The sequence below is a fragment of the Numenius arquata genome, chromosome 4 (assembly GCF_964106895.1).
Source record: "Numenius arquata chromosome 4, bNumArq3.hap1.1, whole genome shotgun sequence".
Classification (NCBI taxonomy): domain Eukaryota; kingdom Metazoa; phylum Chordata; class Aves; order Charadriiformes; family Scolopacidae; genus Numenius; species Numenius arquata.
In genome coordinates this window covers 65,381,486-65,669,843 of record NC_133579.1, presented here as the reverse complement: position 1 = coordinate 65,669,843, position 288,358 = coordinate 65,381,486, and the positions used below count along the sequence as shown (strand labels likewise).

General features: G+C 40.3%; 8 protein-coding genes across 16 annotated transcripts; 6 read left to right on the top strand and 2 right to left on the bottom strand.

Annotated features, from left to right (window-relative positions):
* The first annotated feature begins 19,238 nt into the window (after window positions 1-19,238).
* Window positions 19,239-41,802, top strand: DEK (DEK proto-oncogene). 2 transcript variants are annotated; one of them, XM_074146328.1, is made up of 11 exons: window positions 19,239-19,285; window positions 21,789-21,935; window positions 24,274-24,375; window positions 24,870-24,979; window positions 27,641-27,735; window positions 30,555-30,675; window positions 31,895-32,077; window positions 35,107-35,239; window positions 37,545-37,693; window positions 38,988-39,056; window positions 39,987-41,802. In XM_074146328.1, the coding sequence occupies exons 2-11, from the start codon at window positions 21,800-21,802 to the stop codon at window positions 39,996-39,998; spliced, it is 1,110 nt and encodes a 369-aa protein (XP_074002429.1). In that variant the 5' UTR covers window positions 19,239-19,285; window positions 21,789-21,799; the 3' UTR covers window positions 39,999-41,802. The 2 variants fall into 2 exon arrangements, with proteins under 2 accessions (XP_074002429.1, XP_074002428.1); XM_074146327.1 differs by having other exon boundaries at window positions 19,239-19,459.
* A 3,473-nt stretch (window positions 41,803-45,275) lies between these two features.
* KDM1B (lysine demethylase 1B) lies at window positions 45,276-73,645 on the bottom strand. Of its 7 annotated transcripts, XM_074146945.1 has the most exons (22): window positions 73,572-73,645; window positions 73,339-73,405; window positions 70,601-70,703; window positions 69,616-69,740; window positions 67,670-67,759; window positions 66,771-66,882; window positions 65,928-66,044; window positions 64,685-64,723; window positions 63,388-63,592; window positions 62,117-62,301; window positions 61,114-61,290; window positions 60,896-60,970; window positions 59,408-59,545; window positions 57,747-57,918; window positions 56,547-56,674; window positions 54,975-55,106; window positions 54,505-54,579; window positions 53,497-53,613; window positions 52,480-52,605; window positions 50,833-50,955; window positions 48,758-48,910; window positions 45,276-48,136 (listed from the first exon to the last, which is right to left on the bottom strand). In XM_074146945.1, exons 3-22 carry the CDS (start codon window positions 70,688-70,690, stop codon window positions 48,053-48,055), a joined length of 2,463 nt encoding a protein of 820 aa, XP_074003046.1. In that variant the 5' UTR covers window positions 70,691-70,703; window positions 73,339-73,405; window positions 73,572-73,645; the 3' UTR covers window positions 45,276-48,052. The 7 variants fall into 7 exon arrangements, with proteins under 7 accessions (XP_074003046.1, XP_074003047.1, XP_074003048.1 ...); XM_074146946.1 differs by lacking the exons at window positions 67,670-67,759; window positions 73,339-73,405; window positions 73,572-73,645 and having other exon boundaries at window positions 70,601-70,690; XM_074146947.1 differs by lacking the exons at window positions 62,117-62,301; window positions 63,388-63,592; window positions 73,339-73,405; window positions 73,572-73,645 and having other exon boundaries at window positions 70,601-70,690.
* Window positions 73,646-73,663: 18 nt separating this feature from the next.
* Window positions 73,664-85,008, top strand: TPMT (thiopurine S-methyltransferase). Its single transcript, XM_074146944.1, has 9 exons — window positions 73,664-73,758; window positions 74,303-74,464; window positions 75,297-75,389; window positions 76,828-76,960; window positions 77,439-77,491; window positions 82,176-82,250; window positions 82,935-83,020; window positions 84,030-84,074; window positions 84,864-85,008. Exons 2-9 carry the CDS (start codon window positions 74,325-74,327, stop codon window positions 84,977-84,979), a joined length of 741 nt encoding a protein of 246 aa, XP_074003045.1. The 5' UTR covers window positions 73,664-73,758; window positions 74,303-74,324; the 3' UTR covers window positions 84,980-85,008.
* A 1,477-nt stretch (window positions 85,009-86,485) lies between these two features.
* NHLRC1 (NHL repeat containing E3 ubiquitin protein ligase 1) lies at window positions 86,486-89,240 on the top strand (the record flags this gene model as incomplete). Its single annotated transcript, XM_074146821.1, has 1 exon — window positions 86,486-89,240. A coding segment is annotated over one exon (1,221 nt), but the record flags the coding sequence as incomplete, so codon positions are not given.
* Window positions 89,241-106,718: 17,478 nt separating this feature from the next.
* On the top strand, window positions 106,719-222,943 carry KIF13A (kinesin family member 13A). Its single transcript, XM_074146915.1, has 41 exons — window positions 106,719-106,773; window positions 107,128-107,218; window positions 152,708-152,720; window positions 160,337-160,397; window positions 169,905-169,997; window positions 170,510-170,690; window positions 171,762-171,849; window positions 173,171-173,305; window positions 173,804-173,916; window positions 179,025-179,136; window positions 179,509-179,721; window positions 181,284-181,394; window positions 182,525-182,659; window positions 183,849-183,979; window positions 185,766-185,852; window positions 185,959-186,125; window positions 187,195-187,317; window positions 191,596-191,806; window positions 197,091-197,253; window positions 198,043-198,183; window positions 199,867-200,016; window positions 200,548-200,712; window positions 201,354-201,527; window positions 202,077-202,228; window positions 202,348-202,480; window positions 202,604-202,750; window positions 203,719-203,757; window positions 205,086-205,185; window positions 205,277-205,403; window positions 206,452-206,507; window positions 207,564-207,688; window positions 208,722-208,898; window positions 209,257-209,349; window positions 210,986-211,138; window positions 211,538-211,615; window positions 212,157-212,204; window positions 212,643-212,754; window positions 213,698-213,849; window positions 214,392-214,496; window positions 220,670-221,771; window positions 222,657-222,943. Exons 1-41 carry the CDS (start codon window positions 106,719-106,721, stop codon window positions 222,941-222,943), a joined length of 6,099 nt encoding a protein of 2,032 aa, XP_074003016.1.
* Window positions 222,944-227,204: 4,261 nt separating this feature from the next.
* On the top strand, window positions 227,205-237,809 carry SIRT5 (sirtuin 5). 2 transcript variants are annotated; one of them, XM_074146704.1, is made up of 8 exons: window positions 227,205-227,337; window positions 229,999-230,132; window positions 231,697-231,922; window positions 233,463-233,550; window positions 234,484-234,537; window positions 235,454-235,577; window positions 236,386-236,501; window positions 237,550-237,809. In XM_074146704.1, exons 1-8 carry the CDS (start codon window positions 227,217-227,219, stop codon window positions 237,623-237,625), a joined length of 939 nt encoding a protein of 312 aa, XP_074002805.1. In that variant the 5' UTR covers window positions 227,205-227,216; the 3' UTR covers window positions 237,626-237,809. The 2 variants fall into 2 exon arrangements, with proteins under 2 accessions (XP_074002805.1, XP_074002806.1); XM_074146705.1 differs by lacking the exon at window positions 234,484-234,537 and having other exon boundaries at window positions 227,256-227,337.
* Window positions 237,810-237,950: 141 nt separating this feature from the next.
* Window positions 237,951-242,504, top strand: NOL7 (nucleolar protein 7). Its single transcript, XM_074146218.1, has 8 exons — window positions 237,951-238,141; window positions 238,234-238,294; window positions 238,401-238,459; window positions 238,648-238,679; window positions 239,753-239,840; window positions 240,484-240,605; window positions 240,683-240,760; window positions 241,523-242,504. Exons 1-8 carry the CDS (start codon window positions 237,975-237,977, stop codon window positions 241,594-241,596), a joined length of 681 nt encoding a protein of 226 aa, XP_074002319.1. The 5' UTR covers window positions 237,951-237,974; the 3' UTR covers window positions 241,597-242,504.
* On the bottom strand, window positions 242,335-282,250 carry RANBP9 (RAN binding protein 9). Its single transcript, XM_074146217.1, has 14 exons — window positions 281,788-282,250; window positions 273,310-273,421; window positions 261,304-261,356; window positions 259,085-259,252; window positions 256,053-256,075; window positions 253,806-253,990; window positions 252,878-252,990; window positions 251,467-251,575; window positions 249,875-250,065; window positions 248,418-248,565; window positions 246,710-246,831; window positions 244,516-244,667; window positions 243,715-243,826; window positions 242,335-243,327 (listed from the first exon to the last, which is right to left on the bottom strand). Exons 1-14 carry the CDS (start codon window positions 282,248-282,250, stop codon window positions 243,197-243,199), a joined length of 2,082 nt encoding a protein of 693 aa, XP_074002318.1. The 3' UTR covers window positions 242,335-243,196.
* Between the last annotated feature and the right edge of the window lie 6,108 nt (window positions 282,251-288,358).

Genomic DNA, 288,358 nt, shown 5'->3' with positions numbered 1-288,358 from the left:
CCCAGTCCTGCTCACCACACTCTAATACAAGTCAGGATGCTATTGGCCTTCTTGGCCACCCGGGCACACTGTAACTTCATACTTTCTATTTTGTACACCAATCTGTGATTAATAACCTATTTTTCCTTTTCAGTTCTCAAGAGGTATTTCAGAAATCAATGCATTTTCCTTCTGCAATCAAAAAGGTTTATGGGTCTCGTAAGATTTTACATTGATCTCTTCAAATGTCCCTAACCCTTACATGCCAAAAGAGGAGTTTTCAATACTTACCCAAGATTATTTCACCTGAAATGTGTTGAAAGTCAGTCAGACATTAAAAATTTTACAACTGTTTCATGTAAAGCCAGGTATTTTTATAAGAGCATGTGTGAAGTGAACTCCCAGGTGAAATTGAAGCTACTTCAAATTCAAGTTCAATGCAGACCAAAGCTGGGACCTGCTGCACAATGGCAGTGTATGCTACTGCCACCTGCCTGGCAAAAACAGGTTGTAGCCTTGGTACACAATGTTCACTTCTAGTTATGGAAGCTTTAAAGACAGTAGCCACTAGTCCTTCACAGAGTTCACACAGTAAACTGGCAGGATGATACAGAATTAGAGTGGTGTAACTGACATTAAAATTCAGCACTTCAGAGCAGATAATAAGAGTAAACCACCAGAAACTGGCAACGAAAATCTTGGACCTGCAGAGGCAGATGCCCACCTCTAGGCAGTGGCTGCTCTCCTGGTCCAGCAGTGCTGTTCTGAGCACACGTCCAGGGTCTGCCTGCAGCTGCTCACAGACTTCAGACAAATGCAGTTTTAATTCCTTGCATTTAGAGCATTGTCCCTCATGGCGATATACGACATGACAGGCAATACTTGGCACAGAAATCTCTAATCTTTAAATAACATTATGAAGCCTGATTTTATTCCGTTATTAATCACAATCTTGTATCTATACTTGTCCTTCTTACAAAAACACGCTCAAACTTTTATGTTCCTGCCTTCAAAGCACACATTTACCAACAACGACATAATAAAAAAGGAAAAAATGTGCTGGAACTCAAAGCCCCATACATTTAAAACAACAAGATTTCTCTTTTAAAATAAACATAAATGGGACAGCAATAGGATTCGGGAACTTTTAAAAGTGTTCTTTATAGCACTCATGATATACATTTAAATATTTGTTCATAGTTTAATTAAAAAGTAGGGGGGATAAGCAACTGCTCTGGAAAGTTGTTCAGCTCCAGTGTTTTAATATCTTCTAATACCTCTGTTGTGTACTTTAATATCCCTGGCTAACATGGCATGGAGTTTCCTTTCCTTCTAGCAGTTCCCTTTTCATTGTACCCTGGCTGAGACCCTTCAGTTTCTGACAGCAAACACACATGGAGGAAAAACTTGTGCTAGTTTCACCTTTAGTACTATAGAAATACTATACTAAAAAGCAGTTCAAAATAAAAGGATATTGGCTCTTTCTACACTTATACTAGTGTACACAATCATAGAACGGTTTTGGTTGGAAGGGACCTTAAAGATCATTGCGTTCCAAACCCCTCTGCCAAAGGACACCTCCCACTAGGCGAGGCTGCCCAAAGCCCCATCCAGCCTGGTCTTGAACACCTCCAGGGATGGGGCATCCACAGCTTCTCTGGGCAACGTGCTCCCATGTCTCACCACCCTCACAGTAAAGAATTTCTTCCTAATATCTAATCTAAATCTACCCTCTTCCAGTTTAAAAACATCACCCCTCATCCTACCGCTACACTCCCTGATAAACAGTCCCTCCCCATCTTTCTTGTAGGCCCCCTTCAGGTACTGGAAAGCTGCTATAAGGTCTCCCCAAAGCCTTCTCTTCTCCAGGCTGTAAAAACCCAACTCTCAGCCTGTCCTCATAGGAGAGGTGCTCCAGCCCTCTGATCATCTCTGTGGCCCTCCTCTGGACTCAATCCAACAGGTCCATGTCCTTCTTATGTTGGGAGCCCCAGATCTGGATTCAGTACCCCAGGTGAGGTCTCACAAGAGCAAAGTAGAGGGGGAGAATCACCTCCCTCAACCTGCTGGCCATACTTCTTTCGATGAAGCCCAGGATGCAGTTGGCCTTCTGAGCTGCAAGTGCCCATTGCTGGCTCATAGTCAGTTTTTCATCCACCAATAGCTCCAAGACCTTCTCTGCTTATAATCCACTTATCGACCAGCCTGTATCCATGTCTGGGATTGTCCTGACCCAGGGGCAGGACCTTGCACTTGGCCTTGAACTTCATGAGGTTTGCGTGTGCCCACCTCTGTAGCCTGTCAAGGTCCCTCTGGATGGCATCCCTTCCCTCTAGAGTACCAACCACATCACTTAGCTTGATGCCATCTGCAAACTTGCTGAGGGTGGACTCAAGTACAAGTAGTAGTCCTAAACCCAAGGTATTATTAGTGAACAAACAATTCACTGTTTTCTCAGGCCACTTTTCCCCTTCCCTAGTTGGTAACATTATTGGGTTGTCTGAGTTGAGCTTGAACTAACAGCTTCATATCCCGAGCTCTTCTGCCAAAGGGAGAGAATGGATAATTGGCAAATGATAAATCACTGCTCAGTGGCACTCACCCAGGAGATGGACACAGAGAGGCAGGAGCTCAGTAAACCCCCAGACACCAATATTAAGGATGAGGGAGGCTCTCAGGGGCTATAAATTCCCTCCTGCCATCCCCAGGGTATCACCACATGCATGCTTTCAGTCACCCTATACACTGTACCAGTCTGGCCTCTCCCTGAAACCTGCACTTCAATTCATTCCTGTGCACCCTCATACACTAGTGGGATCCACTGAGCTGAAGGAAGACAAGAGGATCATCAGAGCTCCCTTAATTCCTAGGAAGCAACTCAGGACAAAGTAGCACATGCATGTGTCTTCTGAGGACAGGGAACCAGGATACAAACCAAACGAGGGGACTAGGAGCTAATGAGCACGTAATCAGGGCTGAAGGGCACACTGCACAGCCTATGACTTTTTTAAATGCCTGCCTTTTATAGCTTTTGCAAATTAACAGGCTCAGAAGGCTGGTGGGAATCTGAGCCATCTACAACATAAAATAAATGTATTCAAATGCCAAAACAACTAAGTATGAGGGGTTTTTTTTAGGAGACATATTTTTAATATCAAAATAAAATAAATTACAATTCTAATACATCCACTTTTACTATGTCAAAATCTAATGTTTTATTCAATAAATAAAATGTATAACTACTATTCATACTACTTTACATTTTATTTTAAACTCACAAAGTAAGCTTATCTCTGTGGATACTGCAAAACCCCGTGATTAAGACGGACTTTACAGACACAGAAAAAAAAAAAAAAAGAGCTAAAAAACCAGAAGTATTCAAAAGAATTGAAAGATATTTTGCTTTGTTAGTAACGAAATATTTCTGATTCTTATTACATTTTCCCTTCATGTCAAAGAAAACTTGATTCAAAACCAAGTAATTAGAACTGTGAGGAAAGAAAGAAAAGCACCACTGAATTTCACTGAATTTTTTTAGAGTTGGAAGGGACCATAAAGATCATCTAGTCCAACTCCCCTGCCGAAGCAGGATTGCCCAGAGCATGTTAGAGCATGTTACTCAGGACTGCATCCAGGCGGGTCTTGAAAATCTCCAAAGAAGGGGACTCCACAACCTCCCTGGGCAGCCTGTTCCAGTGCTCTGTCACCCTCACTGTGAAGAAACTGAAACACTGAACTGAAACTTTACTCATACTGTAATTTATTGTTTTAAATATTTAGATGTGATGTAATATAATGTCTCCAGAATCTTCCAACCTAGTGCAACTGTGGGCTTTCCCTGAAAGAAGAGCTCCTGTTTGGCTCCTTCCCCTCAACCCTCCCTTCCCTAACTTCCTCTCCACCAGATCTAATAACAGTGCGGCCACAAAGTAAGACAGTCCAGCAAGCTCATCTGACAGAAAACTGAGTCAGACTTCTGCTAGCCTCCAAAACAGAAAGAAAAGTTTTCCATCAGACTTCTCTTGTCCAAGGAACAGAGGAAATGTATGAAGAAATGCAAGAGAAATCCACTTCTTTTTCCAGGAGCTGCAATTGTACCAGACAGCATCATGTCCAGCCACGCAATCAGGGCATAGTTCTCAGTTAAAACTGACCTAATTTTATGTTGCCCTCCCCCACAAAAAGAAGGTACGGACGTCTCACTTGTGCCAGAATAGCACTGGTGTAGGCAGATGACCTGCAGGGTCTGGGAGCTGATCAGAGCCTTAATCCTACAATCACAAAAAACCTGATTCCTTTCCAACTGGACCACACCTATTATCCAGCTAATCATCTCATAAATGAATGCTAGCAGTAGCATAAAAGAGGGCAGCGACACATGCTGGGTGGGCAGGGGGAGGACAGGGACACCCCCTCCAGCAGAAGCACAGACTTACAGGCTTCAATGCGAAACTGAGGACAAGTGTGATTCCCCCAAGGGAAAGGGAAGAGATCCACCTCATGAGGCCAACAGGCACAGACCAGCGCCTTTGCTCTCTGCAAACCTTACCCGTTCCCCACTGCAATGGGTGAACACCCAGGCAGACGTGAAACTTTCCTGTATTTTAGTGGGGTTTATGGTTTCTGCATCCTTCTACTCTGTGGAGACCATTTCATATTATTCTCTTTCTTCTGACAGTTTAATGAATAATATAGCAGAGTGGTCCCCCTAGGGCAGCACCACACTAAAGAAACAGGAGTTCTCTTCCTAGTCAATTACTATTTACTAAATAAACCAAAACATTTTATTTCTCTGTATCTGGTTTTTTCCCTAGTCCCATTACTAATTACTAAATGAACCAAATAATTTTACTTCATCTGTTTTTTTTTGTTCTCACCCTCATCTTGCTGTACACTGGAAGCATCTGGAAATCTATTGCCATTTGAACGTACAATAACTGTACATGCAACATTTGTTCCTTCACCCCTCTCCTCATTAGCTATAAATGAACATCAGTTAATTCATTTTTGAAATAACCTATACATTCACATTTTAAAATATCCTGAAGCGCTTGATTTTCTTTGATTTTTTCAAATGTAAGGGAAAACACCAATTGGTATAAACAAATACATACAAGCGTAGATACTATACAATATTTGCCAGATTAAAATGCAACACAGAAGGGTGAAGTGGGCCAGTTCTTAGCTTCTCAAAGGCAGAGACAGAATGCAAGTAGGGAAAAAAAAAATGCATTGAAAAAAGAAGTTTTTGAAGTCCTAATATACTGTAAGGATGAAACTTTTCATTTACATGAGCAAAAGACAGAATATAAATGTTTACAAGTCTACAAACAATACTCATACTAGCCTTGACAGAAGAACTCCAGCCACGCAACCAGGTATCCTCAGAAGAAAGTCGAAACCAACACCTAGTAGCACTTTCAAAAAAAGCTGTTTCCAACTGCTCCAAACTGTTTGAATTCATTTTCAAGACTGTTTTTCTGAGGTCAGGAGCAGAGCCCATGCCAAAGAATGTGATCCATTTCATTAGTCAAAAGGGAGTATTTAGTTTGGGAAGCATCAGGAATGTTTAAGGGGGTATATTTTTTGCAGGTTACTACCAGGAAAATTCCAGATTACTGGGACTAAATTACAGAAGAAAGTGATGTGTAACTATTTAAAGGTTATAAAGCAGTTTAATATGCTTTACTACACACTAAATTTGAAAAGTAGTCAGCGCTCCTAGCCAGAACAACATAAATGAGAAAGATTCCGTATATTCATCCAAACCAGCCTGTACAGAATTTAATCATAATTCCAGAGAGGAGTGCCTTATCTCACCACTAACTGCATTCAAAATTTTCTCTTGCACGCAGTTTCTACAGGATGTGCAGGACACTACATGAGTGTCTTTGGCATGAGGGATGTCCATAACATGAGAAGCAGACTTTTGTACTGATGGGAGAGTGTGGAAAGGTATTCAAGGATACGTGTCCTTGTGTGAATGAAAAAGGACTCTTGCAGCTTATCTACACAAAGCTGCTACTAATTGAGAGTATGAATTTACAGTGCAAATTCAAATGCTCAATAACTCCTTCCACAGGCAATGAGTTAAACACTCCTGGGTAACAAACTATTTCACATTCAACAAGAATATTCAATACGCATAACAGGACTCAGTGTGGAGCAATGGATGTTGCGTACATCCTGCCTTATCCACTGCTTGGAAGACACACCTTCAATATCAGGAAAATAAAAACTTTTTTTAAAAACAAAACAAAACAAAACAAACAAAACCCAAAAAAACAACAAAAAACCCCAAACAGTTTAACTTAATGCCTTCATTTGTTGCAAATTTCCAGGAGAGAGCACACTCCCACTTCACAGTTTGTAGACAGAGAGCTCATTTACACAGTGACGCTCGTGCTGCTCACGCAACCCTTGACAAATCCTGCAAGTGAAGATGTCAGGGAACACTGCAGACGCTGCCCCATTTGCCGCCTGCCTCACGCTCTGCCAAAGATGGCCCTTGTAGCAGCACAGTAAACCATCCGTCCGGGCTTCGTAATGCCCCAGTTCACAGTCCACTGTATTCGCTTTCTCTGAACATAAGTTTGGGCGATATCCCATTTGTGAACTACCCTAGCTGCACAGCAAGCATACGTGGTGTTCTGCCACTCTTTGTCCAGCAGCCTAAAACTAGACCAAAACTTAGCAGGGTTTATTTGTCAGAAACTTCAGGAAGATTAATTTGAATAAGCTTTTAAAATGTATTCGTTAAACCATAAATAGAGTTTAAAAATGTGTAAAACGTTTTTGTTTAATTTTGTTTGTTTAGCTGACTTCTAAAATAAAGTCACTTCCAAATAAAAGTATACGTAACAGATTTGAATGGGATTTAATTAATACACTTTTGAAGTTAGCCCAAGTTAATACTCCAGAATGCCCACGGAGTTAATTTGGAATATGTTTTCTTAATGTTCCTATGTATGCAAGCCCAGAGACTGCTATTCTTTTTTTCTGAGGCACAAAGTGCTGTGAAGACAGAGGGCTGTGTTTAACACTGGGCAGGAAGGTAGCTGTGAAGAAGTGTGAAGTGAAAGCATTTCAAGCAAGTATTTTTGTAAGGAACTCACAAAAATGACAAAAATCGCTCTGTTGCTTAGCTCATTTTTCAACTGAAATACTTAACCAGATGGAAAGCCAAGATATGTAACCTTCTATGCCAAGTAAGGTCACTCTTTTTTTAATAGTTTGAAAGTAGAAACTACTCTGTAAAGACAAGCAAAACTTTTGGTGAAAACTCAAGGTGAACACATTTTGTGAAGGATAAGTGCATAGGCAATTAGACACGGAAAACAGATTTAATCTAACAGCGCTGAGATTTCTGAGGAAAAAAAACATATATCATACCACCCCTATACTATTGATCATTCTGATGCACACTGCAGGCCAAATTCTTCCTTGTTAAGTCACCTCTTAAGCACACCAGAAAAAAAAAAAGTAAATTACATACCTACACATTATAAAGGAGAAATAGCCATGACATAACTAAATTGCTACTCTGATGAGAGCCATAGCATTTGTTTTTAGTAAGTCTTAACCTCTATAGTTAATGCTAAATCCTGCTTTATTTTTCAGTACCTGTATTCCCTCCCGGCAAAGCGTATTAGACAGAGGCTTAAACTTATGAACTGAACAGACATTTACATGTCAGAAGTGACACACAGAAACTCTCTGCAATTGAATCACTCAAGCTGCATCCTCCCCCAGCTGGCTTCAATATGGGATACATCAGCTCGCAATTTACTGTGGGCAAAAAAGGCTTTTCTCAGGGTAGCTTAACACAGGACTCCTTTAAAACCGTGGAAAGGCTTTAGGATGTGACAGATCTTATACCAAATTTTAATTAAAATTAAGCAAACTTAATATTTAATAAATGTTTACTTTCCAAGATCAAAATAGGAAGTTTTATAGAACAAGCAAATCTAATAATACTACATATTACTATTTTCTGTAAAGCTTTAAAACCTCTGTGTTACATTATTAAAGTCTACAATCCTGCACACAACTGCACAAACCTTTAGGTATGTGAATATGCCACCTGTATTTGGGTAGGCAAATCAGGTAACCACTCTCATCGGTATTTATAGCATTGGGATTTCAGGACCCATTTCTGAGAGGTAAAAGGCAACTACCTCTTCCAACTCACCAGGGTGTTCAGGTTACAGAGCTCATGTGTGATCAAGGATCTTGTAATCAATGCTGCAATCCACCACCAAAAAGTCTAATTCTCATCAATAATAAAAGCTGCTTTACATAGTGGGTATAACCATTTCCCTTAAGGCCTAAGTAAGAATCCAAGGAAGCCTTAACCCACCAAAGGTAGCACCGAGGGTAACGTGTTAATTCATGCTAATTTACAGCAGTTTAAAAGCACAGCAATACAAATCTTTCAAAAAACAAATAGCATAAAGCAACTAAGAATAAACTAGAAACAGACACCAGTTTTTTTAAAATATTTGTTCAATCTTTTATTTCCAAAGTAATTAAACACTCAATGAGAAATGGCCGGGCTATAACTGTCAAATTACATAGTTGTGCTTATATAACAGCAGCCTCTTTCCCCAGCTACTTTTCAAATTGGAAAAGCGTATAATTTTTTTTTTTTTTTTTTAATTAAAACCAGGCAAAGGATTTTCCCATAAGCTTTCCAAGAAAGTCAACCTCTGGACTAAAACCAAACATAAAAATTTCAGCAGGAAAGGTCAGTATTTCATTAAGTTATGAGTATGGAAGAACAACATTCAGACACAGACAATGGTGGAAATTCTTATGTAACTTTCAATTTAGCAGGCCACTACAGACTACCACCTATTATAACAACAACATAGCATAACAATTTATTTCCTCATATACCTCAGCATATATATTTCCTTGTATACCTCAGCTGCACAGGTATTATATTGTGTGCTCTCTACCTCTGTCTGATTTTCTGATTTTTTTTTTTATATTAATCTTCATATTCATCTTCAGTTCAGGAACAAACACTTAAAAAGCATGAGAATGTCTTCTATTCCACAAAGACACTTTTGTGCACACAACTAGGCACGGTTTGTTCCAAAAAGCAGTAGATAATTTCATAGAATCAGAGGATTTTTGCCAAGTTTGACAGTTAACATTTTTACGAAAATTAAAGAGTTTCAGTTTATTTATAAAATAATTACTTGGAGAAGCTAGGATATTTATTTTGAAATTTCACATGCTATATCAACCTCTTGTAAGCTGAAGAAGTACAACAAATACCTGCAACAACAAAAGTTCTGTAATTAGAAAAAGAGTTTGAAGTGCCTTGTGAAATTGTTTTTATAAAAGCTGGAAAGAGCATCTGAAACACACCAAAAAACTTTTGTAGAATATGAACAAAACGAAGATCTATTCTACCAATTCTTAAATCCTTTAAAAATCATTGGGAGCAATACACCTCTCTCCGTATACTGGATCATTCAAAAGACTTAAGTGAGACAGTTGTTCTACATAGGCCTAACAAAAGCATCATCTTAACAAGCACGTTGAAAAAATACCAGTTTTAAAGTTAATTTTGCATTTCAAGGTCTTCCTTAAAATCTGCTTACAAGGTACCTAGATGTATGGAATGTGGATAAGCGAGACACCAGACCTGTGGATACTTTAGTCTCACTAACACCTCTTTGCCCTAACAACAGAACATCAACAGTACCAGTTGTTTGGTTGGTATTTGCTGAAATCTTGAAAAGCACAAACAGTGTAAATTCTAGAGTCACTCTCAGAAATTGAAGCAAATAATTTTGTCACATTTTTCATGCCAGCAAAACATGCATAATAAAACACATACATGTTTGCAAACATAGCAGAGAATATTTGGAAGTGAAAAGTCATCAGTGAGGTGGCTTATATCGGATACATGTTTATACAATGTATGTTTGGGTTTCTGTGCTAGGGCTGTCAGCCACAAATCACAACGTGGTGTTTCACTCTTAACACCTCAAGCTGTGGAGCGTAGCGAGGCTGCTGCTCCATAGACAGCAAAACCATCGAAGGAGACAGAATGGGTATCATAACCATTTCCAGATAAGCTATCCCTGTTAGCGACCAAGAGTCCTGAGAGACTATACAGTTTGACCAGTTTACTTTAACTCTTTTCTACTGACTTTTAGGGAAGATGTTGTAAATTTCCTTTTTTTTTTTCCCCACTGTCCAGACAGTATGGATGGGAATCAGCAGACTTGTAGCCTATTTCCAGTTCCGCCATTAAATGATATTCAAACTATGTTATTCCTCATTTTACTAAGTCATAAAATGGAAAAAAAAAAAAAAAAAATCCAAGAACTTACTTTACTTGAGCAGCTAGCCCACATTTGGCATCTTGGAGGTTGTTTCACTTAGAGAGACTAATTGGTAATTCCATTACTAGAATTTTTTTTATTTACAAAACATGTATATGAGACAGAAGAGGATGGGACAGAGGAAAAAGTGAGACAAAGAAAAAACAAAAATGTTTCCAACTGGTTTGTGAACTCTTGTGTCACTAAGTATTTACACTGTTATATATGTAATCGAGGGATGATTATTAACTAGCCAGCCTGTGAATTTTCCAAAAAAGCTTAACCAACTACCCACAGATGCATGTGGGTAGTGATGTGATGTTATTCCTGGAAAGTCTATTTGTAATGTCCACATTTCAGAAGTGGTATCGCGCACCCTCAGGCAATTGAGGACTCAAATTCTGACTTCTGTGACATCTTTGCAATAATTTTCACTTGTACTGGGACTGCCATAACCAAAGTATTTTACAGAGCAATCTAATTTTTAGAATTACATCAAGTAAAATAGTGATTTGATACTGCAAAATAAATAGAATAACTAAAGCTCTAATTTCCATGTAAGTAAGTAGATATTCTTGTGTTTGGGTATTTTGACCAGGAAGGCTTCGCTCAACTTTTATCAGAATTACTTAAAAAAAACTATATACAATTCCAGCAAACGTTTTAAGAACTTAGATAGCTTCCATTCACTAGGCATTATGGTGTTTCATTTTTTTTGAGCAAGCTTCAAGTTTATTTTCTCTATATTATACCTACAAAACCCAGGTATGGAAACATTCACTAATTTGTCTTTGATGACACGGGAGGTGACTATTAGATGCATAGACAGGACAGGAAACATGTCCTCTAGTTTCATACTCAAAAAGTGTTTCCACTTTTTCAAAGACGAACATTTAAGCAATAAACAATAATTTGGTAAAACACACTTAAATCTTGAGCAAGTGTTCTCTAAAACTCATCAGCACATGTAAATACACTTTGTATCAGGAAGATTTCAGAATCTATTTCTGTTACGGTCATGAGAAAAAGACTGAAATATGAAAAAGTCTTTAGGCTTGAAGGACCAATAAAATCTGCAACCATAAGCTTCTTTCCGTACAGAAAACTAAAAAAGGTTGAGCAGCTGTTCTAGATCAAGGAGCTTAAATCCCTATCTTCCTCAACAAAGAATGGCTGAGGTCCTAGGAATAAAATTAGGGAGAACTCAAATTCTGCAGAGCTGACTGCAGCCTTCCCAGTAAATATCCAGCACCTCCCCTTTTGCATGGCAGTACCTCTGATTGCTCCTATGCCAGCATCTTTGTTCCTTTACAACATATCAGAGTACTGAATGCCCTTGAATTTCACTCCTGCTTGTTGTGAGAGAAGTCTTCCTCATGTTAAAACATCAGGTGGACTTTTCTCTTGCCTATTACAACTCCTGCAAGCCAGATTGCGTTATCTGGTAATTACCAAGGTGCAGTCTTTATTTTAACGTCTCGTAAAGAAGAGATTTGTATCACCATGTCCACAGCTGCTAGTCAGGAATGATGAGTTCCACAGCTTTCAAACCTTTCCACATCATCTGAATGCAGTATGCAATGGCACGTTTCAAAATGATGGGCTTCTTCAGCCAGCTATATCCATTGGCAGAAGTGGTGAGCGATTCATTCCTCTCAAGCCCCAATGTATTCTCCCTTGTACACTTTTTCTTAATTGGTATTGCATACGGATACCACTTGGAATTATGTAATGCAGAGACATCAGTGCAAATCTATCTTACTCCAAAGTTTACATGAGAGGAATCAATTGGAAAAATGAAAAAGAAACATGGTGAAGAAATGTAGTGACAGAATTCATGATTACAGACTTTTTACCTTTGTATAACATTTAGATTAGGCTGCAGCTCAGCAGACTTCAGAATATTTACCTTAACTTTCCCTTTCACATGACAAACAGTTCTTTGAGTCTCACATGCAAAATTAGGCCTTAAACCATGTGTTTTCTCCAAAACAAGGATACTGCTATCAAAAGTAATACTTTAAATAAGCATTATCAAATTTGTTTCCACTTAAAAGTAGTGTGGCAATATTCAAGTAAGTTTTTGCCAATCCATTTCTAATGACTTATACTTGGATATAATTTCTGTATAGTAAAAAAAGATAGGCTTTTTTCCCTTCACAGACTTTAATAATTTAAAGTACGTCTTTCCAGGTTCTTACACTTCAAGAAAGCTTTGCCTAAACACCCCCTTAAAGATGTATTAACATAAGATCAAACCTAGAACCTGACTTAACAAAACAGTAAATCTCCTGTCCCGTGCTAAACCCTTAACAGCTCTCCACAGGCCTCCTGTAACTTTTCTTGGGGTCCTAGACCATGGTGGAACCCACCTCACATGAAGAGAAAGCCAGACGCAGAAATCTGTGAAGTCTGAGGTCCAGCCACCAGAGAGGAAAATACGAGCTTCCTATATCTGTCTCTATTTCAGAATGTCATTGCTGGAATTCTTTAAGACTTTTTTTAACTTTAAAAGTCCTTCTCCTCTTGACTTTGCAAGGCTATTTATGTGTGTACACATAAAATAGTTTCCCTAAAGGTTTTAGTTATGTCATACCAGAATTTCCACTAAAAGGTCATCAGAACTGAATGCTTATAGCTTTTAGCCACACCAAATAGCACTGTGGTTTCTTGCCTCGACTAAAAACATGTGTTACATCTATATTTCCAATTCTGCAAGTCCTATTAAAGAGGAGAATCAGTTAAATTGTGCATTATTCAGTTTACATACAAATCCTGTACTAAAAGCCTAGCTTGAGCTAACAAAAGTCACAAAATATGACAGAAGCTATTGAACAAATTCAGTATCCAGTTACAGTCAGGTAAATCTAGAACAGCTCTGAAACAAGTAGAATTACCATGGCATAAAGTCTCAAGTAATTGGGAGCAGAACTTGGCCACCTGGCATTTACTCACTTCACTAAACCTAAAGCCCTGGAAGGGTCAAACAATGAATAACTACATAATTTGTGAGAAGAAATGTCTAGAAACCCAGGATACAAAGGTGAAATGAGGATAAATGCTTTGCTTCCATGCTGAACTTTCTGGATTTTGTTAGTCTAAGCCAGGCCATGGATATTGCTTTAATATGCCACAAATATTTTCAGTGTGAAATTCCATTCATTTAAAAATAAGACATGATTCATACAGAATTCACATGGCAGACCCTGGAATTTTGAAGTAGCTTGAATATAACATGCAGATGTATAAACCTTTAAACAACTTTAGCTGGAATTTTTTTTTTTCTATATAATAAATGTAATTGTTTCAAATACAAACTGTAAATACTTGGAGACTTTAGTATTTGCTTCTATGTCTAGTTTATGTATTTCAGAATAAATATTAAGGGCCCAAATCTGAAAAATGAGAAGGTTGTTCGCAGTGGTAGTCTCTTCAAGGCTTAGAAGATTTTGTAGGGTTGCATTTGCACCACACGTGGCAAAGCATACCTACAGAAAAGGTATGTGGAAAATACTTTAAAATGCCTGTTAAAGTTACAGCGGGTACATGCTTATATGAATGTTATCTAAAAAAATAAAACCTTAATTAGTGTTATTACTTGTAAGTATGTAAAATGAAACCCCTACTGATTAACGTAGCCACACTGTATCAGCCCTGGAGCATACCACCGAGCAAACCCGCATTCACAAGCTCCCAGAGTCGAGAGGAACCGCATGAAAACCCCAGAGCTGAGAAAAGTTCACCTCTTTTGCAGAAGATAACGCAATTAACACACATACCCCCGGGCCAGCAATCACCCCCTGTTCACCTGAGAAGCCCGTCTGCCAGGCTTCGGGTAAGGAGGGAAGGGGGCTCAGCTCCATCCTTCCCGCAGGTGCCCGCCGGTGCCTCGGGACGACCCCGGGCGGGCTCGGGACGGGGGAGCGCAGGGCGGGCAGGCTGCGCAGCCCCTGCCGCCGCACCCCGAGTTTCGGCAACCGCACGCCGTTCCCTACCTTTGCCCGGTTTTCTCCTGGATGCGGCGCGGGTGGGATAGCGGGGGTGGTAACAGGCGGGAAGGCGGCCAGGGGAGCTGCTGCCAGCCCCCGCTCCGCACTGGCGTCTCCTCCTTCTCTCCCTGTTCTCCTCCTCCCCGTCACGCATCTGCCGCCCGGCCGAGGAGGCTGCCGGCGAGAGCGGGGCGCTGAGGCCGGCGCCCCCTGCGCGCCCGCCCCGCCGCTGCGGGCGGAGGAAGCGGCGGCCCCGGGCAAAGCCGGGGGCGGGGGGTAGCCCCGCCGCTTGGCCCGGGTTGGTGCCGCCGTCTCTTACAAAGGGCAAATTCATCTGACGTTTTCGGTGGAAAGACTCGTGCCGGGCGAGCCCCACGGCTACCGGGGGGGCTGGGGGAGGTGGTGAGGGATCTCCCTCTGAAAAGCCTCTTGTCTTCTGGAAAACGTCAAGTTATATCGTGTCATGTCGAAAAATTATTACCAAGATCACCTTAAATTATTAGAAAGCTACAAAGTTTTCTTTTTTTTTTTCCTCATTTTTTTGGTTGTTTGATGCATGTTTTTTTTAAACACAGGTTGCCACTAACTACATGCAACACGTGGAAAAAACACCCGTTTCACTTTGTAGCTCAACTTGATGATGAACTAAGTGCAAACTTGCCCTGGTGCAAAAGAGTGATATCCTTGGAAATGTTTTCCATTTACAAGGAGTTTAAAAATTGTGTAATTGTAAATTCCCAACTGTACCGAAACCTATAGACCTGTCGAGTTAGAAATTTCCAGACTTAAAGCCTACATGAATTGACAGTGTTTCTTTTTCTAACGTGTGAGTTACATAACATTTACGTAGGTCACTGGCACAAACACCCGCTATTCATGGCAAAACTCTCTCAAAAGTAGCGGGAGGCCAGTAACCGGGTGAGCACTCACCACAGGTCAGATTCTGTCCTTCGCGAGGGAAACCGTCCTGCTAACGGTTCTCCAGCACTGAGTGGCGTGTGGGACCTCGAGGTGAAAGCCCATCCCTATCCTCGGTGTCAGCGGAGGGATGCAGGAGAGCTCGCGGGGCTATCGCCTGCAAGAGCTACGTGCCAGCCCTTCAGAGTTCCCGGCCTGTACCTGTAGATCTAAATACTAGGTTTAGCGCTAGATCTAAATACTTCATAGAAGATAAAACAGCCGTGCATGCTTTGATTGAACATACAGTTGCAGATGTTACTAAACACACACAAAGCAGTAATTTTCAAACTCCTGGTAACTGGAAGGTTAACAGAAATCCCAACACAGAGCTCAGTTTGACAAGAGTACAGTGCTGTCATTCACACGCAGATGGAAAATGTGACTTTATGTACTGTTTTCATTCATTGTCTACGTTTCTTATGACTTCACAGTTCTGTTGAATCTTTGCATATACTTACCCCGAAGCATGGCCCATACAGAGATTTTTAAAATATAGTGAAGCTGCTCAGATCGATTCACATCAATTACTCATCTCATGTTTGCAAGAATTTGTATTTGCAAGGACAACTCTTTAAGCTTCTTAAGGGTAAGAAACAGGTGACAAGTGGGGATGATGCAACCCTCTGCTAATCCTGAAACACTTGGATGGGGAATGAAAAGGGGAATGCAGGATGTCAGAAGTGAGCAGGACCTCCTTAGGAAAGGCTTTGCAAATCAGGTATTCTTATCAGTCAACAAAGGTAAAATATCTTGCACAAATATGCAGTGAACACTTGGAAATACTCAGGACATGTTATTAATCACACCATAACTGCATACTGCTCAAATAGTTTTCAAGTTTCTCTTGTCTTGTAAATAGTGTTAATTAGCTCAATTATCAGTTCAAATTTAGATTCCTGCTTTCAGGAGCAATTATATAATCCTTAGATTCAAAAGCCATGTAATGCTGCTAATGTTAATAAAGATGTACTTGGCATTTACACAGGACTTTTTCTCAGCATTTCATAGACAAGTCAATTTGACATTTCTAGAAAATATGTAGTCACATGACTGTTACAGAGAAACTGAAGTGTGTATGTATATTTATATAGCTCATACAAGAACAAAAAGCAACAGTGACTACATTATTGAAAAGTAGCATCCCATAATTTGTTGCTGTGGTATTTTTCTCTGTGTGTAAAATTCCTCATGAGAGTTACTGAGTACTTACTTTGATGCAGGGCACTTTCTCTGCAATCTACAGCTGACCTTTTCTGTCATTTTGCCCACAGCAGACTTGCTACTTTCTGCGTCGATGGCAGGACACCGCAGTCACCAGTCCCTTTGGAAACAAAATAAACACAATCCTGGGGGACTTTGTACACTCTGTGAAGCCTGCATTTCTAGTCCCAAAAGCTTCTCAAAAAGTGCTGTATGCTCTATACAATCAATGTTGCTTGCTAATACAAGCTGCTCTGAACTAGCCAAAAAGAGCTGTTTATATTAATTAACAGAGGCTGGTAACCATGTTTAAAATAGCACTGCCTGCTGCACTCCAGCATACAATACAAGCTTGTACCATATCTTCGAACATGACAGCTTCTTCTTTTTACAGCACCTTCAAACCATTTTTCACCATTTAATTCTATCAAGTTACTACCTCTAAGAAACATACCCTTTGATATCTGAAAGTCAAGCCAAGGTACCTCCAGGTTAACTGTTTCATGGAATTTGTGCTTGCAGATGGAGCTAGCCGTCAAAACTAAGAGAGTGTCCTTAACGTTGGGACTATGGCAGTAGGAGAGCAGCCTCTTCATGATGGACTAAGAAGAGCAGGCTACAGTAAGCAGCTCTTACATTAACTCTAAGAAGCTCTTAGAATCACTTATCCCTTTCCAATTTAGGCTTCTTCCAGAACCAAGGGGTTTAAGTTGTGTTTAGTACCTTTCACTACACTGTGTAAATACCTTAGATAATGATACCATTTTATACCAATATAATTATCTCATCCAGGTCTTTCAACTCTCAGCTGAAACTGTATCATTAAGTCAACTTCATCAGGGTTAGTGGAGAAAAGGCAGCAATATAGGTGTCGACACAGTGAAGCATCTCAAAGCAGTGTACTGAGAACGAGCATTCCTACTCATAGTAAAAATGAGAAGGTAAATCAGTTTTGGTCTCTTCTCTTGAATTTAGCAATTTCCCTTTAACACATCTGAAATTTTCTTCTTCCAAATTTACCCTCTTCTTCTCCCAAATTCTAGCATTGCAGATTTTTTTCTAAAAGTCTTTTTAATCCACAATGTCTCAATCTTGTCTGGGAGATGCAACAACCGATTATAAAACTGTTAACAGCATACTGAAACTACTCCATAAACTCATAAATCAAAAAGATACTACGAAGAGTAAGAGAAGGTTTCAAAAAACAGAATCAAGAAAAGTTAATTATCATAGCTGTTGAAGTTCTGCCAGAAGAAATCTGTGACAAAACGCAATTTACCTGCACTAAGAGTGTATCGGTTCCTAAAATATTGAATTCAGTCTGTGCTTGAGGACCTGCCTGCTACTTCACTAAAAGGATCAATGAAGCCATTATCTATTAATCCTCAAGATGCAGCTCTACTGTGATATGTGTAGGACATTAACATAGGTAGTTTAATTAGGTAAATCATCTCCATTGGGTAAACACATCCCTCTTTACAAAAGAGACAGTATAATTTATCATCACAACCTGAAGCACAGCCTTTGGATGTCTTCTGCCACGATTCTGAACTAATCCAAACCCATTCATCTTATAGGAAGTAGTCTGTTGTCTTCAAACACCCGTCTTGTACCATTTGCGTAGCCCATGGCTTCATGATGAGGTATTTTTGCCTCCTGATTGTGTGTTAACTTCAGGCTTGTCTAATTGTGTATTGTTGGTAAATAATTTGCATTTTTTCGAGACCATCACCATCTGTGATTGCACCAGCTTTAAAAACTTTAGGAAAAGGAATCCGCGTCTCCATTGCCTAAATTGGGAAGTGAAAAGTCTGAGGAAAGTCCTCAGGCTTTCCTTTGTACACAGTATATGAATTGTAGTATTTTCCTATCCCAGATTCTATTATTTTGTAGTATTTACATTACATATATATCCCAGCTTTATTACCAAATCTACACGACTATGCTTTACACACGCCTGTAACTATCAATTCACATCAGCGTAAGGTTTTGCTCATTTCCTCTCTCTCCCTGACCTGGTCCCTCCCACAGTAAGAGCCACCTGCCCGCTGCTATCACACACCAGCCAAAAAGCTGCTCTCAGTACAATGTGGCTCGGAGACCCTTAGCGGCACTGGCTAGGTCAGGCTACTTCCTTCTCCAGCGTATGTTCTGAGCACTCCTGGTTCCTGCTGGCGGCACCTTAAGCCCGGACAGGCCTCCTCTTTGCTTTCAAGACTAAACCCCTGGCAGGCTAAAGTGCGGGGAGCGGGACGGGGCCTTTGCTTTTTCGGGGGCGGGCCGCGACAGCCGCATTTTGCAGGGGGTAAGGAGGAGGCCTCGCTCCTCAGCCCCGGCTCCTACCCTCATCGGCCGCTTTCTGCCGTTGGCCGCAACAACACACTCCCTACACGCTCCCCAGCCTGTCAGCACCGCGGCCGCCGCCCCGTTAGAGCAAAGCGGGACCGCCAAGCCCTTCCCGCCCGCACGGCACCGCGGGGGGACAGGGGGCGGGCGGGGAAGGGCGCGGAGAGCCACCAACCCAGAAAGCGCCCCTGGCGGCGGGGCGGCCGCTCGCACGCCCCACCGGCGGAGGCAGCGTCCTTACGTCACCGCAAGGCGGCGCTGGGCGGGTGCACGTCACGCGCATCCGCACACCCCGCCACCACCGGCCCTTGCGCGCGCACGCCCTCCTCCCCGCGCCGGCCGGGCTGCGGGCGCGTGATTGGCCGCCGCCTTCCCGCTTCCTTCTCCCCGCCCGCCAACCCGCCATTTTGAAAACCTTGTTGATTCCGGGGAGAGAGTGGAGTGACCGATCGGCGGGACGGTGTCTCTGTACGTCGTTTTCGCTTTCTCTGTGTGTGTGTTGCTACCCCGCCCCCCTCCTCCCGCCCTCCCTTTCTCTTCCCCCTTCTCTTCCCCCTCCGGTAACTGTCGTCTCCAGCTGCCGTTGGTGCCGCGGCCGCGCCCGAGGAAGGAGCCAGAAGCCGGGGCTCGAGCTGAGCTGAGGTGGGTCCCGCCGCCATGGCCGTAACGGCGCCGGAGAGGGCGCTCCCGCCTCGCCGCGGTCGGTCGGTCGGCTCAGTAAGGCAGGTGACGAGGGGAAGTGAAATAGCCGCCGCGATCGCACCGTGTGGCCGGGCCGCTTGTCACCGACCCGCGGGGGCTGCCTCCCTCCCAGGCCCCCGCCGGGCGGCGGGCAGTGTTCTACCCCTGTGGTGTCTGCCAGGCCCCCTCTGTCCGGCCCGGCGGCGGGAGGGGAGTGGAACGCTCTCGCTGCCTGCTGGTTCGGGGAGGGCGATGGCGCTCGCCGCTGTCCCCGCCGCCCTTCTCGGCCGCCGGCTCCTCCGGGTGCTGCACGTCGTCATGGCTTTTCCCGGCCTCCGGCTCGCACATCGGGAAGGGGACAAGTGGCGAGTCCCTGTCCGAAAAGTCCTGGACGAGGGTGGGAGGTGCTGTTGTGCAGGAGTATCCTCCTCGGGGCGGCTTCAGAGATACCCTCTCCCGGCTGAAAATACCCGCGGCTGCAGCTTTCCTAAAGGTGGATCCTAGTACCCTTTTTCCCTGAGAAAGTCGTCCTTACGGACCCGGTTGCTGAAAAGCTAAGAAGTCTCATATTTTCCTCTTTCCCTTCTGCCCCTATTGAAAGGGGAAGGAAAGACAGCGTGTAGTACTTCGCTTGTTTATTTCACTTGAGCGGACAAGTACAATTCAGAGAGTAATATCGTTTAAAAGTCGGACTACTTTTTTGTGTGAAATGAAATTCTGGTAGTAATACCCTGAAAGATATTTTAATTTTTTTTCCCCAGTGATTTATCAAAGAGGAGAAAACTTTCTTTTTCCCTTTACTAGTGGTAATGTAACTCATGTTTTCTGTCATTTGGAGTGCTGCTGTTCTCTGACACCTGCTAATATTGCATCGAAGCAGTTGGTTTCATTGTTTATTGCGTCTGACCTCTTGCAGATAGTATTGGCTTTAATATCGGAAAAAGACAATGGTAAATCACATGATATATTGTTTCCACAAGGGCTTATACAACTCATGCTGTATTTTGTTCCAGATTTGTAAACAGTGAAAGAATGTTTAGAGAGAAAAGCTACAATTTTTCTAAAACGAACAGACACGGTTATCTTCCTCTGTTAGACAGGCATTCTCTGTCATTAAGGAAATGGTAATTGCCAAAGTGAGATATTTTAATTTTAAAGTTAACATTTAAGCCACTTCAAATGCAAAGAAAAGACTCTCCCTGAATATGCTAAGCATGAGGCATTTATTCTTTTCTGCTGTACATCTGCAGGTTAAAACCAAAAAGCATTTTCAAGCCCTAAGATGTAATGGCTGTTTGAATTCTGACAGCAACGTTAGCTTTTTCTGAATTGCTTGTAACTTTTATTTTTTATTTTTCTGTTCTTACTCCACATCTAAAATTGTAGTTTGTTTAACTTACTAGGAAACTTTATATGCATAGTTAACCGTGATCAGAAACAACTATTTAGTTTATAATACGGTGCACTAAAACTGTGATGTCTTAAAACGTTATAGTTCTTCAGAGATAACACCATCAGCTGCCTTGAGTGGGTGTTTCCAGATGCCTCACAAAGCAAGCTTGAAGACTTGTGTGTGGAAAGAATTGATAGCCTTTTAAACTGTTCTTAACCTGGCTACTTGCAGAATAGATAGCAAGTCCTGAAAAATGTTGTTATGTGTCTGCAGAATAGTTCAGTGTCTTAAAGAATGTGAACAATCACAATATGAGCATTATGACATTACTTCTACTGTACAAGAAGTTTTTTTTAAAAAAGCAAGTTTCCTGTATTTTTCATGTGTCATGCTATGGACAGGTTGGAACAGGTCCAGAGGAGGGCCATAAAGATGATGAGAAGACTGGAACACCTCTTCTGTGAAGACAGGCTGAGAGAGCTGGGCTTGTTCAGCCTGGAGAAGAGAAGGCTCCAGGGAGACCTTATAGCAGCCTTCCAGTACCTGAAGGGGGCCTACAAGAAAGCTGGAGAGGGACTTTATCAGGGAGTGTAGCGGTAGGATGAGGGGTGATGTTTTTAAACTGAAAGAGTGGAGATTTAGATTAGATATTAGGAAGAAATTGTTTACTGTGAGGGTAGTGAAGCACTGGAACAGGTTGCCCAGGGAAGGTGTGGATGCCCCATCCCTGGAAGTGTTCAAGACCAGGTTGGACGGGGCTTTGAGCAACCTGCTGTAGTGGGAGGTGTCCCTGCCCAGGGCAGGGGGTTTGGAACCTGATGATCTATAAGTTCCCTTCTAACCTAAACCATTCTATGATTCTATATTGATGATGGTTTCCCTGACTGCTTTTTACAGAACTATATACTATGTCTTCTGTTGCTTCCTCAAAAGAAGATACAATGTCATCTGAAAAAGCAGATGAGAAACAACCTGAAGCTGAAAACAAAGCTGAGGAAAGTGATGAAGATGAAGAAGAGGAAGAAGAGGAGGAGGAAGAAAAGGGTATGTGTTTTTCCATTGAATAATTTGTCCTTTAAAATGCCAAGGTTACTGAATGCACTCTCCTGTGATCTTTGCTAATTGTACAATTATTGTTTAGGAGAATCTATGGTACATCTATCTCATGGGTCATAAATTGCTTCCCAGTAGACTATAACAGGCAACTAGAAACAGCGATGCTGGTATTCCTCAGGAACAATTGAAGGAATTGCTAGCATCCGGGATTCCTACACTAGGGGTTTTTTTTGTTGTTTTATGAACATCTATGGGATTATAAGAGGTAGTATCCTTTACAAAATTATTTATATAAAAATGTATATCCAAAAAGGAATCCTTTTTTTCCCAGTAACACTCTGAAGTGATCTGTGTTTGCAAAAGAAAGTAATTTGAAAAATCTGTGCAATAGCTTTGGAAACAATACAGATGTCTTTGCTTAACTACTGTGAATTAATTTACTGGGTACCGGAATTTAATTATGTTGGAGAGGAGAAATTCCATTTGACTAATTTTGTTAATAAAGTAATGGCGATATCATAAGATGAGCAAGTAAAGCAGGTATTTTGTTGTGGCATGCAATGGAAGAGGGTAGTCACAGAATATGAGATGTGATGAAGTACTGTGCAAAAATGTTAATTCTGTTGTGAAATCTCTAGGCGCCTATTTTGCAAACGAAAACATCTATGTAAACAGCTGCAGTATGGCACAGTGAAAACCAAGTGTGCTGGTTTTGGCTGGGATAGAGGTAATTTTCTTCATAGTAGCTAGTATGGAGCTATGTTTTGGACTTTTGCTGAAAACGGTGTTGATAATACAGGGATGTTTTAGTTATTGCTGAGCAGTGCTTACACAGTCAAGGCTTTTTCTGCTCTTCTAACCTCCCTGCCAGCAAGCAGGCTGGGAGTGCACAAGAAGTTGGGAGGGGACACAGTTGGGCCAGCTGACCCCAGCTGACCAAAGGGATATTCCATACCACATGATGTCATGCTCAGCATATGAAGCTGGGAGAAGAAGAAAGGGTGGGATGTTCAGAGTTACGGCATTTATCTCCCCAAGTAACTGTTACGCATGATGAAGCCCTGCTTTCCTGGGGATGGCTGAACACCTGCCTGCTGATGGGAAGTAGTGAACAAATACCTTGTTTCGCTTTGCATATGCGGTTTTTGCTTTACCTGTTAAACTGTCTTTATCTCAACCCTTAAGTTTTCTCACTCTTACTCTTCTGATTCTCTCCCCCGCCCCACTACGGGTGGGGAGGAAGTGAGCGAGTGACTTGGTGGTGCTTAGTTGACAGCTGGGGTTTAAACCATGACAGCAAGTCACTGACGGTCTTGGATTCTTAAAAGAGCTGAGGTTTGTCTTTAGGAAAGGTAGTAGAAAGAAAAGAGGTTATACTGTTTGGGAAACAATAGAGGAATTAGAACTAGATTTTTAGAAACCACCGTTTCTTGTGTACACACAAGTATGTTTTGCTCTATTTTCAGCAATACATATCTAGTTTTGATGTTCATATACGTTTTGAAGCTGCTTTCAGATGTTAAAGCCAGGAGACCCCATCTGTTTAGCACTAAGGATAGTTTGATATGTGATTTGAGGTCAAGTATTTTAGTATGAAATGTTTAAGTGAAGCTTTGGGTTTTTCTCCTGACACGGTATCATTAAAGTAGTGACATGCAATGTATACATAAAACAATCTAAATATATGCATTACTAAGCAGTACCAGAGTTACTGGAAATAGTATTGTTGTAGTATTTGTGACACTTGTATAGTGCCCTGCAGAGTGTTCTTCTGTGTTGCCGTGAGGTGTACCGCAGTTCCACTATGCTTGTGCTTCTGCCTCTCCTGCTGATATGTGTGGGTTCTCCAGTCCAGCAGTGGGAAGAGAAAGTGTCTGCAGACATGCTGGACTCTGCTTTTGCCTATCTGGTGATAGTATTCTCCTTGAGAAAGTAAAGTGGAGCTGTGCATGTAGGGGCTAGGGCATCCCAGAAGGAGACTATGCAAACAATGTCAGTTCTGTACGTCAGAAAGGCAGTGAAGGGAGAGAAGGATGGGTTTCTGAAAATGCATAGTGCTGCAATCTCCATTGTGGAGTGAGGTTCCCTTTAGGAAATGTCCAGACTTCAAGATTAATATGTGTGCGGTTAAGAACTAGAGACTGCAATATCCAGCTCCGTAGAATCCCTTTGACCTATTAGCCAAAGGTTTGCAAGTGTCGTAGTACCCAGTTATATCCATTTCTTGTTTGCAACTGCAAAGGTTTAGTGTCGTATTGCCTGTCACTACAGTGGAATCAGCTCATATAATGAAAAATAGTGTGTCTAAGGAAGCTGTCTTTTGCAGAGAAGAGTCTCATTGTTGAAGGAAAAAGGGAGAAAAAGAAGGTAGACCGACTGACCATGCAAGTGTCTTCGTTGCAAAAGGAACCTTTTACAATTACACCAGGTAAGTTTGTCCTCGCACATAAGAATTGTGGGCGATGGGAACAATAATGAAATTTCTTAAAAGATCAAATTATTAATTTGTTGTAGACGAGACCTAACTGAACAGAGTCGTGATACATTTTAAAATGGTACAGCTATTATAATTATATGAAAACCCTCTTTTACTCTGTAGCATCAATTTAAACCACAGAAGTTATATATAATGTTTAAATGTACCTGGAATAGGATCTTCAGTACCTAGCCACCACTAACCTAGAATAAAAAAGAAATGCTAAGTCCTTGTACCCTAGTTTACATACTATCAAGTAAGGAAAATAAAGAGACTGTGAGGATGCCTAATTGATAGGAAGAGGTCTGCTTAATGTTTGACCTGTTGTAATGACTAATGCTATTCTGAAACAACTTCTTTGCTTTTTTTAAAAAGAGTAGATACTTGAAGTTATGAACACATAGGTAAATAGGAATGTGACGAATCGCGTATTTTGACTGTTTCAGGAAAAGGACAAAAACTCTGTGAAATTGAAAGGATACAATTCTTTCTGAGTAAAAAGAAGACAGATGAACTTAGGAACCTGCACAAACTGCTCTACAACAGGCCAGGCACTGTAAGAACTTAAAATCAATCTTGTATATCTGTTAGTTCTCATGCATAGTGAAAACATTTGTAGTATAGTTTTTTACAGTTGCATATGTGGATCTACTTTTAAGTATTATTTATTACAAACTACTTAGAAAATTAATATGGGCTTGCTTAACTGGTCCTGCAATAATTTTTCTGACTCCTGTAAACTACTCTCCCTATAGAAATCCTATGGAAAGGTGTACTGAATTGTAAGTCTGCTTGAATATAGAATTTTTATTTTTTTTTTAACAGGGGGAGGGGTGGTTTGCCTTATGAGAATGAGTTGGAAATAATTTATGGTTTATGTGCTAGAAGCTTCTTAGATGTGGAATGTATTCAAAATACTATGTGGTTATTTTGTTCAACATAGCTTTTTTGTAGTATTTCTATTTCTTTTATGTTTGAAACCTGCTAGTAGGTTTTAATACATTGCTACTTACGTAGTAATTTTCTCCTTTAGTTTGCACAAGCAGTAAAAAGTAAAACTACATTATGTGTAAAGTCTATATAGTGATTTTTGTCACATTTATGTAAGGCAATTAAAATAGTTGAAAATTGATATGCTTGCTTTTGTATTTAAGAATGAAATTTAAAGAAAATATAATAGCAAATCTTTCTTGGAGCTCTTTATGTATCAGTGATTGTGCCTTCAATTTCAGAGTAAATATGATCCATCTTCCTTGCTAATAGAGGTAAAAAGGATGTAGAGAAATTAAGGCAGATTACATTTTACTATTTCAATACCTTTACCGTATTTATAGGAATTTGTTTTTAACCCCTTCGTGTATTTTGGAAACCAGGAACTGAATAGTACTAGTATAGATGTATGCTAGCTGTAATATCTCAGACCACTGCTGCTAATGCAATGCCTGTTTACATAGCAAATAAAGATCTGTTGCCTCAAGTATTCAGAAAAAGAACAGTATGTATTTACTAAAACCTAATTCTGTGATTTACACTATGTATTCAGTATGGCAATAAATCATACTAGAAAATTTCTTACTTGGTGTGTGCAGAATTTTGCAAACTTTTGGATTGTCCTGCAGTAGAATTCAATTGATAGGAAAGGTACAACGACAGAACCATGTAACTTTCTCGTTTAACTGGCTTTACTGTGGAAGTAGTCAAACTGCATGCATTTACTCTTCATGAAACCAGTAACACTTTTCTACTGGCTTTGGGAGGAGGTACTGGGATACCATTACCTCAGAGTCCACCTTTCCCACTTTAGATTGCAGATCAGAGACATAACTGATTTAAAAGACTGTATTGTTCATTGATTATGCAACACACTACTAACAACTCAATGACACTGTTATTGATTACTAAATCAATTATTAATAAATAATCTAATCAACTAATAGACACACAACTATTTGCAGTTTCATAATTATGTGCAAATTATATAATTGTAAATTTATATTTAACACTCATGAATCATACTAATTAGACGCAACTGCTATTGAAATACAGCTCTTACTCTTCCCTCCCACACTGCTTATTTGGTTGCAATTCCACCTCCCCTTTCCTCTGCCCTCCCACATTTAGTCTTTTGCATGTAGACTTGTTTAAAAGTCCAGCTGGACTGCTGCAGTGGTTTGAGTCCAAAGACAAGAGAATATAATTGTTTGCTTGGAAATATATCAGTATGGTTTCATCCAAAACTATATTTAATCAGAACTGGTGGGAACTCAGAATGCTATTTAATATAGTGAAGATGAGATGTTGTCTTGTGTGCACGTTCTGTGTGTGCTTTGGATCGTAATTAACATTTTTAATAAAACATACCAATGCCATCTGCAAATTTTCTCTAGGTGCTGGACAAAGATAATTCTCTTTGGAAAAGGAGCTTAGCTTTGGTAAAATTGTAAACTAATGGAGAAACACCAGGAACAAAATTTGTAGAACTGTTGAAAGTGAGTTCAAATTATTCTTGATAGTGTTAAAAAGGTCTCAGAAGAATAAAAGATTTGGGGATGTTTTAAAACTTATTTTTTGGTAAAAAGAGATGGAGTGAAAACAAAGAATTTAAATATATTTGGGATCTTGATGGGAGCAATTTTCCCATTACCAGGGCTGTCGCAATGAAAGTTCAACCCTGGTCAGACTGCAGGCATAATGGTACAACTTGTAAACTGGGTGGTACGTAAATGCAAAAATTTGTCATTTGTCTTTGCTAAAGAGAAGGTTCAAAAGTACAATCGCGGTCCTATGTAAGACTTTAGAAAAGCAAATAAAGCAAATCTGCTTTATCAGACTATATAGTAAAAAAATTCACTGTTCTATAACAAATTACATGTACAAAGCATGTAACAGGCTTCATATGATCATAGTTGTGCAAACATGTAAATAATCATACAGCAGGTTCTAAACAAGCTTGAAATGGCAGGTGATTTTTGCCTGGTAAGTTATATAAAGGAATTAAAAGTACCAAGACCACAAGAACTTAATTGTTGTAGATTGGCTGTCATAAGATATATAAAGGCATAATCCATGTAGGTTGTAACTTAAAGGGTATAACTTTTTGTCAACAGAAAGCTAAATGCTAGAATAGATTTTTCTCATATGAAAAGTTAACCAATGTAATTGTATGAAATCTTTTAAACTCCTTGCCTTGGAAAATAATCTCTGTGTTCTGTTCTAGGTTGCTTCCCTCAAGAAGAATGTGGGTCAGTTCAGCGGGTTCCCATTTGAAAAAGGAAGTGACCAATACAAAAAGAAGGAAGAAATGTTAAAAAAGTAATGATCTCTATTGTTACTTAGCATAGCTTGACTTATGCTATACACACCTCTTTATTGTCAAAATTTTACTTCAGATCAAATTTAAACTTTAAGCTGAGTAGCTGTTTCCTAGAGCTCTATGATCTGTTTCTGAGCTCATTTTAATCACACAAATTGATCTCTTAAGACAATTTCAAATCTATTACGAGGAATTAAATTTTGAACATTTCATTCACAATACTTAGAGACCTAGCTTTAACTATCACCTGCTAACTAGCAGATTCTTCTGCCAAGTGAGAGGAAAACATTATTTCCCCAGGGCAAGCATAGTGTTGCGAGTATGTTGTGCTCTATTAATGGTGCAAAAGTGTATCCTTCTACGTCTCAAAACATTCCTCCTTCAGAATCAAAGCCATTTTTTCTTATTGTATATATGCAGTCTTTTTCCTAGAATTGCTGTAGCAACTAACCTAAAAAACCTTTTTTATTATTATGTCTTTTCTTATTTTTTACTGTCTCCCTACGTAAGCTGCTTCTCTATTCAGGAGAAACTGCTGCAGCTTGGTTTTGGCTGCACTGAAAGGGTTTAAAAATGCCCTTGCATATTAGTGCTGCTAGTTGTAGCAAATGAAAAAACTAGTAACTTTTACACAATTGATTCTAAATCCCTTTTTCTTTTTTTTTTTTTAGTGTCAGTTCGTTAATAGTGAGAAGGTGTCTAGAATGTGGAATTTGCAAATCTTCCTTCCTCAGGCAGTTTTTTTGTCAAATACCTCTGAATCGACAAAACAAACTCCTGTCTCAGGATGGGAGTTTTGACCATTTCCCACTCGTTTAATTGGATAATGTTTCCCCTTATCTGCAAAAGGCTACAAAATAAAGTATTTTTTGCAAATTTTTTTTTCATACTTTCCATGTGAAAGAACTGTTAGTTAAGTTTTGTTACTCTTCTGTCATCAGCAAATATTCTGAAAACTGGTTGCATTGTCACTCATCAAGGTACTCAGCCTTGTGTGCTTGTAGTACTGTGGTAAATTCTGCTGCTGTTCTTAGCTATGTATGAAATGCTGCTGATTAGATTATTAATTTATTCTGAGTACGTAGTTGATTTCTGCGTGCACTGCACACTTGCATGTCATCATGTTTCAACAGCATTGAACAGGATGAACAAAGGTGGTGGGGGTAAGGATCTTACTGGTCAGATTATAAACTAAAAAGAATGAGGGTTGCGGTTGCTGTGTGGATTAGAGATTTTGGATTTAAGTCAAAACTACTTGCTATGGAAGTTACTAACTCAAAATTTGTATGTACTTGTTTATTCCACACTTGAACTGCATTTTAATACTCAGTGCACTATGTTTGCTGTTACCTGCAGATGTATCTTCAAAGCATTAAAAATAAGAAAGAATCTGGCAGGCAATATTTATTCTTCATATATATCAGTTCTAACCGAAGTTAAAATATGAGGACAAATGCCATGTGTAACACAAGTCATAATGAATTTTAACTAAAGCAGAAATAGACCCACAAAACCCTGAATTCAGTATACGAGGTGTTCAAAGTCTGAAACAGAAACTTCAGTGCTATGCAGTTTTTAATTCTGCTAACGAGTTAAGTAGTTTTACCTGTATAGTATTATTGTCTTTTAAAACATAAGAGATTATTGACTTTTGATTCTGTGATTCTGCAGGAATACCTTACAAGTATTCAGTGTATTCCCAAAAGCTAAACAGGAAGGCTCTCCTCATGTTAAGATTGTACAATTTTTTTTATAACCTTGTTTAGAAAAATGGTTGAAAGATGTGACTTCATCATTGGGAGGATGCTGGACAAACTATAATTTGAAGCAGGGAGATGCACCAAACCAGTTAAGATTTCTTGTTCCCATGCCCTAAAACATGGGAGAACGAAGTTGTTTGGCACTCTTAGAAGTCTGTGAGTTTAAAGGGGCAGTCTGAAATTAAATGCCACTTTAGAGAAATAGTAGGCCAGCATGAAATAGTTGCACTGACTTTTTAAATAAACAATGAAAAGTAAGTTTTCTTTGACTTTGATTACCAGAAATAGCTATTAAACTTGTGAAAAATGGTCAAACAATGAAATCTACAGTTCAGGCACCATTATACAAAATGAGTGAAGAAGAAAGTGTAAACAGTTGAAGGGAGGTAACAGGTAAACTAAGTAGGGGTTTTCTTGATTTGTTTGTTTTTGTTTTTTTTTTTAAATCTAATTAAGCTTGCATTCTGATGTCATACCCTCACAAGACTTGACTCTTTCTTTACACTTTTTTCAGTACTGGTGGGACAAGTGATAAAGTGGGGCAATTGGTTCAAGATCCTTTTGGAGTAAAGGGGGTGGATGTCAGAGTTTCTCTTAACCTTCTGTCTTCATCAGAGGTACTTCTGTAAAGGGGTAAGGAACCAGAGAAAATAAAGGGACACCCCCAGCCCCCTTAGAGTTCAAGTCTTGTATCCACTGGCTTTATTTTCCAAGGTTGGTTTTTGGTGGTGTTTTTTTTTTATTTTATTTATTTTTTCCCAGTGTGTGGTAGATTAGGAGAGGTTCTGGGGAAGACTTTTTTTACTAAGATTTTCTAACTTTTTCCTATATCCTACTTTACACACATAGGTATTTTGGAATTTTGTTTTGTTTTGCTTTATGTAATAATGGTGGTGGTTCTTTGCTTAACTATAGCTAAGACTAGAAATATAATTAAGTGCATGTATTCATGTCTATTGTCAAATTGCAGACACAAACCAGATAGCAGCTTCTAGCAGTCAAATATTGACCGATTGTTTAGGATGCGAATCTTTTCTTTCTTTTTTTTTTCTCTCCAGATTTAGAAATGCAATGTTGAAAAGTATCTGTGAAGTTCTTGACTTGGAAAGATCAGGAGTTAATAGTGAGCTGGTAACAAGAATCTTAAACTTCTTAATGCACCCAAAGTCTTCAGGCAAGGTGAGATGCAAGGTTACTCTTGCTTTTGTAGCTCTGTTCTGATAAAAAAATACAGCTGTCTATTTCTTATTATTTGGTTGTTACCAGCGGTGATAAACTTACTGTTCTAGCTTACTGAAGTAGCAATGGCTTCTTGAGAGTAGCTCTCTGCTGCAGGCATCCATAATGGGGTGAGGACTTAGAAACTATATGCTTACATGTAAGTGCAGCTGTTCTACACTGTTAGCACACACAAAGTGTATGTGGTCAACACATAAAGCTAATTAGAGATATCCATACCCAAATACCGTAAGTAGCTTCTGCTTTGTGGGTGAATGAAGGGGAATAGACATAATATGTGAGCAGAAAAGAGAAAAAAAAAAGGTGTTAGAGCAAGGAAATAAAACATGAAAGGACAGGAAAACAAGCTGTCATATGTTACTTGGGTATGCTACATGTTGACAAGTTACGTGTTCATATTTGGTTGTGGCAAAATTTGGATGGAATTTGTTGCAAGCCTAGGAAAACTTGCTTTATATAATATATATTAATTATATGATTTGTATATTACTGTGTGTGTATATATATATACACACATGTATATAGTATATATATTCTATATTAGTATCTAGTGCACTAGATTCAGCTGCCACGACTGCTATACTCGGTTATTAATTTTCTTGGACTTTCAGTTTTTAATCTAAAAGCAATACTTAAATAGTTAGACTGTTGATCAGGAAATTAAAGTTATTCCCAGCAAACACTGGTAAGTGATGTGAACAAGGAGTCTGCGTGCTGCCGTAGGGACACTGGTACTGAGTGATAACAAAAGGCAGTTTTGCATAAGACATGACAGAATTCCTGCCTTTAAGTCTTCTGAAGAGTTGTCAGCTAACTTGTTATCAGAAGGAAAACCTTGCTTTTATGGGCTGGGGGGCACAGGTAGGCAAAAGGTTACTTCTAACCCCCAACCTTTGAAGATTTGTTTGATTAGGGGGTGGAAGGGCTGCTTAGCTTAGAATTGAAATTTCATTTTACTCAGGTCCATCTATGTAATGAATTTCTGCTTACTGCAAAGTGTCATGGCTTAAGTGTAGTACATAAATAGTTCTGTTTTTTGTTTCAAGACTTAGAGACCTCTATATTTGTTTACTGTTCTTTCATGTGATTTGAAGAAATTCATATTTTTAAAATTCACTTTTGCGTACCTACTTGGATAACACACCTCCCTGTCTCTCAGCCACTGCCAAAGTCCAAAAAAACACCAAGCAAAGGTGGCAAAAAAGAACGCAGTAGCACTGGAACAACAAGAAAAGCAAAACGCACCAAGTGCCCAGAGATCTTGTCAGATGAATCCAGTAGTGAAGAAGATGAAAAGAAGGAAAAGGATGACTCTTCAGAAGAAAAAGAAAGTGAAGATGAGGTAATGAGGCTTTGGGGGTTTTAGGTTGGCTTTTTTTTTTTTTTTCAACATAGAGCTAAAAACATTTGTCTGCAATTTTTCACTATGTGGTTGTTATCGATTGGTAATTCTTCTAACATGCAGAGCTGGGGGGTAAGCTGTGTTTAAATAAATAAATGGTTTGAAAGAAAAGGGAATACATTTGCAATTTGTAAGAGATTTTCACAATTTCTTAGTGCATTAGAGACTCAATAAGGTAAGAGGTGGAGGTTCTGATTTTTGGGTGTATATATGCACCTTATAAAACTCGATGTCATTTTGGGGCAGCCAGGATTTCTAGCATAATTGATTGCATTTCTTGCATCATCTTGTGATGACTTCATTAATGTAATTTCATAAAAATTCCCAATATCTATCTATTTATCTTTTTCTGTTTTCTGTGTAGGGTTTGATTGGTTACCTAGGGCTTAACTCTGAATTCAGTAGAGGTCCCTGACCCACCTAGCTGCATTGGTTTTGGACCTTGCTTCCATATTTCTCCTGGATTTTATGTCATAATCTGTCTTTTAGGATTCTCTTGTCTTGGATTGGAAAGATAAAATGAGCAAAGTAGTAAGCAGCCTTACAAAGATCCCTGCAATCTCCAAAATGTTCTCATCTCACTCTGTTCTTCTCTGTTTTCTTTGAAACTTCTTTTAGCCTTGCATAGTAGGAGAGAAATGAGATTACCTTTGCATTTAAATGCAAAATACCTTTCCCTGTGTATTCCCTTTTCAGCCCTGTACCTATTCACAGAATAGACACAAAACATGGAGGGCTTGTACAAGTGTACAGCTCATTTGTGTACAAAGTGTACACTGATTTGTCAATATGCCTGAAGCCTGGAAAAAAAAAAATTAAAAGGAGCTACAGGCTCCATCTTATCCTGTATTTTGATTTAGATGGGACTGTCTTTTTAACCTTAATCAGAACCCTGCATCAAACAGCACTTAGTCAACTGCTGGTGTCCAAGGAAATCCTTTGTGCAAGCTATGGAACCTTTAGCTGTAATGTAACACTATTACTTACATTCTATATATTGCAGTGGAAGTGTGGCTGTTAAGTAAATAGTCTGAGCTATAGAAAATAGCCACAGAAATCTTTTGTTGAAAGGCCAATCTACATAACTAACAGTTTTTGTCACCGTGATTTTGATAGGTGTTAGTTTTAATTTATAAAGATAGTTTAAGGAAATTCCCCGTGCCTTCATGAAATGAACTTAATTCTTAGTTTGCCCTTTTTCTTTCACCACAAATGGCAAATTGAAAGAAGGCTGAAATACTAAAAGTTAATTTTATATTTGTTCATCTCTTCAGCAAGACAGTCTTCCTACTGTGAGGAAAGGAATATCACTTTCAGAGGCAGGAGTTGTCTTTTAGAAAAAATTTCAAGAACTTTGTTATTTGAAGAAAAAAAACACACAAACAAAAAAAGCCTCCCAGTAAACCCCATTGATCTAACTGGGTCTTCTTTGCCTCCTTTCAGAAGGTAGGAGTTAGGTATGTCTGCCAGGCACAATAGCTGAGTAGGCTGAAGTCTTGGGAAACTGAAGCTGACTTGCATAGAGTAAAAGCTTAAATTATTACAAAAACACTAGTATGTCAAATTAGTTTGAATGTAGGAAATAGTGAAATGGAAAATTTCTGTGTTTGTACAGCTTTAAGATGGGGAGGGGGGGTTAGCTTTATGACATCCTTTAACATACTACAAATGGAAGGATGTAGGCAGCATATCTGCTGCCCCTGCTCCATTGGAATCTTAGGCATGGAGTGGCCAGAATAGATTGTCCTAAGAGTTATGTGTCTCAGTTGCCACTCTCTCTTTAAGCAAGACAAACAAAAATTCTTACTGTTACCTGGAAGCAAAGGATATCTGAAATATTTTTGTGTGCTGGGGGAGCATAATTTTATAAAAAACTTAAATGTGAGTGCTGGGTTAGAAGCTATGGTTTCTAACCGTATCTGGTGATGGTGCTTTAGCAGAAACTTGAAAGCTGAAATGCTAGAAATTACAACTGTTTATTTAGAAATGGAGAGATCCTTGAGTGTATTTTCTGAGTTTCAACAGTGAAAGTCTTTATCCTTCATTTAGCACTTCAGAGTGAATGCAAGCCAATATAAATAAATACAATCTGGTTTATTAAATACTAGTTTGATGAATTGCACAAGGTACTAATGGGAGAAGCAGTAAAGTTATATGAACTAATCTCGATTGTTTAGATGTCATAGTTTGCTCAGTTGACTACACTGCCATTTTAAATATAAATTAGAGTTATGAACTTAGTAACTACTGTTAGTTAACGTGGTATTGTTTCATGATGTTCTTTCTCTGAAGTATGGTTTATTCCTGGTCAATGTTTCGTGTTTTTCTGTAAGGAGTTCTCAGCCTTGTCAGAAGTACTATCTAAAGATTTTGTGTGTTAAGCACATATTTAATTTGTGCCAAAAATGCAGTGCACTGACATGTGTATACTGTATGTATTTATGTTCCCAACTTTTTCTGTTGATGTTAATTTAATGCAACAACTTTTTGAGTTTACTGGTCACGATAATTGACCAAATTATGGATTAGCTAATGTAGTTCTCCTCAGCTAGTGCAAAAAATTAGCTGCGTGTAGTCTTAGAGAGCTGTGGCATCTAGAAGTAATTGAATACAACATACCATGTCCTTTTTTAAAGGAACATCTTTAAAGTGATTTTATAAGCTAATTATAAGTAATTATGAATGGGAAGTTTAAGCACAACAAACTACTAGTATCATCAAAAAGTTCTAGCTGCTTGTCCTTGTACACGGACTCTTAAGCTCAATGTGAAATTTAAAAGAATGTAGGAATACTTATTGCGGGCATATTCCTCCTATGGTATAGGGGTAGAAATTGCTAGTAAAGTAGAGTAATTAAATTTGCTGATTTAGTTTGTATTGACAGAAAGGATAATTTCCTTTGTGGAAAGGGGGTGTGGATTGTTTGGGTAGAAACCATCATTTTAATCTTCTGTTTTTCTTCTTTATAGCCCCCTAGAAAAGCATCTAAAAGAGAAAAATCTAAAAAGACTGCTCCCAAAACAAAGAAACCTGTGAAGGGTGCGAATGTCAAGAAGGCAGACAGCAGCACTACCAAAAAAAATCAGAACAGTTCTAGAAAAGGTAAATGTTTTAAATCTTTCATCATATGTTGTCTTGTAGCTTAACTGGAATGCTTATTAGAAAACAAGCTTAAGCACCTACTTGTAAAAGCAAATACAATTTGGTGAATTGTTGGCTTGCTACTTGGTGATTCTTTCCTTGCAACAGTAATTAAAAAAAAATTCATGGTTTGGGTATACTTCATGTCATTTCTGTTTTTTACATAATGTACTGTATATTTGTATTGTATATTTGCATGTAAAGTGAAAATACCAACCTAGTCTTCCCTTCTGCCAAAAGAACATTGGTGAAATTCTGATGGTCTCTATATAGTGACTTCATGTGAATCTTATAATTGATCCAGTAGAATATATATATCGCCCTGTGTATCTCTTTTGAGCAGCGGTTTGGTGTGGTTTTTGTTACCATAGATAGGGGTTCTGCATGCTTCCTGTTGCTGTTGGTTTTCTCATATCTGATGATATGTGTAAAAGGTACACAGGTATTAAGGAACTCACTGTATGTATAAAGATTGCAGCAGCGCGGATGGGGACAGAGTGGTTTCTTGCAAGCAGCTTGGCAGAAAAGGACCTGGGTAGGGGCGGATGGTGCTCACAGACAAGATGAACCCAATTCAGCAGCGTGCCCTTGTGATAAGGAACACTGACAGCACTCTGGGCCATTCCAGCAAGTGTGTAGCCAGCAGGTTGAGGGAAGTGATTATTACCTGCTGTTTAGGACTTGTGAGCCTGCCTCGGGAGTGCTGTCTCCAGCTTTGGGCTCCCTGGTGCAAGACAGACGTGGATGTACTGGAGTGAGTCCCGTGGAGGGTCAGTCACCAAGATGGTCAGGGGGCTGGAGCCCAAGATGTAGGAGGGGAGGCGCAGAGAGCTGGGTTTGTTCAGCCTTAAGAAGAGGGAGCTAAAGGGGGATCGTACTGCAGTCTGCAACTACCATGTGGGAGAGTACAGGGAAGGCAGGGGCAGGCTCTGCTTGGAGGTGCACATTGAGAGGAGGCAACAGACAAAAGCTGCCACCAGGGAAACTGAAATTACGTGTTAGGGGAAGAAAAGCTTCACCATGTGGGTGGTCACACAAAAACGGGTCCTGGAGCAGTTGTGGAATCCCTGTTGTTGGGGATGTTCAGAGCTCAACCGGGCAGGGACCCGAGCAACCAGTTCTATGTTGGCCCTGTTCCAAGTAATGGCTTAAACCGGATGATCTCCGGAGGTCCTTTCCCACCTTAAAAAATCTCTGGCACTCTTATGAAATAACAGTCATGTCTCTATCACAATCATGGTATGAGTTAGTAATGCAAAATATATCCATACTGCAAACATACACTGGTGCTGGCATTAAATAAAGTATTTATGCTATAGCACAGACATTAGTTAAGATTAATTACCCTGCATGTCAGTGTATTAGGAAAGGGATGGTTAACCTGTTAGGCATGGAATTATGCTAAATTTCATTCATAACCTTACTTCTCAGCAAACTAAACTGGCCTATGCTAAATTCAGTGAATTTTCGGAATGGCTCCTGGCAGTACTAATGTGGCTGACTGTGTGTGTGTGTATGCTTTGTTTTATCATCAACAAACTAATTACATATATATATATATATATATGTAATTATACATATGTGGTTTGCATATATGTTATTTAATATTTTCATAATGTCTCTACTCCTACTCCATTTCTGTGTATTGAGTGTATGTTTGCAGTACAAAAATCAAAATGTTAAGTAGGTCTTTCTGTAAGTTCATTATCTAGATTGTTTGGCTCTGAATTTTATATTGTTGGCAGTAGAGGAACTGAGTGGATGTTAGTCATTCGGTCTAATTTTTTTTTGCTGCTGGAAAAGATTATAGGAGTGTCCTGTGCCTCTTCAGTTAACTTCCTTGGGGTCATGATGTTTCTGATAGCATGTTCAGTAATACAGCACTGCAAAACTACAAGATCCTAGTGAGCAACATTGCCAGGGGAAATATCCAAACTTCTTTTTAAACCAAATAAGTACTTTTTTAGGGGCATATTACCTCAATTTAGATTTGCTGTAACAAACCTTTTTTTAGTTTGATAAATTAATCCTTCCCATACTTTCTAAAGTACATATTGATTTGTAAACTCATAGTTCATCAACAACGATGTGGATTCATGAATAAATGTAGTACTTGATAGCATTAGCTTTGGTTTTAAATGGATGGTCTGGCAAGATGTCTATTTTAAGGGAGAACATCTGCATCAGATATTTGGGGAAGGTTTTGGTGGCGGAAGCAGACAAATTGAAAATCTTTATTACAATTCAAATTATTCTTCATATTTAGAAAGTGAGTCTGAGGATAGTTCAGACGATGAACCTCTAATTAAAAAGTTGAAGAAACCACCCACAGATGAAGAACTCAAGGAAACTGTCAAGAACTTGTTGGCCAATGCAAACTTGGAGGAGGTCACAATGAAACAAATTTGCAAAGAGGTAAGCAAATAGGATTTTGCGATCTCTTTTTAGGCTGTGGGTTGTTGGTGAACAGGCTTTTGTCATTGTTTCAGAAATGGAAGCTTGCCCTCTGCACAAAGGTTCAGAAACAAAAGAAGTTCTGCATTGATTTATTTACTTGCTAACAGCTATAACAAGGAGAGCTTTAATCTTAAGATACACAGCACTGATAGCCAACAGCAGAAGGGAAATCTCAAGAGAAAGATTAGCTACATGGAAAGTAGCAATATTACCTCCAAATAACTGCCGTGTATGAAAGTGAAAATATTTGAGATGTCGAGACAGTGCAGCAGCTTGCTGCTGTCAAAAGGAGAGGGCTGTGTCATTGCTCTCTGTACATTCTCCTGCTCGCCTTGCTCTCATTCTTCTTATGTTCTCCTTGTGAATCTGTTCAACTCTCATCTATCAGCAAAAAATGAATAGTTCTCAGCTGAGTTAGTGAGTTGAATCAGTTCAGCAAGGAATCCGTTAGTTATCAGGACAGGTGCCAGGAAAGGACCATGTGGCTGGAAAAGGGAAAGTGACCAAAACACACACAATGCTGTTACCTCGATGCTTTCTACAGCCGGTTAACTCATTTGTTTGTTTTCCTGGTACTCCCAAGAAGTTGTGTTGAGAAAGTTAAACCAGAAGCTATTCTTAAGAGAAAACTGCGTGTTTATATCCTGTACAAACTCTTTGTCATGTTTATAGTCATTCTAAAAGTCTGAAATTTGGTATACTGAAATAAAATATTCTGCATTGGTTGTCAGCGTTGGCATCTGTTATTGTTTGGTCCTCTCCCACCTAGTTAGCCAAAGAGTAGTTGTACAATAGCACTCAAATATGTTGACTCTTCTATTAAGCACTTACAAGGATCACAATTTTACTTGCTATCAAAAAAAAAAAAAATTAAGCCTTGGGATTTGATATTTGTTTAGCTTCCTACACTAATGCAGAGGTATCTGACTACTTAAAGCAGATTAAGACAAAGACTGGAGAACTCCTATTTGCCTGACCTGGCAAGTTAGGCATTCCAGCTTGTTGATGTGAAAATTTTTGTCAGTGACCAAATATAAAAAAAATGCATGTATTTAAATATCTATGTGGTCAAAGAACAGGAAAATAAGTTTATCACTTTCCATAATTAAAAGAGAGCATTTGGCAGTTGTAATACTCGAAGTACCACACCAATTTTTCCCTAATTTCACTTAAACTCCTCCTATTCATACAATACATTGCATGAAAGTAATTTGAGGCTTGTTTTTTCTTTTTTCTTTTTATTTTTTTTTAGGTATATGAAAAATATCCTAGTTATGATTTATCTGACAGGAAAGACTTCATTAAAAAAACAGTCAAAGAGGTAAAGACTTTATCATTTAGAAAAGATCCTGGCTTGGGTGTTTTTTGTTTTGGGGTTTTTTTTTCAGTCTATTAGAAAGTGGCATTGCATCTTGTTACACTAGTTTTAATAGCCTCCTGTAAAGTATTGGAAGTTTAGTGCTCTGATAGACCTGAACTCTGGCTCCATTTTTTTTCTTTTGTATCCCTCTTCCAAAAATAACCACTTCAGACTATTTTCTTAGCATGCTACTGCTGCTATGATTTCTTTGGTAAGCAGAACTAAAATTAAAGGTATCATAATTTTTGGTAACTTTTACTTTCTGAAAGCTATGTATTTGATTTAAATTACAGTCTTGGCTGCAAGGTGCCTTATAATTCATGCACTGACCACATACATTTGTAGGTAACGATGCATGAAGTTGTGTAAGTTCCGCAGACCTGCAAGCTCTGGCAAAGAGAGAAGGCAATAGATAGTTTTTCTCTGTGTGTACTCCTGGTAACACAGTTACAATGCTGCCTTTGAGTTTGCTGCACTGAAGTTTAGGCTTGATACAATGCACTCAGGACAAAGGGTTTATGGTCCAGTCTGTGGTTGGTAATTTGTAAGAAAATTTTCAAGTTCACTTACCTTTCCTTGCCCAAAACTAAAAATGGAACTAGAGAAGTAAGGTCCACTTAGTGGAGTTAATAAAGTAACTTCTGTTTCTCTTGTGGCTTCATTTGCAGATGTTGATATATGGCTATCTAGAAATAGTTATGTCTGTGTGCTTTGCATACATGTGTCACTGTCAGCAAAGGCGTTAAGAGTAATTTATCTACTCTAGGGATGTTCTTGGTTTTTTGTGATAGCCAAAGTACAGTGTATTTTCTTGATAGTCTGATGTAAAGGGAGAGGCTATATGTAATTGGATTGAGAGCAAGGAGAAAACTAATACGCTTCTCATTTCAGTTGATTTCATGATCTGATTTGACTGTGGGAAATGAAGATTCCTGGTTTTATGTTCCCATGGATTTGAAGATCTGATAGGCACCAGCAAAAGAAACGTGTCTTACCCTTGTGGTATTTAGTCAGAGCTGATTCTGCTGATCTGTTGTTAAGAGTGTTGTTGTAAATTGCTTTGTGTGTCTCTTTTTTTTTTTTTTTTTTTTAAAAACAAAACAAAACTGCATGTGATGCAGTTTTTAGTTGAACATACTTAAGTTTCGTGCATGGCAATAAATGTTCCCTTTTTTTATAGGTTTTTGTACATTTTGAATTGCTTTGTATAACTAGATTCATTAGAACCATCGTAGTTTTTTAGTGTGGATTACTAGCTTGCAGGAGATTTTAAAATCAAGTAAGATGAAAGCTGCTTATCTGCACATACATGCAGAGACTGGAATATTGCAGTGTTGGTTATAAAGATACTTTGAATACATATCCATTCTGAAAATAACAAAAGTTAGTCACACATTAATGTCTTTTATATTCTGATACATTCTACAGATGCAGAATTATTCTAAATCTAGATTACCATCTTGCATGTGTAGGCACTGAGAGAATTGGCAAAGCATGACAACTAATTGGCATATAGATGTTATTTTTGTACTTTTAAAAGGCTTTCTGTTGTGTATATAACGTTATTTCAGATTTCTTTTGTGAAAATCAGTTTTTTAATCTTGTTATCTTAGGATTTATGACATGAAATGTCAGTGTTCAGCAGTGAGGCTGTGATGAATATCGGTATGCAGAAGTTTCATGAAACTACAAATGAATTGAGCTTTTATGATGTTTGTCTCATCTTACCCCTTGTACAGAAACTAAACTGTAGTTTTATACTTCAGCTTTTCAGCGTTTAACTTTGTATAAAAGACTACAGGTACATTTGTTTCAATGGCTTGACATAGTAAATAAAATCCCTCGAAAGGCTATAGAGACGTTTCTAGAGTTCACTTTGCAAAAAATCTTTTACTTGATGGCTTAGCATCTCAGAAGTGGGCATCCAAGATGTATAGCTGGGAGGCTCGATAGCTTTGGAAGTCCACAGTGGGGCTTCTGAATTGGTCAGTGCTGATGTGTAGTTAATCTCTCTTCTGTATGGGGAAAGCTTTTCTGAACCTGAGCCTTGGTGCCTCAACATGGACAATGGTACTTCTAAGCCTGCTGTCTTGAACTTTGTCCCATGGATTTTCAGATCAAAGTGAACTCTTAGCATAATTTTTTGTTGTTTAGGTTTCTGTTCTCCATACATCTTGTTGCTAATATGAGACATCCTACACATAAAATCATGAAACTAATAGTTGCCAAAGTGTGGGCTGCATTAATGCCATGAGCACAGAATCCCTCTGACTAGTATTGCTGGAAAGACAAAGTGTATTTTTTTTGAATTTTATTATTGTACAGTTGAGAAATAAGGGTTCATAAATGATCTAAATTCTGAGAATGTTCAGCCAGTTAGACTATTAATCTTCACACACTTTTTGAATTTCTTTTGTGTGTAACCATTTATAATAAGGCTGAATGTAATGGGGGTTTTTTGTATTCAATAAATGTCTTTCACAAAAATGTAAATCAATTTTGATGATTTAACCTTTGCTTAAATGTATAGTAAAAAAAATATCTATACAGAAACAAGGTTTTTGTCTTTATCTCATCTGGTAGAAAGTATTCAAGCCTGATGATTTTATATCTTCTGTGAGGTTGTTTGTTTGTGTTTTTTTTTGTCTGAACTATCTTAGCATAAAGAACACTTTTTAATTTGCAATTAAAAACATCAAAATCTTCCAAGTCCTGCTTAGAAGTGGTAAGTTACTTGTGTCAAGTTTTGTTGGGTTTTCAGATGGATTTTCTACAAATACTTGAACTGCCTTGTGATTTTTATGTAAATATACAAGTCACTTTTAATTATGTGGGTCAGGAAGTGTTTTTAAGATGAGTAATTCCCGAGTATAAACACTTCTTTATAGTATAAATTCTAACAAAAACTTACAAAAGGATAGTGTATTTCTGTTTATTATATATAAGCATTACTTGCCATGTTGGAATTGCACAGATAGAATGGAAGTGAACTTTAAATCCTTCAAATACTTTGTTTAAATCTCTTAACTACAACTAAATGTAGTCCTCAACAGAGAAGAAATGTCTGAGCTGTTGCCCTGCTAATCCATACCAGTCTGGCTGCAACTGATACAAGATTCCAGTTATTCCTACAACTGAGGGAAAGGCTGCAAGACAATACTAAAAGGTAAATAAAATGTCCTGCTTATCCTGATGCCATTGGATAAAAAACATAGCTTGTCAGGTCTCTAAATCCTGTACAGAGATGTTCATAAAAATCGAAACTGGCTAACTGGATAAAATGTAACTGAATGAAGTGTTCAGGTGTATACCTTCAGATCCTTAAGATTATTTTTCTAGAATACAATGATTAGGACATAGTCCTAACATCTTGATTTGATTGCTTACGGCATAATTCCTACAGTCCAGTGTACTGGTTCCTCTGTATAGTTAAGTCTTTGGTATTTTGGTTGGCGACTTGTGAAACCACACAAATTAACCTGAATGACATGCTTATATAAACAGTTGTTCTTTTGAGTGAGCTTGGCATTTGAGGCAACGGTGTATGGCCCTGATAAGAGGAGGAAGGTGGAGAGCATTAAGTGGGTGAAAGGAAGACTAGAAATTTGGAGTGACTACAAGTTATGTGTCTTCAGGAAAAGAGCCGAGCTGGAGTTATGTGGTAACCCATGGTATACTGCTCAGGTATGTCTAACCAAGACAAAATTAGGAAGATGCAGCTTTGTGTCATCCCACCTTTTTTTTCCAGAGCTCTAGACTAACAGCCTTCTTGGACACAAGCAGGCTTATAGCATCTGTGTTCTTTCTGCATTATGCTATTACAAGGCATATGACAAAGCAAGATCTATGAATGGCTGGGTTTAGATTAGCCACTGCTAAAATGGACTTGAAAATATGCCTTTTGGAGCCCAGTGCTTAGATTAAGGCCAAATAATGCCCTTGGCAGTCAGCATCATGATTCCAATAAGGTTTATTAGCTCTGCTGCTGTTTCAGAGAGAGGGTGGCTCATGACCACTTGGGTAGATACAATTATTCCTGTTTCCAAATCCAAAATTTGACTATAATCAAGTAGCTCAGTCTGAGCTAGATGAAAGCATTCCTGGAATGATTTCTGCTGGTGGTGGTTGTTATTTTAGTTCCCATTATTTAGGAAGAAGAGTGGAAAATCTGTAAGGTGCCAGAATATTGTCGGAAAACTTATTGCAGTAAGAAATTTACTAAAATCAATGTTTTGCTTGCAAAAAAAAAACTTAAGAAATATCTTGAATGCTGATAACCGTGGTGTTTTCTTTCTTCCAAGAAATGTGTTTCCTGCCTTATTAAAGCAAGTAGCTGGAAGTTGTAGGTCTAAAAGTTTATTCAGATGGACCTTGACTTGCAGGAGAAACAGGCTGACAGGAACCTCCTAAAGGTCAACAGAAGCAAATGCAGCATTTTGTTTCTGGGATGGAATAACCACGTACAATAGTGTGGGTGGGGACAGAGTGGTTTCTTGCAAGCAGCTTGGCAGAAAAGGACCTGGGTAGGGGCGGATGGTGCTCACAGACAAGATGAACCCAATTCAGCAGCGTGCCCTTGTGATAAGGAACACTGACAGCACTCTGGGCCATTCCAGCAAGTGTGTAGCCAGCAGGTTGAGGGAAGTGATTATTACCTGCTGTTTAGGACTTGTGAGCCTGCCTCGGGAGTGCTGTCTCCAGCTTTGGGCTCCCTGGTGCAAGACAGACGTGCAAGACAGACCCTCCAGTCCCGTGGAGGGTCAGTCACCAAGATGGTCAGGGGGCTGGAGCCCAAGATGTAGGAGGGGAGGCGCAGAGAGCTGGGTTTGTTCAGCCTTAAGAAGAGGGAGCTAAAGGGGGATCGTACTGCAGTCTGCAACTACCATGTGGGAGAGTACAGGGAAGGCAGGGGCAGGCTCTGCTTGGAGGTGCACGTTGAGAGGAGGCAACAGACAAAAGCTGCCACCAGGGAAACTGAAATTACGTGTTAGGGGAAGAAAAACTTCACCATGTGGGTGGTCACACAAAAACGGGTCCTGGAGCAGTTGTGGAATCCCTGTTGTTGGGGATGTTCAGAGCTCAACCGGGCAGGGACCCGAGCAACCAGTTCTATGTTGGCCCTGCTCCTGGGGATAAGAGGATGGCTATATTGTATAACATACCATGCTTCCTGACCTGACCTTGTTCACTGAACTGCACTTAGTCGTAGGCTTGCCACTGCACTTTTGTTTCTCATGTAAGTTTAGACAGCTGGGCTAAAAGGAAAAAAGTTCCCTCATACCAACTGTTTTCTTGAAGGGCTGTCATTCTTTGGGGGAGTGTGATGAAATCTCCTGATTTGCATATTATTTTAAAAGAATTAGTATTTTGTTTCCATTTGAAAGACTGCTATTTTTAAAATGAAGGTAATATTTTTCAAGACCAGTGTCAGGTGTAACGAAAATAATTTCCTGCAGAGAGTTAGCATTAGGAGAACAAAGCATGTCCTTGGGATACAAACTTTGAACTGCTATGACAGGATTATGGGAAAGCAGTGAATCTTCCACACAGTAATGTTTTCACTGGTTCAGACCTATGTTCGTTACTGGTTGAAATAGACTTTCAAAGGGAGTAGGAATTTTTTTTTTTAAGTTGCCTGCAGTCAAACTTATACGAAGTGAATACCTGACCCCTCCCAATCAAGAAGTACAGTGTAGGTAAGTGTTATCAGAATTTGTCATTGTTCGTATTTTAAATGGTTTTGGGTATATAGTCAGGCTTGCATGTGCTTATAGTCATCTGTGCTAGTAGGAAACTTTTGGGACCACGATCCTATGAATTGTTCTTACTATTACTCAGTGAAAAGCATTACGTGGTCCTCTAGTGATTTTTCTGGCTATTTTAAAATTATGGGCAGTGCTTCTAAACAATTACCATTTTGCCTGAAATTTCCTCTGGCTAAGGAAAATAATCTGATATGATCTTATGAATTGCTTTGTAAACCTTTGAGGCAAAAGACACTGACTATCATGGTACTGTCCAAATAACAGCAAAGTTAATACTTATTGCTCAGAGAAGGCTGTAGAGCATCACTACTGAGGAATTGTCTAGCTGTAGGAATATACTAAAAGGAAATCTTGAATGTAACAAAAAAGTAGGCTTAGCCACTAGTTAAATTCAAAGAAAACAAAACATGAGCATCCTGTGGATACTTTCCAGTTTTATTCTGCTGCCATAACATAGTCACACAGAGAGTTGAAGTGTAACAGATCATGCTCTGCATTCAAATTTTTTTTTAATAACATTTAAACAAATCTACTCAAAGAAAACATTCCCTATTTCTTTATTTGCAGGGAATAAATTAAACACAAAAGAAAAAACACATACATGCTTGAAATAAATTTTAACATAAGTATTAGAAAAATTTTTGGGGAACATTAATTAAAGAATGAAGTCTCAGAACCAGCCTGATGTTCTTACACATTTCAAATGAATGTAAGTTAAAATGGAACATATTTTTTTATTTACTCCTCAAACTTAAGTGCAGCACAACACAGTTCAAGTGCCTTGGCACCAAAATAATATACAAATAATTAATAGAGTAGGCCATTGGTAAATTTATCATGTTACCTGTTTTTTTAATGCTTTAAGAAGTGTGCAGCAGCTAAAGCCAAATGTGACAGTATTTGTTCGTGTCCATCTCTAGTCTCTAGAATATAGGATTTATCTATCTGCAAAGTCGTAGATGGATTTAAAACCCCAAATACAAATTAAAAGGATGGAAGCATATGTCTAAAGTCAAGCATGTTCACACAAACTTTGGACTGCAGAAATGGATGCTGAGCTCAACTTCCCAGACAGTTCCTATGTAAAGTGTGGTGTGTTTATATTTTGTTATTAAGCTGACTGAAGTTTTGACCAAGGTCAGCTGAAGCAGCCATTGAATATAATGTTTTGGGCTTGTAGTAATCTTTATTCCCACCTTCAAAAGCTTCTCTTATAATAATTTTGTCATATATGATAAAGTGGGAAAGAAACTTGGAACTCAAACATACACAGCTCTTAATCTTTCCTAGTTATGCTGTAAGTTGGCCTGTAATATATGAAATCAACAAAGTGCAAATGATTACCAAAAGCAAAATCTGATGTCTGATTATCTTTTCTCATCAGAAGATTTTTTCTTGCTTCTTTAATAGCCTTTAAATTACAATTTAATACTTGGAAATACTTTAAAACTGTACATACTAGCATTTACGTAGAAGAAAGTTATGCACAGTTACACTTTTCCTATTAATCCACATAATTCAGCTTTAAGAAGCAGAACAGAAATATATCTGAAAAAACATCTAGTTATATAAACATCTTCACCTTGTAAATTAGAGATTAAATAAAGGTATTTGACAATATCATAGCTACTCTAAAAACAAAAAAAAAAATAGGTATTTAGAAGGAAGAGTTGTGTTTATTCAGTAGGATTTTTCTTAAGAGTGCTTGTTGTGGTGGTGGTTTTTTTTCCTAAGGATAGAGCTTTATGGAAATAGGCACTATAACTAAAAAAAAAGTTTGCTGTGTCATTCTTAAACAAGGAGATTAAAAAAAGAAAAGAGGCTATGCATGAGACTGGGGGGGATGAGGGGGTGGAGAATAAGTGCTTTCTTTCCTTCCAGAAATCATGAGGTCTATGCAGTAAAGTTACAGGGATGGTGTGGGGGAACAGATCTAAAAATTGAGTTTAATTGTTTTCATTAATACTGTTTTAGTGGAACAGTATTACAACAGATATCCTGGTTGCGTCTGTCTTATTTCTACTGAAAAATATTTTTTTCTTCCATGTTCTATGGAAAAGCTATTAGATAGATGCTTAGCCCTTACTGAATTACTCCCTCAAGTTGTTCTTAATAATACTTTTAATAACAAAATAATAAAAACAAAAAAACTTCAAGTCAAAGTGCAAGCCACCTTGTTTCAGCCCTTCATAAAAGTTAATATTTTTTTCCTCATTCATCTTCACTTATTTTTTAAATATAAAAGTTGAATGAGCTGTTAGGAACTTACAGTCCTTTACCCCCCACTGTGCACTCATATCAGTAGATAGTTCCTCTACTCAGCCCAAATGAATTTGGAAGTTTGTTTCCAAAGTATCATAGAAATATAGTATTTTTAAGCTGTACTGTTTCTACATGATCAGAAACGCTAAGCAAATCGAAACTTAGCCTATTATTGTAACAAGAATTCATCTGAATAAGTAGCAGAGATTATATTTCAAAGTTTTTAAAAGTAATGTAAAAGTTAATTTTTCAAGTTTTTATTAGCTACAATAACCTTTCCATGATTGCACTGTAAACTGTTCCAGCAGTCTGATTTAAAGGAACAAACTTGATATTCCAAAGCCTGCTTAGTGAAGGCTAAGAATATGAAAAATATTATAGAAAAGGTTATTGATTGCAAGTGGAAAGAATGATAGTTGAGTTCCTACAATAATTCTAGAATTCGTCTAGGCTATTCAGGCTTTTGGGAGCAAGTTTGAACTCCTATGAGCATAATCAACCTGAGAATCACAGTTAGTGGAAAATTCCCATCATCATTACTAACTGCCAGCATTTTTAATGCTGTATGTTAACTTAGTCTTGTTTTAATCTGACCTTCTGAAATGAAGGTTTACAATAGCATCATTTGAGCCATACAGAAGAGGACTCTCAACAAAAGTTCTATTAGTTAAGCTGTGGCCAGGGACTCCAATGTCACTCTTACTAGTAATTTCTTAGTGGGGAAAAAACCCTCAACAATATGTATCATCAGGGCTTAAAAAAGGGGTTGGGGGGGAGAAAGAGGGGAAAAAGAAGATGAAGATTTTATCTTCAGGTACCTTATACTATTTAAGTACCACTTAGGAAAAAGGCAGCAAATAGGAAACTTGAAGATAGTTTTACCCACAGAAAACAATTAAAAATATATCTATAAACACAAAATTTCAGTACTTAATATGCTGCTATTTTGCTTGCTTCTCGAACCCCACTCAAGTAAGCTCCTGTAACGGTCTGAGGAAAGTGCCTATTTGTAGCCTGTATTTAAAAAAGAAAGAAAAAAAGTGAATTGTTTCTAAAACTATTAGAACAGATAGAATTTCAGTTTGTAAGATCAGTTTTGTTTTCCTTAAGCATATACCAGCATTTTTAAAAGCCATGGAAAACTTCTTAGAATTTAGGAGGAAATATTTTTAGCCACTTCAAAGTTTGCAAGCAAGTCAGCTAGAAAAATTAGTAGTCTGTTTTGCCATCTGCACTTTAGTGGGACATGTAAGTTCTGTTCCAGTATAGAATGCACCTACACCATCAGCAGCGTGCTGATGTTATATATACATATAACATATGTATAAATGTTATGTTATCCACAACAGAGTAACAGAAAGATAATTTGACTAAAAACACAAGTGGATCGTATAGTCTTGTCACATTCTGCACTTACTGGTTATGCAGTTCACTCCTGACCTGAATGAGACTTTCCACGTCCAATAATAATACAAATAAACAGGGTTCTGTGTCAAAATCGTGAAACACTAGCATATTTGTGTAACAGAGTATTTATATGCTACCTCTAGATTAATGGTGTTGGTTGGCAAAAGATTATTTTTCGTAAGAAATAGCTCCCCAATAACCGTAATCAACAGTAACAAAGATACTTACTTCACCAGCGAAAAAAATTTTTCCTTGTATATCTTCAGCTATAATGTCATAAGCTTCACCACTGCCCCCTGTTTTTACAAAACTATATGCCATCTGGAGCCAAGGGTCATTGCTCCATCGAGTAACAAAGAACTTCACTGGGTCAGGAACCTCCTGTGTAATCGAAAGAAAAATTATGCTCTGCAAAGAAAGGCTTGTATCTGCATATTTTTTCTCATAAACAGTTTAATCTTTAGAGTATCTAGTATGTAGATACAGATGAAATCACATTCCAGAATTAAATTTGAGTTTTCTTTATTATATACTAACCTCAAAGATAATTTTGTTTGCTAGACTTGCCTGATGTCTGAAACATCACAGTTACACTGTTTTGAATGCAACAAATCTGGATATTGTATTATACTTGGGTATTTTGAGAAATTTTTTTTCCTCGTGTGGTTCTATGTACTCTTCCAAACAGATAAAATACAATTATCAACATCATTCAACGTGTGTGTATGGATAATGTAAGAACTTTACATCTTGGTAAGGCATGATGCTTTGCTACTTCTAGTTTGTTAAATATCACAATGTCATCCTCATCTTGAAGATAGGTAATGTTATTTTCTCAATTGGAATAAAACTATCTAAGATCAGAAAATGAACTGGCTTGAAAACTAGGTTCAGGGAGAAAACAAAAACCAGAAAGTCATATAGTGTCTGGAGCTAAGTACCCTGACAGTAATACTGTGTATTCTTTGTCACATTGCAGCATGCAAATCCCACGCAATTCTACCAAAAAGAGACGGGATAACAACTGTATGAAGGCTTAATCAACTACAGCTGTATCTTATTCATGAGGGACTTGTGACAAGAAAACAAGCACCCCTGGTTGCCTCTTACACAACATCTACTATCAACCAACCAACAAGACTATTCCATTCAGGTAGCACATGAGAGACTAAAGCTCAAGCAGTCAAGGCAACGGTTAGCCAAGTATGACAAGTTTCATGGACATCCTAGAAGTTCTGATGCACCCCTGGAAGCTATCTTGTTGAAAATACCGATGCATTGCGGACAGATGACTGAAATTCACAACGCTATAAACCATGGAGACAGACATGAAAATCACTCCTCTAGACTAGAGTGGCACCGAAGACCTGTTTGTTACCTTGACATTCTCATGAGATCAAAATAGCAGGTATGTGGACTTACATTGCATGTGATTCTAGTAACTGTAAAGCCATTATCAAAAGTATGTTTTTTAGGAAAAGTTGGGCTTTCAGATGCTGAAGTTTTTTTCCAAGATCCTTAATCCTAATATCTGAACCATCAGTAAAACTTGACAGATCACCCATGGACATTAACTCAAGCATTTCTTGGGATCTAACTGCTCTAAGTCATTTAATTAAGGCATTACCATGTATAGAATGGAAGACAAATAATATTGATAAGTGATAGTCTTCTGCTTGCCCTAGATTTCTTTGATTTTCCTATTAGTTTTTATCTGAATTATGAGCTGGGGGAAGGAAAAAAGGTAGACGTTTGTATCTAAGATTTTTCTAAGATCATTTTGCCTGTACCTCCATCCCAAGACAGATCAGGAAGGGTTCTATCTTATTAGAAGAGTAAGGGTTTGGCTTGGTTTGGGGGTAGTGGTGTCATTTCAGTTGCTTTTTACATGGAAGCAGGGGGAATCAAAATCAAATTCATCTAGCTTAAAGCTTTTATGATGTATTGGAAGCAGTGATGACCAGAAAAAAAAAGTTTGGAAAAAGTGACAGCTAAGAAAGAAGCATATTTGTGTTACCTACCTAAAGTACTGATTTTAATTAATTTTCCTTTCTGTAAGTATTTTAAAGGATGATAGTTCATTTCTGTTTTTCATTACCATTTTCCTTCAGACAGATCTAAGATAATTCAATTCACATTCTTCACACAAATATCAAATGTGACTTCTCAAAGGAAGCATACTCCCTCAAACTGACACAAAAAGAAATAGTTTAAAATGTCAAAGGTTTTCTTATACATAAAACAATTCAAAGCTTTACTGCCATTGGCAAGTTAATTCATCTCATAAGAAAAGAGCTTCTTACCTGCTCCTTAAACAGCTCTCGAAGTACAGTCATACACTGTTGCAGTACTTGTTTATCATCTAAATTCTTAATGGTTGTTACAGCATCTCCAGTGACCACTGACATTAAAATGCTTTGTTTGCCCTAAAAACAAGACATTATCATATGAGATCACTTCAAAATTATGTTATCAAGTATTTCTTTAAGAGTCCCTTTTAATTGGTATTGACAAAGAGATTTTCAGCTGCAAAGCAACTTTTGTTCTAGAGGAAAGTGAGTTTGATTCCTTAAAATAAAGGGTTCATATATTCCTTAAAATAAAGGGTTCATATTCTACAGCATTTATGCTCAAACTACTACCATCCTCTGATGTCTTGTTCACAGAGCTGTGTTACAGTCAGCTCCTTTTACAACTTGCTGAATTAACTGAAAACTTCCTATCTACCTATGTAAAGGCTATACCAAAAGATTTGACATTTGTAGTGTTATTCTTTGTGACAGATCTCTTAAGCTCTAGTTGCGTGCCAAAATTCCACTTCAACTGTACTCCAATTTTAAAAGGTGGTAACAAAGAGAATCTATTTCAATACTGGTTCAATATGGTTTGGATTAGGCCAATGCTAAGCTCTTACTAGCAGATTTGGGCCCAAGAAACAAAAGATCAGTTCTACTGGTGTTTCCTTGTACTTGAATAAATCTGCTACCATGCAGAAGCTTCAAAGATTAAGTGGGGACCATAGAATAAGCACACAGGTTCTCAACTCCTTTAAAGAACTCTCCCTCTCTTGTTTATATAAGGCAATTCTTGTGTTATTAAACTCGATAGCTAGCAGAGAATAGCTATCAAGCAAATTAAGAATTCTATCTAGTGTCTCTGGCCAACACCAGCACACTGAACCTCATGTAGAATGAGCTTAAAAGTACTGAAGAGAAAACTTCTTTAAGGAAAGTCATATACAGGTACAGATAGTGTAGTTAACTGAGCACAGCCTTCACAGCATGATTTCCTTTTGGAGTAAGTCATAAGGTTACAAACAGCCTTTTAATTTCTGCCAAGTAGTAAGCAGCAGTAAAGCATGAAAAGCGTGAAAAGGCAAGATATAAATGTGTAATGTGTCTGCTTGGAACTGGTGGGTAAGAGAAACATGATGTCAATGCACTGGTTTGAATTTGTTTTGAAATTCACAAGTTTGGGACTGATGCTGCAGATCTGTTTCATATGAAAACACTAGGTTTTCTTCTGCCACTCCACATAGTTATTCAGGCTAGTGCAAGCCATTCAGTATTAATAAGCCAACATGATCTTTTTAACAGGATTTTTAGCTGATTTAAGTAAGGGAACAGAAGTCCTAAACTGGAAGTGACTATAGACTTTTTCCCTTATTAGTACATCTATAGTCAGGTACTACAAACTTGTTTTCAAGGTAGTTGAGAGTAAAAGCATTAACTTGCTTGTATATTAATTTGCATCCAAACTTAGGAAAACATTGCCATTTATTGCAATGAAGTAACAATTAGCTTTTTCTTGATAAGTAACACTGCTTCCACTTCTTTTAACAGTTGCGGAGATAGGGGGAAGAAGAAAACGTTTATTGTTCAGTAATTATTGCATAGATTCCAAACTGAATTTCTGAAGGGCCAACAGAAAATACAGCTAGTATATGATACCTCTGGATCCATGTCGTAGAAAACACTAAAGAGCCCACGCTGGCTGGAATTGGGTGGAACATGACCAAAAAAATCTGCTCCTTGAATTTTACTGTCCCAAAATCTATAAGGGAACTGCAAGGCGATCTAGAGAGAAAATGAGAGGGAGATAAAATTAAAGCATTTCGTTACCACAATACTTATAACTAGATATAGTATATGTTCTTCTAATGCTTTTTCCCTTTTCCACTCCATTAGAGACACGGCTCTATCACAGGGTATCAACAGGGAACATAATGAGCCTGTTCTCCAACAGGGACTGGGAAGGAAAAATAAAAAACCTGCTAGTCTCACAAATTGCAAATGCACAGACAGTACTGAATTTACTTCGGAAATTCAAGTGTTCAATTCTTGTTCTGCTCAAGAAATTCAGCAGAATATTTACAAACCTAATGTAGAACTCAGTAATCCCCATCCTGGGTGTGGGGGGGGTGGGTTTCTGAATCTTGCCTTTAAATTTCAGCATTGTTATAACCCTGTTCCTGGCATTACTTCTGTTACTGGTTTTTTTTTTTCTAAGCACACATACTACTGGGTATCTTTTCAGGATAGTCTGTCTTTTTGCACTGGAAAAGGGCAGGAGATTTTACACTGGCCAAATACACAACTTTCAGTATTCTTCTGAAATAGTTTTTGTATTTATTAGGTCAAAAGGACCTGGAATAAGCATATTAGAATTTTGGAAGATCTGAGATGATCATGAAGGCTTGCTCAAAATTAGGCACAAAATGTCTAAGCTGTGACATGATTCTGCAAACAATTTCTTTTAAAATCCCATTAAGTTGGGAAACCTAAGAAACAGAAACACACGTGATCCCCAACAGCATTTTGCTCTTCTGGGCACAAGTAAAATCAAATGTGTACACAAGTAAAATCAAACGTGTAATAAATCCTGAGAAATGAGTAGCAAAAGCAACAGTGACAAAGCAGCCACTGCTTCTATGAAAAGAAAATTAAATATAATCTGAAATTACTTACTTTCTCAATGACTCCTGCTCCCAAACTATTGATGGCTTTAATTTTTTTTTCTGACAGTGGAGGATTAAATTGAATGGCATTTTTCTGAAGAAGGGCCAGTGGTACAGTCACCAACACCTGAAAGAAATAATTACAATCACAAGAGTAACAAAAGCTGAATACTGTACATAAGCCTCACAGCATCCTCTTAACTATCTTGGATTAGTCTTATACTGCATCCTGCAATACTCGGACATCCCTAAATTTGTGTCCGTTTTTACTCTCCATTAAGTGGAAGCACATGCCTTACTTTCAGTTGAGAACAGATCCTGCAGTTTACTGGTTTGAAGTTGTAGTCTGTTAAATTGCTTGTACCAGAATGGCTAACTATGCTACTTATACTAATATCTCTTGTAAATTATTCTCAATGGCTGTCAGATTAACATAACTGTCTTTTTGAAAGGAGATAAGATGGTCATTTTTTTGGTTTGGTTTTAATTCCTTTACAGATCCCTTCTCTTTAAAATATTCTCAGTAACACTGTTGATGTCAATCCAATCTTGATCAAATTTATGTATCATTTTGAAAATTACTAAAAGGTAGATTATGCAGCATGAAGCAGGTGGGGATACAGGGAATAATGGAGACTGAGGAATATGGGTTGTCAAGTCCCGCATACCAAAGGGAAAAATTATAACAGGGCAGTCACATGCTAAATGGGGTAAAGCTGAACAGGGAACTGTCCCTTCAAAGATCAGATAAAACCCTATTTGCTTCACATTTTTAGTACTACCTTTATAGTGTTTAGTTCTTCAAATTAACTAGTACTCAAAACTCAAGCATGCTCAAGGAAAAGCAGGCTCTAGGACATGCAAATATGGGTCACTAGAATATATGAGCTTCCATCTTTGAGTGGGTAAAAATCGGACTAAATAGTCTTGGGGGGACATGAAGACAAAAAGGAAATGTACAGTGGTCAATATTGTTCTTGCTTCTTTAAAATTCTTAATCTTGGAGTGCATTGGGTACCTTTTGTGTTGTCCACACTGTTCCATCTGCAGTAGTGATCTGCACTTCTTCACCAGAATAATCAATACTCTGAACCTATTGAAAGACAAATTGAAGATTATACTACCAATTCTACATATGCAATGCAAATTCAGACAACAATAGCTAATATAGCATCAGTCTGCAAACTAGAAATTGAAGAACATAAATTTCCAGAGAAATACTGAAAGAGGAAAAAAAAAGCTTTCATGGAAGCTGAAAAAGAATAATCATCGTGATTCCAACATATAAGCTCATTATATCATAATATTTAAGTACTGATAGTCCTCAAAGAGGATTTCCAGAAATGCTGAAATTGCCCTCTTTTTTCTTCAAGACAAATAAAAATAGTCACAGGCACAGATTTGCCTGGTCCACAAGAATACAAAGATATGATTAGGTACTTCAAAGCAATCCAAGACAGGCACTGCATCAACATTTTGCAGACTCACGGGGAAGTTCAGCCGGATGTCCAGCCCTTCTGCCAATTTATCAATCACAGTAGAATATCCCACAGTTAGAAGAGTGTGATCTCCAGCAAACTGGGCAAAAAATTCATTGTGGTCCCATGAACGTGCAGATACCTGCGGATAGAACATAACTAGCAGTCTCTACTGCTGAGGTGACATGAGTACTGGCAAAAGTCCCACAGTTTAGAAGCAGCCACCCTAATTCCATTCACAACTGAAAAAAAAAAAGTATCACCAGCATGTATGGTAACACTGACAAAAGAAACTAGCTTATTTACCTAAGGCCACTATACAACATTGGAATTGCTGGATTAAGAAACCCTAATATGGGTTGGTCATAAGCAGTTCTGCTTGGTAAAGAAAACAAGGAACGGAAAGTAGTACAAAAATTCAGGTGGATTGCAGTGTATTTATTTTGGTTTTCTCTCTCTAGCAAAGAAATCAGATTTTACAGTCTTAAGACTTCAAGTTAAAACAGAAATATTTGATTTCCCAACTGGAAGGGGAAAATAAGATACCAAAAAATCTCAATGGAATTTTTCCGTCACTTTGGAGGTTCTTCTGTGATACTTTCTTTGACCTTCTCACCCAACTCCTGCAAACTCATAGTTGGTACAGTAGTGATATTTGCACTAAGCAGTCACCACTTAGCAGTGAAAAATCTGAAGCAATTCTCAAACTGCACTTCAAATGCCAATTCCTATTACTGCAGTTGCATTTACTTCATATTTTGATTTTAGAATTGAAGGTGAGATAAATTTTAACATCATCTTTATTTCCCTTGTGTCTCTTGAAGTGTGAAAGCTTGAAATAACACAATATTTTCCATTGACTGCCCTGGTCTAGCATTGTCTTCCAGATTTTTGTTATGTTCTTATGTGCTTCTCAGTTCAGATCAGATTTGTGCATCTGCACATAGCAATCAGCTGTCCCACTACCATAGTACAATTTACCCTAAACATCTTTAACCCAGGCAACAGGACTGAGTAAATAATGCACTGCAAACAATGTCATACTTCGACATTTCCTGAATCTGCTTGGTGAAAACTGAAGTCGCGAGGAAAGCCAAGTATCACATAGTCAACAGAATACCTAGGAGTGGTGAACTGGGGCCCACCGTCAGGGTGTTGGAACACTTCAGAAGTTAAATGCGTTTATTCTCAAGATACCTAGCAAGGTAGAGAGACACCTCAGTTTTTAAACACTGAACTGAGAAGCAGAAGTCACACACAACATCTGAGGAAGAGTAACTCTCCTGTGAATCCTATCACCCAGCATCTCAGTGAAATGTCTACTGCACCATCTACTCTCAACTTCTACATTAAAAAGGATGTTGCTGGAAGCATGTCATAAACTCCCATCAGATTACCTAAGGCAGTGCTGGAGTCTGTGTCTCAATGCTTTTAGAGAACAGGTTAGGGACGTAGGAAGACTTTAGGCATAGGTCATTCTTCCTTTTGGGCCATGGGATGGATCACATGACTTCTCAATGTTACTTCCAACCCTGTTTTCTATGAAACTCAACCACTACCAAACACAGCTGTCAAGACTCACCTGAGAGAGATTGCTGCCACAGGCATACTCCAAATTACTGAGATGGAACTGTAGTACTTTTTCTTCCAGCTCACTGAACTGAATACCAGACTCCTGAATAAAGGCTTTATAGATCTCTTGTATTTTTTCTGTGAAAGAACATGTTCAAGATAAGAATATATCACGATTCATCAGAAGCCCTACTGCATTTCAATATGCTATTCTCTGGATCACAAGATTTTGAAGCTTATTGCTAATTTGCGCTAAGATATTTTTCTTCTCATACAAAAAACCACAAGATCTTTCCAGTGATAAAAATACAACTTTGTTGTTTAGTCATAGGTTTCCCTAGTAAAATCTTCTTCTTCAAAAAGGAAACATATGTAGCTTCAGGAAAAAAAAAAGGGGGTTAAAATCATTTCAAAGAAGAAAAAAAAAAAAAACCCAAAAAACCAAAACCACGGAAGACTGTGCAACAGCACAGCTGGGCTAGCCAGTTGAGACAGGAGAGAAATTAATTGTTTAGCTGTCATCAATATACAGTTGAAGATATTTCAAGGAAAAGACATTTTAAGATAATGGAGAATCCTTGCAAATAAAACCTGTTTAATTTTTACAAAACCAAAAGAGCTGAGAAATTTGATTCAGAGCTCACTGAAGAACACAGGAGTTGCTAATTTTGTCTTACAGAATCCACGCTGAAAAGATTTGGGAGGCAGAAATTTCTAAGCAAGTTTATTTTTTGTTGTAGAATATGCTTGCATGCTCTAGGTGTAGTGGGAGGCGTTACCAATGGAGATGGGGCTATTCTTGACAACAGATGGCTTTGATGAGGTTCTTTTTTTAGACAGATTAGTCAAAAAGTATGAGAGTTATGGCTAGCTATGGCCTGCTTCAGCAAGGAGCAAATCTTTTAAACTGCTAGTGCCACTAGTTATACTGAAAAAACTACCTCATGAAAACAAGATACTATATCAGAAGTCATATAGTATTGTAAAAATGTTCAAATTAGGTTTTCATAAGTTACAAGTGACATTTTGGTCTGTGTGTATACGATAGTCAGTCTCCCCTTGTCCTCCATACAGCCAGGTTATCATTGCTGGATTTGAGGTCAGATATACAGCCATACACTTCTAAAAGGATCTGATGTAAAAGCCGGTTTAATACAAAACACTATGAACCCAGCCAACATTTTCACTTTGCATTACATCTCCCACTTACCACCAAGAGGAACATCTTGATGTTGGGTTTTATCTTTTCTCCACTCAGAGACGACATCTAGGATGGCATTGAAATGAAAGTCCATACGTTTATCAATAGTGGGATCTGTTATCCTTCCACCTTCCTGGATCAAGTCACATTTCTCCCCTAGTTTGTGCATTTTAATGCCAAGCTTAAGAAAAAGACATTTTATTGCTTTATAAGTATTGAAAAACTACAGTGCCTAGCCTGGTCAAAGTTATTTAAAGTAAGGTGAATCCCTCAGATTTAAGTTATGCCACTTAAAATTTTAACATTCACAACTTTAAATAATTAGCCAGATTAACTCAGATTCTCCTAAAACTGGAATACCAACAATCCTTCTATCCATTAATTGTCCACAAACGGTTTTCTCACTCTTCCATCCTTTTCTTTATAGGCTATTCCCAGAAACTTCATTTGCAACTTTCCTATCAGGCCAGGGGCTAGAACAGAGATGTTGGGTCTGGTAATCAAGCATGATGAACCAGTCTCCTTCATTTCTACCTCACCTTATTCTCTAAATCACCACTGAAATCAGTTATTTTCTGCAACTTTCTGGTGCCTGACAGGATGTTCCATGCCAGTTACCAGCAATTTCATTAACAAGCAAGCAAAGAAAAAAAATATTAGGAATTAAACTTAGTATCTTGCTCTGCTTGTCCAATTTGTATCAAACACACAACAGAGCTAAATCAGAAAAAAGACATTTTTATGTTCTACAGAGTCAATCTAAGAAAATAGCAGAAATATAGCGCTAACTTCTTCCTAGGGCCTTGTTACTTGGGGTTTTTCCCCAGTGTTTTTCCAGTTTTTTCCAGTGTTTTTCACGTATCCTCACATCTCCCTAGGCTGTCAGTCACCACTGCAGATCTCTTTTCAAGATACAGTTGTACTTTGAAAGAAAGATGGCATCAAATGACCACAAAGGAATAGGCACCCAAGGTGTATTCAGAAGTCATTGCTCCTCACCTCTTAACTAAAACAGTATTTAAAAAAAAGAAAAATATTCATGACACTATAGAGCACTAAACAGTTAAAACAGTATGGGCTGGATTTGCATGCCTCTGAACAAAATCCATACTGAATATCCACTCGGAGAAATTCAGCTTCCTGCCTAAAAAAAACCCAAACCAAACGAGCAAATTAAAAAAATAAAATAAATAAAAAATAATCAAACTGCAGTGTGTTTGCATCAGTAGTTGTTATACATATTCATCATAACTTGTGCAGAACTGAGCTAGAAATACAGAGGCTGAGCAAAAGCAACTCCAACATAGAACTATGTATTACGACAACATAGCATTAGCCTCCTACAGTGAAGCCTTTCTCAGCTATAAGGAAGTCTGCCAGGGACTTTTTACATTACTATCTCTAGAAAAAAGGGAAAGAAGTGGTTTCTTCTGGTTCTGAAGCTGGAGCTGCCTTGTTTTTTCTTTACATAATGTACCTGAAACCATTCTACAGCTTTTCTCTGTCCCTAACTGTTAGCAAAGCTGTAATTTACGGAATTTACTTACAACACAGAACAGTGTTTTAATCATGTCATGAACAAGGAGTCCCACCCTTACCCAGCCACCCAAATCTGGCTTTAACGACAGTTTTTCACTAGTGATAATGTATGACCACTTCAGGGAACCCACTTGCTCACACATTAGTGCCATTGGGTTGTTGACACATCCATTGACGATTTGTGCACCTCTTCCAACAGTTACTCCTTTGAATGTCTTATCATCCCACACTCGGCCACCAATTCTGTCTTTAGCTTCTAAGACAATGACCTAGGACACAACGCAGCTCAGTAAATTGTAAGATTTGATTACATTCAACATATCTGTTCAATTCCAGAGCAAAGGGGAAAACAAAACACACAAAAAATCCCAAGCAATCCATTAATGCTAACAATCTTAACACTTTATTTTCATTTGTGGGTAGAGTTCATTTATGCATTTGAATTGTCTTTTAAACGTTACCCTTTGGTATATATACATATAAAGTAACTGTTTCTTTTAAGAAACAACCCTAGCAAAAATAAGCCGCCTTTTTCAAAAAGCTAAAGACCTATTCAGGAAATCTCAAAATTGGAGTTTGAGATGTGCTCCAGACTATTGAACACAATGATCCATCCACAGTGTCCATCAGAGGAAGTCCATACACCTTATGGAGAAATTTATTCCTGGGATATCCCAAGAAAACCCCATTCTCATCTATTTCCACCATTCGTACATACCTCCTTCAGCGACCACTACTTGTCAGAGACAGACACAGGATACTGGACTATGTGGATGTCTGACTATGTTTACCCTTACTTATATTATCTTTTTATTTTTAGATAAACTCCTCTCTCCAGAAAAGCAGAAAGCAACAGTGCGTATCTATAAAAAACCCTACATATTATGTAAACAAAAAAAAGGTCCTGCCAGTTGATACTTATGTATGTCACTACAGGACACTTTTCCACAGGACTTGATGTACAAAAAGGATGCACTGCAATTTGCTATTTAGCAATCAAAGAATAAGATAATGGGCCTAAAGGATTCAGGGATTCATATAAGTATGTACGTATATGAACATATAAATATATAAATCCAGAAAGTCAGATGCTCATTCATCTCCTTAAATATCAGCCCTGCAAACACTTCATGTGTAAAGACTCTCAGAGGTTTTTGTAAGAATATGCTGATGTGTAAAATTATTTCAACATGTAAATATTGTGAGATCACACTGTCCATGGTAAATATGAGGGAAAAAGGAAATACATGTGATTTGCTTGTTTTTAATAAGCAACAAGTAAGCAGTAAAATGCACACATGAAAGAAAATTTCACCTCATTCAAACAGCCACCATCATCTACAGTCCCATTATTTGGACATGAATATCCCTGTCTCCCCTATCCTCCCAACCCAAGTCTATGTAAAATATTCACTCCATGCTTTGTTGGATTTTAGATACAAATAAATGCTGTTTTTCAACAGCAGATTTATTCAGTAAAACCCCAGATTTTACAAATTAATTAGGATGCCCTATACATAAATGTTTGTAACAAGAATGTATTTTTTTTCATTTTCATGAAGAACGCTCTCAAAGCAGAGGAAGTCTGATTTTTTAAGTAATGTGCTCTAGTTTCTCACCTTAATTCCAAAGTTGTGCAGTTGTCGGGCTGCTGCTAATCCTGCTGCACCAGCTCCAACAATAATGACAGATTTCTAAAAAATAATATAATATTTAAATAATTTTTACATAAACAGTTGGAATAACAGGTAATGAGTCAAAAATCCAGACTCAAAAAAATATATGTGCCATGTGGTTTTATAGCATTAATAACATAGGGATTATTACAGCAACTTACATTGTGGTATTCTTTAGGAAGAAGACACTGGTCAGGACTGACTGATAAAATCCCTGTATTAATTAGCCCTTTCCTTGTCATAAAATAAAGTATCCTCTCCATTTCCCGTACACACCGAATACGCACAAGCCCCCGTACGATGATGTGATGGATACATTTTTGAGGTGTAAGAGCCTCCTGCAAGGAGGAGACAGAGAATAGAAAGTGTTGATTTTCTAATACCCGATTTTTTCATGCATTGACATCATATTTAAACTGCAAACCAGATGGTAAAGATTAATCACAAATCAGGCTTCTGATTGCATTTTAAAAGCAACGTTTGTGGAAGCTTCTTGCTAGCCAGCTTTACACAGTAAGGTAGCAATTTATTAAACTACATTAGCATGGAATTAAAGCAAATGAGCAAACTCCATGAGTCCAGGAAGGGTACTGAAATGCATCCCTGATTGCAAAATGAATCTACCTGGTGGCAATGCTCACAGTGACATTCCAGTAAAATCCATTCCAAAATTCCAAATATAAAAATAGATCAATATCCAAAAAATTCAGATAAATACAGACATCAGTATCTAAAAGCTTCAGTATGTGAAATTCCAGCAATTCCATTGAAGGCAGTGTCATAGAGTTAGCATAAGTAAAAAGAAAATCACTTCCCTGTCCAATAGTCATATGAAATAAAAAATCATAAAGCACCCACAAACACTGTTTAGAAATATTCAAGCATCCCATTTAAAAGTTAATAGCTGGGCAGACTCAGTAGAGTTTTAATACTTTTAAAACGTATGTATTTTACTGCAAAAGAAGCTCCCAGGCATTAAAACTCAAAACCAAAACAACACACCCCACCAAAACCCCAGCCCATTTTAGAATGGATTTTCAAAAGGATGAGAGCAATTTTTCTGGTGCGTAAGGAGGTGTGTAAGAAGAGAGATCAATCCCTCTGCTCCACTCCCCAAAAAAGTAGCTATAATTTGTAAACAAATCAACTATAAGCATCTCTTACCTTGCAGTTTGTGTACCACAGAGCCAAAATCAGGTTTCTCAAAGCCAAGTACATGGTAGGGTCTCGTGAATATTCTGGGAACTCATAGAGCTCATCCAGTTCCATGACATCTGGCCTCACACAAAGTGCTTTCCCACATTCATTGGGCTGGTAAAAAGGCTGGAAATACTTGTTCATGCCTGCAACTGAATAAAGACACACCAAGAACAAGTCATATTCCATCATATCTTCATTTTATCCTTTTCCCTCTAAGACGATCCATTGACCTCACACAGATAAACAAGTAATGAAGCTTTCCAGCCTCTGGCCACCTTCAGAATGATTTGACGTATATTGCTCTCCCCTCTCCTACCCTCTAAGCTGTGCAGTATTAATTACTGCCCTCCTACCTGATGGGTACGTCTATCAGAGCTTAAGTTTTGTCAGAGAAACAGGATGTACCCTCAGATGACATGACAAGTCCAGCAAGGAACAGGATCTAAACTCAAGTTTTAAGGTCTAAAATCACTGTACAGGTTCATGCAGTCCTTGGAATCCCTTTCGTCTTCAACTCCCAATACTGCCCAGAGTGAGTAGTAACTAAAAGTAATCATCTTCCATATGCAGTATTGGTAGCTCTGTGTAATTAACTTTTCTGTTTATTAAGCAGATAAATATCTGTTGAATAGATAAGTGGATTTATTTTCAGCACCAAAGAATGGCAAAGCCTGCTAAGACAACACAGAACTGAACGTCCTTCAAAGGACTCTTTCTGAGCTAGTATTGAGGTATATCAGTAAGGATGAGTATGGGAATCCTGAATTACCTTTCTCCATACCTGACCTATTTAAAACAGAATCCTATATACAAAACAGAATCCGAGTGCTTTAAGAAAACAAATCCTTTTCTCCAAAGCCCCAAAGATCCACAATATCAAAACTAGCAGAATCATGGTTTGTTTTGACAAATCTTCATTTCCTTAAGAACGCAAACAACCTTTAAGTATCCACTTAATTTCCCATTTCTATAAACAAATGACAGACGGTAAACAAAAAGCCTATGCAGTCTGTGCTTACTCCCTAAAGAAATGCCATAGGAAATGTATTATCTTTATCTTATGAACAGGTAAATTGCATCAAAGAAGTACAGAGGCAGTTGCACGGAGTGTGTATTAGTGCTGAGAACAGAACCGGTATTACTGAATCAGGAGCATTATGTGCCTTATAAACTCGGTTATAAGACAAAATTTATCACACCTATTTAAGCACCAGAGCCCTGCAGATGGCCCTTACCAGTCAAATTAGGCACGCTCTTTAAGTGCTCTAACTTCACAAGGTTGGATTCACCAGGTAACCGATTAGTGCTGGTACAGGATGGACTCATGCCCACGCAGTCTGGATAATATGCAGCTAGAAAGGGAGCTGCCACACTGTCTTTCAGCAAAGGAGGGAGTATGAGCATGGAGTACCACCAATGGTCTGAAACTTCAGCCACTCTCTGGCCAAGCGGAGAAGTGAAGGAAAGAGGGGAGAAGAGAACACGTCAGTACTTTGAAAACGTTGGAAAATGAACCAATTCCCCCCCCCCTCCAAAAGTGAGACCGAAAAGCACTAGAAGTACCAATCTCAGAATTGCAAGTCATAAAGACATTTTCTCTCCCTCTTTCCCCTTCCTCAGCCTGACACAGAAAACCTGTATCATTAATCTCTTCCTCAGAAACGGAGCTGAAACTTCACAAACTCCACACCCATGTGGAAAGCAAGCAAATGAGATATGCCATGACAACACATCTATGCCTTATCAGGTCCTTTATCAGGCAATTTACAGTTGTTTACGCATCCAGAAATCTGAACTTAGAAAAGCCTACTGTAACTGATCAATTTAATTTAGATTCTGCTATCCCCATCAAAGACATCCTAAAACTCTAACAAACACTAATGATTCAGCCTTAATTTACAAATCAAACAAAACCACAAAGCTTCTACGAGAGCCAACAATAAGTTTCAACATGTTCCCTGGGATGAAGGTAGCTCGGGTACACTTGCCAATATTGGCTTATTGAACATCAGGTCATACTAAACGTGAAATACAGGGTTACATGATCATAAACCCGTTGCAACACCAACGTACATCAAGTCTAATTTTGTATTATGAGGGAGAGGAGAGAGAAAACATGTTTTCATGTTCTCTTGCAGTCTTCAAAAAGAGGAGACTAGCATTACTAAAGATAGAAACCACCTGAAAGACAGGGAAATTTTAGGATGAGGAATTTTATTTGAATACTGAAAACTGAATACCGTTTTGCCTGATCAAAAATGAGAATTAGGAGTAAACCTTGAATCACAGGCCACAACTGAAAGACACCACAAACCACCTGAAAGCTAATTGGCATGGTAAGGAAAATGAGGAAAAGGATGAAACAAGAAAAGGCCCTAGACTCTGTTGCAAATGGTGTCTGACAGTTTCCTGAGCAAAATGCATAAATACCACCCTAATTGGCCAAAGGACCAAGAAAAGGAAAGAAATATGCCTTGCTTTAAGATTGCTTTTATATTCTAGGACAAATGAGAAGGAACGGCCACCACTCACCAAGTCCTCAGGCATGGAACACTGGTCTGAGCCCTCAGTCTGAAAGAGAAGTGAATGGTATCAGAGCTATTCTTAAGCTGTGTAACAAAAAGTAAATCTAAAACAAAGTAATTTGGCCATGGCCAAATTTGACCATGGTTCTTTAAACTTAAAAAACAAACAAAAATATCTATTAGTTTTAGCCTTCTGTAGCAGAGATGATTATGTCAATGAAAAATAAATAATAGAGAAGCACATAGTTATAACACACCATAAACACCAGAAAACATTTCTCATTTGTTAAATCAAATAGTTTCTACTGATCAGACATTAAGATCTACATTTTATTCCGTGAAATTTAGTGAAACACTGAAACAAGTGTTTGGGGTGGTGGGGAGGAAATTTATAGAAGAATTATGGAAAGATTCCACATTTTTCAGAGATACTCTTCCAGTCTAGACTATACAAAATTTTTTTCTCATTTATTTTAGGAGGATCTTTATCACAAAGTTTCAAGAGGAAATGCTGACTCTTCTGATTTTCATATGGTCAGTATATTCATGTTATGTTTTTAGCTATATAGATTCTATGGCTCTGTCAGGACTCTTTCAGATTTCAGGCATTACCTTCATGCCAAAGCTGAACATTTTAATGTAAAGTCCCATGACAGAGTTGCTATAAATTAATAAAAGCCCAATGAGCTTTTCAAATGCTTGCCTTGATAATGAAACATGGCCAAACAAAACCAGAAGAAACATTTTGGTGTATGTCTACTTTGTATGCTGATAATCTTTCCATAGTTAGAGAATGTAGGATTTTACAATTGACTATGGAGAGAAAGAGTATTCCAGGTACTTCCTTCTTGACATTGCCACTCACAGAATAACAGAATGATATGGGGTTGGAAGGGACCTCTGGAGATCATCTAGTCTGACCCCCCTGCCAAAGCAGGTCCACCTAGAGCAGGTTGCACAGGACCGTGTCCAGGCGGGTTTTGAATGTCTCCAGAGACAGAGACTCCACCACCTCTCTGGGCAGCCTGTTCCAGTGCTCTGCCACCCTCAAAGTGAGGGTGAACAAAAAACTCGGGAAACAAAAAGTCTAAACAGTGTGTAGACCCGTCACCATGCAGCTCTCCAGGCCATCAGGCAATTGTTTCAGCATTAGAAGCATTAAGCAGCAAATAAAGAAGCAATTAATGTCTGCAAACAAGAAAAATCAACTTGTTGTTCGTTACAATATAAGCAAAACTCTTCTGTGTTACCTTGGTGGAATTGTTCAGTTTCATACCACATCTGTAGGTCTTTGCTATTTGTGGCGTCAGCTGGATTTCCTTTGTCAGCTGACGCCATTTACCGCAGTCTGGCTTTGTGCACTGCACCTACAAGTCAAAAAACAAACCTGTTTTTACTTGTTGCTATCTGATTTCAGATAAGGTTAACGAAAAATAAATAACCAATTAGAAAGCAGAGATGTGAGGAAGTTGTCAAATATAATTGTTAAATTCAATCTCATGTAATCCTCACGTCACAAGACATTCCTATACAGAAACCTTGTGCCCATCTCCTGTAAGACTGAATTTCTCCACAAAACCTAACTCCAAAATTAATTCAACACTCGGTTACTATGGTCTTCAGTCGGTTTTGCAAGCGTTACTGCAAAAACTGTTCACCACTTCAAAAACAACAACAAAAAACCCAACACCCACCACCAATAACAACAACAACAACAAACTTCCATTCCAGTCTCTCATCTTCTGCTCTCTTTACCAGGGAAATACAAAATCTGTTTTGGAAGTCTTTCACGCTCGTTCTTTCCTATAGCTGGCACACTTCTTTCCCCCACCGAGTCTCATTCTACCTGAACACCACACATCTTAGCTGCTACTTCACTGAAAAACAACAGAAGGTTATTCTTTGTGGGGTGTGGAGAAGGTCTCCAACAATGGAGTAGCCGACGAGAATTATTATCCTGGCTTTTCCAGAGTCTTCTAATACTGGAAAAACCCCAGGAAAACTCAGCTGCTTGAACATACAGTATCAGAAACTCGTATCAGAACGTCACATTGAAACATATACTCTATTAAATAAATCACCCCCCATCTTACCCAGTAAGGAAGCTGTTGATCAGCCATGAAGGCTTTTGGACTGGGCTCACTTTTACCATTACTTGTCCAAATCCTTTTCCAGGCAGTATATTTCTCATAACCATCTTTATGGCTAAGAAGAAAGATAAAATAAAACAGTGAGCACTTGGGAAATTGACTATCTAGTTCATTTCAAGCAACAGCAGTTAGTCTAAAATTAAACATTTTATATAAGGACAGAGAAAAAAGGCTGTAGAGAGTCTTATATTTTTCCTATTGAAAAAAAAGAGAAAGTTGTGGTTCTTGCAATAGCAACAAATTACATCCTGACCGTTATGTCTTCTTGAATCTGAGCACACTTCCCAGTATCTAGGGTCTGGACTGAGTCACAGTTACTGCTGAGCATGTAAGCACCCAAAAGTCTTAGCTGAGCTGGACTCAACCCCCACTCAAATGGGAAGGAGCTTGGAGCTGAAAGATCTCTGTAAGCCTGACCAGTTTTCATGGTCACTGAACTGCAAGCGTTAAATCTGCTCACTGATCTGATGTTACAGAGAGGCAAGATCTCCTGAACTCACATTGTAAAGTGAATTTGCTTTATAAAAGAAAAAACATTTACTTAAAACTGTTCTTATCATTTAAAATTCTCTGATGTTGTTTTAAAAAAAAAAAAAGACAAAAGCTTCAGAATAACTGCACACAAACCAGGTGGCCTGAAGTAACCACTTTTGTTCATGCTGCTGTGTTTAAGTCGATGATTAGGCCATACAACACCTGCACTTTTAGCACCAATATCTAAGCCTCACGTCAAATAAAGCAAGCACAGAAGACAAATCTTTGTGCATGATGTTTCAACAGTTGTAATGTCTGCTAAATTTTAATAAGCACTGAAAAGGCACAACCTTAAGTGGCAAATTTACCTTCGGTAATAGTGGTCAAAACATTCATTGCAGAAATGTTCCCCACAGGAAAGATGATACCACCTAGATGTATACCCATTTTTAGCACATCTGTAACGCAGGAGACATAGAAATAGTTTTATGATACATTTAGAAAAAAGAAAAATCTTTCTGTTGACAGTAGCACATTCTAGACCACAAACAAAATATTCAGGACAAGCCTGGGCTTTTTATATGACAGTCATGATGGCTGACTTGCACAAGGCTCTACAGTCATACAAATAACAATAAGATCATTTCAATTGTCTCAAACGTTTCCAGTTTCCAACCTAAGCAACACCAGATGCAAAGGAGGCAAAATGTACACAATGTGCAGTTTTATAGTTGGTGTGGCTTCCAGCAACCTCCAACTAACAATGGTCAACTCAGCCTGTCTTTAGTACCCTTTAAGCAGACGTTTCCTGAACATTAAATACATTTGCTCTTACAATATGTGCTGTGACACACTAAGCATTTTGCAAATGCATACAAAGGCTAAGTCCCTCTCCACAGGAAGAGTTCCTTGATTTTGTTCCATTTTGTTCTGTTATTAGTGTAGAGGTGGGAGGGATCACTTAAATCGGTATTTTTCTTGTATGTGTGATCAATTGATTCATAAATCATTACAACATCCCACCCCCAGAACAACTGACAAAACTATAAAGGCAAATCTGAATACAAAACAGATGTTGCCTATTTTTTTCACGTGACCAAGTTGGCTGCGATTTTAACCTAATGAGAGAAAATCCCGAGGAAGCAGTTACACATTCTGGGCATTTATTCTTTATTACTCTCAGAAAGAAATATCCATTAGCCAAGATTATATTCTTCAGACAAAGCAATCGCTCTTCACTTAAAAAACTCTCATTAAACTCAATGAAACGGTTCAAGATAAATGCACGAGGTAAAAAGCCCAAGGTAGAAAGCACTGACTTAAGCTACTAACTGAAATAGCTAGCCATGAAATGATCTCATCTCAAATAAATAATGCTGAAACTATGTTCTTGGGGGGGTGGAAATCAAAATATTAAAATAACACTTCAAAAAGATGACTAAGCACTATCTATTGTTTTCTTAATAAAAACCACAGTATCACCAATGCTGATCTCTCGGGTGCTCATTTCCCCTACAAGTCTCTTACCCACTGCCAAAACACTCGGCTTTCCTATGACAACATCCGGAATACACTGAACTCCTGCCACCGAAGAACAATCCACACAGATAACTAAATGAAGCACTGAATTATTTTATATCATTGGAAAATAAATAAAACAAGGAAAGTTTGTCTCAATTAACCAGGGAGGGAGGAATACTATATATAATTACAGTCTGCCTGCTGCATAATGAGTTCTAATGTGTTGCTTATTATAGATACATCTTGCCAGTATCGTGCGTTCAGTACCTCCAGGGTCAGCATGCAAAAGGACTTGTGGGAGTACACAGAAAGCCACGAGCAACTCGAGAACAAAGAGTTTAAGTAAGTACGACTGTCTCCCAAGAGCTAAAATTTCAAGGTCAGAACCTCACCTCAGACTGCAAAGCATTCCAACGAAAGAGTGGTAAAGGCTTTCTGCAGTAAAAGACAGTTTCATTTTCCAACTTGAAAGCAAGTTTAGCTTCCTCGGATTACACTGATATGCTCTCAGTTTCACAGAAGCAAGGCACGTTCCAGAAGACACCGTTAATAACACAAATAAGCGTATTTTGAAGATATTCTATATCTGAATTAGCAACTCGCACGGTAGAAAGTTGTCCACAACAAGAATAACTTGTGACATTTTCCTGGCATCTTAAGACTCATATTAGTACCTTTCGATTCTCCCTCTACATTTAGAAACAAAGGGATTTTTCAGAATATAGTTGGGATCGTAAACTTCAGCTGCAAGTTTAGAAAAGTCCATGGAAAATGCAAATAAAAAGAAACAAACCTTTCAGCTGCACTGGCAAAGCAAACGGGACATGTTGCAGTGCATCCAGCTTTTTCACACTTTCTATATTTCTTCTCTGACGCTTCATCATCATCATCTGCTGCTTCAGCCGCTTTCTTCTTCACCTAATAAAGAATAGCTGAAATCTGACCAGAAATGATCCAAATGCATCTTCTACAAAATGGCATTCAGACAGCTTTGCAGCTTGTGGGGAACATCAAATGGCTAAAATGGTACTAATGAAAATTTTCGTATCCATTGTGAAATAGCTGCAGCATGAAACAGCTGTCAAAGTAGGTCAGTTTTTCTACCCCAAAAAAAAAAACCAAAACAAAACAAAAAACCAGTAAGGCTGGAAATATCATTTAAAGCTAAAAATGTATTGCCTTAGTCTTACTGATGCCATTGAAGAAATTATAAGCAAAGTTTCCAGTGTAAATCATATTTTAAGCTCTATCACATGCCTTATGCATGTGATAGAGCTTAAGAGTGAAGATAGAGCTTAGAGTGAAGCCTTATGCATTTATTCTATTTCTCCTTTAGAAAATCTCTTCTTTGCATACTTATTGATTAGTGGCACTCTTATCTGTGCCTCAAATAGAATATTAGGGTAGGCTTGGGGCTTTTTTTGGACTCCAGATACAAAGCTGTATACCAAATGTCTCTTCTGGGCCTCAAAGGTAGTCTGTATTGTGTTGTTTTAGGCCTCTGTCTGGATGGGCAGACAGCTTTGTCTGGCTGTACAGAAATCTGTGGTTGTATTTTTAACATATCAAGTATTTACAGGTTATATTGAACATTTGTCTTTTCTGAATATTCTTCACAAATGAGACACTTTGCCTACTTATTAATAGAATTAGCCAGTTTTCCCTCTCTCTGGATAAATCCGCTTATCCACAATGAAGCCTGCGTTCTTTATAAACGTCAACAGAAAATAAAAAATACCAGAGTATGAACGCATGTGTTTTTAAATTATTATAAATACCTGTCTTCCAGAACTCCTCAGAGGAAGGTTATCTGGAGACTGGTCTGAAGAACATGCCTTTTTTTTCGTTCGTACCCTTCCAGTTGACATTGTATTATTAGATCTGAAAAAAATCGTAGGCAGTAGTTAAGAAAAAAAAATTAAATTACTTGACTTTGCAGAGCTGTACAACCACTCTTAATACTGCTTTTGTCAGAGTTACCTAGGTAAGAATCTGTTTAGCTTGACTATTAATTTGGGAGGAAAATGAGAACGAAGCATTATGGGAAAGGAACAATACTACTATTTTAAACTAAATTCGGAGTTAAGATTAGATCCTTGAGCACATCTTGACAGGCTGTTCCAGATCCGCGCACGCTGGATTTCAATAATCTGATTTGCGTTACGTGAAGACCTGGACTGGAATTTGGGTCGGCAAAGTGAATAGACATCAGCACATAACGCAAGCATTGAAATCCCACTCTGAGTAACCCTCATCCTGCTAACTACTGATTTATTGGTAGCAAGAGATTTGCACCGTAAAGCACTTTTCCAAACAACGTACTGTTTGGAATTAAGCATCTGAAGGGATTCTTAATACCGGGTGAACAGCCAGTTCCAAGACCTGCACATCCTCCAACGAAAGTACATCAGAATTTAAAGTCTAAACTGCAGCTGCATTGCTACTATAGATGATCAGAATATTACAAACCTTGTTGTTAAGCATCTTATAGGAGAAAATAAAAGGTTTATGCCACAAGAGAGCTCTACAGCTGTCTTTGACTACATCAGTGGGAACATGGAAAAGACCAGTTTATCATGTAAGCTGGAAAACACAGAGTGTGAGAAAGTATGCCGCAGAAATATGAAAGCATATTTAAAACACTATTATCAAAGGCATTCTTTTCACAGGGAGTAAAACGCAAATAAATAGCGCCTAGAGGAAGAATTAAATCTAAATGCACTCCACCACACACAGAAAGGAAGTGGAAATAACACCTTTATACTAGAGCACTGCATCATGAAAGTTAGCTCGTTGTAGTAGGAATCAGTTTGTAATTTTTTTTTTTTTTTTTTTTTTTAATATATTTGAGAATTGTCAATTCTCTGTTCCAGGCTGCATCCTCCTTGTACAAGCTGACAGTGATGGACACAGCAGCAGTAGCTTCATTAAGGAATTCTGCTAAAAGTAAAGGTAACAGGAAGAGGGAATAGGCATTTAAGTTTCAAATGAAGCTGATGCAAATCAAGTAACTTGGTGCTTTATTCTCAAGATAGAATAAATTGATTTGGGAGGGGAAGCGAAATCACACGATGATATCTACATAAGTGAAAAATTAGTTTGGAGACAAAAAATAACTGTCTTTTTTGTATGTAACACCCCCACCCCCAATTTTAACTAGAGGCAGGAAAAAAGAAATAAGTCAATCTTCACTACCTAAAAAAAAGCATGACTCCACCATAGCTTACCACTGTATGGGGGTGGATGAGGTTGGAGAGTAGAGAAACGAAAACCAACCCGTTTCGTTTACATGAGATTTCCCTAAACTACTGTGTAATGCCCCAGGAAATGGTGGCTTTTTTTTCTCCCCAGAGCTTTCCTTCTGGATCAGCGGCACAACGTTATCTATCACCTTAGCTTCTGACGCGAGATAATCGCTCCTACATGCTGCCTTTACAGTCGGAGGCCATGGACTACCTTAGCACCGAGCAAGGCACTAGGAGACTCATTTTGGTGACTACCAGGTGATCAGAGTCCTGCTGCGGCTGCGGGGCCCCGCATCCAAGAAGGTAAAAGGATACGCAGCTGCTCCCTTGCGTATACGGGGTGAGAAGAAGAAAAGGCAGCAGTTATCGCTCACTAAGAAGGCTGGTAAAAATATTTCAGATTCAGAGAGGCCTCCCGGTTTGAAAGGCAGAGACCAGTCTTATAGAATCAAAAACGTATTTTTTTGCTGTGAGCACTACGGGCGGGGGGAAGAGGGAGGTAGGGAGAAAAAAGAGAAAGAAAGAGAGATTGGCTTATGCATAAAACTGTAAGGAAGGCCATTGCTGTATGCCACTTTGTCCCCACTTCCCCTCCCGAAACAAGCAACACCCCCCCCCCCAAAAAAAAACCCCACAATTTTTAAAGAACAAGCAGAACATCGCTTACTTTAGTAAGCTTTACATGACTCTGCATCCTAGAAACATTATCATATCGGCTGAGAAATAAGCCCTTTAAAAGGAGAGAGAGAGCGAGGGGTGCATAATACGCTGTCACGTTCTATAACATTTCATCCCTCGGTAACGCGTGGCCTACATGGGAAAGCTTTGGGGGGTTTCACCTGGGCAGCGCACAGCAAGTTTGTCTTTGGGGGGAAAAAAAGAAAAAAATTAGAAAAAAAAAAAAGAAGAAGAAGAAGAAACCACACACACGCTGACACGGAGGGAGGAAACGAGAGCGGCTCGATGAAGCTGGGGTGCTGGGACCGCAACGTGCGCGCCCCTCTGCGACTCAGCCCCGTTCTCCACCGCCCCCGGTGCCCGGCCGGCCGAGGCTGACAGCCGGCCGCCCCCCAACCCCCCCGGCCCAGCCCCGGGGCTCGCCGTCCCCGGGCCGCCGCTGTGACAGCTGGCGGGCGGGGACGCCGGCAGCGGGGTCCCGAGGAGGGGGAGTCCCCGGGGAAGGGGTGTCCCCTGAGGGGATGTCACCGGAGGGGAGCCGGGTGCGCCCCCGGGGGGGAGGTCCCCCCAAGCGGGAGCCGCCTGGCACTCACCTCGGGGCCGGGTCACTCGGGGGCCGGAGACCACATTCACTCGTGTCCGCGCCGCCTCCTGCTAGAGCTGCAGCGGGGGAGAAAAGGGGGGAGAAGGAAAGGAGGGAGGGAGAGAAGGAAGGGGGAAGCTGAGGACGGGGGCAGCGCTCGCACCTGCCCCGCCGCCCGGGAAGGGAGGGGGTCGGCAGCCCACCCCGGCGGGCGCTGCAGCTGGGGAAAGGGGGATCACTCACCACCGCCGCCATCCACACCGCCATCCTCCTCCTCCTCCTCCTCCTCCCCGGTGCCGTGCACCCTCAGCCCGCCTCCTCCTGCCGCCGCTTCCGCTCTCCGCGGTGCGTAGCGAGGGGGGGAGGGCAGGGAGGCGCCGCCCCGTCCCTGCAGCCCCCCGGGGGACCCGCTGCCGCAGCCGCCGCGCAGGTACCCGCCGCCGCACCCGGGCTGGGGGAGAGGCGGGGGGGCGGCGGCGGCAAGGGGAACACGGAGGGTGCTGAGCCCCGCGGGGCCCTTCCGGGTCCCCTTCGCCGCCCCTCCGAGCCGCTTCTCTCCCCCGCGGTCTGCCCACGGGTTTTACGCGAGAGGGGGAGAAGTGTCGGTATCTACCTACCTGCTTACCGGCCCCGGGCTTGCGGGTGTCCGTCCGTCTCCCCCCCCCCCCCCCCCCAACCCCGGGGCAGTGGGGCCGGGCAGCCTCTGGGTGGCTTCCAGATGTGTGCAAAACGGGGGGGCACCGGCATTCCCGTAGCGTTTAACCGGGTGCGTTTGAGCAGGCGTCACTCCGGGGAGAAAAGTCTAGCCACCGATAGCAAGTGTATCCTCTATCACCTTCAGTACAGCTACATTTGAATAGTCGCCAAATCATAATCTCTTAAGCTATACTAAATTTTTATTTTATTCTAGGAAGTAAGAGCCAGTTCCAAACTATTCACTGGGTGGGGGTAATTTTTCTCTCTTTTTTTCTCAGCTGCTAGCACTCCCTGGGGACGATGGACCGCTCAGCAGATGCATCTGGCGGCCTGGAAAGCACTGATATTGGGTCACAAAAAGACAGGGTGATGTCTGAGGAGGAATGGCTGAAAAAATGGGAAATGGGTAACATTGGATTTCACAAGGAACATGGGCATCCGTACGTGACTTTTCTCTTCTGCTTAAACTGTTTAAAAAAAATGCCGTGAGATAAATTACTTGACTTAGTCAAAAAACTCCTAACAGAAAAATGGAGCATTTACAAAAGAAAAATTCTTTTATGCAGCTTTAAAGTAAAATAAGTATTTTTGTGGCCGACATTTATTGAAAAAGGACAGAGAAAATAAAGGATTGCATTGAATTTAGAACTTCTAAATCACATTTTAAACTATAAAGCTTGGATAACTTGACCGAGAATCTTAAATTTTTTGATGCAGAAGCTCTGCACTGCTGTTCGTAAGTTATGAAACTGGGGCCTAAAACAATATGCAGAGGGCATGGAAATAATTATCATGCGCTGGAAAACAGGGGCCTAAGAGAGAAAACCTGATTGTATAGTCTTGCAATCAAGGAAAGTTACATTTTAGACCTGTGTAAGTGACTCGATTGGTACAGCAGTTTACAAGGAAAGTTACATTGAAGACCTGTATAAGTGACTCGATTGCTACAGAGGTTTAATAATCATTCTGTTTAAGTTGTCTATCGTGGCCCTTAGTGGTGGTTTGGTTCTTTGTTTACTTGAAAAGACAAACAGAAAACAACAGAGAAATGTGTTATTTTCTGACAGAAATTAAATGTACTTTCTAAGTAAATGGAAAGTGAATGTTTTTATTTTATGTTTTTCTTTCTAATGGTATGAAGCAGGTTGAACTAAGAACTTAGGTTCCATCATGGAGTTTGTGTGTTACCTGGCATAGTGTGTAGCACTTGGCTTTTAATGTGCCAGCACAAATACTTGCAGCGTTAAGTAAAACGTGTCTGTTCTTCTGCAGGCTCCTACAGAAGTATCTGGATGTTCTTTTAAATGGCAGGAGTGGACTGAGGATATTTTTCCCACTTTGTGGTAAAGCAGTAGAGATGAAATGGTAAAGCACAGGTTATAAGAGCAAAAATCTTATTTGATGTGGGGAGGGAGGGAAGGAGAGGGGGAATTCCCAACCTTACGTTGGCCAATGGAAACGTGCCGCATCTCTGGTGGTAGGAAAGCAGCGTCACTGGAGGCTGAAGGGAGGAGGAAGTTCAGTTTTGTTTGCTGGCGTTTTGTATAGTAGCATAAATGGGATGGGTAAGGACTAACATGAAAGTCCTCCTGATTGTCCCGAGTTCAGCTTGGGAAAGCTGAATTTGTGATGGACAGAGTGGCTGAAGCTGTGCCCTTGCCGCTGCTTTTTTTGGTGGCAATGCCAGCTTAAATTGCCCATAATGAGGTCGGTTGTGCCAGAGCACATTTGCAAGCAGCCATGTGGCATGTCACACTGGAAACTTAAAAGATTTGGGCTAAATATAACTTCCTCTTTTTTTACATTTATTATTTTACTTTTACTCTTTCGGGGGTGGTTTATATTTATAATTGGGGGCTGTGTAAGCCAGTGTTTTTTCTTGGAGGGATGGGACACAAACCAAAAAAAAACCCTGACTGAACTGCAGCATGGACAATCTTTCTCTGTAAGCAGTTTTGTTTTCATCGGGTTTTGTAGAAATAAATGAATAATCCACTGAGCCTAAATAAAGCCCGTAAGTCCTGTCAACTGTATTCTGTGTGGTGCTAATTTAGGCTCAGATCATGGAGGGGGAGGTGTTCAATAAAAGGTGAACACTCCAGAAAGTCAGGATCACAGAATCACAGAATCACCTAGGTTGGAAGGGACCTTTTAAGATCATCTAGTCCAACCAATGAAAAAAAAAAAAAAAACAAACCAAAAAAACCAACACACACACCCCACCACACCACCCAACACTAATCCATATTCCCAAGCACCATGTCAATTCCTCTCTTGAATACCTCCAGGGATGGTGCCTCAACCACCTCCCTGGGCAGCCCATTCCAATGCCTGATAACCCTTTCAGTAAAGAAATATTTCCTAATATCTAACCTGAACTTCCCCTGGCGTAACTTGAGGCCATTACCCCTTGTCCTATCATCTGTAACTTGGGAGAAGAGACCGACCCCCGCCTCTCTACAGCCTCCTTTCAGGTAGTTGTAGAGAGCGATAAGGTCTCCCCTCGGTCTCCTCTTCCCCAGATTGAACAACCCCAGCTCCCTCAGCCTCTCTCCGTAAGACTTGTGCTCCAGACCCCTCACCAATTAAACATTAATTAATGTTAATTTAAGGATTTTAAGGTTAAGGATTTTAAGGTTAAGGATTTAAGGATAATTTAAGGTTAATTTAAGGATTAAACATTCCAGTGTGTCCTAAAACCAGGGTTTCTCTAATGAATAAATGGTGCATGGGAGATACACATTTGGTAATGGCCCAACCTGTGAGCCTTGCATAAACTTGAGCCTCTCTCTGCCGGTTGCAGGCTGGCGGACATGGGACACAACGTAGTTGGTGTGGAAATCAGCGAGCAAGCGCTGAAGGAATTTTTTGCGGAACACGGTCTGTCTTATTCTGAGGAGCCAGTCCCAGAGATTTCAGGAGCAAAAAAGTTGCAGGTATGTTTCCTGCGTTGTCGAATGATCTGGTGTGGTTAGTCATGCAATGCAGGCACAACTGAGCAAACAAGTCATTCTGCTTTTATGCCTCTGTCTTACTGGTAATCATTCACCTCTCCTGAAGAGTTCTAAAAGGAAGCTTCGAGTTGTAATTTTGGACTGAGAAGTTCTTCTTTTTAGCTTATTGCTTTGGCCTTCTCTTTCTTATGACATTGAAGCACCTGAATGTAAAGTAAATGTATTTTAAAATTGGACAGTTGCATGCCTTGATAGATCAGAACCTCTCAAGGTGATCAGGAGAGGTATCTTAGTAAAGAAAAACTAAAAATGTTCTCAGTTTTTCCCTATTACACCTAAGTGTATATTTTAAAATACTATATGTGTATATTTTAAGGTATGAAACATAAATATACACTATATATTATACTAAATATAAGTGTTTGCTGATAAGTATTGTTTCCTTTGCTTTTTGTTGTAGAGTACCTCTGGGAACATTTCTCTGTACTGCTGCAGTATTTATGATTTGTCCAGGTAGGAATACACAGTGTGTTCTACAATTTTCTGTAATCAAAGGCTTATTTTTACTTGAATCACCCATAAAGATTTGAAGCAGGTCTCCTCAAGAAAACTCTTAACTTGTATGAGAAACGTGAATAGCCAATCTCCAACAAAAATTAACTCTGTTGTTGACCATTAGATAAAGATGCCAGCTAAATAACTTTAAATGGGCTTCTTGTTCTAAGACATCTTATGAAAATATAGAAAACTGTTTGATTTTACAGTGAAAACAAATTATGTTTGATATTGTTGATGGATTCTACAAAGCAAAAACCCTAACGCAATCCCTTACTCAGAGTAGCTTAGTAAAAGTAAAGAGAATATACCAGAGGTATATTATATACCAGATGTATATATACCACCTGTCTTCTTAGACAGCTTTTCCTTTAACTAAGTGCTAAATATATATTTTTCCCCAAACTATTGATTAACATATGCATAGGTAAGCTGTATCTATTGATTATGTGTCCTGTGCTTTACTTAACGTACTTTTCTCAATGGGCTTAAAGTGCATTGCCTCACTCCAGTTTATGTGACCACATAATATGTTGTCAAACACTGACTCTGCAAGTGTCTTGACAAATATGGCTCAACTTACTAATGTCCTTTGAAGGATTTTTAGTGCTGAAGTGTCTTTATTTCTCAGTTAAAGACACAACAGAAAATGCAAAATATTTCAATACAATCTGCACTACTGGCTTCTGAAAAATGTTTTCAACAATGTGGCCTCAAGTGTCGCTTCTCAGATTTTGTGGTGGCTTTGCACCTGACCTTCTGCTCAAGTGTCAGCTGGTGGGGGAATTTTGAAAATTACTGAGTTGTACAGGGACTGCAGGAGGAGTTAGAACTCTCTAGCATAGAAGATTCTGTTGGACCGTAACTCGTCTGACTTACTTATTTCTCCCCAGAAGCGGTGCTGGCAACGGACATATTTAAGTCCATCCTAAAATGTCCTCAGGCCTAGATTGATGCTGGGGTAGCTGGAGATTGGAGAGCTTTCGAGAAAGCAGTGTTGTTTCTGGTTTTGTAATATATCTAGTAGCAAGCTGAAGGTGCCCAGAGTCCTGCAATCCAGTTCCCTCCTCTTAAAGCTCCTACACAGACATGACTTTCCCTAGAGGATAAGGTTTTGGTGAAGTTTTGTGTGTTTGCTTTTCTTACAAACAACTGTCAGGAACGAGGTTTTGTTTCATGGCTGTTCAGTAAGAAGAAGAAGGTCGAGTCTTAATCTTTAGCTTTTCAGAGCTACTGCACATACAGGTGTAATAGGTAGTTCAGGACAACAAAATATAGTGCTTACTATAGGATTTATTTTTTTTTTAATCTGCATAAACTGGAAAAAAAGAATATTAATTACTGTAGTCCAAAATCTTTCAGACAATAGACGATTGCTAAGACTTCTGCTGGTGCAGCTGACTCCAGTTGGTTTGAATAATGTATATATAGCTAGCCCTGCAAAGTGAGTGTCTTGGAACAGATGGGCTGTATATGAACATGACTTTGCAGATACTGCCTGGTTTCCTTCCCCGTCTTGCCCCTGCAATGTAGCTACTTGCTGTGTAGATCCCTATAAATCCTTGCTGTGAGTTGACAAGTTGCCCAGGGATTGCTTAAGCTTCTAGTCAGCAATTTTTGAAAAATTTCAGTTTTAAGTTTTGTAGCAAGTAGCGTGGTAAAACCTGTAACTTCCTTCATAACATGATGGAATAATACTACGAAATAAGTATTCAGTGACATTCTTCATGCATATTGCTGGGTCCAGTGCATAGTTTGTCATCCACAAAATAAATTGGCAGATACACATTCTGAGTGTGTGGTTCTGTGCTGGGTGCAGTTATGGCGAAAGTATGAGCTGCATTCCCTATAGCTGCCAGCAGACACCTGTGACTAGAAAAACGCACACACTCTTCTAGTTTCTATGTACAGACAATTTGATTAATTATCCAGTAATTATGGAAATTAAACTTATTTCTGTCTTGCTGAAGCTGGCCTGCAAACAAGCCAGCTTCAAATCCTTTTGATCTCCATTAGCCTCGCATTCATTAAAGGAGAACTCAGATGTGCTTCTGACCTTTGTCAGAATGAGACATTTCAAAGACTCCTGCTAGTTAAAGAGTAACAAGAATTACTGCTCTTTGTGGAAACTCCGGGACTTATGTAAAACAGTTGTATTACACAACCATTGTACCTCCTAATACAATTATGGCTGCCAGACTTAAAAAATTAAAAATTGCATTAACTGAATCTACTAAACTTACGCAAAGATAGAAATTCACAACTTTACTGCTTAAATCCAGTGGGGTTTCTGCAGATGTGAATTTCTGCTTTACATGTTAATTTGTATTAGTTGTGGTAGTACCTAGACTGTGATGTCTCTTGTTAAATACCATATAAATACAGAGCAGGAGATAACGCAGGGCTAAAAGATTGGGTAGTGATATGTGAAAGGTACACCAAAGATGAGCACTTCCTAACTCCTCAGCTTCATCTTGACTTCACATCAGAATGAAAGACGGCTGTGTACCTTTTTTTGACCTTTTCCTCATGGCTTGGTTCTCCTGAGAAGGAAACTGGATGTGCAGACGGGCAGGGAGCACCCAGATGCTCAGGAGATACTGAGTTCTGGGCACCCAGGAGACCAGAACAGGGGGAAGGCCACAGCACAAGGCTGCCTGCAGCCTGCAATGTCTGTAGACCCTGATGAAATCTGTGGGGAGTATATTACATAAATTGCCCGTGTGGAGCCACCGCCACCATTCCAGTTAGACCAGATTAAAGTTGAGAAGAAAAACCAAGTGCAAAAAACTTCAGGAACTTGCCTAAGGTCACACAGCAGGCTCAGCTATGCAAAGAGTCCAAGTCCAGCCTCCAAGTCTCAGAAGATCAAATTTGTCACCTGCCCCACTAGACTTTGCTTTGTCCCCCTCATGCCCATTGTGTGTTTAACTGTCTCTTTAAAAGTCTCCTTTCATTTAAGAGGCTGGTTATTTAAATTAGGTGCTTAGTATTGGCAAACTTTAAAAGAAGTCAGGACTTAAACGTGTTACCGTGTCTCATGAGTAGAGTGGGAAATACAGGATCAGCTTCTAGGTTAGATGCCAGAGGCTTAGCAATACCAGGAGGAGAAGTTGTCGTGGTTTAACCCCAGCTGGCAACTAACCACCACGCAGCTGCTTGCCCGTTCCCCGCCCCCTGGTGGCATGGCAGGGACAATCAGAAGGGTAAAAGTGGGAAAGACACTTGGGAGTTGAGATCAAAAGAGTTTAATAATTAAAACAAGTTTAAAAAAATTTGTAAGAAAAAAAAAAACACCAAAGAGAGAGGAAAATAAAACCCAGGAAAGACAAGTGATGAAATGAAAACAGTTTCTCATCACCAACTGACTGATGCCCAGCCAGCACCCAAGCAGCGGCCCCCCTGCCAACCTGCCCCCAAATTTTATTGCTTAGCACGACATCATATGGTCTGGAATATCCCTTTGGTCAGTTGGGGTCAGCTGTCCCAGCTGTGTCCCCTCCCAACTTCTTGTGCACCCCCAACCTACCCACTGGCAGGGCAGTGTGAGGAGCAGAAAAGGAGTTGATTCTGTGTAAGCACTGCTCAGCAGTAACTAAAACGCCCCTGTGTTATCAACACTGTTTTCAGCACAAATCCAAAACATAGCCCTGTACAAGCTACTATGAAGAAATGTAAGTCTACCCCAGCCAAAACCAGTACAGAAGTGAAGAAAGAGGTGATGCAATTGGACTCTGACACCCTCCTAGTAGGCAGAAAGGTATTGCACAATTCCATACCATATTTTTCTTACTAAGTAAACTTATTTCAGACTTTCTATAAAATTATGCAATTTACGTTATTACTACCTTACTCTCTAAACTCCTGGTTTAATAATTACCAGAAACAAGGCTCTTCCTTTCCCCCCCCTCCCCAATATCCTCATCTCGAGTTTCACCCTGACTGTTCTTACCATCCATCAATAAAGGCACTTCCTAATAGCGTTGGCCATTTACAAGTTTTGGGTGGCCACTGAAGCCATCTGCCAGCATATCCACGAGCAAAAATAATGTCTGTGGTGGTGGCAGATTGAGGCAAGCAGCAGTGTAACTTGCCTTTTCTAACATTAAACAAATTGCAACCTGACGCTGACTGTCCTGGGCATGTCGCTGGGGACAGAGGTCTCTAAAATTACTGGGTGTGGTGAGTTCAGTGATAGTAAAGCAACGAGGCCCCTTCCTTAACTTGTGTTTGAAATCACGTGTGGGTTTTAGAAGGTGGCCAAGAACTGTTGACGTGCTGAGTGCATGTCAGTGCAGCCTCAAGGGTCATGGCAGCGTATGATTGCCAAAAACCCAGATTTGTAGCCCAAATGTGTTTAAGCTACTTTCCTTCCTCCCCGCCTTGTCTCAGCACACGCTAATGTGGGGAAATGCTGAACAGTTTCAGCACATCTTTGCTCTCATGGCAGGGCCACGTACCGGGGGGTTTCTTTGGTTACAGATCATACTGGTTTGGATCATGAAAATGCTGGCCCATAACAAAAAGGTAGCGGGGAATCTGCACAGCTAGCTGGAGAATCCTTGTAACTTCACAGAAGTGTGTGAATAAAGATGAAGGTGCCTTTTTAGTATTTTTAAGCCTTTTCCTCATCTCCCTGTAGCTCAATAGTTGGCAAGTTTGATGGGGTTTGGGACAGAGGAGCTCTGGTAGCTGTGAATCCATGCGACAGACAACGGTTAGTAAATTTTGTTATTGTCCTTTCTCTAATATATGCAATGACATGTTTTTCCTCCTGCCGCTTGTTGACGAGTCCTCTTTCATTTAAAGGAGTAATCTACACAAGTTCCTCTCTATCACAAGCATCAGCTACAGTCGCAGAGTGCTGTAGATTTCTGAGCTTCCTTCAGGAAGCCACCCTGCCTCTTGGTGGGAGAATATGTGGTTTGTTGCAACCCAGCAGAAGCAGAGCTGCAAGTCTCATTTGAATTTTATTATTTCCTTTTCACCCCATCTGCTTCTCCTCTCTGTTCTTCTTGCCCTCACTTCTCTTTATTCCAATTTTTCATTCTTGCCTACAGCCACCCCGAATGTAGTTTGACCCTAGCCCAGGATTTTTTAATTAGATACATAATCTTGAATTCACAATAATTTTAAGAGATCAGGACTGTATTGTGTACGGTATTCTAGATTGTGGTATATGAATATTATGTTTTGTCTGTTACTTTTAAGATGCATATGCAAAAAAAAGATAAATGCTTGTTTCATGCTCATGAAATTCAAACCAAGCTTTGCTTAGTTTCTGTGCAGTTCAAGTTGTTTCTGCATAGAAATACATTACCTCTTTTCTTGAATGTTTCGAATGCTATGCTTGAATGTCTGTACAGTTCCAGAATAATGAAGTATAACTTTCTCCTTTTAGCTATGGCAGTTTGATGATCACCCTAATGGAGAAAAATTCTTCTTATCTTCTTGTTACAGTTTCATATGATCCAAACAAACACAAAGGTGAGAACTTTGCACTGTTCGTGTTTTTACATGCTTTAATACAAATTGTATATAGATGTGGTAGATATATTAGTGTCTTCCCCAGATTTTTTATCAGCATAGCTTTGTCAGCTGATCACACCAATGCAACTGGGTGTTAAAAATGTTACATGTTGACCAAGCTTGAGGCTAAATTTGCTTTCTCTCTACCATTCAGACATGCTAAGGGTAAGTGGAGGACAGACACGGTATTTTAATAAAGAAATGAAACTGGAAGTGTGGCTACAACAATGAAACTGGAAGAGTGAATGTTTAGAGTAGCATCCTGTCCTGCCTAGGGAGCTTGAAGCACTCCAAGAACATTGGCTTCGCTCTGTTTATCCAATACTTGCAACCCAACATGTTGCCCATCTTGTGCCTCTCTCCCAGCCACTACCATGGTCTGAATATGTTTGGAAGAGGTGAAATTCTGTAAAATCATAAAGTATTCTGGCCTTTTACATGTTTATTACATACTGAAGGCTGAGGTATTTAAAAATAAATAAAAATTAATCATTAACTCTCAAAAGAAAGAGATTTCTTGCTGCTTTTGGGCTCTTCAGTGTAATTATCCCTGAAAAAATAGGTCTTGTTACTATAAACAACAATAGTTTAATTCATTGCTCTCCCTCTCACGTTATTCAGCTTTTAGCTTTAATGATGCCATTGTAGTATAAAGAGATTGTTGGCTGGATTCCCACAGTGCACTGAGAGCGGTTGTATCTGTGGCGTGTTCATGACATCTGACAATGTGGCTACCCTAACTACACCCTGGAGATGATGCAGCAGCAACACTTGAAGCTGTCTGGTGGCCCACCAAAGTGCCACGAGTTCTTGGACGTGGTGTTTTCTGGTTCCTGCAGATGGTGCTACACACTGGGGCCCAACTGCGGGCCAGGTGCTGTGGGTGATGGGGCTGGCTCTCCTGCTGCAGCGTAAACGTTTGTCTCCTGTGTCTTCTCTCTGATTAGCTTCACCCATTTTCTTTCAGGCCCACCATTTTATGTTCCTGAGTCTGAAATTAAAAGTTTGTTTGGTAAGTAATATTTCAGCTAACCCTTTAAGAATTTTTTCCAAAACACATAAACATGTTTGTATGCATCTACCTCTCCCTGTGACAAGTGATAGAGAGTCATTTGCTCCTTTTCTAAGAGGTGGAGTCATGGAAAAATAACAGGGAAAATAAATACCATTTAGCCACAGGGATTTTGCTGTCAAGGAAAATTCTCAGCTCTTCAAAAGTTACGAAGAAAACCCAAGGGACAGATACTGTCTCTTTCCTCCCCTTGGCATCTTTTCCTTCTCCCAGGGTTCATACTGCACTCAGTGATTTTGTAGCTGCAGTCTTAGTCCCGTTTGACCATTTTGTCTTTCTCTGCACCTCATCACCACCTACCCTGGTTTTAATACACGGCCTTTGCATACCAGTTCTACGGTTTCTGCTGTACTTTTGTAGCCAAGGAAGGAAAGTAACATGCCATGTGAAGAAACTGCTAAATGTACAACTCAAATCCGTCAAAAATAATGGAACTCGGAATTATGGTGGGAATTTAATTTTAAAAGTTCCTCCTGATATGCATTGATATTGCACTTCTTTTAAATTTACAACTGTCTGAGACCCCTGCAGTGCCTGTGTGCAGCGAGTCATTGGCACGGACAGTTGCATCCCAATGCAAAAGAGACAGATAAGTTTTCCCCCAGTGCATTGGTGTGGGTGCATTAGGGACTGTGAGGATATCTGAGGATAAGGCTTTTTTTTTCCTGACAGTTTGTGTTTTTCAATGACTTATCATTCAGTAATTTATTACTCTTTCCTCCTTTTCAGGCAACCACTGTGAAATTAAGTGTCTTCAAAAGCTCAATGAGTTCTCAGACAAACACAAACAATGGGGACTTGATTATTTTCTGGAGGTGCTATATATACTAAAGTTTGTAGCTTGATTAAAATTAATTAAAATAATTCACCTCCCATCTTGCTTTTCTTTTTATCTCACCTTTTGAAATGAAACATGTTTTGGGGCACTCTTAAAACGGGGCTTCAGTGTATAGGAAAATGCCTGTGGAACATTATTCTCCATTTTCCTTACCACGTCAGCTCTCCTACATAACTGCCTTCACAGTCTGGAGATGTGCATAGCTTTTCTTGAACTCCATGCACAAACAGTCATTTTTAAAATAAATCTTTTTCTTCCATATCAATTCAAATCAGAGCTAGAAAAAAAAGAAAAGTTGCTGTTCCTTTTGGGCTGTTGCTGGTGGATGCTGTCTGCCCGGCGCTCCTCAGGTCGGCCTGGGCAGCTGGCAGCCCCAGGAACAAGAGCAGCTGCTCTTCAAATACTGTTTGCCGTGATGCTGGCCTTCCACCAGCCCAGGCAGCTGGGCGAGAGAGGCGGGAAGCTGGCACAGGTTGCTCCTCTCCGTCCCTATTTAGTCGTGATTACGAGTTAAGAGACGAGCTGGCAGTGAGCAGCAAGAACGCCACCAAGGGGGAACCATCATCAAGGAGGAAAGAGAGGAGGGAAGTGAACCAGGTGACAATAAAGGAGACAGTACATGGAGAAAATGTCCCTCTGGACATTCCCTCCGGCAAGAGCACAGCTATGAGCAGCAAACCAGCACCAGGCTTGTAGGGTGGGAGGGTTCAGAGACAGCCTGCAGAGTTGCTGTGTGTTCATCCCAATGCAAACCTTCCTTTGTGGGGCTTTTGTCACTCCCATATGGATACCAGAGGAAGGGCACGAAGATGATCAGAGGGCTGGAGCACCTCTCCTGTGAGGACAGGCTGAGAGAGCTGGGGTTGTTCAGCCTGGAGAAGAGAAGGCTCTCAGCAGACCTTATAGGCAGCCTTCCAGCACCTGAAGGGAGCCTACAGGAGATGGGGAGGGACTGTTTATCAGGGAGTGAAGTGATAGGACGAGGGGTAACGATTTTAAACTGGAAGAGGGAAAATTCAGATTAGATCTTAGGAAGAAATTCTTTCCTGTGAGGGTGGTGAGGCACTGGAACAGGTTGCCCAGGGAAGTTATGGATGCCCCATCCCTGGAAGTGTTCAAGGCCAGGCTGGATGGGGCTTTGAGCAACCTGCTCTAGTGGGAGGTGTCCCTGCCCATGGCAGGGGGGTTGGAACTCGATGATCTTTAAGGCCCCTTCCAACCCGAACCATTCTATGATACTAATGCAATTTTTTTAAATTACAAAATTTGGGGCTCTCAAACCCCTTTCTTGCCCTTGTCCTTCTCCCCTTGGCGGCTTATTTTTAAAAAACGCCGGAAAGGTCAGATTGCAACATAGCGCGGTATAATCCAGCGAGGCCCGAGGGCGAGTAAAAGCCGTGGGGCCTTTCAGAGCGCCGTGGCCCCGGGCCTGCGGGCGGCTGTGAGGGCTGCGGCGCGGCGCTCCCCGAGCTGCTATTTTCGGCGCCGGTGACTCCCGTACCGGGGGGGTGGGGGGGCGGCGCTGGCGGTCGCTCCGCCTCCCCTCACGGCGGCGGGGATGGCGGCGGCAGCGGAGGAGGAGGGTGCGGACGAGGCGGAGCTGAGCCTGCTGGAGTGCCGGGTGTGCTTCGAGCGGTACGGCCCCGGCGGGCAGCGGCGGCCGCGGAACCTGCCCTGCGGCCACGTCCTCTGCCGGGGCTGCCTGGAGGCCCTGGGCGGGCCCGAGGGCCGGCGGCTGGAGTGTCCCTTCTGCCGGCGGGCCTGCGGCCGGGCCGAGACCAGCGACTGCCTGCCGCTGCTGCAGCTGCTGGAGCTGCTGGGCCCCGCCGGCGGCAGCCTCCCCTCGGCCTCGGGGAGGAGCAGAGGGGCGGCCGGGCCGGCCCCCGCCGGCCTGGGACTCCGGCTGTCCTTGGGGGGCTGGGGGTCGCTGGTCAACCCCACCGGGGTGGCGGCCTGCCGGAGGTCGGGACGCCTGGCGGTGGCACACGATGGCAAGAAGAGGATCCACATCTTTGGGCCGAGTGGATCCTGCCTGCAGCGGTTCGGGGAGCGGGGGGACGCGGGCAACGATATCAAGTACCCGCTTGACGTGACGATCACCTGGGACGGGCACGTGGTGGTCACCGATGGTGGGGACCGCTCCGTGAAGGCCTTTGATTTTGAGGGAAGGGGGGTCCTGGCTGTCCGGGAAGGTTTCTGTTTGCCATGGGGCTTGGATGCTACCCCCGAGAGTGAAGTTATCCTCACCGACGCAGAGGCGGGCGCTCTCTATCGCTTAACGGCCGACTTCCAGAAGGGGAAATTAAAGAAGTGCCAGATGATCCAGTCTCAGCTCGTCAGCCCGAGAGGGGTTGCGGTCTCCCAGACCTCGGGTGCTATTGTGGTAGTCGAGCACCTGAAAGCTCAAGGACCAAACAACGGCAGCACCCGAGTGAAGATATTCAGTGCAGAGATGGATCTCATCGGCCAGACGGATAGCTTCGGGCTCAACCTCATTTTCCCCTCCAAAATATATACTACAGCTGTGGCCTTTGATAAAGAGGGTCGCGTTATAGTCACAGATGTCTGTAACCAGGCCGTAATATCCTTAGGAAAACCTGAGGAGTTTCCCATCTTTAACCCTCTAATTAGCCACGGACTTTCTTATCCGGTAGGACTGACTTACATGGCAAACAATTCTCTTGCCGTCTTAGACAGCGGTGATCATTCAGTAAAAATATATAGCTCCACCTGAGTGTGTTTAGATGCTTACTGCTATAGGCTCAAGCTGCTTTTTGCCATAAAGCAAGTGAAGTCCTGGTGTTTGCGGGCATGTGGGGAGGAGGCACTTTCTGGGCTTTACTTGAAGTGAAATTGCCCTCTTTGACCAACATGCTGTGCTTCCCGCAGAGCTTACCTCGAATCTCTTGCCTCTCCGCAGGAGAAGCCCTGGCTGTGGCAGGCTGTAGTCAGCCACAAATCAACCAAACAGATAATCTGACATTTTAAAACTACTTCATACCTTGACAGCCAAGCGTTTTTGGTACTTTTTGACCTATGATAACATAACGACATTTGGAATGGAGTAATGAAAGACTGGTACCTGGGAGAGAAAGTGATGCATCATTTGTTTACCTTTCCCAGCACGCAGTTTTCATTATTCTTCGTGAAGCATAACTGCACTCTAATTACAGTGACAGAGTGGTTTGTTTCCAGGATTTCTGCACGAGAAAGGAGACTTGCTTGATGAAATGATAAGAAAAATGGAAGCTTCAGCTCAAGGTGGTCTGAATCCAGCTAAGATCATTGCGATGCAGGAGCTGACACTGATTAGTGAGTTATGTGAAATGGCACTCAACATTTTCCTGGCATGGAAAAAACAGGCTTTAATTCTGGGCGCACTCTTTGCTGTACTAGTTTATTCCCACCTTTATTAGGGTTGTACTGGTCATCCTGTACAATGCACAAGTCTGTGTCTTCATCTAGAGGTGATATGGTGTGTGGTTACCAGCGTGGGCAGCTTTCCCTAACATATTCGTATTCGTATCTAGACCACCAATAATTCTGCATATATCAAATTGAGTTGGCTGTGCTGCTAACACAGCCACGCTTGGGAGGTTTCCAATACTACCTGCCCTGAGAAAGGAGGATGTAAGCCTCATCTTTTTCCGAGCTTCCAATGAGGTTTTGTTGATTGTGAATAACACAGCAGGTTTACTCCAGTTTATATTTCCTTGAAAATAGTTTCACTGTTGGAACGAGTTCTGTTGCCTTATTGCACTGTGGAAATTAAGGTATATCTGAATAATTTTGAGAAGGATTTAGCACCTGCAGTAGAAGTCACAGCTACATTTTTAGGCATTTACCTGCTCCTAAAATGATTATTTCAGTGGTTCAGCATTAAAAGGAAGTGAGATATAAATGTATATGCTACCTGAGGTAGGTTAAACAAGTAAGTTAAAATGGCATAAAACTTTTGGAGTCATTTCTTTTATTTAGTCACTGAAATAATGAAATTAACTAACAATTTGAAATTCACAGGCGATCTTTCTATCAGTTAATTTTTAATCTGACTTTTGGTCTGACTTTAGGGCATTTAATAACTGCATGTATTGCTGCACCAGTGATTTACCACATACTTACTTCAAATTGGAGCGGTTTAGCCCTCTAATTCAGACAATGTATTAGTCTGTCTTATGTTAACATTTCTATAAACAGAACAAATTATTAAATGCAGCTATTTGTAAAGGTTAATTGAACAGTGACCTGCCAATAAAGTGTGATTTGCTTACTCCTATATTGAATAATTTAGCGAAAACTCTTCATATCTTTTAATCACAGGCTTCTCTGTTATGATCCAGTTTCTCTATTGTGGTTCCCATGTAGATGGTTTTCTTTTTTATTTGGAGATACCCTGCTAAACTTGTCATAGGGTCATTTTTTTAATATTGAAAACTATACGGACCTGCACATTTGGTCTTTTCCAGCCTTCTCTACTGCCAGGCCACCCAGTAAGCGCCTTTGGTGGAACCAGAAACACTCCTTGGCTATGACGGCTTTGAGCAGGAGCCCTCTTGAGGGGTCAGGAAGCGAAATTTACTCAGAGAAGCAGCCTCCTGGATTATATATTCCTTTCTAGATTCCAAGGAGACATCGGTCTTTGAGGGATATACAATTAGGTAAGACTGCCTTTGGGGAACCATTGTGTTTCAAAATGCACGCAATACTGCGGCTGCTGTATTCATGCATAATTAATAGTTTATCACAATAGCACGTGTGGGACCTGGACCCTTCCTCTGAACCATGGGCTGTGAGATTTCATCTCCTCAAACCTTCCTGTGCGCCAGAAGCTTGTTTTGGCTACTGAGCTCACGGATGGGCAAATTTCCTAGGCCCTGCTGCCATGTAGAGAACTTTCCAGCAGCCAAAATGCTGATTTTTAAATATTTGACTCATGGTGGTTTAAAAGCCACAAAAACTTCCATTGTTGCCCATTCTGCCCCTTTCTCCTTTGGTATATGACTAGAAATCACTTGATGTTTGTAAACAAAATAAACTTTGTGCCTTAATTCTACCTAGTTTGCCCTATGTCACCTCCTGCTTGGCTCTGCTTTCCCTACCTACTGAAAGCAAATGTAGACTTTTCCTGTGAACGATGCAGCTGTTTTTTTCCTTCTGCTATAAAGCTTGGTGCTTAGTGTTGTACAACCCTGCATCAAAGAAACCATTGCATTCTGTTTTCATTTGATGCGGGTGCCTAAATAGAGAAGTCATAAAGAACTGTATAAAGCCACTAAAAATTCTGAGTTCTTCAGTGTGTAAGGGAAAATTCAGCAGTAAACCAGAAATCTTTCTTCTGTCACACAAGAGAATTTAAGATACAGTGGGAGACAGAGATCCACCTACATGCTGATAACAAACTAAAAAGCCTTTGACATTTTTACTTACTCTTGCCTCTCTCTTCGTGCATATATGCACGTTTCCCCTATAGCTACTGTAGATACCCCCTGCCTTCGGGGTGATACCTTAATGCCATCTGCTTTTCAGAGGCCCAGGGGATGCATGCTGCTCCTGTCCATCTGTGAATCTGTTGCAATTTAGTCACAGATTTCAACAGAACAGGAACCTGGGTTCTGAGAGCTGGATGGCAAAGGGTAAGGGGCACCTGTCACTAGGTAGGTGATGCTTTTGGGATCTGACTGGATGCGTTTGAAATGGGGATAGTTAGATGTGTGCCTGCTCTTGGAAAAGAGCGGTGGCCATTTCATCTAGAATGTCACGTGCAACTGTGTCTGGTCACTTCAGTTATAATTACTTCTCCGTTTATTTTAAAGAATAGAACCTAAACTGGACTTTGCATAACCCTCTGAACCTCATGCTTTAACAATTTGGATTAAAACCAAACAAATATAATAGACAGTATTACCCTAATGTTATCTTTTCAGCCCCTACTGTAGATTGGTGTGTCTGTTGTGCGCACACACACTGCGATTCCTATTTGGTTTATTTTTAAGCACTGATCTCAGGTTGCTGTCGTTGTATATAAATATACCAGGGTACGTTTACAGTGTTTAGGAATAAGGGAGGCAAAACATGTATCGAAATTGTGTCCTGTAACATCCATATTTTTTGTTTTGCTTGCGAACAAAATAATTTTAGATAAAGAATATAATTAACGTTTCATATTGGTGAATAAAGAGAAGAAGGAAATACAAGGGGAAAAAAAGGTAAAATGTACTTAATTTTGGCCATTGTCTGTTTGACCTTCTGTCGGTTCCCTCCAGTCACATTGCTGTGCGCATCAGTTTGATGTTTATATTTTCACAAAGTGTGGAGGCAACACCACCATAGCATTTTTTTAACATGGACTGATTTCAGGTGAAGAGGGGACCTCCTGTAATGTCCAGCCCCCAAACCACTTAAGAGTTTTACAGAGCAGGGTCCATCAGAATGATGGCCTTGAATACGGGAGATGTTTTCTTTCTGGAAAGGTTGACAGAGGTAAAAAAAAAGCAGCTTTCTCCCCTCAGACCATGGGTTATGGTGCTGTTGCACCCTGCACAAGAGGAATTTGCCTTCATTTCTTTCTCTTCAATGCTTGCTTGGTTTTTTTTTTCCTGACTCTTCTCAGAGGCCCATCCTTATAATTTATCAGTCACCTGTGAGTCCCAGCTTGCCTCCACAGGAGTGTAATATAACTAAGCAAAAATACACAGATTTTGCAAAATCTAAACCTCACACTTCATTCAGACATCTCAGAAGAAGTGAAAGATCATTCAGAAAATGGCACGTGCCTGAGGCCTAGCCCCTGTGGAGACAATTTAAATTTACTGATCATAGAATCGTTTAGGTTGGAAAAGACCTTCAAGATCAATGAGTCCAACTGTAAACCCAACACTGCAAAGTCTACCACTTAACCAACATGGTTGGTTAATCATCATTAACCATTCATAACCATCATTTTCTCCCCTCGTTACCTTCAGTTCCCCTATAAGTACACCAGAAGCCTCTATGTGGAATCCACCGTCCTACTCTAGAAAAGTATGGTGGGAAATCACTCGTGAAGATTGCCTTTTGTAATCTTCCTGTCAGGTCTGTCATGCAATTTCTTGACCAGTCCTGTCCAGCCCCAGCCCTGGCGATTGCTGTTTGAGTGGCAGGCTCTCTTGGTTTGGCCGTCTCCAAAAGCGCTTCCATCTGAACAGAGGATCTTCCAGGTGGAATGAATAGCCCCCAGCAATAGGGGGGCTTTCTCCTGACCTTGCCCACTTGTTTTGACGTGAAGGCTGCAGCACCAGCACAAAGGCACAAACAAGGCTCTGGAAACAAAGAAAGAGATTACCATCTGAAATAGGTATGTGCAGAGTTTGAAATTGCTGGAAGAATTCATAATTTTTCATGTCCCATATGCAGTCCCTGGCTGTAAAGAGGAACAGGCCAGGCAGTCCTCAAATAAGGTATTGCTCCTCCTCTCCATGCAATGCCCAACCATCGCCGGGCAGAAGGTTGGCTCAGCCCTACTGGTGAGCTGAGAACAAACATGTACTGTCTGCTTGATTCCTCTTCAGCAAACCCTTTATGCTACTGACTGCAATTATCATTAACTGCATATAAAAATGCCAAATGTACAGAACATGTAAATCTTAAAACTTGAAATACATCAAACCAAAGACCCATCCAGCCTTTTTCCCTTTGCCTTGCGCTGCTGTGGGTCATACATCAGTCCAGAGGGGGAGGAAAACTTACCAGTTCTGTGTTTCTCCATCAAAGCGGGCATTGACCATGCCTCTGGTCCATGTTACATTTTCGACTTCATTATCTCAACTAAATGTGCTAATAATAACATTTATATTTGATATTGTTAACGTGAACATACAGGCTTTCTCTGGAGTGTTTCCTTAGTATAACCTGTCTGATTCTCCCGGGCAGCTTCGGAGCTATCTAGTACCAGAGAGGTTGCGCTTACGCCTTTTTCTCACCACTGCTTTCCAAGAGATTTACAGATATTTTTGAACTTGGCACTCCAACCTCTCTGTGAGGCAAACGATATAAATGTCCTGGCCCTGCAGCTGCAGACAGGAGAGCTGAGAATCAAGGGAAGCCTTTGGCAAGCTTGAGACTAAATCTCAGACTTCCCATTACAAGGTCGGTGCTTTAATAAAGCAGGGAGAGTCTGTGATTAATTATCCTCTTGTCTGGGAGTTGCCTTCCTGATTTTGGAAGAAATTTTGACATTTTACTGATGATCTTCTTGTTACTAATTCCTTTGCCGTTCCCTATAAATGATGGAAATTAATACTTTTCTAAACCACAATGTATTCCCAGATAATTGCCTCCAGCGTGCTCCACAAAGGCGCGTGGTTTCAGAGTTGTGAAGTGCTCTGTGAGGAGGTGTACTGCTGTGAAGCCCCACTGCAGGGATCAGGTTACTTATTGCATGTCGAGGATAGAAAGGAGAAGAGATCCACTCTGAAAAGGAGAAAAAAATTAATGAAAGGTGTCTGTGGCTTAAGCAGAGGGGGAGCTCCACCAAGTCAGAGCACAAGAGCACACCCGTCGTTCCAGTAAAGGGAATGCATTCTTAAGAGGTGAAACATTTCAGCCTGGAAAATGGACAAGACGATAAGGGCCTTGGCCTCTTGATGAGTATTGACCTCTGGCAGGGGAATAACCTACATTTGAACAGACTTCCCAGCCACAATTAGGCACTTTTCAGATGGTAATCGTTAGGAGAGCTATCTACTACTCTGTATTTGGAGCAAAAATCTGTGGGAAATGAAGATTTGGAGCAAACTAAGCATCTTAGGGAAGTACGCTCCCTATAATTGAATAAATACATATATAGCATTATTCTAAGGATCCCTCTTAATGTAGGCAACTTTGGTTTCTTGGTCACAGGTGAGTACTATATGGGCAGTGAGTTGAGGTGAGAACAAATTCTGCTTTCATGAAATATATTGGTTTTTATCAGGAAAATACTGCTATTCAGAAGACTCTGTAAACCATTTAAAATACTCTAAATATAGTTATATGCTTTGTAATGAATAAAAGGTAGGCAATTTTAAGCAGGATATAGGATTAGGAGAGAGAAAAATATAGCTGGGAAAATGAAAGACTTTATTTTGAGAAAACCCTGAAGATTAAAAAAAAAAGAGAAAAAAAAAAAAGATAAAACCAACAAGAAAAAAAAAAAAAGATGTCCTTTATCAAAGCTTGCTTTGAAAAGTTCTAATACAAAGAAGATGATTTTGTGTTGTGGTTTAATGCCAGCCGGTAACTAAGCACCACGCAGCCGCTCGCTCGTTTCTGCCCCCCACCGGTGGGATGGGGGAGAGAACTGGAGGAGTAAAAGTGAGAAAACTCGTGGGCTGGGATAAGAACAGTTTAATAATTGAAATATAATAATAATAAGGAAAATAACAAAAAGAGATAGAAATAAAACCCAAGAGAGACAAGTGATGCAAATGAAAACAAGTGCTCACCACCAAGGGACTGACGCCCAGCCAGTCCCTGAGCAACAGCCTCCCTGACAACCTCCCCCGAGTCCATATGCTGAGCATCTCATATGGTCTGGAATATCCCTGTGGTCGGTTGGGATCAGCTGTCCCAGCTGTGTCTCCTCCCAACTTTTTATGCACACCCAGCCTACTGGCTGGCGGGGCGGTGTGCGGAGCGGAAAAGGCCTTGACTCTGTGTAAGCACTGCTCAGCAGTAACTGAAACATCCCTCTATTATCGACACTGTTTTCAGCACAAATCCAAAACATAGCCCTGTACAAGCTGCTATGAAGAAAATTAACTTTATCTAAGACAAAACCAGCACATCTCGAAAGAACTATCACACATAATCAAAGGTGGTAACTCATTTCCTGGTTTTTGTTCCAAATATAAATAGATAAAAGATAAAACCCATATGAAAGTATTAATGCTTGCCTAGCATGATTTCTTGAATAATATGGTCTGTGGAATTTAACCAGTATTAACCAGCATTTAGTAACGACTGACCTATATTGAAAGTAAGAAACAAAGAACAATTATGTCTTTTACTATCACAGACTAAGGAGCTAACGTGAAAACAAATACAATGTCACTAAAGATATGCTTTGTAAGAAATCTATCCAAAAGAGTCAGATTAAGTATTAAAAGTTTATAGCCATCTTCATATGAAAAGGATGTGCCCGGCTCCCTTATTGTCCTTAATTACATAGGAAATAGGGCTCTTCAGTGAGTTCTGCACCAGCTTCCACTCAACTTGCAGCATGATATTGTGGAGCCAGAAATATTTCAAATATGTGTATTAGTCTTTTTTTTTAATCCTTGTTATTCCTTAAAGTGACTTGTTTGAGTTGAGACTTGCTCTGTCATAAATAGTTTATCTGTGCAGTCATGAGTACTGCAAATGGAATTGTCCACATAAATAAATGCTGCAGGACTGGGCTTGAAGTCAGGTGGATCCAGGCTAGTGCAGAGGTTTGCCCTGGAGAAGTCTTTGCAGCAGACTTTATTGTGACAATTTCTGGGAATGATGCTTTGTGGGTTTTTTTGTGTGCTGAAAGCCCTGCCCCTGTTTCAAATATATTGTAAGGAATTACACCTTTCTTTCAACATCAGAAATCTCTTGTGGAACAAATCTAATGTAATGGTTTAGCTTTTCTTATTTATTTATTTGTAACATACTGAACCCTTGCCTGGCTCCTGAGTCGGTCAGACTCAGTGGATTGGTACCACACCTCTCTTTTGGGACGTGCAGTTGCTCAGTGATCAGCAATCTGGGGCAAAACTCGTTCTGGACTGTCCTCAGTGTCTCCACTCCTTATACCTCAACTGCTCTCGCACCATGTTTTCATGGTGGTAGAGACTCACTGGTAGGTTCTAGGTCCCAAGAAGACTAAGCAAAAGGATGTCTAAGGTTGCAGGGTAGTTGGGGACTTTTTGTTTCATTTCAGATGGAGGAATGCAGCTTTTAAAGACCAGGTGAAAAGTGCACCGTTATTTCCCAAGTATGGTAAAGTGAAATTGAAGTTGCTCCAGGCCCAGGATCAGAGATATGGGTCAATTTATCGTTTATTTTGTGATGTTCATAAAGCTGTTCAGTATTTGGATCGGGTTATCATTAAATTGCAGCTGATATTATTCTTCTCATTTTTCTACTGTGTCAGTGTTAGAGAGAAAAAAGCCAAAATCACCCACTTAGAAAAAGTGTACCTTGAAGGTAGAAGAAAATCTTCTCTTTCTTGCATCTCTTTCACCCGAGAAATAAAAGCCATGCAACTGAATTATTTTCAAGCATCTGTATCGAGCAATGGACTTTCACCCTCTTGCTTGTGTTGGACTTGAATCTCTGAAGTCTTTTTTCTTGACAATAAGCGTAAGTTTTTGATTTCTGAAATTCAACCATGTTGTTCCAATTTGTGCCTTTTGCACAGCCCTCACCCATTCTTCCCAGTTGGTTGTGGTCCCTTGAAGTGTCTTCCAGAGCTGTATTTCTCGTTAGCTATTGTTTAGTCACACTGTGTGGTGTGTGTGTGTGTTCACTCCACTTTCGTTTCAGAAAGATTCATTCCCCCAGAGGTTCTGTCCGTGGTTTTGTTTTGCCGTGTTTCTTTTCTAAAACAGCCTTTCATCTTTACTGCCAGATTGAAGGGAGGAAACCTCAGATCACAATATGAATGGTGGGAAAGGATTTCAGTCATTCAGGGAATGCGTTTGGGAGACAGGCGTGCAAGCTTCCTTACAGGAGAGGAAAGGGTAAAGGACTCTACAATTTAAACTGTGTGGGGACTAACAGTTCTAGGAACCCTTTTTGTGGATGATCCCTGTAACTGGTCTGAGTTTCCCTACCCAAGGCTGGTGTAGACAAACTGCAAGGAGCTTGGAAGCCTGCATAGGCTGCCTGTTCCTCTAATTTTTATACCTGTAAAAAGCAAGCCTTTTTGCCATGAATCAAAGAGGATGTAATTTCAAGTGACATGACAACAAAGGACGGCTGGTGCTTGCACTATTTTACAGTCTTCAATCTAAAAATGAGAGTATGATCTGTTGCTGATAATTTTGTTGTTGTTGATGATGATTATGAGATTATTATATTTAGTATGTTTTCTTCAGGCTGGGAAGAACTGGGAGGGGCAGTGGTCGGGTGCTCTGTTTTCTAAATAAAAGATCCCGAGTCTTGTTACGTACTTTAATTAGCACCTTCAGCACTTGTCTCCACCTTACACGGGAACTGATGAAACCTGTTGAACTTAATGTCAATCTTCTTGTTGACTTCAACAGACAGCAGAACGTATCCAAGATCTGTGATGAGCTGACTTCCATACGTTTTAACAAATGCAACTCCACCACCTCTCTCAAGGCTTTCACAGAATCACAGAATGATATGGGGTTGGAAGGGACCTCTGGAGATCATCTAGTCCAACCCCCCTGCCAAAGCAGGTCCACTTAGAGCAGGTTGCACAGAAACTTGTCCAGGTGGGTTTTGAATGTCTCCAGAGACGGAGATTCCGCTACCTCTCTGGGCAACCTGTTCCAGGGCTCTGCCACCCTCAAAGTGAAGAAGTTCCTCCTCATGTTTAGGTGGGACTTCTTATATTCAAGTTTGTGCCCATTTCCTCTTGTCCTGTCCCTGGGCACCACTGAAAAAAGACTGGCCTCATCCTCTTGACACCCACCCTTTAAGTATTTATAGGCATTCATCAGATCCCCCCTCAGCCTTCTCTTCTCTAGACTAAAAAGACCCAAGTCCCTCAGCCTCTCCTTGTAAGGGAGATGCTCCAGGCCCCTAATCATTTTTGTAGTCCTCTGCTGTACCCTCTCCAGCAGTTCCCTGTCCTTCTTGAACTGGAGAGCCCGGAACTGGACTGACTTTGCCTCAGCTTCCTTACCTGCTGACCTCTCAATTCTCACTGTTCTCCTTTCTAATCTTTTTCAAGCAATAGCTTCTTTTCTCCTCCACACTTCAGAAGGACGTTTGGCCAGAGTGCGCATTTGCAGAGGCATCACTAAAAAGTAATTGCGTAAGGAGAAATTTTGGCTTGGCCAGCGTAGTTTCTAGCTCAGCTTACTCAGTAAGCAAGCTTGGTGGATGCACTCCTCCCTCCCCACCCTCCTCCTCCTCCCAGCTTCCAAGTCTCACGCGAGGTAGCCAGCAAAGCTCAGCTTCTCTCCAAAAGTAGAAAGTAAACCAACGAGGGGATTGTGACTGAGCGCAAAAGGGCTAATGGGAGTGTGGCACTTCGGTTCCAAGAGGCTGCTGCCACTAACCAGGCTGTTTATATTTACAGCTTTCACATTCATCCCTACCAAGAAAAAAGCAAGTCTCTGAAAACAGAGCCTGAGCGCTGCTGTAGGTTAGACAGGCTGCGTGTATGTGGTTGCTACCTGAAGAGACTTGGAGACTGCAGACTCACTTTTTCCACCTGTGGTAAGACACACACCTGCACTTAGCAAATGGATAATAATTAGCGATGCTCTGGATGGTGTTCCTGAGCCGGCTCCCTGCTCGCAAGTGCCCTTAGTCTCATAATCAAAAGAGAACTGCAGGGATGTGCTGGAGTGACGCTCGCATACCAGACATTCCTTATCAGAAAGATGAAGGGTGAGAGCTTTCCGGGGTCGGGGGAATAATGGGAGGGCTGTCCTTCCCTTCAGTTTGCTGGGGCCTGCCTGCTCATTTAAATTGTAAATAACGTTACAAACCAGCTGTGACAGTTTGCTGTTTCTTAGGAGAAGCATGTGATTTCTACTAATATATAGTAGAAAAGAGGGGAAAAAAAGGAAAAATTATAAATCTCTACTAATTTAACATCAATCGCTTTTCATAACTTAATAGTTATATTAACTACAGGGAGGTGATGTCAGTTCCTTTGGGACCCTGCGATCTTACTTTTTTAACAGTAAAAAACTGTTTCCTTTTCTTTCCCTTTCCACTACCATAAACTATTATCATCACCATGATGTTTAAAGACTGTATAGTGGCGGGTGTCTAGTAGGGTCAGCAGGACAAGTTCCCTGCTATCACGGCATCTAATACAATCAAGCTCACTCTTAAAAATAGGTTTAGTCCTCTTGGCCTTCGGTGTAAGAGGCCATTCATTCCTCTGGGAGTGGAAGTCAACTCAGTCATTGCCAGCCTGAGTGTGTTCCAAGACAGAATTACAGAATCGCAGAAGGGCTGAGGTTGGCAGTGACATCTGGAGGTCACCTGGTCCACCATCCCTGCTCAAGCAGGGCCACCTAGAGCCAGTTGTGCAGGACCACATCCAGACTGCTTTTGAGCATCTACAAGGATGGAGACTCCACCACCTCTCTGGGCAACCTGTCAGCACTTGGTCACACTCAACAGTGAAAAGAGTTTCCTGATGTTCAGAAGGAACCTCCTGTGTCTCAGTTTGTGCCTCTTGCCTCTGGTCCTGTCACTGGGCACCACTGAAAAAAGCCTGGCTCTGTCTTCTTACACCTTCCCTTCAGGTATTTATACATACTGATGAGATCCCCCACCCTTGAGCCTTTTCTTCTCCAGGCTGAACAGCCCCAGCTCTCTCAATCTTTCCTCATAGTAGAGAACTTCCAGTCTCTTAATGACCTTTGTGGCCCTCCACTGGTCTCAACCCAGTAAGTCTGTGTCTTTCTTCTCCTGGGGATTCCAGAACTGGACACAGTACTTCAGATGTGGCCTGATCAGTGCTAAGTAGAGAGGAAGGCTCGTCTCCCTTGATCTGCTGGAAGCTCTCCTCCTAAACAAAGCCCAGAATAAAAGGGCTGCATGAAAGGCAGTTTACACCCATTTGTTCTCGTGCTGGTGTTTTCCTTGAACTTGAGTAGCGCTATGCTTTTAACTGGCCTGAAAGGAAGCATAAACAGCCATATCCCCTCTCAGTCTTCATTTTGCTAGACTAAACAAACTGAACTTTTCCAGTCTGCTCTTGTTTGGTAATATTCACCACTCCCCAGTCCTCCCAGTAACCCTTTTGCGGGTCTGTTCCAGTTTGAACTACTCTTCCCTAAATGCAGTACTGAGTTTTCCAGGCGGAGTCTCAGCCGTGCTTTCTACAATGGCATCCGTAGCTCCTCTTTCACTGTTGGAAATATCTCCAGTGGTAACAGCCCCTACATATGCTTTTGTCATGATATCACTTGGCCGTGAATCCACAGCCCTGCTCTCCCCAGTATAAACAAATTAAGGAAGGTATTTGAGTCAGGGGCGGAGTGTTTCTGGAGGTGAAAAAGGGATGGCATACAGATAATTAACATCAATAGCAACAAAAATGTAAATAAACCCATCAGTGTATCATTTCTTTCCCTGACAGCTAAGGAATGTGAGCTACACAGCACGTCACTAGCTGTCAGAGGACAGAACTGTTGTCCCTAAATAAGGCTTCTTCAGCCGGTGTGCAAAAAACCAATCAATGTGTTGAGCCAAGATATTTGTCTTTATTCCGATTCTGCAGAATTGGGTGCTGGGCATTTAACAACAGCCAGCACACCACCCGTTTCTGAGAGACCAGTATTTATAGTGACAAGATTCTTACAGCTGATTGGAGAGCTACAGTTCTTTTACCATCCCTCATCATACATATGCATTCAAGTCAATGTTTTAAACATTTTGGGAGATCCCCTTAATTAGCGTGCTCATTATTTACAAGGGGGTATGCATTTTAGTATTCTAATCTCCCAAGGCTCCTCTCGGACACACTCTTATCTAAGACTCCATTCCAAAGACTATATGCCTTGGCATCCCACACTTAGACCAGAGACCGGGAGCGTACTCCCTCCGTGGGCCTTGTTCCCCCTCAATAAGCTCTCGATATGGTAATCCTGCAACAATTCCATCTCTTTTGATCTACATTTCGGTTAATTATTTCTACATCTAGTCCAGGTGGATATGCAAGAACACAATTAAGTTCAGTTTTTTATACATCTAGTCCAGGTGCAAAAAGCCCAATTAAGATTTAATTGCAGGAGTTCAGCTAAAGTTCGATCAAATTTCTATTACAATTCTATACAAAGCGCCTGTGTAACTTTTAAGCCATATTCTTTTGACATCAGAACTATTGCCCGTGTCTGAGGTTAGGCTTACAGGGATGCTAAATTCCCTGCCAGAAACCAAATCCCTCCTGGGATGACGGAAAGGTTCGCTTTGGATTCAGTGAAAACTTCACTCAGACTTCCAGAGCGTAGGGAAATGTATCTGGGCAATATAAAGAATTATTCTTGCTACTTTTTTCCCTTTGCATCCCATCAGTTTCCTGGCTATAGCTGCATTATTCTGCTTCTAAGCTCGTTTATTTCTATTAATACGACTTTTCATCTCTAGGTAGCAATGACCATTACAGTTTTCGCAGTGATTTGAAACTGTTTCTTCCTGCTAAGTGATGGGAAATGGGGAACAGAGCTGCCTGTCCCCTGTTGTTCAGTGAGTGGAGCGACGGGAGGATCCCCTGCAGAATGGCCATGGAGTTAAACAGAGCTAAAATTGAGCAGCTCCTCTCAAAGATGCATTAGTCGTATCCACTGGGCTGAATATTTGGCCGAAGTTTCTAAAAGACTATTGTAATATTGCATCAGAGGCAGGGAGAGAATGACCGGTCTGATCCCTGAAATTGCATTTGATATTTTTCTCCCGCCACCCCCCAGCAAGGAACGTTTCAGCTTGAGGAGATGCAACCGCGCCTGCCTCGGAGACGTTCACTGTTATTGTTCACCTCTGATCCCGGAGTCTGACCTCCTCTCAAGCACCCGGGGTGGGCGTGGAACAGAGGTAGGGCCCTGGCAGGGCTTAGGACCCCATCCAGGTAAAGCCAGGATGACCTGGAACAGGTCATTCAAAACATTTATAATTAGCCTGTAAGAACAGATTTAGTTCTGAAAGAGCCCGTAAGGCAACTCTGTTGAGAGCTGAGATAGGTTTAAACTGCAAGTGCCTGTTAAAAGCCACGTACTATGCAAGAATCTAAATACACAGCTGTCAGCCACCTCATGTAGCTTTGAGCAGCGTCTCTCAGGCAGGATAATGCTTAGGTAGAGATAGTCTGCATTTATTCCTAATTTCGACAATTAAAACTCCTTTTTTTCTTTCCGAGTGTCAGAAGAGCATCTGTCACCACAGCCCCTTTCTGGGCCCAGAGCGTTGCCATAAATACGTTGGACACAGAAGATGATTTCCTGCCTCCAGCGCGGCTTTAGAGACACAGTCAAAACAGATCTCTGATAAGACAGAGGTGGCAAACATCCAGCCTGACTAACGTCCAGCTTCAGTTTGGAGCAAAAAGGAAACGGAAAAGCAGCCTGAAAAGCTAGCAGAGGGCACTGGATAAAATCCTGCTCTCAGGTACTCTACTGTAAATTCAACGTACCCGTCCAGTGGGGTTACTCGCAAAGCCCAGTGATGTGTGTGAGACCCACATTTGGTTCCTGGTGCACAATTATGGGCAGGCACTTGCTTCCCTAGGTGCTCTCCAACTGCATTTTGTTCAGTGAAAAATACAAGTTTCTGTGCATAACAGGACAACCCTTTGTGTCCTGTCACAAATATAAAGTCACATTTTATCCCACCCCTCCAATATGAAATATTTCTCCCTTCTAGAATGTCCAGGCCTCTGTCCTCCAACCTTTTTAAATGCTATTTAAAAAGAAACCCAGCAAATTATTATCCATTCTTCTTTTTCACCAACATCAGTGGAAAATGTATAAATTGTTTTGTTAGAGCTACTATTTCTTCCTATGCTTTTTCCTAACGTGAGTGTCATCTATTACATTGTTAACCTTAAAAATATCTGTTGGTTTCATTATACATTATTTGTTCATTTTACCTCTTTCTCTCAGACTAGATGATGAGGTCGTGTTTTTGGGGTTGAAAATAAAGGTTGGTTTTCTCTGTTAATTTTAATTTTAAAAAATGCTCAGTAAAAATTTGGAAACCCAAAGAAAACTTTAATCTTGGTCAATGTTATAAAATACATGCCTTGGGTTAAATGTGGTAGTAAAAACCTTCGTTGTAAGCATCTTTTGGACTGTAAAATCAAACACTTTGTCTTTCTTTTGACACTTTCAACACTGAAAGGAAAACACTGCTTTGCTTCCCATGCTCTCCCTGCTGCCAGCTCCTCTTCTCTGGCTCCCGTAACATGAGATGAAGTAGAACGTGCCGGTGACAGTGTGCACCAGTCCGGCACAGCAAGATATGCGCTGGGGACACTGCTGACAAGATGGATATTCTTGGCAGGCACCGTGACATTTCTCCCTGCCCTTTGCCAAAGAAAGGAGGTCAGTGGAACGCTCTGCCCTATCGGCAGGGCTTTGGGCATCAGCTCCGGGTACACAGCATCACTGCCCCGTTTCCACGTCAAGAAGTAGAGCTCAGAATATATGGGAAGACGTGGGCATGCCTTCATGTCAAATCACATTATCCGTGTTATGCCTTGGGAAGATGAGGAGCAGTTGGAACTTCCCAGCAGACTAAAGCAGGGAGTGATATTTTCTTTACACTCTTTGCTGAACTGTGGACTGATGGACAAATAAATGTATGGGAATGCCAGAAGGGAAGAAACAAAAATGAAAACAGATGGAAAGCACAAGACAGACAAAGACTCAGTTCTGGCCCTACTGAAGATGCAAAATTCCTGTTGACTGCAGCGGTGCAGAACCAGAACAAAAGAGGGGGTGGAGGAAAGCAGGTAGAGGAAAAGGAAATCAGCAAAGGATGTCTTCAAATGATTTTGTGCCTGTGTTCCCATCCCTGTTCCCCTCACCCACCATCAGCCTCCACTTTCTCCGGCTTTCATCTTTTCTCACTGCTGAAGGAGTAAGCTGTCATTTCTCATCTACTATCTCCCATCCATCCATCAGCATGTCTGGGATAGCTGGCAGCTAATTCTGGTGGGGGAATTACCCATCAGCATCCCTCGCCAGTTCCCATGGGGCACATAAAGTGATCAAGCTAACAAATGCTGACAGGTGAGAGACATTCATCCACAGTTGCTACCGGCAGCCAAGACAGAGATGTAAAGGGTTCCGTATGGTAGCTGTGTTCGATGGGGAAACAGTGCCAGAAGAGAAACATCTCATTGGCCTGAATTGCACTCACTTCCCACAGCCCTTCACAGACTGCTCTTTGGGCTGCCTAATGATCCCATGGGCCCCATATCCCGTAACTCTGTTCCTCTTCTGCTGTAATGCCAAAGGTTTAGAGGAGACCAGAAATACATTGTGCTATGCATATGCTGCCTAATGGATGTTGTCAGGTCGGGATAGAGATGTTGTCAAAAGCTCTTCCTCAAGAGGACTGAAAAAACTTGCTGAAACCAGCACCTCACTCTTGGCAGTTGTTTTTCAGGGCACGTTGATAGTAACGAGAGAGCAAAAATCCTTTTCCCAATTACCTAACACCAGAAAAAAATCAGGATTTCGCGAGAACAGCTACAGTCTGTATTAGAACAAACTACGTCGCATGTCCCTTTTGAAATGCTTCTGCATGGATGGCTTTCTGTACCTGCAAATGGTGGAATAAAATTCATAAACCTATTCCAGACATTAGTGAAAATTTATTCCCAGGACTGCCCACAGCCAGGATCATAGTCAATCTCATAAAGACTCCCTTTAGTTTCTCTTCAGCTAATATCACTGTTTTTATTTAATCTTGCAATGATGTCATTTTTCCACCAAGAGGTGGAAATTCAAGATGGAAGGGAATATTTTCCCTCCCATCTGTTGGCTGACTTCTTTTTCCCAATAGCATCCAATTTTCACTGAACAACTCCGTTTCTGCACAGCCATTTCAGACTTCATGCCTTATCTTGAGCCAGTGCTTACTTTGATCTGGGTTCTTACAGTCTGCAGTCGTAAGTAGGATGCCTCATTTCAACATCGTTCCTTTTCTTTGCTCATTGAGCCACATGCTTATAATGCATTTCATAATGAACTTCATTCCTTATGCCTACTTCCACAGGCAAGAAATCCATGTGCAACAGCTTCTGCTAGTGACGTTCTCCAGATGCCCGGCTCTATTTGGTAACATTTCTCTTTTGCCGCACTAAATGCGTCTCTCATTTCCTTTCAGCATTCCTGCAAGCTGTGGCCATTCGGGGCAGCTGGGCCTCCTCCAGAGGTGCTCCTCTCAGTCACATTGCAAGGCTCTTCTGGCTGGTGTGCTGGCAGCCATGAGGGTCGATCTTCTCAGCACCATCCGTTGTTTTCACCTCTGTTTGAAAGGTCTGCTCTTTCTGAGTGCAGCTATCTGTTCATCATTTGTTGTTTAGCCCTTTCTCCCTTCAGTACTTTAGCCTCAGAGTAGACCAAATAAGCCCGTTTAGGTTTGATCCTGTCTTTTCAGTAAAGAAAACGTTACAGACATCATTATTTTGTGCCTGGGATTCCTGCCAGTTAGCTGCATTGATGATAAGGATTGATTCTTTGGAATATATTTTCCCGAAGCTAAGAAAACACTTCTGGGGAGAAAACAAAGTTTTAACAGGACGCTTCAAAAAGGTGGCTATGCTGAGACCGTAAGCCTACTGCAGTTTTAACTAAAAATCCTCCTTGGCTTATCCACTGGAATCTCAGCCATCCCCAGAGCTAGTGGTTGCGGGGGTAACGTACTGCAGTCGGTAACGCTTTTCCCCCAGCGTTGGACTTGCTGCTGGTAGATGGACACAACCCTGTCCTGTGGCATTTGTGCAGGCACTTGCAGCCCTTTTCCAAGAAGGCAAAGCGGGGGCCGGGGCCAGGGCAGGGCCCATCACCCCCTCACCCCGAGGCACAGCCACCACTTCCAGACCCGTGTAACGCACAGCACAGGTGGCCTCAGCCAGCTCACCCACTGCCAGCCCCAGGCCTGCACCGGGCAGGCACTTACTTCCTAACTGAGCACTGCGCATCTTCTGCCTCAAAAAAAAGACCCCTAGCGCCATGGCGTTTCATTCGGGGGCTTTTCTTTGCGGCCTTTCCTCGCCACAAGGAAACCTGGCGGCCAGTGGGACAAGCCGGTGGCCGTTAGCGCTGTACAAACCGCGGCGACGGCTCTTGCCTGAGGAGAAAGCAGAGCCTTAGGGGAAGGAACCGAGGGACAGGAAAGGCCTGAAAGCCAGAAAGGGCCTGAGGGTACATTCCCTCAGCACCCTTGTAAGGCGAGGGGCAGGACCCTCCTCCCCCCATCCCTTTACGCATGCGCGGGGGAGCGCGGCAGCGCCCCCTTTCCGCATTTCCCCGCCGCTGCAGGGAGCGGCCCGTCGCGCATGCTCAGTCGGCGGAAGCAGCCGGCCGAGGAGGGGGGAGTGGTTCCCTCCCCGTCCCCCTGTACCGAAGGCGTTCGGGTATTTCCGTTCCTTTCCGGCGCCACCGGCTCCTTTCCCCGCCTTCCCCCCCCCGCTCCGGTTTGCTCGCCTGGGCGCCGCAATCCCGGCGGCGCGGCGGGAGGAGGCGGAAGATGGCGGTTGGGATCGGCAGGGAGGTGGCAGCACGGGCAGGGGCAGTGGTTATGCAAACGAAGCCGTTGGCAGCCAGAGCCGGGGCGGACCGCGGCTGAGCAGGGAGGCGGCTGGGGCTGCGACACCGCCGCCCTCCCCGGCGCCGGACCCTCCTCCTTCCTCCTCCTCCTCCTCCCTCCGTCGCCGCCTCTCGCCTGCCCCGGCTCCCCCCGCCCTCGCCCCGGCCCGGCATGGACGTTGGCGCTCCGCCGTGTCGCTGCGGGGCCGCCAGCCGCCGCTGCCGCTGAGCGGGGGCCGCCCGCCGCTCCCGGGAAAGGGGTGGGGGGGTGGGGGGGGTGGAGAGAGAAAGATGTCGGACACCAAGGTGAAAGTTGCCGTCAGGGTCCGGCCGATGAACAGGAGAGGTAACCGGCGGGCGGCGCCGGGGAAAGGGGGCGGTGGGGGCGCGGAGGCTGTGGGAAGGAGGGGGGGGGGGGGGGAATTTGTGTGGGGAGCGGGGCGGCACCGGGGCGCGCCTGAGGCGGGCGCGGGGGCCCCCGGCTTCTCCCCCGGGCTGGGGGGAGGATAAACCCCCTCAGACCCACCCTCCCCCCCCAACACAGCCCGGCCTGTCCCCGCCGAGGAGGAGCCGGCGGGGGGCGAGCTGCCCCGGGGTGTGAGGAGAAAGGGGGGTGGGAGTGGGGATGTGCTGTCGCCCCGGGTACCCCAGGCGACACACAGTACCTGTCCCCCCCACCCCGTGCCGTGTCGCCTTGCAGAGCTGGACCTGAATACCAAGTGCATCGTGGAGATGGAAGGGAACCAGACCGTGCTGCACCCTCCGCCTTCCAACACCAAGCAGGGAGAAAGGTAAAAAAAACCCACCCAAGTCGCCCCAAATAAAGACCTACCCTCGGTTCCTCTGCCTCATCCCCCTCATCTTCCTCCCTCCTCCCCCCCCCCCCCCTCCCCCGCAGGCGCTTCGCCTGGCTTTGTCAGGGGGGCGGCGGGGTCCTGGGGGTCTTGTTGCCTCTCGGGGGCTGCGGTGGGGAGGAGCGTGGCCAGGGAGAGCGAGCACCAGCCGTGGGCTTGTGTCCCTGGGAAGGAAGGAGCGGACTTTCCTCTCCTGGCTTCCCTGGGGAAGTCAGTCGGAGGTACCCAGATTGGGGATGTGGAGGCGGGAGATGCCTGTTGGCCTCCCAGGTTTAAAAGCTGGGTCTTGATTGACTGCTCAAAAAATAAGCTGTTGTTTAGGTAAGGACTTAAACTGGCTGTGCGCGCTGTTTTCAGAAATTTCCCTTAAGTGCAGGCTGCTAATAGCTTGGTGTAACCTGTGGGGGAACAAGAAGCAGAATCTGAATTTTGTGCTAGTGATGGTACTTTTTTTTTTTTTTTAAAGTTTGTTTACTCCATTTTAACGTATTTGCATTTGAAAAGGCTGTAATTGCTAGATCCTTTATTAATTCAGTGTTGTTCTGTGAAGTAGGCTATGAGAATATGCTAAAATAATTTTGAAATCTGGCATTTAGTTGTGATGCCCCAGTAAAGAATACCCTTGGAAATAATCCAAAATACCAATGCACTAGACTGTAAAAATAGATCAGAACAGGAAAAGATTTCTTTCCTTTGAGGGAGTGTGGGGAAAGACAGGGAGGTGCGAGGGGAATAGTTAGGTTGTGTGCTTATCTGTTCAGTTACCTGTTGACTGCTCAACTTAAGTTGATCTGTTAAATGTATGTAATGCCAAGGAGTGTGAAATCATTTGCATGGTTGTAGAGATTTTAATCTGAACACGTTCCTATTACTTAAGGTTTTATTAAGAATATTTTTGATCGAGTTTATAATAGTTATGAAAAAACTGTAGTATGAGAACGTGCTTTCTTTCAAAGGCGGTCTGTCATGCTTTTGTAGTTTTCCAGCAGAAAAGGTCGAGATCTTTTCTATTTTTACATGTTCAAGATGTGAAGGTGCTTCTCACATTAATCCACATGCTGGAATATAGGTGTAATCACACCCGTTTAACTGAAATCCAACTTGCATTGTTTTCAGAACCATTGTGCTGGCCTGGGTTTAGAAAGATCTGTGCTTGTTTCCTGCTCCTTTCACAGGTCTTTGTGTCATCTTCTACAAATCATGTTGCCTCATGTGGGTCTTAGCATCACATCTGTAAAATGGAAATCTTGTTTTTCTTGAGACTATTCTATTTTTAAAAGTACGGAGTTTTTTTCCTGCTGTTTATTGAAGCAAACATATGACCTCCATCACAACACTGCTATAATAGGAATTACATTAACTCTTTGAAGTGACAGGTATAACACAGGATATAAGTATAACACATAAAATACAAATAGAATTTACAAAGCAAGAACAGAATTAAGATTTAAAAATCGTTATTTCAATAGACTAAAGAGCCTGAGGGCCAGGTGGTTTACTAAAGAGCTTTTAACGTGTGAATTTTGCTTGTTCACATCGGCCTGCAGGTGCTCAGTGGGACTCTGCAGTGACTCTGTCTTCTGAGAGCTTGTGTGGCTTGTGTTTATCTGGCTTTAATACCTGTAATATATATATATAAATTCTCTTACTTGGTTGGGATTGTCTTCTGGTCCTGCGTTGAGAGCTTTAGGGGTGAGCTGTGGTGCTGGTGTGCGACCCCACTGTGGACAGCTGTGTTGGCAGTTGACAGCAGTCCTGCTTGCAGCCCAATGCGAGGCTGGAATTTGGCCGGCTGTACACGTCTAACTTGTATGTTTGAAACGACTGCCTGACGTGTTATTGGAAATAACAGTCAGAAATACTGGTCAGAAGTAACTCACGCTCATGCAAACATAGTTTGGGTACCTTCTTAGTGGCAGATGTTGTATGTAACCTGTTGAGATGCCTAGGGGACTTTCTAGTGCCTTGTGAAGCCCTTTACACTTTCTTCAGTGTTAAACTGTTAATTTCTGTTCTTTACTCTAGATAAATAGTTTAATTTCTCATGAGGAAAAATGTATTCTGTTCTTCTATGTGTACCCACCATAAAATGTCTGTATAAACTGGCTCTGAATTGCAGAGTAGTTGCTGCTTGTACTTGGATTGAGGCCTTGGCAGGGTTAGAGGTGTCAAATGGATTTTTTGGTTTTCTTTGTCTAGCTTGTTTTTATATAGCTCAACTGGATTTTTCTTTCAGAGCAACCATGTCATTGCAAAAATGATTTCACTTGTTAGGGTGATTAATTGGTCTTTCTCTACTCTGTGCATTATTTTAATATTCTGTTTAGTCTTACCTTTCTCTTTTCACATTTTATCTTTTTATATGGAAATTTCCCTTTTGTAGCTGAATGGACATACAAGTTTGTACTGCACTTTGGAATAAGAATAAGTAGCCTTCTAAAGCAAATTTGGTTTCCAGGGCTGCTTTTCTTAGTTCAGCAGAAGCCAAGAGACTGTAGGGTGTGGGGAGTAGAATTCAGGACCATGCTCTTTATTTGCTTTGTTCTCTCAGTTGTAAATTTAAAGGTACTGACAGAACTTTCTAAAGTAAAATTAGGCAGCTCTTTAATAATTATAACATTATAAAATTTGCTCTTGAAAGAATATCCAAGGTTAGAAAAATCAAACTTTACTAGCTTTGCCTATTCTGTCAGGAGTTCCTGAATTAAATCTAAGTTCAGATGCATGCTGTTAGTCAGTCTCTAGGTTTTATTAAGGATAGTTCTGAAGAATTTTATATGGTCAAGTAATGCCAGTTTTACAAATGGTGAAAAAAAGCCTAAAATCCCAGACAGTGCTGTCATTTGTCCAACTTTCACTATTATATTAGAGGTAAAGCAGTAAGTTATAACTATAAATTAGAACAAGGTTCTGTCTGCATCTTCTGACTGCTAGACCACACAGCATCTGCACCTTAACAAACACAGCTACAAAATAGTAATTGTTCTTAAATACGAGTGTTCTGTCTTTTTATAAGCAGCAGGCCTGCTGCTCCCCATAGACACACAACTTCTGGCATTCTAAACTAATGAAGGAGGAAAAGCAGAACATAGTAAAACTGAACAATCTGAGTCTAAAAGGGACAGGAACATCTTTATTGACTGAAATAATAGGAGACAGAGTTCAGAAAGGAACAGTTTTCATTAGCTAGTATCAGGTATAATAATCTCCAGTCCTGGCGAAGTTTTTGTAAGTTGGGTGTTGGACTTCATACCTTTAACCCTTGTTTTACTGTTATTAGTAGCAGCAGTTCCCTTTATGTCTGCTTAAGTGTGCTTATGTGTTGTTTTAGTTACCTCTCCTGTCTCTCATCCATTTTGTCCCCAAAACCAACACAGAAAAAAACATCTTGTCTTTCTGGGAACCCTCTGGGGGTTTTTTTGTCTTCACCTGAGAATCTGAATTTCCTTTCTCAAAGTACACTCTTCCTGAAAAAAATTGTTCTAATTTAGAGTCTCTTAGAAATGGATATTATGTTTCAAAGCCAATTGTATACATCCTGCTGTCTTGCTATAAATGTTTGTATTTGGTTGTTGACAATAAGGTACAGTATTAAAACATAACTCTCATAGTTACAGACAATCTTTCAAAATATTTGAGTATTTTTTTTTCAATGGAAATTTCACACCTCTATGAAAGATTTGACTTTGTGTTAGGGATGTGATTTTTCAGTAGGACACTTATGTTTTGCTGGGTTTCTCCTCTGCTTTAATTGTTAAAATATGCTTTTGCTTCAACCTTTCCTTTCATATGTACTTTTTAACGCATAGGATTTGAAAAGAAAAGTTTTATTTAGTTCCCTGACAACAGTTCTTCATGACATGATTTTTCCTTTAGTAAGCAAAATATTTGTCTTGAACAGAAATAAACAAGGAACTATGGAGTCAGTAGAACTGAAATACTATTTCAACTGTAGTTTTGACCGAAAGAAAAATTCGTCTGTTGGGCAATTTATTCCATTGTAGCACAGTAGCCTTGTGCAAACTTTGCCTTATTAAAAATCTCAGGGCAGAAAATAAGAAAGAAATCATCAGAGCGTAGAGCTGAACTTAAAATTCCCACTTTTCTCTGAAAGTATTTTTCTTGCCTGGCTTAACTCTTTTTTTAAAAAAAACGTATTATGACTTGCTTGCTCTGTCTTCTTCCATCCTCTTATCATCCTGTTTGATAACAGACAAGTAGCAACCAAGGCCCAGTTCTACTTAGGAAAAACTCTTCTAGAGCTCTAAATTACTAAAGATTCCAGAATACATAGGGGCTTTGAGTAGGTTTAGGCTCCCATAATAAAATAAATAGCTAGGAACAGATGTGTGTGTGTGTGTGTGTGTCTGTCTGGTTTTTGTAGGTCATGATACTTTCAAAGATGAATATCTGAAGCACAGATTTCATCTCTAGGCAGCTTATCCTAAAACTCTTGTTTCTAGAAAACAGCTGTTGCTTCCCCTGCCTTGGAGAAAATATGATTTTGGATGCTCTTTAGTACATAGTTCTTCATGTGGTGGTTGTGGCATCTTATCTTTTTTGATATGTTGCTTTGAAAAGTGTCAGAGATGAGAGAAAAGCGCTGTTGTAGGATAGCGTTTCTGATAATGGTTGCTTTTTCATGCTGAAATTTGTGGAAGCTGAAATAGGACAGCTGCTATAATTATTTCCATATCTGAAGAAATGATCAACGAGGTCATGTCTTTCATATGTATACTTCAAATTATCACCTGTCTGAGGTAGATCATAAAGTAATAACAGGCAGCAGCTTTTATCTTTGTCTGCAGGAAATTGTAAAAGTAATCTGACTTTGACCTCTTCTGTTAACTTTCCTGTTAGACATCAGTGTTCGGGATGTGAACTGTTAGCTTTGAACCCTTGCAAAAGCGGTGTACTTGAATTATGAAATGTGTGGCTGGAAAATGGCATTTCGGGAGCTATTTGTGCATTGCTTTCATTCATTCCTTCCTCAGATGGGACACTAGGTGCAGTTCCTTGAAATTGCTGTTATTCAATTGCATGTAATTCGAAACTAAATGAGAGACACAAATTTGTAATCTAAAATACCGCATGACATGGCTCTTGATTTGTCCTAAGGTGGCCTGAACTGTGAGTAAACGTGGCATCCGTTACTTCACCATGTTTATAAGATCCAGAGAGCTGTTAGGACCTTGTGCTGGGTCTTTAGATGGCATTGCTAGAGAAAACTACCGTTGGAGACTGTTGGGATTGTGGGTAAGCAGCTCGTAGTAGTGGGCTGGCAGTACTTCAGAACAAAAATAGATAAAGTGTTTGAAGAGAAGGAAAACTGCTTGGTATGACCATGTTTAGGCAATCGTTGCTTTGTAGCCATTCTCTGCTTTTGGACTATCACATATTATGTTCAAATATTTCTGAGTAGGACACAGTAAAACAAGGTTCAGCTTTGAACCTCTCCAGTTTTTCTGTTTTGTGACGTTAGAAATGCCTACATTGTGGAACATGAAAAGATTTGTTAAAAAGATTTGTAGGCCTTTAGATGTGCTTAGCTTCTGTGTTTAGAAAGGGCAGGTATGCATGCACTTGCTTATTACTACAGACAAAGGTGTTTTTTGAGATCTGGATTACTGGTCAATACAGCTTGAATATATTGTTTATTGAAAAGAATAATAAATTTAAAAAATGTGCAGCTCTTAAAATGGAGGGGTTTTTTGGTTCTTTTCTTTGGGGAGATCAGGTCTAAAGGAAAAGCTTTATTTTCACCTCCTTTGCCCTCTTAGTGTAAATAGTAGAGACAGCTTTCTTGTTTTGAAAACAAGGTTATCTTTGCTCTGTTGTGCCTTCAGTAGGTTTATTAAATATGCGTATGATATGACTTCAGAGTTCTAATTAGATTCACTGTAATTTAATAGTTTAAAACTTTAGAGTTAAATGATACTTGTAAACATACTGTAGTGACCCAGGTGTGGGCTAGATTCAGAGTACCTCAGGGAGAGCTTAAGGAGACCCTGTTTTGCAGAACCTGAGCTGAGAGAGCAACAGTGCCCACCAGCCGCCCTTCCGTGCCGGTCTGCGTACCCCGCAGAGCTGGGGCGCGAATCTTGGCACAAAGTTTTGGGAGCAAAACGAATCCCTTCTTGGTCTCCTGTGGCATGCATAGACACGGGCGTCTGTTGTTCAGGGAGTCAACATGGTGGTACTTCGAGTAATAAGATTAGAGCTAAATCTTTAAATTGACCAACGTACTTGTTGCTGTTGTGTTTGAGACGATATCTGGCTCGAACTCCTTCATTCCTCTGCAGTTGGGTGCAGGTTGAGCAGCACTAGCGGTAGCTGCCTCTGGCTGTGTTGCTGGCATCTCTTGCATGGACAGACTGTCCTTAATGGTGAGAAAGTAGTACAGTGCTTCTTTGGCCCGCCCTAGGCATGGGGTTGAGTCTATTAATGGCAACAATTACTGCCTGCTATAGCGAAATGCCAGCTGCTGCAGCAGTGCTGTGCAGATGTTGTTGCTTAACCGAATAACTTCTCCCATTGCTTAGTTGCTTGTATTTTGTGAGGATATCTGTTACTGGCGGCAGCGTGGAGAAGGCTCTTTAAGGAAGTGTGAAAGTGTTGGCTGGAAACAGTGAATTTTACTCTCTTCAGTAAGTGCAGCCTACAAAGAAAAGGCCCCTGCTGTGCAATGATGTGCACCACAGGACTCGACTATCAAGTTAACTTGTGACCCAAAGCACCAAGTTTACTTCCAGGCAACAGCATGACTGTTTTTAGTTATGTTGCTGTGTGTCTTTCTACAAGAAACAGTGGAAGGGATATAAGCTTGTCCAATCAGTACCTGACTTTGTATGCTGATATGAAATTGGTCACCAGAGTTTGAGGTCTGCTGGAGCTTGAGTTGATTGTGTTTGTCTTTATGACCCTTCTGTGGCATGTGGTGGGTGTTCACTGGGGGCTGAGGGAGGAGCTCGGTAAGTTAACAACACACAGATTGAAAATACGCTGTATGAAAAATGCATTGCCGAATTGAAAATTAATGACGTGAGCTCAAGATACCTGCATTGGTGAAGAGTAGGAGTTACACAAGCTGTTTTCAGTGCTATGGGAAGGGTGTCCCTCTGTGCCATTTCTCTTTTTTGGGGGGAAAAGGGTATCTATCAGTGGCTTTCTGATGCTGTTGGGCTTGGTTAGTGTTAATTAACCTCTGCAGTTTTGGCCTTTATTTTTGATAGCTGCTTTTTAATCTAATAATAATAATAATAATAAAAAAAAAAAAAAACCCTCAGTCGTCAAAACATCTAATGAAATTCATAACCAGCATAACCATCTCTAACTAATACATTCCTTAGTCATCCGCTGCAACCTTTATTTAGCATTTTGTTACGTCCTAAATAGAGACATCCTCAAGCAGGTACATGCTTACCAAATACTCTTGCATCTTGCTCAGATAATGTGAAGTTACTGGCTTGTAAGGTGTAGCGTTTTCACTAGGAGGTAATCTGAATGTTCCATTTCATTTCACATAGATCACCATAGAGTAATCTATATAGTAACAACCTCTAATGAAGTCCCTAATGATTTATTGTCTTACAGTAACTTATTTGCTGTTTAAGTGTTATAACTCAGGAAAAGATTATACCACAATTACTCTTTTGACAGACTAAGCCATGAATATATTTTGGTGCTTATTAATGATACAGTACCTATTTTGAGTCATATCAATCAGCATGGTGGTAGAGTGGTGTATCTGAAACATTGCTGTGTGCCTGTGTTAGTGCATGGTAACTAGCATGCAGTGGTTAGTGATGGTTTAGTGATGATGCGGAAGATAGAGGCGAAGAGGCTCATTGTGCACTAGCAACAGGGCACGTACTTATGGTCTGTTTTCTAGATGCTGGCTCCCCACCAAGCCTCTGCTGCTGCCTCTTCATGTTCAGTAACAGCATAGATGGTAGGCTAGTACTGGCTTTGACATTCGTGGCGTCACTGCATCTTCTTTTTGCAGTGTATCTATATTCCAAGAATTTTAAGCATTGTGTAAACATGAATAAAAGCAGCTGCTGTGGCTGGAATGGCATGCTTATCTCTGCATGTGTTTATGAAGCTGCTGTTCAATATGTTTTAAAAAAACTACCAGGATGCATTGTGAACTGTAAACTTTCTATGAAGTAATTTGATGCTTTGTTTTAAAAACACATAGCTGAAAATGTCAATGCTTAAATTTTTTTTTTCTGAATATTTTTTTATTAGACTTGCAAATAAAATGAAAAAAATGTACACGATATCCTATTTATTGAGCTTACATTTTCTTAGTTTATTTACAGTTTATTTTTAAATATAAATGTCAATCCCAAGTAAGTAGTGTGCAAAAGCCTCCAGGCGAGATTAAATTTTCTTCTAGTGTAGGGCCTCAAACTTCTGAATCTGCCTTATGAACTACTGGAATATTTTTTTCTACGATTTAAATGCAAGTATGTGGAGCTGTCTGTTTTGCTTAATATTTTTTTTATATGATGACAAGGAACAGTGGATCTTAGATATGAAACTGCAGTACTTGATGCTTCTTCCCATGTGGTTTCCACTTTTTGTCTGACTTTATGATTAAAATCATGTGCAATGTAGCTGAGAAGGCCTTTCAGAAATTTGATTCTTTCAGAGTTGAAGGAAAAAGGATTGGGTGAGGTGGAAGGCAAGGTTTATCTGCAAAATGAATGGATTTGTACAGTGACTGCCACTGGCTGCTATGTAACTTGTAATACTTCAGTGTTCTTATTTTTGTTGAACGTTTACTTCAAATTAAATTCTACTTTGTGATTCAAAAGCCAAGGCTTGTTTTACAGTAGATGAGCTTTTGCTAAAGATAAGTCAACAGAGCATTCCAGTGGAGGCAGAGAGCTGGCGGACATTTTCTACTGGCAAAGCTGCTTTATGGCCCTGAACAAGCAGCATCCTGATGTGCTTTGGAAAGTTTCTTTGTCAGCATCTGTCGATGTGAGTTTTTTTATGTATGCGGTGTGATGTCAGTCTGCAGTGCTCCAGACTTGTTTTGGCTCAGTAGTGCCACCTCCCTGAATGATGCAAGTCCTAAGCATTTTGATGGTTTTCGGTATTTTTTCCTTCTTGTAATACTATGTTGTCATTCCCTATTTTGAGATGTTTCTAAATTTCCTTTAGACTTCCTGTAGACTTAAAATTTTTGGAGAATTTTATCTATTGAAGTCAGGCTGAAATAGAAATTGGATATTTGGTAAAATAAAGAAATGTTCCTATATTCACTACATGCAGCTGAAGACATTAATACATTACTTACATATCCTCTGAGCACTCAGCAAGAAGTAGTTGAATTTGAGTATGTTTTTTAAAGAGAACTTTGCAGTTATGTAAGAGAGTAAGAGCAGAAACCATTTGCAGTCTTCCTGCGCTTTGCTGTTGTACTGTATTGGGATAAAAAGATGGTTCTGAAGGTTTTGTTAGAAATGTGTCATGGAACATCATCCCACCGCTCAGGTTTTGCCGTTTTGGAGCTTCTTACTGTCACCATAGCAGATATGCTATTCTGAAACAAGCTGTCTAGAAAGCAGTCTGGTATTTTCTATAGTGCTCCTTACTTTTAAAAAGGAGAAAGTTTTGGATAGTTCTCATTCCTCTTCTGGTGTAAATCTAATCCTTGTACCTGAATTCTTGATTGGAGTGCCCTTGAGAAGTGCTGCTTCAGTGTCTGCGGAGAAACTGACACATAAGGACATGCAAAAGATGGCTCGTTAATGGATTTGCTGCTGATGTGGTAGAATATAGGGAAAGGATACTTGGGGACCAGGACTGGAAGGATAATGAAAGGCAAAAGAAAAGTACAGAAATGGGCACCCAACAACTTGATGAAACTCCTCAAAGTACATGTTGGAGGAAAACCAACCAAACAACAAAACCCACCAGCATCCAATAAACTTTTTCCCATCCTTCTGAAAATGTGTATGAGAAACCGGCATTCTCTGGGGTGGTACCACAGCCTTCATGTGTGTTCTGGTTGAGATCCAAGTTGAGAACAAAAAGGCAAATCAGTTCTTCTAAACAGACCATTGAGCACTGGACAGCTTGCCATGTAGTTTTCCTTGTCAAGAGCTTCCAAGCCCTTAGTATGTTTATTATTTGAGGTGTTTATAACATTGTAGCAAAGTTCATGTCATGTTCCAAATTTTTGTTACATAGTTGTACCTCATATTTTGACACAGAATTTTTACTGTTTATTACATTAAACTTTGTGATTGAGAATCTGTGTAAATTGGCTGTGAAATAAACTAATTGGAAACACTTGTGTGTCTGTCAAAAGGATGATGAAAGTGTGTTTGAAGATGCAGCATTTAAGTGTTCATCAGAACAGTATCTTGAATTTTTTTAACAAATTTAGTAGGTGTTTTGTCCTTCTCAGCATCCCAGTTCCGCGGTTGGGATTCCCCCTTACTGTCAGAAGTGCTGTGTACTGAAGGAGGGGGATGTCTGACTTCCCCGTGGTGAGAGTCAGAAGTTAGCTCGTGCCACTTCTGTTTTCAAGTGCTCCGCCAGGGCATAGTGGGCGAGTAGTGAACCTAGGCAGACATCAGTCTAATCTCTCCTCTCCTGTTTAATTACTCTTTGGGACAGTCTGCATCTTCTCAAGTAGTTTTTGAAGTTTCAGTTTTGCAGACGTGAATGTGGTAATGGTAAACTTTTTTTCAGAAATACTAATGGTGTGCAAGCTTTGTGCCCTTAGTTTAACCTGTCCTTACCGCCCTTAGCACTCAGAGATAGAAGCTTTGCATATGCTTCAAGGAATGTGGTGCACCTTTATTTGAAATTTCAGAATGGCATCTTGCAACTTTGTGGTAGTTTAAACCCAGAAATGTGGATCCGCAGCATTGGGCTGGCTGAATGCCTGTAGTGTTTTGCAGTGCTCGGGTGTTTTCTGAGTTATGGTTCTTCTGTTGCGTGGTCTGATCCACTTTACTGTTTGAGAATTTCTTACCTGAACGAGGAAGAAGTTCATGGCCCGTGTGCAAGATAGATCAAATAAACTTTGAAAATACTCTTGCACTCATATGACCAAGGTGTAAAATGGCTTTTATAAAAATCTCTCCAAGCCAACTCGATTTAGTCTGTCTTCCTTTGTCAAGAAGGGTGTTGCAGGATGACTTCTGGAGGATCTCACAGTTTAAATGCTTATGTTTTTCTCATGGTATCTGAATTTCCATCATGGTTCAGAAAAGACAGAGGCAAGTGAGTCATTCATATGAGTGACCTCTTGCCTGCTTGCTTTTGCTGTGATTGAAAGGGGAAAGTAAAGGCTAGGTCTTCGTCTGTGGACTTTGAAATAAGATATAAAATGGAATTGCAGAACTGATTTCTGAGGGAGGAAACTGTCATCAGCAGTGTACATAAATGAAAGAAAATAGAGATATTGATGATGACATGTAGATGTTATGTAGGAAAAGAAAGACTAAATTAGCTTGTTTTCTTATTTTCAAGAGACGTTTAGGACTGATAAGAGTCTGACAATTTGTTGACTGGTAGCTGTAATGAGTGGTGTCAGAGTTTAGTGAGCTCAAGGTGAGTTTTGATTAGACTAGGAAACTTGCATGTTTTTTCCAAATAATGGTGAAAAAGCTTTGTACTTGAAATACTTTTATAATTATAATTCTATTTTATATCCAAAATAGAAGGCAAGTTATAAATTCCCCTGAGAACTTTTCTTCTAAATGGAAGGAGCAAAGGGTGCTACAGCTTGTTTTTCTCTTAAAGATCTAGATTCGATAATTCATCATTCTTCTAAAAATCATGTTATTCCTTTTTTTGTCTCCCTGGTTTTGTATATGAGGCAGGTCACTTCTTTGGCCCAGTACTGTTAATCTAAGACTGCTTGAAATGGGATGCTTGCCTTAGCTGCAGCTTCTCTTGTAGCAGGTCTTTCTACTCGTGCTCTTTAATGTCTTAGTTTGCAGATGTAGTAGATGAAAATAAGTTGAACTGGTCTGGAGTTACTAATCAAACAACATGACTAGCTAAAATAGACATTTTTTGGAGTATAATGGCTATTTAAGCAAAAAGGTAACAGTTGACTCCTTATTACATTGAAAATCGTTGAGAATTGAGTGCTGCCGCTGACCTTTATTTAAAATATTAGTGATGATGGTCAAAGTGAGAAAGCTACACTGAAAAATTAACAGGATAAATGTTTTGAATAAATTTGAACTTAATTCTGTATTTGTTAAACTTGAATTTTGTTTGCAGTATTGCTGCTCACCTACTTTGCTCCTCCACGTTCTTATCCTAACGTTACTAATCATAAACTGCTGATCTCAGCAGTATTTGCCTTCTCCGATCACTAATTAAGGTAATGCTTATCCGAGTTCAGAACCTGTGTACCCTTTCATATGACTTTTCATGGTGTTTCAGGCTGATCTATTTGTTCTGAGTCTTTCTTCTTCCTTAATCTATGATTTGTCATTCTCTTCTAAGGATTTTTGTCAACTCTTTGAGAGACCGCATGTGATAACTGCTTTATTTCTTCTAGCTTGTTTTGTGTAACTCTATTTGCTATGCAGACAGATCTCTAGGTAGATCATTTGGGCTGCGGGTTATTTGTGGCGGAGACAATTAGCTGAGTTGCAGCTCCTGAAACAGAAGAATTGCGGCTCGATGTCGTGGAAACTTAGCTGATAAGCTTTGTGGGGCCTCACCTCCTCCCATGCAGAGTCAGATCAGAAGACTCATCGCTGGACTCCCACAGCCTGGGTACACAGTGCAAATACTGGATGTCTAGCATTCCTTAGCCTGTGCTGTACCTGGTGTTCATGGCTGTCCTTGTGAACTTGGAAATGGGAGGAGGTGGCAGTGATGGAGTCAAGAGCAATGCCAGGGATAGGAAAGGGCAAAAAGTAGGTGGGTGTGGGCCCCCATTACTGTCGTACTAGTCCAGATGCCATGTAGGATGAACACGTGTTCAGGTAATGAGGCAAAGCTGACGCAGGTCTCCTAAAACTCAGAGTTGCGGGAACTGGCTGTAGAGAGATAACTAATTGGCTCCACGGTGTTGATTTGGTGTTTGGGAGTGTCTGCAACGTGCCTCTGAGCAAACGCCCTGTTATCTGGGATTTTCTGTTGTCAAGAGTGTTTCAGCCCATGCTCATCGTGAGTGGTAGAGCTGACTGCAGATCACAACAACACAGGTGGTACTAAATAGAACTATAAAGCTGTGTATGAAGTTTTAAAGTAGAATTTAAAGTAGTACTTTAAAAATTAGAAACAAAGTCATTGAAATACTTTGCTGAAAAGTGGGGTAAAATTCCCAGTTTGATTTAAATACACCTATTGACCTTACTGATTGAGCTGAATATTAAATTTAAAGCATTAAAGTTATTTGCAGTACCAGGAAAAGCATTCATCAGGAAAGAATAAATTTTTCACTGTTCTCTCTATGGAAGAGATATTCCACCGTGTACCTGCGGTACAGGATCACTTGCGCACCCTTCATATCCCAGTGCAGGAACCTAGATCTCCCTTATTAACTGCCTCTGAATGGATGCCAACACAGGCCACAGACTGTACTGCAGTCTCTGGGTTAGCAGGGAGATGGCTGGGCCCAGTAGCTAAGGCTGATTTGTCAGCATGCAGGCTCTTTAAACAAACACAGCGAATCTTTATACTAAACCTCATCGTTTCTGTGCAAGCATATCCATAGATAAAGTTTATGCCTTTGTTCTTCTCTCATTTAACTTTCCTCTTCCTCTGCCTTTCATCCTCCTGACCTTCCACCTGCATTCTCCCATGCTCTTTAAAAACCCTATTTAAAGGGTTATCTCCAGAAATGCTGGTGTTTCAGAATAAAGAGATGGAGTGCTGTTAGTGCCATTTGGAATAAGCACTCTGCTGCTTATTCCAAATTGGTAACTTTGATTACATGTAATTGTCTGCAGTTGGTGTGGTGGCATGTGTGTGTTGCTTCTGTCTTGGCTCCTTTGATTTCTGTGCCTCATGCCTTGGAGTAATTTACCTTGTAACAGTGGTTGGGTTTTTTTCTCCTCTCTGCAGTCTGAGATCACAGCCCAAAAAAACATTTTGAGGGGATAATTGTTGGCTGGAAGTCGAGGAGGGGAAGAAGATTCAGGGAGGACTTTAATAAGAATGAACAATTTTTCAAGAAAGAAGGATTATCGTATCTTTAAAATGTTTGAGCTGTAGATATACTTTGGTCTATTTGAGTAAAATTCCATTGAGAATACCACGTTTGAACACATTGTGTTTTAAATGTAAAAGTGTATCTGGAGAGAAACAAGTTGTTTAAGGAAACAACTATTCTGACAATGGTGTGCTGTGCAGGCTGCTAGTCAAGAGTTCAGGATGTCTATGCTTCTGTATTTTGTAAAGAATCTCATGTGATGACGTTTGCCATCAATAAATATAAGAGTTACATAGTGTAGGAAGTCAGTTTGGGAAGGTGATTAGGATGACTGGGAATCCTTTGACTTAACTGTCTCAAGAATTTTGTAGCGAAGTTGCTTGGTTCATCAGTATGACCTTCAAACTGTATGATCTGAAAAGATGCAAAATCAAATTTTTGTTTATAGCCGTCTGGAATTTTAGACGCTAGATTCTTAATCTCCTTATTTCCTGTTGTCAGTTAATAGTGTCTGTAATGTCCATCACAGTGTCTCTTCGAGCTTTATACCAGTTGTTGAGTTGGAAAGGAGTAGACCTGTCAGCCTTTCCTGTAATGGCTTTGAGTATGAGAACAGTAATTTTGCCACCAAAGACAGCATGTTGCTGCAAATTCACTGGGCAAATTCTGTGGAGAGAGAAGTTGTTGATCTCGGGTAGAGGTTTTTCAGAGGAAAATTATCTTTAAGCTAATCTGCGAGGTGCCTGCATCAAGCACATTACTGTGCTTTTATGCAGAGCAACACGTGGAATAAATTGATGAGCAGAGGTTTGGTGGAGCATGTGGAAGGAGTGAAAGAAGTAGTTGGGCCAGGCATGCTTGTATTGAAATGTTGGGGTTTTGGGGAATGGGACAGGCTTGAGTTGAAAGTTAAAATAGGTATATTTTTTTTTAATGCTTCTCTTGAAGTTACATTTTAAACTGGTTTTGGTATCAAAGGCTTTGAGAACTTAATACTTCTTTTCAGAGTTGTTAAGTTTACAGGTAAAAAACCAAAAAGAAGAATCCAGAGATTTTATCAAGCAAATGTAATAGTAAGTTAGAGATCTCTGTGGCTTGTATATAAGTTTTGATTCCTTGTAAAAGCAGGGCATTCCTTTTTTTTTTTTTTTTTTATTTAATATTTGACATAATATTTTTAAAGTAGACATCAAGTAGCTCGTATTATCTGTCCTTTCTCTAGAACTGCCTTTTCTGAGCACTCAGTTCCCTGGTCAACTCAAAGGCGGGTGAACAGTAATCAGTTCTGAGCATGTTCTTGCTGTCAGAAGAATATTTTTTCATCATGTTCTCTGTTTCCTTGAACAAAGTGTTCCAGCTGTCTTTATATAGAAAAGATGCCATCAATTACAAGTAATTAATGGGACAAATCAGATTATGATCTGTGGGTTTTCTTTTTGAGAGGTAAGATGATTAAAATGTCTATTGTAGTCTAATAATTCTTGCATATGGCAGATCTGACCTGAAGTTCTGTTCCCGAGGAAGAAAAAAGGATTGTGGATGCTTTTTTTTGTTGAATGTTAGAGTTTAAAAGATCAAGATATGAGTTCTGGAATTTAATAAAAAATGTGTTCAAAATTGTCCTAATCATTGTATACCTGGACTTTCGAAAAGCATTCGATACTGTCTCCCATACAATTCTTGTGGAAAAACTGGCTTCACACGGCCTGGATGAGCATACGATCCTCTGGTTCAAGCAATGGCTGACTGGAAGGTCCCAAAGAGTGGTGCTCAATGGATTTAAATCCAGCTGGCGGCCGGTCACAAGTGGTGTGCCTCAGGGCTCAGTGTTAGGACCATTTCTTTTTAATGTCTTTATTGATGATCTTGACAAGGACATAGGGTGTATCATCAGCAAGTTCGCAGATGACACCAAGCTAAGCAGGAGTGTTGATTCCCAGGAGGATAGGGAAGCTCTACAGAGAGACCTAGATAGATTGGATCATTGGGCCAAAATCAATGGCATGAGTTTCAACAAGGGCAAGTGCCAGGTTCTGCACTTGGACCACAACAACCCCAAGCAGGCGCTACAGGCTTGGGGAAGTGTGGCTGGAAAGCTGCCTGGAAGAAAGAGACCTGGGGGTTCTAATTGACAAGCGGCTGAATATGAGCCGGCAGTGTGCCCAGGTGGCCAAGAAAGCCAACGGCATCCTGGCTTGTATTAGAAATAGCGTGACCAGCAGAAGTAGGGAGGTGATTGTGCCCCTGTACTCAGCACTGGTGAGGCCACACCTCGAGTATTGTGTCCAGTTTTGGGCACCTCAATACAAGAGAGATATTGAGGTGCTGGAGCGAGTGCAGAGGAGGGCAACGAAGCTGGTGAAGGGCCTGGAAGACAAATCATATGAAGAGCAGTTGAAGGAGCTGGGACTGTTTAGTATGAGGAAGAGGAGGCTGAGGGGAGACCTCATCACTCTCTACAACTACTTGAAAGGACACTGTAGAGAGGTTGGTGCTGGTCTCTTCGCACAGGTAATTAATGACAGAACAAGAGGGAATGGCTTCAACCTCCAGCAGGGTAGGTTTAGACTGAACATTAGGAAAGAATTTTTCACAGAAAGAGTGGTCGGGCATTGGAATAGGCTGCCCAGGGAGGTGGTTGAGTCACCATCCCTGGATGTGTTTAAGAGATGTTTAGATGTGGTGTTGGGGGATATGATATAGGGAAGAACTTGGTAGTGTAGGGTAGATGGTTGGACTCGATGATCCCAAGGGTCTCTTCCAACCTGGATGATTCTATGATTCTATGATTCATTTATACCTTACACACTAGAATATCTTTCACATAACCTTGAAATACGAAATAGGGCATTTCGAAAGGATTAAAATAGTTGGTCAAAATGGCAATGAAATGATGGTCCTTTCATCATGCAGTTTTTCCAAATGTATTGCAAGAGTATGAGGGAGAACATATCCCATCTACTTAATTAGTTTTCATGAACCTGTAGAGGTAAAATACTGTATTCTCTTAAGAATAAATACGGTTTGCAAATTGCTTCAGGAGACTTGTCTGGTAGGCAAGCATCAGCTATCCAGTAAGGTTTTTTCCTTGACTCTCTTCTTACTGCAACATGTTGATAGTAATGAATATTAAAATAACACCTTTTTGGGGGAATAGATAACAGCTAATTTTAATTATATGGCTGTAGCTTTTTAGTTTACACATGAGTGGCAGGAAGCCCAGGTCTCCAAGCTATTTGTGCATCAATGCTAAACTTAAAATCTAAAGCTGCCAAAAGGAGCAAGTAACAAAAAAGTAAAACAAAAAACAATCATAAGCAACAATTTCATGTAGGTGATGTGAGCTGTCTTAAGTGTCTGTGGCCCAGGCAAACTTTGCTACTGTGCAATTGCTGTTTGCAGCTACTGTGGCTCATCTGATTCTCAGTAACTTCATTATGTCTGAGCTTATTCAAAGTATTGAGATACAGCGAATTAATGGCTGTTTACAACCATTGCTATACAACATATAATAAATTATGCAGAGATAATATCTGTGAAGGAAATATTCTTTGAAGGCAATTTATGCACTGAGCGCTAGGTTTGCATAGAGTTAAATCTTTAAATTTGTCTAAAAGGGAGCCTTCTTCCTCCTCACCCATTTTTATTGACTGCTTTTGGATGTCTGTAGTTAATATGGCTTCCCATTTTACTAAGATGGTCATGAGAGCTCCCCAAATCATGATACAGTGATTTAATATTAGTCTCTATGTTAGTCTCTATGTTAATATTAGTCTCTCCATTGTTAAAATCCTAGCTTTGCTCTTTTATTGACTGATCACATTTTGTGTTGATGTTTTATAAAAATCTCTTGTAGCTGACATAGTGACTTTAGATCGGAGCTTCTCTCTTTCTTCCTTGGAGTTGCTCAGGTTATTGTATATCACTTTTGCAAGTGTGGTCATTTAAGTTGAGCATTGAGAAATCTATGAATGAAAGCTGGGAAGCTTGATTAGCCTTCCTTCAGTTTCCATAGCTACAAAATAAGGTACATCACTGGTTTTCAGACTGCACCGTACTTATGTAGGTAAGGCATGTGGAAAGAGTCATCAATCACCTAAGTTTTAACTGACATTTATTTGTGGCGTTAGTAGCAATATTTTAGGAAGGACAAGGAAGATGCATTTTTAAAAGGCATTGCAAGGATTCACCATGTGAGAGGTCGCTTCTTAATTTCAGTGCAGATTTATCAGACATTTTGATGTAGTAGCTTAGAAGTGAATGTTTGAGATAACTGGAAGTTGTAAGATGAGGTGGCTCTTCAGTATATTTATCAACATAGATTCTTAAACCTAGCCACAAAAATTCCCTATATTTAACTTAAATTGTGTTATAATTGTGTGTTAATAAATAGTAAACCCATTCTGATTTCATAGTAGGAAAAGTAAAACTTTTGAAAAAATGGAAAAATAGAGAAGAATCACCATTAGTTTAATTTTCATTTAATAAAAACCACACAACCTGACCCTTGCTTTTGGTTCATGGCATATTTTCAGAGGCTGAAAGGTTTTCACTGCTGGCAAACACATGATTAGTGAATTACCACTTCTAGGAAAGTTTTCAGTTTCCTGATATATATTCCAGTTGCGCCTGTGCAGTGTTAACCATACAAATCAGTTGTGAAGGAGAGCAAATACTGACAAACCTACTGTGATGCATGAGATGTGGGTTACTAAATAGAAATACCTGAAGAAAATTAAAAGACAACATTCATTTATTAACAAAAGCTTTACCAATTCCTTTTGAGTTGTATCTTTTTCCACATAGTCAGTCCACGTGAGGTGCGGTGCTGGTGAATTCTTCTGCGTTGGTAAGAGGTCAGATCTCTTTGCCATAGTAGCTAAATCTCTCCCATGCACTGTCTAGCTTCCTAAAATGAAATGCTGCATAACTTACTGAGGACTGAAAGTTTCAGGCTTTTTCTGCAGAAAAGTGAGCCAAACTGTCGACAACTAACTTAGACTGGATGAACAACTGACTGTGGACACAAGAGTGTGATCAGGTAGTGCTTTACACTTCAGCTGAGGTGATAGCAGATGTTACTGCCCTTCAGCTGTTCAGTACTGTGCCCTGAGAATTAATTTCAGTGTTAAGTAGTTCTCCTTTTGAAGAAAAGATGCTTTGTAGCACTTAATTTTTTTTTTCCCAACTGTGATACTTTTTATGTTTTAATTAAATAATATTTAAAAATATGTATTTTAGTTTTGCTAATGGTAAATTAATAACTTCACAAATGTATTATACCAGGAACAGAAGGTTTCTTAATGTACCAAACACTAATAGCTAAAAGCTCAAGTCCAATGAAGGGGGGAGCAGAAAGTGCACAGTTACTTAATTATTGGAGGAAACCGCTGAAGGAAAGAAAGAACGTAGCTGCTAACTTGAAGAAGCAAGATAGGTCTTTCCTTTTGCCTTTGGCCATCCTGTGTTTCTCCCTTTCTGGGATGTGTGGTAAGTGAGACAAGTCAGCCTCCTTTCTGAAATGTAGGCTTTGATCTCCTCCTGACTTGGACAAAGCTGGGATGGGGGTTACCATCCTCTGTTTCTGGTGTCGCAGAAAATGTCTTTTGTCTTCAAAGCCTGCACTAAGAACTACACCTCCAACCTTTTCTTTCATTAATACTGTGTCTCAGGGTGCTGGTGAAGTAGGTATTGATTTATAGTATGAAAATTAAAGAAATAAGTTTCATCTGAGTCACAAAATATGGGATTTCATAGGCTTGAGAGGAAGTATGTGATAACATAGCATCAATTGTAACCATCAGCTATGAAATGGTTAGCCTTTTTTTGTTTTTCATGTCTATCAGCTAGGACCACTTTCTTTTAACAGTGGCTTTTTCTTTGGTATTTGTCTGCCCTGTGTTTTTGGGCCCCACAGTTTTACTGGAAGAAAATGATCAGAAATGACTCGGAAATACGGAAAATTGAAGCCTCGTGCAGGCAGAAGAAGTTTGACCCTCCTGAGACAAGTACTACTTTGGACAGAAGCTGTCAAAGGACAAAAGATAGAAGAACGTTATGGATTATGAGCTGTCTCAAGAGGGATGTTACAAAATACGCAGATGAGGAAGAAGAGTTGTTTAGTTTTGGGGGAGTGTGATGGAGTCAAGAGCTGGTGACAGTTCACAAGGGAATTTCTTCGGCATTTAATAAATAAGATAAATTACCAAAAAGGTAATTTATTCAACTTACTCAACTTTTAGTATGTTGTACTTACTCAATTAAACTGTACAAGTTGTGTTTCCTTGGGTTTTGGTGCTTACTGGTGCCTACAGTAACATTGCTGTGATTTCAGGGAGAAGGGAGGATGGAAAGCTCACTAAAATTGTGGTTAAATTTCAGCTCTAGTATCCCCCAGATCATAGTCACAGAATTCTTCAATTTGCAAGCAGGGGAACATAAAATTCCCCAGTGTGTATTTAAGATGACAGATTGCTTGAATGTTCTGGTAGTTTGTCTTTTGTCTGTTTGAAATATAAAAGGACAAGTAAAATCTCGATCAGTATTCAATTAAGTGTTGTTTGGGAGATAGAAAAAGTGTTTCCTGAACACTTGCTTCAGAGGTGCTCATTCTCCAACTGCCTCTTGAAGCATTAGGGATGCCTCTGATTTTAGAAATTCACTTCAGTATGTATACAGGAAACAGCATATTGCCTTGATGTAGCAGCTTTTCATTTTTTAAGGTAGTTTTATTCCAGTTGATAGATATGTTTGGGAAAAAAAAAGTAATTGTAATGCATATTGAGATTATTTACTTGGCACTTGTTTTTAATAAGAGAGTTGTCTTTTTTTTTTTTTTTTTATTAAATGGTGAGAAGGTTCTTGGAGATGCTTAGTTGCTCCTCTGAGATAAGCAGAAACTTTGCTATGCAAGGCCGCTGTTAATGAGCTTGACTTTTATTATTGCCAGCTGAATAAGCAGTTCAAAGCAGCTAGCGGAATTTTATATTAGTCTTATACCAGCTGGAGTGAGCACAGATGGCAGGAAGAGTTTCCATCGCTGGGCAAAGATAAATAGCAGCTCTGTTGTAAACATGGAGGAGTGTTAAATAGAGATCCCAAGTGTAATGTATGTGCTAGTATTTATTAAAGACATGTCAAGTATCTGTAAGACCAAGTCTTGAAACAAACAATGTTAAGTTTCTGTGAACTTCATTGTTATGGATGACCTTGATGTTAAGAAAAGCCCCTTTTTAATAAATAATAAACTTAGTCCAGAAGAGAGAGAAGTGAAGTGTTTGTAAAGAGACAAGGCATAATGGATCAGATGGTGTGTATGTGCAACTACAGTAAATTAGAATCATCCGTGTCTTGGATTTGGAGGAAAAAATGGAGATTGAATTGTTGGAAAATGTTTTCTTCTTCTCAGCTTGTGGCAGAGGTGGAGAATAGAGGCAAAGTCTCACATAGGGGCTGCAGGAGGTTGAAAGTAGAATGGTCAGTGTTTAGCATTTGAAGAAAAAAAACAATCCTCTGATACAAATTGAAGCTTAGATGAGGTGATTTAGTTGGAATTGGGTCAGAAGGCACTGGCTTCTGTTGGGAAGGGAAAATTGCTGTAAATCCCTTATCACAATTTTCTGAGATTATGGAAGTAGTTTACAGTAATGAAGAATAGGCAGCTTTTAAAAGCTCTTCAGGAATTGGTTTGCAACAAAAAAAAGTTCATGAAAGCAACTTGTCTGTTTTAGCTTTCTGTGAGTGCAAAAACATTTGAAATGTGTTCTCTGTAGAAATGCATCTGCTTGTGTGTTGGGTTTTTTTTAATGTTTATTCCGTTTCTATTTTTCCCCCCTCTAAGACATGAGAAAGTAGGTCTTTTTAGTTATGCTTTATCCTCTTACTAAGTTTGGATGTTTTGTATTCTATATTTTGTGTCTTTGTCCTATTTAGCACCTTAGCATTTTTTTCAGCATTGTTTTAGTTCCGCAGATAATACCATCAATTCAAATAACTTTCCGTACTTGGTGGTGAGACGGCTGTACAGAAAAGATCCCTTTCTGTTATCTTTGACAAGTGAGTACTTGAAGTGAATGCTAAAGATAGACAAAAGTGACTAGCATAGGAACAGTAGTAACTCATTAAAATAAAACCCCACCAGACTTAACTATTTTTTCAGTGACGGCATGGAGGAGAGGAAACTTTGCAGGATGTGGGTAAAGGAAACAATTGAGCAAGACTTGGAGAGCAAAGACCCTTGCCAGACCCTTGCCAGAGTCACTGAGCCTTCCCTTGCTGCAGAGCAGCATGTAGAAGCTCTAGCACCGCACGCAACCCTACAGATAAAATGAAAGTTCAAGAAAGACAAGGAGCTACCGGAGAGAGTCCAGTGGAGGGCTACAAAGGTGATCAAGGGAACGGAGCATCTCTCTTACAAGGAAAGGCTGAGAGACCTGGGTCTGTTCAAGCCTGGAGAAAAGCAGATAGAGGGGATCTTATCAATGCTTATAAATGCCTAAAGGGCGGGTGTCAAGAGGATGGGGCCAGTCTTTTTTCAGTGATGCCCAGTGACAGGACAAGAGGAAATGGGCACAAACTTGAATATAAGAAGTTCCATCTAAACATGAGGAGGAACCTTTTTACTTTGAGGGTGGCAGAGCACTGGAACAGGCTGCCTAGAGAGGTTGTGGAGTCTCCTTCTCTGGAGATATTCAAAACCTGCCTGGACACAGTCCTGTGCAACCTGCTCTGGGTGAACCTGCTTTAGCAGGGTATTGGACAAGATCATCTCTGAAGGTCCCTTCTAAGCGCTACCATTCTGTGATTCACTCAGATCTTCCTGTACATTCCCCAAATAAAACATACATTTCCAAAATCACTCTTGCAGTTGTTTGCTTGTATTTCCCTCTGAAGGAGCTAGGAGCTAGCTACTTGTATTGCAGTAGCGATAGGTTTACATTAGATACACTAAATTGCTCTCTAGGGCTACACTGGATGGATTTTATTTCTTTGAAAAATTAGTGACCAAGACAGGTATACCAAGGGTGCTGTCATTTGTCTATTGTAGTTATTTATCCCAAAATATGACATTGATAAAATGTCATATTTTATTAAATTTCATTAATTTAAAGTTCATTCTGGGGCCTGATATAGCACATGAAATTTAATCCCTTTTTGCAGTCCTGTGGTTTCTATGTAGGTGTCTGTCTAGCCTTGTAGCTACCATTAGGAGCAGAAATAATGCTGTGTGTCCATGCTCATTGTACTATTCGGAACTTAGGTATTTTCCTGAAGTTCCATTGTTTGTTTCTCTACCTTTTAAACAGAGAAATTGACAATCTTTCTTTTTCTGACTTTTGATTGGCATAACAAACTTGAGTTGCATCACTTGTTTATACGGATCTTAATCAGGACTGTTTTTCACAGCTTTGCTCCATTTCCACAGATCTTCCCTTTTACCATAATTCAGTGTTATGTTTGAGCTGAAGTATAAAACTCTCGTGGGAACAAAAGGTCTGGAGAATTGTTCAAGACTGGTTTGCTTTTGAAGCAGGATTCCTGGTTAGCTTGCATGCCAGTAGTTAGATGATGCCAATAATGAAACAATTGCTTTTGCTGATAATGGTTTCTTCTGATGCTTGTTTGGGGGTGTTCCTTCAGGAGGAGGGTGCATGCTTTGGTGGAGATTATTACAGCATATTTCTATCACTGTTTTTCTGAGGAAATTCTTATGGGAAAATATTAATCATCTGCGAGGTATTACTACAGTATAAGAAAGGAAAGCTCCTCTCCTGTGTCTTACGTATTTAAACGATGCTGACACTGCAGTTTTCATGTTTGTGCTGTGGGTTAATCATTAATATGTAGTGTATATATATATGTAACATGCCCCAGGACACAGACACATGAGTAGGTTAACCAGTGGCATTTCAAGCTCTCTGTTTCGAAAGATTGCAGACATCTCGTGAAACCCCTAAAGGTGATGTGTCTCTAGATAATGGGACTAAGTAGATCTCTGCATTAATTCAGGCTGCATTTCTCATGCTAAGTTCCTGCCTTTCAAGGCGCAATCCTCTGTTTCTCATATTTCTGACAATGTTTGGTTTGTATATACACCTGACTTGATACAGGGTTATTACTTAGGCCTTACCCTTTCTGCTCTGGATTCATAAAGTATTATATCTTTAAGTTCTTGGGAAATCTGGTAGGCCAAATACTGAAGAACGATGAGTCTGGCCAGCCATTGGGTTATCGTTCATGTTATTGCAACTGTATGTGCTGTGTTACAGTAGCTTTTTTGGCTTTGTTTTTATACATTATGTATTTTCCCTGTGCAACAGACCAAATGATTTACACATCTTTTTCAGATATTTTGGGGAAAAAACACTTGTATTGTTGTATTTCTTTAATGTTGATCTAAAGTCTAATCCCATCATAAGAAACTCTTTGTCCTTGCATATAGACAAATCCAGTTGCTTCTTTGGGCTAAACAGATTTATGCTGAATTTCCTATCAAGATCACCGGTGGGTTACAGAGCTCTCCTGAGCACACCCTTATCTTCCGTTCATCACATCTGACTGGACTGTTGCTCTGGAAACGGTTGTAATGTCACAACTGACTTCATTATGATTAAATGAGGGGAAAAAAAATAGAACAAAAGAGCACATTCCTGTTTCAACATGCAACTTGGAAACTGAAACTCTCACATGCATTCTCTGTATTTCAGAGCAGTTTTTGGTAACAGGACACAGATATGTCCTGCTAGTCAGGAATAAAATCTATAATTTGAAATTGCTATTATTTATTTCCTTTAAATAGAATCTATAATCAGCTGATGTAGTTACAAGGATAGCTGATTTAGACTATTAAAAGCTGGATCTGTCAAAAAAGAACCAATTAGTATTTACACTTACATCTTTGTCCCTCGCTGAGACTTAATTAGTTGTCTTAAACACTGAGAGTGCTTTAGTTTCCAATTATATCTGGGATTATTTTTGATTTATTTCTAGTATGTGTATAATATTTGAGTTTCTGAAGCAGGTCCGTAACAGCAAATAAATAGAAGAGTATAAAAATGTGCCAGCCTGCTCCACAAAAATTTGGCACTGGCTCAGCATTGTTACTGTTCTAAAGCGATTTCTGTCTTTTGTGGTTACTTATCTTTTTTTTTTTTTTTTTTTTCTCTCAGTTCACACTTGATAGCTTGTCTGGTAACTTTGAATCTTTAATGCTGTATGGTAAATAAATAAAAACTTAATATTGACTAAAAAAGTGGAACACAAAGTTATGGTTTCCTAGACCCGCCCCCCACGTCTTTTTTTCCTCTTAGAAACTCTCTAGAAGCTTCTTGCTGAAGGTTGCCCAGTCGCTAGTCTTCTAAAGAGCCAACTCTTCTACCCATACAGCTTGCATTCAAAAACATGTAGTGCTTGGGAGTCAGATCAGTGATTCTTGCTTGGAGGTGAGAGGGAGGAGAACAGGAGGAGGTCAGTAGCTCTGCAGGGGTGCCACCACCCCCTGGCACGAGGGTGCCTGTGGAGTGCTGGCTGGATGTCCAGTTAATCAACCCTAACCGTCCCAGTGGTCCTCAGCTGCAGGTCTGGGTTTCTCACTGGTTTCTGTTGTGGCGTGGTGTGCTGCTGGTTTTATGTTGGTGCTGTGCTGGGAATCTATCCAGAGCTAGTTCCTGAACTGTGGCAGCCTGTCCTTGTTCTGGCAGCCTGTCCTTGTTCTGGGCCTTACAATAAAGGGGGCCGCTCGCTGAGGGATGCTCATTCATCTGCGCCGTCATTCGGAGCGCTCCTTGCTGCTGCTGATTCTGTGTGGAGGTGAAATCCCTAACAGGTCTGGCAAAAGCTGAAAAAAGGCTTGGCATACGTATTTCCATTAAGGCTTTAAAGATAATGACAAAGCTGAGGGACATGAGAACAAGGAGGACTGATTTCACTCGTGTTGCTTCCAGGAACAGCTTGATAGGTGCCACCGCAAATTAAGATAATGAGTTTGGGACACATGTTTAAATCCATATATTTTTTTTTCCCCCTCCCTCGTTCATTCATTTGGCTTGCTTTTTTTATTGTTACTGGTTTGTTACAGTAAATGAAGTAGTTAACCTGTGGGATAGCATAACAGAAGTGGCTGACGTATGGAAAGTAGGTGGGGTGAGGCACGCTGCAGAGACACAATAGTAGTTTTTTCTTTGGCTATATCCATATGAATTGCTAAAATTGACATTTGTAGCCATTGATAAACTTTGAAGTTATTAATAGTTTCAAGTAAATCGTAATTTTCTTCCCTAACAGTGTCTAATGCCTTCCTTTTTTGGCAAAGCAAAATGAGTAAGCCTATCCTGAGTAATACATGAGTTATCTTTTCCATTATCTCTCAGGAAGTCCTGATTGTTTCTGAAACCTCGCGTACTACTGATCTGCTACCTGAGGAATGTGTCCACTCCCTCTATTGTATGAATATGTGATGTAACCATTAATATGGATCTGTTGTTTAGTTGGTTTTTTTCTGGAAAAATAATTAACAGTATCAAAACAGTGAATCTTCTTGTACAAAGCAATCATTTTTCTTTTAATATATGTTTTTATAATCCACATAGGTAGATGTAGATGAGCACCTTATCTCTGAGAATCTTTGCATAATATCATGTATCCTATTGCTTTTGTTGCTGAATCCTAAGGTAACTTCTGAATCATAAGTTATGATCACAGTATGAAGACAGCCACTTAGTCATGCTGTTTCTGAAGAAGCCCTGAAGTAGGACTTCATTATCAAGGAAAATTTTGTGAATACGCATATTTCTGGATCTGTGAAATACTGGTAACGCTTACATGCAAAGTGTACATATGTTCAGTCAGAACTTTGTCACAGTAGTCCTGTGAATTATTATCAGTTTAATAAATGAGATAGGGTGTGTAAACAGCTATTTAATTCACAAAATTCAGGCAGACCTATTTTCATTGCGTGCTGTTACTGAACATACTGAAGTTGATATTTTTAGCAGACACACATTGTGCTGAGGGACCGTAGCTGTGAGAGGCCAGTTCTGTCTGAATTGCTATTTATAGGCTGGCCTGGAATGCTCACATGATGATAATGTTTGTGATCTTGGGTATTTATATTGCCAGCGATGCTATGGCAAAGAGCTTCTCAGTATTTCCATTATACAGTTCTATGTCCAAGCTGTATACCTAGTGCCTAACACAAAGCTTGGCTTGGAGATTGAGGATATACTTCCTCTGCAAGTGGAATAAATGCCGTCTTCATGTTTTTGTAAGAGCTATGTGATTGCAATGACTTGTATATTTCATTATCATGTTGCTACAACAAATGTTAAAACACATGGAAGTTAAAACAAGATCTGAAAAGTATCCATGGAAAAATGGTTAAAGAATAGACAGAAACCTGAAACTTAAGCGTTGGAGTTTGTATGTGAGGTCAGCCCAGTACAGTGGAGCTCAATCCAAAATGTCCAAGGCACAAATGGTTTGGAGCTAGGTTAGTGAGACCGTCTTGAAAACATAGGCCAAAATTGTTGTTGGCAATATGTCAGCATTTTGTTTCAAAGTGTTCTTTAATTAGTTTAGGTTCCCTCCAGTTTTTTCTCCCAGTGATTTTTTTAAAAACAAACAAACAAAAAACAAACGCGCACACACACACCCCCAACCAAACAAAAACCAACTTAATTTAAGGAGAGGAGGGGCAGAAAATAATCAAGCTGGCAGGAGAAGAATATCACTTATGTGTAGTTGTAATAAAATATGTCAAGGCAAAAAGGTGAAAAACAGATTTTTTTTTTTTTTGTTAGTTGCTTAATGGAATTTCTCTGTCTCTCTTCTGCCTGCCTTGTTATTTTTTCGCCCTCCTTTTTGAAATGGTTTGAGTTGCCTACTGCAGAGCAGCCTCTTGGTGCTCCATTCCTGTTTGCTCAGTATCACACTGCTGTGACGGCACTGCTCGTCAGTGCAGACTCTGAAGAGGCTATTTTATGGTTTCTCCTTGCATGTCTCTTCTCTAGGGGATGGAAAAAGCAGTGGCTATGCTTGTGCAGAGACACGAGTCCGCAGCGCTGTCGTTGTGGGGTCTTGTGTTGAGATTGCAGTTGGGGAGCTGCTGATACATCTGTGGCCCTTTATACCTTGAGCTGAAGACACAGGGACCTTGACTCACTAGCACTTAACGCTGCTCCAACTACATCCTGTGAGGTAAAAGTTAGAGATAACGAGCACTGTCCACTTCTGCTGTCTACCACTGTGGTACCAGTCACCATCCGTGAATGTAAGAGTCGTTTAGATGTGGTGTTGGGGGATATGGTGTAGGGAAAAACTTTGGAGAGTAGGGAAGATGGTTGGACTCGATGATACCAAGGGTCTTTTCCAACCTGAATGATTCTATGATTCTACATGGAGAAATGACCGCTAATTTGTCATTTTCTTCTATAAGGAAAAAAGAATGTTTTCCACTTACCCTCCTGTTCTTCCCTTCCCCTACCCAAAAAGTTGAAGAATTTATTCATTATGCTTGAAGTAAAGAATTAATTCATTTGAGAAGGGGATTTGAGCGTGGGATCCCCATTAACAAGACAAAATCAGGAGAGGATAGGACTTGATGAGACTTTTTGGTGTACAAAGGAGGTTCCTTTCCCCAAAGGCAGTGGAATGGTACTAGTTCAATTTGACGAGCTGGCATTGCATTTTATTTGGTGTATGCAACGTTATCTTCCATAGAATTTTCTGAATGAGAGAGGATTTAGAAAATTCTTGATGCTTCCTGCAGTGCTGTGTAAAAATTATCTCTATTTGTAACTGTCCAAGAGTTAAGAGTTACTGTTCTCATAGTAACTAAAGTACTTACTCTAAATATCTTGATACAGATTACGCTAAAAAAGTGCCATTTGGAAAATCTAGGGTTCTATTAAAAGGTTACCATTTTTATGTATCCTTACTTCATGCAGTTAAACTAATTTTTGGCTTAGCTTACAGTAATTTTTGTACAACTGATGTATAACTAGAGGAAATATTATACTGAGCTTTTGACTTCTGGTTGTATTGGTTTGGGACAAACTCCATTGTGTAAAAAGAGGAGGTTTAGATTAGGAAAGACAGATTAAATACAAAATAATTGCTTTTATCCTTGTCTGTTGACTAGTTAGCTACAGGTGTGTCACAAAGGAGTAGGTACAGGTGTGGTCAGTAAGACAAGAAGACAACATGCATTTTTGTGGGAGGTAGCACAAGATACTTTAAGTAGAAACAGAATTGCAATTCCAAAATGTAGCTGCTCATTTTATACTATAGTATTGGAGATGGAAAGCTGCGTTATGTCTACATTCGGAAGAAGCTTTTGTGTGTTACATTTATCTTGATCCTCACTACTATTTAGAATGCGAGGGGCAGAAAAGCTAAGATGCTTTTAGAATTTTCCATTGCAACCTGAGAATAAAGCAAATAATTTTAGCCCTTTAGATTATGAAGCAAAAATACTGTCCCTAGCCTAGCTTTTTTCCTGAAGTCGTATTTCTTAGATGCAGCTTTTGAATTGGATGATGGCACAAATCTGTTTGCAACATATTAAAAATAAAAAAGTACTGAATATTGCTTCATGTCCCAAGCTCTAGATTTTATTGTGCAGACAGGTCCTAAGCTAGAAGGATGTTTTTGCTGTATTTCACAATTCAGTACTGTCCTTTTGGTCTGGGACTTTTGTATCACTTTTTTTCTAATTGCTGTGTTTTTAATCTGCAACTTCTTCATCTGAAACAATGGTAAATGTTGCATTAGTAAGGGCATTGTCATTTCAGATAATTGGAGAGAGCCGATCAAGGGATTCTGCAGTTAATTTATCAACACTGTTAATTTAGTTTAAAAAATTAGTGTCTAGCGAAAGTATTGACGGCATTTTTAAGAATCTGACTTCATTGTTTTCTTACAATGCTTTTCAGCAATTCCTGTGTGAATGGTATTGGGTGGATAGTTTAGCTGAGGTCTCACACATGATTTTGTTCCCTTTAGAAGGGACATACTCTTTCTGCAAGTTTCCTTAGCTTCTTTGTAAAAAGCCTTCTGGAAGATTTAAGACTCAAAATAATTTTACAGGCTCCAGTGAGTTACTTTAAGCTAACAAGGCACTGATATTTGTGCTTCAAGTGTTTTGAAGGACAAGAAGCCAGTCACGACCCAGGGACTGTGACTTCTGTTTTTCCTTGATTAATAAAAATCACCGTCTCAGTAGGGATGAGCCACATGTCCAACCAAAACCTTCTCCTCTACCCCTGCACATCTTGTGTGGAGTCCTGAAGAAGTCTCTGCTTGTTCTGATACTTCTTCTTTTAGAAATGAACTGGCAAAGGGGTGAATACTGGTATGACGGAATATATTGGCACCACTATGCTGCTGCTGTTGTTAGAGTGTGGCAGCCACAGAAAGTTGTGGGAGGATCTTCAGGTGGGTTGTGGCTGGCTGATTAAAGGCTACATGAAACTTGCTGTGAAACTCAAAGCTTTTCTGACCTTACATACCCAGCCGTGGTTTCTGGACTCCCTGTTCTCAGGAGAATCATCTTGGAGTTATGCTCGTTCAAGGAAAACATCAGATTCATTCTCAGCAGCTGGGTGAAAAATGGCAAGGGACTGTCACAACCAACTGGGGAAGCATGTTAGGAAAAGGCAGGGAAGGAGGGAGGAAGCTTCGTGTCTTGGTGCAGCTATGAACTGATCTTGACGGCTGTGTTTTCTTCTGGCCCTCCTGTCCCAAAAATATCCATTGGAACTAGGAAGTAGAGAATGGCAGTAATGGTGGTGAGCTGCTTACAGACCACTTTTACATGAGGAACCAATAAATAAGTGAGAAGTCCTTGGTCTAGAAGAAGACAGTTGGGGAGGGGAAGGGGGTATCGTTAGAGATCTGTACATCCACGAACAGCAGAAGGAAACAATTTACTGTCTGTTATCTTACAGAAATGTGGGAGTTCACCTTAAATTATCAGGAGGTGGGTTCAGAACAAATGCAAAGATATACTCGTAATTAAACTGTGGACTTTGTCACAGGATGGTGTCACTTTAAAAGTCCATGTGACTAAAAATAGTTAGGTAAATTAATACAGAAGAAAAAATCATCAAAGGCCATTAAGCTCAAACATACTAGTACGTTCTGGCTGAAGTTTCTCACTGTGCCTGTGTGCTGCAGCTGCGCTAGGATGCTGCTAAGTTTTCTGCTGTGTTCATCAGGTGGCTTGATTAAAGGAACTAATGACTGTCAAGAGACATTATCTGCCCCTCTTATGATGCACCAGTGATGTTCGACTTCACCTTTCTCTCCCTGGGTTCATGTTCCCAATTGCATGTTGGCATTTACTGTGCACATTCCCTGCATTGGTACAGCTGGCTTCTGATTCTATAAACTAAATCGGTGAATTTTTAAACTTAAGAATGGCAAAGCAAACTAATGCTCCCCCCTGACAATCTGAACCCCCTCGCCACGCATTTATCTGGCAGAGGCACAGCTGAATGTGACAGACTGGCACAGAGCTGGGAGCAAAAAACTGGAGAAGAGCAGAAACTTCTTAAACTGGCTTTGCCTCTTGAACAATTATGGTGAGGTATTCTTAGGGCAACTGTTGCCAGTGTCTGTTGGTCTGAAGCTTACTCATTCTGCTTCAGACCTGAAACCCAGCGTGTACACTTGAAACCCTACCTGCTTTTCTCCTCCCCTGTCCCCTGCAGAGATAAATCTATTTCACCTGCAGCCTAATTAAAGATACAATCTTTGCTTTTAAAGTTTTCCTTTCTCTGTTTCTGAAATGTTCTCAGAAAGAACTTGCTAACTAAAGTAGTTCTTCAGCTTTCAAAAATTAAGCTATTTCTAGCGTTCTTGCCTCCTCCTTTCTTTCTGATCTCTAATGCAAACTGAAATGTGTCATAATTCTTCCCTTTGCAATCCGTGGAACACCTAGGCAATGGTTCTTCAAGAGTACTGAGGGAATATAGCAAAGGCTAAAGAGAGTTATGCTTTCTATTGCAAAAATATGTTTGTTTCTAAGAATGTTCTTATTTTCCAAACTGTTTAAATAAAAATGTTACTTCATAAGCAACGCAGTATAAATACAACATAGGAACAATGCTACTTTAAAAAATGCTTGGCAGAACCTCTTTTGGAATATTCTCTACAGTTCAGATTCACTATGTTTTAAGAAATATAAATTCAAGCTGATTTGAAGTTAAGATGGCTAGAGGACTGCAGAACCTATATAGAAGTGTACGTAGAGCTAGGAGGGAAGCGAAACACATGAGAGCATATGTAGAAAGCTGTGTTAGGTTGACATGTTAAATTACAGGACAATGTTGGTAAATGAACAAATAAATGAGACTAAATTTCTTCATTATCACAAATGGGGAAAGCTTTCTGGACAGCAGGAGAATGAATAGCCTTCCATGAGGCAGAACAACATCAATGGCTTTGAATTGTTCAGGCTCCTTTGCAAAAGATCTTATGGCATTGTTGCCTGTGACAGCTCTACCCTATAATGACCTGGAGATCCTTGCTCTATGTTCTATTGCTTTATTTAGCCAGTTAATGTATATTGGCAGATGTGATCTCACTTCTTAGCTGTAAGAACAGACATAACTTATTTTCTGGTTCTGCCTTTTCAGGAAATACTGAAAATCCATTTCAGTTCTTTGGTAATTCTTTGATCACATTAATGACTTGTGCACCGTAATATTGTGACCTTTTTCTAGGCCTTAAAAACTATCAGTGTCTAAGAAGTCTGAGATGACTTCTGTTTCTCTTATGCTGTCTTGTAATGCTCACTAAAACTGCATTCTAGCTGTGCTTGTGATCCTGTGATTCATGTGTCCATGTTTACTCTTTGAAATGGACATTTCTTATGTTGAGAACTGCTTGCAATAATTCGTCTGGAATTTTACTTTTGCCTTACACTGTAGCATTGCTGTTTGTTTTCCAAAACGTTGCAATTTTTATGGGACAGAGGCCAACTCTTTAGTGTGCATTGTAAAAATGAAGTCTATTGTAACAAAACAAATAATGATAAATTATGCCCCTCTTCTGAGTTTGAATGATAGGCTACAATTGCTTGCATTTAGCTGTGAACCCATTTTCCACTGAGGCACTTCAAAGCTGTATCTGTCTTCCTTTAACTTCATAGATAGAGTCTGTATGTAAAGTCAGCAGAAAATCAGTTTTGTCTGTTTTAACCATTTATGATATTTCTGACTTGTGAACGCAAACTTTATTTTTTGTGAAGAATTATTTGAATTTGTACTTTATGCCTTCTGGCTCTTACTGAGGTTTGTTTCAGAGTTTGTCTCCAAGCATTTCATTTGCACTGGAGCTGTACAAAACCATCACTTTCTTAGTGATTGACTGTGACCATCTGCTTAGAACTAAAGAAAACAGAGGTTAAATTAAACCCCCTTTATCTGCCAGAGCAAATTAAAAATTGCTGCTGTGATGTTATAGTAGTATTGTCCAAGCTTGTTCACTGAAAATCAATAGGTGAAACCTGGATGCTGGTCCTTGCCTGATAACATCACTTGATGGGCGCAATGAATAATGTTCTTCACAGCAGACTGACTGTATCTTTTTGGACATGTGAAGAAATTTCAGTCATAAAAAACAGGTGTGAAACCCCAGTGAAGGTTGCTGGGTGGCCACAAATTTTATCTTTCATGTTGAAAATTTCTCTCCATGAAACTGAGATACGTAGGTTGATGTGGGGAGCACACCATCTAAGAATTTTTAGAGGTGGTTTTTATTGACTTCAGTTGACATAAGTCACAGAATTATGGAATTGTCAGAGTTGGAAGGGACCTCTAGAGGTCATCTAGTCCAACTCCCCTGCTAAAGCAGGATTGCTTAGAGAACATTACTTAGGACTGCATCCAGGCAGGTCTTGAATATCTCCAGAGAAGGGGACTCCACAACCTCCCTGGGCAGCCAGTTCCACTGCTCTGTCACCTTCATCGTAAAGAAGTGGGATGATAGTACGCGTTATGAATTTCTGAATCGCAACCTTACAGATCATCTCTCATACTAATGTTCGTGCTGCTACTGTATGCCACAGTATCTTTAAAAAATTGGTTTTAGCACTTTTCACAGAAGTGTTGAGGTTGTCAGGTACCTCTGGAGGTCACCTGGTCCACCCCCTCACTCAAGCAGGGCCACTTAGAGCCAGTTGCCCAGGACAGCGTCTAGAGGGCTTTTGAGTATCTCCAAGGAGGGAGACTCCACGACCCCTCAGGCAACCTGTGCCAGCGCTCGGTCACCCTTACAATGAAAAATTGTTTCCTGATGTTCAGAGGGAGTCTCCTGTGTTGCAGTTTGTGCCTGTTGCCTCTGGTCCCGTCACTGGGCACTACTGAAGAGAGCCTGGTGCCGTCCTTGTTTGGATGCTCCCTTCAGGTGTTTATATACATGGATGAGATCGTCCTTGAGCTTTCTCTTCTCCAGGCTGAACAGCCCCAGCTTTCTCAACTTCCCCTCACAGGAAAAATGCTACAGTCCTGAATTTTAACTTTTAAAATTTTTTATTTTTTTCCTGGTTCTGTTATTCTCCAGCATATAAAGCCAGGCTTTCTTAAGAACAGTAATTTAACCATTTAGGATTCAAGTAGATCTAGAAAAAGAATTACTGGATTCAAATACTGTTGGGTCTTTTAATCTGTGATCCATTAAGGTCATCTATTCCAGTCATAAAATGATACTTGGTCTTTTTAGTCCTGGAAAGATGTTAGACTTACTGTTGCTACAGGCCTAAATATTTCCTATTTTGTTGTATGTAAGTGGTGTGTACTTCATTTTTCAGTCTAGGAAAATTTAGAGGTCTTATTTATTTTTCCACAGTGCTAGTTGTGCTAGTTCTAGTGGTTGCATAGAAGTCTGGAGTGTTTGTCGCTCCTCTCATTTATGTCTTACTGTATGGCACATGGTGAGAAGGTGATTGTCTTTACTACCAAGTGCATGTTTTTGCATACATAACATAATGCCTGATAGAGAGGTCTTGCCTGCAAGTTTTGCTGTAGAAAAGAGGAAACCTTTGTGGCTCAAAGTAACATTTATACAAATTGTCAAAAATTCAGGGCTCACTGTGGAAGGGGGAGCCTGTTAAATTTTGTTGGTTTCACACCCCACCCCCTGTTATATAGGGGGGGTGTTCTCTGTTGTGTTCTCTGACAAGGTATTCAGCCCAGTAACTCATTTACCTCTCTGGTGTCTACCAGAAAAGCATCCAACCTCTGTTTGAAGCCCTCAGGTAGAGAATCTGTGAGTGCCATTGCAGTTGTCAGCTGGAAATTATCCATTCTCGGATCCTAGAAATGAGTTCAGGATGTGCTTTTCCCTGCTAGGTTCAGTAACTTGGGGCTTGATGTCTTCTCGCTGTGAAGACCATTAGCCTCTTGGCAGTTGTTCTGGTTTTGTTAACTGATAAACCTGGAACACACAGAGGAATTTTTCTGGCCTTTGGGTAACTTTTGTGGTTTGTTTCATGGCACGCTAGGTTACTAAAGCTAACTAGGTTACTGACTGAGCTTTGTAGAGATCAGTGAAGAGATCTCTAGAGATCTCACTTGCATGAGTGCTATGTGAGAATAAAGTCCCCGTGGTACTTTTAGGTGTTGGTCCTGCAGCACCTCAGGAGACCTTATTCACTCTGTCTATTTATGTAGAGTTGATTGAGTTTACATTCTTGATATATTGTTCCACACAATAAACCTTTCTTATCCCGTGAATCATCATCATCATCTTTCTCTGCACAGTGTCCACTTTCTGGCAAATGGTAGCAGTTGTTAATGCCGTCTGTTCAAGCAAATAGCGTGATCTCAAAGTCACCAAAGCAGTTGGTGTTGCAGCCGGCTGACATAGACCTTCTTCTGCAAAATCTTTTTAGCGAAGTGACGGAAATTGCTATGCTAATGTATATTGTCACCAAACCTGGAGAAAGTTTGAATTTCAAATACAAATTAATGAACAGTATTTTCTTTCTGATCAGTTAAATTAATACTTCACTAAAAGTGCATGCTACGATGAAACGAAAATAGTAATTTGTTAAATTTTGCTTAGTCTCAGCTTTTCATACTCTAGTTACAGTGAAAGAATGCTAACGTATATTTGCAGAGCTGTGGGAAAGGATGAAGTGTCATGCCCAATTAGCATCTTTCTTGAAATCTCATTAGTAACATAAAGTAGATGAAATTTGAATAATAATTTTCCCTGTTGTGGTAAAGGAATGTGACAGTGAGACTTGGGGGTTCTTGTCTGTTGTCCAGCCTGAAGACATGGTCAGGACTGTTACACGTGTATCTTCAGAAACTTCTCAAGTATATCCTTGTCCTGACTGAATAAGAAAGAATATGCTTACCTCCCAGCAAAAAGAGTGAGGGTTTTTTTCTTCTCCCCGCCACCCCCACTCCCCCCCCCATTTACTGGGGAAAGTAAGGTGTTACAGCCAAGGTTGAGAATCCAGTTACTCATTTAACACCTACGGTTTAGTTCTTTCCAGTACATAGTCTTTCCACTGACTTTTCTGTCTTGACTTTTCTTTCTTCCACACTTTTCTGTCTTGATCCTCGTCAACAAAGCTGCTAATTGGTCTTCGTCTCTTTGTAGCAAATTGTAATGCTTGAGTTTTGAACAGGCAAACTAACAATGCGGAATTTAATTTGTGAAATGCTAATTGCTTAGCAAACTTTCTTCACATGCCTTTGAAAGTGATCTCTTGCAATACATACTATATATAGTGATAAATAGGGGTGTGTTTTTCAGATAGCTTTGAGCAGTGCCTGCAGAAGGGGTGTATCTTCAGTGTAGCCTGGTATTTTGATGGCTCTTACAGGCAGCATTTCTGAAGGAATTTCTGAGGAGCAGTAGTAGCATTGAAAGGGAATGTTTTCCATTGACGTTGGAGACTTACGAGGTAGTTTAATAGCTGGGAGTAGCTGACCCAAGTGACTGGTGGGTTGGGTGTGAGTTGCAATAGAGTTTGTGCACAGAGTTGAAATGCCAGTTAATCTCAAGGTGTTGTTCTCCTCAAGAGCGCTGGTAATAAATGCAACAGAATAAGAATAATGGATGCCTAATAAATGCCATGGTAATTTTATTAACACTTATAGCATATGTTTCCACATACTTTCCAGAAATAGTCTATGTTTGCCCTGACAGCAGTTTCATTGCATTCATGCTAAGAGTCATTCGAGACTAGTCTCCAGAGCTAGCAGATCTTGGACTCTGAGATCATATTCTTTTTCCCCTCCCTCTTTCCCTTATCCCTCTGAACCTGATTAGTTAATAAAAATCTCCTCATTTAGATTCTTTCGCATTCAGTTTTATTGAAAAGGAGGGAGAAAAGCATCAGTTTTAAAAGGGTCAGGACTACTTGGTGAAATAACTACCACCAGTAGGAATCATTGGGTAGAATTGCATTCCTTTGCCATTTTGTTACGAGGCTAGTTGGATGCTAACAAGAACAAGATTAATATACTTGTGTTTGTGGTTATGCTGTATTTCTGATAGGTGCAGCAGGTTTCTATCACCATAACTAGAGTCTTGGATAAGCTTTGAATGAGTGTGATTAAAGACTTGCGGAAAATAGATTATTTAATGTGGTAGGTTGTGGACAGGGTCTCAGCAGTCAGGATTGATTTAGAGCTATTCATCGCAGAACAGAATGACAATTTTAGTCAGTTTTTTTGCCTTTTCAGTGGAACTAAGCAAATTAACTGAAATGGGATAAATTTTTTTAAAAAGCTTATTTTATGTGGGAGGGTAGGCAGGGAATATTTTCTAGCAAAGTGATAGGTTAATCTTTCTGCTTATGGGTGGTGGCTATTCTGCTAAGCCGATCACTGTTTGTGAAGTGGCGTGCTGTTGCATGTAGGACAGGTATCAGCCCTTTTTCAGACTGTCAGCAGAAGTTGTTTTTACATGAATGCCAAGGCTTCTGTGTAAAGATGAGAACCTGTTGACTTGAAGTTCAAGAAGTTGCTGGCACTGGATTAATAATGCCTTGGGCAGTAAAAATAGTGAGAACTTGGAAGTGAAGGTAAGTTAGGGATAGTGGTGTTCCATGGCAGTTGTCACTTCTGTTTTCCATCTTGTAAATGTCAGAATATAACGCCTTTCACTTATTTTAATGAGTTCGTGTTGGTTTCATAACTTCTGGTGCCTTTTTTTTTGGTAGTTCATCACTGCTGTAGTGAATGAATCATAGAATCCTCTGGGCAGGAAGGGACCTTCAAAGGTCATCTAGTCCGACCCCCCCCCCACAGTCAGTGGGGACACCCCCAACTAGACGAGGTTGCCCAGGGCCTCGTTGAGCCTCACCTTGAATATCTCAAGGGAAGGGGCCTCAGCCACCTCCCTGGGCAACCTATTCCAGTGCTCCACCACCCTCATGGGAAAGAACTTTTTCCTAATGTCTAATCTAAACCTGTTTTTTTCCGGTTTAAAGCCATTGCCCCTTGTTCTGTCATTGCCGGCCTTTGTAAGCAGACTGTCTCCAGCCTTCCTGTAGGCCCCCCTCAGGTACTGGAAGGCCGCTGTTAGGTCTCCCCGGAGCCTCCTTTTCTCCAGGCTGAACAACCCCAGCTCCCTCAGCCTGTCCTCGTAGCAGAGGTGCTCCAACCCCCTGATCATTTTTGTGGCCCTCCTCTGGACCCTCTCTATCAGGTCCATGTCCTTCTTATATTGAGGGCTCCAGACCTGCACACAGTACTCCAGGTGAGGTCTCACCAGAGCAGAAGTGGCAGAATCACCTCTCTGGATCTGCTGGCAACACATCTCTTGATGCAGCCCAGGATGCGATTGGCCTTCTGGGCTGCAAGTGCACATTGCCTGCTCATGTCCAGCTTCTCGTCCATCAGCACCCTCAAGTCCCTTTCCTCAGGGCTGCTTTCTAATACCTCATCCCCTAGTCTGTATTGATAGCGAGGATTGTTCCGGCCCAGGTGCATAACTCTGCACTTGCTTTTGTTGAACCTCATGAGGTTTACTTGAGCCCACCTCTCCAGCCTGTCCAGGTCCCTCTGGATGACATCCCGTCCCTCTGGTGTATCGACCAGACCACAGAACTTAAGTTCTTGGAATGGAACCCTGTTATGGTGAAATATCCAGGCATTTTCTAGGTTTCTTTAGTGTCATGGAAGTCAAACTACTGCTGTAATGTCTGTTTTGTTTAACTTGCAGTCCAGTATTTGTCATCCTGATTTCAGTGTCTGGCTTTTCTCTCTTTGCGTGTGGTAGGTTTGCAGCGAGTAGCACAGGTTCTTGATGCAGTGTGTCCATAAAGCATGAGAGAACAACCTATTTTTACAGTATGCATCTGTTTCTGGTGGTGTTTCTGATTATGATCAGCTCCTACCTTATTATGCAGGCACTTGCTCAATTGCTTTACTTGTTAAAATGTTTTTCTCTTGCTGTTCTTCAAAGGATTATTTTGTCTATAGAACAGATTTTTGCTGGCTGGGAGGATTAAACAGATACAGGATGTACTGCCCACCTTTTGCAAGCATATAAAATAACTAATTATTTGTGTATGTATGTGTGCTCATACAGTATGTAAAGTAACTCTGCCAGGATTCCTGGTATCGAATTGTGATGCCAACTTCATTAGGGAGCTCTGCAGGAGGTGCCCCAGCCAAGCACAAAGGTAGGACAGTGTTCCCCTTCAGGGCATCGCCTCTGCCATTTCCTTTGATCATTTTCTGCATTTAAAAAATGGAAGGGGGAAATGGGCAAATAAATGTTGGTTTTCTGTGTTCTTTGTAGAGAAAATGGTGTACTGCCAGTAGTTGCAGTACATCATCATCTGAAACTGTTAGTGTGGCAAACAGTGATCTTTTTCTAGATAAGTACTTTTGTTAAGTAATACATTGTCCATTAATAATATACAGGCATGCTTTTTAAGCTGCTTGGTATCAAGCCTGCAAGTAACAGCCTGCAGTGATAAACCGAGAGACAACGAAGGGTCTTAGAGCTCCATGATCTTACCGTGAAGGATAGAAGAAACATCATCTCTTTGCTCCTGCATAATTTACATTGTTTGCAGTTGGGAGTGTTGAATGTCTGCCCTCTCTGCAGCCACTCTGAAAGCCTTATATACATGGATAAAGAAACAACGGAGTTGCTTTGATGGAGTAAAGCAAGGTGCGCTTATTATGATGGTCCTACCGCTGGTTTGCTCCCTTGCACTCTGCCTTTGAGCGAGGCAAACACACACTGCAGGTGATACTCTCAGCCTGAGCTGTAAGGCAGCCTGATTTAAAAAACAAAACAAAATTGAAAACCGCTCCAAAAATACTTTTATTACTTGTTTTGAACAGCTGGCCTTTAGATTCCAGAGATGCTGGAGCAGCGGCGAGAGAAGAGAACATGCTGAAATCAGTGGGGAGGAGCACAAAGCTACACCCTTGCGTATGCCTAAAAGCATAACAAGTTCAATAACCTGTTGTGACTTGATGTAGCTGGGAAGAGGCTGTAGACTTGTATAAAGAAGTCATAAATTTTCTAGTACTGCAGAATTCTCAACAGAATAAACAGCACGTGAGGAATATGTAGAAACTAAATTTTGGAAACTGTGGCTATCAAATGCTGTTAAAGAGAGCTCAAAAGTAAAAGTAAAAAATACTCCTTTTATCTCTCAGGGTGATCTGTTCAATTTGCTGATCTATAGGCTTACAGAGGAAAAAAGGAAGACTGTTTTATTTCTTTTTAATTCATCACATAAAAGCCTGAAGACTTCTTTCCCTTTTCAAGTATATTGGTAGTTGCTTGTAATAATTCTTTTGACGAGTGACTCTGAGGAGTGCTTTGATGACTATGTAGCTACTACATGTAAACACTTAATTAAATATTTGGGAACACAGTGAGTACCATGAATTTGCTGTGGCTGCACATGTGATGAGAGCAAAAAGGTATTTCAGACTCGGTGTCTTAGATGATGATTTCTGGTGTAGTCAGCTTAGAGCAAGCTGCTAAGCCATGTGGTTCATTCATCGTCTGCTATAGGTACTGTGTGTGGTTACTTAACACAGCTGGTTATGAGTGCTTTGTCTTCATTAACTAATTGTGAGAAAGGAAAAGAATCCCCCAAATACTTCCCAAAATACAGCATAATTATAGTACCATTGTGACCTACTTGGCTTCTTAGCACAGCGGAATCGGAGATGAATTGGGCTGTGTGGGTGTTGTTCCAAAGAATCTAGGACCTGTTTTTCAAAGATGCTTTGTTCCTCTATCTCCTTTTATGTGGAGTACCTGGTTTTACACCTACATTCTTATTTTTAAATGTAACTTGTCCCTACTGAAGGTGACATTCTTGACTGGGAGTAGGTGGAGTGATGAAACCCCACTATATGTTAAGGGGAGAAAAACCAATTCTTTCAAGTTTTTTGATGTATAAAATGTTTTTCCTTCTGGTAGAAGTCACATTTGGTTGGGAATGCTGACAACACTCACTAAGGGACAAAAACCAGGTGTAGTTCTGAAAATGATTAGGTCCTTAAGATGACAGTATCATGTACTTCTGGACGCTCATTGTGCAAGAGTGTCCTGTTGCTTCCTATTGCATGGGACTAGTTTTCTAGTGAGAATGTGTAACGCCAATTTATATCAACTTTTTATATGATAGACTCCTGCAAAATAGTGTAGGTAGTTAAAAAAAAGACAACCTTTGCTGCTATTAAACTACTAGAAGCGCGCTCCTCTCATTGTGTTCTGTTACTGGCAGTGGGTAGATGGTAAAGTGTGGATGCAGTGAGGAAGACTGCTTGTTCATGTATCAGTGTAGATCATTAGAACTGACATCTTGTGAATTAATTCTCTTAGCAAATGTGAGAAGCATTATTGGTTTAGTTTTAGCAGGAGACAATAGGGGAAAAAAATGTTTGCATTAGCACAAAGCTTTCTAGAAATTTGTTTTCTCCATCTAGATAAAAATTTGAGATAACTACACATTCTGCGGTCTTGGTGTGTGTTGTCCAAGCAGGACAGGAGAGGCTTAATGCTGTTGTGAAATATAAAGCCTGAGTAGATTCTAGGAGCAGACCTCAGAGGATGTACTGCTCAGTAAAGTTAGGAAATCTTTCTAGTGATGTTTTACTAGAGTCATGATGGCTTAAGGATAAAGGCAGGAGGGAATTTCGGAAGCTCAATGGGCTTTGTGATCATTGAAATTCAGATTTTTCCTCTGGCCTGTGAGAATATTTTTCGGACTCTTGGTGGTATGTACTTTGGTTTTGAATTCTAGGCATGTGAGAAAAGTCAGTCTTCCATCTGAGTGTGCAGACGGAATATGCCCTTCGTCAGGTTAACCCAAAATCTGCTGTTGTGCAGGTGCATTATAAGGTCAGGTAACTCTGTGATAATTTCCTGAAGTGCACTAGCTGTAAAATCAGGAGATTTTATTGTCATTTAAAGCTATACCCGGGCATTGTCATTGACACCATGGATGATTAGACATGGAATGAAAAATTCTGGGAAATAAAAATTCTAATTGTTGTATCTCTGTGATCTGCTCTCTGTCCTGTTGTTGTCACCCCCCACCCTGCCCCAGCTGTGACACTGAGTCACCACATTTATATGGTCAGTGTTTGGTAAAAATTGAGATAAAGCCAATTATTTATGAAGCGGAAAGCTGCTGGTTTCTGGGAAAGGAAAGAAACCATGTGGCACATATTAAAAAAAAATAATAATAAAGCAAGGCAAAACAAAAAACCCAAGTGAAATATTGATTGAGGCTAATGCAGGTTTTATAGCACATCTTTAAGCTGCTACAGATGTGATTTCCGGTAAACTGTGAAGAGTTCTTTATTTATTAGTCTGAGTCCTTTGATTGAAGAAACTATTCCGGAGTGTCTCCACCTGAATCACTGCCAGCATAATGGTTACAGTGAGTTGGGTTAGCTGGAATTTCCAAATAGCTTAAAAAAAAAAAAAAAAAAATCTATCGTGTGAGCCAGTACAGCTGACTTACCCCAGAGGCCCTTGATTGTATTGCTGCTGGTGATGCTAGCAGGGGAGTTGTGGAGTTGCTAGTTTGGTCTTAGTAGCCCAGGAGTTTGGAGCAGTAGGATGTGACATACGGTAGGAAGCTGCAGCTCCTTGTGCTTTGAAATCCAGGAGATCAGTGATGAATATCTCACTTCCAACTGGGAAGCTGTGCTGTCCACCAGTGGTTTAAAAAGTTGCTATTACGCTTTTCTTAAAATGGGCATCAGACGAAGATAAGAAGAAACTTCCTAAAAGGTAGTGGGTTGCATTAAGTAAATAGCTTTAAAAAAAAAAAAAAGCGTCAAACCATTTGTTTACTTCAATGATGTTCTGTACCTTTTCCAATTGGAGTTTATAAGAATGATCTCAGAAAAAAAACCCAGTTGATAAACTTTCTGTTGGTGTTTACTTCAGTTAAACTGTTCAGGGCTTATGCTGAACCTCTACAGCAGTCTATCAGGAATTCCCTAGGAAGGCTGATGTATTCTGGAATTATTTTTCAAAATATGAGTGTATTTAAAAGCTTTCCAAAAAAACCTTGGATGACTTCCTTCCATAGGAACTTCTCTTCCAAGTAGGAACTTCTCTTCCAAGTAGGAACTTCTCTTCCAAGTAGGAACTTGAAGTTTAGAGCTGGTGCCGGAACTCTGGCTAGACGAGCTGATAGCACTGGACTTTCATCACATCTGAAAATCGATTGAAGTGAAAAATATTCAAGGTACAGCTAAATGTATTTTTCAGTTAGATAAGAGCATGTTCTGTGCAAGTTCTGAGCCACCTGGCCATGAGTTACCTGTGAGCTGAGCTGGTGCAGCCACCGTTAATGAGAGGGTAAGGCTGCAGTGAGTGGTTTGGCTCTGAGGCAAAGGATGTTTGCATTATACCAGTACCGTGTACCAGCTGTGTAACTTCTGGTCTAGGCAGACATGTCATCTAAGGTACGAGCTGAGAGTAGGCAGAAAAGATTGCATAAGGATGCATTTGTGGATTTGCTTCTCTTTGGCTTTTTTTTTTTTCCGAGCCGTTGTGTTGTGGGTTGCTAAGAAAACTGCTCAGTGGTGTTGGTTGGTTTTTTTTCCCCAGCTCTAACGTGGTGGAGTTAGTATGTGTAGTCTGGTGGGTGAAAGCATGGCTTGATCCCACATGTTTCTGCACTCTGACTGTAGCCCCTTAATATCTTTGAATTTTGTGTAGTGTGTCTGTTGCTGGGTAGACGGAGACCTTTCATCCATATCTTTATCTTATAAACCTTCTGCGTTCTCTGCTTGTGCTGTTTTGTCTGTAGAGCTTTCTGGTTGTGTTTTTTCTCTTCATCTACATTTGTATTTCTTTTTTTTTTCTTGATGTAAAGAGAAAGTGGAAATTTCTTCCATTTGTCATTTCAGGCTTATTTCAATGCATAATTTAAACATAGGCCTAAGGTTGTAGTTCTCATAAATGGCCAAAGCCAGTCTGATTCAGCACTGTATTTTCACCTTCTCTCTTGCAGTGGCACTAGTGAGCCCAGGGCTGCACAGTGAGACAGGGCAGCAACCTCACTTGAAACCAATCCCACCAAAAAAAAGCCACATTGATTTAATTTACTGTCGCCTTACGGCTGCCAGCATGAGCATAAAAGCATTTAAGGACCAGTTGAAGTACTCTGAGCTGCTGTCTTTAGTTTGCGCGTTTCTTGTCTCTGCTTTATTTCTGAGAGCACTTGTTGGAGCTGTGTGTGAAGGGTAATGGTGTTTTTGCCTTGGCTTCCTATGCTCTGTGTAGGCTTTCTGTGGCCAGGGAAGATGCAGGGTTATTTTTCTTCACACGTCTATAATCTCTACAAGAAACGTTTGTTTGACTCTTGCCTTGGTCTTGCATGTGTAGCACTGCTGAAGTTGGTGGGGCTTCACCCTGGCGCCTTGGTCTGCCAGTTCGCAGGCGCAGTTTGTTTGCCACAAAAGATGGGCTGTGTTTTGACTTCCCCAATAAAGAAAACAGATGCTTGTTCCTTCTGGAACACAGTGCTATTAGATTTTTATACCTATAAGGAATCTGACATGTTCCTTTCTTTTTAATGGGAGGCTGTATTACTAATTAAGTAATTACTGGTTAAAAATTTGTGGTGTATAATACAAGTATCTTCTGATCTGATTATTCTTAAATACATTGTGGATTACAGAAAAGTTCAGATTATAGTAATAATGTACACTAACTTTGTTTCTTTTCTCTTTCTTTGCTTCCTCCCTTTATGTGAATGATGTATTCATACTTCTCATCATTGCTGATTACTTTTTTTGCCAATCATCAAGAAAACCACCTAAGGTAAGTATTTATTCTCTTTTTGTATTTGTATCTGTATGAAAATGTTGAGCAATGCAGAAATATTGGGTGTGTTCCTGTAGTATGTGATGAATACAGCTTTGATAAAGGAACATACATTAAAAATAAATCTATTCCTCATACTTCTGAGTTAAAGACTTCAAAATTCCAGAAGAATATATTTTAGTCCAGCTGGCATGCAGGCAAGGCACATGACTTGTTAAAGCTGTGACCAGGACAAGCCATGATTTTAATGCATTCATAAAAACATTTGAAAGAGTAAAGAAGTATTGTGCGTAAAACATTTCATTGCATGTAATTCTGCTTAGAAGCTAAAATACTGTATTTAAGTGGTGGCAAAATACATCTAGTAAGAAACAAACTGTTCTTGTTTCTAATTGATGATCTTCAGGAATTAATAATTTGTGTAAAAAGTGGCCAAAGTGCGTTGTGATTCACCTAGAAAAGATGCTCTAGGTTGTTTGTCATGCAAGGGAAGGGAGGGAGAATGAGTGTTATGTGTCTATTGGGTAGAGAAGGAGCCTCAGTGGGATGACAAGTACAGTACCAGTACAGGGCTGGTAGCAGTGATAGGGTAAAATGACCGTGTGAACTACATCTTGTCAGCGCACTCAAAACCGTATTGGTATTTTGCTTCAGCAATTTAATAATAATTTTATCTTTTCCATTTCCATTGGATGGTACTTTTTTTACAGCAGAAAGCTGTAGTTAGCTCCGAATGAGGTTTTTTTTATGTTATTCTTTGAATTGTAGATCTTCAAGAAATAGCATATGCAAGTCTGATGTGACTTCAGCAGGTATAGCAGAGCATTCTGTAGACCTTAGGGGAACAGAAGCTGGGATGGATGTTGATCCATATATCGGTCTTTTATGTCTATCTATCGACTTTATAATTCAGACAGCTATTTTATATGTGTGTGTGCGTATCTATATAAAAAATTTAAATATCTGTTGTTTTTATTAATTTTTAAGTGTCAGAAGAAAACATCCTCTCAGTAAGTGATGTATATTATTCCAAATAGGGAGGGAAGAATGGAACAAACTATTTTAACATGAATTGAAACATTCATATTTGAAAAAAACAAACAAAAATATGTAATTTAAGGTCACAGCAGGTGAAAATGAGTAACACTGATGTTACAGTTTAAAATGGTATTCAGTACAGTACACTAATTTATTTTTTTTCCTGGACCTGGTTTTCAGTTTCTCAGGTTTTTTGAAAGCATTTAATAAAGATTTTGTATCAATCTCAGTTAATATAGCTAACACAAAAAAGTTTAATCGTTGTTAATTTTTTTTTTAAAAGCAAAAAAAAACCCTTCTTGTTGTAATTTCACAAAAGACTTTCTTATGAGAGCCTTCATTATCTGTGGATACATGAACATCGTTCATGTTCCATTATAGGCAGATAAAGTTATTCCTGACGCTATGCAAAAGCATAATTATGGCCCTGCATTTCTGTGACAAAAATGTAACAGCTGCATGCTTTTGCCTATATGCCACATTATTGTTAGGTATGTAGATGGTCATTAACATCCTGGAGCTGTAACACCCAAACTTAAGATGATGTGTGAAATGTTTATCAGTTTAAGGCAGGCAGAATATCATTCTTACCATCAGTGGAAATAGGCTTTGTGAGTTTGTAAAGATGTGATACAAGATTTGGATGTTTCTTGATTTATACGGTTTTTAGGATACTGCATATAGTTGATCTTCAAATTAGGACTTTTTAAAAAAATAAAATTTCATTAATATTTGAAGTCATCTTTAATGAGCTAGTTTATCATCAGCTGTGGATGAATTGTGATCTCAGTTCGTCTTGGTAGTTCAGAAGCTGTGGTAGAAACATTATATAAGGATATTATAGGGTGTTTTACTATTTCTACAAACACGGTATTTAAATATATTGCTGATCTTCGGCGTTTAGTTTAATTTTGTGACAAAGGTAGAAAGGTTGTTCTGAGCTGAGATTTGTAAGCTATGCCCTCGGCTGCCTTCACGTTTTCTCTTCTGTGGTACATCTTGTGTTTGTCATACTGTGACCAACTTCTTTCTTCTTCAATTTTTTTAATGGCTTCCATTTACATTAAGCTTACTGTTGTAGACTTTGTTTGCCATTTTCTAACATATCTCCTTTATCACTTAACTCCATCAGCAGTTGTAATAGAGATGTAATGTAATAGGGATTCCAGGCCAGGCGGGATGGGGCTTTGAGCAACCTGGTTAGTGGGAGGTGTCCCTGCTCATGGCAGAGGGGGTGGAACAAGGTGATCTTCAAGGTCCCTTCCAACTCTAACCATTCTGTGATGTAGGAACAGCTGCCTGCTGAATGAAAATTCTTCCCTTGCTTTTCTTTTTAGCAACCTGTAGTTAGCCCATTAAGTCACCCTACGTGTCAACCTGACTGCCCCATTGAGGTTCATGTGAGCGATATCCACACCTGTCCGGCATAACTTTTTTTTCTGTAAAATAAAAAAATAAAATTATTGGCCATCTGTTGGTCAGATGGAAATGCTATTAAATGTTAGCTGTGCATTTACAGTATTTTATAGCTACATAGCCAGTATGTTAGGGATTATGGTAGGTCTGGGTAATGTGTTGCTAAATGCTGGAAGCCCCAGACTCTGTCTAGTTTATACCAAGGATTAGGCTTCGAAACAGCTAACGAAGAATGTGAAATTAGACTCCTTTCTAAACTAATTATGTCATTTGGCTTAATCTGGCAGGCAGTTAATATTGGGTATGGTACTCATTACCTGCAAGTAGTTCACACAAGTTTACTTGCATGTGTAAACCCTTAGAATTATTAATTCTTCAAGCCATTGATTGGGGACTTTAATAAAAACAAGTTCTGCAGAATATTGTTTTGGCTATTTAAAATGTGAATACCCCTTGGCTGTCTTTTCTGATTCTGCGAGAAGTTACTGCTTTGTAGCAATCAGGCACAATGGCTCTTCTAGTTAAAATTCTACAGTCTCATTTTAAGCCACAGGTACAGGTGAGTTTGGGACAAAACTCCAGATTTTTCACTGATGTGGCGGATGCATGGACCAGCATCGCTGTTTTGCTGTGGAAGCTGTAACCCAAAATAATAACAAAGAGCTGTCTTAAAACTGCTGTAGATTTTTGCTGAAGAAATCTGAATCAAAGCCCCATATCTTGTTTTAACTTAAACTTTGTGGTTACCAGAACAAGTATTTTGTTTAATTTCTAATAGTTATTAACACTCTAAGTATCATTCTCTTTAACCTAGAAATGGCCTATGTAACCCTATTACCATGGGTAATGAGCACACTAATGATTACTCTGGATGTGATGGAATTAGCCAGGAAGGGCTAGATCTTGGTACTTTCTCATAACTTTCCATTTTTATATGCTTATGCTGTAATGTTTGTGATTAAGATTCTTATAAGGAACATGCAATGAGTACATACTCAAGTTCATATACCTGTTTTTACTGTGGACTTCCAATTGTGCAAGATCTTTCCGGGTGAGTCATGTTCCATTACTTATAGCTCTGTCTGTTACCTATTTCTAGATGTCTAAAATACAGTGTCCAATCGTTATTCAAACTGTCACACACTCAGACTGAAAATACTGTGCCCTGTCAAACGTTGCGATAATAGAGCTGGGAAGAAAACCCACCCTGTTGGTCTTTTAGCTCCATTAAAAATTTCTGGAATTTCTTCTACCCACTAGGGTAGAAGCTACTGCCCTAGTGTGGCAGGTTCTTGGCAGCTTCCTTTTATCTAACTTTCTCTTTTAGATGCTAGGATGAAGTACAGAATCTTGCAAAAATAAGTTTTATGGCTTGTTTGTTAGTTCCCTCTGTAATTTAAAAGCCCAGAATAATTTTGCATCTGGTTTTGAGAACTGGCCAACACCATACCTCTGCTTGTGGTTGAATGCCAACCTGTACAGACGCTTGAAGTATGTGTGTACCTGTCTTTCCTGGTTTTCCCATTTCGCTTACCTTCTGAAAATACGTTAAGCTTCCTGGTACAGTGGCCATGGAATTGACATCAGAGCAGTGGGAAAGCAGAAATACTTGTCCGTGTAGTCATAGAGACTTACTCAACATGCTTAAAAGAATAACTGAAAGTTCAGGAAATCTTAGTGGAGATACAGGTAGCAATTTTAAACTTTGAGTTTCAAACAAAAAATATTAGTTTTTTTTTTGTGTTAAAACACTTAAATGCAGTAGACTTTCCAAAACTTAGTTAAAAATTAATTCACAGAGGGTGCCTGAAGTTTAAAAAGTTCTGTTTGTATGTCGCAGATCTCTCTGTTCAAATACGTTTCAATAGTAGTTTTGATATAGTTGGTTGATACAGTTTTGATATGAAGTGATACAGATTTTTGCTTTTGAGTTTTCTTTAAAAAGCTAAAAAAGCATTTTCAGTGCCCAGTAATGCCCAGTTTGAGTATTGGCTGTTGAATCTGAGACTTTAGCATTAACAGAAGTTCTGATAGCTTTGCTAGTCATATTGACGGGGAGTTTTATACCTGCTTCAGGAAAATGGATCTTGGGGAGAAAAAAATTAAGAAGAAATTAATGATTATTCTGAATACTCCTATCAAAAGAAAAAGTAATAGCCACCATTTTAGTTTTCAAGGAATAATTATCAGTGAAGATTGGAGAAGGAAGAGAGCACCTTAGATGAGACTTAAAAGGGTATTTTCATAGCATAGGTTCTGTATCTTGGCCCCACGTATGCTTGTGTGCTATTCTTGAGACTGCTTGTCCTTCAGTTCCTGCACTGGAGATCAGGAAAATATACACTTTGTACAGAAAACATGATTAAATGAGTCACTCTTCAGGTAGGACACTGTCCTACAGGCATTCCCCTGTAGAATGCCTCCGTTATGTATGCGCAGAAGAGCCTCATTGACTTGGGACCAAGTTTCTTGCTCTTGTGTACCTTATTTCTTACTCTGTTAATTCTTGTATTTGGAGTCTGTTTTCCCAAAAAAACTTTCCCAAAGGTCTGAGTTGTCCTGAAGATTGCTTTGGTTTGGTGCTTCCTTAAATTATCGATACTGGGAATGCTCAAGTTTGCTGTTGCGTCATCACCAATCAAAGTAATTTTTTAATTTTTGCCCGCCTGTCTTAATGGAGAAGAGAGTTTTACTATAGCTGCTTGACATGTTTTGCAGATAGTGCATGCCTCAGCAGTTTCCACTTTTTTTTTTTTCCTGGCTTTTTTCTTTTTTTACGTAATCTTGTTGCTTCTGTTAGAAGGATTTGGCAATTTTCCAGCACAGATTTTATAAATAGCCTAAGTCCATGGCCTGGCTTTTTATGTTTAGTATGAAAAGATACTAAAATGCTATATTTACATTTGTTTTATCTTGAGGCAGAATTTTTCTCTTCCTATTGCATAATCATTTTGGAACTTTTATAAATCAGTCTGACTAATTTTTACCTTTTGTAGAAAAGTAATTGTTATTCTGATTTTTTTTTTTTTTTTTTTAAAGAGAAACACTTGGCTGCAAGTGCATATTTTAGTTTGGGAAGTCTCTTTATAAGATCAGTGTTTAATTTAAGAGTCATTGAATAATCCTGTCATGATTTTCCATGTTAGCCAAGGGGGAAATGTGTAGGACAATAGATTAAATTGGCCTGCAGTACTGCTCTATTGACATTTAAGTAATTACAGATGAGCATGTGTAGCTGTGTAACCTTTCTGAACTAGGATGTGTGATCCACTGCAGAAAATACTTGGTTTCAAGGGGAAAGAATGGGCATCTGGTAGATTTGGATCCTTTCAATTGGGTGGCTTTTTTTTTTGTAATTTAACTGCTTGCTGTTTGATCGTAAAGAGATTAGGTATTGTTACAGAGTCCTGTGAGGAAAATTTCTGTAGAAGTGGAATGTGAGAAAACACTATTTCTTGGCCTGTAAAAGTTAGGAAAAGGGTTAGAACATTCTTAGTGATGACAGGGAGCTCTTTATGCTTAGGTTTGAAGCACGATGAAAAAATGCATACAAGTAATTTAAAATGCCCCCTACTTACGTGGAGGTCTGAAGGTAAGGTGAAGTAATTGCTGCGTTTCACTTGCAGTTCAGTGGCAAAACTGCATCTTCGACTCAGTCACAGCAGGGAACGTCCTGACCTGTGAGGTTGTCTCTTTCTGTTTGTGCTGCAGTAAGTGACTCGGACCTCCCTGTTAGATAATTATGGGGATTTTTGTTTGTTTGTTTTCTCTTTAGAAGGGAATTCCAAAACTCATTTCATTCTTGTGTACTGAGTGTTGTCTTAGTATCTTGTCTTCTCTCAGGCCATTTGATGTGTTTTGCATTAAGATGGGGCAAAGGGAGGAAGGTGAGGTTACCGTGCTACCTGGTTTTATCCATCTGAAATTTTTGCAGGAAAAGTTAGGTTACAATATACATGTAAATTAGATTGAATAGTAGTTTTGCATTAGCAGGGAATCTGAGTTGTTCTACAGTCCCAAGTGCCGAAAGGAAATTATCCTTCTTCCCTACTTCAGGGTTTGTCTCATGGGGAGATTTGGAGCTTCTGCCTGTAGAGCCTGTGGCTCTTGCTTTACGTTGACCTGCATAGTTTGTCTCACTAAGGAGATCAGCTGTTGGAAGACCAGGAAAAGAAAATCTTGGCTCAGGCAAAGTTTTAATAAAGAAGGTTGTTTGGGTTTTTTCCCTGCCTCTTGGGATCCCAAAAGAAAAAAGTAAATAGAATCTATATCATTAACTCACCCACAGTCAGTTTACCATGGTAAAATGTGGAAAATATATAGCAGCTTAAGGTGTATTTGTGATGATATAAAGCTGTCAAAACAACAGTCTTAAATGTTTATACCATGATGTTCTCAGATGTGCAGAAAAAAGTAACTTGGATCAAATCCCAACACATTAAGTGATTTTGCAGGACACTGTTCCAGGACCACAAGCCTACTGAGCACAATATGGAATCTCATTCGATTTCTACCCAGATGGAACTCTTGACTGAAGTGATATTAAGTCTTTTCATTACAGCAGGCTCTGACAGCTTGTCTAATAGAGCTACATCTTCTGTTTGTAGTTTTTGAGCTTTCTCTACTGAGATCCAGTACTGTACTCTTAGTTTAGGCAGTTAATTTGATGCTATTTACTCGCTCCTTAAGGTTTGTAAGTAGGAATGCTCTTCTTTGAGCATTGGAAGCCCAACCCATGGTAAAACTTTTGTGCGTCTTGTATTGATGTCTGCTAAATAGTCGTCTTGCCAAGTTCTGTATATTGAGTCCTTTTGGTGCTGTTCCATTACTGCTGGCAGAAACTTTTGTCAGCATTAGTGCCTGGAGAAGAGTGGAGCTAATTATTAGGTTTTGGCTGTGTTTTGAAGCCTGTATTAAGGGTTACAGTAAGCAGTATTTTGTATTGCATATAGTACAGTTAGAAAAGCAGTATTGCAGTTGTGCAACTCTCAAGATTTCCCAAAAGTATTCCTGCTGATGAAGCCTTTTTGCAGTTCTGATTTAGGATCTTTAGAAACAGTAGAGTCTAACTGCAATTGAACAGTCATGGATTTTTACTGCCTTAAGAGAAATGTCTTGTAGCCAGAGTTCTTAATTTGTCTTTTTATGTGCTTCTATAGGTGTTTGCTTTTGATCACTGCTTCTGGTCCATGGATGAATCAAACACCACAAAATACGCAGGTAAACTATTTTCCATACATTTGACAGGGTAAATAATTTGAGAACATATGAGAGCCTGGGCTTTTGGTTTTTGGGTTGTTTGGTTGTTTTGTGTTTTGTACTGTGATGCTCAAGTGACTTCTTTACAAAAGCAGACTTCTCATTTTCACAGGGAGTGAGTCATCTGAGTGGTGCTAGCACTGTTCACGAGGGATGTTTTTACATCTAAGCTATAATGTTCTTTTTTTTTTAATCCCATGGAAGAGCCTCTGTGAGGATTGTTTCTGTCAGTTAAAATTAAATTTCGGTTCTGCATCAGAAATTGCTTCTGACTAATGCTAGCGATGAAAGTGTGTGTCTTCAGTGCTCCGTGTTCCTGTGCACAAGAGAGGAATAAAGCATGTTCTCAGATGGTGTGGTTATTTCAGATCTTTCAAGTCATTCATTGTCTGATTGTTCCGATCCCTAATGTTTTTGAGTCATCAGTTTTGTGACTCCTTCCTCCCAAAAGCTGGATAATCCAGACCCCAGTGGTTAGTTTTCTCATAACTGGATTTGTGTATTAGCATATTCGTACTTTATAAGAGGACTTGTTTTGATAGAGATATCTCTGAACACTGGGATTTCAAGACTCTGGTCCATGGAAAGGAGAAAAAAACAGCATTCAGTTTAGATACTCGTATTATAAAGTTTTGTGGCCCATAAGAAATCTTGAGAGTTGATAGGGTTAGTTAGCTCAAAGTTTGGGATCAGTGGACTGATAAATGAACTGTCATGTACTTGGGTTAAAATATGTCTGCTGTAGCCTGTGGTATCAAATCCCAAATCTTGGAGGATGCACTTGATCATAGCTTCTGCTGTATTTCTTACTCGCCTGAGCAATGATAGGTTTCTTCTGGGGGAAGAAAGTTCTTTGTCAGTTCATTTTTCAGTAACTGCGCTTGCACTGAGCAGGTCCACTGCACAGCATTCATAGTTCAGGCTGGCAGAGCCCTCAGAGAACACAACAGCTCCTTTTGTGCCTGCACACCTCCGTTTCCTTTTAATGGCAGGAGGCGATGGTGTGCACCCAGATCTTGGCCCCACGGAGTGTGCAGGTGTGAGCTGCACCACAGTGCTAACACACTCTTAGAGACACAAAGACCAGAGAAACACCCCGAACCAGTTAAACTCGTTTCTGTCTGGGTTTAACCCATCTCCAGGTGAATTCAGTGGGCTTCTACATCTATTTAGTTCTACTTTGAATCAAATCTAGATTTCTCTAGCCTTTTTCAGAAGTTGTCATTGAATCTGTCTGATCGGAGAACTGAAGTTTTATTATTAGTATGCAGATGAACCTTTTATTGGACTGGACTCTAGAAAGCTGTCACCCACATCTCTTGTGTTTTCTTACCTGCTAGAAAGCTATAAGGCAGATATTTTGCATATTCCAGATAATGTTCCTGCCAGAAAAAAAACCCAAAAGCTGTTTTCCTGTGGGGTTTTTTTTTCATAAATATGATAAGAATGTGAGCTTCAAGAGTTGCATATGAGAAACAATGCTTTCACTGATAACTTCAAGACCATAGGAAAAAAAATTAACTTGTGACTTCCAGCCCTCATGTTCTAGAACATAATGAATTTGGCAGAATATCAAAATAAAAGTGAAAAACAAAACTGTTTCAGGCCAAAGTTAGTGGGATATTGGCTCGTTCACTTGCTTGTGCATGAACTGATACTGCCCTGTATTACAGTAGCGTGTCGTTTTAGAGACGACAAACCAAATGCCAAAATGGGAAGATTTCAGTTTTTATATATTTGTAGTATTAAGGTGCCCTAAGTCTTTCTCACGGCTTGGCCTAAATTACTGTAGTAAACAAGAAAAATATGATAACTGGTTTTTGTTGGGCTTTTTTGATACTTCCTTTGCCTCATGGAACAAACCCCCGTTGTCCTAGGCGCCTTGCAAATGCACATGCTGTCTGTGTCCGGAGATCACACCAGAGACTCTTACAGAATTAACAAGCTTAAAGAGTCCAAACAAGCCACCTGACGGCCTGAGTTTTTGAGCTAGGCCATAATTTCTTGGTTGGATGCTGAACTACAGAAGGGGTGCTGTTCCAGAAGCTAGACACGTGCATTAAATACTCCCTGCCCAAAGAACTCTGTGTCGATGCATGAGTTTATTGTCACCAGCAAGAGCAGTGATTAGTTGCACAATTGAAAGGGAACACGTATAAAGCTTGAAAGCAAAGTCCAGAGTGCTTGTAAGTAATAAGCTTGTAAATGTAAGCTTCAAGATTAAGTAAAATTCTCGAAATACAGAAGATCTGTGAAACAAATTTAATTACTTAAAAAATCCTTTTATCTGCATCACAGAAATACAGTGGAAGACATGACAGTGGGAGCTTTAACAAGAGAGTACTAGACTCCCCTGTCAGTCATTGCTCTCTGTGCAAAACCAAAACATGCTCATCTTGTGTTATGTTGACTAGATCTATTGTTGTGTATATTATATTAAAGATTTTGTTGATTGACATGTGGGACATCAGAAAACCCACAGAATGGTGTACACCGTGGACAAGATACGTCTGAATCCTGTATTGACTTATGTGGATAACTCTTCCATGTTTCAGTGGAGTTTTTTGGTGTTTTTTTTTTAATGTCAACAAAACTGAAGTTTGTGCTCTTCTGGAAATGCCCATTGGTTGCAGGATCCTTAAAGCTATCACACGTGATTATGGGCTGGTTATATTGATTGATCTATAATACTACTGGCACTTACTAATATTGTTTGCACAAAAGCAAGATTCTTGTGTAGATAAACTTAATCGCCTCGGTAATTGGTAAAAATTCTCAGGCTGTGGTGGAGCAGGGCTGACCCTAATATGAGATTAGCCATCTCTTTCTCTTACACCAAACTCATTCTGTGAGATACCATCATCTTTTTTGGCTGAAGCTAAGGCTTATTTTGTACATATTAATTTTCTTTCTGAACTCATATGCAAGTAGTACAAGGGGTCTTATTCCAGTTTGAAAGTCACCTTCTCTTTCCAGCTTTTGAAAACAATGGGGATTGTTGCTGTGAAGACCTAGTGCTGTGTATTTATATTCTAACTTACATTGCAGTAAGTCCATGTGCACGAAGCACTAAACTATCCTTTTTTTAATGATCGTGGTACCGAAGTAGGCTGTTGGTAGCAGAATTTCTTTTTTAGCTATTTTTTTTTTTCCCCACTGGATTCTGAATTCTAAAATGATCCAGCAATATCACTAACCTAAATAACGAAGGTTACCTTTATGTGAGGAGAAACATCTAGAGAGGGCATCTTTGCAGCTGCACTTGCAGGACTGTATCTCTCCTGAAGACAGCAGGGAGTCCAAAGCACAAAAGAAGAGTAAACTAATTCACAAAACCTTTGTGGAAGCAGTGCTTTGGGTTCAGGTTTTGCAAGAGAAGGAGTCTCTTTAACAACCTGATATGCCAGGGTTAGAGATTGCAAGATGCAGAACCCCTTCCGAATTGCTCTTAAGACTGAAAAGGAAGTGTTTATGTTGAAGTATTTTTTGTTTTAATCCAACCAATTAGCAGGTGGAGGATAGTTGGGTATTTGGTGGGTATATGAGCCTCTTGCCTAAAAGGAAAAAAAAAATAACCAAAAATGGGTCAATGAAATAGATCATTGAGGAGGGAGGGGAATTTGGTTGTAGGACAGAATGAGTTTGCCTTGATCTGGAAAAGGGATGGGCTTTGGCTGGTAGGCTCCAGGAGAGGTGTTTTGAGAGTACGCAAAATAGCTTCTTGTTACCGTTTGGATCAAGAGTCGGTGGGTAAGGACACACCTGCTTGCCTTGAAAAGCTCACGGACACAAATAAAAGCTCAGCATTTTGGTGAAGGGGAGGACACTGAAAAATTCTCAGAGACTAGAACAAAGAATTCTTTTTACAAGCTTAGACAACAGTTAAGAGCCTATTGAAGTCTGCAACGAAGTGGATTTTCAAAAGGAAGCAAAGAAACCCTTCTGTTTGGGAAGGATTCAAGAGGTGATATAACTAACTACAGTAACACTTGGGCAGGTCCATTCCAAGGACCCCACGCTGTACTGCCTTCACGGTGGATTTTTCTTAGACTCCCTAAGTTACACCACGTTTGGCCTGAAATTTCAGATTGGTGTTTCTGCAGTCCGTGCTGTCCTGAGAGGCTAAACACCTGACTTTTGGCTAAGCTAGAATTTTATAGGAAATACGTATTTGCTGATCGCTGCTCTTCCAGCAGCTGTTTTAAAAGGAAACAAAGCAGGCAAGTGGCTTAAAGAACTGTAACTTCTGCCCTCACGGAAGACTGTGAGCTGTGGATTATAAACAGACAGGAGTGTCTGTCAGTAGTTCAGGCCTACCCATTTCAGCTGTTTTGTGGGAAGAAGCCCTTTCTTATTGTTCCCTTGACCTTTTTTTTTATTATTATTATTTTTTAGGACTGTAGGTAGAGTATGTAGCGCTTGATTTTCTATCACGCAGCTGACACCTGGCCTGTGTATTTTTGGGGAAACTTAGTTATTCAGTATGATTTTAGCACTGTACGGGTCAGGCACTTTAAAATGTAGATGTTGTGGCATCTAATTTGAAGCACTCGAGGCCCTTTAGTGGATTAAAAGTTTGAACATTAAAGACTCCAGCGCTTTGTCAATACCGTAGCGTTAGGCTGCTGCAGTGGTTAGATGATGCTAGCTATTGTGCTTTTAGATTCTTGCTAAAGTGAACCACAAGCATCTTTTTTTCCAATTTTAGAGAGATTTAGAAACTGTTATCTAGCAGAGCTTTTACTTGATCTCTGCAGATCAGGTTTTATTTTAACTATGAGATCATGGAACCAACTGCAATTTATTGCTGTCAAGATTTGCTTCTTAAGATGTTCTGGGTTAGAGATTAAGACTTGGCTTTTCAGTGTTCTACATAACAAGTTGTTACTTGGTTCTAGCTATTTTTGCTGTATAAGGGAGGGGTTTTCAGGAAGGGCAGCGATGTGTCATAACGGTGCAGTCGTGACCTGGCCAAATGAATCTATGCTAATATGAGACAATTATCCCTATTTCAGATTGACAAGTTGTTGTGAACTAGAAATACCAGACACTGAAACTATGTTTTGTTACAGTACATCTTGAATATGTTTGTCACTAAATGAGCAGATCTTGGGAAAGACAGTAACTGTTTACCTTTTAGAAGGGAGTTTTGTTGGAAAGGTTGTGGCCCTTTTTCCTCCCCTCCCTTTTTTTCCCTCTTTCTCTTCTGCCCGTTACCTGCCACCAGTCCACAGAACTTGAGAATGTTTAAACTATTTGTCAATAGCTTAATTTTGCAGATTGTGAGAACAGGTTCTAGCAATGTGTAGGTTTCTCTAGGAACGCTGTCAAATCAGATCTCCTGATTGGGGCTTAAGAAACTGTAAAAGGATGATTTGGAGGCAGAGAAGTGGAATGAGCAAAGAAATATAAGAGAGAATGTTTAAATACCTCATTCTGATGATGATGCATGTTGTATTCTTGTATGTTGGCATCTGTATTTATCTTTCTGTTTTCAGGGACTTCTTACTATCTTACATATTTTCCAAATTTAAATGTTCTAATAATTTATGCTGGCTCAGACATTCCAACTAAGATTTTCATATGCAGCTCGTGGGTAGATAATGTGAAGGTTTTATTTTAGAATTGTTAATAATTTAATAGCCACTATTAACGTGCGCTGCCATACTCTCCTACCTTTATTCTGTTTTATATTTTTGCCCTTGAAACACCCAGCCATTTCAGTAGGTAGAGAACATGTGAAAAAGCTTTTTTAGCTTCAGTGCGATACTAAATGCCCTTGATGCATGGTAATGGCATAAGCATAGCTTTTGAAAGTCCCAGGAATTAAACCAGGGGGTTAAAAATGTAAATCTGAGAGTAGGATGAGTTTCCTTTAGCTTTCAGGTAACTCACAGATACCATTTTGAATGTTGACACCTTCAATATTTTTAGTATGGTTATGGCTAATAAAGAAATGTTTATTATCTCAGTTTATGTGTTTACGGAAGAATGTCAAAGCGTGTCAAGAGTCACTGAACATGTGAAAACACTCAGTCCTAAAAGCTGATGGAAACATTCTTGGGTTAGTCTCCTGCTGCAAGTGGCCTTCTGAGGGATTGAGAGTTACTCATTTGATCTTTCTTAGGTGTTTCTGCTGTTGGCATCAGGCTTGCAGTTGTGCTTGTCAAAATGCGTAGATAATGTCTTGAAGCTACGAAGACAATTTACAGCTGTCTGGTGAAAGTGGAAAAGGTTTCCAGATTGTCTTGTTGATGCTTTCCAGTACGTCTTCAGAACCGAGTGGGCATCCACCACTGTTTCTCAGGTTTCGATGAGCAGAGCATCCCTAACGCTGGGTTGACATGGTTTTCTACCTCATAGCATTAGGGACACTGCCACACGCGCCTTAACTAGAGTTAACAGAGCATCCAGCAACACTGTCTGATAACCTGTCTCACTCCAGGTTAACAGTCTTGTTTCTTGAAGGAAACGAGACTATTTAGACTGTGGTCTGCAGGAGAAAGTCACCAGACTGCCTTCCCTTTCCTCGAAGGGATGAGCAGACAGGAGGAGATCCCTGCCTGTGAGAATTAGCAGCTCTTATACTCATCCTGGGCTCCCTGACGGACTTGGGTGTGCTTTCCCCAGCGTAACTGACTGCGTGTCCCTCGGTCACCAAAAGCTTGTCCATGTTCTGAGCAGAAGACGGGAGTAGGGACAGGTGTTCCAGTGTCTGGCCTTTAGTTGCCTCTATAAGAGGCTCTGTGGTCTTATCCAGCTGGAAGATTGGGAATCCCTGTCTTAAAGACAATAAAGATTGGTGGAGGGGACATCTTTCTGTTAACTAAACAAATTTAATTATTTTTCTGTATTTCTTCCTTTTTCTATAAATTAAGTTAAATCGAGTTAAAACCCTTTCTTACCTCTCCAACACTAGGTATGTGTGGAAGAAAAGTCCTGTAGATAAGCAAAAGTATTAATTGCAGGTGGTATAGGTTTATTTAGCAAAACAAAAATGCAGTAGTGTAGAGAACGGAACTGCATTATTTGTTTTGTCCATAAGTGCAAGTGGACATAATTCTGTATAATACAGATTTTGTAATCAGTTTGCAAAACCCACTAATAAAATTTCATGAGGGCAGCAGTGAGGTTGCTTAATGAAAAATAGGAAAATCTCCTGCTTGATATGCTGCTACCCTCGACAGTACACTGCATTAGTAAATTAATAAAATAACCGTAGTTGAAGTTTAATATCTTGTGTTCTTTTATGTGAGTGCACTTAAAAACAAATTTTATTTTCTCCCATGATAATTTGACTGGTTACTATAAACATCACTCTGAGGACCCATTTGTCTGTGTTTATATTGCTGAGCTCTTAAAAACTGTAATAAACCCACCATTTTAGAATTATGTATCAGTGTCTGATTGACTTCCAGTTTTAGTGTTGACCATTTGAAAATTAAATCTCTTCTGAGGAAAAAAACAAGACAAAACCCCCAAACAAACAAAAAACCCAAATCAGCTTTGTCTGTGAGATTTGAATTGAGTTCCTTGTCCTGGTATTTAGCAGTAAGAGATTCTGTAGGTCATATTATGGTTATCATGGCTGCACAGATTTATAACATTTTGATATCTGTTTTTTCTTGGAAAACATGGAGGAGGTTACTGTTCTATTATTGGTCAGAAGTGGGTAATAAAATTTTTTTTCCTTTTCCGGTTTTATTCTTCACTCACAATCATTGTGGAATATATACACTTTTTTAATAATTATACTCAGCTTCATTCTTTGCTTGATTGCGCGTTCTTGTTCAACAAGATAGTTAAGTGGCTCCCTGCCTCTCAGATACTTGGTAACTTCAAAAAAGGCCCTCAGGAGCTGTTTGGAAAGCAAATTTTTGTGTATTGTACGTTCTTATTAAAATGTTCCACTGATATATCTTCTTCATTCATTTTTCAGTAGTTTAACATTTTCTGTAGCTATTTCTATGTTGTGCTCTCTCAAAATAGATGTTATAAAATGACCGAATGATCATAAGTTGAATGAGAACTGAATCAATGTGCAGGGGGAAAGGGATGGATTTATTCCAGAGCACAGCAGATTCTCCTCTGGTTTTAATTCCTGTGTTCAGCAATTCTGAACTGTGTTAATCCAAGGAGCAGTAACACTTTGAAATTTCAGAAATTCAACTTGAAAGATACGCAAAGACCATTTGATAGGGCATTGCTGCACTACTTTTTCCTTTATAGCAGGAAAGAAATTAGGTTAAAGAAAAAGTAAAAGTGATATAGTGCTTCTTAGTCCTATTTAAATACCTGTAAATCATTCCACAGGTTGTTCTGCAGGAATTTTCTGGGCTGCCAATTACTCAAGGATCATAGAGTGTGAATATTCTCATGCAGTGTATAAATGTATAGCTAGATGGTGGTTTTTATGCCAATATGTTCCATTTTGAGAACTGTGGGAGTCACTATTGCATCCCCTGTACAAAATCATTTCTTGTAACTGGCAGCTTCTGAAACTAACTTACCTAAAGGAGAGATGCAGGTGATCACAGCTGTTCAGAAAGTTACCGGGCAGTGAATATAAATTTAGAATGAAACACCAGAAGGTGTATAAACACTGTCCTTAGCTCAGCTCTGCTTGTGTTGAGTACACACACAGATGGTGCAATTCTCAGATCAGAGCTCAAAGCAGACAACGCACTGACCCTCTTTGTGGTGTACAAATTCTGGGCTTTCCTATTTAAAAGAAAAACAACAAACAAACAAACAAAAAGACCCCTCACTGTGCCTATTTTCATCTTCTACATCTAAAATCTGCCTGGCATAGAGAGACAATTTGCAGACTAAGAAATTCTGCAGCTTGATGTTCCAAACTATGGATTTGACAGAATATATCCTCAAACAGTTCTTTTGAAGTCCCGCAGCCTCCTAATATGCATTTCCTGCCTGAATGTCATCGGAATGCTTTTATCTTGGTTCCAGCATCACCTTGCCACAGGGTGAATCATAATAGCTTATGGTGAAACTTGAGGCCAGTTCCCAAGAGAACAACTACTATTTCTAGCATAATATTTGTTGTACCTCTAATAGCCTAGATCGCTAATGGGTTTCATTGCAATTCTGTTACAGAACTCTTTTAGGGTATAATTTGTGATTAAAGAATGTATGCTAATTGCAAAATTTACAGTTAAATAATATAACATTTAAGCATCTATGTTATTTCCTAACCATTCAACTTACATGAAGCCTTTCAAAGAACTGCTCCCTTCACAGGAAAATCAGCAATATATTTAAACACAAAGGTAGCTGTTGCACTGGTTTCAGGCAGCAGTTCTGAACTTGTCACTCAGTTGTACGAGAAATCACTTGTTCATCAATGCATTCAATATAAAAAATAATTTACAAACCTTTTTTTTCCTTCCTTTCAGTAAATTTTAGCCTGTTGTTCAATTTAAAATAAACTCAAAAATCATTATCTCCTAGGTCAAGAAGTGGTGTTCAAGTGCCTTGGAGAAGGAATTCTTGAAAAGGCCTTTCAGGGATATAATGCTTGTATTTTTGCCTATGGACAGACAGGTGAGTCTCCTGCACTAAAGGGGAAGAACGCTTTTTGTGCACATGGGAAGCAGAAAGAACAAGACATAAGTATTAAGCTAGATAATATCTCAGAATTATATTTTGAAATATCATGATGTTTTGAATATCAAACATTTAGCACAGTCAGTGACAATGTAAAGTTATTAAAGCAGCTCTGAATATATTCCTAGGTACTACCTGTTGGGGCCACTTTTAAAGCCTGAAAGGAGTAGTTCATACTGACAGCTCATTCAGTCTTTTGTGTTAGAGTGTGTTCAAAAGAGTCCCAAGTAATGGCTCCGCTGAAAGAAACCTTTAAGATAATTTCTCTTTTTGTTTACCTGTACCTTGTAGTCTAAAGAGCAAGCTATCTGTCTGGAACAGCATGTCATGTTATTCTTCTATGTGCTTCTAGAGGAATAAAAAGAATTAAAATGTGTTTGCGCTTCATGAACAAATGAGTAGCTCAGAAATTACATTCTAAAGCATTTTCTTCTCCTTTTTTCCTTTAGGTTCAGGAAAATCGTTTTCAATGATGGGCAATGCAGAGCAGCTGGGTCTGATCCCACGGCTCTGTTGTGCTTTATTTCAGAGAATCTCTGTGGAAGAAAATGAATCTCATACTTTTAAAGTCGAAGTGTCCTATATGGAAATCTACAATGAGAAAGTCAGAGATCTGCTTGACCCAAAAGGGTGAGTAGCTTCACTCTCCCCCACAGCCTTCCTTATTTTCATCTGAAACTGTAAAAGTAGAAATCGCTTTTGGAAGTCCTTGAGAAGGTTTTTTTCAAAATGTATGTTTATTTGACTTCTTTAGAAAGTATTAGATACTGAACACCAGAAAAAAATATCCATGTATACGAAGTAGTAACTGGCGTGGATCAATTTAAATATTAGGATACCATCATAATGATGCAAACAAATTCTGTATGAAGTAGTTTACCATCAGAAAGCAAGACATATATATATATAAAAGTAAATTCTGGGGTATTTTTGCCATATAATTCAGACCATATTCAGGTAAAAATTTTCATCGACTAGAATGAGTTGGAAGCTCATTTACAACTTGGTTCTCCTGGTTTAGATGTTGAACTTGTTGAATGTGGAAGGGTAACACCTCAGAGTACACTCATGGCACTCTGGCTTCGTTTTGTCTACACAAAAATACTTTTTAGGCGTTCTGGCTTGGAGGTGTCTGGACAGGAGGTAGTTTAATAGGGTTTTTTTCAGGTGAACATTGATATGTGTAGTATATATTTTGATTCTTGAACATAGTTGCCGTAAGTGAAGAACTGTGTGAGTTAGTTAAAAAGGTAGATTTGAGACGTGATATATGTTAATGAAGCATTGGAAGGGCAAGAATTGTGGAAATTGTGGAAAGGGCAAGAAAAATAAATTGAAGCTTTAGCAAATTGGTGGGGGGAAAGGGGAGGATTTTTGCTTTCCTTTTCTGTCATCATTCTTTCTGCCAAATAAGGCATTTCAGGTTTTGTTCCAGCCACAAGTACTGGGGTGGGAGGATACACTGAAAGTAATTCATGCATATAGAATAAAACTGGTTAGATTAATTTGAGTTTTTATTGTTAATTTGAGTTTAAAAAAAAAAAAAGTGGAAGACTTTTTTTCTTCCGGTTACAGTTAAAGACATAAATTGCCTTCTGCCATATAGAAGATTCTTATAATTTCATACTATAATTTTTTTTGTTTGTTTTTCAATAATGTTCACACTAGTGGATTGTGCATAAAGTCTACTTTATTCCATAGGAGTCGGCAGTCTCTTAAGGTTCGAGAGCATAAAGTACTGGGACCATATGTAGATGGCCTGTCTCAGCTGGCTGTTACAAATTTTGAGGTAAATCTAAGCCCATGACAAGTTTATAAATAACACCTATGTACATAAGCAATAGGCATCTTATAAGGGATAAACTAATGTCTGTCCAAACAATTTGGTTCTTGAGTGTTTATAGTCTCTGGCGATGGGAAAGATCCTCTCTAAAGCTTTGGGAGTATTTATTTCATGTAAAAGCATTGGATTTGCCTTTATATTGGTTAAAAATATAATAGTGGTATCTCTTTATTTTGCAGTTTTCAATGCATATGGTATACACCAAGAACACGTTTCCTTGACACAGGAAATATGAGGCTTCCAAAATAAGAATATTAGCCTTCCAGCATGAATTCCTTTGATTTTCCTGTTGAATACGTCTTACTTTATACATGTGTATTGCATGAGGAGCTACAACATGGCTTATATAATTCATGATCTAAATCATGATGGCATCTGAGCCCACTTGAGTTGCCAAAACACATTCAAATAAATTAGTATTGTAGAAATCAATGAACTACTCTAGCTACAATGGGAATCAAGTGGTGCAGTTGTATGAGTTGTATAGGCCTTTCTTTTTATGAGGAAGCTGACTTGAAAACGTTGGTTTTAAAAAAAAAAAAAAAGTTCATTCTTTGTGCAGTATTATGTGGGAACCTTTTTGCTTTTTTACGGGGATTTTTGTTTTTCTGAGGCATCCATGCATATTATAGAGTTATAAAAACTGCTTTTGCAGCTTTTATGGCGAATTGCGTACTTTGAAAGCACACCTTCTTTGTCCAAATTCTATGAAATCTTGTTCATACCTAGTTTTTGGTTGATGACTTTTATGAAGCTGTCTTGGAAGACTCAGCAAGCACATATATTAGACTCAGCACAGTCATCTTTGTTTTTACATATGTGGGAAGGTACAGGCTCCAAGTGAGGTAACCTTTGAGCCAATTAAGTGAAGATAGTATTAGTGCAATTCAGTAAAGAGATGACACATTGTGTTCACCTGTATAAGTAGATCTGTGCTGACCTGATTACTGGCATTAAACAGTATGATTTGTAATGTGGATATTGCCAACATTTCAGCAGCAGATAAGGAGAAGGTGCACTGAATGTAGTCTCTGGGCTTTTAAGCCCTGCACTTAAAACAGATGCGATTTAACGTTGTCGTTCTGTGGAATTACGTACCCTCTGCACCAGTGCACCTCAAAACGTGCAAAGAATTTTCTCATTACTTCTACCCTCCCTTCTTCCTCTCTCCCACACGTACACGCCCTTCCATCTAGACAGGGATTTTGTTCAGCAAGCACAGTACTTGCTTTTATCCTAGCATCACTTTTTACTCTTTTTGCTCTAGGATATTGAGTCACTGATGTCGGAGGGAAACAAATCACGAACAGTTGCTGCAACCAACATGAATGAAGAAAGCAGCCGCTCTCATGCTGTATTCAATATTATAGTGACTCAGACACTTTATGACCTGCATTCTGGTGTATGTATTTCTGTTGATTAATTTATGAAGTTGTGGTGAATTATTCTTCTTCCCTCCTCTTCCACTTACATGATCTTTTTAGCTGTGCTTCTACCTTTAATGCCGTGGGGTCCAATAATCAAAGTGATATTGGCAAGACCATAAGATTGAGACAACCTTGGAAGAGTGAGGAAGCACACCAGATAAAGCAAACAGTTGGATCACTTTTTAAAACTATGCTGCCACCATGAAACCTGTCTTAGGTCTTAACTGTTGCTGAAGTTGTTATGTTTTAGTGGCCTACTCTGCCAGTAAGGTTATTAAAGTTACCGCACAGCTGATTTGGGTTCATTAGCGCTTCAGCCCTTTACTATAAAATATGAGTGACTATTAAAGAGCTGTAAAAACTCTGAGAATTCCTTCTGTTGTACATTGAACTTGATACTTAACCCACATTATTATGAAGAACAGTGTTTCAGTGTTTCTTAGCTGTTGCTCTCCCATGTCCCATCCACACAGAATTCTGGAGAGAAGGTCAGCAAGGTCAGCCTGGTGGATTTGGCTGGGAGCGAGAGAGTGTCCAAAACGGGAGCTGCAGGAGAACGTCTGAAAGAAGGCAGCAACATAAACAAGTAAGACATTGGCATAGGCAGGTTGCAAACCTTAATCTTGTAAGAATGACTGTTGTTTCCTTGGCCTCTTCTCTTGGTGTGCTTGTCACGAGTCATTTCAAACGATAGACCTCAGACGCAGCAGTTTGATATGGCTCTTTCAGCTGCTCTGTACTAAACACAGAGCCTTTTACATCGGCGTAAGGACCCTGATTCATACTTGACTCAGTTGAGGGCTATATGAATTTTATCTGGAAAAAGTGACAGCAGCACTCTTTAATTAAGCATATACCTTTTGTGATTCATTTATACACCCTGTCCCCAGGCTTCTGTGTTTGTCTCATCATCTGCTCAAGGAAGAATGCAAAGTTGCAGAGTTGAATGGCTTTGTTCCAACATGTATTAAGATATGTAAGAGTATAATTTACAGTTTAAGAAAACCAGATCTGAATGGAGCTGTGTTAGTTTAGCATTGCCTTGGGCATTTGTACTCAAGCAATGACAAGTTTCAAGGCACTTTTTTACCGTAATTACTGTGTTATTGCCCAAAAGCAAGAATTTAGCACACTATTACCGCTGTCTTAAATATACTAATTTTCATGGGAAGGAAAAAGTTTAACTGTTACATTAAAAGCTACTGCTTTTTCAATTTAATTTTAAAAAGTTAAAAAATGTGTTGGTATTTTAAGTTAACAATGGCAGCATAAAGCCTGTTTGAGCAGCATTAATGCTTAAAATGATTTTAAATTACCTCTTTTTAGATTTTGAATATGTTTGCTCTTTCTAGCTTAATTTCTAATCTACTTTTTATTTAGTGCATCATATTGGTAGCCATGCTGGTGTAGTCCTTGTGAAACAAAGTGATGTGGCTCTGTTTGCGTAATGGCAGGTATTTTACCTTTATTCCACAGGTTAATAGTTAAATTCAGATTAGTTTTACTAGAAACTGTATGTGTATCTTGCATAAACAAAGGTGAGATTCAATATTTCTTTCTAATTCTTGGGGAAGAATTCAAATGCCAGCTCTCCCAGTGGCTATTAACAAATTGCAAATACAGCTACACAAAACAGAAAGACTCTTTTTTTTTCCATTAGGATGTTTACTTAGTGTTAAACTTCTAGGGCATTGATGCAGTAAGGGAAGGTTGTTTTGCCTGTGCTGAACCTTTTTGGCAATACAGGACTTCAGAAGAGTGCATCAAACTTTTCTGTAAAAGTTATTTTAAAAACAAAAGTGGATAGTTCTACATTTTCCCATCGATTAAATTTTTACATGGTATAAATCTGTATTACTTAATCCATTTATTAAGCATTCTCTATTTGCAATCTCTTTTGGAACTGATAGGTAAGAGAATTCTTAGTGCTGTGCTTGGTGTCTTCTGTTAGATTTTTGCTGTTACTTGGAGCTTTGATGAAGTCTGACTTTTACTGGAAGCCTCAAAATTGGTATACGTGTTTTAGTAGACTAGTTCATCGGAGAACATTGCGTATGATCTTCTTGGTGTGGTGCCACCTTACTGATTTGGGAAAGGCAATAATCTTTTCTGGAGTAATACAGAATACTTAAACCATATATATTACTATGTCGGCTCCTTTTTTATTTTTTGTTAATACTTTTAGAAAAAAGCAGTAACTTAGATTGGTACAATGCACTATGTTTAATGAAATAAAAAAATGGAGCTGCTGAAATTGCCCAGCAAATAAACTTGCTGCTTGTGCTGTGTTTTATTGACTCAAAGAAGAATGTGGAAATAACATACCTGTGTATGGATTCACAAGACAGGGAAAAATGTACACTCAGCTGTGCATACCAAAACTGTGTAGTGTGACATTCAGCCAGGCTCCCCAGGTTTCTCCTCTCTGTTTTCTGCGTGAAACCTGGTTAGGACTCTGGCAGCTGCCGCTTCTGTCCCTCAACTCATCCTGTTCTATCTTGGAGCAGCGTATTGTGGCGGGGAGGCAGTGGATTGCTCTCCCACTTACTGAAACAACGGAGAGTTGTGTCATTTTGTTAACACCCTCATAAAGTTGTGATAAAGGTTACTTCTGGTTTTTCTCAGAGATAATGCAAGGTTGCCTTGGTAAAGGTGCTGGGTGTCTGCTTTCTGTATTATTGAGGTTTTTGGGAGACTTGCCATATCTCGTAAGAAAGCTGGATGTGCTAGTTCCTCCCCAGGATGTGCTGGTTCCTATACTGAGGTAGAAACACAGGTGCTTAACAACTGTGGTGTAGTCAAAGAACTTCTAGAATACAGTAGTAGGAGGAAGCAGAATAAACAAGCTGTCAATTAGTGGCTAAGAAAAATACTTTCTGTGAGCAGTCTGCAATTTTAGCTCTGAGTAGTAAAATCATAGCTGTTGTCATTTTAACTTGAGAATGCAAAAAGAAACCTTTAAAATGTAGGCGGGGGAAGGAATGGGTTGGGACAGGTCTGGCTCCAAACTGATATTAGGGAGGGGTTTTGTATTCAGATTTAACTAATAGAAAGGTAGATTCTGCTCATTGAAGAATTTGGTTGTAAATTGTACAGAAATAGTTTGAATGGTATCATTTAGGAACCGAGCTCTCCCCTGCGGTGAGGAAGCACCTCCTCCCCTAAGATGCTGCCCACTCAGGCCCGTGGTGGGAATGTGTGAGCTTCCCAGTGCTCACCAGCAAGGTGGTGAGCAGCCTGGTGGTGCCTGGGGAAGAGGGGCACCTCTTCTGAACCGCCTCGGTCTGCCGTGCGCTGCCGGCTTAGGTTGATTCATTATAAAAGTACTGTGAGATAGGATCAAAGTAATGACAGATCTCTGATGCATCGTTTAGCATGAAGGAGAGCAGCCGATGAGTCCTGTAATTACTTTGTTAGGCAGCCATTTCTTTTACTGCGTTCCTTAAAGTCTTTAAACAGCTTTGTATTATGAAATCTCAAGCAGAATACATAAATTACTCAGTTTGGCTTTTATTGCAGATGTTAACAGTCTTAAAATAAAATCAGTATTTATAAGGAGTAGAAATATTATCATATCTTCTAATCCTGTGTTAGTAAAGTGAAGCTTATAATTTCCTGTTCATTAAAATAACTCGAATTGGTGTTGTAGCCCTGTTGTGAAATAGTTTTCAGCGATAGGCCTTTCTGAATCCCTGTTCTTCCCATCCCCCTTCTGAGGGTCCTTTTCTACCCCCTCCCTCAGTTTTTGGCTTTGGTTTTCACATTTCCCCTCACTTAAAGAGGGGAAAAGAGGAATTGGAGGAAAATAGGCCAGGGTGACTTTTTTTTTTTTTTTTTTTTTTTTCAACTTTATGCTCCTTGAAGGTGGCCTTCACTGGGAGTGTGCTGGTGGTGCTTTTCAGTTGTGCTGTAGGAGGTTGCCACTGAGCAGCGTTACAGCATCCCGCTGTTTGTTCTCACATGTTTAGCACGTTGTCATCTCCATCTGTGAGGACCAGACATTGGAGGCAAGAACCAATTTTCCCTCCCTCATCTTTCCTCCACAAGCTTTCGAAGGTCATTAGGCTTTTGTTTAGGTCACAAACTAAAACTGTCCTTTTCGCTGTGAATCTTTCAGAGGTGAATTGGAAAGTTATCCTATAGACAAATTTACAAAACAGAGTGCTCTCTTGGGAGATCAGATTGCCTAGCCTCTCCTTAAATTTCTTTTTCTTTTAATTTCACTTTCAGGTCTATGCTGTATCTTCATACCACTTTGTGCTATGTGCAATATGGGACATCTTTTGTGACGCATGTAATGGTTCTTATTACCTTACCTTCAGGTGTTTTCCTTGAAATATTCTTCTGCAACATTTTTGTCATTTTCTAAGTTTTACTTGTGAACCACTGGTAGCTTCAAGCAGCACTGAAGCCCTGTTACAAATATTGTGCAAACACGGGCCCATCAACTAAAATGGTAGTACTCCTTGGAAAAGAAAAGTCGAAAGGATGGAATGGAACAGTACAATTAAAGATTTGACTATCTAATTGCGATGCTGCTGAAGTTTTCCCTGGCAGTTATAAAGAGGAGCTGGATAATTGGGCATAAGTATGACAGACCAGTATGCTCTTGGGCTTCAGTGCTGTCTGTTTTAAAACCCTTTAGGCATCTGCTCAATGTTCTCAGGCTCCCGAACCAGCTCATTATGTTAAGCGTACTCACCCCAAGAGCCCCGATGTCACTTAAAATTTACAGGGTTTTGTACAACAATTGGATTACATAATGCACAGCTGCTTCGCACAGATTGCTAATGCAGTTACCCCTCGCGGCAGAAGTGGTACGTGTACCAAAACAAACGACTTATCTGTATTTTCTTCATGATTCTAGAGTGGTGTTTGGGATGCGGGCTAGGAATTTGGGGGCTTTGCTTTTTCATGCTTGTGTAGCATTTTTGTAACTGGGAGATTGTTTGGTCTGTTTTCCCTGCAGGAAGGTAGTGAGGCTCCACCTCAATTTTAAGTCTACCCGTTTGTCAAGGGATCTCCTCATCGGTCTTTTCTGATGAGCAGTCTTCCACTGTCCTGTGATGGCTGATTAGTTACTAGTTCACCAGGCAAACTAGTTCTCCTGGGCTATAGCTGTCTTGAGGATGCCTCCTTATGGCTAGAGAATTGTTCAGTTTTAATCTGTTGTTGAGCCAGTCCTCTTCAAACATTGCTTCCAGAGACAGGGGTTTCTTGCTGTGCTGCCAACACTGACTCATAACAGTGTCATGAGGCAATGTCCAAGATAAAAATATTTTTAGTCTTTGAGGAAAGGTAGATGTCTAATCAAAGGCAATGATTCTCCAGGTACTGAAGCAGTCCGCTTTGCACTCTTCAAGCTATTTTAAATACCCGAGTATTTCAGCTTAGTCTTCCTGGAACTTAGTACCAGATGAGATGAAACACTGTAGATACCCTTTTTTTTTTTTTTTTTTTTTTCTTCCAAATACGTAACTTTAATAAATACATTGCCCTGTTTGGAGCAGGGCAATGGGCTAGCTGATCTCCTGTCATCATTTCCAACTTAAATTATTCTATGGTATTTTAAAAAATGGATGTGAATGTCTGCAGACCATAAACTAAACTCTTCAGCAAATCCCCTTTTCTGTGTTTTATTAAATCTACATTTGGAATATGTGTTAAAGCTGTTGTGCTGTGTTGCATTTATAGATCGCTTTCAACGCTAGGCTTGGTTATATCATCACTCGCTGACCAAGCAGCAGGGAAGGGGAAAAACAAGTTTGTGCCTTACAGAGACTCTGTACTCACTTGGCTTCTCAAGGTAATTAATATTTTCTGTTCACACGATGTCAGCTTAATAGTTTGTAAGATCATTGTAGCTTACCTCTGTGTACATGGACTCATCTTTTTTTAAAGAAATGAGCTAAAGAGCTCTTATAGCTGTAAGTTGTTTGAGGTAACGTGGACAGCTTAAGTGTATCTTGTGTTAATTCCATGAAAAATCCTATTTGGTTGTTTTCAGTTATAGTGGTAGAGGTGGCTGGAAATGTTTATGGATCACACTGGTTAGTGTACATCCAGAGTAGCTTTCAGTGTCTAAATAGTGAGCTTTGTATTTTAAATATCTTTGTAAAGACAGTAGAGTCTCGGAACAGTTTTTAATGCTGAACCTTTCTGTGAATGCACTCTGCAGGACAACTTGGGAGGAAACAGCCAAACTGCCATGATAGCCACAATTAGTCCAGCAGCAGACAACTATGAAGAAACACTCTCGACTCTGAGATATGCAGACAGAGCCAAAAGGATAGTTAATCATGCTGTGGTGAATGAAGATCCAAACGCTAGGGTCATCAGAGAGTTACGTGAAGAAGTTGAAAAACTGAAAGAACAGCTCTCACAAGCTGAGGTAACGTTATTCACAGCAGAATATAAACTGAGTTTCCCAAGGAAATGTCAAACTCTGACTGGAAAAGTAGCTTTAAGCCTTACAAAATGAGGAAAGGAAGAATCTTCCTTCCCTCCCTCTCCCATAATTGACTTTGTTTCCTGAAAGAAATCCAACATAATGTTTGCTTATTTTTAATGTCTTTTAAATGAGGACAACATTGTACTGATGATGACCCTTGTCAGAATAGACTGTTCTTGAAGAACTTCATGTCAAGCAACAATTGATGCAGCAAAGAACTAGTGTACAATTTCATTGTGTAGACTTATTAGCAGATTTATTTTTTTTTGCATTGGTGGACTATGTAATTTTTTGATATCAAATGGTAAAGTGTGAAAATCTGTAAATCTGATATTGGACCACAAAATATGTGGGACATTTCTCTATTTGATATTTGTGAAAATCTATAAAAAGTTGACAAAACTGAAACCATCAGCAGTTTGCTTTACTGCCTTAAGCAGCAATATCACAGTACTAACTGCTATCTTAGATTTATACCTCTAATTGGAGAGTAAAGTATCAGCGTAGGATAGTTTACTTGGTGATTACCAGAAGAAATCAGGCATTGCACTGTAGGAAAATATTTTTGATCTTTTCAGGCAAGACACAAAATACTGGTGGAAAAAAGAACAGAAGTGTGTCTGAATGTAAATTTGTGTGGTGTTTAAACTTCACGTTCATTTAAGGAATAATGTTCCTTGTATGAACAGTTCCTTAGAGGCTGAAATGGGAAAATCTGCTTTAAGAGAAAGAAGCCATTCACTTCTTTGTAAATAAAAATCTGTTCTAATCCCACATTTTAAATTAGAAAATATTATTGTAGCATGTTCTTAATTATTTTGGCAGACTGTGGCTGAACATAATCAGTAGGAAGGTGTCCAAAGTCATACTAATTTTTTTAAAAGTTTTTTTCTCTTATATCTTCTGTTAAAATATAGTTATAGGCCAGCCTGTTACTTGGCACCAGATGTATTCTAGCCCTTTGCTTTTGTTTCCTATTGTGAAATGAGAAGCCTGTGTTAGCTCCAGAGCATACCTTCCTTCGAAGGTAATCAGCAGGGTGAGTCTGAAAGCTTTAATGCAACTCTAGGAACACTTACGAAACCAAGATAGAATGGAAGGCTAAATATTGAGAGGAATTTGTATTTGAAACTACTGTTGGAAGAAAGACTTTGCAGTTGAACTTCAGACAACTAAGACTTAAAGTTTTTAAATATTCAGATATTTTTAAGCAGACACTGAAGCTTAAGTGGCCAGGCCCTGGGATTTTTTTGGTTCCACTGGCCTCTGGAGCCTTGTGAGTCTTGAGCTATTTCAGATCTGGAGCTATGATAGGTTGATTCTGCCCTCTTCCTTTGCAGGCGACCTGTTTCTTCATCTCCTGCCACAAAAAATCTGGGGATATAGTTGAAATCTATGCTTGTTGCATTTCATATTATGTTGGTGTGTTCAGTTCTCCTTGTGGAAGCAGACCTTGCAGTGGGAAGAGCAGCTGAAAGGTTTTGCTAATTTCTGTCTTTTAGGCCATGAAGGCACCAGAACTGAAGGAAAAATTGGAAGAATCTGAAAAACTAATAAAAGAGCTAACAGTCACCTGGGAAGAAAAGCTAAGGAAAACAGAAGAAATTGCACAGGTATTTCAGAAATTTTGAGGAGGAAGGGCCAGATACTCATATAATGCAATTCAGCTGTCTTCTCCACCAGCTGTTTAGAATTCCTCTGGATCTTTGTCTTTTCCCCTGGTTTCTGTGGGGTTTTTGCTTGCTTGCTTGCTTGTTTGTTTTTAAATCTATATTTCATTAGAATAAGATGTCTCATGATATCATTGATTAAAGTTAGTATTTGAGTTTAAAATAAAACATCAAGGTATCTTTGGGCAGCTTGTTTATTTATAAGACCACAGTGGGATCTTGGACGTGTTTGCCTTGAAGTGACTAAGAAAATTAAGAACTAGAAAAGGATCAGAAAGAATTTTGTGCAGTATTTGTTGCTTTTGTTTTTAATGGCTTCTTAACCAGAGAAGGAAAATGTGTACATATATTCACTAATGTTTGTTCTTTATTATTGTACTTAAAATAAGACTTCTGGATTCCAGTGTACTTTTCCATCATTTACACCATCTGTAGCTGTGAGAACGATTATTGTTGGTTTCCCTTTTTAGTCGTACTGTTCTAGAAGCTTGCGCTGGTGGAACCACTGTTTAAATAAAATTTAAAAAAAAAAAGGCAAGGGGGAAAAAAGCAACCCAAAACCCAACCAGCCAAAAAAAACCTCCACCCCTCCAAACTGTAGCAAAGCAAAAGAATGTGTGATCCAGTAGATGCTTTAGCTGAATTAATATTAATAATACTGCAAAAAAAAAAATCTAAACTGTGGCATGCTATTTTCTTAATTATCTATGACTATGATTATCGTTGAAGTAATTGCAACTGAGACTAGTTTTTAAACCAACATAGAGATTCGAAGCCACATTGTGTTACTTATGAGTAGCTCTAATAAAATGAATAGGGCTGCTTAGGTAAGTAAGTGCTGCTTTGGGGAAGCAGATATTTGAGGATTAGATCTAACTTGTTATTGTGTAAAAGTAAGTTCTGTTAAAGTTGTGGTACTTGACCAATCTCTTAAGTTCTGTTTCTGGTAGTGATATACAGAATGCATGTTCAGCGTGTGCATTGTCAGCTTTAGTTGGTCTCCTTTCATTTACTTGCTGTACTTATCTCTACGTATGTCAACAGGCAAGATTAACCTATTTTTGTGCTTGCAGGAGAGGCAAAGACAGCTGGAGAGCATGGGAATTTCCCTTGAGTCTTCAGGTATCAAGGTTGGGGATGACAAGTGTTACCTGGTGAACCTGAATGCAGACCCTGCGCTCAATGAGCTTTTGGTTTACTATTTAAAGGTAAGAATGTGAACAGGATGTTTACATAGAATGAAAGGATGCTTGTTTATTGTTTTGAATTTCTGGCTGAATTTGTTGTTCAGAGTGTATTTAGATTTTTAAGACTAGTTGCAGCAAAATAGGATAGGCCGCCTCCTACTGTTTAGGCTTTTGTTTTCCCTTTGCAGTTCAGCTTCATTGTTTTCCTAATTGATCTCCTGATTGCCAGAAGTGGGAGAAGTGCTTAATGCGTGCCAGTGTTGAGATTAAATTCTAGCATTTCCAGGCAGGATGCGTATAGAATTGCCTTTTGGGCTGAACTTGAAGTGAGAGCCTTGTGTTAGATCCTTCTTTTTGTTAGTGAACTGAGGATTGTTTTAAATATTCAATGAGTTAATCGTAAAGAGATGATGCTTACTAGTAATCAGTAAGAGTAAACATATCTTTGACAGAAAAGCTTAAGAGAAATAGAAAAGGGGGGGGAAGCACTGTTAAAAATTTTAGAAATGAATTTTCCTAGTGCCACTAGCTTTCATACTATTTTGTTTAGCATAGTCTCATGTCAGAGTGAAATAGTGTCAAATACAAACCTATTAAGTTTGTAAGGAAATGTGAGCTCCTTGTCAATAAGATGTGAAAGACTATCCTGTCTATTTTTATAGTTACTTTTCTGCTTTAGTGGCTGAGATAGGGCTTCTGTATTTGAACAGTAGCAAATAAAACACAGCTTCTCTTACCACAGCAAAGTATTTCAGCAGAATTTACAATGTGACTTGAAATTATGTAGAGATCAGTATGTTTAGTTGAGTTGCTATTTAGTTGTTTTATGAAAAGCAGCCAATTCCATGTACCTAGTTTTACTATCCATGTTCTCTTCATATGCCTATATGACGTGGCTGGTTTTCTGCACTATTTGCCTTTATCACTTGTGTGCAAGCTTAGTCTGAGAACATTTTAAAATCAGGATTTGTGTGTCAACTGCTTTATTTTGCTTTATCTAAACCCATATGAAAATAAAGTGCAGAGCAGGAGAACAGCTTGTGTGTGACCTTTTACAGTCTTCAAATCTGCTGTGGCACCATTTCTGCTCTATAGAAGTGCTTAGGAAAGGAGAGCACGAAGATTGTGCAGTCTGTGCTTTAGCTAATATTTTCTTAGTTATATAAACAGCGATAATTTGGTTGTCTCTTAGTAACAGCTTATTTTCTAGGATCACACAAGAGTTGGTGCAGATACCTCGCAGGATATACAGCTCTTTGGTATAGGAATCCAACCAGAACACTGTGAGATTGATATTGCTTTAGATGGAGAAGTTACACTCACACCAAAAGAAAATGCAAGGTAAGGAAGATCAGCAGCATTTCCCAGTGAAGTGTTTGCTTTTCTTTACCAGAAAATATCTTACATGCATTTTTATTTCACAGTCAGAAGTTTCTTACATTCTGATCAACAAGTAGCTTCAATATAAGTGACTTAAACAGATACTTAAAAGTGATAAAACTGAGATTTCCCCACTTGTGTACACACTGACCCACCCACCCACTCTGCAGCATAACAGGCAGTAAGTGGTTTGGCTCAGAGTAAACCATCGCAAGAAGGAATTCAGTAGGAATGGGGGACCATTGCTTGTCTGTATCTTGGATGATAACAAGATTACTGAGATGCTGCTAGCTATCCCGACCCATGCAATGGGATAGTAGGCTGTGTCTTGGTGGAGGAGGATAAATTGTGCCTCGTGAGTAGTTCATGCTGTAAAGCTCAGTATTCTGTGAGAAAGAGGTGTTGTAAAGATCTGAATATCTTTAAATTTTTTGTGATCTTTAAATTTATTTTTTAAATCTTTAATTACTGTTGTGTCTAGTAAATATGAAGTGTGAAGTCACATTTCTTCTTTTGTTTCCACTTCTGTATTTTAATTATTTTTCTTCTTGGGAGCGCTGTGGCTTCCTAGGTGGAATTGTAAATGTCTCTTCACTTCATCTCCAATGACATGTGATAAGCTGCACTTTTGTCCTAGTTAATAGTCATGCTGCTTGACTGAAATCTGAATGTCGAAATAATGTATAGATTAGTATTAGAATGAGAAACAAAAGTTTGAGGCATACGTTATAAAAAATCCGATTTCTTTCATTCTGCCTTCAGTAAAACGCCTCCTAGCATTTGCATTTTTCTCCTGCAGCTGGCAGTACAAAATTTTAAACAGATGGGATTCAGACTTGTGGTGATAGAGTTACTGTACTGGAAATCAGTCATTTTGACTGGCAAGAACAAAGGCATATGTCAGTAGAAAAAAACATACTTTGTTTTACTCGTGCCCGGTCTGCAATGCTTAAGTAGCAGTTCTTAAGATACTGGTGTAAACGGAAATTTAGTTACCAAATTTAATTGGAGAAAAAATCTGGTTTTAAATCAAATGCTTACATGTTTGTGTTGACTTACTTGAGACAGCCAGCTGAATTCAGAACAGTGCATCTGAAAAGGCTTTTTTCATTTTACTTAAGTTTTTTTTCCCTTTCAAATAAAATGTTCTGCTTTGTGACTCACACATGCAAAAGTTCAACAGCTCCATTTTTCCCATTTTGTGATTGAAACTTAATTACGGAAAACCTAAATACAAATACAGCAGTATACCAGATGTTCACAAAAATAGACCCTTGTTAATAATAGAGACTCCATTTGTTGAAAGAATGAAACTTGGATCTAAGGGTCTTTTCTTACGGTTGAATGCCGAGTATGTTAACAGTATATTTTACAACTGTGTGTTGACTAATTTTTATCTTGCAGAGCTTTATCAGCAGGATTTGCATGCAACTTAGTTTACAGACTGTTTATAAGAAGCAGGCAGTGACCCAGTTTGAGAAATGGGCATTTAAATTGTGCAACTAAAAGCAACCTTGTCTGTATGTTTACTGAAGAGTTGTACCAGCTAAAGCTGGAGGGAAAACGTGCTTGGTGTTTCATTTTGACAGTAGAAATCAGACCAGTAACTTTCCTATTGATTTTAGCAGATTTGTGTATCTTATGATACAAATCACTGTCTGTAGATGGGAGAAGGCAGTTGATCATATAGTTACTTTTCAACCTTTTATTTTTAGGATTTCACTGAAGTCGTATTTTCCTCTTTCAGATCCTGTGTAAATGGTGCACTGGTATGTTCTGTCACTCAGTTGTGGCATGGAGATAGGATATTATGGGGAAACAACCACTTTTTCAGGTAATAGTTGATATTTACATTCCAACCTCTTTACATTCAGCCTGTTATTTTTTCTTCCACCGTTCTGCATAAACTTTTTAGAAACTGAATTTCAATTTTTACACAGAATCAATTTACCAAAGAGGAAACGACGAGATTGGCTGAAAGACCTTGAGAAAGAAACTTCATTAGGAGAGCATGATCTGGATGCAGCTAGTGAAGCTTCTTCAGAACCAGACTACAACTATGAGTTTGCACAAATGGAAGTTATTATGAAGACACTGAATAGTAATGGTAAGGCAACTGCCACAATAAAATATTCTTTTGGATTGTCTAACAAATTCAGCCTGGAACTTAATTTCTGCGTAAAACAAGTGGTACCCTAGCTCCCTAGGCCTTTGGAGCATTTTCAGAAAAAGATATTTTACAGAAACAGTATATATATATAAAATAAATGCACCCAGGTATAAATACAGACACACAGAGAAATTAGTAGTTGGTTTGTGCCCTGATACAGAATTTTATCTGTACATCTGCTGTCCTTTATACTGCAGCTGAATGGTAATCATATGCCTGTCGAATCATCATCTCAGTCCTACTAACATCTCAGTTTTACAAGTTACTGCAGACAAGAGGGTGCTCCAGATATGGCTCAGTTAATTTCATCCTTCCTTTTGTATCAAATGTTACTGACACCGTTTTAACCCTAGTAGGTAAACACTGACAGGAAAACAAATCAATATTCAAATGTCAGCTAGTGTGGTTTTTAACGCCTGACCACTCTCAATATTTTATTTAATCATTGTTAAAACCTATTGGGATGCCTGTTTTTGGACAGTATAATAAAATAATAGTATGGTACATATAAAACTATGGTGTTTTCATGGTTTCCAGAAGGCAAGTTATAGTTCATATGATATAATATGGTATGAAGAAGTGCTGAGAAACTTGGTAAACTACTGAATGCTTTGTACAGGTTTTTTAATACACACAATTTGAGAGGCAAATACCTTGGTTTTTGGTCACGGACCAAGAAGACACAGTAGACGGTGCTGCTTCATTGCTTTCTGTTCTCCTTTCTTCATATCTTTGCAGTATTTCCATTGTTTGCTATGGTACAGTTGTTGAAATACAGTATCTACTTTTTTTTCTTGGTCTCCTCTTAATTCTTTCTTTGTTTTACTGTTGAATACAGCATGATGGTTTCACATGCTTGAAGTTCTAGCAATAATTAGCAGGTTTTTTGCAGTTTGATTTTAATGGGATTGCTTGTGTGAGCGAGTCACAGGGTCAGGTCATTTAAGTTGATGTGAAATTATTGTTTGATAACAGAAATATTCACATTATGGTTCACTCATACCAGGGGACGAATTTCAGATGAATCTGCCATCCTGGTGGTCTTCAGTGTTGTCATCCCTCGTGAAGATTCTGTTGCCTGTCTTAAGGCCTCAAACCATCCCGTATCTGTGCCAAAACTGGGACAAAGGTTTTGAACTCGATTGACTCATGCATGAGACTGCTGGAGAAATTTGAAAGCATTAATTGATGCTTGATTTGCTTGTCACTAACCAGGATTTAACTAAACTGTAGCAGTCTACAATGAGTCAGTGTTCTTTGAACGGCGGGGGGTCACATTTTTTGGTTTTCATGTGTTGTTATCTAGCTGGTGGAAATGAATCTTCACAATATTTCAAGTGTCTTTACATTTTAGTTCAGTAGGCTTTTTTGGTTGTGATCCAGGCCAGTTTTTGGCTTGGTCAGTTGTTTTCCATGTCTTTGCTCAAGAACAGTGCAGACCTTGCTGTTTCATTAGAGCACTTTCCTCCCTAAGATACAGCAAATGTTAGCAGTCATACACATCGCACGGTTCCAGAGGCATCATACCCCTATTTTTCTGCTTCTAATCTCTTCTGCCCCCTGCCACATCGGTGCTGCTTAACGAAGTTGGAGTACGGAGTGATAATAAAACCCTGATAAAACAAGTGACTGTGAGGATCGTCGGCTGGTCTTTTGATTCAAAGCTAGCTAGCGCTTCCAGGTTCTGTTCTTCTCAATGGTATAGCTAAAATAGAGTTTTTCTCGCAGGCTTCCAGTTTGCTGGGTAAGAAGTGAAGCAGCTTTGTTGCAATACCATTTATTTATTCTTCCTTAAAATGAAAAATAAATATAAATATGGGTCAGAAAGAAGAAGTAACTAAATAACTGAAGACAGTTAATTTTATTATCTGTATTCTCTGGAGAAACCGTAGGCAGGGAATAAGGGGGATTTTAAAAACTTGGTTAGATAATTACTTTATTAGGCGTGTATTGATGTAGTCCAAAAGCAAGAGGTTTTGGGGGTTGGGGTTCCCCCCCAGCCTTGATCTTTTTGAGAATAGTAACCCTCTTTAAATAAATAGCCTAGCTTCTCCAGAGTGCAAGTACATTTGTTTTTATGGCATGTAACCAGCACAACAGTGTCACACATTACATCCGGCTCCAAATAAGCTCTGAGGAAAATGCGTAACTTTGAAAACAGCTGTAAAGAAAACACACAGATCCTTTCCTCCCTTCAGCATGTTAACTTTCTTTGTGGGATTCTGTCACATCAGCTTTGTACTGCTAATTTGTGATGCTGGTCAAACACAGAATGCAGCAAAGAAGTTTACTTTATTCTTGTATGGGGTGCAGTGGTTAAGTAAACAATGTGATTAGGTTACCCAGCTTCTCATTGAAGCAAACAAAACTGTTACAGCTCGGGGTGGGGATTTTGATGAAACTTAGCAAAGCAGCCTTGTCATAACCTTCTTCTAGCTTGCTTAGAAAAATGCACTTACATGAAATCCTATGGAGTTTACTCAGCGTTGTTGTTACTGGATGAACAGGGTCCAGATGGGAATTAAATGAGATTGCAGCAAGGTAATAAATGCTGATCATCCTATGGAGAAAGTACATTCTTCTGGTTCAGTGGTAATATGCTAACATTTTGCAGAGGATTAGCTGTGTATCAATGGTCTTCTCAGGGCCATTGAACTCTTGTTACATAAATACGTAAAAGATTGGGACTTGGGGCTTTTAACACAGTATGGAATTTGCTGTGCATTTGGCAGGTTTTGGGTAGAATCTTCGCTAATGTATTTGACTTTGCACAATTGTGGAACATGGCGTTTAACTTAAACACTATTGTAGTTCTTTTGAATTGTGAAAAACTAGACTTTATTTTTTCATCTTGTAACTAGATGGTTTATAATTCATACCATATTTTGCTTTTTCACTCTGGAGGGCTTGAGTGTTTGTGTGTAAACTCTTTCAAAAGTTAAATTCAAGACTTTTCTAAGAGTGTAAATTTTCCTTTTGCATTTCAATACAAGCATAACCCACCTTTTTTATTTCCTCAAACAGTAGTGGATTTCGTTGAAATTGGGAACTTTTAGACTTGGTGCTTGCATCTTGTTCCAAGTATTTTCCATGGTATAATTTGATCCTGTGGTGGCTGTGAACCTGTAAATCTATGTGGCTGAAAAGATGACTTTTATTAAGGAAATCCACTCCCTGAACTCAGAGCTGGTCTTTGAGCAGTTTAGGAAAGTCTTGTCTTAATGAGTCAGCCTTAGATTCATTTCCTGTGTTTGCAAACACAATAGAGGGCTTTAATTTCTTCCATGCCTCTTCTCTGTCTTCTGCATAATACCTGATTTCTCAGCCATTCTTACACATAACTAAAATTATTTTAGGGATTATCCAGTAAAACCTATGCATGTGAAGGTAATTCTGCTATTATCTGGAGAAGTTAGGATGATGATGATGATGCAGATCAACATGAATAACTTGGTTTGTAGTCCAGAATGCTAGAATTTGGTTCAGTCAATTGTTTTTGTTGCACTGCCTGTTTAAAAGCTAAATATAGCTAACTGTGTTTCTGAGAATGTCATGTACTAAAAATTAATATTTCTGGTTATTTTAAGACGCTTTTATGCTTCACTGTTTTGCTGTTTGGTTGCTATTTATACTGACTGATTTTTAACTTTGTGCTTTATAATTACCATGGTGGTGGTATTTTATGATGCGTTTGCGTGAAGCCAGTGATTTCTTCCCTGGATAAGCTTAGGGCTACAGCAGCAACTTGCAATAGTGTTTGTTTTTTGCTAAAAATAAAGATACGCTTTACATCAGTCTTAATATTTCAAAAAAGGATGCCGAGAGGCAAATACAAACCCACTGTAACAACAGAACCCTGGCGATCTTGTTTGTTTCTCTGGCATTTATAATAGGAAGGATTTGTTTTATGAAGTGACATGCCTAAATAGCCCTGTATTTCAAAATAGCAGACAGTGAGTTGGTTTATCTTTAGCAAAATCGGTCTCAGTGGTTTTAGTACTAAGTTCTTCTACATTGCTGAATACAGTAATAATACACTTGTTTGTGAAGATACACTCTCCCAAAAAACACATCACTTGTATGTGCATGTTATGCTGACCAACATACACTACTCCTGATGAAAACCCTCTGGAGCCTTTCATGTGAGGCCTCTATCGCATGTTATTGCAGCCCAATTTTTTTTTTTTATGTAACATTGTAGTATCAGGAGCACTTGTGCAAAATTTTATGGGACCAGGTTTTGGTAGTGAAGGCAAGATGGTTCATAACTAAATCACACTGACATGTTTGGTTGGGTTTTTTTGAGAAGCGCACCGCTAGTTCCAAAGTGGGACAGTGTAATTAAATCTAGGTTTATTTTTCTCTCTCCTTTGTGACAGACTGGCATCCTGAAAAGTCATAGCAGCGTTTTTTTTAACTATGGAACTTTGTTCTTTCCCTTCCCCTTCTGATGTACAGGATCAGCAATCTGTTAGGTGATGTGCTGTCGCTCAGGTATTCATCTAGATTGGCCCTCTTGCAAACCACTTTTTTTGCTCTATTTAAGCTGTCAGATGTACATACATGAGGCGGATATATACTGGTAGTATATAGAAGGAGCTATTCCATTTAATTGCACTTTCGGAGGCACAGTCTGGCATTGGACTTAACGCCGGGAATAGAGTAACGTTTCTTTAATTTGAATGCAATTTAGATTTAACCATAGCTGATTGACATAAGCAGTTGTTGTTTCAGGATCGATTATCCAAGTGGGTATTTGTTCTGGGTTGATACTGAAATGTGGTTTGTAAAGCTAAATGCAGGAGTCGCCTCCGGAACGTACTTTGTGTGTTTCAGTGCTGTTGGAGGGCTCTGGGGCAATGCAGTGCCTGACCAGTCAGTCAGTTCGTTTGTCTGGGTTTTCATCTGCAGCTTTCCAGCTTGTTTCATTCTCTGCCGCAATGGAGAAAGTAAATTGCTTTTTACTTCCTTAAATCGTTTCCTTCTCTGGTTAACATCATCTTCCCTTGTATTTTGTTTTGTTTTCTTCTTACTAATTTGTTCCATTTTCCATCTATTCATTTTTCCCTACTGGGATTCTGGAACATACTGTAACATCGCAGTACTGAAGTATGCAGTAGATGAGGGTCTTAACCATTGTTCTAGCCTCTTTGCATGCTGGTTTTTTTTTTTTCTTGATTGGATTTATTTATTTAATGCAATATTTATTATTTTGGCTTTTGTTTTGAGGGGGAAATGGTCGGTTTGTGTTTGCAAAGACTCTGGGATATGTTGATTTCTGTTACCAAATCAAGAATGAGTGTTCTGTAATGCTGAAATGGCATAAATGACATTACTCACTTTTCTGTTTGGTGGTTTTTTTTATTATTTTTTCTTCTTTCTTTTTTTTTTTTTTTTTTCTTTTTAGACCCAGTACAAAATGTGGTCCAGATCTTGGAGAAACAGTACTTGGAAGAGAAGCGGAGTGCTCTGGAGGAACAGCGGCTGATGTACGAACGTGAGTTAGAGCTGCTGCGGCAACAGCTCTCTCCGGAGAGGCAGCATCAGCACGGCAGCGACAGGCTCTCCTACACCGCTCAGACTGCACAGCAGAAAGTAAATCTCTGGACAGAAGAGAGGTGAGAATACTGGAGTTAAAACAAAGGAATTAATAAGAACTATAAAGGGTGAAAGATGGGGCTTGAACCGTCTGCCAGAAACTGATAATGTTTTTTTGTTGGAGTTAATGTGCAGTACAAAACCTGCCTCCACCGAAGTGTTAGCTTTTCATTTAGGATTAGATTGTGATGTATAACATTCGTACAAAATCTTCCTGTTTGATTTAACACACAGACGGTACTTTGCAATCTAAAAACAATAAAAAATACAGAAAATGGGAGTCTTTAAATGTTGTGTGTATGTGTTTCTACAAGTAAGCCCAGCTTTAGAAGAGTTTGAGAACTGCGGAATAGTCAAGCAGAGTATCTTTGAGCTGTTTAGGAAGTACAAGGCTTGCCATGGGGCTTGCCTCTTTGCAGAGGAATAGCATGGCAGCTGAATGCAGCCTTGGTGTGAGATCATCAAGAGATTTGCAGGGAATGTTAAAAAAGCAGACTAGGAAGATGTGAGCAGAGTTTAGGCAGGAAGTGCGTGTTCGCATCTTGACAATGAAAGAAGCTTGCTCTTAGTATCACTGGGGAGAGAAGGAAGCCAACTCCATGGAGAGAAGTTATGGGGGCAGCAACCAAGATGATGTTAAGTTTTCGGTGTACAAATGAGTATTCTGTCATTGGGTTAATTCAGCAGGAAGAATGACCAGATGTACTCACAGGTTTCTTGTAAGTTTCTTTTAAATCCATTTTCTTTTAAAACAGAAGCTTCACTTAGCCTTTTTTCTATATGTAGTGAGTTTGAGTGCTCTTTCCTATTTTGATTACTTTTGCTTTGTTCTCCACCATTAAAAAAAAAATAAAATCCATGTACAAGAGGAGTCTAGCAAAGGTAGCCAAGAGTGTATTGCAGCTTTCAAATTCAGAGTGTTAGAAATAGAACAGAACAGATCTTGGTTTAGTTTTTGTGCAAGGTTTTGTTTTATAATTTCTGCCCAATTTGGCCTGGGAAAAAAACCTAAACAAATAACAAACTGTTGACCTACTCACCAGCAATGACTAGAATGTTTTCTATGGCAAGTATACGGAGAAGTAGTGCTGTGTTTCAACTGTAATTAAAATAATTGTTTGCCCCTGTAAGAGCTAAAAACAGAATCACTGGGAACTGAATGTAAAACATGGGAGAGTCATTTTTGGGGTTTGCAGGCTCTTCTAGGGCTGCAGAAGGAGTGCAAAGTAAGAACCACGCTAGCTGGATTCATTGCTATTCAGAACTGTTTTGAGCACAGCAAGGACATCAAAAAATCATTAATAACCCTTTCAGCAACAGAGAAGAGAACTGGGCTTACTGGCGAGGGAAGATGCAACAGAAGGGAAAAGGAAGTAGCAAAAAACTTTTGCCTGTGCTTGAGAGTTGAGAGATTATTGAGAAGAAAAAAATGTAACTGTGATCAATTTAAAATTAACCAACAACCATGACCATGTAATGACATAAAAAATGAGAATCTGGAGTGATATCAAGGCTAGGTGTTCTGCCACCCTTCTCGGTAGTTGTTAGATGTTTCTTGGGAGGAGCTGTGCTTTAAACAAGCATTTTTGCCTCTGGATTTCATGGGTGAATGCTTTATGTAACTGTTGAACTACATGAAAACTGTACTTTGCTGTGTTGTAAAAAAGAGGAGAATGAATGCTCCTTGTAGTGATCGGTAAGGAGTACGGTAATGCTTTGCTGGCACTGCCGTTGAAAAGGCAATTTTCTGAAAGAGCTAATTATTAGTTTCCTGTCCTCCAGAAGATCCTCCTAGGTATACTTTTTATTTACTTAGAGTTCTAGAAGAGTTTTGGGCTTCTGAAAAAAAAGGGCAAGATTTGAATCATCTTAAATAAGAAAGCAGAAAAAAAATCTTTGGGGGATTTCTGCTGTGAAAGCATGGCAACGTGGTGCTGAGAGGGTGTTTACCAGCCAACTGGCCAGAGGGCAAGAAATGCAGGAAAAACTGGGAACACTGGATGTGAAGAACGTGCAAAAGAGCCAAGTGTCTAGATTGCATGAGGTTTGGTTAGTGCAGTTTTAGCTGTCGCTCTGTTGCCTTTGCAAATGAAGCTGAGCTATACTGGATCAGCCAGCAAAATGAATGTGATAGGTATCAGATGGAGGCACGTGGTTGTATCCGTCAGATCAGCTAGAACGCACTGCACAGAGTTTATTCCGGCTTTATGCTGACTATGGAAGGACGGATGATACCTGACCACCTGGGGTTAAAACCTGTTGGCATAAAGTTAACCCATTGTAACTTTGAACAAATTTATCTTGTCAAGGTGAGGGGGGGTGTGTGTGTGTGTGGTGTACTGGACCAGAGATTTAGTTCAGCATATTCTGTATCTGGCATTAGGAATGCCAGAGACTTGCAGTGACACCTCATGAGTGTCAGATGTAAGTTGGCTTAAACAATTGTCTCAGGATTTCACGTTTAGCGAATATTCACTTCATTTAATATCACATAATCACAGAATCTTCTAGGTTGGAAGGGACCTTCAAGATCATCTTGTCCAACCATCAACCTAACTGACAAAAATAAACACACACAAAACAACAAAATGCAACACCATCCCTAAATCATGTCTCCCAGCACCACGTCATCCTGTCTTTTGAACACTTCCAGGGATGGTGCCTCAACCACCTCCCTGGGCAGCCCGTTCCAATCTCTGATAACCCTTTCAGTGAAAAAATTTTTCCTAATATCCAGCCTGAACCTCCCCTGGCACAACTTGAGGCCGTTTCCTCTAGTCCTGTCGCCCGTGACTTGGGAGAAGAGACCAATCCCCGCCTCTCTACAACCTCCTTTCAGGTAGTTGTAGAGAGCAATAAGGTCTCCCCTCAGCCTCCTTTTCTCCAGGCTGAATAACCCGAGTTCCCTCAGCCTCTCCTCATAAGACTTGTGCTCCAGACCCCTCACCAGCTTCGTTGCTCTTCTCTGGACCCGCTCCAGCACCTTGATGTCTTTTTTGTGGTAAGGGGCCCAAAACTGGACACACTGCTCCAGGTGGGGCCTCACCAGTGCCGAGTACAGGGGGACAATCACCTCCCGAGTCCTACTCACCACGCTGTTCCTGATACAGGCCAAGATACTGTTGGCCTTCTTGGCCACCTGGGCACACTGCTGGCTCATGTTCAGCTGGCTGTCCACCAACACCCCCAAGGGCCTTTTCTGCTGGGCAGCTCTCCAGCCACTCTGCCCCAAGCCTGTAGGGCTGCATGGGGTTGGTGTGACCCAATATCCTGGTGGAGCTTGTCATATGTTTCGTGCAGTAAGAATTAAGAAATCCTATCTGAAACATTTTTTTTGCTTATGTTTCTGGAAAGGTGCTGGCACAGCTGTATACAGAAAAAACACAACTGTAATGAGAACTACTCATAATAATTGGTTGAATTACTCATAAGTCCTCCTTATAGTCTTAAGCCATTCCTTTCTCAAGGATCTAGCTAAGACAAAATTGGTGTGGGAGCCTCCCCAAAAAGCTTGCCTGGATGAAGGAAGGGCCTGGCTGTAGCTGAGTCCCGGTGGCTCTTACAGCACTTACAGATCAAAGCTGCCTTCTGGTTCTCAAGCTGGGCAGCTGTCTCCCAGTGGTTGCAGGTGTAATGCACTCGCAGTATTAAGTACTGATTAGTGTGTAATTCTTGACTCTACTTTTATTTTCCGGGTGAATCCAAAATTATAGCTGTCTGTGGAATGTGTCACTCCCATGGTCTGGAATTGCTCATTTAATCTTGATGGCCTGGATAACAGAAGCAAGAAGCAGAGGGAAAGGAATTTTCCGTATAACGCCAGGAGCAGATACGGAGGAAGTGGACTAAAAGTCCGCTGATAGTAGCAGCTATTTAAGATCCAATAAAACCCACCACTGTTGCAAACTTAGGCTAGATAGGGGAGAGGCACAAAGCTGCATGTTTTAGCATGTTGAAGGCACTAAAATTCAGGGCTGCTTCTAACACTGTTGGTTTTTTACCACTTTGGTAGGGTATCGAGGAACCAGCAGAGTGCAATTTGAATTAACTAGGTTGTTCTTTGCGATATTTTGAAAAAAGAGCCATTCAAGAAGAATTCTGTTGGGGACTGAAAGGCGTGTTAGCGGTTTTTTGTGGCTTCTACTATAAATACATAGAGAAGATCTGAGGTTATCTGAATAAAGGCAAATAGGCAGACTTTGCCTGTATTCACAGCAAGGCCCATAAGTTTACTTGTTCTTCCTATGCTTGTCTGTGATGTACTGTATTTTATAGAAATTAGAAGTGGATGTGCACAACGTGTACTATATTTCAGTAGGACTTTGCGTAGAAAAGCTAAAAAATCATACAGGGGAATGCTGGTCACTGAAATATCTGAAGTTTGATCGTGAGTTTTATGAAGATGATGAGATGCAGTAAGTGCTGTTGGGATTACAAAGGAAGGCAGAAAGGAGGACTTTGCATTTGCTCAGAGGATAATCGTGATACTTCTTTTAAAAGGTAAATTAAAGACGAGAATCCCAGGTAGAGAGTGTATCTTAGTATCGCAGGTGGAGGTATAGTATGTGTCATAGCAGGTTTGCTAGGTGTTAGGTTAGAACACATTTGCTCAGACAGGCCTTAGAAACCTTTTTGGAATTTTTCCAGAGACTGTTAACTATAGAGAGTGCACAAGCTTTAACCTGTGCTCATTCATCCATTACTGAAAAGGTGCTTTGGTCATATAGGACTCAAAATTTTTATTTTATTTTTTTTTTTTTAAAATGTGTACACTTGAGATGATTTAAGTATACAGAAGGGAGGTCTGGGGGTCTGTAGTACTGCAGAGCCCCAGCTGTGACGTAAAGCTGTGGCCTGCAGTGATTGCAGGTTCCAGCATCACGTTCTGAGGAAAAGTGAGTTTTATCTAGATGAAGTCTCACATGTTGGGACTGGTAGTTTCTGTGGAACAGGACTCCAGATTAAAGACAAAGACGGCTGCAATTATTTCATTTCTTGAAAATTAGGCATGTCCCTAGGGCTTTTAACAAATCATTGCTGTAACAGCTCCCATTGTACTGTGCCCTTTTATTTGGGCATTAATGGGCTAGACTTATCTCAACAGTGATATGTTTGTTTAATATGTGATCACTGCTTTTCCTCAATAAAATGGTCTGACACTTTCATGTTTGCTGACATAGTGCTATACAACATTTTTTTTCTTGGACTTGTTTCAGAAAAGTCTTTGTTAGCAGCTCTGTTTGCAGCTTTCCAATAATAGAAATAGGTTTCTGTCTATTTTTCATGTTACCTACTGCACCACAGGGATGAATTGTTTCGACAGAGCCTGGCTAAACTTCGAGAGCAGATAGTAAAGGCAAATACACTGGTGAGAGAAGCAAACTTCTTAGCAGAAGAAATGAGTAAGCTAACAGATTATCAAGTAACACTTCAGATCCCCGCTGAAAACCTCAGTGCCAACAAAAAGGTAATGACAGCAAAGAATGCTGGAAAATGTAGTTTTATGGCTAATCTAAAATATGTAGACATATATAACGTCTTATTTGAGGCCACAAAATGTTACTTTTTTTAGATTATGTATAAGCAAAATATGGGGACTACCTTACTTTAATATATTGAAAGTGCATAATTATAAATAAAAACAAGAACATAGTATTAAGTATGGCTCTTGCTGTTCTTTCAAGTGTATGAGCACCATATGTGCATGGGGTTTGTGAACAGACATTTGTGTTCTGTTGCTGTAAAACCTGCATTCTAGTTGTTTGCAAAAATTACCAGTTTTTATTAATAGTTTTTATAATAGTATTTTATTTTATTATATATATATATAAATTTATATATATTTATGGTAGTATAAAATTACCAATTTTATTATTATTTTTATTATAGATTTTATTATAATATATAGATATTATAGATGCCTACAATTATTTTTTTTTGTCTTCAGGGGTTTCTAGTTGTAATGCTGCTGTAAGTATAATGGTAGCAATTAGGATAATATGCTTGTCATAAGTGGTTTGATTGAGAGTGCTAATGTTCCTGTGTGAATGGTAGTTGTCTGAGAAGGACAAAGAGGTCAGGATCCTCAGAGATGTATAGGGTATGCTGGTCTTGAGGACAGAGGCAGTATGGCTGGCGTGCAGAGAGAAGTTGTATGTTCTGTATTTTATTCCTTTTTAGGAATGCAATTTGAGTGAAGAATTAAACTACTTTACATGCACCTTTCCTGCACTGATTATTTTTTCCTCTGATTTAGAGGGGTGCGATAGTGAGTGAGCCTGCTATTCAAGTGAGAAGAAAAGGAAAAGGTACTCAAGTGTGGACTATCGAGAAACTAGAGAATAAGTTGATTGACATGAGAGACCTCTATCAAGAGTGGAAAGAGAAAATTCCTGAGGTATTGTATATGTTTTCTGAAAGGTATCAGAGATGGAGTTTGTTGGGGTTTTTTTTAAGCCCTTTTAATATGTTGTACAGATCATGTGCAATGACTTTGTATGTGAAAGGGTATGGAATTGTGATTATTTTTTTTTTAAGAAAAAAAACCAAAAAACCAAAACCAAACCCCCCAAAATGATGAATAATACTAAATATTCAAAATGCCCATGCGTAATAAAACACAGCTACGTCCTATCCTCACTTGCGTTCTCAGATATAAGTGTGCTGAAGTCAGATATAATTGTGCAGAGGTAGTGACTCACGATGCCACTAAAAGTTTACCTGGCATAACGTAGGTGCCATGCAGATAGGCACAGGCTCTGAATGGAAGCAGCAAGCTGTATTAGAAATAAAATTACTAAATTGTGGTCAGTGTCAAAGCTAGCAAGGATGCTGCTCACATACACTGAAGGTGCAGAGCATAGTAGTGGGGTAGAACTTGATCCTAAAATACGAAATATTCATTTGTATGTCCCCTAATCTTAAAGCAGTGAAGAAATCCATTGAAGACACCTAGTCTACATCAGTATCTCCATCAAAACTAAGCAGCATTTACTGAGAGTTTTAATAGTATGTTAGCCTTGGCAAATAAGCATGAGACTTGTCAAAAGCTTACTTGTTTACTGGCAAGTGGTGGATCTGAGATTTGGTGTTCCAGAAGACATCCTCCAATATCCAAGTAGAACTGCATAAGAAGTATATCTTGCTGTCTTGGGGCTGATAGGGAGCACCTAAATTACTTGTATCAAGAATCATTCTCAAATATGTTTGAACAGCTGTTGTGCCTTTGTTACATGCCTTGGACGGGACAATGGGAATCTAAAATCATAACACAGGGGAGGTCAAGCACTTCATCTGTGCCCGTTGAAGACAACGATGATTTTGCTGCTGACTTTAGTAAGAACTGATAGCACATCCTTTGAATACATTAATATGTCTGCTTGAGCCAGGATCGTCCTTGCCATGACCTATGTCATCCATAATGCATGTGTTCTATGTGCTACATAGAAACATGTAGGTTAAATGCATGTGTTGAAGAATGGAGGAGAAGGGAAGGAGCTGACAGGTCCACTGAAGAGTCCATATTGTACTAGGAATCTGCATGAATTCTTTGTGGCTGTGTATGGGGTATTTGCCTAGAAAATGCTGCAGATGTGATCTCAGCTCTGTGGGAGTCAGAAGAACATGTGTAGGCTTAAGTGGGAGTCATTCTGCATCTTCCCTTTTGCCCTTGTAGTGGTACCCAGCAGCTAGACCAGCTATTCAGCCTGGGGATGGTTTGTCCTCTCATGTAAAAAGTGTAGATAGAGCAGAAAAGTAAGGTGAAACTTCTTGAAATCAATGGCTACTGTGCTTGTTCATGGTAAAATCTGCTTTGTCTTGACATCACTAAAAAATGTAGGTCATTGTATTACTATATCCCATACTAAAGAAAGGACTGTATAATGTCTCATCTCAAAGATTTCATTTCAGATTTGTGATATGCTCATAATATCTTTCTACTTGTGTAACAGGAAGGAACAGAAAAGATTGGTAGTGACTTAAATTTTGTGCCATGATCTTATACTATGTGGTTATTTGATTTTGTGTTCCCAGGCTTACAGGTTTTTTTTACATAACTTTCATGATTTTTTTAAAACAGGTAAGGAAGCTGATTGGCAAAAGAGGTGATCCTTTTTACGAAGCGCAAGAGAATCACAACTTAATTGGCGTCGCTAATGTGTTTTTGGAGTGCCTTTTCTATGACGTGAAGCTGCAGTACGCTGTGCCCATCATCAGTCAGCAGGGGGAGGTAAAGCCAAAGAGTGCCCCGACGTACAGCGGGGCTGGGCTCACCCATGGGCTCATACCGACCCATGGGGGAAACGTGGATTTGTGCCTAACGTTCACTGATTTTTTTTTTTTATTTTTTTTTAACAAGCAAATGATCTTTAGTGTTTTGTTTCCCAGTGAATAAGTGCTTTGCAAATTGCTGTGTGTGTTTCCTGTTTGTTTACAATTGCTCACTACTAAAACAGTAGGATAGAATTCCTAGTGTCGATGTAGGGTAACAGCAAAACTCAGCATATTAAGGTTCTGATGTACAGCCGTGACACTGTATGCATTTTTGGTTGTGTGTGAATTAAAAAGGTCAGTAGATCTACATGCAAATAGTCTTTTTTTAATTATTATTCCTTTCTCCTTTTTTTTTTTTTTTGACACTTTTGCTTTTCATGTGGTGGTTGAGAGCTGCATCTGCACACCTTCTAGAGTTTAGGTACTTTACCATCTTAACATCCTTAAGTCCCTTGCACACAGGTTCATAGTATTTGTCTTGTCTTAGGTTGCAGGACGGTTGCATGTTGAAGTTATGCGAGTCACTGGGTCTGTCCCAGAACGTGTAGTAGAAGGAGATGACTCATCTGAGAACTCCAGTGAAAGTGGAAGTCTGGAAGTCACGGATAACAACGGAGAAATTATTCACAGAGCAAAAAAGCTCTCCTGCAGGGTAAGTGAGAACACATGGAGAAGTTAACAGTTTCAGGCCTTCGTAACTGTGCAGTTGGTCTGATGTACTAAACTATATAGGCTATTGCTTGCATAAAGTTCTCTAAAGAGAAAAGAGAGACTTGTCTTGTTCAGGTGCAGCATAGGTCAGTCTAACTGGTGGTGGTTGCCAGTGGCTGAAATAATTTGCATTAGTTTCTAGTATATGCAGGTCTACATTGTAAATGCTGATGTTACAGGGACTGTCCTTCTTGGCAAACACAGAAGAGGAAATGGTTTATCAGTGTAACCATCTCCTATGGTTTGTTTGATTATCTAATGTAGCATCTGAGTGGTGTCTGGATTTCATTTCTTCCATGATGAAGTGCTTTGTTCTCTACTTGAATTTATCAGCTTTCTCAAATAAAACATGTGCATGGGTGGGCTTGTTAGAGGCATGTAACTGCTTTCCTTGCATCTGCATTTCTGTATATGCAAAATACAGATTTCTTAAACAGGGATTCCTTAGAAAACAATTGGAAGTGTCCTTTAAAAATTCTTCTTGGCTGTTGGTACCTTTGGATTAAATATTTAGTTTTTGAACAATTTACAGTTGAAGAAGAAACAGTCATATTTGTGAGAATATGTGTTTTGTCTCCTCAGGTAAAAATAAAAGAAGCAACCGGACTGCCACCTAATCTCTCCAACTTTGTCTTTTGTCAATATACATTTTGGGATCAATGTATGTCAACAGTGGCAGCACCAGTGGTAGATCCGGATGTGCCTTCACCTCAGAGCAGGGATGCTCACTTTACAGTGACCTTCTCTCACTGTAAGGTAACTATTTTCATTATGAAGTAGTGTTACCGGGAGGATGGTATGTTTGAGATAAGCTATTTAGAATTTGAGCCTTGTTTCATTGGGGAAAGAAGGAAGGAATCAAGTCATATGACTAATGACTTTTAACTATACTTTAGAATGACATATTATTTCACTTCATCACCTCTTCAAAATGCAGAAAAACTTAAAAATCTTTTAATTAGTTAGCCTTTTAAATTCAGATGTCATCTGTAATGCATGGGGGAAACTATAGTTTATATAATGACATCTTATTATATGCTTGTTTGGTACGCTCAGTAACTTAAAGATCATTTGAGCTGTGACATCGTTTTTATGGAAAGTTTCAAAGCACGAAATGGAGTATGCAGCAGCAGGAGTTGCTGAGATGGCATGTTTCACAACTGTATTGACCAGAGTCGAGCTTTATGATCCCAGCTCTATGGTTTTACCATGCAGGTCATTAGTCGTTTGGTGCATCATACAAACTAGTCGAGGAGATACAATTATTTCATTTGACTGGATGTGATTTGTTTTTCTCATTGCCAGGACTATGTGGTGAATGTCACAGAGGAGTTTTTGGAGTTCATTTCAGAAGGAGCTCTTGCTATTGAGGTGTGGGGTCACAGATGTACTGGCAACGGCAGCTCTGTTTGGGAAGTTGATTCTCTTCATGCTAAAACGAGGACACTGAGAGACAGGTACAAATAAATTACATGTGAACGCTTCCATCAGCTTTCCAAAGTCTTTCTAATACTTGTGCTGCACAAAATACACTTTAGTGAAGCACCCATTGGTTTTTGTGGGGATGTCTTTTTAGGTGGAATGAAGTAACTCGAAGAATAGAAATGTGGATTTCCATACAAGAATTGAATGAGATGGGAGAATATACAGCAGTTGAACTCCATCAGGCAAAAGATGTAAACACAGGGGGGATTTTCCAGCTTAGGCAGGTACGTATCTTTTCCCTGTTTTCTTATTCATGCTTAAATTGTTACTTAATTTTATTCTTAGTTTCTCTCTGTTTTTCTCTCTCCCTCTCTATCTTTCTTTCGTTCTCTCAATTACCTGTTCAGGGTCATTCTCGCAGAGTTCAGGTGACAGTGAAACCCGTACAACATTCGGGAACGTTGCCTCTCATGGTAGAAGCGATTCTTTCAGTCTCTATAGGTGGTGTGACTGCCAGGTCAACCAAACTGCAAAGGGGCTTGGACAGCTACCAGGTAAGACAGTTATTTTTTCATGTGTTGATTTATTTTGTTTTGTTTTGTTGTTCTAGAGCCAGCCCAACATAGTTCCATAAGGGACCTTAGACATGATATGTAATTTTGCAGTTTTACATGTTTTTTGACATGTGTTTGAGGCTAATATGTGTAACGTGAGCATATGGTGCTAAATCTGCTTTTTTTGTGTATAACTTTCTGTATAACTGATAAAGAGCCAAGTATGGTGTTTGAATATACACAAAGCAGCAGCAATATGGAAATTGTTTTTACCTTTGTGTGTAGAGGTAGTTAATAGTAGATTCCTAGCTCCATTAGTTTCCCTCCCTTAAAAGAATGGTGAAAGTTGAGGGGGAAAAAAAAATAAAATTAATAGAGAAAATGTCTTCTAGTGAAGATACTGTTTATCTTTTCAAAAAGGGCTGGGTTGTAGTTGATCAGAATCAGAAATAGCCATCACTGAATGTGAAAGGGCTATTCCATTTAGGAGAAAAGGTTCTGAAGAAGTATAAATGGCTTCAAACTATTTACTGGACAAATGCATATTGGAAATAAACCATAACCATGCTTTTACCAGCAATGGCAAAGAACAAATGGAATGGGCCTCTCAGGGAAGCGAAGTGCCTTTTGTCAGAAGGGTTGCAATCAGAACCACAAGTAACTATAGCCTTAAATACAGGTGAAACTGTAAAACGTGAAGATGGGTGACTGCTTTTCTGGCACTCTGTTCTCTGATAATTTTTTAAGTAAATATATTCATTAATACTCAAATCATGGATGAGATGCTGTAGTCTGTAATGAAAAAAATCTGTTTCTACCTGTTGAGACTTTGGTTATTTGAATGTTGTAATTTTAACATTTTACGAGTTTGTGGCAGAAATGTTTGTGGTTTGGGGTATTTCTGTGAGTTTCTATTGAGAGAAATGCATGTTCTTTTGTGTTTTACAAAATTTATTTTCTCCTACCAGAAGGAGGAGGATGATGGTGGTGATATGGATAGTTACCAGGTATTGCTGCTGTTGCTGTCAATCCTGTGGCATGGGGCACAGCTAATGCTAATGGCCAGCAACTTTCAAATGAACAAGCATACTGGAGCAAGCAAAACCGGCTTTGAAACATATATATGCTGTGCATTTAAGAGGCTACCTGGGCTATAAACCATTGCTATTACAGTTTACCTTGTGACTTTATACTCTTGCAGTTTGCTCTCTTCTCTAGTACTCAGCAGTCAGCTCTCCTAACTGGCTACAGGAATTGCTATGTGAATAGAAGCCTAGAGACTTTAATTTAGAATGAAAACAGTTTCCAGTGAATATCACAGGGAAAAGAACAACCACCTGCAGTTGCAGGCATCTTTCCAAACCAAATTATACAGCACAGGGGTTTTCGTGTGTTTTCTAAAGAAGACATCGTAACCTTTTAAATTGTGCAGTGTTCTGAAATGCTAGTGGGAGAGAGAGGGGAGGATGCGAGTGTGAGGAATACAGAAGCTTCAGTGAAGCAATTTTTTTTTATCTCCGCAGAAACAAACCTTGAGCCTGGCTTTTTGTGTGATAAGTAAATATAAGACAGTCAGAGTTTCGAAAGCATAACACAAGAATCATTTACAAGGCGACAAAGGGCAAAAGAGGAAGTGTCTTAAAAAGTAAAACACGTTACAGATCTCTACATGGAAGTCTTATTTCTAGTAGGCAGCTTTACCAGGCGTAAAACCAGTTAGGTGAGAATGCTGACATCCCTTAAGATACTGTATTAGGTTTTACAGCAATCTCAAAGATACCAGTTAGGTACTAACTTCTTGCGGGCTGTTTATGCGCTTCCTGACTCACCACAGAGAAGAACGAGCCAGATTTTCTGTGATACCACAAAGCATGATTGCATGACGGGTTTTGTTTGCATGAGAAATCTTTTAATTGCACTGATAGCAGCTGCTAGCAATGGAATTTTGTGCAGGTTTGAGGGCATACTGACCTGTCTAATCTTCAGGAGAACTCATGATCAACTGATGATACCTGTTTTTCCTATTCCATATGCTCTTAAAAAAGTGTGATTGCCGCTTCTGTGAGTAATTAGCCTTATGGTGTATCATTCTGTTCAGCAACTGAGGCGGTCGTGTTTTCATTTCCTCCTGTTGGAATTTGAGACTTGAAAGCAAATAAGCTTCCATTCGTGGGTGATGAGGTACTTAATCAGTGTGCATGTCAATCGGGGGGAAAAAAGTTTTCTGCATCATTCAGGCTGTTTAGTATAAATTCTGATGAAATTATCACAAAATTCACTGCCCTTTAATCTTAATCACATGGTCTTATAAATTCCTTTTCTCTTTTCCTGTTAGGAAGAAGATTTAAATTGTGTACGAGAAAGGTGGTCTGATGCATTGATAAAACGCAGAGAATACTTGGATGAGCAGATTCAAAAGATCAGCAATAAACAAGGTCTGAAGCTTAAAGCCTCTGTTATAAGCACTTTATTCCCTATACCATGAAAATTGTATCTCATATATCGTGTTAATCTCTCTCACTGTAGAAAAATCAGAGGACGATATAGAACGAGAAGCCCGGCTGGTTGAACAGTGGGTAGGGCTGACAGAAGAGAGGAATGCGGTATTTGTTCCAGCACCAGGCAGTGGAATTCCTGGTGCCCCCGCAAATTGGTATGTTCAGAAAAAACACAGGAGTGGTTAGCTTTTTGTACATGAACATTGCACACTACAAGGTAAAAATCTGAGGATGTTTTAGAGCTTTCTATGTTTTCCTGTAATGCTACCAATTACACTTAGCTGGCGGAAGGCGAGAAGGTCAGGTGCTGGTTTGAATGCAAGGGAATTTTGTTTATTTAACATATTACATAAAGTAGCTTTGAGATAGCTTTCAAGATTTGAAAATCACCTCTGAATTTAATGTAGTATTAAGTACAAAGTACACTTTTTCAAAATTCTGAGGGAGTCATCCTGTAATTTGACTCCTTTCAGAATAGGAATGATTCAAAAATGAATGGAAGAACATGACAATTTCTGTGATAAGGGGTGGGGAGGGAAGAAATTCTGTTTTTTAAAGGAAGTGTTCTCTTTCCTCATTTAATTTCACTTAAATTTGTCTTTTAACTATGATCATTGGAACAAACGTTCAAAAATGAATGCAGCGTAGTTAGATTTGGGGAAGTGTTGGATAAGAAATATGGCTCTGATCAAGTGTACACTGATACCTCTGATAATACCTAATATCTCTTCTTCATCGAGTGAATGATGTCGTGATAATCCTTCCTCCCCGTTTTTTCCCTTATCCACCCAAAGTGTGCTGTGTTCATACAGAGCAAAGTGTATTTATTGATATAAAGACTATGCCTTGTCAGTAGTTACATATTCAGTTGTTTGAAAGGTTACTAACCTTTATGTATGAGATGACCACAACCAGTTAACTTTATAAGAAACAGGACAGGATGTTTAAAACTTGTAATCCTCACAGCAACTGAAATGTGCTGGGTGGTGTGAATTAAGGTTTGGTAAAGCATTACATTTAGCTGCATGTGTAGATAAACAAAACATTGTCTGTGCAACATAGCTATTCAAATTAGCCATCAAATTGTTGACAGGTTTAGTCATTGGTTATAGTTAATATGAATCTTCTATGGAGATTTGTTTGCCCAAATTAGCTTAAGTAACTATTTGCCTTCCTTGTTGACAGTCGTTTGTTTTGTTTCAGGATTCCCCCTGCAGGAATGGAAACACATATACCTGTTCTCTTCCTTGATTTGAATGGTATGTTGTCATGGCAGATTAAGAAAGCTAGCAGGGGAGAAATTAGTTTGGATCAGTGAATTGATGAATGAATGAATCTGAAATGTCTAAGAAACCAAAACAAGTCCTGGAAATGGCACTGGCTGATATGGCTTGTGAAATTATTTTTCTTCTGATTCCATTTGTTGGAATAATTATTTGTAGAGGCTTAAACAGCTATTTTAATGAAGAGTGTAGTAGGACCACAATGAGTGTTTTGTTAGAGAATCTAAATCTTCTCCCTTTGAAGATATTTAGTTTTACATGTGAGAAGAATGTTGATGTATATTCTTGAGACAAAGATACACTGTAAGCAAGAAGAGACTAGAGTTACCACCACATTCAAGGACTGCTTAGGAAACAAGTCTGTAAGTATAAACTTGGATATGAAGCAGAGGAGGATCCACAGGCGTTGTCACATCCAGCATTTCATTGGGCTACTAGAGACGTTTATAGAAGCAACACGTTAATACCTGCTTCAGAAGCTGCTTTTGGAAAATCATACACAGTCTTTCCTTTATGATCGCGAGAAATGTTTTTGGTTTTTTTCATTATCAGCAGAGATTAACAGACAGAAGATAAAACAAGATATTTAAACAGCTTGATGGATCATTGCATAATGTTTTTTTTGTTTAGCTAAAAGCCCAATGTAGCCAGAACTGCTTTTCTCAGTTTAAACATGCCCTAATACATTAAAAGTGATTTAACTAACAGATAAGCTGGTTAGGCTGACAGGTGGATAAATCAGAAATTTTCTTTCTGTGTAAGTTAATGTTATGAATAACTAGAAGTAGTTTTTAATTCCATTTAGGTTACTTGAGAATGCGTTCAGGCTGAGTCTTAGCCTAGTTTTACTTCCCTTCTTTTTTATGCTGGAATTGTCTTCAAAATATTGCATAGTAATAAGATTAATTAAGATTAAATGGATTATGAAATATGGGTAGGACTTTATTACAGCTTTGTATTACAATTTGCCTCTATATATTAATAATCCTTTGGTATAAAACGATTTCATTCTTTGCGCATTTGTTTCATTAGCTGATGACCTCAGTGCCAATGAACAACTTATAGGTCCCCATGCATCAGGAGTTAACTCAATACTACCAAAGGAGCATGGGAGTCCATTCTTTTATCTGCCGATCATAAAACACAGTGATGATGAGGTAAATTGTTAGCAAGCCTTCTTCTTGACATCTGCAGCTTATGTTAACACTTTCTTGATGTGTTTTATTTTCTACTTGTATGTATTTTATGACTATTATTATTATATTTTTGTCTTAGAAGTACCATCTGTATCTAGTGCTGTCTTTATTTTCTGGCCTATTTATTTGAAATTTAAGAGGATAATGACTTGTTAGCCCTTCTGCCTATGTTAGAGGTGACAAGTCTTTGCTCTTCTTGGTAAAAGAGAAACTCAGCTGCCTGACTCAAAATCCCTTCTTCCCTCATTCCTTCATCATTCCTCTTGCAGGCTCTTAATTCTTCAGAGAAAACTACTTCATTTATTGTGCATGCTAGGCAAAGCATAGTGTATAAATAAAACTTTTTCCTTTGTAGTACACAATCACTTTTTTAGATATAAAGTTTGGGAATTGTTGGAGTTGAATGGTTCTGAACCCCTTTTGGAATTTGTGAACTCATTTCTTCCATGTTCTGTGCCAACTCACGCCATTGCTTAAGAGACCATTTCCAGAATAAAGGGGATGCTGAAGTTGGGGAGAAGGCAGGGGGAAGGAAAAAGATGTTCTGCAGGATGGGAGCATATCTGTTCTCTATAGGCCTTTGTAACTTAACCCAATACAGATAGATGATTTGCTATTGAATTTGATAAACTTTTAGTGCAGTTGCAATAGGATTTGTATTCCTTCCTCCAGTCCTGCTTCTGTATTCCTTCCTCCAGTCTTCTGCTTCCTCTCTGCCTCCCTGGGAAGACTTCCTTCTGATGCAGCGTTTGCACAGTGCAGGGTTTGTGCTCACAATTGTGTTCCCCAATATCTTAACACCTCTTTTATGCTTCTTCTGATAAATTCCTCTCTATGAAATGGAGGTTTGACCCCATTTTGTTCAATGATGCTTGTTTTCCTTTTATTAAAGAATTGCTTTACTTCATGTTGAATCACTGCAAATTATACCTTTTGTTAGAGTAATTGAGTCTTTGATTTCCCTTTCCTTCCTCCGTTTCACTTGTATGTGTAGGTTTCAGCCACTGCTGCTTGGGACTCTTCTGTCCATGACTCAGTGCACCTGAATAGGGTGACTCCTCAAAATGAGAGAATTTACTTGATAGTGAAGACTACTGTGCAGCTCAGCCATCCTGCTGCAATGGAACTGGTATTACGCAAAAGGATCGCAGCCAATATTTATAACAAGCAGGTGAGAAGGAATTTTTTACCTGTAGAACACGTGGCTGACAAAATAAGAAATTTTGTTGTCTGTACATTAGAGACTTCTTACAGCCACAGTCTCTCAGTTACAAGTTACTATACGAGGACAGAGCCATTACTGCAAAATGGGAGGAAAATGTTACTGATTGAACTTAGTAGCATTGTTTACTGAGCACAGGGCTGTAAAGAGTACTTAAAGAATCATCAATGCTAAAAAGGAACTTATGGTCCTGAAAAACATGCTTTTGTGGAAAAATAAATTTTTGCATTGCAACCTTTTATCATAAATAATAAATGTCATAAATAATCATTGTCAAAACAATAATTGAAAATTACTTTGTTTCTAGAGTTTTACCCAGAGCCTGAAAAGGAGAATATCCTTGAAAAATATACATTATGCCTGTGGAGTGACCTATGAAATAGTATCCAATATACCAAAGGTAAATTATCTTAGAATCACAGATTGGTTTGGGTTGGAAGGGAACTTAAGTATCACCTCATTCCAACCCCCCTGCCCTGGGCAGGAACACCTCCCACTAGATGAGGTTGTTCAAAGCCCCATCCAGCCTGGCCTTGAATACTTCCAGAGATGGAGCATCCACAGCTTCTCTGGGCAACCTGTTCCAGCGTCTCACCACCCTCTGAGTAAAGAATTTCTTCCTAATATCTACTCTAAATCTCCCCTCTTTCAGTTTAAAACCATTACCCGTCATCCTATCACTCCACTCCCTGATAAAGAGTCCCTCCCCATCTCTCCTGTAGCCCCCTTTAAGTACCGGGAGGCTGCTACAAGGTCTCCCCGGAGATTCCTCTCCTCCAGGCTGAACAACCCCAACTCTTTCAGCTTGTCCTCACAGGTGAGGTGCTCCAGCCCTCTCATCATCTTTGTAGCCCTCCTCTGGACAGGCTCCAACAGGTCCATGCCCTTATGTTGGGAGCTCCAGAGCTGGACACAGTACTCCAGGTGGGGTCTTACCAGAGCAGAGCAGAGGGGCAGAATCACCTCCCTTGACCTGCTGGCCACACTTCTTTTGCTGTTGCCCAGGATGCGGGTGGCTTTCTGGGCTGTGAGAGCATGTTGCTGGCTCATGTTGAGCTTCTCATCCACCAACACACCCAAGTCCTTCTCCTCAGGGCTGCTCTCAATCCATTCTCCGCCCAACCTGTATTTGTGCTTGACATTGCCCCGACCCACATACAGGACCCTGCACTTGGCCTTGTTGCACTTCATGAGGTTCCATTTTGCTCTGGTAAATTCACTGAAAAGAACAGAATGACCTACTGCAGTGGGTGATACTGATTGGGAAGTAAATGGTCCTGCTTTGCTAAGAGGAGGCAGCTTGCCAAAGTGTATATCCTGAAATTCTGTGGTGAGATCATGTTTATCTTTAAACAGTTGAGAACTGTAGGGAGACTATTTTCTCTTCTACTGTGTTTAACTGAGTTCTTGTAGTAAAGTTATTTCTGAAATCAGACTAGTGTCTACAGAGAGGCTCTAGAGGGTACTCGGAGAGATGTTCAGGTCAGCGAAAACAGGATGAAACAGTGAAAGCAGGAATATTAATTGCTTTTTATAGAAAAAGCTTGTGCAAATAGTAAATCTACTATAAAATTTATTTTAAAGGTAAACAAACTACTGGACAAATGAAAATGTGAATAGTCTTGTCACCGTGTAATTGTCACTTTTGTGCAGTAGTACTTAAAATTTAATCTGTAGGGAAATCACACAAAATATCTAAGATTTGGGAAGGAAGTTATATTTGCTTGCCTAGGAAGTTGCCATTAGTTAATCCTTAACATATGTGATTTCAGGTTACATATGCATTATTTGTAGAAGTATATTGACTACAGAAAAGGTGCAAGATGGAGAAGTCTTGACCTCTTCCTAGTTCAGCATCATTTACATCTGTATTGAAAAGTCCTGGATCATTGATTATGATTAGGATTACTGACTAAGTTAAGGATTATCGACTTAAATTAATTTCTGGATTGAGATGGTCCACAGAAGTGAATTAATACTTTAAAAACAATAGGCTTTAATTTTTGAAATCTTCAATAGTGTAACTTGTAATTTAGGCTACAGAAGAAATTGAGGATCGCGAGACCTTAGCGCTGATGGCCGCAAGGAGTGAGAATGAGGGCACATCGGATGGTGAAACGTACATTGAAAAATACACACGTGGTGTGCTGCAAGTGGAGAACATTTTGAGCCTTGAACGACTAAGACAGGCAAGGAAATGGAACTTCTTGCACCTTTTTACCTTTTTGACCTGGTTTATGAGAATTCAAGTAGAGCTGATTGATCTTTTAAAAATACTAAGCGTTGGTTGGTTTTCAGAGGTTTTTTTAGTGAACGTTGGACAAATAAATGTAAGGCTAAGTTTCTTCTGTGAAATGCAGAATTCCTGTAATGGTGGGTCTAGTGACTGTAGCTGGCAAGGGTGTAGTATGCAGAACCTGAACAGGCAAAGGCCAAAGAATGCGTTTCAGATACAAATTTTGGTGGTTGTGTGTGCAAATTAAGATTTGTAAATGCAAGCCCTGCTTGAAAAAAGTATCTTTCCTGCTCGATCATGTCTCATGAGCAGACCATGGCATTGTTTTTAATGTGTTCTTTTCTTTACACAGGCAGTCACAGTCAAAGAGGCGCTCTCCACCAAAGCGAGAAACATCCGCAGAAGCATCAGCACTCCAAATGTCCACAATGTAAGGACCCTTTATCCTCTGGTGACTTTGTACTAATGGGGCAGAGGGGTGCTGTTTGTGTGCTGATGTACCCCTTGCTCAACGTGACGTGGTAAATGAGCTAGGACTAACCAACCTGTAGGACAGTTGCCGTAAATGCAAATCAGTCACTCGGAGCCCCTCCCCACCACTGAGCATCTGAAGAGATAACAAAGTTGACAGGAAAGTGGGAGGTTTGGTCTAAACTCTTTTTCTTTTATAAGGATATTCGTTCTGGGAGTAGTTCAGGATGACAACTGCCTTGATTCAGATTACTTTGGCTTCAGTGTCCCTTTACGTTTTGTCATAGTGTAAGGGATAGTTTCCATTTTCTGTGCATTTTATGTGTTCTCCCATCACCTGCTCACACAGCACAAACACAGCTGTCCTTGTAAATAATATTAGCTGAAAAGAGGTAACAGAAAAGTTGTTAGTACTAAATGATTGGAGTGTTTCCTGAAGGCATTATAGTTTATAAACAAAAGGTAGGCATTTTGTCATTTTGCCCGTTGATATTCTGTAGGTATCCTGTAGCCGACTAGATCTTTCTGCCTGTGATGAAGATGATAAGGTATGTAAACGTGACAATAAACGGTGGACATTCTTAGATTATCTTTTCCCCCTCTTTGCAACAAGATGTATGTGAGAATAAAAAAATAGGAAAACAGTATTTTTAACAATGTGTTTACATAATATATCTTCAAAATACTGCACTACTTACATGTTTTGAATTAAACCTTCTTGTCCTTCTGTGGTCTTCATATAAGAATTGTAGAAACTTGTATTTAAGAAGGAGGAAGTTATGGCAAAACTTAATATACTTCACTGAAAAACTAATTAGCTTCTAAACAATCCATTTGTGTGAGACAAAATTGTCTTAAGCCAGTAACTTGACATTCTTTGGTTTGGTGTTGTTTTTTTTTAAAAAAAAACTACCTTCGAGTTTACCTGTTAATTTTTCCAGGTTTGCCTGTATCAGCATGCATATTTATGTATTTTTGTTTCTTAGGTTTGGTCTGAAAGTCACCTAGATATATCTGACTGTTCTTCCAGTTATCAAGATGTATCATGCTATGGTACTTTACCCAGGGAGTCATCTCGCAAGAGCAAAGATGGCAGTGGTGAGACTTTAAAGTATATAAGTAATGACAGTGTTTGTGGGTTTTTAATTGCTGCATTAAACTAAAAATTAAGTTCTCAGTGCTCTTTTCCTACTAAGTGCATTATCCAGCTTCTTGCTTTAGCAGCTAAGCATAATCTGGAAGCAGAGGGGGAAGGGAGAAATGCATGAAGACATCCAGGAAAGGATGGTGTGTACAAAAAAACAAGAGGAGGGCAGAAGAACAAGCTAAATGTGAATCAAAGCAGTAGAAGAAAAAAAAATCAAAAACCCAAACAAACCGACAAAAAGGACCTGCTGTTGTTTTGTGAATTTGAAAATGAAAATGCTTTTGTCAAAGTGGGAAGGATCCTTTTGGAGGTTCTTTACACGATTGGGATATTTGCTCTGCCGTGTCAGTGTGTCACAAGTGCCTTATTTTCTTCAGGTCAAATTGTAACACGCTGTTCTTGATGAGGCAGTACAGGTGGAGATACTGCTGCAATTAAGTGGGACTGAGAGTTTATTCATTGCTTCCTTGTCCATAATTTCCTCTTTGATGATCCTGGTGGTGCAGGATTGCCGGTTTGGCTCCAAGGCAGAGTTGGAGTGTTGTGGGTAGGGGTCAGGTGAGGCACAGGAAGTGGAGAGCTCTCAGTTCCAGTCTCAAGGACACTTCCCAATGTTTTTATGACTGAGAAAAGGAGAAATATTGGAGCCACAGAATGGAGGGGGCAGATACTGCTATTCTCTGCTTTCCCTCTGTTTCCAGGCTTTTCAGAGGGACATAATCTCCCCTTGTTGAGTTCTGCATTATCTCATGCTTGACCAGTGGTTGAATATTGACATTTTTCTGTAGCCAGCAGCTTGCCAAATGCATGGCTTAACCTTCAGTTATTTTCAGTTATGTTCTTGCAGTCAAGGTATGAAGAACTGAAATAGATTATTTTTGCTTTTTTACCCAGGTGCTGTAGCGGAGAATTCCCATGCTTTAATGGCCAGCCCTTTTAAAGCATTTTCTCCTCAGCCACCAAAGTTTTTCAAGCCCTTAATGCCTGTGAAAGAAGAACATAAAAGGAAGACCCCACTTGAAAGCCGACCTCTCCTTAGTCAAGAGGTAATCTTTGAAAACCATCTGTTTTAAAGGAGATCAAGTGATTTTGTGTACTTGGCATATTACTTGCAGCATGCATCTGTTGCACTAGAATTTTGTAATTCTCTGGTAAAATTTATCAGGTTCTTTATATGTGGTGGGATTTTAGTGTATGTTTTTTACGTGAAACACTGATTTGGTTTTTTTTTCACTTCTTGGTACGTATTCTCCTTTACAGGGTACTTCTATTTTAAACGAACAGTAACCTGCATTTTTTTTTTTTTTTTCCTCCAACAAGATGTTGGTGTGTTTTTTCATAGATAAAATATAATTCTGTGAAACAGTGATGTAGGGTGGTTATAATTCTGACCTTTATGCCTCAACCTAAAACTCTGCTGGGAGGAGCGCATGAGTTTCTCCACCGATTAACTTGAATTTGGATGTATGGATGGACAGCATGGGTGTTTTGCTTTCGTCGTGTCATAACGCCTGTCTAACTTGCACGCGTTCAGCGCTGTGGTCAGTCGGGGTTTGTGTGATTGTGTTGTGTGTCTTAACCTTTGCAGAGCATGCCTTCGTCTGGGGTGCACTGCGCTGGCGGCGTTGTGCCCTCGGGGAGCAATGCCAGCAGCCTGCCTCTAAAGAGCAATAGCCTACCTAAGGAAAAGATTGTAAGTTTTGGACCAGTTTCTCTTTACGAGGCCTGGTGGTGGGCTTAGGGCATTTGGTGATGGGCTTAAGGCACTCGCGCTACTGCAGCAGAAAAAAGGTGTTACGTGGATATAATGGCTTGTGATTAATGGTTATAATGAACAATTGCTTGCCTGGCTTGCAAACGCAATCTGTCATTGGAACTAATTCAACTGGGGTTTTGCGTTTTGTTTTTTTGTTGGTTTGGGGTTGGTTTTTTGTTGGTTTGTTTTTTTTTTTAATATTCATATGTGTTTTGTCTTGTGGGGTGGGCGGGAGAGGGGAGGCTTCAGTTTCTACAGGGCACAAATGATCAGGTAAGGGGTGGTTTAGTGAACCGTGTTGTTGTCACTCTAATATACCTTGTATGTTACCCAGATTTTGTGACTATACCCCAGAGTAAATGGAATGATCCCATTTGGTGTAAGTAGCCATGCATTTAGGTGTTGGTACACTATAAAAAGCTTCTCATTGCCTGATGTGGAAGTAATATGACTAAAATAAGATTGCTGCTCTTCATTAACCTGCAGCTTGTCTTCATCATAATTCAGGAGGTGAATTGAGGTGGAGGGCTTTCATTTTAATCTTCACCTGCCAAATCTTTCTCACTGCTGCTTAAACAAAAAGTGTATCATCATTTCTGCTGTATGATGGGTTCAGTTTTTGGGCTGTGGAACATGGCTGTAAATACTTGCTTTAATCAGTGCTTTAGAATTAAAATTATTTCTTGTAAGTATTCTATTATAGGCCTCTTTTACCACAAAGTGCCAGCGGTGGGTTCTTCGTATTCAGCAGTTATTTTCATTCCTACCATATAGCCAAGCCATTAAAAAAATCTGTTCTGGATTTCTAATGCTATTTTGTAGGTTGTTACACCAAAGTATCCTGAGTGTTCTGGTATATATATTTGAAGCTTGGCTGCTGGTTTTGGGTAGCAGCTGTTTTATTCTCAATCATGTTAATTTTCCGTAAGTTAGCTGGCATGCTGACTCACACTGAGTCACTGATACAAAGTTGTTTGAAGTTATTTGGAAGAAAAATATCTTTCAGTGTGTTGAAAAACATCCCTTAGAAGCTAAATCGTTACCAAATTTTCCATAGCAACTTCGCAGCAGTTTCAATCCCTTGAGTAAAAACAGGGTCCCACCCCATGCATGCCCTGAATTAACCCAGGCATTTGCCTGTGCTGCTTTCCAAAGATAAACAGAAGCTTTCAGAGCTGGGAAAGGGCAATGTCCTGCACTAAGCTTTTCCAACTAGAATGGAACTAATTCATTGAACACTGTAAACCTGCTGTAGCCAAGAGGGCACTGGAGAGAGTTGTTCTTTCAGTTCTCAGCTGCTTGCTCCTACCCTTGCATTGACTCCTCCCTTGCATCAACATAGGTTTTTGTTCGTTTGCACGGTAAGTCAGATCAAGGGAACTGATCCACCCAGCTGATGGCTAGACTGCCACGGAGTTAGATTTCATTTGGATCTACTCCCCATCTGATCACCTTCTAGACACTTGGCACTTGGGAGGCAGGCAAGAACTAGGAGCCACCACTGGGGAGGAGGTTGAGACGGTTGCTTTGCATAGTCCTGCCAGCTTATGGTGCTGGGTTTATCAAATGATAGCTTCTGGGGGTTTTTATCACTTTAGGCTAAGAGCAAGTCCTCCTAGTGGGCGATGAAAATTGAAGCACCAGTGGGGCAACCACTAAATAAATACTACTGATTTATAAATTAGTAAAATAGGAACTAGCATCTTTGAGGTTACTTGAGAGGCATAATTTAGGGATTTGAAAACTCAGATACTTCAACTTCTAACTGTGCGGTATGTTTGCTACAAAGCAGGTGTAGGGAAGCTGCTCTGTGTTCTTGCTTACTCTGCTTCTGTTAGTCTGAAATCTTGATGTATGGTCTTGTCTCCTTAGTTCTTGCTGGCACATTCTTACTGTTATCTGTTCTTAAGTCTGTTTTTCATTATAGTCTTTCTGTTACTTCCCAGGGAAGTGGCTGCAGTTTCTTTACCAATTTTTCAAAGATTTTATCTTTATTTCTACCAATAGCTTGGGCAGTACAAGGTAGCTTCATTCCTTTTTCTCCGCATCTTACATCCACAGGAGTTTGAAGAACCCTGAAATTGCTTTGTTTCTGGAGTTTCCCAGTTGGGGAGCTTAAGAGGAGAGCTTTGAAAGGAAATATTTCTTGTCCCCCAGGGGGCACCTTTTGTCTGTCACAAGGTGATGTCTCTCGTCACCTATTTGCAGCATTTTTCACAACCCATGTTGTAGTAATGAGTCTGCTTCTCTGTCCCTTAGCTTTTGTATTTACAACGATAGATATCCCTGAAATAGTTACTTGTTTGACTTTTCCTAATCAAGTCGCCAGTCTCTGTGTGTCTGTAGGGCCATTTCTCAGTTACAGCACCTCTTACCCAGTCTGATTCTGTACAGGGATCCTGTGTGTGCAAAGATTATTTTTTTTCAGTCAGATGAGGAATCTTGCAGGATTCGAAGGAGAAACAAAGAACTCTGTTATAATGCCTTTTCATTTCAAGTGGTTGTTCAGCTAGTATCAACTAGAAATACTTCCTTTATTAAATGCTTATCGGTTTGGATTTTGTGTAATATCTTAAACACAGTGTATTTGATAAACACTACAGTTTGTAATATTTTAAAAACAACAAACTACAAAATTCTGCATAGAGCAAAACTTACTTTTGCATAAGTAATAAGGGTGAAAGGGAAGGAGTAAGCAGAATAATTGAGAAAAGGCCCCTCAGAGACAAGCAACAGGTATACTCCAATATACAAAAAAGGTGCTTTTCATAATGCTTTAGTTTGGAAGGCTTGGAATGGTATTCATAGTCTCAATAAAGCAGATACTAATTTTGCCCTTTACTTTTAAAGGGACTACCTAGAGATTTCAGATATAAAGAACAAGATTTCCAATAATATAAATAATTTTCAATAGTCTTATGTGATACTTCGTGACACTACCACCCCTCTGCAGAGAAATAAATAATGGCAAAATGAAGCCTTCATCCAAATTCTGTATGAGAAACGACTCTGAAGGCAGACCTGTAAAAACTAGTAAGCAAAGGATGTCAAGCCTTTACTTGAGCAAATACTAATAATCTGAAATCTGGTTGGATTTGTCAGATAGACAAGTAGAGATATCTTCTTCAGATACTGATTGCTCTGTCAACAAAACTTTAATATTAAATTGGAAATCTTGATTAAGCTTAAGAGGCCATTCTGCATGGGTAATATGAATGAATTATATCTGCGATGAGCTTGAACATGGAGAGAATGAAAATGAGACCTTGTTATAGATAAGGGCCATAGTGAGTAGCGATCACTTCAAATATGCAGGATAAAAGAAAAGTGAAGTCATTTTGAACATCTTTACGTTCTCTTTTTTAAAAAAATTAAACAAACAAAAACTGGAAAAAAAACCCTAACTCCAGGTTCAGAGAAGGATCTTGTCACATAAAGCATGTATTTCCTAATACCTACCTATGAGGATGTTTTAGTTAATTGCACTGCTGAATGGGGCAGGGAGCTGGTCACAAATGATTTAGAGAAGGCCGACATACTCAACGCCTTCTTTACTTCAGTCTGTACCTGTAAAACTGGCCCTCAGGAATCCCAAGCCCCTGAGACCCAAGGGAAAGTGTGGAACAAAGAAGATCTACCCTTGGTAGAGGGCCACTGGGTTGGGGAGCACTTAAACAAACTGCATGTTTGTTCAAGTAAACATAGCCACAAGTGCTGAGGGAGCTGCCGCATGTTATTGTAAGGCCACTCTCAGTTATCTTTGAATATCATAGCAATTAGGAGAGGTACCTGAGGACTGGAAGAGAGCAAATATCACTCCTATCTTCAAGGACAAAGAAGAAAGAATTCAGCTAGCTACAGACTGGTCAGCCTCACATCTGTCTCTGGGAAGGTAATGGAGAAAATCCTCCTAGAAAGCGTTTCCAAACCCATGAAGGACAGCAAGGTGATTGGGAGCAGTCAGTATGGATTTACAAAGGGAAAATTGTGCTTGACCAACCTGTTACCTTCTACGGTAAGGTGACTAGCTTGGTAGATGAGGAGAAAGACACTATCTTCTATAACATCATCACAGATGGGCTGACAAAGAACAGGTTAGATAGATGGATAGTGAAGTGGATTAAAAACTCATGGAATGACTGGGCCCAGAGGGTTGTGATCAGATGTGCAAAGTCCTGTTGGAGGGCGGTAACAAGCAGTGTACTCCAGGGCTTAATACTGGGACCAGTACTGTTCAACACCTTCCTTAGTGACCTGGATGATTGGACAGAGTGCACCCTCAGCAGGTTCGCAGATGATAAAAGAAGCAGCTGATACTCCAAAGGGTTGTGCTACTATTCAGAGTGGCCTCAACAAGTTGGAGAATGGGACAGAGAGGAACTTCATGAGGCTCAACAAGGGGAAATGCAAAGTCTTGCATCTGGGGAGGAATAACGCCAGGCACCAGTATGTGTTGGGGGCTGACTGCCTGGAAAGCATCTTTGCCTAGAAGTACCTTGGGGTCTTCGTGGACAACATGCTGGCTGTGAGCTGGCAATGCACCTTTGCAGCAGAGAAGACCAACTGTGTAGTGGACCTCGCCAGCAGGTTGAAAGAGGTGATCCTTGCTCTCTACTCAGCACTAGTGAGGCCGTGTCTGGAGTATTGTGTCTGGTTCTGGGCTCCCCAGTACGAGAAAGATAGGGAATTACTGAAGTGAGTCAAGTGAAGGGTTACAAAGATGATTAATGGCTTGGAGCATCTGGTACTTGAGGAGAGCCAGGACTGCTCAGCAGAAGCACACCGGGCTCTGAGGCATCTTATCAATGCATAAAAACACCGATGAGAGGGAACGAAGACAAGGCGGACTCTACTTGGTACTGCCCAGTGACAGGACACGAGGCAACGGACCAAAATTAAGGCACATGAGATTCCATCTGAACACAAGAAAACACTTTTTTACTGTGGAATGGGTTGTGCAGAGAGGTTATAGAGTTTCCATCCTTGGAGATCTCAAAAGCCACCCCACTGGGCACAGTCCTGGACATTCTGCTCTGGCTGACCCTGCTTGAGCAGGGGAGTTTGGAATAAATGACCTCAAGAGGTGCCTTCCAACCTAAACAATTCTGTGATTATTCTGACATGTGCAAACTGAACAAACCTGTTTGCTGTCAGTGTATTTCAAGCTTTGTTGTACAAGTTATTTGAGCAGTCTTGGCTATTATGAAGTATAGGTAGCATTTTCAAGACGATTTATTTCTTATTCTTGATGTATTCATTCTCAATGCATTGGTCATCTGGTTAAATATCGTGCTGTTCCTTTTCTATCGGTGATTTGTGGCAGGTGTCTGAAAGCATTGAACTACTTTAGATATCACAGGATCTGCTCTCATCGGTAGTTTAAATCCATGATGGAGACAGAGGAATTGAGAAATAATAGGTTCTTGAGTTCCTCTAAACTTTAAGTGCTTCAGCAGTTTTTATTTTTTCTGAAAATTTTCTTTCTAGTAGCAATTTGCTGTAAACTAACCATTTTATATATGTGTATATATACATATGTTTATGCATACATACGTATAAATAAATACATATATTCATACGAAAACCAAAGTACTTAAAAAAGCATCCATGTGGAGTCCTACCTGCAATATTGTATGCTGGGGGAGCAGCCCAACCATGTTGCTGGGGTTTTTCTCAGATGCATCTTGACAGACTGAAGCCTTCAGCTTCACGTGGACTCTGTGAAAGTCATGTCTGTGGGCTGGTGAGTGCCTCACCACTCGTTAGCAAAGGGAAACTCAGGGTGGTACTGACTAAGTATGATGAAAATATGTAAATGTGTAACTTTTTCATGTTGTGAGCTTTCCTTATGCCAAACTTTATTGCTTTATATTTTCTGAACTGTTTAGAATTTATGTTTATTTTCTAAAAATCGAATTAGCTCAGTGTAGCCAGGATACGTTCCCAGCAGCTCTTTTCAGAGGTGTCTTCCATTCTTCAATTAAAGGATATTGAAATTGATATATTTCTCCATGTTCAGAAGGGAAAAAAACCTCAAGGAATGTTGGTTTATTTTGGAAGCTTTACTGTTGTAGGTTCCTAATCCCATGCATCTCTTTCTTCTTTTGCAGGACTCCGAGGAGGAAGACAGTGAGTTGGAGGCCATTAATAAGAAGCTGATAAGTCCACAAAGTTTTCAAAATTTCCGGCCTTACGTACCGGAGGAGTTTGCTGACTTCAGTGTTTACAATGCTAGCCTGGAGAACAGGGAATGGTTTTCTTCTAAATCAGACTTCATGAGTTCACGTGTCCTTGAGAAAGAGGTATCCCGCAGCCCCACCACTAGCAGCATTACTAGTGGCTACTTCTCCCACAGTGCCTCTAACGCCACCCTGTCTGACATGCTTATTCCCTGTAGTGATAGCACAGACCAGCTAGCCAGCCACACGAAGGAGCTGGACTCGAGTGATCCCTCAGGATCATCTCTTGCACATGATTTAAGATCTTATTCAAACAAGGAGTGTCGAGAGTCAGAAAAGGAGTTAGCAAGGGAAAAGTTACCTGTGTTACCACGCAAAGAAAACAGTGCCTTAACGGAACAAGTACCACTGTCCCTCGATGCCACCGACAGAGACTCTCAGCAGTTACCCAGAGCTGGATCATGTTCAGCTTTAAGTTCCTCGGATGGCAAAAATTTCTGTCGTACAATTGAATTTTCAGCCCGCGAAGCAACAGTTGAGCACACGACAGACATTCTGGAAGATCACTCTTTTACGGAGTTCATGGGCGTCGAAGATGGAAAGGACTTCGACCATTCAGCAGCTCTGCCGTCGTGTTCCCTCATACCCTCTAACGGAATGAGCGCCTCAGAGTTACCCCAAGGCACCGACAAGGAGCAGAGCTCCTGCACGGGCCCTGCAGCAGCAGCAGCAGCAGATGTCCAGCTTGCAGATACTGTGGAAAGCCCTTTTTGTTCTGTACTGGTAAAAGAGACTTCAGACCATGAGACTTACCTTGATACTTCCGTAGACGATTTTATTGGGAAGGACCACTTGGATGGTTCCGATTGCGAAGAAGGTGCCTCTGCAGATCAAGCCCACGTCTTGCCCAGCTGGGTGGCTGTGGGCGAACAAGTCTGTGTTGGAAGTAATAAGATGGGCACAGTGAGATACGTTGGAACGGTGGATTTTTCAGCTGGAATCTGGGTTGGAGTTGAACTAAATGTTCAGCTGGGTAAGACTAAATCTGCTCTGGGTTATGGATGCAGGTAGCGTGATCTGTTGTTAAAGTTGCACTGCAATCATATGCTGTGCAGTCCTGGGAAGTACCTCCAGTCTCGTGTAAGCTTGGTAGCTGGTACACCCAGTTCCAGGCTTTCTGTTTATACGGATGCTTTGATTAATTTCTAACTGTCTTAAAGAAGGCCTGTTCTTGTTTTATGCAGAATAGTGCTTTTGCGTGTTGTGGTAATTCCCATTGGTACCCATCTATTTTTATAGATCAGAAAAACAAGCAAAGCCTAAAATTGGGAGGTTTTAAAAAAAGAAAATCGACATGTATGTTCATGAGCAGTGCAAACAATGGACATCACTTTTCAAATAGGTCTGCTGTCTGTAGCTTTCAGAGGTGTAGTGGGGTTTTTTTCCACAGGGGAAAGCTAATTATAGAGCACGGGTTTTCTTCAGTTTGGTGGGATCAGAAAAAGTCAGTGCTCTGCTGGTGTTAAGAGACTCCTACAGAAATGTTTCAGATCTTTTAAAAACTTTGGTTTTAGTAGTCTAACACTGATACTAGGAGTTTCTCTGGCAGCTAAGTTTTAAGCTTTGTAAGCAATTGGTTTTGAGGATAGTTTAGTTTTTAAAATGAACAAATGTTTGTCTTTTTAAACCGTTAGTTAACAAAGTAATATTTTAGGAAATCCTCTTTTTGGTCACAATTCAAGCCCTCCTTTCCAGGTTTTGTTTTCCCTAGTGTATGGTGTGCATCTGGCTTCATCGCTCAGCATTAACAATCTTGACCATTTGACAGGTAGCCAAAGATACTTACACTTCAACGCTGCACTTGTATGTGCTAATGAAAGTACCAGCAATTAATTCTGTGCATTGCTTTTCTTTGAAGGGAAGCATGATGGAACTGTAAAAGGCAGAGAGTACTTCCACTGCAAACCACGACACGGTGTCTTTGTTCGTCCGGGGCGCCTCAGCAAAGCACCAGCCTCCGCAAGGAAATGGAGTAGCACTTCACGGTCTCAGGCATCTTCCACTTCAGAGAAACGGAAAAGTTCCGTGCTTCAAGGCTCGTCAGCCACTCCTAAAACGGGAGGAGAAGTCCTCTGCCATTCAGGAGATGCAGCGGCTTCTGCTTTTTCTAGGAAACAGGAAAACAGGAAATCTTGGATTAACTAAACTGCAGTATTTTTTTGCACTTACTACACGCATCACTGTGTAGAAAACTTTTATGGATTTTTGAAGCTATTGTACATTTTAATCTGTCCATACGGAATGTGTATTCTCTAGAGTCATTGACTTAATTCTCTAATTTTTTATAAATAATATATATATTATATATATATATGAATGTGTATCTATAGTTTGTCTGCCAGTGAGCAGATACGGCTGCACACTAAAATACAGTTAAAGCTGATCTGTAGATAACTGAGGTACTGGACTATTTGTTACGCAACAACTTGGGAGATATATTTTAAACAACAAATAATATTTTATTGTGGAAAAAACAGGATGTAAATCCGTATTTGGAAGAAAAAAAAAAAGCTACAGTTTGCTGTTCTTAATTACCAAAGAACTTGTTTTAGACTGACACAATTGCTGTTTATATCTTTCTATTGTAAATGTTTTAACTGATGACTTGGTGCCATGTTTCTTTTAGTCACTGGGCACCATGCAGCCTTATGTTCCGTGTTTAAGCACACTGAAATATCCAACTGTTTCGTATATTTTGTCTTCCTAGAGGCCTGCCACTGTGCTGACTTGGCGTTGGATTGAAATGGCTAACAATGCCTGAAGCTATATGTCTGGCAGTTCATACGTTAACATAAAGCCAGCCGGGCAGTTTGACTGCAGAACCAGTATTACTGCAAGGGTGTGAGAGGACAACATTTTGGGATTTTTTTTCAGGGGGGGATTTGGTTTTTTGGGTGTTGGGGGGGAAATGGGGAAACAAGCAGTAAATGGATCATGACTGCAAACTTTGCACTTGTTACTTGCTGGTTATTATCAAGATGAAAGAACCTGCTAAAGTATTTTTAATCTGTAAAGTTTATTTTAATAATGGGAATGATGGAGGGATTTGTGTCTGGTGCTCATGAATTCCTAAGAAGGTTGTTCCACATGTAGATACTGTAGATGCCTGTACAAGTGTTCTGGATATTTGTAAAGTAACACGGTAAAAATCTGAGTGAAGTGAATGGGCTGCTGTATCTGTTCTTTGTTCCTTAGCAAGTGAATGATTGAGATACCTGGGACCTTACTGAAAAGCTGCTGTTCTTTCTTTGATTGTTGTGTACAGTAAGCGGACTCTCGTATTTTACTATTTACTGTAAAGAACTGTAATTTATATACTGCCATACTGTATTTAATTGGTACAGACCTATTGTGTGTTAGAATACAGACTGTTTACTTGGGATTTAAAAAAAAAACACAACTGTTTTGCTTGTATTTGGTACAACAACTGGGTTTTGTGGTTGAATAGTGAGTTGTTTCTAGCTGACGGTGCTCAGGTGCAAAGTACTCTATACAAATGCTGAAGGACACTATGATTGGAGCAGAAGACTGGATGGTATTAACCTGTTTGAGCACTGACCGGTTTGTGCAGCATTAAGAGGAGAAGAACAGCCCCTGATGATACACCTTCCTCACCCCCTGCTGTCCCCATCCTTCACAGGAGGGGGAGCGGAGCTGGGGAGCTCCTGCCAGAGAACGGTGTTCTGTGGGTCAAGGGGAGACGGGACGAGTTCCTGGAAGACGGACAAGGCAGATTCATTGCTAAATATGTAGCTGCCTCAGCTGAGTACAACACAGTTGGCAGCTGGGAGGAAAATGTGCTGGGGCGGGGGGAGTGATGGTGGGGGGTGTGAAGTTCACCGTACTTGCCCTTGACGTAGCTTTTGGCTCCACTGAGATGGGATTCCTACATGTTAATTGATTTTGGTGAAATGAATGTCTTTGCAGAACATTTCATAGTTCTGGTGTCCACCTAGAGTTGCTCTTGCTGCGTTACTGATAGTGCTGCTGGAGGAAATTACCATAATAGAAGAAACGCTTTATGCAAGTATTTTATTAAGCACAGATGATCCTAGAACGCTGCCAGGTACCTACACGCAATATTGCGGTCTTCAAGTTAATTTTATATGCCATTTTTTTCTAAAAAGCATTATAAAGTTTATACACACTTGTCTGTGTGCACACATTTGCATAAACATATTTGTCCAAGACTACCATTTTGAAAGCTGATGTGGCCATTTCCTTATGGCAAAGATTCAGTATTTACACCAGGTCAGCATCAGCCAGAGCAGGCTGTTTGTAGTTTCAGACCTTTGAGATTACAGAATGCATGATTGCCTAAGAAACACTGGAACAATTTTGCTTCTTGGGGTATACAATCTATACGTGCTGGAGGAACCTAAAAAAGCCAGCCTAATTTCGTGCTCTACACACTTTGCATAACCTGTGCTGTCGTGACTTCTGTTACTATTGGGAGACCTGTACTTTTGCAAACCTCGTGTGTTAACATCCCCTGCCCTGGGCTAATCTAAAGTGAAGAGGAGCGTATCTAATGAGTGTGAGGAGGTAATGTGGAAATGCAAGCATTTTAGCTGCTGTGCTCTTCAAACTTTGCTACATAAACACAGAAGCAGGTTTTCCGTTAGTGATGTCAGACTAGTAGTTTGCTGTCTTGAACTTTGTAATCGGTGCAAAAATATGGTGATAGTCCGACTGCAAATAGCTTTCTATTTTTTTAAATATTACCTTAACCGGCATCTAAAATACACCACCTAGTAAGCACGATGCACAATCCATACTAAGACCTTGACTTAAAAAAACCAAACCAATCTGGGTCGTGATACTGAATAATGTGGGGCAGAGACAATCCCTCATTCGTCAGAGCCGCCAGAACAAACCTGTCCTTTTGGTGGTTTTCCCAGTCTAGACAGAATTGCCAGATTTTAACCATCGGGATAGTTACAGTGTTGAAGGAGATAACACTGGCCTTTTATCTTGTCTTCTGAATTTTTATTGTGTGTTGTTTTTTCAAGTGTAGATGCTTTTATGGAGATTCAGGCAGAGTGCTTGGAGAGCAGCTGGTAGAGTCCAGCAAGCGAAAGCTGAGTGTTTAATCAGTGCTGCTGGCTCTCAGGTCTTCCCCCACAAAAGGCTTCCTTCGTGTTTGCAGCTGGAGGCAGAGCATTACGTGGTGTTACGATGTAAGTAACAAGAAGTGCCACAAAGCAGTGTAGTGAATGAACCCTGGGCTGCAAGGCCATGGGAGCAACATCTGGGTGTTCTTCGTTCCCTGTATCCAGGGGCCAGGTCAGAGGCTGGAGCTGCTCCCTGGTCTAGTGAGCAGGTGCTGGGCTTCATTATTCACTATGAGGGTGCTGAGGCACTGGGACAGGTTGCCCAGAGAAGCTGTGGGTGCCCCATCCCCAGAAGTGTTCAAGGCCAGGCTGGATGGGGCTTTGAGCAACCTGCTCTAGTGGGAGGTGTCCCTGCCCGTGGCAGGGGGGTTGGAACTCGATGATCTTTAAGGTCCCTTCCACCCCAAACCATTGTATGATTCTATGACTTAAAAGAGCACTTCTGCACCGTGGTGGGAAGTGACTTTCAGCCTTTCCCAAGGCTGGGTGCGCTTTTTAGGGACCGCTTCATCTGTTGAGCTGGTTAATTTGCAGAATTTAAAGGCGGGAGGGGGAAATGAAATCTCAGAAAAGGACTAAAGAGATTTAAAGTTGTTGGGGAAGGGCGGAGAGAGGAAGAGGCTGGATGAAAGCAGCCGCTCTCTTGTTTCTGCGGAAAAACAAGCGAAATCCAGCTGTTCTCATAAAACAAACAAACAAAAAAAAAAAACCCGAACTATCCCAAGTTGCTTTTTGTTACGGGCGGGACCTTTAACGGGAACAAGGCGAGACCGGGGCGGAGCGGAGCGAGGGCCCGGCCCCTCCGCAAACCCCGGGGCGGGACGTGGGGAGCCGCACGCCTCGGCTTCGGCGCCTTAGAGCCACCGGCTACCGGTAAGTAGCCCCCGGCGGGACGCGAACCCTCAACCTCCGGGGAACCGCGCCGGCGGACGGAGCCCCGCCGAGGGGGAGGCGGCGGCGGCCGCCGCCGCCTCCCCCTCGGCGGGACTCCGTCCGCCGGCGCGGTTCCCCTTCGCCCTTCTGCAGGAGGGCAGCTGCACGTAGGCTGGGTGGCAGCTTTGAGATGTGTTTTGCAGCGTGGGGTGGGGGAAGGAATTAAAGGTACAGGGGAAAAAAAAAAAGAAAAAAAAAAAAAAAAAAAGCCTTTAAATAATATTTATACCTGTTTTGGTTTTTTTTGTTTTTTTTTTTTTTTTTTTCTTGAAGAATTCCTTGCAGAAACGAGCTCCCCTTTGGGTTTTTTTTTTCGGTTTTGTTGGGTTTTTTCCTCCTTTATTTCTCCGCAGGTCAAGCGTTTCCGAGGGATGCTGATGAGTCTCTTTCGATTGACGGGTAGAAGGTTGGTTTCCCGAGCGTGTCCTGGGCTCAAGGCTGCACCTTCCAAAAAACACGAGTTTTGCTTGGAAATGGCTCGTCCTAGCTCGAGTAAGACATCTCTTCGTTTGTTTTAGCACCCCGCGCAGGTTTTTAGCTGGATTTGAAATTCTAGGAGGTTTCGTCTAATGGGTGAAGTCTGTAGTTTAATTGAAAATGTTTAGGAGAGTGTGAAGTTTATTTTTTTTTATTTTTTCCCCTAGCTGCTAAAATTTTTCTGTGTCTGTATTCTTTATAGTTCCCAAACCCCTCACGTAGTTGCAGTCAGCGTGATTGCCCGGTGACACGTTTTTTTTACTATTTGTAATTTATGTACATAAGCACACGTTAGTTAATTGCATTTCCTTTTCATAATCCTAACGGGCAATAAAACTCACTCTTCATTTCTTCGTACAAGAATTACAGAGAGCCTGGAGCTTTCTGGAGTCAGGAAGCAGGAGCCGGGCGTTGGGTAACCCCAGGAGCCCTGTTCAGTCTCCTGGTAGCAAATACCCTCTTTTTGTTTGTTTGGGGGCTTTTGCGGTTTGTTTTTTTTTTTTTTAATTGGAGGATGTGCCTTAACTTGAAACCTGGGAGCAGAACTTTGCAGGTGTAACAGTAAAACCCCCAACAGTCGGGTAGCCAGGGGGCACTTGCTTTTTCCACCGCCTGGAGCATCAGCTCTCGGCCACTGTCAGAGCTGGAGACTGGACTCGGAGGACTTTTGGCCTCACCGTTACACATTTAAGGGCTCGTGAGGTTTGGTTTGCGACAGCAGGTGTCAGAATCGTAGTGTTCTCTGCCCCGTTCTATGGCTCTCGTGCTGTGGGGTCTTGGGGCTTCTCCAGTGACTGTCACTCCTTGTAAAAACTTACCTGCCTTTGCTTTAAAAAAAACCAAACCAACCAAACAAAAAAAAAAACCCAAAAAGTAGTAAAATGCAAAGATTAGGGCTGTAATCAGCAGGGTAAAGTTCAGCTGGGGGGCAGTCACTAGTGGCGTACTGTAGGAGTCAATAGTGGGGCCAAAATTGTTTCACGCCTTCGTTAATGATCTGGATGAGGGGGCAGAGTGTACCCTCGGCAAGTGTCTAGATGACACAAAACTGTGAGAGCAGCTGATATGTCAGAAGGTTGTGCTGCCATTCAGAGGGACCTCGACAGGCTGGGGACATGGGCTGACATGAGCCTCATGGAGTTCAGCAAATTGAAGTGCCAAGTCCTGCCCCTAGGGATGAGTAGCCCCATGCACCAGGACAGGCTGGGGCTGGCCAGCCGGAAAGCAGCTTGGCAGGAAAGGCCCTGAGGGTCCTGGTGGACCCCAGGTTGTCCATGAGCCAGCAACGAGCCCTGGTGGCAGAGAAGGCTGATGGGTGTCCTGGGCTGCGTTCAGCAGAGTGTCTCCAGCAGATGGAGGGAGGTGATCCTTCCCCTCTGTTCAGCAGCGCTGAGACACACCTGGAGTGCTGGGTCCAGTGCTGGGCTCCCCAGCACAAGAGAGACATGGACTTACTGGAGAGAGTCCAGCAAAGGCCCACAAAGATGATAAATGGCTTGGAGCATCTGACATGAGAGGAGAGGCTGGAGAGCCAGGCCTGCTCAGCTGGAGGAGACCAGGCTCTGGGGCATCTTATCAGTGCATAAAAACACCTGATGGGAGGGAATGAAGACAAGGCAGACTCTTCTCAGTAATGCCCAGTGACAGGACATGAGGCAACGGACGCAAATTAAAGCACGTGAGATTCCATCTGGATACAAGAAAAACATTTTTTACCGTGATGGTGATCAAACACTGGAATGGGTTGTGCAGAGAGAGGTGATGGAGTCTCCATCCTTGGAGATACTCAAAAGCCACCTGACTGGACACGGTCCTGGACAATCTGCTCTGGCTGACCCTGCTTAAGCAGGGGGTTTGGACTAGGCAATCTCCAGATGTCCCTTCTCACCACAGCCATTCTGTCATTCTGCAATATGTTGCCTTAAAATTAATATCTGCGGTAAACTGGAAGAGAATTTTTTTTGTCCCTCTGTAGCTTTTTAATCTTGCTTTGACTCTTAGAAAAACACAAAGGAAATTTCCCATCTTTTTCCCAAGTTACTTTACCATGCAGAGAAAAATGGAGAGAATATACGTTCAAAAATAGAAAATATAGTTGCAAACCTAGAAAATGGGCAAGATGCCTGAAAAGGAAATGGGTTTTCTCAAATTACCTTAATCTTGAAGGTGATACTTTGTAACTAAATGTAAAATTTTTTCAACTTGGATCTTACCTTGCAATTAGAGGGCAAATGTCCTGGCTGGTGGTGGCAACAGTTGTTACGGAGATAGCATCTAGTGTGGGATTTTAGTTTAAGGTTCTGTCTTTCAAATATCGAGTGTATTCATAGTTTAATACGTGTAACCCCACTGGGCTTGCTCATATCAGAGTTTTTTTACTTATATCAGAGATTTTTATCAGAGTTAGGTTGATGGTTGGACCAGATGATCTTAAAGGTCCCTTCCAACCTAGACAATTGATTCTATGATCCTATATGTATTTTTGAGGATCTCCAGGAATTGCCCTTCAAATTCTAATATACAGAAACTCCAAAAAAAATTAATATTCTGAAATTAAAGTTACAGGAGGTGTATTGTGGAAGCCATTTCTGGATGCATAAGTCTGCCAGCACTGTCTGCATGGCCTCTTATATAAAAGTGTTTGAAGAGCTGTCTGGTTTTCCTCCCCATGCATAGATATGGCTGATTTTCGAGAAGTGTTTGCCAAAGCGAAGCACATAGCCATCATCACGGGAGCTGGCGTTAGTGCAGAGAGCGGAGTTCCTACCTTCAGAGGGGCTGGAGGTTTCTGGAGAAAGTGGCAAGCCCAGGTAGGTACACGGGTGGTGGTACATGTCTGCGCAGCTGTGCTTCTCTCTTCATCAGGTAGGTGAGCCTGAAGGGTCAGAAGAAGCTGGGAAGCAGCTTCTACTGTAGAGGGTGGAAGTGCTCCAGTGGCGGTTCAGTGGGGACAGAGCTCTCCCTGCAGCTCTTCCCTGTGCCGGGGGGCTGCTTTGGGCAGCTGCAACTGCTTTTCTGTCATTTGGTTTATCAGTTGTTTGGGAAAAACAAATGTTCTTGCAGGCAGCTCTGGGTCTTTCTGCTGTCCTTGTTTTCTTGCCACCTTGCAGCTTAGCTCTTGGCTCATCTTCTGACACCCTCACTGTTCTCCTACCTCGTGGTTCCTTTCCTGTTTTAAATCTGAAGAACTATTTACTGAAATAACAAATGTCAGAATCCATGATACCGACTTGTTGTTTTCTTCTAATGTTAGCTTCTCATAATAGTCTTTAAAAATATTTGGGGGTTTTTGTTTGTTTGTTTGTTTGGGGGCAGGGTTCCTCATGGTCTTCAACTCTCCCGCAAGCTCTGTCTCTCTCGCTGGTGTGATCCCACCAGTGTTGGGAGCCACTGGGTTGGGAGAGGAGGTGGCAGCAGACCCTGGGGGGTGGAGCGGCGCAGCGGGGAGCAGCAAAGTGTGCGAGGTGTATCGGCACCTTGTGAGGCTGATCCTGGGTGGTGCTGCAGGTCCTTCCAGTAACCGTTACACCATCAGTAACTGCTACCCCGCACTCTGCAATCATGTCTGCTTGCTTTATGGGTTTTAATGACAGCATTCACGAAAGATTTGATGAAGTTAAAAAGGGGTCAGAGAGATGAGTTTTTCGAGATGGTTTGAATCTAAAGATGCACTTTTTTCTTCCAGTGACTGTCAATTCAAATAAAGCACGTGTGTGTACGAATGCCTGGCCCTTCTGCATCAGAAAGCTTGCATTCAGCGTTTTTACATCAGTAGAATTGTGCATTGAAGCACGAGACTGAGCTACTCCTCATTTTTTTAAAAAGGCAAAATTCAAGTTAGTGTGAAAAGTATACCTTAGATTTTACCGGCACATAAAAGCCAAGACGTTAGACTTTGTTTTTGACAATAGCTGTAATTTGGCTTGTGTTACACTTAAATTAAGGCAGAAAAGAAATTGCTAGCGAAGGAAATATATCCACGCAATACTGAGTTTTATGGCTGCTGTGGAAAAGAGAGTTTTTCAATGCAAAAAATTATGTGCATTGAAATCTCTCATCTTCCTTTGTGCTGTACTAAACTCCTGATAGTTTGGTAGGGCAGCACAGAACAAGGTCCAAGTGTACTCTGTAAAACCACGTACCACGCTATCGATATCAGTTATTTCCTCATTTGGTAAAATCCTTTGACTTGTCATCCTCGTAAGGACCATCAAACTATATTCTTGTCAACTGCACCTGTTTTATAAATAATCTGCTTTTGATTATCTTGCTATGCTGGGAGCAGTGTCAATGACAGTGATCTAGCAGGTTTCGTCTGGGGAGGGGGTTTTCTTGCCCTTCAGCTAGTAGAATGAATTGTTATGTCTTTTCCAGGAGCTGGCTACTCCGGAGGCTTTTGCGCGAAACCCGTCTCGTGTATGGGAATTTTACCATTATCGCCGGGAAGTGATGTTGAGTAAACATCCAAATCCCGCGCATATCGCCATCGCAGAGTGCGAAAAGCGACTGAGCAAGCAAGGAAGGAGCGTTGTGGTCATTACTCAGAATATCGATGAACTACACAGAAAGGCAGGCACAAAGCACCTCTTAGAAATTCATGGTAAGGATCAGCTTACCTGTCTGCTACAGGCTAGGGAGGGAGAAGAGAGAGCAGGATAAGTACTGGGAGAAAAGAAATTTGTCTTTAAAATGTTAGTAACTTGCATGAAGTTCTTTACAATATGACCCTCTTCTCATATACATATATCTCTGTACTTTATAACCTCTCTTTATTTCTCCTCTTTCTTTTTTAACGAATTCTGACTACACAGGAACTGGTTCTCCCTTCCCGCTTGCTCAGTTTTGCCTTAGATCCACTTGAGTGCACGTGGATAGTGACACTTGCCTGATTTCGCTTGCAAAAGGGGAAAAGAATCCATGGGGACTTCCACTGTGCGGTAGTGGTGGTGCCACACCAGTATTGCCACCAGCAACAGGTGTATTGGCAAGACTGGTCGCACCAGCCCTGGTGCTTTCCCCTGTCCTGTCCTTCAGAGACCCACCTGTGTGGTCCTTGGCTACAGGAGGAAGAAGGGGCTGGAAACGGATGAGATTCCCATCACTTTTCTCTCCTACACCCAGTGGACTCCCTCTCTCTTCCCTGTAGTTAGTGGCATTCCTCGCTCCCACCTTCTCTCGCACAAAGCGTCAGAGAAGCACAATGCAGGTGCAGCGCACGGGGCTCAGCGGGGCTTTTGGATCTGAGGAAGTATATGGGTGTGGAGAGGATGAGGGCAGGGAAGACCTTCTCCATCCCTTGAGGTGCCTCCACTCCTCGTTTCTCCACTCCACAGGCCCTGCCACAGAGTGAAAGTCTCCCAGGACAAAATGCCATCCTGCTCCTCCAGCGCTATGGTGCTTTGTAACTTAAAAGTGTCACGAAAGGTTTAAACGGGATTTCCCATCGCTACTTTGTGATCTGAACATAGGAAACCTGCACAGATTTTTTTGCAGTTGTGGATCCAAGGGTAAAGCCTTGGGTATAGTTTAATTGGCATTATCCTTATTCTTTACAAAATAGGAACAATTTTAAACTCTTGTCTCTACGGCATGTTAGGAACTCTACAAAAGTCTTGGGGTTGGGTAGTTTGCATAAAATAAAATAGCATTAAACAGCATATTATTATTTTTTAAAAACTTTTCTGGTTTAAGGGGAGAAATAATAAGCAGAAATCATCTCAATGATACTTTAAATAATGATTTTCCTCTGAAACACTCTTATGAGGCTGTGTATTACTCATGTGGTGAGATAGGACAGGGTGATAAATCATAGTTTAGAGAGACCGTTGCTGCTGTTCACTGCGGCCTTTCAGCTGAAAGGGCTGCATCTGCCTTTGCTGGGCCCGGTCTGTGCTTAGCTACGAGGCTGGTCACCTCGGGGTGCTGCACAAAAGCGTGTGTGCACGCTGTGTAAACAGCCTCTCGTTCATAACGCTGCCAGGTTTCAACACTCGGCTGTTACGTTCCTGTAATGAGTTCCCCACAAGGTATTGCCTTGACAAAGTCAAATAAAGGCCATCCAGGATAGACAGAACTTGTTTGTACGGCCACACCTCACAGCAGTCGCTCGATCCCTGATGTTTTCTCTTTCTGCTTTTCAGGTAGTTTATTTAAAACTCGATGCACCAACTGTGGAAACGTGGCTGCGAATTACAAGAGTCCAATATGCCCTGCATTGGCTGGGAAAGGGTAATAACTCTCCGTGTTTGTTTGCTCTTCAATAGAAAAGGAGCCATTTTAGGACCATACACGAGTTTCAGCCAACCAGCCCACTTTCCTTTAGTAGTATTAATGCTTAAATTTTACACAACTGTTTTGAAACAAAGGTATACTGTTTGATAACTTTAGTGAGAGCCCATGATGCCATAAGACTGTGAATGAATAACTGTTAACCTCTCAGTTAGCACAACATTATATATGTTTTAATTAGAACAATTTCAGATGGTCTGAAACTCTCATATGGGACATCAACTAATTGTACTCTTTGAGAAGGTGCGTTTACTCCCATCCTCTTCACCTTCCAGGTTTTTTATTAAATTGGATGCTTATTCCTTAAATTGGGCTGTTGTCACTTGATACACGGATTGTCCTCTTCAGCATCTCTTGAGCCCCCAGTAGCTTTTGTCCTTCAACTCATCAATGAGTCTCATTACAGGTCTCAAAATACAGATGTGTGAAACAATCAGGAGGGAAGCATCAGTTCTGAGGATTTCTGCAACTTAAAAAGTTGCAGAAGATTCCTCCAGTCTCCTCTTTCTAACCATCAGCTTTCTTTCACCATTAAAAATAAGGGAGTGGGGGTGGGGGACAGGCATACGCTCATAGATTTTTGGGGTTTTTTCCCTTTGCATTTCACCAGATCTTTAGATAGCTACATAAATATTAGTTGTGCCTTTGACAGACTTTGACCAGCTTATTACAGCTGCTTAGCTCTGGGATAATTCTGGACAAACGCCTGCCTGCCCTCTGTGTGGTATTTTAGGGTTGCAGTAGGTGTTGAAGTTGGCTGAATTCGCAAAGATTCCTTGATTGGAGAGTGTGCTTTAGACAATACCAAGTTTTTATTAATATTTAAAGTGCACTTTGTACAATTGAGTGTGTATTTCTATTTTGTAACTTCAGGGCTCCAGATCCTGAAACAGAAGACGCTGCAATTCCAGTTGAAGCCCTACCTCAGTACGTATGGACCGCTTTGTTCTTCTGTTACCTCTTCATGCTTTGTGCGTCTCAAAGGCTTATATTACTGTTCACGTAGTTTAGGAAGGACACCGAGACATTGTACAGGAGAAGGCGGCGCAGGACTTCAGCCCAGAGAACTGAGTTTAAAGTTACAGGGGACAGCAGGCAACAGGAGTGCGTACCAGTTTACCGTGGTGCTAAAGGGATCGCGTGTTTGTGTACTTGAGCATCAAGCCGAAACATGCCTAACTTCATGGGGTTTGTAGTAAGTGTAGTAGGAGAAATGCAGTAAGGAACCAAGTGCCACACAGTAGATGTTTTGCAGGTGCTACTGTTAGCCAGCCTGGAATACTGTGCTGGGGTACAGCCCCTGCATAGTCCCTTGCAGGCATTAAATGTGCCACGGTGCTTTTTTAATAATGGCTGAGGGTTTGCCTTAGCTAGTTGCACATGCAAGAAATCACCGTATTTTTCATCTGTTTCCTAGGGAAAAGAGGTAAATGTGATGCTTCTGTCTTACAGTTCACATTCTCCTTAAAAACCTGTTGGCCTGTTTGTCAAAGTTGATGGAGGTCAAGGTCTGTAGCACGTATGACATTTTAAGCTTCACGCATTTCAGGAGCCGAGTAAGGGGAAGACACAATTAACTATCTGAGTTGAACAACTGTTCAGCAACCCGCTCTGTGTGACCAGGCAGCACGTGTGTACTTCCAACATGTGTGTAGCAAGGCTTTAGCTGCCTTCTGTCCAGCACCTGGTAGAGGAGGGTGTGGGGAGGGCTGTGAAGGAGAAGGGAGAAAGAGTGAGGGCAGGTAAGACGTGTCCAAATGAGAATGGAAACTGCTTTGCTGTTTTGCAGCTTCCAACGTCCACGTCAGCAGCGTAACGCTGTCCCGTTGTGATTTCTAAACAGGTGCGAGGAGGACGGCTGCAATGGACTCCTCCGTCCCCACGTTGTGTGGTTTGGTGAAACCCTGGATCCTGACATTCTCACAGCGGTTGAGAAGGAGCTTGAGATATGCGACCTCTGCTTGGTAGTAAGTCCTGCTTCTGTTACCTCTTAACCAGCAGGGAAGCCACGCTAGAGCTTAGAGCCTCTGGGTAAAGGTGATGGATCTGCACTTCCCTGAGGGAAGTGCCAAGGGAGCTAAAAGCCTCTGAGGGACTGTCTCGTGTCAAGTGTAAAACACTGAAAGGCCACGAGGTTTGAAAATGTACATGTGTGCATCTTGCTCAGCTGTCATCTGCAGTCTGCGTTTAGCATACATGTGTTAGAGCTTCAAGTGTTCGAGCTAATATTGTCTAGCTGTTGAATTTCTCAAACAGTGAAAAACATTATTATTTTGGTGCTCAGTTTAAAAAAAAACCAAGTGAGACAATGTCGTAAGGCGGCAGCTAGCAGCTATCATGTGCTGCTTTTTTTCGTGAGGTTGTTCGCATGCCATGTATGTTCCAGATCGCTGACCAAAACATTTGCTCAGACTATTGTGTACCCTTCACAGAATAATCTCAAGGAAGAGAAGGAACATCGTTTTGTTTTCCTGAAGGCAAAGTTGGCCATTTTGTGTTGCTGGGATTTTTTTTTTTTTTAATCCACCGTTATAATCCCCAAAGAGGCTTCTGTGGGTTGCATCAGAGAAACAATTACTGATTCTTGCGCTATGTTAAATAGCTACATGTGCAGTGACAGAAAATACAGGTATCGGTTTGATTTCTGTAGGGATTTTCCATGCTTTAGTGGTTTTGCACATCCAGTGTTCTGTTCTTACCTTGTGGGTTGCTTTGGTTCTGTCTGTTTAACAAGTGGGCCTGCTACAGTGGTGATTTTTCGTCCTGTCCCTGCAGGTGGGGACCTCCTCCGTGGTGTATCCTGCTGCTATGTTTGCCCCTCAGGTATCCGCCAGAGGAGTGCCAGTTGCAGAATTTAACATGGAAGCCACTCCTGCTACAAACAGATTCAGGTAAAGCTCTTCAGTTTTAAACTAGCAACCTTTAGTCCCCTTTGTCTTCGTTGTCTTTTGCACTGAACTGCTAAAATGCTTAGAAAATTTTTATACAAGTACGATCTAGTTTTTTCCCCAATGCTTAGGAAATATTATATTTTTTTCTAATAAGTAAGAAAAGATGATTGTGCTATTAAGATTGCCGGCAATGCGCACTTGCAGCCCAGAAAGCCAACTGTACCCTGGTCTGCATCAATAAAAGTGTATCCAGCAGGTTGAGGGAGGTGATTCTGCCCCTCTGCTCTGCTCTGGTGAGACCCCACCTGGAGTAGTGTGTCCAGCTCTGGGGCCCCCAACATAAGGAGGACATGGACCTGTTGGAGCAAGTCCAGAGCAGGGCCATGAAGATGATGAGAAGGCTGGAGCACCCCTGCTATGAGGATAGGCTGAGAGAGTTGGGGTTGTTCAGCCTGGAGAAGAGAAGGCTCCGGGGAAACCTTATAGCAGCCTTCCAGTACCCAAAGGGGGCTACAGGAGAGGTGGGGAGGGACTCTATCAGGGAGTGTAGCAACAGGACAAGGGGTGACGGTTTAAATGGAAAAAGGGTAGATTTAGATATCAGGAAGAAATTCTTTACTGTGAGGGTGGTGAGGCACTGGAACAGGTTGCCCAGAGAAGCTGTGGATGTGCCATCCCCGGAAGTGTTCAAGGCCAGGCTGGATGGGGCTTTGAGCAACCTGCTCTAGTGGGAGGTGTCCCTGCCCATGGCAGGGGGGTTGGAACTGGATGATCTTTAAGTTCCCTTCCAACCTAAACCATTCTATGACTTCTTGGTGGAGTTAACTTACACTGAAGCCACAACTGTATTTCTCTTAAGTGTGAAGCCGAAGGCTATCTCTAGGTTCTAGAAGGCCTAAATCTCCCTCCCTCAGCAGCAGGACTAACCTGCCTGTCCAATGCACTCGGGCACTGCCAGAAAACAAACAAACAAAAAAGACAGAAGCAGCGACGCGCTGGTCCGTTGTCCGCCCCTTCACCCGGCTGCCGCTCCCTTCCTTCCCTCCAGGTTCCACTTCCCGGGCCCCTGCGGGACCACTCTGCCGCCGGCGCTGGCCCGCCACGAGACGGAGATCATCTCCTGAGCCCCTCCGAGCGACCGGCGAAGGAAAGGCCGGGGCCACCGGGCCCCAGCGCGGCGGGGGAGTGGGTGGAGGGGAGGCGGCGGGTGCGGCCGGGCTGTCCCCTTCCCCTGCTCCACACGGCAATAAACGAGCGGCGGGGGGCCGGGGCGGCCGGCTCAGGCCCCGCCGCTGCCGGCTCAAGTGGCCGCCGCTCTCCGCGCCTCGTCTGTCTGCGCGCGCGCGGCGGTTGGAAGCCGTTGGGCGCGAGGGGGGCGTGGCGCGGGGCGTTCCCCACAGGGGCGGAAGGCGGGGAGCACTTCCGGGGCGGAAGGCGGGGAGCACTTCCGGGGTGGGCGGCGTGAGGGAGAAGATGGCGCGGCGGAAAAAAGCGGCGGTGGTGGGGAGGAAGCGCGGGCCGCCCGCCGCTCCCCTCAGCCCGGCCTCCTCGGAGGACGAGGCCCCGGAGGAGGTGTCCTTCGGCGCGGCGAGAGAGGCGGCCGAGGCCGAACGAAAGCTCGAGGGGGAGGCGGCCCAGAGGTACGGACACCCTCCAATCCCACCCTTTCCTTCCCCTCACCCCACCCACCCCCCCACTTCCAGCGCTGACGGCGCCTCCCGCCTCCCCGCAGGCACCGGGAGCTGCTGAAGGAGAAGCGGCGGCGGCGGCAGGAGCTGTTCGCCGAGCAGAAGGTACGGTGACGTTCCCCCCGCCACCTCATGCGTTCAGCACCCCTGCCGGGGCCGGCAGCCCCCAGCCCCGTCCCGTCCCGCCCCGCTCACTGCCCTCTCCCCGCAGAGACGGAAGCTGCTCCCCGAGGCCGTGCTGCAGGAGCTGACCGCCGCACCGCCCGCACGGTGAGGGGACCATGGTCGGGAGTGTGGGGATGTCCACGCCAGGACGCGAACCCCTCGACCCGCGGTGCGGCCTGTATGCGTCCTGGCGTGGAAAGGACGGGGGGGAAACGGGAGCTTTCGTAGCTTGAGGGTAAAGAGAGGGAGTGTGAATGGACGGAGTAACTTTATGCCTTCTCCTCGCTCCACAGGCCCGAGGGACAGGCAGCGGCGGCTGACCCAGGTAGGCCACAGCTCGTTCTGCTCCCCTGTACCTCGGGGTGTCATTTCTGTGCTAGAGCTGCAATGGGGGATCAGGGGTAGCGCTCTGGTACAGAGACCTTTTGAAAGCCTGAGGTGGTAACAGACTGGGCGGATTGGCTGCTGGCAAGGGACGGTATCTGAGGAAAAATCTGAAGTCACATTTAACCTGATTCCTGTGCCTTTTACAAAAGTTGTTTACTGTACAATAATTTTGGTTAAAATAGCCCAAGGTGTTTAAGGAAATACTGGGCAGGTATTGTAACAGAAAAACCGAGGATTACCAGAGGTCTAAAACAACCCATTCATTCTAAGTTATAAAGGCTGTTTCTGGATAGAGTTGTTAATTGCCTTGATGCTTTACGTATCATACTGTAATTTAGTAGCATCTGTAAAATAACTTGTTTTCAAATTCTGAACTAGAAAATCAAGAGTCTAGAGTATTTACGACTGTTGTTTTTTAGCCATCTTCATCTGTACTTCAAAGTACTTTCCCCAAAAAAGAAGCGTCTTGGTTGGTTGTTTTTTTTTAAAACAATTCTCTCATCCATACCTCACACAATTACGTAGCTGGATGGTGTAACTGCTACTTTTTCTTCCTTTTATTATTGTTTTAAAAAAATCTGCTGGCACAAACAAGAGATGAGCTCAGGAGGATGCTTTGAATGCTCGGTCTCCGTGGTACTTACTCAGTGGCGAGAAGGAAGCCGAGGCTGGACTCCCCTTTGCTCGTTACACATTGCTGTTGCGCTGCACTGAATTGTTGTCCCGCGATGAATCCCATCTTGTGGTGCTGTCACCAAGGAAGGGGAGAGCTGGCTAGCAGTGCTTGGGGTGGCTGCCCTGCGGCGCCCTTCCCCTCCCTCTCACAGCCCTTCTGTGAGGGCAACGCTTTCTAGCTCTTACTGGTGAGCACTTCTGAAAAACGCCTCTTGGGAGTTCACTAAAAACATCTTATTTTTTCACAGCATAATTGTTGTTTCACTTCTGTCACTTACAGCTCTTGATTCATAACATTTGGAAATTTTTTTCTGTTTTCTATTAAACTAACTTTAGGTAAACACCGTGGAGGTAGGGCTGTGAAGCAGGGACAGGGCCAAGTCCAAAAGCGGGTGAAGAAACACAAGGGAAGGAAAGGTGCCAGGTGGGCTGTCTGTTCCTTGCCTGTCTCGGCGCTGCTTCTGCCGGCTTGGGGAGGGGGCATCACAGCTGCTGTTCTGTCACTGTGGCGGTTTTCTTCTACACTTGATGTTTTCCCTGCTCTTCCTCTGATGGAAAGTGTGTTTATGTGCTAAAAGCTCCTTTAATATGCTTCTGATACAGCATACTTGTAAAATATGTATACACGCACATATATAAATCTAGAATATAAATAATTTTTATATATAATTTTTTTGTATGTGTGACTGCTAATAGGTAACTGGGCAGCCATCAGCACAGCAGTAGACATTCTGTTATGTGCTGCTAAGGGTCTGGTTGTTGAACACTGAATTCCTCCATTTCAGTCTTTTTTTTCTCCCCCTCTTTCTCTGTCACTGATATCTCTATAGAGGAATTGCACTGGCTTCTGGTAGGGCTAATTTGAGACTCCCAAGGAACTACTCAGGGCACATAATTGATAGCATATGCTGACAAGTCCAATTTTTTTTTATTATCTCTTTTTTTTTATACTGCTACAAAGCATGGCCAAGTATCGCGTATCGGCTGCTGTTGTGCTCAAGCACTGACTGCTGTGTCTGTTGTTCTGTAACTACGCTACAGGGCTTTACATCTCTTTATTTAACTAGGCCACAAGGAAACTATACGGCTGTGCGTTTGAAAGATGAGAGTTTAACAGGTCTCCACCAGCAGCTCGCCAAAGACTTTTTAAACACTCAGCTTTACGGACCAGACACCAACCGGGCACAGGGTAAGCAGTTTTCCTTGGGTGGGTCTGCATCTAGATCTGTCTGTGTTAAATTTAATTAATACTCATCTCCATTTCAGCAAATGAATTTTTTTCCCTTGAAAACAAGAAAGACCCAGTTAAAAAAGCTGCAGTTCAGTTTGTGGACAAATCTTGGGGTGAGTATATAAAAAGTCAAAGTAGGTACTACTTGATGCCTACGTGGTTTATAGTATGCTGCTTTTCTTAACAAAAAAGAAAAAAAAACAAACAACTTTCCCATACTGGAGGGCTGTTTCTTGTATCTTCTTACTTAAAAAAAAACAATAGTAAGGGAATGGCAGTAGGACACTACAGCCTGAGTGGGCTGAACTTGAAAGAATTACCTCATTTTTGGTACATTAAGAAACAGCGTCTGGGCCTAGAGCCATGTTTACTAGTTAAAATAAATACTCTTCAGCCTGCAGCCTCTGAGGTGTTGGAAGTCATTTCAGGTATGGGCAAAACAAAGTGGAGATGCCAAGATCCCAGAACTTTTGTGTGCGCGTAGGGAAACAGCACCTCTTTCTCCCCATAAAAATGACATTGCAGAAGGGAACAGGGTCAGACTCATTACAGCCACAGGCTGCCCCTCAGTCACAGGCGGACGGTCTGTGAGGCTCATGAACAGCAGAGGGGAGAGTTACTGATCCTCAGCAGGTAGAGTTGGCTTTTCAGTTGTGCTTCAGACATGCATCCTCCCTGCCCTCCCACTGAAGGAGACTGGCACAAGCTGGTACCACTGGCCAGTGGAAGCCCCTAGTTGTATGTGAATGATGAAGGGAAGTTTATCAGCGTTCCAGTCAGTTCTGTTCTGAAATGCTGCAGCAATCAATGGATTGCTCCTTCTCCAGTAGATGGGTTAAGAAAATGGTAAGTAACAACTTTTTTTTTTTTTTAAGGCCAAGAAAAAAAGCTAAAAGCAATAAGGTTTAAAAAACGTTGGCTCTCAACACAGATGAAGAATGGCATATGAAGACAGCTTTTTCAGAAGATGAGATTAAGGACTTTTACTCAAGACAACAAAGGTGTTTGGTTTTTTTCCCCCCTTCTCCATCATCACTCCTCTTTCAGCTCTACCCAACAGCCACCAGAAGGCACTAACTGTCACAACCCTGTGCCTGAATTCATTTCCCTGTTCTCTTCCCTCCCCCTTTCGGAAGTGGTTGGAGAAGCTAAGAAACTGCTGGCCAGGGCAGTGACTGTGATTTAGAACAGCTGGTGTTTTGACCAGGCTTGTAGAGCTGCCTCTGTGAGGCAACTCCTTTACAGAGAATAAAGATGAATAATGTTGTACTTACTGTTCTGGGCACTGCATTTCTTAAAACAGTCAGTTATTCCTCCTTTTTCAAGTTACTTGCGTCTCTACAGGATGGCTGTATCCTAATACCAGAGCCATTAAGTCAGTTCACACAACAGGGACATTTCTTGCCCAGCCCGATGGTTACTTTCAAGCAATAAGGTTTTTTTTTTCCCCCGGATCTTCAGGGAGTACTGAAGTTCTTCTCAGTGCCTTGACTTTGCCCTGCTGGCCAGAGCTGATGCGTGGCAAGAACACAGTAAACCTTTGAGAACCCAGCTGCTGCAGATGCAGGGAAGGGGCATCCCCGCTTGGACTGGGGAGCCACCTTGCTCAATTCACGGGTCTACCTGAGAACTGCTGTTCTAGGACAGAACTCCAGAACCAAGGAACTGTAGCATACAAGTCCATGCTACCATGTATGTAGAAGTAAGTTTTTAATGGCTGGTTAATTATGATATCACTACATTTTATTGCAATATAGTACTATTTAAGCACTTTTAAAAATGCAAGGTGTACAAAGATTAAATTAAGACTGTAAATTGACTAAATATTTGGTTTTTATATAAATAGGTCATAACCACACTGTGTTGACATGTAATACTGTTATAATACAACAGTTAAACTGGTGAGTCTACACAACAGAAGCTGTCTGTAGTTAAACAAGGAAACAAAGTTGAAAAGACCATGTTAAAACAAAAAAAACTACTAAGATCAACAGGTTGGGATTGTAAGTAGCAACAAACATATTCACTCAGCTCCTGAGTAATTCAAGTTTTACAGTACACATTAAAAAATATCATTTCTTCCCATCAACACTATATATCCAAACCATCAGGTGTTTATGCATTTTGCAAATTACACTGATTGAACTATGTAACAATGGGGGTGGAGGTTGGCATGTCATCCTGCTTGACGTTTACATCACCCACATGCTGATACATCCATGTTCTCTAGTCTCCCGTCCCACCACAAGGTAGCAGGATTTTTGGTTTGTTTTGGACAATCGTTTAAAGGATTGGTACTCCTCAATTTGGATGTCTGACATTATCAGTGGTATTTTTCAACTCTTAGTTGTCTAAGAGGTTTAAAAGATGGACATTTTCTCCTAACACTAAGTTAGAAATCATTTGCATCATGCTGTAAACTAGGAAGCAACATAAAGCAACAGACTTGTCCTTAGTACATAATTAAAATTCCAAATTCCAGTCAGCAGAGCTGGTCTACTTTCCATGTTGAATATGCCACAACGCCGTTGCGATCTCCAAATGCATAGCTAGTGTAGGTAGTCTTCCACTGTGGCGAACGCGCAGGATCCAATTCCCGACCGAGCCATCAATCCTAGACACTGTGACGCTTGTCCCATCGCTAGGGCAAGCGGGGGTTGCTTTGGCAGATTGTGAGTCTCTGAAGAGGAATCGACAGCGGCAGTTGCAATACCTCATTAATTTCATAGTCATGCACTGAAAACTTACATTTTAAGCTTGCTTAAACCATTCATGTCAAAATCCCTGTGTTTACTTGCAAAGTTTACTCTTACGGCAAGACAGAGCACGAGCAACGAAGTGACTTCCAATTTCCCTGCACAGCACCGTTATTGAACGGGCCCGGTTTTGTTTTGAACAACAAAAAGACTATTACATGTTACATTGATACGGCCCCCCCCAGAACCACCCCTCTTTTACTAAAAGTGTGTTCCACAACACTGCCGTACTTCATCACTTGGCCAGGCGAGTACTAAGCCCAGCAGGTGACGGTCTGTAGCGAGTGTGAAAGCCAGCGGGTCTCACTTACCTAGTATTGCACTATTGAGTACAGAGCACACGGGTTCTCTTTGTATCGGGTCCAGCTGATTCCCAACGGGGCTGCTCCAGGGATCTGAATACGCAAGTAAACTGAACGCGTCCTATGGAAAAATGAGTTTTATTACGTCTCAACAGCTATATTCTACTAGTGAAAACAAGGACTATTTTCTTATTTTGACTCAGAATCATGAAGGTGATCGTCAGTGTCCTTCATCAATAAAAAAGAGATTAAAAAAAAAAAAACAAACCCTGACATGATGTCTTCCATTTTGAGCAGGCAGTGTTTTTCCCAACGGGAAATTATACAGAGAGATGAATTTAGCAGCATTTTAGTAAGTGGTGGGGAAAGAAAAAAACAGACTGAAAATTGCATGCAGTCAGTCTTTGGCAGGAGAATTCTTTTCAAGAGCAGTCTCAAATCAAGGTTAACACACAAAGTACTAAAGAGAGCACGTTTTAGGCATCTGTATCAAACCTCTTTCTTGCAAGTTTGTGTATTATTAGAGTTGAAAATGGGACTTGGATTGAAGAGGCCAAGCTACATGGTCAGAAATGATAGAGGGAAGTACTAAATTCATCTCTGGTTTAAACTGTATTACAGTATGAGATTATCTGCCCTGTGAATGTGCTGCACACCACAACCACAACTGACTACAATACTGCTCTCAGACCAAAAAAAACCCCACAGAAGTTAAAGCAGAACAGTATTGCACTGCCGCATGCTGTGGAAAGTTTCCACCGGGCAGCACAGTTACTCGCCTTAACGTCACGATTTCAAGATTAAACATACCTTGAGCATTTTCTTATTCGCTGTGTTTTTGCCACATTCTCTTCTTAGTTGCTCGCTCATCGCTTGCAATTCTCTTCCAAAATGGATCATTCTTTCAATAGCCGCTTGGCTGCCACCGCACAGCTGACGTCTTAACTGACTTGAATCTACTTCTGCAAAAATGATATCGTCATCACCACCGCTAATAGAGCTGACAGTAACAAGCTACGGATCTAGAGAATCTGCACTGATTTCACTCAGAAGACATCTGCCTTCTCAGAGAGAAAGCAAGTTGGGCCAGAGGCCTTGGCACGATGTGCCCGTATACCGAGCACTGCTGGATTAAGAGACTTAATTAACTCATGGCAAAGGCTGTCCACACATGCTGTTTATTTTGTTAATTTTAAACTAGCTTCCTTTGTAATCAAGCAGAACACTACAGTTGATTTCCTTACTGTTTGTTACAATACTCCCCCATACTAGTGATTTGAAGATGTATTAATGCAATTTATGAATAGCAAATTAACCCTTGGCTTCCCTGAAAGTTCTGCCTTTTTAAAATTTACAACTAAAACAACCTGTTAAAAAAACCGAGGCATTTATCCATTCCTTGGTTGGTTTTTTTTTTCATCAATGGAATCAAGTTTTGAATCAGGATTTTGATGTATGTTAATTACAAAACTATTCTTATTCTGATTTTTAAATTGCCGTCTAACGATGTGTTTGGACCGCTATTTCAAACAAAGATTTATAAGTGGCCACTTTTTTTTGTTTTTCTTTGATATGAACATATCACCTCTGGAAAAAATCTGCCTACTTAATATTACATTCACAGTACTGAAGGAGAATACGTAAGTATTTCAGAAAGCAAAAAAAAACACACCAAAAAAATCACCAAACTCAAACTGTGGGGAGTAAACAAACGGAGGTTGAGGAGCCACGTTTCTTTTTTACAGAGGTGAAGCACCCACAAGTCTTCAAGCAGTGGTGGTTCTTGCTGGCTCCAGCCCAATCTAGGACATCACTTTCCAAAGGCATAGAACAACTACATTAAAAACCCACAAACAACTCTGCACTCTGAGCAGCTCCTTCACGTCTGTCACAGCAAGCTGCTGGGGAAAAGGCTGCGAGAGAGTAAAGTGCTCTTTTTCTTGTGTCACAGAAATAAGCCTTGGTTTTTTCCAGTTTTAGAGCTTGAAACTGCCTGGAAATTTGAATCTCCCCCCTCCAGGGCTGTAACAGTTATATATATTATATACCTGGTATTTACCAGCCAAGCAGCAGCACATGCCCTCAGAACTGGGAAGCTTTCACAGACAGCTACTATCTATCTTTCGGAGATAGATACACATTCTGAAAGTTTACCAGCAGCGTCTGGAGTTCCACATTTCATTTAAACTACCTATTAATTGACGTCTGGTTAAAATCAATTGTTTGAGAAGATAGTTCTGCAACTGTAGAAATGGCTGGGCTGGATTCCTCCACTTCTTCAGCCCCAGTCGGCAAGAACAACCATTGTCCAAGCTCCAGCCTGCCTGCATTTAAGTGATCTGACTGCCTTTACTGGACAGGAACGGTTACCACCGTACCTGACAGTAAACCATCTCTCTTTATGGTATGCTGGCAAACAGAGGGTATTTAAACACTCATTTGTCACTAACGTCAACGGGTATGACTGAGTATGAAGCAGGTTAAGCAACACAAAGTTATTTTTTAGACCACAGCTATTTTTTTTGGTGGAAATGTTTGGGGTTTTTTTAACGTCTCAGTTCCCAAATATAGCTCTTTTCTTGAGCATTTAATATTGACACTTTGCATTCTTCAACCTAAGTGATTCAGAATTTCCACTCTTACTGTTCAGTGCAAAGATGCCACGAGAACCACGGACGGTAAGAGGACTAGGGGAAGAGGGAGAAGCAACCTGCCAACCCTAACCCGGGTGCGTTGCACAACAGGGTGTTTCTTCTTAAAGATGCCTCCTTAGAAATTGATGCTTGTTTCAACATCCACGAGTTACCCGTTTCCCCTGTTCTCATACTGACATTGGACCACCTAAATCAGTGGTTGTAAGATTTACATCTAATAACAGCAAAACAAACAAATAGAATTAAGATTTGAGCTAACATCCCTAATTTTCAAGCTGGGAAGCATTGCAAGTAAAAACATAACCTTGTTGCCATCACTTAATAAAAATGTAAGAAATATCACTGCAGACCCATTTCTGTGTCACATTCTTCCATTTCGTGATCATGTTTAGAACTACCATTTAGGAAGCCATTGGATGAAGTCTCAGCAACCCCATTGGAGTAGTGATCTGTTTCCATGTCTACATCATTGCTGAAAAGACAGTAATAAAGAAAAGTTTTACTCATATTTAAGTAATAAAAATATTACCAAGTTAGACCATGGGTTTTTTTCCCACAACAACTGGCGATAGGAGAGCACCAGGGAAATTTTAAGGCTCTCTCAACTAACATTGTTATTTTACTGAATGCTAATTTCAGATGCTGAAAAATTAATCATGTCCACCATTATTTGGGAATAAGTAATATAACGCTTTCTAAATACACACCAGTAAGTTCTCACCTTGTTCATATATCTGTACACCTATAGAGCTGGAGAAAACATACTAGTCCCACTTCTTTTTTTTTAAAAAAAAACCAAACCCGCACAGTTAACTCAATATACAGCCTACTGTGAGAATCTCACATTTAGATAAATAATTCTTTCAAAAAAGCCCCGATCTCTCATTTACTCTTAGTGGAATGACAGGGGAACAAGAAGGAAGACCCAAAGCAAATACTGAGTAAACAAGGACACTGAAGAACACCCAGGACACTCAGAGCCAAATTCAGAGCATACAACTCCTCACCACGCTTTGCTCGCAGCAGGTCACAGAAGCACTTTTAGAAAATGCCAGCATGGCTTTGGGGACTGAGCTTTGCTGACAGTTACATCCTAGCCTGTTCTATTTCGTCATGGAGAATGACAACCTAAATCCTCTCTCAAGACCAAAAAGATTCAATTTAAAAGTTTAATATCTTGCTTCTAAGCAACCAAAAATACTCGGCTTCCTTTGAGGAAGGAAACCTCTCTGACTGGGCAGTGCTGCAGCCAAGGAACTGTCCTCCTCCTGGGAAAAATCTCAGAAGTTGCCTGGACACTGCCAGGCTTTTTGGCAGAAGCCATGGCCGAGGCAAACACAAATCGAGAAGTTAAGAAGTAAATTGTTACTCTTACTTTTTTTTCCCCTAATCATCACTATCCAACTCAAATAGTTTTTGTTACCACCACCACATCATCACGTCCCAGTTGGTAGTTTTGTGAATCCCTCTTGAACAATGCACCCGAGTACTGTTGGTATTTCACATCAAATTAGGTTCTGCTGCATCTGTGCAACCCAGAGCTTAGTATTTACTGGTTATTAATAACCACATTAACCCTGGTTAATACATCCATTTTCATTCTCTGAATTGAATGTGTTTGCACAAGTGGCAGTGATTTGAGTAGGCAAACAATTCCTGTGTGTGCAACGGAAGGCAGGCCACATTCCATATGCATCTCAATTGTGTTTACTTTGCAGATACTGCCACAAATGGAGAATATCTGGAAAAATTTTCATTACCTACACGCAACATGCTTAAATTGATGTCAGCAATTTAAATTAAGATCCCAAATGCAAGCAAGGTAACTTATTTTTGTCAATTGCATTTCTTTAACAAAACAGGAGAAAACAGAGTCTATTAGCTTAAGAAGTTAAAACAAAAAGCACACTAGAGTGATCCCAAGCTGCTGGCCCCTCACAGTTTTAACTGTCCTTCAAAAGAATCACATCAAATTCCACTGAAAACTCCTCCCTGCAATAAAAGCATGTGCATAACACAAGCCTTAACGTAAGTTAGAAGCATCCAAAATTTATTCACCTGGAATAGCTGTTAACCTGCTGTGATCTTGATACATTTATGTTGTTGAGCTCTGGTACATTCAAGCTGGTGGTCGTGTGTTTACTGTGACAGTAAGATTGATGCGCTTTATTTGATATTACTCCATTACTGCAACTACTTTCAAACCCTGAAAGAAAGTTTTAATAATTGTAATCACCTACAAACCTATTTGTTAGTACCCATTTACAGAAGTGAAATAAGCACAGCTTAATTGTTCCTGGTCAGTAAACGCTAGATTTACCAAACAAATAAACCCAAATACTTAGCCTCTGTGTTTCAAGTGTCTGAACCCTTAAGGCTTCAACAGTGCAGAAGTTAAGCATTATTTAACAAGTACTAACACATACATGAGAAGGTTTTTCCGTTGTACTTATACACCACTGAAACAGAAAACTGCATGGAAGTAGAATCATTTCTTAGAACTGATACAATGTTTCTGAAAGATCTGAAAATCTTTTCTAGGCCACTGTAATCATTATGAGTGGAAGCAGACATGCATCTTACCAACTCCTAATCACATAATTCTCTTGATAAATACACAGTAAAATTCAGTGCTGAAAATAATTTACATGTTGCTATGCATAAATTCAATCTCCCTCCTTCCCCATGTAATTATTTTAATTGTTAATATTGTGCTTTGCTAAATAAAATTACACCATGCTGTGAAATTATGATGTCTGGCTAAAATCTCCTCTGACCCCTCTAAAATATAATCAAGAAACTACTATTTGAAGCAAACATGTAATTGCCAGTTCCTGCCAGGCCCAAAAGCAGGAACTCCCTAGTATCTTCTAATATAGAAACAGGTCACAGGAAGGGCTTATTATAAATAAAACACTTTCTGCCATTCAGGAAACCCCAAACCTCAACTCTAATAATACATTCATCAACTTGCTTATTAAGTGGTGGCTCTATTTTCAAAATTAGAAAGTTAGAGGTACTTTCTACAATACATCCCAATGACCACCTGAAGAACAAACAGCCCAGCTCCTGGTATTTCCCTACATAAAAGCAGCTGTTCCTACTATTCCATAAACACCACAGGAAACGGTATGTACACACCACTTACTGGATTTAAAACACCTTATCCAAGCCATAAATTATCATCCAAAGGCTAACAGAAATTTGCGCCAGAACCTTCCACCTCCCGGAAGCAAGCATTTCTCAGAAATTTGTGGCAACCTACTTTGCAAACTCTTAGTAAAACCAAAAGCACATGCAAAAAGGATTTGATTATATTTATACACTTTCCATTTCCCCGGTGACCGAGAATCACATATTTTAATAATTAAAACTATATTTTTATACGAAGCATTCAGTATGAACTCTTAAGTAAACCAAATTGTGAGTATCTGTAACTTCTCCCAATACTTAACTGTAAATAAAATAAAATAAAAATCCACACAGTGTGGTATATATCCTCCACATCAACTTACCAGAAAAGTGTGTGCTGCTCCCTTTGCCTGTTGCCAAATTGTGAATATTCATTCCATGGCTGGGACTCATGCTAGGACTACTGAATGATCGTGGGCTCACAGGGTAACTGTCTTGAGACTTAGGACTGTGGCCTCCCAAACACCGCACTTCACTGTCTGTACCATTCACCATCTCTATAAACTGGCGCACCCTAAACAAAAGGTGTAAAAGTTAAGCTAAGCTAATAAAACAATTAACACATTTCAATTTACCAATGATAGCAATGATTTAATTTTAGTGTTAAATATACGTAAAATCTGACTCAACAGAATGCTGGATGTCAGTAACCCAACCATCAATAAGCTTCAGACTATTCAGCCCAAAATACACAATTACAAAATTTGTGAGGGAGGAGAACAGGAATATTAACCTTTGAGGACAGACTTTGGCAATAAGTCCTCAAAGTTCAGAGAACTAAACTGTATCATCTGGTTTTAACTGTTCTGTTTTATTGGCAGGGGCAAGGTTATTTCCTGAGAAGGATATGTTGTTACGTTGTCATGTCTGTCATTTCTCTCAAAGTAAACGAGAACATAGTTTGATCCTCTGGAACAGTAAGCATTAAACGGTTAACTTTTAACATTAAACGTTTGCACTAGAAAACAGTTTGAAAAGCAAGCTCATATACAAACCTTCCCTTTAGAGGCTGTTGCTCTTTGTCAATTTTATTTTAGATAAGGAGGTTTTGCTACAGACTTTAAGGAAGCTCAGAACTACTGCTTCATGTTTTAGGCTTGGATAGTCTCAATAGAACAGGCAAAATTTAGAAAGACAGACTGAGAAAAAGGTAACATAAGTTGATGTTATCAAGTGAAGTCTTTTTCACCAAAACGTTTGCATTTTGTGAATTCTGTGATAAGTCTGCAGTACTATCATGTGAATTCTGTTTGGCACTTGAGCATGACAGACTTCAAACACATTCCAAGTGACTTAACTGAACATCAAAGTGCTTTGTTCTTATAGGAGATAACAGATTTGTTGCGGATTCAAACACTACAACGCGATACAAAATTCTGGAGGATGAGCGCAGCTGGCAAGTAAAAATGCCAGAACCAAGGTGACTATTGTGTGCCTGGGAAGCCAAGACAACTCTTTGGGATTATGGAATTTCCACAGAAGTAGCCAGAGGTTTCTAGTAAAGTGACAAGGAGTGAAACAGCTCATTTAAACTGGTCTTTAAAGTCAGTCACCCATTTGGAGGAACAGACAAACTCTTAAATCTTCTTGAATATGATACTGTATCAGTTCACATTTTAAGTTTTACTTGCCACCAAATTTGAATAAAATCGATTCAAAAAATTATGAATTTCAGTTCTAGAGAACAAGCCTACAGTGAGATGTGAATTATGCTGTAAAACAGGACCTTGATGACAAAATCTAGTTAAACACGTAGCAAATAATATAGCATAAAAAGAGTGAACTATACACATTTTCTAAAAAACGCTGCTTAACTTTGTTTAAATTTCTGTGAAAGCTTTAAATGAAAAACTGTCTTGTCTCAGAAGGTACTGTGTCATCTATAAACACACATCTGTATAATTTGAAGACTCACTTTAATGCAAATAAGAGATTAGGATTTCTTTCTAGTAAACTTGGATACAACTGTTGTGTTGTTTCAATGGCTTCTCCCATTCTTCCTGCTAAAACCAATTTCTGAATTCCTGTTCACCAAAAAACAAATAAGAGATTAGGATTTTTTTCTAGAAAACTTGGATACAGCTGTTACGTTGTTTCAATGGGTTCTCCATTCATCCTGCCAAAACCAACTTCTGAATTTCTGTTCACCAAAACCAACATCAGTTAAATGGACAGCTTACGGATTCACACATGTAAATTAATGATTAAAAGACACTGCGATCATCAATCAACAAGGTTTTTTCCTCTTAGAAAAAGAAGAGTGTAAAGAAAGATCACGCTTCCTTAGAACGTTCAATAGGAAAATTTAAGAACTGCACTTCACCTATATATATCTAAATGAGTAGTCAATATTTTTATTTATTGCCAGCATACAACTACTTTGTACTCAGACTGCTCATTTAGAGCTAGATTAAGATTGCAGGCACTCCTGCGATTTATTTCTCGTTTTCATTCCTTTATCAATAAGCACATACCAAACTATTGTCACCCAAGAACATCCAAATTGCACCCCACCTCCCACAGGTTCAATTTTGACTAAGAAACCAAAATGTAGTCTCTCTCACCTACAACATACACTTCCAGTCAGGTTACAGTTGACTAAACCTTTCTGTAACAGTCCCCGCTTTATTAATGCTTCTGTTGTTGTAACCTGGCACAAGTCACAAACGGCCTCCCAGCTCTATCTACCAACAGGGAAATTGATCCAAACGAAAAACAGCCCAACGAATGGGTTATTTTTCAACCAGAGCAGTTTCCCCGTTTGGTATGTCGTGCAGTCACACAAACACTTGTATTCATACAGCGGGGATTTAAATGAAGGGGGAAGGCACTGCTTAATCAGGCTGCCGAACAGAGCTGGCACAGCAAGTTAGATGTGAACTGCTGTTAGTTCTCCTTGTCCTTTTCCCCCTCACATCTGTAAGCAGGAAAACTCAAACTTGATTTAACTTACAAAGCAACTCTATGCCTTTTCACAGTTGAGATAAAAGTCTAAGCGTTTTGTCAAGACTGTTTTATATTCCTGTTTGTGACTGACCATTAGCTCTCACAAACACTCACTTGTTTAGAGACGTTATCCACAATTGTTTAAGACAGATCACAATTTTCCATTCAAGAAAAAGGCAATCCGCCACATCAAACAAGTTCCAAAGCACTAGTGCGGAGGTTCATCTTAACTAGCTGTTCAAACGTATGTAACTTTACATGACAGCAAAGAACTGTACTATGGAGTAGTGCTGAAAGGAAATTCTACAATGAGGCTTAAGTTTTATGTAATATTTGTTTAAGGGAAGAAAAAAAGGATGTAACATGCTTTCCAGGCTTACTTTGTCTATTTTTAATGGAAGCTAGTTCTTCTAGCACAGTCTGGTCTGTGGATCTGGCGAATGCCTCTGCCGTTGCACAGTATCCATGGTGAACTAAGTAAGATGATACCATTCTAAAAATAAACAAAAACAAAACCCAGAAACGCTCATTAAACACAGGTGAGAAACCAAGAACTTCTTGAATGTAAAAGCCCTTTTCTGAAAAAGGTGACTGAATTGAAGAATTCCTACAGAAATTTCCGAATTTCAAGTAAAATCACACAAAAGTAATTCAGTTAAAGAGCCAGTATCATCTTCAAAACACTGTACAGAAGAACAATTAAAAACTAATCAATGAATCATTTTATTATGACGAATTTTAATAAAAGTGATTTGTCACCTAAAAGTAGGCTCGATTAAAGTATTACCTTCTCATTAAGCTTCCTTTTTTCCTTATTACTTACACTGAATTGAAACTTCTGCACACTATGTTTTTGTTTTGACTGAAGAAATACAAAATGCAAAGCCACAACCACTGTTTTTTCCAAGCGAGGCACTAATGAGCCACAACTTAAACTGCCACGCTGAAGGTTGAGAACGTAAAGGGAAACTTCCAGAGCCCAAAGTATTAAAACTGCCCATTACAACCACGGCAATTTTTCTAAACTCCCCAACCCACATTAGATGGGTCAAATCAGAATGGGAGACTTGCAGCCATCATTACAAATTCTTAATTAAGTAACAATGTAGATAAATCTTCCTCCAAACATCTATTCATTCTCAATTTTAAATATATTTATCAAGCCTGTTATGTCAACAAAACTATTTGTACTAGTTTTTAATACTATCTGTAATTTTTTGCACAAGACAATAGTTGCTATGTTTTAAAGACCTATGAAATCATGCAATTATTAATTTGTTTTAAAATGAACAACATTCAAAGTCTTACTTCTGAATCATTGTTTGCCACTCTCCTTCCCGATCTCCTATAGGAAATCTGTCAATCTGTGCTTGAATTTTGGTTCTCCATTCTCTCATATAGTCTTCAATATCAAATACAAACGGGTGTTGTCCAAAATTAGCATCCACAACCTCTCCCGGTGTTTGAAGCCCTACTGTAGGGTACAAGTTTGGCTGCAAGAAATATTTTAATTAGGTTTTTTTCCTCTTATTCTAAATTCCCCACTTTTTTTTCCATCTCTGTAATAATAACCCAAATGCTACTAGTAGTGTGAAGAAGCAAATACCTCTGGATCATCTGTCCAGCAGTTAAAGCAACTTCTACGAATTCAGCAGTACAACGACTGATTAAATTTTTATTCCCAGTGGTCATAATTTTTTTTTTACTTTGAAATAAGAAAGCCTTACTGATCATTCTCTTTCTAGTCAGAAAATGTACTTTTTAAACTGTGCTAAAGTTTACAACTTTGTTTTCAATTTTACAAAAGATTAAATACCAATTTTTAAATGATTTTTAAAGACCAGGATTAAAGTGTCTTTTAAAAAGAGAACAAAAATTAAACTTACAAAGTGGGCCATTTTCCTTTTGGGTGAAATACTTAAAACATCGCTGAATTTTAGTGGTAAGAACTGACAGGATAGAGAACTCATTAGCCTCAAAGTCCAAGTGTAGCGCCTAAAAAGAACTGTAACAGTGCATTGAAGTTCTCGTGAATTCCTGGACTTGTATCTAGAAAAAGACTTTAAAGCATTTATTCTTGTCTCAGTTTTATTTTCTGCTTAGAGATTAGGTCTCCATGCAAATCTAAAATATGCCAAATGAGAAAAGTAAAATCTGCCTGTTGGGATTAAAGTAACTTTCTTAAATGCGACTAGCACCTCAGAAACGGCAATTCATCTCTTGGAGTTTTGGGTGGGTGAGGATTTATTTTTTTTTTTTAAATTTATAAATATACCTACATCATATTTACACTGCAGTCAATGGTGGTATGGTACAATGGTATGCTCATCTACAGGACTATATGGCTAAATAAATTAAAGCTATCAAAAAGAATGTATCAACATGCAGGTCAGTAGGAACACTGAAGTGCAGTGAAATTAAAGAAAAAAAAGCCACTCCTGCTATTAAAACCATGCCCAAGCCAATCTCTTCCCCCGCCCCGCTCCCTTTTTCTTCCTCCAAATAAAACTTGCTCATAGTGTTACCTAGTGTAGACTAATCAACCAAGCATAAGTCTGAAATCTTTTAATGAGATGAAAACAATCCATTCTAATGAGGAGCGGTCCAGCTTCACACTTCAGATTACAGTGTCAGTTTTCCTGTGCTGGGACCATGTGCTCGGAAGGAGCCCCGCTGGCGTCCCATGGATCCAGGACAGTGGCAGTGGCTTCCTACATGAAGCATCCAATCCTGTGGAGGGGCTGGGAGGTGCCCTGAGTTATTGACTTCATTTTTCCTTAGTATCTGCCTTTGTCTCCTAAGGCCATAGCAGAGTAGCTGGCCAGATGGAAGTGTGTCACACACTGCACCCTAACCAGATTAAATCAGAAATTAAGTGGATGTGAAAAAACAAAATAAGTCCAGTATCATGCCTTTACCAGTAGCATAGGGAACACATTTATAATGATTTTAAGGAAAGTACAATTTCATTGACCGAAAAGCTTCAGATATCTGCAGCTCTCTTTAAAACAAATTACTTAGATACATTTGATCTTACGGAGTGAACAGTATAGAGAAAGATTCTGAATATTAGGCATCAAGCATGAGTTACAGTGACCTTGTCGTAATGTCCTCGTTTGAGGACATTGTCCAATCCAGCTTAAACCACAACACTTAAGTAGCCAGCCTTTCTGAATATGATACACAACTGTGTACACACATACACGATGCTGGTGTTTAATGCAGCTTTGACTTTGTATGTAAGGCCTGCACATGTCAAAGAAATTATATAATAACTACTGGTATGCATTATTTTCTGCTAAACTTTCATTGGAAATGCCTGAATGTTAAAAACCTGAAAAGGAAAATCCATGTAAGGATCGGTGTAAAAATAAAAAAAACCTTTTTGCTTCAATTAACAAATCATCACTGAAACGATGAGGAGAAATATCTGATATTAAATTGGTTAAGATGATTATAACTGTATTTCCAAGAAGCATAAGGTAAATGCAAGTTACATTTGAAACATCTGTTTATAATACACATAAAAGCTGTTTGAAAATGCACTTATCTTACCGGTAAATCTGTGAAAGCGATGCCTGTAATGAAGAGAAAATTAAGATTAATATCCACGTGTCTGGATTCTAGCCTCATTTTCTTACGTGTGTCATTATAAGTTCAGAAAACTCACCCAAACCATCTCAAAAATAGGTAAAGTACGGTGACATCCATGACGCTTAGGCACAACTGATGTGCTTGAGTAATAAAGGGCAATATTTGGCAAAACGTAATTTTCATTCAAAAGCACTCAATTTTTGCCCTCAACTTTTCAAAATAGGGCTTAAGATTTAGCAAACATCATACAGATGCACAGACTAAAAAAGTATGCAAATTCTGGCTGTAGCTTAAAATTAACAGGAAAAATGAGAATATCTGAAGATATTTCTCTCACTTGCTTGTTTTACTGCTGACACGCCAAGATTTAACAGCAGCTTTTCTTAGTTGTTATTACTTTTCTTCATTGGTTAGCATTATCTTTACATGAGCAGCAACATACCCGTAATACTCCAAACTAGTCTGGTAAACGTTTTACTCTAATCCACACCAGGGTGGTTTGTTTTGGTTTTCAAACAGAAGAGCTTAGTACCTTGTTATAAAATTAAATATTAAAAAAATAAATATCAGGAAATCTCCTTCTGACTGCCAAATGCTAACAGTATTTCATAATTTCCTTTACTGTTGCACGTATTTCTTCCACATTTTTTAAAAGTACATAATGATTTGAATCCACTTATCTCTTCAAACTCTTATTTTGTATCACTGCCTTTTCAAATTTAAGATTAAACCAAAGCTTGTAACCTTTTGCCCTCAATTCCACCCCTGCTTTGAATCTGCATTCTTCACCAAGATTTCAAATCTCAAGAGCATCTGGATTCCTTACTCACATCTTAGATACCAAAGAATGACATACAGAATCAATCTGTTTCCTCCCATCACATCTCAAAGCTATCATTTTATTTACTACCTGTTCACACCTTAACTTTTTCTAAGCTATTACTACTTTCTCTTTTTGGCACATTTTGACATCGAATTCACCCTTTTTCCAAAATAATCACGGCAGTAGGTAAGAAAGAGAAATCATGACTGAGTGACATGTAGGTATTGCGTTTTTTGGGGGTGCTGGTTTTGGGATTTTTCAGCCCAGGATTTCACACTTGCATAAATAATTGCTTAGCCCTTTTTGTAGCATCAAATTCCAGGCTGAGACAGAGACTTCCAATACTCTAGAGTGTATCTGTGGCCCAGAGAAGAAACACATATGTCCTCCAAGTCACAATCGTATAGGAATTCTGGACAACCAGCAGCAGCAAGGCAGCCAAAATTTCTAATTTCTTTTTCTCCTAAACACAGAATCAATTTTCCTCTGTCAGAAATTCAAGCTAGCAAAGCCCACGACAGCGGAACAGCTGTCAGATTTCCTTCTGAAACCCACAAAGTGTTTGTCAAACTCTGTCTATGACAGATGACATTTTACTAGCCTCTCCTCACCTATGCCATTCTATTCTCCTCTTCAAACAGATTTTAATCACTTGGAGTGTTGTTTCACAGTTGGCCTAAATCCAGTCTGCTTTAAGACTTCCACTGAAAGACGAGGTTCTGCTCCTCCCTTCTTAGCTCTTCCATGCATATAACCAATAAGGGCAGTCAGAAAACCAATGTCCCTCTAGTTGATCAACAATCTGATCCAACTTACCTGCAGGCACAATGTTACTAGTTCCAAAAAGGGAGTAAGGCAAGACTACCCTTCTCAGCTTTAACCCAGCTGAAAATTAGGGCAAACACAACATGAACCTGTTATCTTCCATTTTGACACATACCCTGAAACAGCGTCAAAAGAAACAACTATACAGTGCATGGTTCAAGTGTCCCACTGCCTTGACACTGTAGGTGTCAAGGTATTAAGCCCAGGTATACAGTCTCACTGAATTTAGAAGAAACGTTAAACCATGATAGAATAGAATCACAGAAGCGATTACTTGGAATTGACCTCTGGAGCCATCCAAGCCCTGCTCTGAGTAGGGGCAGGACGACTCCAAAGTTAAACCTGTTTGCTCAGGGCCTGAGTCAACAAGCAATCTTGTTCTGAGAGACAAGGAGAAGAATTTAAACCATGTCCTTCCCCTTAGTACTTTCCAAACCCTCCTCATCTTTGGTAATGTAAGAAAATAGAACAGTGACTTCAAAAGTCCCTATCTCAATAGCCTCTTACTTCATTTCAAGCACACCTCTCTTTTCCTTAACACATTTCTATCCATGACAAAAATCTTTTTTCTTCTTTCTGAACTTTATCCCTTGAAACATCCTACTCCTCTGAGCACAATTCCAAGATGTCTTCCCCAGCCCTTGTTCTCTCCCTAATGCAGGGTGTTTTTATTTTTCTTCTTTCTTTACACTCTGTATCTTTGCTTATTAAAATGCTTTAAGTAACTGAATATATATTGCAACAAAAATTTTAACTCTAACCCTTCCTGCCATTTTCAAACTCAAAAGTTGTCTTGTGGTGTTGCATAATGTGAAAATTTACCACAAGGATTAAATGGACTTAATTTTAGCACACATTGTATAATTCATAGCCTTAGTTCAACTATGTATGACTCCAGGCTGGGAATCCAAAAGACACTGTTCTCCAATATATGTTCGAAGTGTTGCCCATCTGATATAAGGTTTTAGTGAAGGATAGGTGTCCCCAAATACAGCAGCAATGAATTTTATCTATATCCACTCTCCATTTCTCCAATTCTCTTATACCTATTACCTTATGTTATATACGTCAAGTATTATTTGTGGATTTAGTAGAGGAGTTCATAAATGCTGGTCCTGTGGAATGAGATGCTATGACAACTCCTTCCAAATTCACAAGGAACGTTAGTGGAAGTGGCACATAAGAAATCATTCTTCCTTTTTTTCCTTATTTTTTAACTAATTCAGAGATTAAGAGACTATTGAAAGAACTATTTGAACACTTTGCTCCTGACATGAAGAGAGTTTCAAATTTTCAACAGACTTACAGACATAATGTTATCATTAAAGATAACGTTTCTCCATACCCAAGCTGTGTCCATTCTTTGTGTAGAAGCAGGTATTATTGATAAGGTTGACACAACAACCAATGACATCACCCGTAGTAAACGTTGGGCCATAGGGTTGTCCAGTTCCAGAGGAACAGAATGAATGTCCATCATCTCCGTGGTAACCATATGAATGTTTATCCCAACCTGGAGAACAAAAGCATTTGCCATTTAGTCATTTCCTTCATTATGAAATAATGGAAAGACTATGCAAAGTTAGTGTATTTTAACCAGGTTAATACAGTTAATTACTATTCTTAGCTTCTGATTTCTAAGATTTCTTATCTAACTAAAAGATCTGTTTCATTTTAAAAAAGTGACAACTTCTTTTATCAAAATGGCTGAACAGCTAATTCATTTGTAGTACATAACAGATAATGCAAATTCAGGTAACACATTTTTTCTCTTTAGGTGAACACACAAAATTATCAACACCAAAAACGTGATCAGCTACAATGCTGAAATTTGAAAAGCTGTACACAGATCTGACATGTCCCAATAAAGCAGTGAAGATTCTCCTGTTCTCCCTTTCATCTTGCAAAACTATTGCTACCATATGTCATAATCAAATTCTTCCTGGCTAAAACCCAAACATGCATCTCTGGGGAAACACATTTCTACTCCTGATTATTCTTAATGACTATGCAGCAGCAAGCAGTCTCTGCATAATAGCAGAATCTCCAGACTATAGTGTCACTAGCCCTGCTGCCCCTAAAAATTAAAAAAAAGAAGAATGAAAAAAAATTATCAATACAAGTGAAAGTCACAGCCAGCAGGCAAATCATTACATATGCAAATATGGTGCTAATTTTGCAGGTGAAGAAGCTGCAGAACCAGTTAAGAAGCTTCATATTGTTACACTACTCAAGAAAATTCACAGCAAGCAATTTTAGTCTGAGCTCATTTAAAAATACCTGTCTACGCTCTCTGCAATTCAATACTAAACAAAAACACATAGAAAAGGTGTAAAATTTCAGGCACCACAAAATCTTCTTTACAGATCTATTAAATGCCTATTCAAAATAATATAAAGCATGATCTTTAACACAAATCACCAAATTTCATATATATATATATATGCGCATTCTGACTGTAAGAATTTATACTGACAACTCAGATTATTTTTAAAGAGTAAAAGGTTGTGGGTTTATTCTTCTGTCAAGTTGCTGCTTAAATGTTAATTTGAAAGTATCTTCCATACTTAGGCCCTTAATCTGTATGATCAGTAGCTTCACCTGGCACCACATTAAGCACCTCTCAGTAAATTACACACCCCAAATTACCGCAGTTACATTGATTAGTAGTATCTTTGGTAATTATTTGCAATGCATCCTAAATCATACTCTAAGTAGACTTAATGCCACCCACTAATAATTCATCCCCCTTAGCTGGGCTCACAGTGTTAACTGGGACTTGCTCTCATCATAAGGATCTCTACCAGAACACTGGGGTGAGAAAGCAGCAATGCAAAAGAAACAGAATACAGATACTCTAAGGTCAATTCAACATGATTTTATACTTGGATAATAGTAAAAATTTCAAAAAAAGCAGGGTTTTTTTTGTGGGTGGGTTTACTGGATTTCTTTTACATTCAAAGATATATTAAAAAAGCCTCAACATGTACACACACACACACACACACAAAACTTCTTTAAACACTATACAGAGATACCGCAGACAATTGTTAACAAGACAGCATCCCTGGATTATGCAGGTCAATGGAACCATCAAAACTTAAAACTATGCTACACATCCTTACTATTAAGGTTGGAAAGGTAAGGGTATGGAAACTGACAGTAGGAGAGTTCACTCCATGTTTGACAAAGTTTTTATCACAGTAGCTCATCTTTATTGCTAGAAATTAAGTTTACTGAGCAAGGAAATCTATAGCTTCTTTTTTATCAGGAAACACGATGAAAATTTTAAAATGTTTCTGTTTGCTAAAGAGCATCTGCATAATGGCATAAATAACACTAAGAGTTGACGAAAGTAGTACAAGAGCAAATGTACAGGAAAACAATGAAAAGCTAAACTTTTTAGCTGCAACCTTCATGTAATTCAGGTAACAGATAAAACACAGAGACGTCACGCTACACTCCGTTGCTTACCAGAACCTTCCCATCAACGTCAAGAATATTTTAAAAACACAATTAACCAATGTAAGTAACCTACCAAACGTAATAAATACTGAAACATACCTGGTAGTCTGTTCATGTTCACACCCTGTGCCGAAAGCCCAATTCCCATGTAACTGTAAAATGAAAGAACAAAAGAAATTTATCTGTCTCTTACAAAAATATGTATCTATGTGGGATATTGCCAAGAAACACTGTGCTGATTAATCATATACCAATTAAGCTGCTGAGATGTCATTTAATAATGGCACAACAGAAAGAGAACTGGAAAATAATTCATGGTATATATTGTATATAGACAGATTCTGCCCCTGCAGGAGGTAAGGACAGCTATTCTCTTTTAGGCATCCTGGGTTATCGATGGAGAATATTGCTATTGGCCATAGAGTTTAAAGCATGAATGAAGAAAGCCAAAGGCCATGTCTTCTTTTGAAAGTAAAGGGGTAAAGCTATATGCATGCTAATCTCATCACCTTCGATGTACATAATCATATTTTGCAGACAAAACGGAACGAGTAATTTTACAAAATACATGCAAAACTGTGCATTATTTCAGCAGCAAAATGCATCCTTGCAGTTATGAAAAGATCAGACTAAAAGATTAAAGGCCTGGGTCACGGGAATGTCATCTTGAGAAATTTACCAGCAATGTTACTTAGCTGTTGGCAAACTAAAGACGAAAAAAAATTTTAATATACTGACCAGCAATCTTGAGTTTAAACAAGTTATGGGCCGGTCAATAAAGTCCCAGTCAGCTTTACAAAGGTAGTTTTAATAAAGCCAGTATCCAGTACAATTGTTAACAATTTAATAGCAAACACTGGAAAGTTGAAATTAGTAATTCCTCCTGCCAAAAATCACACTATTTGGAGTTAGTAAAGTCTGTTTTACTTCAGTTTCTTAAGCAAAAGACATTTCATGACCACGATGACAGGAAATCAAAGAGGAAAAAAAAGCATGATCAAAAGGTAGGCTTTCACCCTGCTCCCTCCCCCCCCCAAAAAAACCAAGCAACTAAAAGCAAGCATCCAAGAATCACCTAAACCTAACATTTCCTAGTTTAGCAAAACATGGAAATCATTTTGACACTAGTTCAAATTAGTTAACATAAATTTATAATGAAATAATTAGTAAGCTGTATGAAAAAAATTCACCCATGCCACTCTGAAAACAGTTTAAGAGAACAAACATGACCTTTGTATTCCCATCTCATAAAATGCAAATTTAAAGCAACTATTCATCTAGGAACTACAGGTTGATCTGCTGTTTTACATACATTTCATATAGAATGAAACTGAGGAGGAAATCTCAGAAGTCATATGCTTAACTGTGTACCGGGCTTTGTTTTTTTCCTACTGATCACTTCCAACAATTACCTTAATCCCTTCTGTGTTCGGTATTTACAAAGCCCTTCTCTGCTCATGTCTAACATACGATACCCATCTTTGTCTCCCTCCAACATACCAACAGCATGAAATGGAACCTCAGAAACATATAAAGCAGATACTACATCTAGAGATACTGAAGAGCTGAAGCAAAGGGCTACAAACAAAAGTATTAGTCTTTGCTGCATTGCTAATTACATTACTGAGGCACCACTGCAGCAGCAGAGTCAACGAAACAATTACAAATGAAAGCAACAAGTGGAAAACCCTTGATTTTTCTCTTAAACACTAAAGGCAGAATTGCTATTAGCATAGTCTGGAGTTTGATGCATGAAGGATTCTCATGTAAAGACTGAAAGTCTGTTATTGTAAAGTCTCCTGTTAATGAGACTTTATTAAAGAAAGGAAATTTATTTTTAAAAATAATTTTAAATAACTCCACTGACTGCAAAAAGCCTTTCAATGTGAGTCATATTAAAAAACCCTTCATCCCAATCAAAGTATCCTTCCAGTATTCTTATACTGAAGGTTACACAAAGATGCTTTACACCGTAAGGTTACACAAAGTTGCGAAATGCTAGACAGAAGATCATCATAATATTTTGGTACCACCTGTTCTTTCTCCTTCAGATAGCATAACTTCTGAGCCCCCTCTTTAACACAGTAGTAACTGTAAACATGGACAGGACCCACTGTATTTAATACAGTTGGAAACAAGGATTTTTTTTAACCCACTATCAACAACTAGAAGGCACTAGGTACTGATACTATCTCAGTAAGAAGATGGATGTTCAACAGCATATATTTTTCCCTGGGATTCACTTACAACTACTTAGAATGTTAATACCATTTCATCAAGGAGATGTGGTATTCGTAGAAACTCAACTAAAGGTGGATTAAAACATTTCAAACAATTAACACATTTATTACAGACATCTTTCAAAAGGAAAAAGGAATGGCTACAATTTATGGTTTAGAAGTGAGTGAAATTAAAGGCTCATCAATTAAGCTAATTTATTATCTGTTATAGTTGATGGATAGCTAATCTCATGTTCAACTAGATGTAGTACACTATAAACTGAGAGGGAAAACAGTACCACGACAGATAAGGCTTTAGATGCTCTAAAATTCATCCACAGTAGCTGTACTTATGCTAAACCAGTACATGTAACACTTTTTTTCCTGGCACCTGTAAGCTTTGTAGGCTTAAAAATACTTTTTTTTTTGCCTGTTTTTTAAACAAGCTTAGCTCATATTTAGCTCCGGAGTCATTGTCTGCAAAAAGACTTGCTTCAGTGGGAGGAATTAGATAATATTGTCCTCCTGTTCACATACCATGTGTCTCAGAATCAGCAGAAAAAACAGCAGCAGAGCTATGCATGTAAGTTTTTCTCCCTTAGTCCACGATAAAAATGCAGGGCAGCACAAGAAGCAGACACAGGAGCACCCAGGTGCAATACAGGCACAGACTGTTCTCAGTCAGTTTGTGATGGATTTCCTGCTGTCCTGTCACACAAACGGGTTTGGTCTAGGAGACTGCCACAGACGGGAAGAACAGGTCCACTTAGAATATGTCATGCCGTAACAGCAGCCCTGGAGAAACACAGCTGTCAACACCAGGAAGCAGCACCCTCACTCTGACACGTTGCGCCTTCCAAAACCGGCCGCAACACAGCATGGTTTGAGAGACTGGGGATGGTGAATAATGGTGTAGTTCTGATGTCACCTCCCTCATCACTTCCCTCCCTACGTGCGGACAGTGCCTCCACCTCAGCTCTCCAGCCATAAATATCTTTGGCTGCCGCGCTGGGAGGATCGCTTACTTAGGCAAGCGGCAGGAAGTGGCCTGGGACCTTTTTTATGAAGAAGCCCCTCTCTCTGAGTATTTCAGTCCCACCAGTTGCTACTTATCACCTGAGTAAAGTGCTCAAGTCTAACAGAAGCTCATAAAATTACAAACAACATGTAAAACCACTCATGGAATACAGGAAATGAACCCATGAGGGACTGAAATAAGATACTGAAAACCGATTTAAAGTGCAGCCAAATTAGTATTAGGCACCAAGAAAGCAAGCACATCTTATGTACTCTTGATTTTTCATTTCAAATTGTATTTATTCTTGTTCCAGTTCATTAAAGATATAGATTATCATTTTAATGTCTCAGCACATCTTCGAGTTTACATTTTCACAACCGCAAGTCATACAGAAATTTTTAGGAATACTACAAAACTCCAAAGTTTAAAATTTGCTGAAGACTCAACTTTTTGCTACAAAGCAAAATAAAAGTCAATGTCAAAAATACAGGCACTATGACATCTATTTTTTTTCCCCTAACAGACTAAAAAGGTGAGGCTTCTCTGCAGTGAAACATATAATAAGCAGTGAGTTCACAATAACTGTTTTCTCCTCAAGTATCTTTCCAGTCAAAGAGCTAAATTCACATTTTTGCTGGCTGCCTAAAGTTTCTACTTGGATGCCTGAATAGACTAAGTGTGAGAAATAAAAAAAAAAGCAGAACCAAAGAGACACAAAAAATAGCAGTAAGAGATGGCACAGAACTAGAGACTGCTACAACATAATGTAAAAGAAAAAAACCCAGCAGTTCATATAAAAGATACACAATTCTGATTTTTATGCAAAGCTGTTCTGTTAAATCTTTTAGCCACTGTACTGAAGGTATATGGAATATCTTTCAATATGGAAGTTGATAATAATCAGAATTCAGGTTAATTATATCCTACCCCGCCCATTCCGTAAAGAGGAATACAGAATCTCAAAAAATACACAAATCACAGGTACCTCAGAATGCTTACTAATGGCTAAAGATAAATTTAAGAACTAAATAATCACTTATCCAGTTTAAAAAAAAAAAAAACACACAAAACCAAAAGCAAACAATTCCATACTGTATTTTTAAAGACAAGTAAAATAATTTAGCATATCTTTAAGTAATAAAAAAATTGTAATAGCCTCCTACTACAGAGATTTCACTAGCAACCTGCTATCTGCAACGAGTCAAATTCCTTGGCTTCCACTGTGCCTATATAGTCCATTAAAAGACAGTGTAAACCGGGGAACTGCTACATCATACTTAGAAATCCAAGCTGTTTTGGTGATAATGAAAGTAAATAATCAACCTGCTATCTTATCACCTACATGTTATATATTTAAAGAAAGCAACTTCAACCATTTGGTGTTAAAAACTAAGTTACCATAATATCTATAAGGAACCTAAGTCCAAGCACTACCAGACATTTACGCTCATAGAAAATGTAACTAAGAACACCCTAGTGTTTTGAATGCATTGACTTATTAAGAAAAGTAAAATTAACACTCAAAACATTGTAGGCTATACAACAGCTGCAGCTGGTTTTACTATCAAGCTTGTTTCTTAGAAAGGGGTATAAGAAAAAAACTGCAACATCCATAAGAACTTTAAGACTAAATAATCTTCCAAAGGACCTTCGCAACTGACTTGCAAGGATATAAAAAGTTTGAATAGTGTTCTCCTATAGTTTCCTACACTGTCTTCACTGACAGTATACTATAAGGTCAGAAATGCAGTACACTAAAAAAGTACTTAAATTTCATCTTTAATATAGTTACTCTGCATTAAAATTTTGTAGGAATATGCAAATCCAAGATTCTTATTGTCTGCACAATCATAGTAAGAAATGAGCTGTTAAAATTTTCTCTATTTAAATGTTTCAAAATATGACACAGACAGTCTGAGTCTTTCATTTCAAATTGAAAACAAGTTTAATTTTATGGAATGTTTCCAAGGAAACAGTATTTTGAACATGAAAAACCCAGGTTTCACATGAACCCAGTTCTACATGGGAACGGGGCAGGGGGGAAGCCAAGCAGTCATCTTGCACAGTGCTTGAAACACTTATTCCTGTAACACTTTGCTTGTGATTCCTATAACGTTCCTAGAAAGACTCCCATTTACTTACAACCCTCTCACTTTCTGAGGTTGCACAATTTCTGTCTCATGACATTTCTCCCTAAGGTCTAAAGCCTTTCTGGGGACCCTACTGTCAGAATAGTTGCATTGACAATAATATAATGCAAGCCCGGGCTGCAGCAAGATTATCATCTGTACACGCTTATATGAAGGAACCTCATAATAAAGAGCTAACTTAAAAGATTTTGCAAGAAGCAGAGACCAAGAAATTAAATATATTCTCTTGACTTTCTTTTTAAAATAGAAATCTTCATTTCTAGAAAACATCAACAAACAAGTAAAAATCCCTTGTTCCAGTTCCATGTATTTCTGACCAGTTAAACACAAACCTCAAATAAAGCTCTTAACACATTTAGTTGCTGTTTACTTCTGTCAAATGCCTGGTCAGGTTCTCTCAGGTGAAAACTGCTACAGTTTAAGAAAATACACACTTGGTGATTCATGATGCAATCTCTTATTGCAGCCTCTACAATTCAAGTGAAGGCACTAATGCAAGAAAGCTGCTGCAGACTTCACCAGATTCTACTCTATACACAAGTACTCCGCTAATAATGCCACAAGACATACTTACACGTAGAGACTGAGTAAAGTTTACATGTTGTCATAACAAGTAACTGCTGAAGATATATCAAAATAGGCCTTCAGACTGCACAAAGTTTTCACATTAGATTAGCATACAAAACAAACAGAACAGCAACTGACTATGTTCTATATTTTGTTCATTGGCTTATGCTTTTGTTGTGAACAAGAAAATGCTGGATGCTAAAGGAAAAACAACTTACTGCAACAGAAACAACTTGCAATAAAAGTAGTATGGTTTCTGTTTAAAGAGTTACACATAACACTCTAGAAGACAACAAAGCATTTGTATTTCACAAATATCACTCAAACACGCTAAAACAGCTCAGGCTAAATCATAGGGATCAGTGTCATGAAAACTCAAACTAATTCTCATGGTATTTGTTTGTTTTGGATAGTTTTTCCTTTTTGATTTCTTCACAGCACATCCTACAAGATACTGCCAAAACAACAGGTAACTGATTGTATGGCCAATGTTAAATTGAACAGCCATAATCCAGCCTTACGAACACTGTTTTACCAAAAGGCATACTGATTACTTGTGTGAGTTGCTGTAGTGACATGTTATTTTAGTGCAGAATATTCAGCAGAACTTACACATGCAATATAAAGCGTGTCCATGAAGATCTGCATCAGTACAACCACACCACAGACTTAACAACCACACTCACAGAAGCGTAAGCTAAGTGATATCTGCTAAAAGACTAAAGACTTTCTAATCCTAGCTTTCATTTTTTTCTTCTAGATGGCTTACGACTTGCAGTTCTTTTCATTCTTCTTTAAAAAAAAAAAAAAGCAAATGCTTAGAGGATTTTGCATTTTAAGCATGCATCTTCCTCAGCTGTTCTAAAAGCACTAAAGATTGTCTGGATGTAAATGGCATTATTATCATTTGCCCATTGCTAGTAATTGTATTTATGAATCAACGAATAAGATAAAGAATGGACACAAATTCAACACATTGATGATAAAGGCGTTTTCCCCAAAAGTTAATTTTCCCTGGGAAAGAAACAGATAAAAAGTCTCTTCTGGTGAAAGATTTAAAAAAGCCAACCAAACCAACCAAAAAACCAAAAACAAACAAACAAACAAAAAACCCCGCTGTATTTAAACTAAAATTAAGTGGGCATAACCTGGTACCACGACCAAAAGTACCATTCTCACTCTCGTGGGTCCAGATGCTCACTTCTGCCCAAAGTTAGCTTTCTCTCTTGCTGCCATAGCTACTCATGAAGCGATACAAACAGGGGGAACGAACCTGGCCAAAAACTAACTCATTCTCGAGGTCAGCTTTTGCAGAATGAGCTACCCAATCGGGTTTACCATGAAGCTGACACAAACAGTCACAAACTGGGACAAAGGAAGAGAACTCACTCAGTGTTCAGAGACTGCTTCTCCTCATGGCCAAATCATCACTAAGTCTTCAAACCACGGTTTAGAGCAAGAATTGTAAACATTCAAAAAACATTGCCCTGACTGGAAACGAAGAGATTCATTACAGGGATCTACAAGCCTAAGACCGAAATTCACGCAGAAATGGATGATCACTCAGTAAATCATACACGCCTAAGCCGTTTCTAACATAAAATAATGGAACCACATTTTGCTTCTGAAAGCCGGGTAGCCAGTCGATACCCTTGACAGCCCCTTGGAAAGTGGAACCGGAGTGTGCTTATGCCCAGTATGAAATGCCGAAGAGTGCAATCTAAGGTTACAGCAAAGCTCACAGACTCTCAACCAAGAGAGATTATAGATGACTCTTCACCATTAAAGGACACCCACAGCCAACAGCACAAAGCTATCAGACTTGTAGTTTTCCATAAACTATGACAGTATCATGCAAGTATATTTAGTTGTGTAAGAGGAAAACCTTAGCTGGTATCTGAAATAAAATATTAACTGCGGGGCTGTAAGGCAGATGCATTATTCCTTTACACAAAGCTAGAGCACCTAAATATGTAAGAGACTGGCACAAATGAACTCAGTAAAATGCAGCATAAGAAAACCGAAATCAACATTTGAGAGACTGGAAAGTCTCATGTGGGTATACCAATTTAGCTAAAAGAATGGCCACCACGGTGATCATTTCTGGAAAGTTAGGGGACAGTATACTGTTATAACAGATTTAGAAACTGAGCGTATACAAGCCCAAATCAAAGAGCAGGTCCACAGGACTTAGCATAACCTTGTTCATTCCCATTCCGAGACTACCAACGTAGTTTGCTTTAATTAAGCTCCTGTTCTAGAAATTTAGATGAATCCAAAACTAGGGAGTTGTAGGCTTTGTGTTGCCTTTTGCGTATCTCATTCCCTTAAGTACTGTCTTAAGAAATTACAGAAGAAAAGCTATGTACATTACTTCTGGTTCTCTGATAGATCAATTACAAATGAGGACTGCATTAATAGCTTATAAAGGTTTAATTTAAAGCTACAACTATGTGTAGCTTCCCCAATCATATCAGAATTTTTCACAGTATTTGCAACAATACTCTTCTTTAACTGACACATATGTATTTATTTATTTTTCAATTAACTCGGGATTTCAGTAGAGATGCAGTTAAAATTTATTGCAGTTAATATTCCCCTTTCTACCATGCTTTCTAATCACCACTTTGGTACTGTTCCCCATACCTAGAGCCATTTCTCATCTACTGCCACCATCTCCAGTTGCTCACGTCACTGTCCACAATGTTACACGTGAAGCCAAACAAAACAAAGCAAAAGACTATAAAAGGAGTATGAAATAGAGTTACTCAGACTGCAAAAGGAGACATGAAATTAAGGAAGAAAACTGGAGAAATAAAGAGCAACAGAAAATATTTACAGAGCAACATGACAGCAGGAGGTGAGCAATTTTGAGAGGAATTTAGTAACATTTAAGATAATTATTTCACTTTACTGTAATAGCACATAAAAGATCTTGGGACTCTTCGTGTCACTGTACAAATACCAAATAGTTTTGTTTGAATGGTATTTCAACCTTATTATTTTTCTTAACCTTAATTCTCACTTCCCTTTTTCTGATCTGTAACCATCTCTTGCTGCATGCCCCTATCAGCCCTCATTGAGGTATCAAAAAAACAACTTCACTCTTCATATGCTCTGCAGCACCAAGCTCCATACCCATTTCTTACTTCCTGGTAAGCCTGCTTTCACGCTTGCTTCAATGCGTCCATAATTCCTAGAAGTTGATCATCATGAACATCTGCAAAATTAACGTACTATGCACCTTCAAATTCCTACTCAAGACTGTTAACCCCCAAATACATAAAGAATTTAATGACCTAGGTCACTAGGGTAATAAAACCAACGCTCGTCTCACACACAGACAGCTATGACAAGCCATACTGGAAGCCATGCCATATCGATGCCCTATACTGAAAAGAGCTGTGCTTCTTCAGAAGAGGAGAATAATCTTTGTGATTACCCAGCATATTTGAGATACGCAAGATCATATTCCAGGGGCAGTGCCATCAAGTGCTACAGTAGTACAAAAAAATAAATCTCCTAGACTGGGCTTTTAGCAAAAGGTTTTGATGATTTGAGGCAAGTCATGCTAAGTAGAGCACACAAGCAAGAATGCTGTTAGACTTGCCCCTATAACATAGAACATGGACTAAATACTTTAAGCTTTTTATATATAAAAAAAAAAAATAGTAAAGGTCATTACCAAAGGTAACCCCAAATAAAAACCATTAAATCATCCACTGACATTTACGAAAGTTGAAAGCTGTACTCGCAGATAGACATCTGAGGTGCCTCAGGTAGTCTAGGATTTATTTTAAACAGTACTACAAAATATAGCTGTAGTGCTTTCACAGCTAGACTCAGGTCTTGAGAATATATGCTTTTGCAACAGAAAGGCATTTTAACTAATTGACCCTATTACATGCTGGTCATTTACAGATATGGTCTTCCTGAACTTCATTCCCATTACCAAACACCAAGAAGAAAAAAAACTGGTAAAAACATACATAGAGCAAGACACAAAAGGCAGTGAGAAAGAACTAATAAACCCTATCTGACACGAACAGGTTTCTATAGACCTACTTCTATATCTCTGCGTTAATTTCCTCAGTTGACTTATTACAGAAGAATTTATTAGTGTAAATGCAGCGTAACATTGAATTGTAAGAGATTCCAACTGCATCTAGTTAAAGACCTCTTGGACCTAAAAACAGGGTCTATAAACACACACATCCCATCCAGTGAGGCTCCGTGTGTCGACTCCTGCTCTTCACTAGCTAAGCTAGATTTGTCTTCGGCTCTGTGCACAGTATTCCCCAACATCCACTCTATCTTCTACAATGAAAACAATGAACATAGCTCATTATGCAGCTCATGTTTCATAAAGTGACACTAAAAAAAGGTCACAAGGCTGAAGCAAGGACAAGGCAGAATGTATTAACTGAAAGAAGTACCTCCCATATTTTTTAGGCAGTCTCAGCAGGCAACTTCACAAGTCTTAGCTTTGTACACCTCATAAATAACCATTTAAACTACAAAACCTCGGAACACTTAATTCACAGGTGTTTTCTGCTTTTGTAGGATTGCCCTGAGTGGCTGACTGAATTAGAAATTACTAAAAAGCAACACAAAGAAGTCTAAGGTAAAGTGTTAGAGGAGCCATGTAAAATGACATCCACACACAGAGACAAGTTTTGAATTCCATCATTTCAAAAAAGCTAACTTTCAAACTAAGCAGGCAGAAATACATTTCAGGAATAGACACGTGCATCACTAGTACATCACAGTAAGAACCTCTCATTAACTGCTGGCAGCAGGCCAATTTTAAAAAAATGTTTAAGGAATAAAAAAAAAAACACAAAAGGTGTTCCTAAAATTGATAGCAAAACATTACTTGAAACACTAATTTCTATCATCTTGATTTAAAAATAATTAGGTCTTCATAGCGTGACAAAAGCAACTACACATAGAAATTTTTCACAGCAAAGCAATCTCCCAGAGATAACTTTTGGAAACAGTTTGGTTTGGATTAACAACTCATAAATGCCCATCCACAGCAGCAGCAGTAGTGAGAGGCTACTCTTTCAAGATATCTCTATACAATACTATAAGCAAAACAAAAAAGTTTGAATACTGTTTCTGACTTACAGAAGGCTTACAGAACACTGGGAAAATGAAAGAAACAGCAGCAAAACAGACAAAGAAAAGACAAGAGGTACTGAATTTCATTCAGAGCAATGACATTTTTCTCCCAAGATTTATTTTCACAACAGGACAGGCATCCACAACATGCTTGTACAGTACCTAGGACAATGACATTCAATCCTGACTGGAACTTCAAAAAGAACCACAGTATATACTACAGCATACTGGAAAGAATATTGCTTATGTAGTCCTACATAGGCAACATAATCAATGTCTCAGGATTAAAACACACCCTCTACCAAAAGCAGTAAAAGACGAAAAGGCATTAAAGCAGTCTAGCAAGGACTTCGCTAGCACTTCAGGACTTTCCTAGATGAGATTCTATCTGCCTCAGTAGACTTAAAAGCACAGTATCACCTGTGCTTCAACAGATTCATAATTCAGATGGATTCTGAGAAGCAGCAGCCACGCTCACTCATCAACTCTTGCTCATTCCATAAAGTGACAAATTCTCAGGAACCTATTCAGAACATTCCCCTTTATTCCTATTACTGTTCACTAACAAGTAGCCTTAAGAATAACTTTCTGTTTTAAAATTGATATGACATCCATGAAAAGACTGAACTGAGGAGATAAACTGATCTGCTGCACACCCTAAAAACTTCCTAAATATTACATGAAAGTCTATAAAGTCATATAGTCAAAATCCAACACCTTTAAATGTAAGAGCAGAGTCAAACTACAGTCATTCAAACCCCAACTCCTCTGTCAAGAGTAAATGAGAGAATGCTGTTACGGTATTTATTGTGTACACTGATTTGTGGACAATAAATACCACAATCAGCTCCCTTAAGACAACAAAATATCATAGTGTTAACTTCTCATGAATAAGGAATTAAACTACATAAAAAGTGGTAAAATATGAAAATAAATTTTGATACCAAAGACATTTGTTGACTGAAAGAAAGATGATGTGAGAAAGTATTTCAGGTAACAATTAATTAAAAACCCACTCAATGCTTACCCATCTCTTCCCTTACTGACAATTTTAACTTCGAAATAGTATATGCCACAGGCTGCAGGTATAGGATGTGTAGCTCGAACAGAAGCAGCATCTTTTGGAGTTTTTCCATGACCTGAAAAACAATTGCATTCAAAACACAACAAAAATGTATGTTAGATAATTGCAGAAGATGACTCAAAGGTATACAGACCAACTACTCAAAATAGAAGGCTTATGTAATGGGGAAACAATATGCAATATTCTAATCAGCATTTTTATGCTAGAATATTTTCTTCTAACATTAAGTTTTCATTGTAGGCACCAGTACTGCAACTAAGCATGCTCTGAGAAGTTCTGGATATGCTACTCTAAAAGGTTCTACGATTACTTGAACGGAAACTAGAAAATTCAAGTTTCACTGCAGTAAGTACCTGGGTTTGAAAGAACTGTTATGATTTCTCAAATGCACAGGGCTTACTCATTTTTGTAGACTGAAACACAATATAACGGAGTTTAATCTCCAGTGTCCTTCAGTCATTATATAGAATGTCAGTCATTACATAGAACGTACGACTCACAATTCATTTCCATGTTCTGAATGTTATTTCGGGACAGCATTAAGCGTTACAGCCTGCAGCTGAGCTAATGCAGCTCCTACTCCTTTTTCTTATAAGGCTCACTATGTATCAGCTCTGCGACAAGAATAATGTCCAACACCAGCTCTTTTCTACTCCAGAGATTTTCAAACGAAACCCAAGAGCCACTTGCACTCCACTAAGACTAACTCTTCTGAATGCGTCACCCTCTTCATAGCCCTTTGTTCCGAAGGCAACTTGGAAGCAGGCTTTTGGACAGATGATTTGTTTTAGCAGCAACCTGTTCAAGCAAGCTCAGTAATTTCTCCCAGGCACACTAAAATCCCTCCATTACCGTGTGAAAGTCACACACGGGGTCACAGGATGTAGTTTAAAAAAAAAAAAAAAAAAGGAAAAGAAAAGAAAAAGAGAGCCCACAAGGTGGGAACCATACTGGATCCTGGCAAGAGGCATTTCAATAAGATGGCAACAAGGAACAGATTGTCATTGCCGTAAGAATAATTCCCACAGATCCCATACCCACTCTCTCTATGTGGATCTGGGGTGTGATGGAAAGAGATGACTGAGTGTACTGTACGAATCACTTGGTTGCAGCACTCCAGTCCAGCTGTCATCTCTGGTCCAGAACACAGAGATCTACTGCACCTACATAGCAATTGATCTGCATATGCCAAAAAAAGAAAAAAAAATACACTCCTTCCAGTAGCATTAACACTGGAATAATTAATTGCTCAGGCACAGATTAATCAGGTCTCATGTGCAGCAAGGCAGGTCAAACAACAAGGAAGAAACCGCAGGAAGAGGACAGCACAGCCAGCCAGAAAGATCAGACAGAGCTGACCCACACTACTGAACCTCTAACCACAGAGCCCTCTACTGTAAATGTTGATAAAACTACGAACGCTTATCTGAGAGCTAACACCAACCCTCTCTTACCAAATGGCATATACTCAGCCAAGGAGAACTCTCCATTTCACCAGGGCCACATTTGCATCCAAAGCTTTGCTAGGACAGCACAACTCCCTGAGATTAGGTTTAACCTACGTAGTTTTTCAGACGTAACTAGTTCATCTCAGTGTGTTACTACCTTAAGGCAACTAACCAGCCAACTCTCTTACTTTTCTGGGTGCAAATGCATTGCTCACTTCAATACGTTGTTACTAAACATTTTATATAAGGATCCTTTGATCACCTCACAGGTTTTACAATATTAAGCTTATTACCTAACTTCTGCATGTTGTTTTCAGAAGTCTCACAAGAGGAAAACCAGTAATTTACTCCTCCATACACATGACAGCACGCATGTTTTATTGTTCACCACTTTTAAGTTATTTCCTCGGGCTGTGTCAACCAAGGTAATAACCAAGTACATAACCTTAGAGCTTCCATATGTTTGCTTGGGTTTCAAGTGCTGGTAGCTCACTATTTAGCTGCTATTAATTAGATTATCAGTCTTAAGTATGCAGCCATCCTTCAGCTAAAAGGCACCCAAAATTTTATGGGCAGAACATTAAACTCCTGGGAGATCCCCTACATTCAGATAGCTCTGATTAAATGATGCATTAGTTAGAAAGGGGGGTGAGAGGAAGGAAAGATACTGTCTTTTTAAATGTCCTTAGGTTTTTACTTTAAAATAGACTGCAAAGAAGTTCCCTTGGTTACTCTATGCACTTGATAATCTGTGTAGTTTCAGTCTGAGTCAACCTCCTTATTTGGACAAGTCTTCCACATAGAAAACTAAAGTAGTAGGGACTAGCCAAATATTACTGGAAATATACATCTATCACCCAGCAGACTTTGTTTTGTGAAATCACAATCTAAGTGTTTGGAAACATTACCGGTTCAAGGTATTCTTAGCAACTCTTCCTTAAACAAGTCCCCTTCCCTCACCCCCTCCTCAATTCAGGCAGCTATTTGCAAGAACATACCATGGACCAGATTGATTAGCTGATCGGGCTTTAAGAAACCTACCAGATTTTTTTAAGCAGCAGATCAGGTCCCTGATCCCGTTCACAACCCAGCCACACACAGCTGTCACACTGCAAATAAGAGGTCGACACAGGGGCAGAAGTAACAGGATACCTTACCAGTATTGCCAAACACTTCATGTGGTGAAGCAACATGCTTGGGGAAGTCAGTGCCCAAAAGTACTTTCATCCCATTAAAACAGAAGACACCCTAAATTTAGAACTAGTGTCCTTTCAATATAATCTTCTATGAATCCCCTTCTACTACTTGAGTATGCTGCTTTTATCTGTAGTTACATACAGTTACTATTTCTAACAGCAAGTTCAGCAGCAACAAGCAGTTAACTACTTTCAAATATTCCAAATACCTCTACATTGTCTCAACATGCTAGTTGAGACTTTCAGTACTACCAAGCTATGTTGGATTACATGAGTCAAGAGATACTAGTTATCAGCCAGCTTTAAAACAAGAAAGAGGCTCTTCACAGAGCAGGCAGTTGAACTGCAAAATTTCTTACCAAAGGATATTATAGTGCTACTGTTTAAGTGGACGCTGGATAAGCTTCTAGAGCAGAAATTAACTGAGAAACCGCCTTCAGCTCAGGATGTCCTTCAGCTTAAAATGGCTGGAAACCAAGACTGGAAAACACAGATACACCATGTACACCCAACATGTTTTTAGATTTTTCCACAGGCGCTGATTTACGGCCACTGTCACTGATGCGACGCGGAGCTGAGTGGCCCATTAGTTTGACATTATATAGTGCTGCCACATTCTTTGGCAACCTGAATCCCCACTTCCTTGCTTGTGAATAAAAAGGAACTTCGACACCCAACTCTGAACTTCTGAATTGGAGGTTCCAAGCGCCTGAAGGAGATGATATGAATACCGCCCTATGTTCTTCCCCAGGCTTCTTCCACAGTCGCAAGCTATAGCTAAGTATTTAAAAGAATACTTTTAAAATATGTATTATTTAACAATAAAAATTAATCATTTTCAGCATTAAAAAGAGAATTCTGCTAACAGATGCACCGGGGCAAAGAAGGGAAAACAGGTGTACGAAGCTTGAACTTTACACTGTAAATCAGATCACAGGTAAAGTTCAATTACCAGAATTGCTTTTGACTGGGCTTTCATTAAAAGTGTTTTAACAACCATGAGCTGAAAACACTCAAGGAGTAAAGCTTTATTTTATTTTTTAAGCAGTCATTGACACTGATTAATTTTACTAGAAGTAGTATCATCAGTCCTTCAGCAAAAAAATTGAAATTAACCTAAATTTAAATTCTACCTACTTGAAAAAAGCCAACTCAAATAAAACCACATTTGGAGAAGCCATTTCAGCTTTCAAAAATACAATCTTTGAACTTAGATCTAAGTGTGTAATGCATATGCACCAAATAGTCCAAAAAAAGTCTATAGGAGCATCTACCTAGACAAAACTGTGTTTATACAGTTTTAATCCTTAAATGAAGTTTACCTAAGCTGAACTGCAGTTATTTCCAACAGGTAGTCCAATGACTTGCTCACACTGCCAAAAATAAAATAATCAAGGCCTAATCTTCTGCTGAATTCATTAGTAAAGTTTCACTGAGACAATAAAAAAAAAACCAACGTGCAAATTACTGATTTTACTTCAACTTTTTTCCCCAATTTAAAAAAGCAAGACATCTCAGAGCTACAAAGGTGTCCAAAACAGGCATACTGTACTGAATGTACTTCGAGTGTTTTCTGTCAGAAAAACTGTGTCACTGAATGACAACACACAACTATTACTACAGAGCCCTATCCTGTTTGTTAGAAAAACTGGGATGCATAGTTTGCACAGAAAAATAAAATAATTTTGGTTTTCTTTTTCTGGGTTTTTCTTTTTTTTTTTAGTTTGGCACTAGAGACAGTTCAAAGGCAACTGTATTGTAAATAGATGTCTGGCGAAGATTTCCTGGCCTGTGATACATTAGAAAAAGTTCCCGCAATGGCAGCTTACTCAAAATTGCGTAACTTTCCTCAGCTTTTTTTGGATAATTGTCACAAGACTAACTAAAGTGAAGTTACTATAGGACTTTCCGTGACTTTAGCACTAATGATTTAGTCTGTTTACCTAATTCTGTATATAGTTTCTTTCATGGTTGCAATCTGTGTTGAGTCTGTATTTTTATCTCCTTATAGTACACAGCATAGATTATTATCTGTTGGAAACTGAACTTGTCTGTCTAGTGGAACGTTCATATTACACACAACATTTATGAAATCCCTGTTTTCAACAAGATTCATGTGTTAATCCTGAGTATTTTAGAAATACGTAGGAATATTTTTAAAGATGTCTTACCTTAATAGCTACATATTTTGTGCAGTAATTGATTTACATGTAACATATACTTGTCTGAACCTTTATGCTTTCTTTACCACCTAACTACATCTCAGAGCTGTTAATATCACAATTAAGTGAGATGACATAATTTTTTTTTCTGATACTGTTTTTCATGTCTCCCTTACATAAGATATAGATATACCACGTAGGTATGCCATGAACAACAGTCACTAAGAACAGTGTCAGCTTTCAATCAGCTTGCACAGCTAACTGGCAGCAATGCAGAAATGCATGTCTGTCCATCTGAAAAACAAAAATACCTCTGGGTATAGTCTTTAATATGTTGCAGTATCACTGATGCCAATGTATACGTATTTCATATTCAGATTTTGACAAAGCTTCCTAACCAAGAGTCAGAATTTTTAAAAGTATAACAGAATACCTCACCATGGAAATAAATTAGCCTGTTGTGGTAAACAACACGGCAGTCTATGCATCTGCTCTTCAACCACCTCCTCCCGTTTATGTTTTCCTTTTCTTTTTTAAGCAACACTATGATTCTGAGAGATAACAGAAAAGAGCACTGACCCTCAGGTTTTGTTGGCCTCCAACAAAATTTAAAGAGCGCTATACTTATGCAAGATCATGCTCATTTCTTTACACCTCCACCGCTTGATCAGTGCCTGGTTTCGTGGCAGTTTTGATTTTTAAGCACACTCTAGGATGCCTGCAAAAAGCTTCAGGTACACGTGCAGTACACAAAGCACGACAGCTGCAATGGACAGAAAGAGACATCTACTGCAGCTCATGTTTCCATACAAGTTGTCCGCTGGTATGCAAGAAAATGAAAGGAATCTTCAAAATTACAGACAAGAGGACCATCATTCCTCTCACAAACCAATGAAACAAAAATATCACTGTTCACAATACATCAGCACATTAAAATTATGAAGCTAGTTGTATGAAAAACTGACTCGAAGGCTCTTGCTCCAATTGTTCCCCCCCAACTATTTTTTTCCAGAGGCAAGAATCCCCAACCCAGCCAGGGTGGAAGGAAAGCACTGATGTTACCACTTTCTGCCTCCCATCAGTCACAGGCAGGAGGAAATTACTCCAGAAAAACAGTTCTATAGCCAGAAATCCACAGAGGCAGCAGAGAAAGCTGAAGCGCACAAGGTACCTATACTACAGTAATGGAAAATAGTAATAATTGCTTCTGATTACTGGCTTCCTTGGGCAGATCTGACTTCTCTCCCTTCCCTGAGTATTTTGGTCAGGAATACAAGGGATCTTTATCCATGTTCAATGTGTGATTCAAATTTCCTTTCAACAAAAACGTCCACATTTTTTCCATGACTACTTAGATAACTTCAGAAGCACTGAAAGTGCCAATACTCCACAAGAAGATACTCTGAATGCTTCGAGACCTCTGTGTGCAACTGATTTGTAGAACAACATTTTACAGTGGTAGGCACATTCTTATTTGCTATCTTCCCTTATTCTCCTCACCGAACCTCCTCATTTTCTTCCCTTTTATTGTATTCTTATGGCTGAAGGATCCAGGAGGGAGAAAAGGCAGCAGATGTTTTAGTGGGCTTCTTCCCCAGTTCTCGGGTAGGAATGCCCTGATACCATTCATTGCTTAGCCCAGTTAGCAACTCCAGGTGCCAGGCTGGTAACATATACATGGGGCTGCCCTAACAGCCACCTTCATTAAATTACCAGGAAGAAAAGATGGGCCACTTGAGAGGCCATTCACTCGCATTTAGGAGAAAGAAAAGCGTATACATGTTATATTGGCACCTCCCCTATTCACAGTCCTCTGCGCTAATCTAGGAACTCTTCAACATTCATCACTTACTATTATTTAACAGGCAGAGTATCCACAGTATTTCCGATGTTACCTGTACTTCAGAAACATGCTGAGCCTTTCATAATTTCTTTGAGGTAATGAACTTCTTTTATTAACACTAGGGCAAAGAAGAGAAATTAGGAAAAACAGGCAGAGACAGCACAAAGCAAGCTTGAAAATATACTTCTACAATTACACTGACCAGGGAAGTTCCATCTCTAAATTCCAGCTCATGAGCAAAAGGAGTTGGTAAAAGAAAAACAAACCAGCAGAAGGACGTGATGGCCATAAAGCTATGATCATCTTATAAGAAAAAAAAAAAAAAAAAAAAAAAAACCTCAGTCTGCCACCACTAAGCACCAGAAAATACAAAATGCTTCTAAAAATACAAGGTCATAAAACGCTGAACAAAAGCCAGGAAATTCAGAGTTGAGTATTAAATACCATGTCCTTAAATCACTCAGTGCCTCCCAGAAACCTGCTCTATAGTCATCAACCTCCTTCATTACCTTTGTATGGTGCATTAAACTTAGCATTTTTAACAGAGTATTTTGTATGTAATAATAAAGCCTCTATTTAAAAAAAAAAAAAAAAGTCTCTGAGAGTACATTTAATCCTTTCATGGCAGCCAAATCCTGCCATGTGTTTGTGTTGCCATTTTCCTCCTCCGATTAAACAGTAACATGTTTATCGAGATTTCACTTGAATTTCTCCACTGTAAACTCAGAAAGGATAATTGCAAGGTTGTTTTTTTTTTTTTCCCCTCCCATTACGTTCCTTTGACTACCGACTGACAAAAGATCCAGTTCTTCACAGCCAACTCAGAAGTGGTTTTGAATCCACAACACTTCTACTTTAGGACTTAGGCCTAGAACACCAGATGTGTCTGTGTTTTTTCAGGTCAGAGTGTACGCTTACGTTTCCAGGTTTTATGACATTTCATAACAATCAACACCAAGTTTTTCTTCTGTTGCCTCTTGCTGATTTATAGAAACACATACTGTGATTTTTACCTTTTCTTTGAAAATCAGTAGCTTTAACTATGAAATGTCTATGCAGAAAGTTATAGTCACCTTTATTAATGTAAGTCCTATTGTCATTTCTTCCCTCAAATCGCTCTGTAGGCTGCACAACAGTTAGGCAAGACCTATTACCAGTGACTTTAATTCCATTTTTCACAGTTAAAAATAAACCGTGTTTTTCTCTGTGCTTTCCCCTCCCGTCATTTCCGCGTTTAATAGCTTAACGCTTGCTGCTCTTAACTCCGTTTAACCCTTGCTGTTCTCGAGGGGGGGGGGAACAAAAAAAGAAGCCACTTCTTTCCTCGCTCATTACCATAAACAGGACACGTCATGCCGATTTTCCTTTATTCTCCTGCCTCCGACCCAAACCTTCTGGTGATACCTGAATCCACGGAGGAAGTCTCGGAGTTTACATAATGCCCACTCCAGAAGCATGAGGCGGCGGGGGCGGCCCCTCGGTCCCCACTACCCCCCCCCCACCGCGACAGAAACCGGGGGGCGGGGGGGGGGAAGAAAAATAAAGCCGAAATAAGGAAAAAAAACCAAGACGCCAGGGGCAATTTAAGGGGGATGAGAAAACACAGTGGGGAGAAGAAAGAGGGGAGCGGAGCGTGTGTTATTTCCTGTTATTGTTACTCCCCTGCCCGGCGGAGGGGTCGGGCCGCTGCTCCCCGGCCCGCAGCCCCCGGCCGGGGGAGGGCCCGCCGGGGCAGGGGGGGGGTGGCGGCGGCGGCCCGGGCCGGCCCTCACCTTTGTAGTGTACCCGCAGGTTGTTCTGGGAGAGGCCGATGTAACTGAATTTGTCCTTCGGGCTCCAGGAGCGGGGCAGCGGCGTCTCCTGCTCATCCACGGCCGGGTAGAGCCTCTTCAGCCGCCGCTTCAGCTCCTTCTCCTGCTCGTTCAGGGCCGGATCGCCGTGCGGGAACGGCGCCGGGGCGCTGGTGCCTCCGCCGCCGCCGCTGCTGCTGCTGCTCCCCGCCGACAGGCCCAGCGCCGCGCCGGTACCGCCGCCCCCCGTCGCCGCGGGCCCGCTGCCGGCGGCGGGTGGCGGCGGCGCAGCGGTGGCCGGCGGCGGTGGCGGCGGGTGGAGCAGGAGCGCGGTGGCCGGTGCGGGGCCGGCGTTGGCGGCGGCAGAGGGGATCCCCGGCGCCGGCGGGGGAGCGGCGGCCGCCAAGGGGAGCGGCGGCGGCTGTTGTTGCTGTTGCCCGGACATCCCGGCTTCGGCCTCCACCTCGTCCTCCTCCGCCGCCACCTCCCGCGGTCGCGACTGTCACCGGGCGAGCCCGGGGCGGAGCGTCAGGCAGGCCCAGGCGCTATGGAGCGAGGCGGCCACCGGCGGCTGTGGCCGGCGGGTCACCCCCAACCGGAGCGTCTCGGAAGGGGGCGGGTTGGGGGGCGATGACGACGACGACGGCGGCCGGCGGGGCTGCCCGATGGGAGCGGGGGGGGGGGGGGGCCGGGCCGAGGGAGCGGCGGGAGGGAGGGGGGGAGCGAGGCGGGGAGAGCAGCGGCGCCGGGCGGAAGCGAGGCGAGCGGAGAGCGCGCGCCAGGCGCCGCGGCAAGGGCTGGCTCTCCCCCCTCCTCCTCCTTCTTCTTCCCCGTCTCGCGCGCGCGCTCTGTCCGGCGCGAGGCGCCGCCGCGCGTCCTGTCCCGTTCCCTCCCCCCCAGCCCCAGTCAGCTGAGCCCGGGTCCGCCTCCCCCCCCCCCGCGCTCGCGACGGCGCGCGAGGGCGGGGAGAAGGGGCGGGGCCTGCCGCGGCGGGCGCGAGGCTGGGCGGTTGGGGCAGGGGGCGAGGCGCGAGGGCGGCGGCGAAGCGCTGAGGGAAGAAGCGGGGCGGTGGAGAGGGGGGTGTCGCCGCGGCTTGTGCCGCCGTCGGTGGCGATGGGTGAAGACAATAAGCGGCGACAGGCCGGTCTCGCCCCTAGGAAGGCTGGGAGGCGGCCTCCTCTCAGGCCCGGCCCTGCTCTGCTGCTCGCCCTCCCCTCCGGCCCTGCCAGGGGACGGGGCGAGGGGAAGCGGCACCGAGAGAGGGGCAGGGCGGCCCAACGGGAGACGGGGAAGCTTGGGAATGTGTGGGTTGAGGAGGGCAAGAGGAACAGAACACTGTGCCTGGGGAGGGGTGTGGGTGTGTTCGTTTTATTTTTTTCTTCGGTTTGTGCTTTGAGGGATGTTTTTGCCTGTTCTTAATGTCATTGATTAATAAATGGTTGGCTGCACTGGTATTTTTCGCATGGTGGCAATGAAGGAGAAACATCAACAGGCAATCATGACTTGAAAAACATCACAGGAGGAAGGGGATTTTACAGGCTGGTCTAGAACCTGAAAAATTGGGCACTTCACAAACGATTTCCAGCTGCCAGCATGTTGGAGAACACCTACAGAAGCAGGAAACAGAGGAGGTTAATTATGCTTCACCTCTGTGAAATGGCTGGTGAGGTAATGCAGGTGTGACACTCACAAAGGCTTGTAAGACGCTAAACATTTCTTGCCTATAGTCACCAAAATATGTTGTCACACAGGACCACTTCATGACATCTAGTAGCATCTGTGGCTGGACAAAAATGCAATTATCTAAAAATACCTTACCCAAAGGAGCTGCAAACTATACAAGGGTAGAAATGCCTAGGATGGACATCTAAACATGCTCAATCATGCCTGGGGGTCAATTACACTGGCACAGCTACACTATCTCCTGCTAGATCCAAGTTTGCTTTCTAATATCTAGAGGTTGTTGTAAACCATTAAGCTTAGTATTTTAGAGTTTAAAAAACTACAGTATTTGGCTAACATAAACTTTTGCGGGATATATTTGTCATGTTCGTAAGCGTAGATGTGTCTGAACTTGCTCTTTGAATTTCAATAAATTTTTCGCCATAGCTGCTTCCTGAGTCGTGGCTCGCTTAGCATTCACGCAAAAACATTTCACATCACCCATTTTGAGATTGCCACCATCAACTTCCTGTTTCTCGTACAGTAAGACAGGAGAGCAGGTGTTCCCGTGCTTAACTCTGGGCATTATTCCTTGCCCTGATTGCTTTTATCCTGTCATTTACCACCTTCCTAGGATAAATAATCCAAATCTATCAAAAAGTTGTGTTTTTTATAAAAGCCTTTCCCCCTAAACGTGCCCATGCACAGACTCGACCACATGGCTTTTTCTGAGGTAGGGTACACTGTAGACTATGCCAGAGGAGAAAATTAATTCCTTTTATGTAGAGGTATTTAGTACTTGGTATTAACCAGTATGTTATTTATTCCTCCCGTGTTCTATTAGCTTATTTGTTTTCTGACTACAGCTTCGTGAGGATTAGGGGGAGCCCACGGATATTTACATAAATGCCCAGTTTCTGCTTTTTCAGTTGTCATCTATGAATCGGAACTTGTCAGGTGTAGAAGCAGTACTTGTGTTGCTCTCTAACGTGCTTTATTTTGCATGTTCAATATTGAACTTAATTCACCGTTAGGCGGTCCATTCTATTTATTTAGGAGTTCTTCACCATCACAGTCCCCTCTTGTCTTGCTTAACTGGAATTATGATGACAGCTGTGTGTTTTACTGCCTCACAATACAGTCCTCTTGCTAGAGCAGTGGTGAATAACAGCAACGACACGAGGCTTGCTCCGGAGCCCCGAAGCGGCCCGTTATTAACCTTCCGCCATCCCAGAAATGTGCTGTTGAATTCAGCTCTTTGTTTTCCATCTCCAGTTTTGGAGCTGCGATAGTACTTTCCTTCTTGCCCAGTGATTCCTTCGTAGCGTGAGGCGTCTCTGGATTAGGGATTTGATCAAAGGCCTTTTGAAATACTGTAAAACACTAGTCCAACAAAAATCTCTTTGGCTTTCAGGTGGTGGGGTTTTTGACACTTTCAATAGAGGGATCAGCCAGAAATTATTTTCCTTTGCAGAAAAGCCTAATTAGGCCTAATTTTATATGCAGAGATTTTCTTATGTATGTTTGTTTTTCATTTATGTTTACTTCTGATGACCATTTCAATCAAAGGAAATACAACCTGTTTTGGAATGGGTTGCCCAGAGAAGCTGTGGATGCCCCATCCCTGGAAGTGTTTGAGGCCAGGCTGGATGGGGCTTTGAGCAACCTGGTCTAGTGGAGGTGTCCCTGCCCATGGCAGGGGGCTTGGAACTCGATGATCTTTAAGGTGCCTTCCAACCCAAACCATTTTATGACTCTAACCCAAGCGTTGCAGCAGCTGAGGGTATTTGTTTGGCCTCCTTTTGGACATATCGACAGGGTGTCAACATGTCGGATGTGGGTTTTAATGTGAGTGCAGGTGATCAGTTCCCTCCGTCGCTCCAGGAGCCAGGTCCTCCAGGCAGACATGCCGCATGGGCATCTACTCCCCATGGGTACGCCTGTTGGCTCTCCTCCCTCGGGGAACCCAGAGCTGGAGCAGAGGGGAGAGCAGCCCCTGGCTGACACCCGCCAGGCAGTGTGGGTAAGGATAAAGCTCTGCCGATCGCACAAGCACATCCCCTTCTCACAGCAGTGTCCTGCATGGCCTCGACGCTGCTGAGGTTCATGTAACTCCTGGATCCGGTGTCGGCTGCTCTCTGTGTCTTCATGAGGAGCGAGTGAGTGGGCTGTGGCCATCTGTGCCAGTGACGCTGACGGCATTCTGGCTATCCTCAGGAAACAGAGGCAGGATTCTCCTTGGGAGTCTTATTTCCGTGCATGTCCCCTGTCCCCTCTGTAGGACCGAGCTTCCTAGTTACGGGTGAATTTAGTACGTGTGCTTCGGATGCCAGCCTGACAAATTTCCAGCCGCTTTCTGAAATCTAATCTCTCTCTGGTCTGTAGTGATGGTAACTGCTTGCTGTTCTTTGTTTAGCATTTCTCCCGGTTAAGATTTTCCAATGCATAGTTTCTTTGTAACTGTTTTGGAATTAATTTTCCCTGTTTCAAGAAGCTGCCTGGCAATCAGCAGCGGGTTATTTATTGTTGTACCTACTGTGCTGAATTACTACTTCTAATAAGAAAAGAAAACCACTAAAAAGTAGGCTATGATATTTCAACAGTGTTAAGGATAGATCTCTTCAAACTACCTGGAGGATTTTTTTTTTGCTGAGTCCTTTGCTATTTGGACTATTTTTTGCCCCTGCTAATTTAATTGCTCATATACCAGATAGGCTTGATGAACTGACAAATGAAAGACTTGGTGAAATGAATCACGTGTGAATTATAGGCCATCATCAGCTATTAACTTGGTTGAATCAAATGGTAATCAATTTGCAATTTAGAGTATTACTCTATTGCTGCTCGCACACAACACAGTGTTTCTGCTTTTCTAAAACTGGGCAATCCGCTAACAGAAATAATGTTGTTGTATGAGTCAACTATACCTGTGCCTATCTTAGACCAAGAGTGATTAGAAATCTCTCTTGTTTGCCAATGCTTCGGTTGTGTTATTTTTATAGATATATATGTATATATATATGGAGAGATACAGATATATATCTATTTAGTTTTGGTACTTGAACACCAGTGTGTTTACACAGCAGGAGCAGGCTTGTTCTCTGTATTTTGTTCTTATCTCTCTGGGGCACTGTGATCTAGGGGGACCCTAAGTTTTATAGAAGTATGATCCACTCTTTGTACAAAATCTCACCAAATTTAATCTCCAGAGTCTGATTTCTTTGAATTTCTTTGCATTTTGTTAATGAGTTTAAAGTTTTTTCATAGTTAACTTCACGCTTTTCTTCGAAATTTATTATTCATAGCTCTTTACAGTATCCTCTTTCCACACTGAAGAACAATTATTTTTTATTATTTTCTGGGTTTTTTGCCCAGTATTAAAAGGCAGTTTAAGGAGAACTGAAAATCTGTTCATCGGGATAGATCATAAATAGAAGATTTTATAGTTTCCGCTGTCCGGGCCACTGTACAAGCATCGTATTCTAACTAAAATGTCAAAATGAGCACAGAAATAAAATGCCCTCCAAACTGAATAGAATGTGTTTTATTCACAAGACAAATTTATGCGGGGGCAGGATAGAAAACACGATGAGACACATTGGTTTATTCCTTTTGTGACAACAGATATCAAACCATAACACTATTAGAGGAGTAATTCTCAGCTAGCGGGTCAAGATCCATTTCTGAGTCATCATGGATTTCTGCTGGGGGTGGAAGCAAGTTGGCATGATTTAAATGCTGCAATATAAGAAAAACTATGGAAGACTGACTGAAAAAAAAAAAAAAAAAAAAATCACAGTGCCCAGAATTTCTACAGTAAAAGAGTTTGTTTGGCCAGATCAGCCTGGACTAAAATATCCCTATATGGTAAGTAACCAAGTGAAGTGAGGCTGAAGGAGGGGAAGAGACGAAACGAAAGAAGGAAAGAGCTGATCATCCAGCCTGCTTGGGCTGAGGGACGGAAGCGCTCTGCGCTCCTTTTCCCCTCGCCCCGGCCGGCTGCACCGGCAGCCTGACTCCTGCGAGGGGCTGGAAGAGTTCCAGTACCCTTTTAACTAACGAGGGTGACAAAACTGCCGAGTTTGGAAACCGGTTGCGTGGCCGGGCAGCGTGGGACGTCCTCTCGTAGGATGTTTAGGATGGAAATGTACAAGTTGCGCCCTTTCGGGTAAACATTTTAAAGCTCCCCTGGCGAGGCAGGCAGCGTTTTGTTCCCAGTGGGTGCACTGGTAGGGTGCCCATTACCATAGATGAGCAAGCTCAAAGGCTGCAAGCTTTTCAGAAGCACATGGGATGTGTCAAGCTGACCCACTTCTTGAAAAGCCAGGCCAGGCCTTTGTGAAATGTCCCGTACTTGTCAGATGTTAGGACGTCAAGAATGTTTAAGTCTCTGCTGACGGGATAATTATTGTTATAGTGTTTACAGAGGTGGGAGGGCCCGAAGGGAAAAGGAGGCCAAAAAGGAGAATCAGGAAGCGAGATGAATCAGGCTCCAGGAATTGCACGCAGATGGAGTTTCGTCGCGCTTTTTTTTCTTCAGCTCACTTGGCTCTTCAGTAAAATAGATGTTTACATAGGAGAAACTATTTTTTTTTCCTCTCTGTGCCTCTCACACCTACAGATTCAAATGTTCCGCATGCTAATCTGAGTGGCAGAAGTAGATTTCAAATGGACTTTAGGAACATGAAACTGACAGGTGAAAACACCGAGTTTTAATAATTTTTAGTTATTGTAGCTGCTCCCAGTCCTACTACCGATCTGTAGTTTGCCTCTTTCAAGTCTGTTCCAGGGAAACAAGTTAGCATGAAATCCTGAATATCTGCTGAAATCTGAAATCCTGAAAATCTGCTGCCCGTGTTAGACAGTAGTATTTTACTGTACAGGACTCATC

Bases quoted from the DNA above. Each gene is read 5' to 3' on its own strand.
- KIF13A (XM_074146915.1), top strand. From the start codon at position 106,719: ATGTCGGACACCAAGGTGAAAGTTGCCGTCAGGGTCCGGCCGATGAAC. The intron at 201,528-202,076 runs GTAACTATTTTC...TCTCATTGCCAG, and splicing joins TGACCTTCTCTCACTGTAAG to GACTATGTGGTGAATGTCAC. The intron at 211,616-212,156 runs GTAAGGACCCTT...GATATTCTGTAG, and splicing joins GCACTCCAAATGTCCACAAT to GTATCCTGTAGCCGACTAGA.
- KDM1B (XM_074146945.1), bottom strand. From the start codon at position 70,690: ATGTCAACTGGAAGGGTACGAACGAAAAAAAAGGCATGTTCTTCAGAC. The intron at 66,883-67,669 runs GTAAATTTGCCA...CTTTCTTCTTAG, and splicing joins TTTGACCACTATTACCGAAG to CCATAAAGATGGTTATGAGA. The intron at 48,911-50,832 runs GTAAGAAGCTCT...TCGATTACACAG, and splicing joins GAGAGCTGTTTAAGGAGCAG to GAGGTTCCTGACCCAGTGAA.
- DEK (XM_074146328.1), top strand. From the start codon at position 21,800: ATGTCTTCTGTTGCTTCCTCAAAAGAAGATACAATGTCATCTGAAAAA. The intron at 24,980-27,640 runs GTAAGAACTTAA...GTTCTGTTCTAG, and splicing joins TCTACAACAGGCCAGGCACT to GTTGCTTCCCTCAAGAAGAA. The intron at 32,078-35,106 runs GTAATGAGGCTT...TCTTCTTTATAG, and splicing joins AAAAAGAAAGTGAAGATGAG to CCCCCTAGAAAAGCATCTAA.
- SIRT5 (XM_074146704.1), top strand. From the start codon at position 227,217: ATGCTGATGAGTCTCTTTCGATTGACGGGTAGAAGGTTGGTTTCCCGA. The intron at 227,338-229,998 runs GTAAGACATCTC...CCCCATGCATAG, and splicing joins AATGGCTCGTCCTAGCTCGA to ATATGGCTGATTTTCGAGAA. The intron at 233,551-234,483 runs GTAATAACTCTC...TTGTAACTTCAG, and splicing joins CCTGCATTGGCTGGGAAAGG to GGCTCCAGATCCTGAAACAG.
- NOL7 (XM_074146218.1), top strand. From the start codon at position 237,975: ATGGCGCGGCGGAAAAAAGCGGCGGTGGTGGGGAGGAAGCGCGGGCCG. The intron at 238,295-238,400 runs GTACGGTGACGT...CTCTCCCCGCAG, and splicing joins AGCTGTTCGCCGAGCAGAAG to AGACGGAAGCTGCTCCCCGA. The intron at 238,680-239,752 runs GTAGGCCACAGC...AACTAACTTTAG, and splicing joins GGCAGCGGCGGCTGACCCAG to GTAAACACCGTGGAGGTAGG.
- RANBP9 (XM_074146217.1), bottom strand. From the start codon at position 282,250: ATGTCCGGGCAACAGCAACAACAGCCGCCGCCGCTCCCCTTGGCGGCC. The intron at 252,991-253,805 runs GTAAGACTTTGA...GTTTATTTTTAG, and splicing joins TGGCAAACAATGATTCAGAA to AATGGTATCATCTTACTTAG. The intron at 244,668-246,709 runs GTCTGCAGTGAT...TCATTTTTGCAG, and splicing joins AGAATGTGACACAGAAATGG to AAGTAGATTCAAGTCAGTTA.
- TPMT (XM_074146944.1), top strand. From the start codon at position 74,325: ATGGACCGCTCAGCAGATGCATCTGGCGGCCTGGAAAGCACTGATATT. The intron at 74,465-75,296 runs GTACGTGACTTT...GTTCTTCTGCAG, and splicing joins CACAAGGAACATGGGCATCC to GCTCCTACAGAAGTATCTGG. The intron at 82,251-82,934 runs GTTAGTAAATTT...TTCTCCTTTTAG, and splicing joins AATCCATGCGACAGACAACG to CTATGGCAGTTTGATGATCA.